Genomic DNA, 238,478 nt, shown 5'->3' on the forward strand with positions numbered 1-238,478 from the left:
TTAGGTAACCATTGAGAAATGCATTCTTGACATCGAGTTGGTACACATTCCATCTGCTAAGTGTTGCTAGTAATATCAATAACCATATGGAATCGATCTTTGCTATTGGAGCATAAGTTTCATCATAATCTTAACCATATTGCTGTGCAAATCCTTTTGCAATTAGTTTGGCTTTGTATCTTTGAATATTGCCATCTGGATTGTACTTCACTTTGTATACCCATTTGTTTGCCTTCTTTTCTGGTGGAAGGTTCCATAATTCCCAAGTATTATTCTTATACAAAGCATCCATTTCTTCATTCATAGTAGTTTGACATTCTAGCTTGTCTAGTGCATCTTCAAAGCACACTGCCTCTTTTGTAGCCATGATGGTATTATTAGACCCAAAATGTCCCTTGTGGTACCCCCAAAAGTACCCTACGGTACCTAAAATTTTCCCTTGTGGTACCCTGAAAAATCCATTATGGTGCCCCAAAAAGTCCCTTGTGGTACCCCAAAAGTTCTCTTACACTACCCAAAAAGTCCCGTGTGGCAACCTACAAATTACCTCTTGGTACCTCTTCAATGTACCTAATTGTATCTTTTGAAGTATATTATAGAGTCAAAAGCTCCCCAACATGCCATTCAAAGTACATTGTAGAAGTCAAAGTACCCCAAGATACATTGATTTGAATGTGCGAGTCTTTGATGGACATGATACTTTCATGCCTCTAATTTGCACCCACCTTAAGTTGGTGGTTTCAACCTGAATTGCTTTGCCCTTTTGAGCATACGTCAATCTAGCTAGAGGTCTACTTTCCCTAGTAGACCGTCTGAGCTATTGTGGCTCTGCTTGGGGTGCTTCTGGCAATTCTAGCTCTTCTTCATCAACCATTTCTGTAGATGACTATGAAATCGGTGGATCTATCCCCTATGTGTTTGAGGTTTTCCATCCTAATTCCTCATCAAAGATTACATCTCTAGAGATAATGACCTTGCGGTTGATGGGATCATGATGGGGTATATGCTATGCAACCAAATATGCAGAGATGCCCAATGTGTGGCTTGTGTCTAGTGAATGCTTCATAAGATGTCATAACCTGTATCGGTTCGATAGGAAGCCGATTAAGCAAGTAGTTTGTAGTGGCTATTGCTTCTGCCCAATACTGATTCCAAAGATGCTTCACACTAAGCATTGCTCTAGCATTGTCTACTAAAGTACCATTCTTCCTTTTAGCTCTTGCATTCTACTAAGGAGTATTTACACAAGTGAATTGTCTTCAAATACCATGACTTCTGTAAAAGTTCATGAATGCTGAAGACATATATTCACCTCCTCTATCTGATCTCATGACTTTGATCTTTATGCCTATCTAGTTTTCTACCATGGCTTCGAATTCTTGAAATCTGGAAAAGACTTTAGAATTTTCTTTCAGAAAGTAGACCCAACAATATCTACTATAGTTGTTGATGAAAGTCAAGTAGTAAAGTGAACCATTGATGCTGTGGAGGTCTGGGCATAACCCCATACATTTGTGTGTATCAAATCAAGAATACCTCTTGCTCAAGAGGTGCTTCTACCGAAGTTGGTTCACTTTTGTTTGCCAAAGCAGCATGCTTCGCAAACTTTTCCAAGAAATTGTAGCTTAGGAATTCCAATTGCCATATTCTGATTCCTGAGATCTAACGAGCTCTTGAAATTAACATGACCATATCTCTTGTGCCATTTTGTGGGTAGTGGCGTTTGTTGTGGTTGAACTAACATGGCATGCAAATCTAGTATTGTAGCTAGCATTTTGTGCAAGCGTCCTTCCTTGACACCTTTTCCTACTAGCTAAAATCTTTTGGATTTGTCTCTAATAGTGCATTCATCTCCATCGAAGATGACTCAATAGTTGTGTTTTGTCATTTAACCTATTAACAAGGGGTTCTTGCTAAGTTTCGAAACATAGAGTACATCTTTCACCAATCCTTTCGTACCAGTGAAATTGTTCATAGGAATAATGCCTATCCCTTGAACTAGATTTGGTGGATTATCTGTTGTGTAGATGACATTTTTGTGACCTTCTAATGGTTTCAACTTTTTGAACCATTCTTGATGATTTGTCATATGGGATGATGCACCGTTGTCGATATACCAAGGATCCTGATCTGCTTGGTCGACTTGATAGCTGAAATCCTCTTTTGGATTGCAATCAGTGTCTAGATACACTATATTAATCTTGTGCATTTCCTCATTTGCAAGAAACATATTTCCATGTTCATTTGCATAATGATTATGACTATAATGTCCACCATGATGATTTCCTCTCACGAAATTCCCTCGATTGCTACTGGATTGACCACCTTGGTTGTACTCCTTTTTGCGGCAATCTCTTTCGTAGTGTCCAAACTTATGACAATAGTTGCACTGAATGTTTGACACATTGGTGGATGCATTCCCTCGTCCTAGGAATCTTCCTCGATTGGAATGATTTTCTCTTTGTTGATTTTGATGTTGCTAATGTTGATGCTAACTTTGCTGATGATGACCACTTCGCTGGAATGATCTACCTCTGCCTCTATTTGAAGCTATGAATGCCTGATCATTAGAATGACCTTTGCGTGCATGAATGGATTGAGTCCTTAGTTCTTCACCAAGAAAAACTGACTGAAGTCCTTCCAGTGTCGGAATTTGCTGTTGGATGGCAATTCTCTGAACTAGATTCTCGTATCCCTCTCCTAGTCCATTCAGGATGACTTGAACCATTTCTGCGAGGTCCATAGTCTCTCCTGCTGCTATGAGTTGATTGTTGTAGTCTTTAATCTTGAGTACGTAAGCATGACCAGCAAACTCTGGTTGATTTGGTTTCTTAGTGTGAGAATCTTAAAAGTGTTCTTAGACTCGTAGAGAGCTACGAACATATCCCATGCTTCTTTAGATGTCTTGATGGTGTTGTACTATCCTAGCATGACAACTTGCACATTTTGCTTGATCAGATGATATGCATACTTATCTTTCTTATCCCATTTTACCTATGCTCGGGCAATGGCAAGATCTGCTACAGGTGCAAAAATTGCTGGTTTAGCTAGAGATCCCACTGTGGATCTTGCTGCTAGTGATGGGACAAGAGGTGCAATAGAGCTACTCCTAGCTGGACCGTCCAATGGTCTAGGTGTAGGTCTAGGTGTAGATCCATCGACATACTCCCATTTGTCCTGAGGTACAGGAATCGATATTTCCATGTGCCATAATTGGAGTTGTCTAGCTTAGCAGATGCCTCCAGATTAAGGTTGCTAGATGTAGATATGGTGCAAGAAATGTACTCAAAGTGTCATGAAAATCAGTGTCTGAATCAACTACAAAACACTGACTATGGCAAGTGAAATCAAAACTATCGATGAAGGTAGAACTGCAATATATAATCTGATCTGAATTACATGGCTTGTGGCAAATGATGCTGGAAATAGCCAAGAGGCTTTACAAGTCTAAAATAATGTGCACAATGCCACGAAATAGCCAAATAGGCTTTGTAATAATGGCATGTGTGTGGGAAATCAAATCATGTGCTATCTGCCCACTAATCAATCGGCAATGCCTCTAAAAACTCTGAAGTCTGCTCACTGAACTCATGAACATCAAGTTTTAGGAAATGTGATGATGTGAAACCGTATGTGAGTGTATGGCTGACTCCAAGTTAGAACCAGTCGAGGCATCTCCTCTATGGTGATCTAGTCTACTCTAATCTAGATCTATACCAACCATCGATCGATGAAAGAATAGCAAATAATTTCTTTTCTTTGGTTCTTTTTATATGCTGATTAGATGCATCGATCTAGAGGTAATGTGCGTGTAGGAAGTGGATTTATTGACGAGGCTCAAAAGTATATGTAACTTGCGCCGAAATGTGTGTGATATAACGACCGCGTAGAGTACAAAAAATTGATCATTTCACCTTTTTAGAGCACCATCAAATTCTTCCTAGATCAAGAGGTATGACTTAATCTAGGTGGAGGGGCAAAAAAGAGTGAAAATGCACAGTGATGATGTGGCAAGTGGAGTCACATGCAAAAATGAAGAACTGTGCCTATGAAGAGATAGTGCCTGTGGAGCACTATGTGAGGTGGCACATGTGTGCACATGCAAGGTGTTGTGGTTGCTCAGCTTCTTGGAATGGAGGAGCTAGTTAGCTATGGACATTGTCATTCAGAGAAGTGAGATGCTGATGGAAGGAGCTGTGAGCTTTGTTAGAGCTGTCGAGGGTCATAGCGAGCTGATGGAGAGAGCCATGGATGGGCTAAGAAATCGGAGCCACCTTTGCTGCTGTTTTGGATCATGCATGAGGCTCATTGGAGATCTCGTGGAGGTTGTTGACATTGGAGGTGTGCTTGTTGCTATATCGTCTTGTTTTTGAGTCAAGATGGCAGTTCTCGGTGGAGTTGGTAGAGCTTGCAGGAGCTCTGAGCCACTAGAGCGCAATGTTGAGGCCATACTGTAGCCTTTGAAGCTGGGAGTTAGAAGTCAACCGTGGCTGTGTAGGAGCTTATAAGTGTTGTCGGTTGGTGGGAGGCTGGAGCCAGCGTATGGAGGTCGTTTGGAGAAGCGGGTTCCTGTAATCAGCCCATATAGGTATTATTTGTTGATGATGGCAAAGAGTCATCGTTTGCTGTGGCATAGGAACAAGTTCATGTTCTCATCTTGGAGCAACTTGGTCGAGGCAATAGACTTGGTCATGGAGCAACTTTTAGACAAGATATAGCTCTGAAGGGTCTCTCTCTCTCTCTCTCTCTCTCTCTCTCTCTCTCTCTCTCTCTCTCTCTAGAATAAGAAGCGATCTATTCTCTCCCTATCTATCTCTCACAAGGACACGAGATAGTTTCTCTCTTGCAAAAGAGTAAGGAAAATAGAGTCTCTTGTACTCTTAAGGATCTAAATTCCCTCTCAGAAAACAGATGTCTCCCTCACAAAAAAAAATCTCAGGAAAAGCTCTCCCTCACATGTAGTAATGAATAAAATTCTCACACATGGAATGGATGTTCTCTCAATAGAAGAGAACACTCAAGCTTACAATGAACTGAATGGAAATTCTTCAATGAATGGAATTTCATAAAGGATTGAACGGAAATCTTTCAACAGGATGAAAGAACTCTCAATTTCTCTCAATCAATCAATCACTCTCGCTCTCTCTAGAATCACAATGTCTCAGCGGAAGGCAAAACCATGCTCTGATACCATGACAAAATATGAAGAGGGAAGAGGAGAAGAGTGGAGATGAGGAGAGAGGCCATAGCTAGAGAGCACACCACAAATGACTAACTGTACACTAAATTTAGTTGAAAATGTAGAATATATACAAATCCATTTAGGTTTAATGTTAGGGCATCTAATCCTTTCCTTTGTAGCGCTCTATAAGTATTAGTACTATTCACATATGATCACATGATGTTGAGCGTGATCTCTCAACATTTCTTCCATTACAATTTGTCTAAACGGTCGAGTGATGCATAATTTCTTTTAATAAAAGAGGTATCCATCATTGCATGAATAGTCCAACATAGGATTCCAATTATTATTCTCTAATTTGTTCCATATAGAAGAAAAGTCTAGAATTTCTTGATAAGAATTCTCCATACTTTTAAAAGGCTGGGTCTCTAAAGCAGTGATGTGATTAATACTTGGCTTTCTGCTAAGAGCATCAGCAACTACATTTTCTTTTCTAGGTTGATACTGAATCATGGGCCAAAAACTCTGTATCAATGATGCCCACTTGATGTGCCTATCGGATATTAGTGGGCTGAGTCAACAAATGCTTGATATTTATTGATCGGTTTTGATAAGAAACTCAGCTCCCATCAAATAATGTTTCCACATTCGTAAGGCATGCACAACAGTGGTTAATTTGTTATCATATGTACTATAATTGCATTCTGCTAGTTTTAATTTTCGGCTCTCATATGCTATAGGATATCTATCTTGCATAAGCACGGCTCCAATTTCATATCCACTAGCATCAGTTACAACTACACACAATGGTCTAGAGATATCCGGTAGTTGCAACACAAGAGCTTGTGTGAGAGCTTCGTTTAAAGTTGCAAGGGATTTATCTTTACGCCAGGTCCATAAGAAATGCTTAGCTTTTCTAACAAGGTCTATCAATGGATGTGCAATGAATGTGAAATTCTTGACAAAGTTCCTATAAAAGCTACACAATCCCCAGAATGATCTTAATTTGTGTATGTCTCGAGGTTTAGGCCATGTGACCGTACATTCCATCTTCTTTGGATCTACTCGAATCCCATCGACGGATACTATATGACCCAAATACTCTATTTGATCTTGGTTTTCAAAATTTATGTACAATTGATTTTCTTTCAAAAGTGAAAAGACTAACTCTAGATGTTCCTTATGCTCCTCAATGTCTTTGCTAAAGACCAAAATATCATCGAAGAATACTACCACACAATCTTGGTGTTTAAGAAAGATTCAATTCATCATCCTACTGAAAGTAGCTGGAGCATTGGTTAGACCAAAAGGCATAACTAGTAATTCATAATGTCTCGTTTGAGTTCTAAAGGCAGTCTTATAAATATCCTCTTCTACCATACGAACTTGATGATAGCCAGATTTAAGATCAATCTTACTAAAGACTGTGGCCCCTTTCAATTTGTCTAAAAGATCATCAATTCTAGGGATTGGATATTTTTTCCTCACTTTGATTTTATTTAGTGCATGGCAGTCTATGCACATTCGATAGGTTTCATTCTTCTTTTTTACTAATAAGATAGGTGCTCCATAAGGACAACTACTGGGTCTTATCAATCCTCTCTGTATTAGTTCCTCCACTTGCTTTTGAATTTCCTTTTGTTCTAGCCGGTTGACTCTATAAGGAACCTTGCAAGGTGGAGTATTGCCTGGTAGGATTTCTATCCTATGATCTTTAGGTCAATAACATGGTAATATGGGTGGTAAATCCTCTAAGAAGCAATCAAAAATTTGAGAAAGAAACTTTGGTGTGTAGGCTTAGTGTTTGGCTGAGTAGCCGTTACCGTATTCACCAAAATCAAACATGTTTTCTCACTTTTCCTAATTGCTCTCTTGGCATGTGTATGATTGGATTGATTTCCCTTTTGATAGAACTCTTCAGACATATTTCTTTTTTGTCTTTCTCAATCCACATCTGATGTGAGTCATAATCTATCTTAGGATTGTATTCTTTTAAGGATGCCACTAGGAACTCTCATCTATCCTTGTAAGGTTTGATTGAAATTTCAAGATCCTTGACTTCTCTAGTGCAGTTATACTTCGTCTTGGTGAAAGTAACTTTAACTCTATACTAGGATGGGAATGACAAACTCTTTTCGAGATGAAATCATGTGTACTACCATCGTCATGTATAATAATAGCCTCTTTATCGTTAATAAAACTTTTCATTCTTAGAATAGCATGACAATTATACTTACCTCCACCTTTGGAGTGGCTTGGCATCATGTCTCCCTCTTGCTTGGCTGCTTCGTTCTTGATCATATGCACTTTTGCTGTTGGAGTCTTCTTTCTTTATAGACATTCAGTTGCTATATGCCCCACCTTGTTGCACTTGAAGCACCTTATTTCCTTCTTCCAAAATTTTCCACCATTCGGCTTCGAAGAAGAATCTATTTTCTGTTAAGAAAAGCTAGATTTAGATTTGAAGAAATGCTTTTTATCAAACCTCCTCTTCTTATGGAAGGGTATAGGCTGATCCAAACTCTTCCCTTCTTTTGGGATTCCATTCTTCCTCTCACAATTCATTGCAAGTGAAATTGTAGCATTCAGTGAATGAGGATGGAGCATATTAATCTCATATCTTGATTTAGATTTTAGACCTGCCACATACTTTCTTCGTTGATCTCGCTCACTCACTTTCTCTAAGGATTGTAATTGAATCAACATTTGCCAAACCTATCAATGTATGTGGAGATCATTTCTTTGTTGAATTGCCTAAAAGCATCCCACTGTTATTTGGCTTTTGCTTTGAAGCATGAGGGAAGGAAATATCTCTTGATAAGCCTTCAAAAAGACTTCTAAGATTTTGGTCGTCTTTTACTATGCTTAGTGATGCTCCACCAAAATGAAGCACTCTCAACTAAATGATTTGCAACACATTTTATTTTATCTTTTTCAGAGAATCTCTCCCCTGAAAAATAATCGTCTAACTAGCTGATCCAAGACAAGACAATGCGTGCATCTTTCTTTCCATCAAAATTTTGAAATGAGAAAGCTTTTCTACTTATCTTACTTCCCTTTTTTGAATTTTGTGCTCTCAGTGTAGCCTTGATTGTCCTAATAATAGGATCATCTTCAGATGACTCATTGTCAGATGAATGCCTCTTTCTTTTCTTACCATTGACTTTCTTTTCTAATCTCTCCCTATGCTCATGCTCATCTGCCAACTATGCCTGAAGTGTGTCTAACTGCTCTAGGAGCGTGGATGGTTGTGGCTGATCCCCCATGATAATGCAATAAATACAAATAAAGTGGAATGGAGGGAAATAAGGATACAAGTGTATGAGAAATTAAACGGACAAAAAGTGTGATTTGAGTATATGGTAAGAAGTGGATGGTGGATGGTACTATTCTCAAGCTGCCAATTACATTAGTTATTAAACAAATGATTGAACGAATCACCAAATCAACCGATCCCAACATAACCATGTTCAAAGTACAATAATCAAGCACAACACCAATAACACTAGCAGAATCAGTATTAACATGGAAATACCCACAATATCGACCATCTAGCATGGCAAAACACAAGCTAGTCAAGCATCCCCAACTAACCACACAAAGCATCTACTAGGACCCCTACCGTGTGCGGTGTGCTCCTATGGAATACTTTGCCATAGTCACACTTGACTAAAATAAAATAATATCCAAAGCAAGATATACCAAAAATATAATTTTCGTTACATGTCATTGGTTGCTCTTGTGTACTATGAAAGTGAGTGTCCTTTCTCATTTACTCAGAGTGGCTTAGCAACTTGAAAAAGTTATGAATCCAAAAGAGTTGTACATGCTACAGAATAGTTGGATCAAGGATGCATACAATAGCCTCAGTTTTCTCCTTCTTATCCACATATTCCTTGTCTCGGGTGGTGAGTCCTAATAATATCTAGGTCAAACACAAAATACACATTCACAAGTATAGCAAGATACCAATTTGTCGGCACCTCTTGAACACTTTTTTGAAAAGCAATTCAAATGCATATATTTGGAAATCTATAGATAGAAATCATATAGGGAAGATGGGGATGGATTACATTAGGTACTCTCAAAAATATCCTCCATGAACCACTAGAAGGTAGATGGTGCATTTCTTAGCCCAAATGGCATTACTCAACATGCATGTTCACCCTACCGCACCCAATGATAAAATAAATATTTTGTTGATCTTCTTCTACTATCCCATTTGTAAATAAATTGGGAAAATTATTTGGAGCAATCTATGCATTAAATTTTTGGCAATATATATATACACACATTGAATTTTTCATTTTTATCGAGAACCACTACTATTGGGAATAACTAGTCGCTTCTATTGATTGCACAGATGAAACAAGAACTTATGAGTTTATCCAACTTCTCCTTTAATTTCTTGGCATAATATGGGTCCATTTGATACCATTATTGCCTTATCAACCTTGCATCAATAATCAAGCCAACGTTGGCTATATCTCAGAGCACGATATTTCATGATTTCTCCTTCTCCCTCCATCTCCATAGCAAACTCTCTTCAAAACATCACCGTTGTTGGGCCATTTTCTCATTCCATTGGGCCTCCTTTAATTCTACTACTACTTAGAAGATAACGACCTCACTCATTGGAGAGGTGTTTTATCTCCAATAGCCATTTCTCAAGGAATGATCTTTGATTTCCAATCTTTGGTTCTCCAATTCTTAGCATTACACTGAGGGTCTTTTGGGAAATGAATTTGTTGTCTTCCATTTGTAAAGCTATTAATTTGGTGCCCCAATCATGGAGCACTCTAAGCTTATTCTAGCCAAAGTCACCCAAGGAGTGATGAGTATACATTCCCCCCCCTTTGTAGGTATAATCACGCTAACAAACTATAGGCCATACTTCATTGGTTCTTCGATTTTCTATCCAAACTAGAGACAATGAAGGTTATTCTTCATGAGTTCCTTTGATCTAATGCCAAACATTACTTTGTCTTGAAATTTCCTTGGATGTTCCTACATAATATATCATGTTTGTATGGGTATATTCTTCCTTGTTGTAGGGGTAATGTTTGCTTCTACCTCGTCATTTTACACATCTTCATCCTTCTAAATTCTCTCCCTATGAGTGTTTCAATTTCGAATGCTATTACCTATTGTAGTAGGTCATAACACAACCTAGGACACTACTACACATATATGGCTAAACACATATCGATATGATGGCATGGGAATATGAACGATAGTGGGACATCCATCACACTAGTTAAATGTTACATTAGTCACAATCACAAAATCCCCTGGCTTGGTTATGGTGCAGTGGGAAACTAAGGGGCTAGAAAATGCTTGCATATATGGATTAAAGGTCTAGGATCTAGGGGTATTCCTAGGCCTAGGCATTAACTGTAGGTGCAAATGGAATGCTTTGAGAGGCATTTAGTGAAGGGTCCATTCAAGGATACATGGCACCTTGGGAAAGATGCACATGGTATGGCATCGGGCATGGGGAAGGATTCCAGGGGCTGAGCTCCATTTGGAAGGAGGTCTAGGGACCATGTATAGGAGAGCACAACAAGTAGGAGAAAGGGAGTTCACCAACAGGAATGGTTGGGGTTTAAAGGCTTTAACCCTCTTATGTAGCTATTCCAAAATTGGTATCAAAGCCTTGGAAATATTTTGGCTCAATGGTTCCTCATTTACAGCAATGATTTTCCTTTTTACTATTCACATAGATTACTTCAACCACGATGGCCTTCGGAGTAAAAGATGAATTAAATCTTAGGTTTGGAATTTTTTCTTGGGGTGCTCTCTGGAAGTTGGATGCCATCATAGCTACTGAGAAACTACTTTGATGCTTCATCTATTCCCAACAAACAACCAATAGAGCTGACGAATGGATCACAAGTAAGCTACTATTGGTCCATCCTCAACTTAGAACAATCCCCACAAAGCATCTATCTATATCATCCTTAGTTCTAAAACTCCACGGCATCTTGTAGAGTAGTTCTTCCTCCTTGTGAATAAATTTTTTGAAGGGTCCTCATGCCATCTTTTTTTAACATCCCTCTCTCTTTCCAAGGTTTCAATTCTCTAAGTGAAGCCATTTCGAAGTTATCCAATTCTCAATTGGTAACTCTTATGATAAAATCATCAACTCCTCCACGTCAATTTAAGGTGCCTACCTCTCGCCTTAGAGAAACCTCAAATATTTTAAAAGACCTAAAGCCACCAATATATAATAGGAAAGCAAAAGAAAGAGACAAGGATCCTATAAACATGTCTTGCAAAAATGCCAAGACTTCCATCAACTCAAGATGCCCCTTTTAAAATCAACTTGTGGAAGCCAGTCTTTCCCTTGGAACTAAAATGTATAAATGGTGGATGAGCCTTATAGAAACTAAAAAATGCCATCTCAATAATGCTGAATGTCTTAATTTAGGTGGCCTCTTGCATCACTTAGAGATCCAATTTGGCAAAATGAGAAAGTATGTCCATGGATTTTATCCTTGGATTACCTAGGAAATTGATAGGGCATGACTCTATGCCAATAATCGTAGATCGTTGACCAAGATGGCTTTTTTTATTGTAAGTAATAAAGAAGTCAAAACTGCCAATTTAGTAAAACTATTTATGGAGCATATTTATAGATTATATGGGCTACTAGTCTATATTGTTAGTGATCGAGACAACAAATTTAGCAACCATTTCTGAAGGACTGTATTTATAGAGGTACTTTGCATATGAGTTTGTGGATCATCCCCACAGAGTAATGGTCAAATTGAAAGGGACAATCAGGCCATCAAGGATATGCTTCGACCATACGTAAAGTAAAAGGCAAACTAATCAGGAACATATTTGCCCATATGAGAATTCGCATATAATATTAAGTGCCAAGCATTCAACTATAGGTTTTATTCCATTCAACTATAGGGGTGGATGGGAGGAAGGAGGGGAATGACAAAGGTGGATGGGGAGGGGGGGAAGGAGGAGGCATCTCTAGGTATAAGATTACAAATCCTCAAGGGCACTACCTTATAATTTGAAAGTGCCACTAGAAGCTCATGGCCTTTTCATTTATTGTCAACTAGTGTGGGTGCACACACACAGTAAACAATAACTAAGAGCAAGAAAGACTCTAAAAAACACATTTGGAAGATCACACCAACTGACTTGAAGTCAATGCTAAAACACTCTTATAGTAGAGCACGCCTAAACCACTTCTATAGTGAGGGGTGAAAAGGAGGAATGGTGACAAGGGGGGAGGTAGGGGGGAAGGCTAATTAATGTGTAATGATGAGGTGGCATGTAGCCAAAATAGATACATTTTAAGAGCAAACTTCAAATTTCTAACTTGATGCCTAAGGGTTTGAATGAATAGGAGTTTACTACATTGTTGGCAAAAAGTCTAAAAGAAATATGCTCACCATCACAAGTAAGTGACATTGAAAAATGGAGAATTCCTATTGATTAGTTGAAGAGGGGTAAAAGTGATGTTAATGAGAATTGCACACTAATGCTCTTCCCCCCAAAAAAGAATCATCACTAAGGCTGCTGTTGGTTGCGTTCAAATTTGCCAAAATGTCAATGTAGGAGCACAAATGATCGATTATCGATTAAACCACACAATTAGCACACTAACCAGAGGAAGGTTCTTTGTCTGTTGTTGGGTGTATAGCAGCAAATCAGAAAGATATCCCCCGCTTCCCAACCCAGACAGGAACACGCTCTGCGGCGAGTGAAGGTGTAGACGGGGCGAGGACGATGCGGAAACGCGAGAGGGAGAATCCTTGTTTCGTATGTGGACATTACCATAAGTTCGAAGACGGCGAAGTCTGTGGAGTCTGTGGACATCGTCTCCAAGATCCTGCAGAGAAGAGTCCTCTACAGAGTGCCTTTTCCACTGAGATCCTGCCTTCGTTCTTGTATCTCGGAAGCTACGACAACGCATCCAGGGCTGAGCTTTTAAAGGCACAGGGAATCACGCGTATACTTAACGTAAGTGTCTTGGCTGAATCTTTCTGTATGTGTGATACGATCCAATCTATTACCGAAATCCTGGTGATCGCTTTCTCTCGTGCAAAACCTTGCATCTTTAGGGTAGGAACGATTGCCATAATTTCAGATCGCCTTGGAGGGCGAATCTCTCTTCGATAAAACAATTACTGCCCCTCAGTAATGGAAAATGGAAGGGTTGCATCTGCCCAGGCGTCGCCCCAGTGTTTCAGCCTTCGTCCTCAGTCTGGGCTGCTTTCTAGATATGAAATGCAAAGTAACGCAGTGAGGGTCATGGACTGGTGATTAGCAAACTGGGTCGCCACGTAGGGCATGCTGAGAACTAGGTCTTGCTGAACACTTCGATTCTAGCCATGCAGAAAAATTCCGTTAACTAAAAGCTTAGGGTCGTACGCATTATCTGGATGCCCTCTTTCATGCGACCTTGGAAGCTGGATGACGATAGTGTGCGTTTCGTGTGGACATGCAACGAACCTCAGTTGCGTTCATGCTCTAATGGAGTATTTGGGGGTTGCATTGTCTGGTAGGTGCGTCATCTAGGCCTTTTATAAGTATGACTCAGTGGATGACAAATGAAACATAAGCTTTTTAAGAATTCGATTCCTGCATGAGCATCCAAGTATCTCTTGGATAGTATGTAGTCACAAGCCTCCGGGATTTGTAACAAGTATGAAACTGCCTCGAAGATCCAAGATGGATTTGTATCGATTGTTAGAAGGTGATGGTATGTACAATAGTAGGACAAGGGTTGGAATCTAATGCCATTCATGTATACGTCTCCCTGATTCCTGTCTTTCATGCTGAAGTGATGGCAGCCTGTTGTGAGGCACTGTTGTGAATGTCCCTGGACCCCCTTGCTGCTGAATGTGCGGCGCTCCAGAAGACTCCAATACTGAATCATGAACTACCCCCCTTGGGGCCCTTTATATAAGCTGTAATGCCCTTTAAAAAAACACCTGACCAGGTGTGCAGACTGGCTGACCAGTCTTCAGACTGGACCGACCGAGACTGCAGACATAAGTGTCCCCATCTGCTGCACCTTGCTGCCACCTGGCAGCTGTACTGTACTTGCATTCTGTTCCGGGTGTTCTGCCTGCCCCAGCCTTCTGCAATGCTCCGATCCGCACCTGACTGCTGCGCCTATCTTAAGCGCAGACATCTGTTGTCTACAGCTCTGCTCCAGCCATCTGTTCTGCTTTCTGACAGCAGCTTTTTCTGCTTGCCCTGGTCCTGGAACCTGCCCCAACTTTGGGTCCTTTTGCCCACCATTTAGGGCTTGTCAGCAGCCTGTTCTTGCTTCCACATGGCAGCCTGCATGCTGCCCATGTGGCAGCCCTGCTTCCCATCCCATATCTGCCCCCTGGCAGCACCTTTCTCTGCCCCACGTGGAATCTCTCATACCCTGCTGGTACACCTCCCTGATGTCCTCCTCATTTGGAGGCTCACAGGTGGGGAGGCGACCCTGATAATCCAACAAAGTATTGCTTTATTTTTGAGATTCATATGAGCAGAAACTCAAATGTAAGGAAGGTAAGCATGGCATTAAGGGCCCCCCCCCATCTAGGCTCTTTTTTTGTAAAGGAGATACAAGACCAAGGTATTGAAGTTCTTATCAGTACTTCCAAATGTGAGACCAAACTGACCAAGACCAAGGCTGTTGACGATATGACTCCATACGAAGCTTACTATGGTAAGAAACCTACAATATCTCATTGAGGATTTTCAGTTCTAATGAGTTTGTTCATGTGCATAAGGATGAGTGGATGAAGCTTGATTCCAAAAGTAGAAGATGTATCTTTGTTGGGTACAGTGAAGAATCCAAGGCTTATCGCCTCTACGACCCAGTGAAGAAGCATATCCTTATCAGCAAGGACATGATCTTTGAAGAGATAGAGCCCCAGTCTGAAGAAGAGGTTCAGGAACTTCCGGCACTACCTCAACTTAGGGTTACGGCAAGGAGGTGGAGAAGGCTGAAGCACCCAAGGAGGAGCAGGACGACCCAATGCCAACTCAGAAGGCACCTCAAGCAGAGAAGAAGCTACCTTAGTGGTATTTAAAGACTTTAGAAGACTCACAGGTCACGGACATTCGCGAGAGCAGTTCTGGAGTGTGGCGGTCTCAACACAATGTGAAGACTCCCTCTGTGAACTATGCAATGGTGGCTCAGCTCGAGGAGCGTAGATCCTTTGAGGAGGCACATGATATCTTAGAATGGCAAGATGCTATGAAAGGAGAAATGGATTCTCAAGAACAACGCCTAGGTTTTGGTGGACAAGTCGTCGAAGCGGAGGTGATTGGTACCAAATTGGTGTATAAACTTAAGTTTCAAGTCTGATGGGAGCTTTGACAAATACAAAGCACGATTGGTGGTGAAAGGTTACGCACAATGAGAGGGACTTGATTTTGATGAGACCTTCGCCCTCATAGCCAAGATGGTGACGATATGCATTGTTGCTTTGGCTGCCATGGCCTATCGTTTAGATGGACATGAAGTCCGCATTCTTGAATGGAACCCTGGAGAGGGAGGTATATGTGGATCAGCCACCAGGCTTTCAGGTTTAAGGGTCCACATCCAAGGTATACAGCTTGAAGAAGGTGTTGTACGGATTGAAACAGGCTCGGAGGGCATGGTACTAGCGAATAGACGAGTTCTTTTTGAAGATCGGGCTACAACGGAGTCCAACAGAAGCAAACCTCTACCTCTTTTTTGAGAGGGCGTTGCGGTTGGTACTTATCTTGTACGTGGATGATCTTATTGTTAGAAATGACCCAACAGTGTTGGAAAGGTCACCTTCCCATCTGTAAGCCCCCATATGAGGAGAGCATGGGGGGGGTGAACCTAGGGTTTGAGTGTCTGTCACATGGGCATCTGATTGGATGTCATGTGGACAAGAGCCAGAAGGGATTGAGTGATAAGATGGGGCTGCCACATGGACAGCATCTTGGCTGTCATATGGGCAGCACATCTAGAGCTGTTGTGGGCAAGAATCAAAGAGATGGAGGGTACATGGAGCTAGGATGGAAGGTTGATCTTTTGAAAGAACCTGTACTGCTGTGCCGAAGTCTTTATCATTGAAATACTTTCCTTTGAATGAATTCGGAACATCCACAGATAATGTAGAGATTACCATGGCTGATGCTAGAGGTAACCTGCTGAGAGCATCTGCAACTACATTGCGTAGTCCTGGTATGTACTCAATGGTCATGTGAAAGTTGGCAAAAAACTCAACCTAGCGTGCTTGTCGAGCGTTCATGACTGGCTGAGTAAAGATGTACTTTAAAGAGTGATGGTCTGTTTTGACCACAGAGTCGGCACCCATGAGATAATGTTTCCAAGAGCGATAAGCATGTACAACAGCAAGAAACTCCTTATCATAGACCGAATATCGGGTTTGGATATCAGAATGTTTATGGCTGTCAAAAGCAATAACTCTGCCTTCTTGCATCAAGACTGCTCCTGTAGCGAGGTCGGAAGCGTCGGTCATGACCTCAAATGGAAGGTTTGGGTCAGCAATAGCCATAACTGGTGTGGTAGTGAGTGCTTGCTTGAGTTGTTGGAAACTATACTCTGTTTTGGGAAGCCACTGAAAAATTGCTGTGCTTTTCAATAATTTGGACATAGGAGCTGCGATGTCGGAAAACTGATAGACCTTTGTATGGTAAAAGTTTGCCAATCCGAGAAAAGAGCGGACATCATGAACATTCTTAGGAGTAGGCCAGTTTCGGATTACCTCGACCTTCTTGGGATCCACAGAGATACCTTGAGCTGAAATAACATGTCCCAAATATTCAAGTTGGGTCTTGAAGAACTCACTCTTCTCAATGTTGATGTAGAGAGAATTTGCGCGGAGAACTTCAAAAACTTGGTGAAGATGTTGTTTGTGCTCATGTAGGGATCTGCTGAAAACGAGGATGTCATCGAGGTAAACGATGACGAACTTATCGAGGAAAGGCCTGAAGATGTCGTTCATTAATGTCATGAATGTGGCCGGGGCATTGTTTAACCCAAAAGGCATGACCAAACATTCATAGTGTCCATACTTTGTTCGAAAAGCTGTCTTGTATTCATCGCCTTCTCGTATGCGTATTTGATGATAACTTGAACGAAGATCAATCTTGGAGAATTGTGTTGCATGTAGAAGTTGATCGAAGAGGTCATCAATGCGAGGCAATGGATACTTGTTTTTGATAGTGAGCTTGTTGAGGGCTCGGTAGTCGATGCAGAGGCGCATAGACTTGTTCTTTTTTTCCACAAGTAGTACAGGAGATCCGAAAGGGCTGCGACTGGGCCGAATGTGACCTTTGTCGAGTAGTTCGGTGACCTGTCTTTGGATTTCTTCATTTTGAGTGTAAGAAACCCGATAAGGAGGCTTCGACGGTGGATTATTGCCGGGAATAAGTTCGATTGAGACTGTCGCTGACCTCGATTACCGAAGTTTTTTCGAAACCTAGTGTTTTCTTGAGGGCGAGCACCTTTGGCCATAGGAGAGTTCTGTGTGCGATTAGCACTCTGCTTCCCTGTGTTTAGGAAATCTGTAATGCGCTCTGCGTAAGCAATAGCGCCATCTGTGGTGGTGATGTTTGCTTTAAGAACATCAATGCGTAACGAGGGATTTAGGCCTGAGATGAAAGCATGAAGGCGATCATGCTCAGTTAAACCATCAATCTCCAGCACCAATGTGGTGAACTGAGAGATATAAGAAGATAGGGAACCCGTTTGCTCCAACTGTCGAAGTTTTGATCGTGCTTGGAAGTCCGCATTGGCAGGTACAAACTGCTTACGGAGCACGTGTTCAAAACGTTCCCATGTTAACACACTTTTTCCGTCCTTTAAGCGTCTTTGCCACCATAGAAATGCTGTATCCTTCAGGAGGGAGGCTGCCAAGGCGATCTTTTTGCCTTCCGTGAGGTCAACAGTGTCAAAATACATGCGCATTTTAGCGAGCCATTGGTCAACAGTTCGGCGATTACGTTGACCAGTGTAGGCTTCCGGAAGTTTGACGTCAAGTCGTTTAGTTTTGGAAGCTTGAAGTAATCGGTAGAGAGTACGTAGTTCAGTGTTTTCTACCTCTGGTGGGAAAGAGTCCGCATCGTCGTCGGGTTGCGTCACGTCGTCCTCTGTATGTGCTGAACTTCGAGAATCTTGGAGTTGTTGGACTTTATGAACCAGGTCGGAGATGCTGTCCTGAAGCTGAGATATTTGAAGTTGCAATAGAGATTCACTTTGGACGTTGCCTTCAGGGGTCTTTTTGGGACTTGATTCTTTAATCTCTGGAGAGGCTTCACGCGAGCGGTGCGACATGTCGGAGATCTCGGTGAGAAAAGCGCGAACTTGCGCTCTAGTTTGTACCATTCCTGGAAGAGGATTCGGGCTGCTCCCTGAGGTTGCTCATGTTGGAGGGGGCAGGCGAGGCAGGATGGAACCACCCGTGGAAATCTGGTAAGGGAGGTCCTGTCGGAGGTAACACTGGAGATTCTGAAAATGGTGTTACTGCTCGTGATAAGACAGGGGTAGGTAGCAGAGTCCACGGATCTGAAAAAGGGTAAGGAGCTGCTGTCGGAAGAGGAGGATATCCAGGAGAGGGAGTGCCTTTAGAATGTAAATACTGACTTGGAGAAGGTACAACCTGTAGAGGAGGATATCTGGGAGCTGAAGGAGGTGGAGAGTACTTTGGAGATGCCGAAGGTGAAGGGTAAAATTCTCTCCAAAAATGAACAGCAAACTCCTGAGGAATATCGTGTTCCGGATATCTTCGTGTCTCGTGGAACACAACCTGTACTGTGCTAAGGAAATAATGTAACTGAGGTGCCTTCACGCAGAAGGTAGAGGATGTGATCCAAGTCACTCGGAGGGCACGTGACACAGAAGACCCAAGATGCAAAGGCTCCAAAATGGGCTGGCTGTGCAATTTGAACCCGATATTGTGTAGTAGCAGGTGCCTGAGGTGTCCTTGAATGGCCGGGTGAATTACCAGGGGTTTCCATGCTTTAATGTGGATTCTTTCATTTGCTGTAATTTGTTAAAGAGAGCAGATTGGAAAGACTCCACCTGGCAATACTTTAATCTGCCAAGTGATTGCATAGAAGAAGGCTGCAAATCGTTGTCCGGAGGTCCATGTTGCAGTGTTTTGCGAGGAGTGCTTGAGGCTTGTCTGGTCCGGGCTGTCAACGGGCTGTCTTCATCGCGAGAATAGTTGCAACTGGTGCTGAAATGGCAGGGTAAAAATGGCGAAACAAGGAGAGGGCAGCAGGCTGTCACTGGCGAGGCTTAGAGCATTGCCCAGGGCGGGACTGCGCAGGAAAAAAAAGGGGGGCTGGCGAGGCCAAGGATATCGCGGGGGGGGGGCTGGCGAGGCCAATCAAATGCGCAGGGGCTGGCGCAGGACTGTGGGCAGTACAGCACAGGCTGGTGCAGGGGTGCGCAGGAATGTCCGTACTGTGCTGGTGTTGCGCAGGGCTGGGGCCAGGAATTTCGTACGGTGTAGGCTGGCTGTCCGTAGTGCTGTACGGTTGTACGGCTGTACGGCAGGCTTGCGCAGGCTGTATGGCAGGGCAGCGAAAAGACGTACAGATTGTACGGAATCACTGCGCAGGAAGTTACGGAAGAGGGCGCAGGGCTGTACGGTTTGCTGCGCAGGCTGTACAACTGGCGCAGAAAGGTACGGAAGTCCGTACAGGTTTTGTTTTTCGTTGAAGGAGAAGCTGCGACTTTTCGCTAGGGCTGCCTAAGGGTTAGTTGCCCCAAAAATTTAAATGGGGGTTTAGTTTAACCCTAGGGTAGCTAGGGTAAACCTAGGGGTAGGGGATGGGTTTAATTTTTGTCCCTTTTTACCCCTCTAGGTACCCTTTTGTAGGTACTTGGGGCCTAGGAGGTGTGTCTATTTGAAGGGGTGTGACCCTTGGAATAGGTGCACCTGTTCATGAGGGGATATGTCCCTATTGTTAAAAGGGGTGTGACCCTGCATGAATAGGTATGTCCCTTTGCCCACGATGGGGTATGTCCCATGAGCGAGGAGTCGAGACTCGTCACCAAAAGGTGTGTCCCATGGTGGAAAAGGTGCGTCCCTTGGTTTTGGGACAGCCCAAGCACCTGAAAGGACACAATTTTGGTAGTGTCCATTCACATCGACTTGTGATGTGAGGGAGATGGAGAGGCCAGGATGACTTTAGGCCGGGTAGGCGTTTAAAAATTTTACGCTCATCCTCTCCATCTCTTCCATGCACAATGTGCACGGATGTCCTAGCGGCAAAAATGTATCAGATCAGCGCTAGAAGGTGGGGGGCATTTCCTACAGGTAGGAGTGAATTTTGCTCTGATACCACTGTAAGAAATCCTAGATTTACTATATTTAGAACTGTGCTAAGGAACAGAAAAGAGATTGAGATAGCAGAGAACAAGGAACAATTATATTGCTTGAATGTCTGTAGGGTGGATGTGATTGTGTCATCCATACAATTGGGCCTCTCTTATATAGAGAGTGAAGAGTCACACATGAAAAGGTGTGTACTCCAAAGGGTATGTGCATGAAGAGGTGTGTACCCCTTGTGAAGGGTGTGACCCTTGATGAGAGGGTACATTACAATAGGAATGTCTCTTCATTAGAATGTCTCTTCATTAGAATGCCTCTTGTGAAGGGTTATGCCTCATTAGGAAGTGTCCCGTCGAAAGGGCAAGTGTCCCGTCGAAAGGGCATACCCTTCCACAAGTGTCCATTCATCAAACCATCCATAAGTCTAGAAAGAGAAAGGAATACGTCACAGATCGTGACAGTTGTAGCTTGAAAGAAGAGATTTTGGACTACCTTTTGATTAGCCTTCTCCTTTAGTGCTAGCCTTCATCATGGCTGAGTCTGCCCTTCACCTCCGGAGTGCCGACAGAAACTCAGTACGAAGACTTTGTATAAATGGATGCTCAAGTATGTGTGGGGAGAGACAAATGAAAATATTTAGACTTCACAAGCAGTTGTAGCTTGAATGAAGAGATTTTGGACTACCTTTTGATTAGCCTTCTCCTTTAGTGCTAGCCTTCATCATGGCTGAGTCTGCCCTTCACCTCCGGAGTGTCGACAGAAACTCAGTACGAAGACTTTGTATAAATGGATGCTCAAGTATGTGTGGGTGTGTGGATTTGTATGTGTGAGAGCATATTTTTATACTATGGTCTACACCCACTGTTGGGCGCTGATGACGTCTGTGGGGATGTCATAGTAGCTAGTCCCTGCTATGCATGATGGAGTTTATGGTTTTCAACCTTGTGAGTGACTATCATGAGATTGAAACTGCACTATGTTGTGTTTTTAGAGGATGAGTTTGGAAATGTTCCTGGATTCATCTAGGTATATGAACATGTACAAGGTACAAGGGTCGATAGATTCTGTCGTCACGTCAACTAGGATAATGAAAATAGAGAGTACAAGGTACTTGTACCTAGACCTAGGACTAAGTGTCCTAGGTGTCACATAGGACTAAGTGTCCTATGTGGCCTAAAAGGCACTAACACTACAAGTGCCTATATTTATACCTACAAGGCACATACCATGGCCTATAGGGCATCACTAGAACCACCAGGAGACGGCTTATAAACCCCCCTCCATGGGATGGGCTGAAGTACTCTGGAAACGTCTCAGAATACCTGGTATTTTCTGGTCACGGTGGCACATGTTCATCCAAAAGGATATAGCCACCTGTGAATGTACAAGGGATGTCAGATCATGTAACAAAGGGAACCAAGCGTAAAGCCTGTCGGAAGACTTCGAACTTGGGACGAGGAAGTGCCTTTGTAAACATATTTGCTATGTTGTCCTCTGTGGGAAGATAGGACAACTCTATGTCTCCTGCTCCGCTCTCGAACATAATGATAGTGAACTTCAATATGCTTGGTATGCGCATGAAACACTAGGTTACGTGCAATGGCCAAAGCACTGTGGCTGTCAGTGTAGACAATAGTGGAGGATGTCTGGCGAATACCAAGATCTGTAAGTAACTGTCGAAGCCAAACACACTCTACTGTAGTGGTGAAAGCTGCCATGTACTCAACCTCACAGCTAGATGTGGCAATTGTTGGTTGCTTCTTGCTGAGCCAAGAGATACATGAATTGCCAAGCAAAAAACAATTGCCAGTATGTGACACTCTGGTGTCGGAACATCCTGCCCAGTCACTATCCGTGTAAGCATGCATGGTAAGTGAACCCTGATCACCATAGAAGAGGGCTAAATCCTGAGTGCCTCTGAGATATGTGAAGACTCTCTTCACTGCCTGCCAATGCTGTGAACTGGGCATGTGCATGAATTTGCTGAGCTGAGATACTGCATACTGTAAGTCAGGTTTGGTGTGACATAGATAAATAAGGCATCCAACAGCCTGCTGATAAAGAGTGATATCACATGGTGGGCTCCCATCATGAGCTGAGAATTTGAAGCCAAGGTTCACTGGAGTAGAGATTGGCTTGCAATCCTCAAACTGAAAACGATCAAGGAGCTGTCCAATATACTTGGACTGAGACATCATGATACCCCTCTCAACATGAGCAAACTGAATGCCCAAATAATAATGGAGCTGTCCCATGTCTGACATGTCAAAAATCTGCTGCAAATCAGCCTTGAAAGCTGCAATTTGCTGAGTATCTGGGTCCATGATGAGCATATCATCCACATATAAAATCAGCACTAAAAAATCAGATCCACTCCCACGGACAGGAGGCTCATGTTGCTGGTCAAAGTCCTCTTCTGAGGATGGTAGAGGTAACCAAGATTCAAAGGCATCAAACATGTCAACATCTGGCTTAGCTTTGCAGTCCACAAGAGGAGAAGCTGAATGTTAAGCAAATATTACATCTCTGTTGACAATAATCTTCCCAGTATTTGGTTGGTATAACCGATACCCTCTGCTCTCCTGGCTGTAACCAATAAATATTGCCTTGTCATCAAGCTTATGTCTCAACTGAGATGGTACATGAACATATGCAAGAGACCCAAAAACTCTCATGTGTGAAAGTGAAGGCTTCTTGCCTTTCCATGCTTCATAAGGTGTAACAGTCTTCAATGCCCGTATAGGTGATCTATTCAGCACATAGTTGGCACACATCACGGCATCAAGCCAAAATTTATTGGGCAAAGACGTGGCCTTAAGCATGCATCTGGCCATCTCCATTGTGGACCTGTTTTTCCTTTCAAAAACAGGATTCTGCTGAGGAGTAGTGCATGAGTGAATATTGCCCGGTGAAGACAGAAATGCATCAAACTCCTTTGACATATACTCTCCCCCCCAATCTGTGTTGAGGGTGACAAGCTTGCATCCTGATTCATTCTCAACCATATTCAGCCACCTCTGAAAGCATAACAAAACTTCAGATTTGGCTCTTAAAGGATATATCCAGCAATATCTTGTGAAATCATCAATGAGAGTCATGAAATATTTGTACCCCCCAATGGCATTTGTCCTCATTGGGCCACATACATCACTGTGCACTAGTTGCGGTTTCCTTTGTGAGAGTTTTGGACAATTCTTTTGAAAAGGAAACCGATGCATCTTACCCAAAAGACAACCCTCACACACATGTTTGGAAACTGTGTGAGTTTTTGGAAACTGTGTGAGTTTGAGGTACATCATTTGCCATCTGCTGTGAATGTAGCTTTGCAAGAGCTCTATAATTGAGATGACCCATTCTCTCATGCCAAAGATGAGTTTCAGCAAGCTGTGAATTTGAAATAGCAAATGCTTCAATAGAAAGTGCAGCTGAGTGATGATCAAGGTGATAAAGCCCCTTTTGCAAAGTGCCAGTGAGAACTATGGCATTGTCATCACGAAGATCATAAACTAGGCATCTGTAGCCATCAAAAATCACTCTAAACCCTGAAGTGGCAATTGCTGAAATTGAGATCAAGTTGACTTCAATTCCAGGCACAAAGAGAACATTTGTCAAAGTGACACGATGACTTGAAATAGATGTGAGCTGCATATCTCCAATTCCTTTTACAGCATATGAAGCATTATTAGCACATGTGACAGTCCCCCCTCGAGGTGCATCAGCTAAAGAGTGAAACAATTGTGTGCAAGATGTGACATGCTTGGAAGCACCACTATCAAAGTACCAGGACTGAGCATCATTAGCAGTAAAGAATGCATCAGCTTTGGAGGGATCAAATGAGCAATGGACAGCCCATGCCCAATCATCCTAAAGAGCATGTGCATGTGAAGCATCTGCTGGCTCATGGGATTCAATAGCATGTGAGGCATTAAGTGTCAATCCTACTTTCTTTTTCTCCGAAGCAATGCGCTTCCTGCATTCTGAAATGTCATGTCCAGGCTTGCGGCAACAGTTGCATCTTTTCTTCTTTGACTTATCTGCTGTATTTTTAGATGCATGGGAGGAATTGCAGCTGCTATGCGCAGATTTTGGCTTGCCCATAGGCTTGGAAGCCTTGCTTGTTCTTGTTTGCTGTGAAGCAAATACATGATCAAGAATAATGGCTTGTCTATTAGCTCGACTTTGCTCTTCCTGCAAAAGCAAAGTAACTAGCTGACCAAAAGAATAGTGGTCTGGATTACCCATGGCCACTAATCGAAGGGTTGTAGCAAACCCTTGATATGTATCTGGCAGTGTCAGTGTGGTACTGACAAGCTGTGAATTTGGCACCACCTCATCAATGTTGGCAAGTTGTTCCATGAGGTTCTTGACCTTTGTCAGTATGCATCCATAGAGTCACCTTCATTCATACTGACTTCCTGTAATTGCCTTCTCAAATATGCAACACGTGCTTCATTGCGACTCAATGTTCTCCAATCTGGCCCAATGTATTGCAATCAAAAGCGAAATTGCAGACCAAATCCCAAAAATAGCCTCAAGGCTTGCAACTACAAAATTAGGACTTGCTGTCCACAAATTGTTTGCAAAAGTGCACCTGTCCCAAAGTATGGACCTCAAAATGTAGGCTTTCCAAGCTGTTGAAATGGCTTGAGAAGATTTCAAACAGTAGAAGGAGAATAAGGAGAGCAAAAGCCCTCAAAAGTCCCAAATTTTGAGAATACTCTGCAAATGATTTCACACATGCAAAGGCTGTACCAAATCTCGGAGCAAGTACGGTGCAGGTACGTACGGCGTAGGTACTGAGTGCAGTGTACGAAAGCAAGTACGTGGTTGTACAATGCAAGTACGTTGTACGGAACAGTACGTGGTTGTACGTTGTATGGAACAGTATGTGGTTGTACGCTGTACGGAACAGTACTCAAGTACGTGGCTCTACGGAACAGTATGCAAGTACGTGGCTGTATGGAACAGTACACAAGTATGTGGTTGTACGATGTACATGCACAGGTACGCAGTTGGTACGGACGTAGTACTGAGCATGTTGTACAATGGCGCAAGTATTGAAGTACGGATCTGCACGGTGGTTGAAGTACGGAACTGTACGGCGTGACATGTACGGAATGGATACAAGACCTTCCGTACGCTTGTACGGAAGATGTATGGCGCAGTATGGACCTGTATGCAGGCTTTGAGTACAATCGTCCGTACAGTCGTACAGACTGTACGGAAGGGGGTGCAGGGAGTCCGGGGGCAGGAAGACAAGTCGAGCCTAGCTTTGATACCGCTGAAGGGACGCGTAGACCAAAATGAACACGTACAAGGTACAAGGGTCGATAGATTTTGCCGTCACGTCAACTAGGATAATGAAAATAGAGAGTACAAGGTACTTGTACCTAGACCTAGGACTAAGTGTCCTAGGTGTCACATAGGACTAAGTGTCCTATGTGGCCTAAAAGGCACTAACACTACAAGTGCCTATATTTATGCCTACAAGGCACATACCATGGCCTATTGCATCACTAGAGCCACTAGGAGATGGCCTACACTTGCTGTCTGGAAACCAGCCTAGGTGGGCAGCCTCCTGTGAGCTAGGTCTGCAGCACAAGGTACTTCTTTCTCCTCCTAAATGTAGGCCCAAAGGTAGCCCTGCTGCTGCTCCTGCTGCTAATGGATTGGCTGCTCCAGATGATGTTGATCACAACACCTCGCTGCCCTAGAAGACAGCCAAGGTCCAGCCTCTAGGGAACTCAGTCTGCAGCACACCTTCCACTCTCCTTCACCCCTAGTGTGAGGCCCAAGGGAGTGGCTTCTGGCTGTTCCTGTCTGCTCCTGCTCTTGCTGGATGGTTGGATAAATTATGAGGCCCAGGGCCTCTCCTTTTATAGGCCCAAGGCCTGGTCAAAATAGCCGACTGGTCAGCCCTATTTTGGCCGACTTAGTCTGGCTGAAAACCGACCTGGTTGGCTGCCCCTCCAGCCCAACCAGGGCCCTATATAAGGGTCTTTACTAGGCCCTTTACAGCCTTTGTTCCAGGCACAGGGACCCAGCCATCTTCACCAGCCTAACCATGGCCGGCTGGCTCAACCAGCCCCAACCAGCCCTACTGTTGGCCGACCTGTTTGCTGATCTGTCCTGCCATATTCCTGCGCCATCTTTAGGGTATGTTGTAGGCCATGTGCCTACCCACACTCCTCGCCAAATAGCTCGCCATGTAGGTGCATGTACCTCGGGATACCCTGCCATCTTGTGCTGCTCCAGATCTGCCTCCATCTCAGAGGACCCTGGTCCACCCCCCATGCTCTCATATGGGGGCTTACAGATGGGGAGGTGACCTTTCCAACACTTATCCTTACAGGAGATTACAACAAAGAAAGTTGCTCAAGTCAAGAAACTACTCATGAAGGAATTTGAGATGACAGACTTGGGAATTCTTCATTATTTTCATGGGATCGAAGTGAAGCAGGAAGCGCAGCATATTCATCTCTCAGGAGAAGTACTAAAGGGAGTTACTCAAACAGTTTCAGATGGAAGACTACAAGGTGGCGATAACTCCCGAAGCTGAGCATCCATGATTTGTCTCAGCTAGTTGTGATGCATCTTAGTATTAACAGATAGTGGGTAGTCTACTTTAACACCAGGCCAGATATTTCCTTTGTAGTAGGGCTACTCTGTCAATTCTCCGCCAAAGCTAGGAAGGCCCATTGGGAGGCAAGCACGAGGGTGCTGAGGTACTTGAAGGGTACATGCACCTACGGTAGTAAAGGCGTTGAGTTAGGCGGATTCTTTGATAGTGTTGGGCAGGTGATGGTGACACCAAGAGATCAACTACGGGGTAACGGTTTCATACTTGCATTAGGGGCCATCTCATGGTTAAGCAAGAAATAACCCCTTGTTGCCCTTTAATCGACAGAGGCAGAGTACAGAGCTGCTTGCACAGTGGCATGCAAGACATTGTGGCTGAGGTGGATCTTGGAGGACATGGACGTGACTCTGGAGGATGCGACGGTGATCATGTGCGACAACCAGAGTTGCATTGCCATCGCCAAGAACCCCGTGTTCCATGCATGGACGAAGGATATCGAAGTCCACTACCACTTCGTACAAGAGCTCATCATTGATGATATCATGGAGCTGATGTATTGTTCGACCGCCGACAACATATCTTTGTGCTCCCTAGGGAGCAGTTGGTGTATCATTTGACGCATGGGGATCGGCCCATAGTCGGGTCATTGAGAGGGGGTGTCAGAAATCACTGACCCCAACTTTGAGCCCCCAATTTGAGGGGACAAGGGGCGTAGATGATAAGGGGCTGGGGAGGGATACACAGCAGCAAAGGGGGCCTGATAGAACGGCAACAAAGGGGCCTGGCAGTAGGGCAGCAAAGGCCCTACACTACGGCCTTATATAGGCCTGAAGTCGGCCAGCCAGGGACGGCCATATTGGCCGACTTCTGGGCTGTTCATTGGGCTGCCAAAAGGGGTCAGTGCAGCAGGATGAGTCGGCCCCCTCCAGTTGGTTTAGACTCCCTGGACCAGGGTTATAAAAAGCCCCTCCTATCCCCCCATTTCGTCAGTCACTCCAGCACTGAAGTCTGCCAAAGACAGCGTCGCTTGGAGTCCACCGAGGAGAGAGATCAGTAGAGTTTTGCCTCACCCTTGAGGAGCTTGTGTTGTGCTCACACTGAGCTTGTTTACCCAGAGTTTGTGGAATAGTATACTCTCAGTTTCTCTCTCTCTCTCTCTTTCTGTCGTCTTGTTCTCATGATGAGAGTTAGATGGAACCTTAGTCCTAGCTGGTTGTATCACTTTTGGTCCCATAGGTCCTTTGTGGCTTCTATAGACGTTCAATATAAAATTGTGTGTGTGTGGTTTTGGGATGGTCCTAGCTTTGGAGAAATGTTTGAGGGGTTGCTGGATCCTTAAAACACATGTTTTGGTGACTATCGACAAAAGTACTAAACATTTTTTGAGAAGAAATACCTTTGGTTAGTGAAGCACTTGCTGTTGGTGTTGAGCAAGGATTAAGTATACCATGATAGATGGTTATTTACTTCATAAAAGTACAAGATGTATTTGTTAGTTGAGTGTCATGATAGTCTTGATTATGGGACATCCAGGAGTTTGAAAGACTTACACTCTTTTGTAAAAACAATTCTTTTAGCTTACTATGTTTTTGAGTGCTAGATAATAGAGTAGAGCATCTTAGCTTAGGCAGCTTGCTTCATCCATTGGAGATCTTTGGTTTAAAAAAAAAAAGTATTGGATTGTATTGTGATCGTAGTTGTTTGATGGATTGACTAAATTGGCTCATTTTATTTTAACTAGGAAAAATGTGAAGACACCTAAGCTAGCAAGGTTGTTTGTTGAAGGTATTTTCCAGTCATATGGGGTACGAGATGGTGGTGATTAGGATAGCGAGTTTGTCACTTTTAGAGGCTTTCATAGGTTGGAAATCAAGTTAACTATATGGACGTCTGATATTCCACAGTTGGATGTTAAATTAGAAAGAGCCAATCAAACTTGATGATGACTATGATTTTTAGATAGATGGAAACTGGGTACAATGTTGTATGCGCAAGATTGAGACGCCAGGTTTTTGGGGGGAAAAAAAAATTGTGGCTCTTTAGATGTAATTTTATGCAGACGTGAACATCTCCAGTGGCTCAAAATGTGCTCTTACAAAGTAAATAAGATTCTGATTTTGACATTGTTCAATTAATTGTTGTCGAATTTGATCAGACTTTGACCAATCAAGAAGGCATTTTTCAACAAGGATTCCATAAATTTTAAAGGAGGTTTATGGAATAGAGTGAGAAGGGAGAATTGGTTTCTTGGTTTCCTACATTATGATATTTTACATTGATTGACCTTCAAAGCTGCATTCCATCCTAATGTTGGTTGTGGTCTGTTTTGATGAGCCAAGCAAGTAGTATGGAATGTTTTTGGCTAAAATAAACCTTCATGATTTCGGAGAATATGTCCTTTTATACAATCAAATTTTGTAGGTAAAACATTTTGGAATTTCAGACACTGAATTACTAATTTGATGTTGTGCAGACGGTTCCTACATGCCAGAATCTTTACAAGAATTCATTTACATATAAAACTATAAATGAGGACAAGACTTTACCATTTGATGAATGTGTGGAGTTTATTGGTATGTAAAGGATACCTCTTTGTCATCAATCTTTTGGTAGTCTCTTGTTGTTATGCATATTTGATCAATCATCAAAGGGAAGGTGCTTTTAAGCAGGGATACAGAGGTTCTTTGCATTTTGATATTTCAAAACTTATTTTAAAATTCTGTGTTTGTGATACTTGACGTCTCAAATGCCTCTTCTCTCAAAAGACTCCTCATGGCCTCATGAGGAATTTACATTGTCAAAGGGATGTGACTTTAAGGATGGTCTGTTTTGCTGATTGCTTTTTAAGTTTTCTTGCATTTTGTAAAGTTAGATTTATCTGTATTTGTGCTACTTGCTTATCTCAAATAGTTATTTTCTCCATAGGGGACTCCTCGCCGTCTTAATTCATGCATAGGGTGGGCCTTGATTGTGTGGGTTACAATGGCTTAGGCTGCATTGCACAATGCTCACAGGTGTAGGGCTATGTGTAACCTGACGATGATTTACTGGAATCAACCTTCTTCAATAATTTGCAGCAATTCTATATCTTGAAAGTTAAAGACCACTCTCATACTTGATGCTGGAAGCTCAAACTAGCCATGGAAAGCAACGATTTGACTATTAGAGCACTCAAATTGAAGGAGAGAGAACAAGGCACACACACTAGAGGCCAGAAATTAGGGCTACCCCCCCCCCCCCCCCCAAAAGGTTTTTATGTTGATTGTTGGGGTAAAGGCACTGGCCACCCTTGTAACAGTTTTCGTCTAGTACTACTAAGTACACTAAGTACACATCGTACTTAGGTACTTAGTGGCCCTAGTCTTATCCACAGATATATATACTAGTGTGTGTACTTGGGGAGGTACCACTTATTGTTTTATCCCCACCCACTGGTGTGTGACTACGGTGAGTGTGTCTCCTTCACTCCCTACTCCAAATCTCTCTCCCTCTCAATCTCTCAACTGGTATCAGAGCCAACGGGCTCTCTCTCTCTCCCTCCTCTTCCACTCCCTCCTCTCCCTAGCCTACCCCTTCCGTACGGACCGATCCGTACGGCCGTACGTCGTCCGTACAACCGTACGGACGGATCGCGAAGGCGCGGCTGCAAGGGCGCAGGCAAGGCGCGAAGGCGCGGCTGCAACGGCGCAGGCAAGGGCTGCAAAGGCACGGCTGCAAGGGCGCAGGCAAGGCGCGAAGGCGCGGCTGCAACGGCGCAGGCAAGGGTTGCAAAGGCGCGGCTGCAAGGGCGCAGGCAAGGCGCGAAGGCGCGACTGCAACGGCGCAGGCCAGGGCTGCAGGGCGCGAGGCAAGGGCTGCAAGGCGTGGCTGCAAGGCACGGGCGCGGGCGAGCTAAGCTGCAGAAGCAGCACGAGGCATAGGCGAAGGCGCCGTCGAGCTCCAGCTGGGCGCGGTCGAGCTCCAGTTCCCCCCTTCTCTCTCGAAATCTGGTACAGCACTGCTGTACTTGACTTTCACGTACAGCCAACAGTCAGGGTACCACAGATCGAGGAACATTTCTTTTCTGTTTATCTGTTTTCCACGGGAAAACATTGTCTTTCGCCACTGGCATTTGAGCCAAGGTGTTCTACTTGGGGCAGGGCTTACACTCGCATTGAGGCATTATGCCGCAAACAGTGTTGAGACAGGTCTTATCACTTGGCCAGTGATTGTACACAGTGGTGGCACTGAGAGTATGCATTGGACAGATCTGTACTTGATACTTGCAGTGTATGCTTTGTTGGATGCAACTCAATGGATTTGCAGTCAAACGCCTTGTGTGAGCAGTAGCAGTTGATGCCATTTACTGTGTCAATGCACGGAATGTGCTGCCAATTCAAGGGGCTTTTGATGCTATTATGCTTGTGACAAATGCTTTAGCTTGTTGCTGAAAGTACAATCACATTTGGTACAGATTTGGTCGATTTTGACCAAGTTTGACTTTAGTCAAATTTGGGGCTTTTGTAGCCTGACCGGCAATTTGTCAAGTGGGAGCACTCTACATGCATCAGGCTATCTTGTGGAGCACTACTATGCTTTGAAAGTGCAAATTTGACTTACAGTGTTTGGTCAAAGGTCAATCTTTTCAAATTGGAGGTCACATCCCTGATTTTCTTCATGCATTCAAAGGGCTTTTGAGCCACCTTACTTCCAAACTGTAAATTCAGTTGGGGGGAAGTTTCTGGAGCATATGGAGGTCTAAAATCAGAGATTTTCATCCAAAATCAGAGATTCACTGTTTCTTGACAGTCCTGGACTGTCAAACAGCAAGTTTGACCAAATTTGACTGTCAAAAAGTCACTGTTTCTGCAGCAAGTGGGAGAAAGACTTTCAGTTGGTTTTATGCCACTGAAACAGTACCAAGTTCACTTTTGATCGTACTTCCGCTGCGGGAGAATTTTTTCTTGGAGTGACTAGTGCTTAATTGCACACCTACAGGGAGTCTACTTTCTTTACTATGAGTTCCGGTAGCGACGTGTCGTCCTTGTTTCAGATAAAGAAGCTCGAAGGAGCTAAAAATTACGACATATGGAGGACACAATGCTACAATGTGCTGATGCAGAAGGACCAGTACAAGCCTATAAAGGAGAAGGGTGTTAAGCCCCCCAACGTTACTGATGAGCAGTGGGAGAAGATGGACGGCTTGGCCAGGTCGACCATTATGCTTACAGTTGTTGATTCACTGGTTGTAGGCATCAGGGATGAACCTACTGCGTGGAAGATGTGGCAACGTCTTGAGGATACTTATGCCAAGAAAAGTGCCACGGGAAAAGCTTACTGGCTAAAAAAGCTTGTTGGTCTTCAAATGAAGGAGGGGACAGCTATGTCCACTCATATTATTGAGTTTAACAGCATATTCAGCCAGGTGATCAACCAGGGGTTGAAGCTCGATGATGAGCTGAAAGCTACACTCATCCTATGTTCTCTACCTGAGTCATGGGACACATTCAGGACTTCTACCAGCAACTCAAAAGCCATTCTGTTATTTGCAGATGTGGAGAGTGCTCTTCTACAGGAAGAGATGAACAGAAAGAACAATGCTATTGGGAAGTCAAATGCTTTGAATGCACGCAGCAGGTCCAAAACACGTGGAAAAGACAAAGAAAGAGAGAGGAGCAAGTCCCGCTCTAAGAGTGATCTTGTATGCAACTATTGTGGCAAGAAGGGACATATTGAGAAAAAGTGTTTTCAAAAGAAGAATGACCAGAGAGCCAAAGAAGGCAAGGCTCAAGGCAAGTCTAAGGGCAAAGAAAAAGAGGAGCTGAATGTTACTTATGTTAGTGACAGTGACAGTGGACATGAGATATGTTGCACCTCTTCACTGGAGGCTCATACACTTCATGCTGGTGATGGATCAGATATGTTTTCCTGGATTATAGATTCAGGTGCTTCCTTTCATGTGACATCCTACAGAAATCTGTTTGTCAGATATGCAGGAGGGCAAAAGGGAGTTGTCTTTCTTGGTGATAACCATGCATGTTCTATCATTGGCATAGGTGATGTCAGGCTTGTTCTTGAAAATGGCCAGCAGTTAATGCTCAAAGGGGTCAGGCATGTTCCTGAGGTGAAGAAAAACTTGATTTCCACAGGGTTGTTGGATTACGATGGTTATCATACCACCTTTGGCAGTCAGAAATGGAAAATCAGCAAAGGGGCAATGGCTATTGCCAGGGGTCCTAAGGTTGATACTTTGTACTGTCACCACAATGTAAATATCCTAAGTCAAAGTACAGTTGACCATTTATTTGATCATAATTAAAGAATTTTATATGTGTTAATTACGGTCAAAGAGTTATTTTAATGGTCAAAGGATTGACTACGGTCAAAGATACTTGACTCTAGTCAAGTAAACCTGACTACGGTCAGAGAGTGTTGACTTCGGTCAACAAGACTTGGCATGCGCCAAGAGGGGTTAACCCCGGTTAACCAAGATGTGCCAACCTCGGTTGGAGAGACTTGGCTATAATTAAGGCACCTTGACCTTGGGTCGAAGCTCTTTAATTATAATCAAGAGTGTTGACTCCGGTCAACCAGAGAAAATATATATATATATATTTATTAATATATATATATATATTTATTTATATATATATATATATATATATATATTTGTTTAGATGTGCACATGTGTTCAGTGGGGACGCCCACCGTGACTAGGATTAGTCCACAGTGTGTTATTTGCATGCAAAGCGCTAACAATTAATGGGTACCATGGTGGTGCGCTTTAATTAATTGTTGCAGGTACTGGCAAGGATTATTTTTCCTAAGCGAAATGGGAGCCTGACAAGCACCTAGGAAGCGGTTCGTGTGACCGAGAGCTTTGAAGACTCCAGAATGGCCCTAAGTGGCTTGTAATAAGAGTTAGTCTAGATTGTAGACAAGTGGCATGTTGCCAATTTGAATGGGGTTTGAAGCCCTTGTAAAGAAGGATTTCTTTTCACGTAAAAAAGAGAGAGACTTACGAGACAGCTTCCTGCTGAACTTTTGTAACAGTTTTTCTGAAAGTAATAAAGACCTTCGGGGGGGTCCAGCCCGACAATTTGTCCTGGGCCCTAGTGTATGTTCAGAGAGAGAGAGAGAGGGAGAGCTTTTGGAGAGTTAATTTCAGTCGTGGAAATACAGTCAAAGCTGTTTCGTCAGTTTGGATTGTATAAGCCATAGCTGTTGTATCACCCTTCGTCGAATACGGGTTGTATTGCTGGTTGTATTGGTATCAGAGCGAAGGTTCATAACCTTCTCAGGTTGTGACGATTCAGCACGAGAGAGAAGATCCAACGTTGCCCCGAAGAAAGGATGGCGTTGCCCAGAGAGGTGGCAGTTGGCAGGCTTGGGGCTTCAAATTGGACGGGGCAAGACCAGACATCGATGAACGGATTACAGGGACTGACCTCTGTACATCGAATTTCAAGCAAAGCATGAAGGTGTGGACACGCCTTTGCGATGGGGGATTCCGAGTTTGTGATGAATGTGTACGCCTCTGTTGCGCCACTATTTGCGGTCCCGTGAATATCCGACGGACGGACAACGTGAGTTATTCCGCTGTCTAACAGAGCTGTCGACGAAGACCTTCAGCGCATATTCGTGAAGGCTTAGATCGATCAACAAGGCGCAGGCGCGACGCGCGATGATTCCTGCCTAGCCAAGGTTTGAAACCTTTGGCTGAGCTGACGTGGCCAGGGTGCCACCTAGGCAGACACGTGGCATACACAGAGCTGACGTGGCAGGCACGCGTGGGTGCTGACGTGGCAGCATGTGCAGGCTGATGACGTGGCAGTACACGTGGCATCCAGCTCAGAGCTGACGTGGCGCGGGACACGTGGTGCAGGACACGTGGCAGAGGTCTTGCAAGATGCTGACGTGGCAGCCAGCCTGGCAGACCAGTGGTTAAGTTAACCCTGGTACAGTTAAACCCTGGTTGGTTGACTTGTGGTTAGTGAAACCCTGGTTAAGTCAACTGCAGTCAGTTAACTCTGGTTAGTTGAACCAGTGTCCAGTTAGTTCAACTTAATCTGGCCTAACCAGATCAGTTTGGTTGGTGTAACCAGAACCAGTTAGTCTGGTTAGACTAACTAGCAGTCACTCCATCTGGTTACTGTTCTTTCAAAAAAAAAAAAAGACAGTTGCAGAGACAGTTTTGGCTATCAATTTTCTCCTGCCTGTCAGACTTTTACTGTCAGAAAAGTAGCAGAAAACCAGAGAAAAGCAGAGAAAACAGAGATTTGCAGAAAAAGGAGTATGCATGCCTTTGAGCAGTAAAAAGAGGAAAAAACAGATGCCTTTTGAAGCCATCTGCAGCAGCCAGAAAAGGGCAACATAGTTGATGATGCTTTGGCAGTTGTGTGGGTACATGCCTTGAACTGACAGCCCGTACTGGCCTAGATTGTGAATGCAAAACACCTCTTGTTGAGGTACCTTCTCTGTTGGAAAAGCAAAGGTAGTGTGCATTAGTTACTTGCACAGAGTGAGAAAAAAAAAATCTGCAGATCTCAGAATATGGATCAATCACCTATCCAGTGGGATTCTCAAGATAGGGATGTGCATCCAAGACAGAGGAATGTGCCACAATCTCAACAAGAATTTGAACAAATGGTACGCACTCGTATACAAGAGCTGGAAAATCTTAAAAGGGATCCCAGGGCTCAGCATTTGTTTCCAGCAGAGGCTATGCCTAATCCAGTATATGACGTGCCAATGCCAGAGGCACACTCTCGTGTACAGTCTGAGAGAGAGAGATCTCATAGATCTCATAGGAGACGGTCCCATAGTAAAAAGAGATCGAGGCGTCATCACCGATCTCCTAGTCTATCACCGTCTACCTCGAGTTCGACTTCTATGTCTTCTTCTTCCTTATCAGATAAACCATCCAGGAAAAGAAGGAAACACGAGAAGTCTGGGAAGAGAAAATCTTCCAAAGCGACCAGGGAATTTAAAGAGGGAGGAAAATCTGTTAAGTTTATGACCTACAATGGACAGTATGGTCATATAGACAAAGCATTGCAGTTTATCAGACAGTTTGATGCTGCATTCGGTACTGAGAAATTTTCAGAATCCTCCAAGTTAAGAATGGTCAGCCTACATTTAACAGCAACGGCTAGTGCATGGTGGAGTGCACTGACCACAGATGGATCAGCCCCAAGAAAGTGGAAGGGCTTCAAGAAAGCCTTCTACCAGCAGTTCATGCCTAAACAGTTTAGAGACCATGTTCTTCAAGACTGGGACAGCTTGCACATGGATGCAGGAGATACAGTGGATGGGTACAACCAAAAGTTTTGGGATGCTTATTTGCAGGTTGCACCGTTCAAAAAGATCTCCAAAGGTACCCAGATGAGGAAGTACAGAGCAGGTCTCACTCCAAGAATTCAGGCAGTAGTGAATGCTTTGGGGGCAAAGAATATTCAAGATCTTATGCATTCAGCCTCAGTAGCGAGTCTTGTGCCGCTACAAGATCCATCTACAGTGCCATCCTTGCATGCAGGACGTGCTGATAAAAAGAAAACTGATTTTCAAAAATCAGAAAAGAAAGAGTCCCCTAAGGCTGAAAAGAAAGGGTTTCAGCCTCAGAAGCCGAGGGGTACTCAGTTCTCGAAGACCTATAAGGGCAAATCTCTATTTACCCCTGAACAGATAGCGGAATTCCGTAGAGATGGGAAATGCTTCAGGTGCGGTAAAGAGGGGCATGTGGCTGCCCAGTGCCCAGAAAAGCCTTCATCATCGAAGGGAAAAGAGGCAGAGAAGCCACGGGGACCGCAAAAGCCAATGGCGGGGGGTATTCCTGATATACTGGGTCATGCTTTGAACCCAGAAGAACGAGAATTGCTGCTATCATGGGGCAAAGTTAGAGACCAGCAAGCGCTGATTTTATTTGATCCAGGGGCTACTGATAATTTCATATCAGAGGATCTAGCCCTGAGGCTGGGAATAAAGACGGAAGAGCTAGGCAGGGCTTTGGATGCCGATCAAATGTTTTGTGGGAATCCTGTGCCAGTTACTCCCTTGATAGGGAAGCTCCGTCTTCATATTCAGAGTTATGTGGATCAGGAAGACTTCTTCATTTCTCCACTGAAACATTATGATGTAGTTTTGGGGATGCCTTGGTTTCACCGCAAGGCAGTGAAGTTGACTCTTCCTGAAAGAGTGCTGGAATTTGTACATAGGGGGAAAAATCAGCGTGTAATTGCCAGGAATAAAGGGGACACTATCCCCATTGTATCTGATGTTTCATGCGGTAAAGCAATAAAGTCTGCAATTTCTGCGTACATGGTTTTCGTAAAAGAAAAAGCGAATGATATGCATGCTGAAATGGATGATGCAGACAAAGATAGGTTTCAGTTTTTGGTAAACTTTAAAGATTGCTTTTCTGATGTTTTACCAGGGGAGTTACCCCCAGAGAGACCAGAAGATCATCAGATAGAGTTAATGCCTGGTAGTGAGCCACCAAACAGACCCCCTTATAGAGTCAGTGCGACTCAGAGAGAGGAGATTATGGCTCAGGTACAGGACTTGTTGTCCAAAGGGTTGATTCAGCCCAGCTCGTCTCCTTTTTGTTCCCCTGTACTGTTAGTACAGAAGAAAGATGGTTCATTCCGTATGTGCGTCGATTATCGCGCACTGAACAAAATGACCATCAAGAATAGATTCCCTATTCCGCGTATTGATGATGTCTTGGATCAGCTAAATGGAGCTTCAGTTTTCAGCAGGATAGACTTAAAGAGTGGCTACCACCAAGTGAGGATACAGCCTCAGGATGTGCATAAGACAGCATTCCGCACAACATTCGGGTTGTATGAATACTTAGTGATGCCTTTTGGATTGACAAATGCTCCAGCCACATTCAATAGAATGATGGATCGCATCTTCCGGAAGTACAGGCATTTTACGGGTACTTTCTTTGATGATATCTTAGTTTTTTCTAAGACAGAGGAAGACCACAGAGAACATCTTGCTATAGTGTTTCAAGAGCTGAGAAATCATCAGCTCTATGCCAACAGCAAGAAAAGTGAATTCTTCCTGGAAGAAATCCATTATCTGGGGCATATAATATCCAAGAACGGGATACAAATGGATCCAGCGAAGATCCGTGCCATTCAGGAATGGCCAGAGCTGAAAACTGTACATGAAGTTCGAAGCTTTTTAGGCTTGTGTTCTTACTACAGAAGATTTATCAGACACTTTGCTGATATCGCAGCTCCATTACATGACCTCACTAAGAAAAATGCAGCTTTCACATGGGGATTATCACAGAAGAAAGCATTCAATACACTCAAGGAAAAGTTGACTACAGAGCCCATTCTGGTAGTTCCGGATCTGTATCAGTCTTTTGATGTGGATTGCGATGCTTGTGGAGAATGTGTTGGGGCTGCATTGCATCAGAATGGTCATGTAGTAGCCTATGAAAGCAGACGACTTCGGGATGCAGAAAGATATTTAGGAATCTATGAGAAAGAGTTATTGGCTATAATTCATGCCATCCATACATGGAAACATTATCTTTTGGGTGCAGATTTTACTGTCAAAACAGATCACCAAAGTCTGAAATACTTTTTGACTCAGACCAAGCTTTCAGAGAAGCATATGAAATGGGCAAACATGCTGTCAATGTATCATTTTCAGATTGTCCATACCCCAGGAATTCGGAACAGAGTGGCAGATGCCTTATCCCGAAGACCCCAGGTCAATAATGTAACTATTGCTTATCATCAGGACCTGGAAGGCATGAGGGAACAATATGCTCATGATTCTGATTTTGGTGAAATTTTACAGCAGATGCAAGAAGGGCAATCCACCAGTCACTATTCCCTGAAAGATGGGTATTTAATGAAAGATGATTGCCTATGCATCACCCAGGAGATGAGAAAAAAGATTTTGGGGGAATGCCATGCACCTCCCTATGCTGGACACAGAGGAATTACAGCAACAACTCTAGCACTAGAGAGGTATTTCTTTTGGCCAGGAATGCGGAAAGATATACATCAGTTTGTTACTGAATGCCTTACGTGTCAGAAAATGAAGTATGATAGACAGAAGGCACCTGGCCTACTTATGCCTCTTCCCGTGCCTCAGGCACCATGGGAAAATATTACAATGGACTTTATTTTTGATTTGCCGAGATCAAAGTCAGGGAATGATGGGATTTGGACTATCATTGATAGATTCAGCAAGCAAGCTCATTTCATTCCGGTTCGCAAAACCATAAAGGCAGATCATATGGCTAAGCTGTTCATGGCACAGATCTTTAAACATCATGGTATGCCTAAGTCCATTGTTAGTGATCGAGATCCCAGAATGACCAGTCTATTCTGGAGAGCTTTATTTGATAACATGGGGACGAATCTGAATTTTTCTTCTTCTTTCCATCCCCAGACAGATGGTCAAAGTGAAGTAGCAAATTCTACCATTTTGGATATGCTGAAATGCTACGTGGGTGACCAGAGTTCAGACTGGGAAAAGTACCTACCCTTAGTAGAGTTTGCTTACAATAATACAGTACATAGCTCTACAGGGAAAGCCCCTTTTGAAGTCATATATGGGAAGGTGATTTTGCCACCTATATTGAGGACTAAAGATGAAATATTTGCTGCTGATCAGTTTGTAAGAGACCTCCAGACAGCTTACAGCCAAGTCCGGACAGCAATTGAAAGGTCTCAAGACAAACATAAAAGGGCTGCAGATAAACATAGGAGACAGCTAGATCTCAAGGAAGGGGACTGGATACTTTTGAGGTTTGAAAAAGCGAGGCTCCGCAAGTTTAAAGGCAAACAGAAAGTGTATGCAAAGTTATCTCCCAGATATTATGGCCCTTTCAGGGTTACAGAGAGAATAAATGAAGTTGCATACAGATTAGCATTGCCAGAGCATTGGAGGATTCACAATGCATTCCATGTGAGTCTTCTAAAGAAATTTCAGGGACCAGAGCCTACAGAACCAGTATCAGAAGATCCACCAGAAGTGGATGAGCTGGAGGAAGTCCTTCAGCCAGAGCAAATTGTGTACCATACTGTACGTAAAGGCCCTCAGGGTAAAGAATTTTACAGGTATCTTGTCAAATTCAAGAATTATACGGCATTAGATGCCAAGTGGATGGACGAAGACATGTTATCCGATCATCCACAGCTTTTGGATGTTTACAAGGAAGCTTTTCAGTTGAGGTCAACTGAATAGAAGCCGAGGGGATGTCACCACAATGTAAATATCCTAAGTCAAAGTACAGTTGATCATTTATTTGATCATAATTAAAGAATTTTATATGTGTTAATTACGGTCAAAGAGTTATTTTAATGGTCAAAGGATTGACTACGGTCAAAGATACTTGACTCTAGTCAAGTAAACCTGACTACGGTCAGAGAGTGTTGACTTCGGTCAACAAGACTTGGCATGCGCCAAGAGGGGTTAACCCCGGTTAACCAAGATGTGCCAACCTCGGTTGGAGAGACTTGGCTATAATTAAGGCACCTTGACCTTGGGTCGAAGCTCTTTAATTATAATCAAGAGTGTTGACTCCGGTCAACCAGAGAAAATATATATATATATATTTATTAATATATATATATATATATATTTGTTTAGATGTGCACATGTGTTCAGTGGGGACGCCCACCGTGACTAGGATTAGTCCACAGTGTGTTATTTGCATGCAAAGCGCTAACAATTAATGGGTACCATGGTGGTGCGCTTTAATTAATTGTTGCAGGTACTGGCAAGGATTATTTTTCCTAAGCGAAATGGGAGCCTGACAAGCACCTAGGAAGCGGTTCGTGTGACCGAGAGCTTTGAAGACTCCAGAATGGCCCTAAGTGGCTTGTAATAAGAGTTAGTCTAGATTGTAGACAAGTGGCATGTTGCCAATTTGAATGGGGTTTGAAGCCCTTGTAAAGAAGGATTTCTTTTCACGTAAAAAAGAGAGAGACTTACGAGACAGCTTCCTGCTGAACTTTTGTAACAGTTTTTCTGAAAGTAATAAAGACCTTCGGGGGGGTCCAGCCCGACAATTTGTCCTGGGCCCTAGTGTATGTTCAGAGAGAGAGAGAGAGGGAGAGCTTTTGGAGAGTTAATTTCAGTCGTGGAAATACAGTCAAAGCTGTTTCGTCAGTTTGGATTGTATAAGCCATAGCTGTTGTATCACCCTTCGTCGAATACGGGTTGTATTGCTGGTTGTATTGTACTCACTTCATGCTGGACATTGTCCGCATTCTGATGTAAATGCCACCGAGCTGCCAAAGATTTCATTGTGGCATAGCCGGCTTGGCCATATGAGTATTAAGGGAATGGAGCAATTGGCTCATTTTGGTTACTTGCCGAGTCTAAAATATTCAGATTTAAAGAAATGTGAATTTTGTCTCTACGGTCGTCAAGTACAAATACCTCATAAGAGAAGGTCAGATCAGAAATTACAGCTCTTGGAGCTAGTACATACAGATGTGTGTGAGATGCCTACACTCTCTTTAGGAGGTTCAAAGTACATAATGTCATTCATAGATGACGCCACCCGCAAAGTGTGGGTTTACACTCTCAGAAAGAAGAGTGATACGTTCAAGGCTTTCACTAAGTTTGTTGCACTGGTCGAAAATGAGACAGGCAAAAAACTGAAAGCCTTACGATCTGACAATGGTGGAGAGTATTTGTCCAAAGAATTTCAAGAATTCTGTGAGGCAAAGGGTATTCAAAGGGTGTTGTCTGCACCATATGATCCTCCACAGAATGGTACAGCTGAAAAAATGTTCAGGACCATTCAAGAGAAAGTCAGATCCATGTTGTCACATGCTGCACTGCCCCACACATTTTGGGCTGAAGCTGTAAAGACAGCTGTGCACCTTATTAACAGGTCACCAAACAAGAGACTATGTGGCGGTGTGCCTGAACAGGCATGGACGGGTAAGCCTCCGTCTTACAAACACCTACGGGTCTTTGGTTGTGTCGCGTATGTGCATGTACGCAGGGAGGACAGAACTAAACTGGATCCAAAGTCTCTTAAATGCATATTCCTAGGTTACGGTGACAAAGGTGAGATGGGCTACAGGATTTGGGATCCCAAGAACAGAAAACTTATACGCAGCAATGATGTCGTGTTTGATGAAACCATCATGTTCAAGGAACCTGTTGTACAGCAGGGACCTTTAAAAGTAACTATTAATGATAACAGGCATCATGGGCAACACGAACAGGCTGTAAATCAGCCACAACAGCAGCATAACCAGCCATTAAATGATGCTGCAGCAGGTCCTAATGGACAGCCAGGTATGGCAGAAGACATCCCAATGGATGAAGCACAGTTAGGTGATCTTCCTGACATGCAAATGCAGCCAGGAGACATGGGACAGCCACCTTATCTGGGTGATGAACAGGCTGGACAGCCAGCTCAAGACGATGGTCATTGGGTTAGAAGGTCAACTAGACCGACGCGGCAGCCAGAAAGATTTGTTCCAGGCATTGATTATTTGATGCTCACTGATTGTGGAGAGCCTTCATGCTACAGAGAGGCTAGGCAGAGGGCAGACAAGGTTCAATGGGATCTTGCTATGAAGGCTGAAATGGACAGCCTTCACAAGAATGGCACTTGGGAATTGGTATCCTTGCCTACTGGTAAGAAGGTACTGCCATGCAAATGGGTTTATCGACTTAAGGTCACACCTGGTGAAAAGCCAAGGCATAAAGCCAGACTGGTTGCCAAGGGGTTCAAGCAGGAATATGGTGTTGACTTTGACGAGATATTCTCTCCTGTTGTTAAGATGACAACACTCAGAACTGTATTAGCATTGGTTGCACATGCAGATATGGACTTGGTCCAAATGGATGTCAAGACAGCATTTCTTCATGGTGATTTACATGAGGAAATTTTTATGCAGCAGCCAGAGGGTTTTACAGTGAAGGGCAAAGAGAAGCTTGTATGCAAACTAAAGAAAAGTCTTTATGGTCTAAAGCAGGCACCCAGGGAATGGTATCATAAATTTGATACATTCATGCGAACCCAGGGTTACAGGAGAAGTGACATTGATCACTGCTTGTATACCAAGAAAGCTTTAGATGGCAGTTTACTTATCCTCATTTTGTATGCGGATGACATGTTAATTGCTGGAAAATCTCATAATGAGATGAATGCCTTGAAAAAGAGATTGCACCAAACCTTTGATATGAAAGATCTTGGTGATGCCAACCATATATTGGGTATGCGAATACTTCGGGATAGGGAAAAGCGGTTGCTATACTTGTCTCAGAAGGAATATATTGGCAAGGTCTTGCAGAGATTTCACATGGAGGGGGGGAAGAGTATTGGTACTCCATTGCCTCCTTATGTGAAAATCAGTGCTTTGGACAGCCCTCAGACAGATGCTGAAAAAGCTGAGATGTCAAAGATTCCGTATGCATCAGCATGTGGCAGTCTCATGTATGCTATGGTTGCAACCAGGCCCGATATTGCGTTTGCAGTGGGAGTGGTTAGCAGATACATGGCTAAACCTGGCAAAAAGCATTGGAATGCAGTAAAAGGTGTCATGAGATACCTGAAGGGTACACAGGACTTGTGTATATGTTTCGGCAGTCAAGATGCAAAAGTGCAAGGTTATACAGACTCTGATTATGCCGGTCACCCTGATACCCGGAAGTCTACTACCGGATACGTTTTCACTTTCACTAGAGGTGCAGTGTCGTGGGTATCTAGAATGCAGCAATGCGTTGCATTGTCTACTACAGAAGCTGAATATATTGCAGCCACTGAGGCGTGCAAGGAAGCTATATGGCTATCTCGGCTAGTGGCAGATTTGGGCTACTCTAGTGATACTCCATTGTTGCATTGTGACAGTCAGAGTGCCATACAGTTGGCACGAAATCCTGTTTTTCATGCAAAGACGAAGCACATCGACGTGAAGTATCATTTTATCAGGGAGGTGCTTGAGAACAAGCAACTTCAGCTTGTGAAAGTTCACACTGATGACAATCCAGCAGATCTGTTGACCAAAGGATTGGCTGCTGAGCGGTTTGCACACTGCAGACGGCTTATGGGTATAGGATAAGCAGACCAGTTGGTCTTGTACATGATGATGTATATTGCTGTTTTTTCTTTACTCTCTCTTATGGGCACACTGCCTTTAAGTGGGAGGTTGTTGGGGTAAAGGCACTGGCCACCCTTGTAACAGTTTTCGTCTAGTACTACTAAGTACACTAAGTACACATTGTACTTAGGTACTTAGTGGCCCTAGTCTTATCCACAGATATATATACTAGTGTGTGTACTTGGGGAGGTACCACTTATTGTTTTATCCCCACCCACTGGTGTGTGACTACGGTGAGTGTGTCTCCTTCACTCCCTACTCCAAATCTCTCTCCCTCTCAATCTCTCATTGATGAAGTAAACTTGCTACAAGCTGGCTCACAGAGGGAGCAATAGACATAATAGAACTCGCATGAATCTCTAATTTATAAGGTTGGCACGCAGCCAAAACGCTAGGCTTTCCCAAACAGCTGGGCTTTCCCAAAAAGCTGGGCTTGCTTTTAGTCAAAATAGGCCGATTTTTCCTAGAAAGCAGTAGCCTCCAAATAGGCGATCTCCTTGCTTTAAGCCGTGTGGGCCCTCTTTTAGCCTACTCGCCCATTGGTTTTTCCTCAAAGTTGGGCGGTCCATATCTGCTTTTTTCTTGTGGATAGTGGGACCTGCTTTTTGTGCGTTCCCCCTTAAAACGAGGGCCTTTTTTGCGCTTTCCAAAGGTCCTGCCACATATAAAACAATGTCCAACACACCTTTACCCATTAGAGGTTCACTAATGCATGCATGCTGGTGCTCTTGACTAATTCTAGTCTTTTGGAGTGTCCTCATCATGCACATAAACAACTTTTCTCTTGTTGACCAAAGTCAATGCTCTTTGACCGAAGTCAAAATTATTTTCTCTTTTATTCTTGGGACGTCAAAATACCATCTCGTGACACTGTGGAGATAATGATGAGGTGCTGATCTTGAGGTTGTGTTGTTATGAAGATACAATTACACTTCAATTTTGATTTCTAGTAATCTAAGAGGCCTTTTCATGAAAGGCACAAAATTTTGATTGTCCTCTTCAAAAGAGGTTTGCCTTCTAATAGATAATGGAAACTCAAAATTTTCTTTTCAAATATTAGAAGTTTAGGAGTTCAAAATATTTTATTCGGAATGGAAAGGGAAGATTTTGAAGAAAGGTGCTTTGAAACTAGAAGTCTTTTCAGTTAATTGCTCACTTCTTTGAAAACTGCATAGGAAATTTGTTATATCTTACATGGACAAATGTTTCAATAAATTTTTTTAAATTTCCAAAAAGTCTTACTTAGAATGTCTTTGACAGAAGTGGATTCGTTTGCCAAAACTTACACCCCTGCCCTGGTTTCTCAAAAGGATCTGATCTTAAAACACCAGAACTTTTGTAAGTCTTCAGGGTTTGTTTGCAATCCAAGTATCCCTTTTCTTTGTGTTGCATGGAAGTTTCACAAAATTCCAAAAGAGCCAAGATTTATTGGAGCTGCTTGTAAGACTACCTTGATAGATGTCTCTAAATGGCTAAGCTACTACAATGCCATGTTGCCTAGTGTCAATGATCTTTGGAGCAACTTATTAGAGGAGGTGGATGTTCCTTCACATTCAAGTTGCATTTTAAATGACTCCGTAGGAGTGATTCCTTTCGTCTCGTATTTTAATTCCTCTTGAAGCATTCAAGGAAAAGAGTTTGCTATTCTCCTTCAACGCTTTATACAAAGATAAAGCTGCAAGATCCGAAGTTTAGATTAGAAAGCTACTGGCAGAAGCTTTAAAGTTGAGATTTGACAAAGGTAAGATGCAAAGTGCTAAAAGTTGAGAAATAGCTTTATGCTTTGACTTTTTGTGGCTAAATAATAAACATCATGACATTGATTCTAAAAAGAAAAGATACGCAAAAGTTGTAAGTGTTAAAGATGTTTGCTCTCGGATAGATTTTCTTTTAGATAATCTTTATATCTCAATAGGTGATTCTTTGTTTTAACAATTTATAGGAATCCCTATGGGCACTAATTGCGTTGTCTTTAATCAAACTTTTATCTCCTCACTCAGGAATTTGAGTTCATGCAACGCCTTATCTCTATCAATACTTGCCCTACCATTTTTAAACAAGCTTAGCCAAGTTAGGCATTTTATAGATGATTTATTTGTACCAAATGTTTTTGACTTTCAGGACTTTATGTACAAAGACGCTTGTGCTTTTGGAGGAGGAATCTATCCTCGTGACTCTTGTGAACTTAATTGCACTTCGAGAGGAGATTCTTGTGGTTCCTTAGATCTTAGACTCTCTCAATGTATTGTAGGATTAGAAATTGATATACATGGTAATTGTCAACAACATGAATATAGTGGTTTACACATTATAAAAATGCCTCACATTGAGTCAAACATTTTTGATTCGGCAAAATATGGAGTCGTTTCCTCCCAATTCCGTAGATTTCCCCAAGGAATAGTAATTTGATCACTTTGCTAATACGCGAGCTATAATCCAAGAAAAATAATGGAAAAAGTACACACAATCTTAGAAATGAAGTCGTTTATATAAGATTTATCGGCCTGCAGCTCTTGCTCTGTCAATCCTCAGCAGCAGATGGGATGAGACTTGCTGGAAATGGAAGCGAGACAACGCAAGAGAATGGAGCTGAAGCAATCTGGAATGAAATTGTAGCAACAACAATGAACTACTAGCTAGGGTGGTTGCAGATTTAAAAGATGTGTAGTGGCTAACTCACCTACAAACTCAACCTCTAATGCTGCCCTGTACTCAGCCTCACATGAAGAGGTAGCCACTGTAGATTGTTTCTTGCTTAACCGAGAAATGCACGAGTGCCCAAGAAAGAAACAGGTAGCACTAGTGGACTGCCAAGTATCAAAATCACCAGCTCAATGTGAATTGTTGTAAGCATGTAAATGAAAGTCACCCCCCCGGGAAAGAGCAAACCAAGAGTTTGGGTGCCGTGCAGATAACGGAACACACGCTTCACAGCTTGCCAATGTGATGTCTTTGGATTGTGCATAAACCTGCTCAACTGGGACACTGATATTGAATGTCAAGATGTGTGTTGCATAAATAAATAAGGCATCCCATGGCCTGGCTGTAAACAGAGGCATCAAAAGGTTCATTGGCATCATGAACATACAACTTAAGCCTCGGATCCATAGGAGTAGAGATGGGCTTGCAATTCTGAAATCTAAACTGTTCTAGGAGCTTACCAATATACTTGGACTGCAGCAGTCCAATACCTCCATCATCTTGTATAAAGTGGATGCCCAAGTAATAGTGAAGCAACCCCAAATCTGACATCTCAAACATCTGCTGCGATTCAGCCTTGAAATCTGCATTTTTGCAGCATTAGTACGAGTGAACAGCAAGCATGTCATTGACATAGAGAACAATGATGAGCACATCCCCCCCTTCCTTCCTGACATAGAGGGTGCTCTCATGTGGACTATTTTGCATTCCCTGGCTGGTAAAAAAGGCATCTATCTTTGCATACCAAGCTCGAGGAGCTTGCTTCAAGCCATACAAAGCCTTTCTCAACTTGCATACTTTGTCTTCCTTGCCAGGTTCCACCAATCCAATGGGCTGAGAAACATAGACCTCCTCCTGAAGGTCCCCATTCAAGAATTCAGTTTTACTGTCCAACTGATGGATTTTCCATCCATGAAATGCGGCCAATGCAACCACACACCTAATAGTGGTCATACGAGAAGTGGGAGCAAAGGTTTCATCATAATCTGTCTTTCTATTGTGCATAGCCCTTTGCTACAAGGCGAGCTTTGTACTTGTCAATGGACCCATCCGATTTTCTTTTGAGCTTGTACACCCACTTTGTGCCAATTGCCTTCTTGCCGGCAGGCAAGTCCACCAACTCCCAAGTGTGGTTTTCTTAATGGAGTCAATCTCCGCTTGCATTGCTTGCATCCAATGCACATTGTCTCGTGCATCATCAAAATTATCAGGCTCATCTGCCTCAAGTATACTGCTGATTCAAGCAGACTCACAGAAATGGGTATCCTCAGCGTCTCTAGTGCCAGTCCGTGTATGGCTAGGAAGTGGTGCTAAAAGTTTGCTGTCCTCAAGAGTGCGGAGCAGCCAATAAGGTACTGATCTTTCTTCCTGCACTGCTGTACTTTCACATGCTACGGCATCATCAATCTCTTCTTGAGAAACAGGCTCAGCCATAGGCTGAACTGAGGCATCACCCTCTAGAGTATCTTGCTGCAAGGTCTGATTTTCCATTGGCATATCAGGTGCAGCATCAAAAGAAATGGGCAGCAGCCCGTCAGAGGGTTCAAAAGGACCCTGATTTCTGTCAAAACTAGCAAGGTTTGGACCATTCTTTTTCGAGCTTCTTCCTCTACTAACACCTTCTCGTAGAGTTCTTCATTTGTCTATTGCACGATGGGCAGATCTTGCATTTTCAGCAAAGATAACATCCCGACTAGTGATAACCCTTGGTCATGGGATTATAAAGTCTATACCCCTTGCTTTTACTGCTGTAGCTAATAAATGTGCACTTCTTTGCCTTGTCATGAAGTTTACCATGCAACTCTTGAGGCATATGTGCATATGCTACACAACCAAATGTGCGGAAATAGCCCACATTGGGCTTACGACCAAACAATGCTTGATAAGGTGCCATGACCTTAAGAGCCTTCATGGGACACCTGTTTAAAATATGATTTGAGCACATGATGGCTTCCATCCAAAATTTGTGTGGCAACCCTTTTGATTTTAGCATGCATCTCCCCATCTCCGAAAGTGATTGATTTTTCCTTTCACCCTTTCCATTTTGTTGAGGAGTATACCTCACCGTAAACTGATGTGTAATGCCCCTCTCAACAAAAAATTGTTGTAGTGCCTTGCACATTTGAACATGAGAGTCTGCAAACGGCATTCAGATTGATTTTCAACCAAGGCAACAAAGTGTTTGACCACATTGCTAATTTCAGACTTCTGCTTAAGAGCAAAGACCCATGTGAAGCATCTATGAACGTAACATGATAAAGATGACCTCCAAGAGATGGAGTGCGCATGGGTCCACAAACATTAGTATGAACGAGCTGTAATTTTCGTGTAGCCCGAACTGCACCTTCCTTGGGAAAGGAAAAACGATGTATTTTACCCAAAATATAACCCCCACATATTTTGTTTGGAGGAGTCTCCAAACGAGGAGCCATCAACCATATTAAGCTTCTGCAATAAAATAAGGCTGCCATGATTTACATACCCACACTTCACATGCCATAACTCTGCATCTTGTATGGTAGAGTTAGAAGCCACAGAAGCTGAATATGCTTTTTTCTCATAGGCAAGCTGAAATAATCCGTGACATAATGTACTGGTGAAAACCAAGGCATAATCTCTCTCCTTGTCTCGGACCGTACATCTGTCATCCTCAAAGATGACCTAGTAACCTCTTTGAGAGAAAGAGGAGACAGAAAGTAAATTCTTCTTAATCCCATGGACATACAAATCATCCCGAATGCAAAGATCTGAATTATCCACGGTTGTCAATGAAAGAAGAATCATTGGCACAAGAAATTGTTTTGCCAACCGGTGCACTAGATAACTTCTCAAAGAAAGATTTAATGGAGCTGATATGGCGGGAAGCACCGCTATCAAAGTACCATGTCTTAGCCGTCTTAGCCGTCTCATTCATGCTGAACAGACGTGACTCCCAAGAAGTTGTGAAGAGTGCAGTGGAAATGAATGGAAGAGAGAGAGAGAGAGAGAGAGAGAGAGAGAGAGAGCCTCACACACACACCACTTTGAGAAGGAAAGGCATAGGAGAATTGCAAGTGATCTCTGGAGAAAACCCTGCTACAACCGGGGGAAAACCTTGGAGCCAATGGGCTGCTCGAGAGCTTAGACAAACAGCTCAACAACCAAGAGAACTGCTTCACTACCTTGCTCAAGTGCTACTGTGGGCTGGCTCTGCACCTCTGCCAGGCTTCACAATGAGATGATGAATGCTCAAGTGGGGGGGAGCCTATAAATAGCCCCTAGCCTCCTAGTCGGCCAGCATGGGGCTGGGCCGACCAATTGCCGACATGGCTGACTGATAGCCCTAGGGGGCCGATCCAAACAACCCCCTATATAGGGTTGCACAAGGCCCTAATGCATGGGCCAGCCAGCCAGCAGGCTAGGCTTTATAGCCGACTGCTCCTAGCCCTGCACCGGGATCTGTACAGCCTATATGAAGGGGCTGTGCCCTCTGCCCTCTAGCTGACCTGCTCATAAGGGAGCCGACTCGCTAGGCGCATCAAAAGGTGCTACCACGCGGCAGCACAACAGGCCTCAAGAAGGCCCTGAATAGACCTGCACGTAGGCAACAACCTCTCCAACACTGGGTAGCCTGCCAACCCTACTCTACCTAAGCCTCACATGAGGGGCGGGCACACCCACAACACTGGCCCCTCATGTGAGGCTTAGGCAGAGTAGGGTTGGCACACCTACTCTACCCTAGCCTCACTCACTGGGCGGGCACACCCACAAACAAGGCCCTCTCTCTAGGTGACATCAGGAGATGTTGACCTCCAACAGAAGCATCATAGCTGCAAGTAAAGAGGCCCAATCATGCTCAACAAAATGGGCAGAAGTATCCTCAAAACCTGCATGATGAGGTGAGCCTAAAACTGCCATACCAGACTCTTTCTTCTTCTCTTTTGCAAGCCTCTTGGGTCATTCACCGATGTGATGATAAAGGCTTTTTGCAATAACGGCAATTGCCTTTATTGAATGGCTCTGAGGCATCCTTTTTATCTTTCCCACCTGCATGTACATGTCCATAACCACTATTAGAGGCATGACTTAGCTGAACTTTCTTTCGCGTCTTCTCTCCTGCAACAAGAGTGCTACCAACTCTTAATTGAATGGCTTTGAGGCATTCTTTTTATCTTTCCCACCTGCATGTGCATGTCCATAACCACAGAGGCATGACTTAGCTGAACTTTCTTTCGCGTCTGCTCTCCTGCAACAAGAGTGCTACCAACTCTTAAAAGGTGAGGCGATTTTGATTTCCTTGCATCGAAAGGTTGAGAGACGTATGAAAAGAAAGATAAGACTCCAGCAAGGAGTTGAAAGTAATGGTAACAAGCTGTGAGTCTGGAAGGACCTCGTCAATGTTCAAGGGTTGTTCTCGCTAATCTTGAATCTGGGTGACGTGTTCCTGCATAGAATCACCCTCATCCATGTGCACATTATCAAGCTCTCTGTGCAAATAAGAGACTCTCGCCTCATTACGAGTTTGATACATATGTTCCAAAATATCCCAGGCTTCTTTAGCAGTCCGGCAGGACCTAATATGAGGGACAGTAAACCTCTTGATATTGAGTGAAATCAAAGACACGGCTGGAGCATTACGAGTATCCTTCCTTCTTTGCTCAAGAGACCCAACTGAATGCTTGATTGTACTTGCAAAGGCAAACCCCAGTGGCACGAGGGCCAACAAATGCAAGCAATTGAGAGAGAGAAGAGTTCCCAATGCAAGTAGTAATTGATCTCAAAGTTTACCAAACCAAGACCCAAGAGAAGGGGCTGCGAAATGCCTCCAAAAAGAGCTCGAAGATGAGCTGAGTCTGACCTCCCGTGAGCTATTTGTGCTTTCCTTAAAGAATGCTTGCCTTAGCAAGCAATAAATGACTAATTTTTATCTTTGTTTTGAAAAAAAAAACAGCCAATCCCGAACTGTATGGACTGAAAATGCACATGTATATACAAAATATGAGCTGTCCTTGTACAATACTGCCCGAGACAGATTCAAAACAGCAAGGAGAAGTTCCAGAAGCTCCAAAACAGTCCCGTCAGTGGTAGAAAAGCTTCAAAACTGCAAAACAGTTCTGAAAAACACCTCGAAAGCGTGTCCAACCTTGAAAAACACATTGAAAAGTGTCCAGCCCTCAAGAAATAGGCGCCCAGCCTAGGAATGATTGCTGCGTTTGAAAATCAGCAGCAATCCCACGAACAACAAGTTCAGCTGGCTGTTTTTGTTCAAAACGGGTCCAAAATGAGGTCGCCCAGCCCAGAAGAAGCTCCCAAAGTGCTCAAAAAGAGGCGCCGAGCCTTGGACTTACAGTAGGAGGCGGTGGCTGGTCCAAACCAGCTCGAAATCAGCATAAAACCCTCCAAAAACTGGTCAACCAGGTTCTGAACAGCGCTAGAACTTCTCCAGAAGTGACGCCCAAGCGAGAGAACCGTGTAGGAGGTGGCTGCCAGCAGAAACGAACTGTTTGGCCAAGTTCTTCACTACAAAAGTGAAGTTTTTAGGTCTTTTTGAGCTGGTTTTTTTCTCATGCATGGCATGATGTACTCCCACATTAGAGCTTGCTCTTGCGGTTTTCATTCATACTTAATGATGTAATTTTTTTGGGGAAAAAAAAGTGAAGTTTTTTGCGATAGAATCAAAGCTAGAGGGCGTGAGAGGCATGGTAAGAAGTATGGGAGTGAAGGGGAACCCACTCTGATGCCAAATGTTGGAAATGGAAGTGAGAAAACACGAGAGAATGGAGCCGAAGAAAGCTGGAATGAAATTGCAGGGACAATGAACTACAAAGCTAGGGTAGTCATAGAGATGAAACCCTAGAATGAACCCTAACTAGGGTTAAAAGACGTGTAGTGGCCAGCCCTCAAGAAATAGCCTAGGAATTTTTGCTGCGTTTGAAAATCAGTAACAATCCCACGAAAAACAGGTTCAGCTGGCCGTTTTTGTCGAAAATGGGTCCAAAATGAGGTCACCCAGCCTAGAAGAAGCTCCCAAATTGCTCAAAAAGAGGTGCCGAGCCTTGGACTTGCAAAAGGAGGCGGTGGCTGGTCCAAATTAGCTCGAAATCAGCAAAAAACCCTTCCAAAACTGGTCACCCAGGTCCAGAACAGCGCTAGAACGTCTCTATAAGTGGCGCCCAAGCAAGAGAACCCTATAGGAGGTGGCTGCCAGCAAAAACGAACTGTTTGGCCAAGTTCTTCGAGATAAAAGTGAAGTTTTTTGTGACAGAATCGAAGCTAGAGGGCGTGGGAGGCGCGGTAAGAGGTGTGGGAGTGAAGGGGAACCCACTCTGATACCAAATGTTGGAAATGGAAGCAATTAAACATGAGAGAATGGAGTTGAAGCAAGCTAGAATGGAGTTGAAGCAATCTGGAATGAAATTGTAGGAACAACAATGAACTATAAAGCTAGGGTAGTCATAGAGATGAAACCCTAGACTAGACCCTACCTAGGGTTAAAAGATGTGTAAGCAGGCCTTCTAGATTCATTCAAGAGTTGTACTTAGCTTCATGCTCAGGGGCGCGAGCGGGGGTTGGGGAAGGCGGGGGGGTGCGCGACATGCACGCAAGGGGGGGTACGCGACATGCGTGCAAGGGGGGGGCGAGGGGGGTTGTTGGGGAGGGGGGGTTATGCGACATGTGCGCAAGGGGGCGGGGTTGTGGGGGGGGGGACATGAGGGGGGGTACGTGACACGCACGCAAAAGGGAGGGGTATGCGACATGCGTGCAGGGGGTGGGGGGGTGCATGGGGGGGTTCGCGACATGTGGGCAAGGGGGGGGGGCATGGGGGGGACATAAATTTCTCTGCTACAACAGTTGAGGTGACGAGGTGGCTCAGGGGATCGCAGGCAAACGCTGTTGGAATGGGCTGTGAGGTTTCAGAGCTGGTTGTACAAAGTATTGTTCTATTGCAATAAAGACCTTCGGGGGGGTCCAACCCTTATTTTTGGGCCCTAGTGTTGCGCGTGCTGCGTCTCCTTCTTCTCTCCCTCAGTTCTATCGCGAAGAATCTTTGAGATAAGTGCTGCAATTTTGATTTTCAGATTTCAGTTTGTGTTCTCCAGTTTCCGCGAAATTCTTGTGAAATATTACAAAAATATTGCGTGGAAGTAGCAATCTTTGTCTGTGTCTCCCTCTCTCAGTCCCTCTCTCAATTAGTTTTGATTCCCAGAAGAAATCCGCTGCTGCCCATCGTCAGATGAAGCTATTAGATGCTGTTTTTCCCTGCTATATATGAAATTCGAAATCTATCTTGGTGATTATCTGCTGCGGATTGAAGATCTAGGCTGTGTTTCTACTAGCAGTGATTCGTTTTTAGGGTTTCAAAGTTGAATACACATTCGTTTTAGGGTTTTTGGTCCGGTTTTAGTGATATCAGAGCATAGGATTTCCACTTTCCTTGGTGGAAACGGTCCAAGGCTAGCACACAGTTGTGAATCAAGGTGAGGTGCACTTGTTTTTGTATGTGTTCGAGTGCAGGAGGGTGAGGCGCACCAACTGTACCTCTTATGGGTTAAAGTGTTGGAACTTGGGAAGTTTTCGTCCAAGTTGCGGCTTGTTGGTATTGCGATAATTCTTCTATCTTAAATGGTGCGTTGTTCTATCAGCTAGATTTAGATTTAGATGCTCGTGTGGGAGAGACTAAAATGAAATTGTTTAGACTTCACAAGTAGTTGTAGCTTGAATGAATAGATTTGGACAACTTTTTTGATTAGCCTTCTCCTTTAGTGCTAGCCTTCGTCACGGCTGAGTTTGCCCTTCACCTCCAGAGTGCCGACAGAAACTCAGTACGAAGACTTTGTATAAATGGATGCTCAAGTATGTGTGGGTGTGTGGATTTGTATGTGTGAGAGCATACTTTTATACTATGGTCTACCCCCACTGTTGGGCATTGATGACGTCAGTGGGGATGTCATAGTAGCCAGTCCCTGCTATGCGTGATGGAGTTTATGGTTTTCAATCTTATGAGTGACTATCGTGAGATTGAAACTACACTATGTTGTGTTTTTAGAGGATGAGTTTGGGAATGTTCCTGGATTCATCTAGGTATATAAAGTGTTGGAACTTGTTCGTGCAATGTGTAGGACCTAAGAGAGTGCAAAAAGAACCCAAGAGTGGGGAGAAAAGCACAAAAAGCAGGTCCCACGAGGCGTAAAAGCATGGAAAAAGGGGCACCTCTTTAAGAAAGCAGGCCCTAGCTTTTTGGTAGGCCTAGTCTATAAAAGAAAGGTCCCAGGCCTCCCAGATTCATTCAAGAGTTGTACTTAGCTTCATGCTCTTTTCATAGTTAGTTGTATAAAGTATTATTCTATTGCAATAAAGACCTTTGGGGGGGGGGTCCAACCCTTATTTTTGGGCCCTAGTGTTGCGCGTGCTGCGTCTCCTTCTTCTCTCCCTTTGTTCTATCGCGAAGAATCTTTGAGATAAGTGCTGCAATCTTTGATTTTGATTTTCAAATTTCAGTTTGTGTTCTCCAGTTTCTTTTGCGAAGTTCTTGTGAAATATTGCATGGAAGTAGCAATCTCTGTTCTCTCTGTCTCTCTCTCCCTCTCTCAGTTAGTTTTGATCCCAGAAGAAATCTGCTGCTGCCCATTGTTAGATGAAGCTATTAGATGATGTTTTTCCCTGTTATCTATGAAATTCAAAATCTATCTTGGTGATTATTTGCTGCGAATCGAAGATCCACGGTGCGTTTCTACCAGCAGTGATTCATTTTTAGGGTTTCAAAGCGGAATACACATTCGTTTTAGGGTTTTTGGTCCGGTTTCACATATCCACATATGCCGTGCATGCTCCTCTCTCCTTACCACCTATATGAGTGGTCTCATGTGTGATTTGAAAGGGACAGTTGCACCCCCGAGCCCCGTATCCCACTATCTCTCCTCATCTCCCTCCGATGGGCTGAATCTCATGTATATCCTGTCATTGTGGGCAGTCCTCTCTCTGGGCTCTCACGTGTTTCAGTATAGAAGATCATGTCTCTGTCGGTGTATGTCTCTGAGAAACTCCTCGGTTAGACCAGCGGGTACCATTGCAATTCCATATTGCCATCTTCAGTGTATTTCGTGCCCTCATCTCATGGGCTCGACAGTGTCATGTGCTGTTCATTTTGCTCACTTTACCATCCTTGTACGCAGCCCATTTTCTTGCTTCTGTTGTTGCCATCCAGTGCACCATTCCCTCCCTCTGGTGTTCTTGCTGTAAGAGAGTGAGGTCATTGTCACGAGGATGTTGATTTCATGTGTAGCTAACCCCGTGGCTACTTCTGTGGTTACTTTGGCCAAGGGGACTGGCCTAGAGGAAGCACCCACTTCCTGGAAGTCTCTAGTCCAATTTTTAGTGCACCTACTAGGCCCAAATGCTAGGGGTTGAGGGGTCTAAATGTTGGGCGCAAGGGAAGCCAATGTTTCATTGGTTAGGAGGGTTAGGACTTTAATGTGGGGGCAAACCAACTGTTTAATTGGTTTGGAGGGTTGGAACATTAATGAGGGGCCATGTGGCAATCCCCCATCCAAGCTTCTTTCCCCCCCTCACCCTCCTACACGTTTTTCAACGTAACTTCATTGTTGTACGAGGTTGTTGTCACGAGGATGTTGATTTCATGTGTAGCTAACCCCGTGGCTACTTCTGTGGTTACTTTGGCCAAGGGGACTGGCCTAGAGGAAGCACCCACTTCCTAGAAGTCTCTAGTCCAATTTTCAGTGCATCTACTAGGCCCAAATGCTAGGGTTGAGGGGTCTAAATGTTGGGCGCAAGGGGAGCCAATGTTTCATTGGTTAGGAGGGTTAGGACTTTAATGTGGGGGCAAACCAACTGTTTAATTGGTTTGAAGGGCTGGAGCATTAATGAGGGGCCATGTGGCAATCCCCCATCCATGCTTCTCCCCCCCCCTCACCCTCCTACACGTTTTTCAACGTAACTTCATTGTTGTACGGCTGATTTTCATCTTTCTCAAGGTGTAAGGACCTTGGTTTTTGCTGCTGCCCACTTCCCAAGGTGATTGGAAGCTGTTTTTGCTAATTTCTGCTCAGATTTCAAAGCTGGAACAGCCGCCCAGGGCTGGCACGCATCCCTGGAGGCTGGGCAGCATATCTGCTGCAATTCAACCTGCTTTTGCTGCGTTGCAGCCCGTTTTTGCTGCTGGCATGTATCCCAAGGCAGCTCTCCTGCACTAGAACTTCTGGCACGCAGTCCAAGACCTGATTTCCAGTTGGTACATCATGTTTTCTTGATTGAACGACCCATTCTGAAGCCGTACGGGTTGTTCTGCACCTCCAGAGATCCTGTTGCAGATGTTTTAGCCTCTCTCTCCTGTTTCTGGCTTCTACACCTGTGAGCCTTGCTCTTCCTTCTCTTTTCAGCTCTCAGAATCTGTATCCTCACTTTCTCTCTCTTTTCCCCTTGATTGGAAGTCATTTCTACACTCCTAGGGGCCTGGGCAGAGGATAGGTGCAAGATATAGCTTGCCCCTCTTCCATGGACAGTGGGTTGTAGGTAGAAACCCAATCACAGAGGGTATTCCTGGTGGGTGCCAGAGGAACAGATTGGTTGCAGTTTGATGCCTTGAGGCTATTTGAGCACTTTTGGGGATTTGCTTTGATGCCTTGTTACAGTCAGGTGACACAGTTGCCTTAGTTTGACCCTGGCATTGGGGTACTAGTGGTGCACTGGGATTGGATGCAGGTAGAGGCCTAGTGTGGGCTCTGGTAGTGGAGAATAAAAGGAGAATAGTATAAGGGTGTGCCCTCGTTGTAAAGTAGAATTCCACTTTTGAAGAATTAAATAAATACCAAAAGGGGCGCCACGGTATTTGGGGTCAGTGTGGTGTTTCGTGTTTGGTTCATTGAGCAGGGGCATTCTAGCGTAGCCTCCATCCAGTTTCTTTTTCAAAGTTGTTTCTAAGTGGTTTTGTGTTTAAGGAAGTGGTCGAAAGAGATGCAATGTGGTTATAAATGACATGGATGCTAAGCTAGTTATGCTTTATTGCCCTTTGGTTTACTGAAGGCCGGTTTCAGTCGTCATCCAAGTATCTAGCCCCTTTCTGAGTTGCCCTCATGCTCATGAGGGTAGACCTGTCCATTGCAGTCCGTAGTGTTGATCTAGCCCCTGGGCCCTTTCCGAGTTGCCCTCATGCTCATGAGGGTAGACCTGTCCATTTGTTGGAAAATAGAGGATAGAATCACTCACACCTCACTTCCTATCTAGCTCATACAACACTCAGAAAAACTGAAAGAGAGATAGGACAAAACTTAGATATATTCCTCCACAATCATGGGCAACAAAAGCTCAAGGATAAGTGTGTACAAACAGCCCGAGATGCTGTCAATGATGCTGTGCCTATTCCTCTCCTTGTGCGCTTGCCTGTGTGCAAGGCAGTCTGTGCAGGTGATAAGGAATGAAGGGGGGAATGGGGCCTTTTTATAGGAGGGGCTAGGCCCCCTCAAACTGGCCGACCAGGGAGTCGGCTCCCTGCCCAATGCACCGACCTGCCAGCCCACCAACTGAGCAGACTGGCCGGCCTTTGCTGGCTGATCAGGTCGGCTTGGGCCAGGCCTATATAAGGGCCCATAAGCCCTTCTGATGGGCCGCTGTTGCAGCTCCCAACGCTGCCCGTGTGCAGGTCCAAGAGGCGCCTAGGATGCCGCGCCATCTTCTTGCTGCAGCGCGGGTTCCCTGCTAGGTAGGTCTGCTGCCTTTTACCTTCCCCTACCCCCTATGGTCTTTTGCCCCCTTGTCCCCTCAAATCGGGGGCTCACAGGTGGGGCAGTGACCTTCTAACACCCCCTCTTAATGACACAACTGTGGGCCGATCCCCATGCGCCAAATGAGGTGTTCCAACTGCTCCCTGGGAAGGGCCTTCGTGAAGACATCTGAGATGTTGTCGTTGGTCGGATAGTATATCAACTCTATGACTTCTTCGTCGATGAGTTCTCGAACAAAGTGGTAGTGGACCTTGATGTGCTTCGTCCGTGCGTGAAACACGGGGTTGTTGGCGATCGCTATGCAACTCTGGTTGTCGCACATAACCGCAGACGCATCTTCTTGGGCTACATTCATGTCATCCAAGATCCACCTGAGCCACAATGCTTCACATGCCGCTGTACAGGCAGCCTTGTAATATGTCTCTGTAGATGAAAGGGCGATAGTAGGTTGTTTCTTACTTAGCCATGACACGGCTCCTGAAGAGAGTAAGAAACAATATCCAGAGGTCGATCTCCGGGTATCAATGTGACGTGCCCAATCACTATAACAGAAACCTCCCAACTCAATGCCTCTGGTATAAGTGAAGCCGTAGGTGCAGGTACCTTCAAGTACCTTAGCACCCTCATACCTGCGTCCCAATGAGCCTTCTTGGGTGTGGCCTAGAAATGACAGAGCAATCCAACTGCGAAGGAAATGTCTGGTCGGGTATTCGTCAGGTAAAGCAAACTCCCCACCAATTGTCGATATAGTGATGAATCAAGTGGCTAAGATGGATCACGCACACTCAGTTTCAGACCAGTCTCCATGGGAGTTACTGTTGCTTTGCAATTTTCCATCTCAAAGCGTTTGAGCAGTTCCCTTCAATATTTCTCTTGTGAAATAAAGATATTGCTCTTTCCCTGCTTCACCTTAATCCCAAGAAAGTAGTGAAGTATGCCTAAGTCAGTCATCTCGAACTCCTCCATAAGAAGTCCCTTGACCTAAGCAATCTTCTTCGTATGATCCCCAATAATGATGAGGTCATCCACATATATAATCAATACCAGTCGCAAATCCCCCTTTGTGTCGAGATAGAGATTTGCCTCTGATGGACTCCGCTAAAGCCCGATCTTCTGAAAGAAAATATCTATCCGTTGGTACCAAGCTCCGAGGGCGTGTTTCAGCCTGTATAAGGCCTTCTTCAGTTTGCATACTTTTGATGGGGATCCTGGAATCTGAAATCCTGGTGGCTGTGCCACAAATACCTCCTCCTCCAGGTTACCATTCAAAAATGCAAACTTGACGTCCATATGAAAAATAGGCCAACTGTGATGAGCAGCCAAGGCAATGACTGTTCTAATAGTCACCATCCTAGCTGTGGGGGCAAAGGTCTTGTCGAAGTCAAGTCCTTCTGACTGTGCATAGCCTTTCACCACCAATCTTGCTTTGTAGCTCCCATTTGACTTGAACTTAAGCTTGTACACCCATTTAGTCCTGATGACCTTCCGCTTGGTTGGTTTGGGTACTAAATCCCATGTGTCATTTTTCAAAATGGCATCCATCTTTGCCTTCATGGCTTCTTGTCATTCTGGTACATCCTTCGCTTCCTGGAAGGAACGGGACTCCGCAAGTTGAGCCGTGACCCGTGAGTCTGCTAACGTCTTCAAATACCATTGAGGTAGCTTTTTCTCAGATGGATGTGCTTTAGATGGAGTTGACTTGGGAACTGGCTCTGGAATGGCATGCTTCTCCTCCTCCTTCTCGGGGTCTTCAGTCGGCTCCACCTCGCTGATGGTGACTTTGGGTGGAGGTAAAGCTGGAAGTTTTGGAACCTCTTCGGCAGGCTGTGGCTCGGTCTCTTCAAAGATCACATCCCTGTTGATAAGGATCTTCTTCTTGTTCGGGTCGAATAGGCAGTAGGCCTTGTTGTTGTATCCCACAAAGATACAGCTCCGGCTATGGGGATCTAGCTTTATTCGCTCATCTTTGTGTACATGCACAAATGATTTAGAAACGAAAACCCTCATATGAGATATGATGGGCTTCTTACCATAATAAGCTTCGTATGGAGTCTTGCCATCAACAACCTTGGTCTTGGTTCTATTGGGGATGTGAACGGCAGTGTTCACAGCTTCACCTCAGTAGGCTTTTGAGAGATTTCTCCCTCGCAACATGGTCAACCCTGTCTCTGTGACGGTTCTGTGCTTCCTCTCAGCAATGCCATTCTGCTGATATGTTCGAGCTGTCTCTTAATCCCTTGCTTCTAGCAGAATACATTGAACTCGGTAGAAGTGAGCTCTTCCCCTCTGTCGGTGCGGAAGGCTTCGATTACCTCCCCGCTCTCCTTCGATTACCTCCCCGCTCTCCTTCTCTACTTGGGCCTTCCAGTCTTTGAATTTCTCGAAAGCCTGAGATTTCTTGGCCAGGCAGAATACCCATGTCATGTGACACCTTGAGCCACCACCTGTCCGTTTGCCTTGGATGTGACAGTGACCTTGCCGTTGTCGAATAATACCGACATATTATGCTTGTCCATCTGACAGACAGACAATAGGTACTTGCATAAATTCGGTACATACAATACACCGGAAATCAACTCCTCGTTTCCTGCAGTCGTAATGAACGGAATACTACCGACACCCTTCACAAGGCATGACCGGTTATCCCCAACAGTGACCTTGGAATCGGGATGCCTACCTTCCATGGTTTTGAACCACTCCTCCTTTTGGACATGTGGACTTTGGCTCCCCCTTGGACTTGGACTCCTTCTTCTTGAGGTCCACCTTCTTCTTGCGGCACTCTTTAGAGGAATGACCAAGCTTCTCACAGTATAAGCACTTCATCTGCCTCTTTTTCTCTGCATCCTCGGTCTTGTTTTTGTTCTTGGAGTCTTTGAACTTACCCTTGCCGGGCTTGTCCCTTGCTACGAGAGCCTTCTCGTCTGATTGCGTAAACAATTTTTCCCGAGCCTCTTCCTGCAATAGTAAAGGCCCAACCTCCTCGAAGGTGAGAGGCTTGGTCCTCTGTCCTGCAGTGACCGTAGTCACGAAACTCTTAAAGCTTCGAGGTAGCTTGTGTAAGACCAGTAGTGCCAGTTAACTTGAATCTACCTTTTGACCAACTGTCGCGAGCTGGTCCCTTACCATCTTGACTTTTGTCAGATGGTCATGAACATTGTCTGCCTCAGTCATGTCCAGATTGTACAGTTGGTGTTGGAGCATCAGAATCCGAGATGTATTGTCCGTTTCATACAAATCCTTCAGGATAGCCCACGCCTCTACAGACGTCTCGGCTATTTGGATGTGCAGAAGAATAGAGTCTGCCGTGGTCCCAATGATTAATGCTAGGGAGTGGGCATCTCTCTCTTCTCAATTCTCAAGCTTTCACCATCCATTGGAATGAGAATCTTCCCCTTGTTGTCCAACAAGTCTTCCGGTTTTGCCTCCACCCCCGTTGTTAGCTTCCACAACTCGTGGGCCACAAGATGGCTCCTGATTTTCATTTTCCAGATCAGGTAGCTCGACTCGTCTAGCTTCCCTGACTCTCCAAAGTTCGGGATTGTGAATGAGAGGAATCTGGAGGAGGAGGAAGGAAGAGAAGGGGCTGAAGAGGCAACAATAGAATCTTTGTCCTCCATCCTTGCTGTAATAAAGAACAGTAAACTGAATTTACAGAGGAGAACTTGACCACGCAGCAAACCTGAGTGTCGGTTGGAGTCGCCTTCTAGCAGAGGTACTTCGACCTAGAGCTGTGAACCTAGCTCTGATACCATGTTGGAAAATAAAGGATAGAATCACTCACACCTCACTTCCTATCTAGCTCACACAACACTCAGAAAAACTGAAAGAGAGATAGGACAAAACTCAGATATATTCCTCCACAATCGTGGGCAACAAAAGCTCAAGGATGAGCGTGTACAAATAGCCCGAGATGCTGTCAATGATGCTGAGCCTATTTCTCTCGGTGTGAGGCTAGCACTGGTCCATGAGCTTTGGAAAACGATTGATGCAGAGTTTTAAGAGTTTTTGTTGTTTGAGATCAGACCTCTATTTGAAAAAAGAATTGTGATCAAAGGTTGTAGATGCAAAGAAGTCTTTTTTGTTTAAACTTTCTTCTAGATAGTTTGTTCATAACTGTAGGGGACTCTTTATTTTGACAAAGGATTGCTGTTCCCATATGCACTAACTATGCTGTGTTCTTAGCAAACTCTTGCATTTTTACTTATGAATTTGAGTTTGTGCAGCGATTGATCCCTTGCGAGACATGTCCTATCATTCTTCATAAACTTAGTTTAGGATGTTCATAGATCAGTAATATGTCCTGGATGTTTCAAACTTAAAGATCCAAATTCTTTGATCTTAGCATTACTTAATCATCTTTAGGTCTAGAAGTTGATATACATGATGAATGGCAACAACTTGAGTATTCTATGTTTGAATATCATACAAATGTCTTAGATCAACTCAAACATTTCTGATATGACTAAATATACTTCCCAATTTTATGGGTTCTATCATCTTTGCACATTTAACTTAGTAATTTAATCATATCACTTTTTCAAAGAACTACAATACAAGAAAAATACTGAAGAAACTCCGCTCTATTCTATATTGTAGTTGTTACATCGTTGGAATATCGGCTTTGGTATATTGTTGTGTAGGCCTTGAATGCAGAAATAAAACTTAGAGTGGAAGCCAAAGGAAAGAATCTGTGACCCTGCGAGTAATAGACTTGAAGCTATTGAACTGTATAAAGCCCATTCTTGGTTTAAATGGAGATTTGGGAGAAGTCAGGGATCCTAGTCCTTGGATTGTGAAAACTTGATAATTTTGATGTCTCCATGGGCAATCTTGCAATGCATGGTTAGTGATTTTGTGAATTCTTCTTCAAGTCATGGGATAAGAGACAAGTCTAAGGCGTTGATTGTTATCGAAATGAAGCAGTATAAGGGAGAATTGAATGCCAGTGCTTTCACCAATATACCATACACACATTATTAATTAGCATTTACTATTGTCAATTTTATTGGGGTGGGGGCATGGGTGGGAAAAGGGAAGGGAGGAGGTTGGTTTAACATTTGGTGGGTTCGGTGAAGAGCGGGTAAACGGATGTGAGAGGGGCAGCATGATGTCATCAGAGAGAGAGGATGCAATATGGTTTTGTAGCATGCTAACGAAGTGCATGGGATGAACTTCATTCTCAATGTTATTGCCTTAGCCATCAATTTGTAAGACAGAGAGGTAACAATATACATGACATGGGTCTCCCAACCATCTTAAGTCTTTGTATATCAATTGAATATGGCAGTTTGTTTTGATTATGTAATTGTCAGCTGTGGTCAGTTTGGTGGTAGTGGTCTGATCCAGAGCATCTGCTTTTTCATGCTGAGTTCTTACAATTTACCTCTTTCTATGCAGAAGAGAGCAGGAAAGATAATGCACGTGTCTTAGTCCACTGCATGTCTGGGCAGAACAGGTACTCGATCAGCTCTAAGAGAGGTTATGTGCTCAGGAAAACCATAATGGGGTCCCTTCCGCTTTCCCTTACCGAGGAAGAGTTCATTCCGGTTTTTAATGAATAAGAAAAGGAAATTGCAAAGAAGATAGTTTCAACAATCAAAGACATTGTTTTATGAATGTGCATATGTAGTCCATGTCTTGTGACGATGATGAATCCAAATGAATTTTTCTGCAGGTCCCCTGCAATTGTGATTGCCTATTTGATGCGTCATAAAGGATGGAGGCTTCCTCAAAGCTATCAGTGGGTGAAAGACCGAAGACCATCTATTAATCTTTCTTCAGGTGTGTTGAGATTTGAAGAAACATTCGTTTTTCTCATGATGGGTGGGCTTCTCAAAAACAGATGTTTGGACACCTGATTGTGTTTGGTAGGATGACTTGTAATAACTGCAGGAAGTGAACAATTTGGTCTATGTGCACCAGTGAGGCTTTTCGTCCAGTGTGTTACTTTTTGCATAAGCTCTGTTTATATCAAACTTTTTTTCCTGCAGTGAACATCTCTATATATTGACAAGTGTGGAAATGCTTAAAGCCAGCTGTTTGGCATTCAAAAGAATCTCTTGTAACACTTCGGTAAAACCACCTGCTGACATTTACTGAATAGAAAACCTTTAGTATATTATTATAAATTGATAGCTTAAATTTTAAGGCTATATGTTCTAGAAGTTGCCTAAGGGAGTAAGGTCTGCACTCTGAACTTGGAAAAGATCCCGTATTGAATGAAAATGGAAATTGGCAGTGAAGAAGGGGAAGCCAGAAAGCATTTCTACCGACAAATTGATTGTCAAAAAATGAAATGGGATCTCTTTTCTTGAGATTCAATAATGATGCCGTGAACATTATGTGCCCAAGCCATTTTCTGCCGAGAATATGATTATTAAGTGCGACACCTAGGAGCACATAATTGCCAGCGTCTTGGTAATTGTGCTGTCCTTTAACACAGTGATCATCTTGCAAATGGCCACACATTGAACCGCTATTTCAGCAAAAAAACAAGAGCCTATTCCAAAGCTTGCAATGGGATGGCCAATAGCTGTTCAGGATGCATGGACTTTGTTAAAGTAAGAAGCAGTCAGTGTTAGTAGTTCCACCTAGAGCTTGTGCAGCAAAGCCCTCTTCATTTACTATCCCATAATTTTTTGGAAAGTCAAAATAGAAGCTTGATGAGAGGGATATCGTAGGGTGAAGAGATTGTTCTGCTTGAAGAGAACCTCTAGATGACAGTGTTGGGAATGAGCTCTAAGAAATCCATACACCCTTGTTCTTAATAGCATCATGGATACCCATTTGTATGCGTCTATGTGTATGTGTGTGTGTGTTTTTGGGTGAGAGTGAGTGAGAGAGAGAGAAAAGAAAGAAAGAAAGAAAGAAATTTTATTCGAGTCTTCGAGACTGAAAGAAAACCTGATACAAATCACAGTAAGGATGGAGCTACTGAAACGAGCATCATCACCCATGCTGAATCCTAAGTCTGATCATACATAATCAAATCAAATACATTTGGATGTAACAATGAAAAGAAAAGGACTGGAGCGGAGCGGAATCCTCCATATGTCATGTCGCCCTAGCTGGTGCATAGCCGGTGATGGGACGCTGGTGCCCGTCAAGGGGTGCTGTACGTCTCGGTCTCTTGGACGAGGCTCGACGCAAGACTAGAGCCACCGTGACTCCCGTGGGATGTATCCCAGGTCTAAACAATGACGGGAGGTCCCCCAGAGTGATTTTCGTGTCCCCTCGATGTCTCGTGTATCGTGCTGCGGTCGTCGGGTCGGGGTCTCTGTCACGTCTGCGGCTAGAGATTGGACGATCAATGTCACTCGATGGGAAGAACTCTATGATCCTGCTCTGAGAGGTGTCTGATGATGTGGCCAAGCCCCGTTGCTTGAGTAAGTACTCTCTGTGTCGGACCCCCTTGTGAATGAAGGCCGCAAGGCATCTCAAATCTGGGTAGGCGAGGAATTTGGAAAGGAGCCCGGAGCTGTCTCTGAAGAGGCAGTGGTAGCGACCTCGGATCTCGTAGTACATTGGGCACTGATCCTCACGAATGAGCTGGTTGGGGTGTGGCCCGATCGGGATGGTGGTTGGGAGTACCGGAGGGGCATCTAAACTGTACAGAAAAGGAGGTATCCTATCGATGTGGAACCCTAGTCTCACAAACCATTTGTGAGTCCGTGCATACCAGCATCGCTCGTCTCCCTCTGCTGCCAACCTCATGGAGGAATCGAGAGCCAACCATGGCAACCTCTGTCTCCCTCATGTGCAGTCCCCATATGATCTAACCCGGTGTAGATATATAATGGTCTGAAAGGCTGCATCTAGTTGGAGTGGAGAAGCACCAAACTCGGCCTGAATGATGTGATGTGGTACAGACGGTTTCCCCCGGATCATCCGTGAGAGCATGAGGATCTGTAGGCACTCCACCCGTGTCCACTCTATCTCTGACATGTCAGGCCCCCAACAAGGGCTGCCTACATACCGGCTGGTCGGACCAAGGAGTCGAAGAGAAGAGCCTTGGTCCGAGGGTCTTGGAAGTGGGAGTGGAAGCATTGTCTCTTTAGCCGAGCTAGTGAGGCGTATCCGCTGCTCAGTTTGGCCTGCATCGCTAGTCTCATTGTGAAGATCGGGCCGGAGAAGATGACCTCCAAGTAAGTGTATGAGGATACGATCTCAAGTGGTGACCCACTGAAAGTAAAAGTAAACTGCTTCCGTTGCATGTTTGCTCGAGAGGTGTTAAAGATCATGACCTTGGTCTTGCCAAGGTTGACCTCCAAATCATGGGATAAACAAAAAGCCTGCAGTGCATCCAGGTGTCGCTGGAGCCCCTCGGGTGTGGACGACAAGAGTGCCACGTCATCTGCATAAAGAAGAATCTTGATGATGATCCCGGCAAGTGAGCAACCGGTCCCTCCGAATGTCCCCATGAAAGTCTCAAGCTCATCGATGTAGAGGCCAAACGGGGTCGATGATAAGGGACAACCCTGTTTGACTCCTATGGTACTCAAGATCTCATCTATCCAACCCGCGCCTGTCCGAACTCGGCCTGAGACTCTCTCATACAGTGCCATGACTGCCCAGATGATCTCCTGATCAAATCCCAGTGTCTGTAGGCGTGTGATGAGACAAGCTCAAGGTACTGTGTCAAAGGCTTTGCGGAAATCCACAAAGCAGCAATATACCCTCTCCTTCCGTGATCTGGCCTCCTCAATGACACTCCTGAGTGTGAGTATGTGATCCATAGTCCCATGGTCTCGCTTGAAACCGGCCTGATCCTCTGCTCTGAGCCCTCTCATCTCTGCGAACAGGCTGACCGGCGCAGCCGATACAGCTGCATAGATCTTGGACATCACATGTCCAATCATGATAGTCTTGTAGTTACTCGGGTCCATGGGATCCCCTGCCTTGTGGATGGGGGTGATGGTGTTGAGTCACGAGTGTCCAGGTGCGGGGGAAGCCAAGGCAAACAGCGTCATTGAATAGCTTTGCTAGGATCGGGGCTAACGTGTCGATCCCATATGCGATAAACTCAGTGCATAGCCCCTCGTGATCCTTAGCTCGGCCATTGTGCAGTTTCAATGTCGCGTCCTTGACTCCCTGTCATCTTGCTTCAACATGTATCCACTTGCTTGGTACTATTTCTTTTTCTTTTTCAATAGTATGCTTATTAAGAAATGAAATGTTTTCCTACTGTTCAGTTACGGACAATGGAGACCCCCTTGCTTGGGGTTATGGGCATTAGTGACCCACAAGAGTGATGGCCTCTCTTTGAGAGGGACATCTGGAAACCACACCCCACCTGAGTACCCAAACATGGGACCAATCAAATGCACAGATTGCATACTGACCTAGGAACCATTCAAGAGAATGTTCCCTAAGCTTTGGGTGTGGGCCTGACGGCATGCCAAGAGTAATGGAGATACAAGATAAGACGACAAACAAATGAGCTCAGTATGGCTCAATTATGACCTTAGAGTACGTCAATAGATAGTCCAAGTTGTTAGGAACTCGTGGGTGCGATCAGAATTGAAATCTGACAACTTTGAAATTTTGGCAGCATGCATGGCAAGTGGCAGGGCATGCAGGCCAAGTGTCTGGCCCCAAATCTGGTAGATTTGGGGCAGGTTGTCGGCTGTCCTCTTTGGGACTGCAGCCCACCAAAAATCTGGGACACATGTCCACCTTCCACTCTAAGCCTAGGGGGGGGCTGAGCCTATAAAAGAAGGCCTCTCCCCTTCATTCCCTACATGAAAAATTCGTCACTTTTCTTCTCCCTCCTTTTGGTTGATGCAGCAGAACCTCTCCAGCTCCTTGGGTGCAGCCAGCTGCTCCCCAAGCCATTCTCTCACTTCAGCAGCACTTTCTCTCTCTACAGCAGCACACACTCTCTCTACAGCCCCTCCTCTCCAGAAATCTGCCCCCTCTCAGCTCTTCTGGAACAGCAGCAGCATCCTCTCTCCTTCTTCTAGCCTGCAGCATCCTCTCTCCTTCTCCTAGCCTGGAGCAGCCACAGCCCCTTTCTCTCTCCTGGTGCAGTCTTTCTCTCTCTACTGTAGAATTTCTCTCTCTACTGTTCCAGCCCATTCCCCTTGCAGAAATCTGCCTTTCTGTGCACCTCTGGAACAGAGCAGCTCCTCTCTTACATCCCCTCCCTTGGGATCAGCATTGGCACTCTCTCTCTACAGCTATCACTCCATAAAGGCTTTCTCTCTCTAGTCTACAGGCTGTTTTTTGAAGCTGTTCTCATTCCAGCCCCATTTCCACACTCTCCTCACCCAAGGTAGCTTCAGAGGCATCAAGGACTTCATCTAAAAAAGGGTCAAGTCACGAAGGGAGCGTGTATTGTCAAGTTTATCTCATTTACAGCACTATTTCATGTTGTTTCTACTATCTTTCTAGAAACTAGTGCTTGCCTCTAATGTTGGATGTAAGTGGTGATTGTTGCAGGCTTCTTCCTTGTGGATTGGGCAAGCCAAGAGTTGAAACCTGAGCTTGGAGTCCTCCTTTTTGTTGTCTACCTTGTACATATGCTCTTGAGTCTTGTATCTAGGTCCTAGGCTTTCACTGAGTTCATCAGTTTGGAAGGTGCATTGCACCTTGGTCTTGTATCTCCATTTTCAAGAATAAAGTGAGCCTGGATAAGGGGGGGGGGGGCCGTCTTGGCCCCTCAATCATATTGCAATTTCCAATGATGTCACTTTGTGTTTAAGCTGTATAAGTCTTAATTCGAGCTTAATTGCAAACTCGTAAGTTCAAGTATATGTGTTTGGCAACTCGCAATCATTTCATTCAAACGCCTCTGCAAAATCCATTGTCTGAATTGATAGAAAGCACTGAGTAGTTTACACTCCCCCTCTGGTGAACAACGAGCAAGTGGTGGGGCGAGGTGTGTGTATGAGATCTGGAGTGGGCTGGTGTGGGACATCATAAAGATGGTGTGCATACGCGTGCCAGACTCTTGTGTCGGTGAGGGGTGATGGAGACCTACGCTCAAGGAATCTCCGCAAAAAATCCTAAGAGTTGTTGCTCTACAAGATGTGCAGCAGCTCCACCTCATTTCGATGAAGAAATGCCTGCTTCTTCCGACGTACGAGACGTCGGTACTTCTGTACTGTGTCTGGTGTGTTCGGGAGGTGACATTTGGTTTCAAGTCGGAGCTCTCGGCGATAAGCCTTGCACTCCGCATCGTACCAATTGTTGCAAGGTACAGAACCAAGAGGTGGTGGTCTAGTGGACTGTGTGGTGTGGGGAAAGATTTGGAGGGCAGCCTCATGGAGTGTGCGACTAATCAGGGCAGCACGGTGCTCTATGAGTGGTATGTGATCGATGTAGGTTAGGAGTTTGTTTAGGCGTCCAGAGTAGGCCGGTGAGAGGCTGTGATCAAAGTGTATGTCGTGGTAGGTGTTGTGCTTCCTATGTGGTGTGTGTGGTGTGGCTAAGCGTGGGGTGGCGATAGTGAAGAATAGGTATGTGTGATCAGCTCCTGGAAGGAGTGGTGCTACGGTGAAGTTGGTACATGAAGTGAAGGTAGGGGATCCCATGATGTAATCTACTACACTAGTGCCCCCCGGTGTGGGAAGCAAGTAAAGCCACCTGAGGAGGACCATAGGTCAAGCGCGTTGTAGATGATGAGATCATCATCCTGCGTGGATTAAGGAGCGCGTGTCCATATGGTGTAATAAGCTCGTGTCGGTCCGATGAGGTCTTGGTCATACCTGCTCCGTCTAGGTCCATGTCTTGTAGCATGATAGAGTTCTCTCGGAAGTCCAGGAGTGGTGCTTGGCGCGTGCTCGTCCTGGCGTTGAAGTCCCAACAAGGAGAACTTCCCCGCGGGCTGAAATGTCTGGGATATCTTGATGTAAGGGTGCATATGGCGATGTCTCACTCTCCTCTCGTGCCACTCTGGCGAAGTGGGATGTGTCTGGTGGGAAGTAGCATATTGCTATGAAAAGGTCACGGGTATCTGTGCGTCAGATCTGGATCCACATGAATCGGGAGTGTGCGTCCTTCCTCTCAATGGAGATGGCTCCAACGAGGGAAGACCTGTACAATACTGCGACCCCGCCTGATCCTCGAACTCCTCCTGTATCCCTCGTCTCATCCCTGAAGGCTGACTCCCATGTGTAGCCATTGACTATTGGTAGTGGACGCTCTGGGCTTTGGTGTGTCTCCGTGTAAAAGACTATGTCTCGTCTTGTATAAGACTTCGAGAAGTTCCCTGGGTCTGACCATAAGGTACCATTACAGTTCCAAATGGTGCAATCTAGGGTCTCGAAAACCTGAGTCTCATAGGCCCCGTCCCCCTAGAGGGTACGGGTGGGAGCCCGACGAGTGCCGGTCAACAACCTACCATCTCGGACCGCGGCCCATTTCCCCTCCTTGCGGACAACATCCCACTGCTGCAGAAGAACTCGTCGCTCCTCAATCTGTAGTGGTGTCAAATCCTCGTCCATGGACAGGGTGGGATGCTCTCATAGAGCAGCTCGGCGTCGGAGTGTCGCTAGTTGAGCATGTGAATCTTTGAAGCGAATGACTAGGGGTTGCTCTTGGTTGGGATCTCTCCCAACACGCCATGCTCCCTCTATGCCATGGTCGGGGACCCCCATGGTAGTGGTCACAAAGGTGATCGCCTCCTCCATGGGCGTCGTAGTGGTGTTGGTGCTGTCTCGCGTGATCCCTCGTATCCGGATGTTGAGGGCCTTCAAAGCCCTCTGCTGTTGCTCCTGTATGGTGGCTGAAACGGTTGCCTTTGCAGGCTTCCGTTTCACCACGTCCATCCATCTAGTCGTCTCTGCTATAGCTGATTGTATCGTGGCTATCTGTGCCTCCATCTCTGTGACTGGGGTCCCTTCAGGCGTTGCTCTGAGGGCCCCGAGCTCCTCTCGAAGTTGTGTGATGTTGTGCTTGAGTCCCTAGATAAGGGTACCCTGCTCGTATATAATGCGGGCCTGCTCTTGGGTATAATGTGTCAGCTCTGCCTGACGGGCCCGGATGCTGTGTATCTTAGCCAATAGGGAGTCCCAAGCATCTGGTGGGGGCCTAAGATGTCCTGGTCCAGGTGGGAACTAGATCTCGAGAGGGGTTGGAATGAAGGTGGGCTGTTGAGGTTGTACTGAGGGTGGGGACAGCATGATCTGGGTGGGGGAGTGGTATGTAGGAGCAGCGAGGCCGGACGAGGTGATGAAGGGTGGCTGGTTGAGAGGTAGAGGTGATACGAGGGGAAAGTACTGTGGAGCCGTGGCCGGTGGGGCCAGTGGTGAGGCTACTGTAGAGGAGACCTGTGATGATGATGCAGGAGAGGGGGAGGAGAGAGGTGGCGTAGATGATGAGGTGGATGATGGTGGTGAAATAGTGGTGGTAACCATAGAGGTCGAGGATGTGGTGAGCGGCATGGACTTTGGGTGGGCCCCTTTCTTCTGGGCCGCGGTGCTGTCTACTGTCAAACCGCTCCGGTTGCTGCGTTTGTTGAAGTCCTCCAGATTGAGTTACTTTTGTGTTTTCGCCTTGTCACCGTTCTCCTTCCCCATCTCCACGCGTATGCAAATTTGGACCGAAGGGTCTCCTGCCTAGTCTTTTGTCCTCATCCCCCTGTTCCCTTCATTATGGGGGAGGCAGCAGCAGGCAAAGAAGGGATTGCAGTAGGTCGGAGCTGTTGGAGAACCCCCGCTCGCAGCTCCAACCTTTTATTTATATATATATATATATATAAAATAATAATAATAATAATAAAACGAGAGGGGGGGGGGGTTTGCTGAGCGAGGGGTAATGTAGGGGTAGCGGGGGTAGCAGAGGGGTTAGCGGGGGGGGGGGGGTAGTGGAGGGGGTAGCAGAGGGGTAGCGGGGGGGGGGGTAGCGGGAGAGAGAGAGGGGTAGCGAGGGGGTAGCAGAGAGAGCAGGGGGTAGCGGGAGAGAGAGAGCAGGGGGTAGTGCAAGGGGTAGCGCAAAGGGTACGGAGGGGGTAGCAGAGAGAGAGAGAGAGAGAGAGAGAGAGAGAGAGAGAGAGAGAGAGAGAGACTTCGGAGATTGTGAGAAACCTGATACAACAAGCTGAAAGGGTGGAGCTACTGAATGAGCATCAACATCCATGCTACATGCCACATAGCCATAAGATCATCAATACAGAGTCATAACATACATTAATGTGAGATGGTGAGGAGTGTAGGGATGGAGTTCTCATTGGGCTTTGTGTCTCGCACTAATCTAGGCATAGCACTAGAGTATTAACTGTTGTACGCATGGAATCGTTCCTCTTATCAACCCCATGATCCTTCTCAAAATTACTCTCAATTACACATTATTAAATCTAAAATTTCATCTTGAAAAGCTCTATCAAATGAGCATATCGACTCTCTCATAGAGTTTGCTTACTGCATGAAGATAATCGTCTTCTCTATCAATAGAGATAAACAAGCTTGGGATCTCACCCTTAATTTGCCAACAAGTCTCTCACATTATGCGAATGTTGGTTGGACCCATGCCGTCAATATATGTAGTGCAAATTAACCTTTTTAGTCTTGTGTGTCCTCTTTTCAAAGAGGCGCCCCCTTGTCCTTGTTATAGAGCCTTGTGGGACCTACTTTTTGTGCTTTTCTCCCCAATATTGGGTGCTTTTTACACTCTCTTGGATCCTACAGATTGCACTAACAAATTTCAACACTTTAACCCATTAGAGGTTAGCGAAATACATGCATTCCTAGTTCTTGGACTAATCCTAGTTCCTTGTGGGCGTCCCCACAGTTCTCTTTTACCAATGCAAAGCAAAAGTAAAACAATAAAACTTATTCTTAATTAACCAAAGTCAACATTCTTTGTCTGAAGTCAATTCTAATAAACATTATACTTTATTTCTTGAGAGAAGTACCAAGTGGTGACATCCGCTTGGCTTCTAATCAATTGCCGTCAACTGAACAGCTTCTTGATACAACTGCAAAACTTGTCCTCATCTACCCACTTGGCATCAAGTGCCGAACTTGACAAGGTATCTACGGATGTCCTTGCCTCTGGGCCCTTTCTTTTCTGTGCAGTATACAATCTGTTTTGGTTGGAGGATCCCCTCCATCTGTTTCACCTCTGGTGGCTCTTCTTGTATTGGTTCCGTGGGCTCTGGTCTTGGGTATTTCTTGACAAGACTCACATGAAAAGCCTCGGGTAACTCACTCAAAAAGGCCGAGAATATCTAGGAGACAGCTTTGGATATACCACTGAAACCTTTACCAATACCAAGATCAGCCTTCTGGAGCAAATCATTGGGTTATTGGGCACCTGGAAGGGCTGGAAACCCTAATCGCAGCAGATTTAGGCGGCTGGAACAGAAATCGCAGTAGAATTTCTCCCGTATGACACTCACACGTGCGAATGTTGCAAGACTATGATGCTGGAACAGATCGCAGTTTCGTCTAGTAGGAGAAGAAACAATTCGCAGCAGTAGAAAGAGCTCCGGGAAGGGGAGAGTGAAATCAATTGAATCCTCTTTTCCTCACAATCTCCTCGGAAATCAGCGTAGTCAGATTATTTTCAAATTCTCTCTCACTCCCTCTCTCTGCAAAACATTAAGGCCCAGAACAACTTGTTGGGCTGGACCCCCGAAGGTCTTTATTCATTAAGAGAATCTAACTACAATAGTACGATTCAGCACACGGGCTGCTAGCATACATGAATTCCTACGATGAATCCATTTTACAAAAGATCTCACAAGCTCATTCTTTCTTGACAACATGCCACTGTCTAAATCCTAGACTAACTCTAATTACATGCCTCGAAGGGCAAATTCTGGGGTCTTCGTAGCATTGGGTCACGGGAATAACTCTTGGTTGCTTGCTAAGCTCCATATGGCTCGGGCGTTCAACCCCTCTTAGTACCAGCAACAATTAATCTAAAGCGCACATAGCCATGCGCACCCATTAATCGTTAGCGCTTTTGCATGCAAATAAATTCTAGACTACTACTGGGCCTCCCCACCAAGCAAAACATGTGCACATAACATGAAACAATTTCTTTGGTGAACCGAGGTCAACCCTCTTGATCATAATTAAGGGTCTTGACCGACAGTCGAAGCGCCTTAATTATGGCCAAGTCTCTCCAATTGAAGTTGGCACATCTTGGTTCACCAAAGTTGACCCTCTTGGCATAAGTCAAGTCTTGTTGACCGAAGTCAATGCTCTTTGACCAAAGTCAGCGATGTGGTTCTTTGGTTAACCACCTTGGCGTAAGCCAAGTCTTCCTAACAGGGGTTAGGGTTACTTAATCGGAGTTAAGTATCTTTGACCGAAGTCAATACTTTGACCAACAAAAGATAAACTTTTGAACATAATTAAATAAATGAGAGGCTCTTTAATTATGATCAAATAAATGGTCAATTGGAATTTTGACTTGGAGTATTTACAACTTGGTGACAGAGAGAGAACGAAATACAGCACTAGGGCCTAGAAATAAGGGTTGGACCCCCCCAAAGGTCTTTATTGCAATGGAAACTACTTTGTACAACTGGCTTTGAGAAGAGCATGAAGTTGCGTATAATTTTGAATACATCTGGGAGACCTATAGCCCTTCTTTTATAGACTAGGCCTAGCAAAAAGCTAGGGCCTGCTTTCTAAAAGCTACTTTTACATAAAAGTCAAGCTTTTAGGCTTTTCTTCCTAAATTGGAGGCTTTAGGTACCTTTTTAGTCTTGTGCGTCCTCTTTTTAAAGAGGCGCCCCCTTGTCCTTGCTATAGGGCCTTGTGGGACCTGCTTTTTGTGCTTTTCTCCCCAATCTTGGGTCCTTTTTGCACTCTCTTGGGTCCTAGAGATTGCACAAACAAATTTCAACATTTTAACCCCTTAGAGGTTAGCAAAATGCATGCATTCCTAGTTCTTGGACTAATCCTAGTCCCTTGTGGACGTCCCCACAGTTCTCTTTTACCAATGCAAAGCAAAAGCAAAACAATAACACTTATTCTTAATCAACCAAAGTCAACATTCTTTGACCGATGTCAATTCTAATAAAGATGATACTTTATTCTTGAGAGAAGTACCAAATGGTGACAAAAAAATACAGCTCTTTGTAGCAAAGTGGTGCCACAAACAGCTAAAACTTTTTGGTTTCTTTGATGTGGAAGTTTACAATGGGCGACTTGAAAGTAAGATAACCCCTCAATCGTCCACTATGCTGGAACCACCTCTATTAGGGCACTTGTGAGCTAGAAAGAGAGGGGCTATCTTCCTAAAACGTTTTGGTACCTTAGTTAATCAAGGCAAGAACTTATTAGCATTTTTCTCTAACTCCTTGATCACCTTGTCCTTCTCATTGGGTTTCTTTGTACTTGCAGCAATATCCCACAGATCAAAAGCCAAAAGACAAATTTTAACCACATTCTTTCAACCATCGTAGTTGGAAGCTCCTTCAAATTTGTTGGCATCAGATTGTTTGCAACTTTTTGCACAAAAGTAAAAGACCCAATTTTCTGACACAAATTTCTGCAATTTTTTTAAAGTTTTTGAAATGTGAGACCTCTTTCAGCCAGTAAGATGGCAAGATAGTCTACAAATCCCTTCAATTTTTTTATGAAATCTTGTATGGTGCTGTATTCTCCCCTCAAGAGTGGGGTAGGGTGTAAGGCCTTAACCCCTAACTCCCCTATCAGAAAACATTTATGTAAAGTTTTTATTCCTTTCCTAGTATGTCCTAGATAGCCCGGGTGTCCTCGTGGGGTATTCATAAAAAACTCTCTCATTTCCCAATTCTACAGATGTGTTAGAATTATTATTATATTCTAGGCAGTGGCCAATGTAATGTAATAAGCGGGTTAGGGGCACTGTTCCCTCTTACTCTCTCCATTTTGCTCACTCTTGTTTGCTTCCCATTTTCTCACATTTGGTATTAGAGCAGCTTAAGCTCTTGGACCTGCCTCTAGCTCTCGGATCTGCTTCCAGCTCCTAGCTCCATCGCGTGCAACTCCCGTCCGTACAGCGCATTCCGTACAACCTCGTGCTCATAGTCTGCACGTAGCCTGAGCTGCGCATTCCGCACCAGATTCGTATAGGTGCTTGCTCTTTGTTCGTACGCTTCAATCCGTACACAGGCGCAAAACTCACTCCGTACAAGCGTACAATGTTGTATAGGCCGTACTGTTGCATTTTCACTATCCGTACTGTCAGAGTACTATAGCTGGCCGTACATTTGCGCCTCGTACTCCAAACTACAAGTGCTCGCCATCAGCTTTCGTACAGCACCATACGTAGTCCGCACAACGTACGGTCTGACATTCTGTACTATCATGCTGTTTCCATACAACCCTGTCGTACAACTCCGTCCATACATCCTTACATGTGTATGGATTTCGACCGTACATGGTCTGTACCATTGTACGAAATCTGTAGTGACAGTATCGTATTGTCAGTTCTGTACAAGGTGAAGGTGTGTGTCATTTTTTGGCAGGGTCGATTTGCAGGTTCATTTGTGCATTGTGCCATTGTTTGGCATTTCATTGTAGCAGGTGGAATTTTGGGGCTGTTTGCAGCAGACTTGAAATTTGAGTGACATTTGCTTAATTTCACCCCAAAATTTGGGGCTTTTGCAGGCAGAGTGCAAATTGTGTAACATTTGGGGCTTTCAGATCATTTGCCCTCTTTTGTATGCAATTTCCCACAAGAAATTGGGGCTTTTGCATTTGGGTTGCAATTTTGTATGTAAAAGAGCATTTTGGAAGTTTGCAAGTATTTCTTGACTCACGAGGCAATTTGCAGACTTTTGTCACTTTTTGCAGATTTTTGGGCATTCAGCAAAGCATTGTGGTGCATTTTGAGCCTTCGATAGGTTGTGACAGTATTTATCACTGTGGGCAGGTTTTCGTTGCAAATCTTACTCGTGCATTTTACATCCCAGAAGGGATTTTACTTGGCCAGTTTGTTGTGTTTTTTGAGTTTATCTGGCAAAAATGGCTTAGAACAACCCCAATGAGGTGTTCGGAGTCCTCACACAAGAGGATAAGTTGCATGGCCGCATGTGAGGGTTGCATACTTGGTAAGATGCATAGATTTCCTTTCAAGAAGGATGGTGCAGTGAAAGCTACACGGAAATTACAGCTTATTCACAGTGATGTCTGTGGTCCCATGAGGACACCTGCTTTTGGGGGTTATCTTTATTTTGTTACATTCATAGATGACTTCACCAACTACACTTGGGTCTATGGTCTCAAGGCAAAATCAGAAGTGTTTTTGCATTTCAAACACTTTGTGGCTATGGTTGAGAATGAGAGAGGACTCAAGGTGCAGACACTTCGCACAGATTGAGGGGGGGAGTATATGTCTCATGAGTTTGAGGCATTCTTGAAGGAGAAAGGCATCACGCATCAGCTTACAGTGAGGCTATCACCTCAACAGAATGGCAAAGGTGAGCGGAAGAATCGCACTCTTATGGAGATGGATAGATGCATGCTTACTAGTAAAAAGTTGCCTCACAGGTTTTAGCTTGAAGGTCTCATGTGTGCCAACTATGTTTTGAATTGGGCTCCCACAAAGGCTTTGAAGACAATCAGTCCCTATTAGGCATGGCATGGGAGAAAGCCTTCAGTGGACCATTTTAGAGTTTTTGGTTGTGTTGCATATGCCCACGTGCCTGTGGAGTTTCGACACAAGTTGTCAGATAAGGCACTTAAATGCATTTTTGTCGGGTATAGTTCACAAAGCAAAGGCTATCGTCTCTACAATCTTGCTTCGCGCAAGATTTTTGTTAGTAGAGATGTTATATTCTGTGAAAATTCAGCACATGCACATGCTGAATTTCAGATTCCAGCTTCTTCAGATGATGTTTTTGAGGGGATGCTTCCTATAGCATTTGGCTCCCTAGCTAAGGTTCATGCTGAAAATCAGAATTTACAACCACCTCCTCTCGATCCACATGCCCCGATTCAGCCACTGGCTGATTTTGTACCTCCACAGGGTGTGGATGAAGTTGACAGGCAAGAGATTCAAGAGATACATGCAGCCAAAACAGTCCTGAATTGGTTGCCACAAACTCTCAGGGAGAGTAGGCTTGAGGTCCCATTGCCTTGTAGTGCAGTAAGGTACGCAGGGGGAGCTCTTTCAGTTGCGACAGCTTATGCAGGGACTCTTCTTGATGAAGAGGAGCCTGACTCTTTTGAAGAAGCAAAGGATAATGTGCATTGGATGCATGCCATGCACAATGAGTTGTAGTCCATAGAGAAAAATGAGACTTGGGATGTTGTGGATTTGCCACCAGGTAAGCATGCCATCGGTACCAAGTGGGTTTTTAAGGTAAAAAGGAAGCCAGATGGGTCTATTGATAGGTGCAAGGCAAGGCTGGTTGCCAAAGGCTATGCACAGAAGAAGGGCATAGATTATGAGGAGACTTTTGCTCCTACATCCCGGATGACCACCATACGGTCAGTTATTACAATGGCTGCAAATTTTGTTTGGAATGTCCATCAGTTGGACATAAAAACAGCTTTCCTTAATGGGGACTTGCAGGAAGAGGCTTATGTCAAACAACCTCTTGGATTTGAATTTTCTGGCAATGCACTTCAAGTTTGCAAGCTTAACAAAGCTTTATATGGGCTGAAACAAGTCCCACGTGCATGGTATGCCAAGATCGATGCCTTCCTGGCAAGTAAGGGATTACATCAAGAAGGATGGGGGGGATATTTTGGTCATTATTCTTTATGTAGATGACTACCTCCTCATGTGAAGCTAAGTACAGGGCAGCTTTCACAGTGACAGTTGAGTGTGTTTGGCTGCGACGTTTGTTCGTTGATGATCGTCTCATATTGGAGGGTCCTCCAATTCTCATTGATAGTCAGAGTGCTATAGCAGTGGCAAAGAATCTTGTGTTTCATGCTCGCACGAAGCACATTGAGGTTCATTATCATTATGTCAGAGAGAAGTTGCATGTAGGGGAGATCAGTATGATCTATGTGTCAACACATGACAATGTTGCAGACATCTTCTCCAAAGCACTTCCACGTGAGAAGTTTCAGGCATTTTGCAGTGCCCTAAACTTATCTCCTTTTGGTGATTGATCACTATCTTGTATACCACATTGGCACTGCAGGGGGGTGTTAGAATTATTATTATATTCTAGGCAGTGGCCAATGTAATGTAATAAGCGGGTTAGGGACACTTTTTCCTCTTAGAGGTTTTTCCCCCTAACCATAGTCTAATCTCTAACTACGGTTAGAGATTTGTCACTTAGACAAAACCCTCATCTCTTTCATTGTACTTCACTTCAGTTCAGTACACTTCGGGGAGTGAACTACGTTCAGCTCACTCTCTCCATTTTGCTCACTCTTGTTTGCTTCCCATTTTCTCACAAGATGTGCCTCCGTGCATTTAAATTTGGAAGCTATATAGAGCTTTCAAACCTCTCAGAATCCTCCTTTCCACACATGCATTCCATTTGTAGTTGTCCGTGAAATCTAGTCCTAGATATTAATATGGACTATTTCCAAGGGCTCCCCTTCAAATCTTGTTTGTTACGTGTCCATATAGAGAGAGAGAGAGAGGGGGGGGGGGGGATGAGAGAGAGAGAGAGAGAGAGAGAGAGAGAGAGAGAGTGTAAAATATTTTTCGAAAAATCTCAACAAAATATATCAATATTATGAAAAAGAATCTTCACATCCACACTATTCACATCCATGTTTTATCGTCTAACCCAACCTCATAGGTTGGCTCGTCTGACTTCCAAAAATCATAGCTACAAATCTACTCAAAGATTTCACTTCGAAGCAAACGGAAACAATCGTAATCTTCTAAAGAAAATTCACATACTAAAAAATAATTGTAATCCTTGCATGTGGTTTAGCTGCATAAAGGAGTGTAATCCTTGCGCATGGTTTGCTGAAGCAAAAGGGCGGGGAGGGGCACTGGCAACACGAGGGGAGAGGCTGAGTGAGAGGGAGAAGAGAGGCCTGGCCAGGGGGGAAGAGGGGCTGGCTGAGTTTGCTGAAGCACATTTGGAGCATAGAGGATTTGGGGAGAGATGTTGGCAGGAGCTAGGAGATGACTTTTTTTTTTCTTTTTTCTTCTTTCTTTTCTTTTTTGCAGCTGTTACTCAACAGCTACAAGTATACGAGTCTGAGGTTTTTGGTTCAAATGCTTTACATACACCTTTTGCGCCAACTCAAAATGGTGTAGCTTTTGGGTTTGGATTCACAACTTCTTCAAGTACGGCAGCGAACCCGATTTTCTGTAATACATCGGCTTCTCCCTCGACAATCTCCTCTCTTTTTTCTGTGGGATCTGGTAATGGTTCTGCTAATCCTAGTAACTTTGTATTTGGAGCTGCAAGACAAGAGCAACAGGTCGGAGCTAGCAATATAGCTAGCACAGATAACACAATGGATAGCACATAGTCTTGGATACTGTAAATTGGTTATCTTTCCTCACACTCTACTTTGGATCTGTCAAGTACGTTGTTTAGGGCTGAGCTGGTCCATTTGTAAAGAAGCCTTGCAATCCTGCATTTTATCCAGGGAATTTATTAGCAGTCTGTAAATGCTTGGAATCCATCATCTCCTTTTGTTCTTCCTGCATAAAGGGATATGTGGAGTAGAAAGTGGGTGCTATGTGACCATCAGTTTTATTTCTCAAAGTAGTATGTTATCTATGGATGCTTTGTGAAACCATCATTATCTTCTATTTGCCATGTATTACAGAGCAGATGCACTGGTAACAGGAGAACATGATAGATTCCGTGTGCATTTGAAGTTTTTGATGTATCCCAAAGGTGACATTGGCTGCCGTTCTGTTTGTGCAGTAGTCTTTGATTGCTAAATCTTTTCAAAGTTTGCACTGTGTTCTGTTGAATATATGCTACATGGAAAGATTTGAACTAACCTGTGGCAGAAAATGTTGGATCCTTCTATTTCTTTTGCCGGCTTTCTTTTGAAAAATAGTTTGTATTAAATGTATGGTATGACTCGTGTGTGGAGTGGTTAAAACGATGATCTTGTCACTAGATCACTAATACTTGAAACAAATCATGAGTTGTGTTGTCCCCCCCCCCCCCCCCCTTCTTTTGAGGCATCTCCATTGTCAAGCTTTTTCTAAATGCTACTCCGCTGCAACAACTTAGATAACGAAGCGCATGAATGTTAATAAGTGTCCTAATACATGTGTTGCCTAGTAGAATGGGTGCCTCTTAAAGAAGGTGAAATGTTCCAATTAACATGGCAAATGTGTCTTATTTGGCAGATTTGGACATTTAGGATTCAAGCATTTGGGCAAGCAATTGCCTTTTCTTAGTAGTTTTCTTGGACATTTAATGAGATACAAATGCAAAGATTCATCCCTTAAATTTTGATAGGATTATGCGAACAAAACCCTAGTGCAAATTCCAAGGCTCTTAAGACCCCTTGCAATATGCAATGTCCAATATGTCCTCTATTAGCAATGTGTTTTGGCTACGGCTGACATTGAGGTAGCTACTTTGTCTAGATCACATTTAAAAAGAAATAATGGTGAGATAGCCACTTTGCTGCAATGATACTTCAAAATCTTATGACAAGCATAGCATGATTAACACTAGGTTGGTAGTTCTAAAAGTGTCCTTTTTAGGGCTCTAAATTTGTTTTTAGTCATTTGAACCTTTATTAAATGTAAGAACCCTTAAAGACATATATTGTTGACTTGTTCAAGAACATGGGAAAAATACTTCCGTAGACCAAAAGCTATGACAAAGACCTTGTTTTCTTTTGCAGCAAGTGCATGGTTGTTTGGACTCGTACAAATTGAACAAATTTGAAACATATAGCGCTTTAAAAAAACCTACTACTTGTGGTATCAATTTTTTAAAACATAGTTTTAGTATAGAAAATAAAGTTGGGTGTAACTTTCAATACTAAAAGATATCTTATATTAATAAATATGTGTATGTCATCTTTGGCTACAACATTCGCAAAGGTAAGTACATATGAAACCTATGTTTTATACACATCAAACTAAGTTTAAACCTTAAACTTTTACTTTATATGATATGATATAACATCATTTCATGAAATCTTTTACTTCATGATATGATTCAAAATCTTGTAGTTTAATATAAAGGAGCTTATGCACCATTGAAACTTTCTATATCTCATCAAATAGTCTTATATTATTATAGAAGTGTGGGAATATATCTTATATAACCCATATTATCATGTATAGCCATGCATGACCTAAAATTTCTCTTAAGGAATATATTAGATTTGACTTTACACTATGTTACTCTCTAGGCATATGATAATTCATCATTTTGATAGACCCAAGAAGCATGACAAAGCTCTCACATTCAACTAATTGAAGGACTTGAAAAGAGAAACATTGTCTTCGACATACAAATAACTTTTCATCCATATAGACGAACCTCAAAATATAAATACGCATCTATAGAAAAAATAATTGATTATTGGTCATTTTAGCTTGTTTAATAAGATAAGAGAAAATAGCAATAGAATCCTAGATACATCTTTGAACTTTGGACTTTTTTATTTAATGAAGATTCTTTTGAACATATAGTAATAATTATAATTTTATAAATCTAAAAAATTGTGCATTATGACCTTGTAAGACCAACTTTTCACAAAACTTTAAGTCATTGCTTTTGGTGGTTGTTTTGACCACCAAAATTTTAGGGTGGATTTAAAATAGAATAAAATTTCGGTCCTAGTGTACATAATTATACTCTACAACATTTTTAAATGAGATTTTGGATCATAAGAGGACATGATGAAGATGGGATATGAAAATTCATTGCATGTAGATCGTGGAAATTCCTCAAACATGGCCACGTGGCAGGACATTTTAATGTTTTAAGAAAACTTTAATGTCTTGTTACCAAACTAGTGTTAAGTTGTGTGTTCCGCTAACACAAGTCTCTTAAACAAAAGAGAACAACCCACTTGATTGCTTGTCATGCATAGATTCTCTTCGAGTCGATAAAGTGAAAGCTACAAGGCATTTAGTTGAATCCCCTTTGTGGGCTTCCGTTTTCTTGATTCCTCATTTAGTGATTCATTCTTTCTTGAATTACTTATTGCTACTAGTGCTTTTGGCTTACTAGAACTTTGTGAATATGAATCCCCTGTTAATATTTTCTCATGCATGCCAATGCTTTTTACTACTCTTGTATTGTTTTGTATGATCATTGAGCATAGAACACCACGAGCTAGCTTGTACTAATACCACATTTATCATCTAATGACTTAATGACGGGGTTCAAGGACCAAATTTTGAATCCTTAAGATTTATGTGGTAGCTTTGGCCTTGTATTTATCGGCTCTGTACTTGTAGGTTGCTTGTTTTTCTTTATAGATTAAGGCTCGTGTTGGATTTTGCATTGGAGAAGGGAGCCAGATTGAAGAGAAGCCATGCACAAATGTTATCATTACAAACATATATGTGATGTTTTGATGTGCTAAAAATGTAGAAGGGGTCCTAATACTAACCATAACTCTAAGGTATCTCAATTTAAAGATCTTGAGATTTGTAACTATTAGGAAACGTTATAAAAGCCTTGTGTGGAGAAAAGAGAAGAGAGGAGAAAAGGAAGAAAAGAGAGAGGCAGGGAGAGAGGGATCAACTTTTCTGAGAGAATATAAAAGTTAAAACAAAATCAAAGGGAGAACACTGAACTCTTGGAGTGTGCGAGGCATTGGGTGGAGAGGACCACCTTGCAAAGCGTAAGTAGACACTTCCATGAATGAATTCTCACATGAAGAAGAAGAAGTGCAATAGAGAAGAATGCTTGAGCTTATTATTCATGTGCACTTACCTTCAAGCATGCCCCCATACTTCATAACTACTTGTGCAACGCCGTATTTTCAATTCAATTCACCATTAAGAGGCAACTAGTAATTTCATTATTGTCATCACCTATTGCTACATACATTCCAACCTCATCACATACGTTAACTCAAAATTCATCAAGAAACCCTAGAAATACGTCCACAATTGACAAAACCCATTTGAAAAATGTAAAACGTCATCATTAGACTGCCAAAATGTACATAATATCTGAAACACATAGCTTATTGGTGTGCTAAATATCAAGTTCATTTACATGTGCATCTTTTAGAAAGCTCTTTTGTGACACAAAGGTGGAAAACTATTTATACATTTGACCTATCAACTTTTACATGTACAAAATCCCAATATATAGATTGCACTCTACACAAAATCATCACCACTAGAACTAGGAAAAACTAAACACAAATCTCACCATCATTGACACTAATAGTACGCTACACAAGACCCAAGGAGGCCACCAATTGAGAACCTTTTCTATGGTTTAGGGGGTGTCCAATAATGTGCTGCAATTGTATGCATGCATATGAAGGCATGCTCAATAACTTTTTCTACTTTGCTTAGAAAGGCAAAAATGAACTCCACACTTATGGAGCTTCTATATGCTGATCTCAAAATATTGATATTTAGCGATATTTGTAGCCATAAATGGACGCATTAGAAAAAACTCAATGGATACATGTGTAATGCTCTTTAAATAAATCCAACATTATTTATCATTTTTCATTGGTTCCTTTTTGAGTCACTACCTCATAACAATGAGGCCATAAGCGTGCCAAACTTGATGGTTTCATTTCTTAATCCACAAGATCAAACCCGTTAGTGAGCTATTTTGACTTTTGCTTTTTCCAGCCATTTTGGGACTCATTGGAGTTATATCGAGGGCATTAGTTTGGTGATGTGTATAGCTAAAGGCAGCAAAACACAACCATTGGTGTTTTTCAATATTTGACAATCTTTCGAACTTCTCTCAAATTTGCATTCAAACTTTCACTTCTACCACACACTGATAAATTCTAAATATGTACACAGCACACTCTCCTATCCTACCTGACCTATGTAAAAAATTCTTCTGGCATTCTAGAACTTATCCATTTCACACTTTTATCTTCCTTTTGAAAAAAAATTTCGTTTCCATATTTATCATGGTTTCTTCCCATCCACACATCTTTCCCTTTCATGGACATTTGGCCCCGTGCTCTCTATACTCTTGGAATCATGGATGATTTTTTCAAGTTAGTTTCATCAAGAAACTAAAATTTTGTATTGGCATCGAAACTTCCTATGCCCTAATAAAAATGAATATTTGAAACATTCGCCAAGATTTGGAACTTTTATGCAAAAAAAAATTAAAGTTTCGCCAGGCTTTGCATGTTTTCCTTCAAATTTCAAAAGAAAACATATAAAAAAGTACTATATTCTACCAATATTGTGAAACTAAGAAAATTGAGCTTGAAAACTTTCACCAAAATTTATATTAATATATAAGCATAACTTTCGATAAAAGCATCCCTACTTGGAATGTGCACAAGTTTCAATTCTTATCACATGAAGCTTCAGACAAGTCCTTCTATCTCTTTCTAATCTTGTTTGTTTAGCATAAATCGTTTCTTGTTTCTTGTATTGCTTTCATTACTTCAAACAGGATACCACATGGTCTAATGTAGTTTGTCATGGGTTGTATGAAAAACTAGAGAGAGACTATGAGATAAAAAAGTTAATAAACCAAGTCAAGGTATGGGGAGGAGGTTGAAAGCCATGGAAACCAAACGGCAATGGAAGACACTTTTGCAATGAATGTGGAGGGAAGAACTGCCTAGAAAAATCCCTCCTCATTGAGTAGCTATAGCCTTAAAGGCAACATATGGACTCATTTAAGCAGTGCCATCAAAATAGAGAACATGAGAGCTATCATCTCAAAACTGGTGGGAGCATCCAAGGCAAGAATAGGATTCCATTTGAAGGACTACTAGGATCCCCTCTCCCTCCCCCTCCCTCGCTCCTTTGCTCCGCTCCCTCCCTCCCTTGCCTCCCTCCTCTCCCTTGCTCCCTCCCCTCCCCCCCCCCTCATCCCTCCTCTCCCTCGCTCCTCTTGGCTCCCCTCTCTTCTCCTCTCCCTTGCTCCTCTTGGCTCCCCTCCCCTCTCCTCTCCCTCTTCCCTCACCCTAGCCGTCCTCTCACTCCCTCGCTCCTATGCTTGCCTCTCCTCTCCCTCACTCCCTCACGTTGGCTCTGGGCTTTTCTCCCCTGCTCGTGGTACCGCTCCCTGGTCTTGTGGCATTGTCCCTAGCTTGAAAAAAATATGGCAAGATTAACACTAGCACCAAAAGTTCTAATAATTGAAAGAGAGCCCCAAAAGAACCAGACACTATGCATATTTCCAACATTTTCACAACACGAATAGATAGCCAAATTCACCAAACAAGGATCATAACAAAAAGTTTTTATGAAACACTAGTTCAAAAAAAGAAAACATAGACCAAGAACATATTCCTATATGACATAAAATAAAAACAAAGTAAACCAAAGAAATCAGCTTACAATAAAAAATAAAATTTTGATTGGGTGAAGTAACATAGGATAAAAACCAATGAACATTTGAAGCTATGCCACAAAAGCTGAGTTACCTAAATATCATATTTATTAAAAATACTAGATGTAAATGACATCATATGTAAAGATCAAAAATAAATATTGGCTGTAAATGACACCTAGCACATGCAACCTCATAAACCAAACAACGAATACCAAAAGGCAAGCAAAATCACAACATATTTGAACACATCTTGATGAATGAAAGCGAGTTTCCAAAATTGTTGTTGCTTTCTTCCTCCTAATAATGTAGCCAAATTTGACATGTTAGAAGATCTGATGGATACAATCATATAACTCTAATAGCGTAGAACACAAATCCAATAAATTTAAATCTTGATCTAAAAACTCGCAAAGACCCACCCTTGTTCCTTTACCTTTAATCTCCCCACCCTCCCTCACCCCTTTCTTTAACCTTAGATAACGTCAATGGAAGGAAAATATACAACCCCACAAGAATCACTCATGAAAACTCGTATCACGACGACCAACCAAAACTAACTACTCAAAATAGGTCCTTACCCACTCAATGTTGTTCTTTCGCGTTTAACCTCCCCACCCCCCCCACGTCTTTCTTTAGCTTGAGATCAACATCGATGAAAGAATATCATGCAATGGCACAAGGATCACTCGCGAAACTCCTATCATAACAACATTGCAATCCTTTGGTATAGAACAACTACTAATACCACTCCTTTTAAGAGCACAAGTCATGAAGAATATAGATTGCATGCAATGCAATGGACAAGCATGATGATGGCACAATAAACTTGTAGATCAAAACGATCAATTCATACGACACTTATACGCTGTTTGATCAGAGAGCAATTGATGAACATAGCACATGAAATAGACAAAGAGAATAAATAAGAAAGCTTCTATTATAATAGACTCACACTCACTATCAACTCAAGCTCATCCCGACTAGGCTTTTCGCTAATACAAAAGACAATCTATGAATCCTAGCAGCTGCTACAGACCGACGCTATCTAAGGCACGAAGCTTGGACAAAAGGATCGAGCTAACCGTCTATTCATGACTATATAGTCGTCGAGTAGTTGTCCCTGATCACCGCCCTGCTTATGTTAGAGAACAACCTAGAATTCCCGTGTGTCTCCAGATAGATGTGTAGAGGCAACTGCCCTTACCTAGTAGAACCACCAGCTCGTCACGCACCTCAGCCAATCAGCTTGCCTTGTCTTGCATGGATCCATTAGGTGCTCTTTTTAACACCCTTCCTTGCCTAAGGAGGTCAACATAGAGTTGGTCATGGATCTCATAATAGACTGAACAAGTACATAGAAAATGTTCCTCTATCTCCACCTCCTCCAATATGCATAGCCTATAAATCTGCTATTCTTTGGGCATGTGCCTGCAGCTCTCCCTACCTTGATCCTTTGTTGATGGGACGAGACCCGTATCTATCTAATGGCAATCGTTACTCCTTAGTCCTCAAGGTACTGGGGTCTGATGATTAATCCATCCTTTAATACTCTCGAGATGTGGTTGTGACAGAGCTAGATAAACTCTTGCGCCCCCCTATGCTCCCCCCCAAGTCTATGACATAAGGAGCTAGAGTAGATCCAATCGTATGATTTGGTTGAATCAGGGGGACGATGCATCCTTGCAATGATGAAATGGGGGGAGTCAGTCCATTTGAATACCCTGACTAGTGAACCATATTTATAAATGCATACCATGATGTGCTAATCCCTCTGTTGAGTCCAACCTTGGCCGCCTCTAGCCAAGCAAAGCCCAATCCTTGTGAAGGTGTGTCACCCCATGAGAGGCGACATCAATTTGGAGTGGTGTCATGGTAAAATCTACCTGTACACTATTTAATGAGGGATTGAGGGCTTACTCTAGTTCATCTGAGATCCCATAATTACCTCTATCCTCTAAAATCTCCTCCAACCAGTTGTCGTGAGATCACTACCCCAGAAGGGTGCTACACACATGGCTGTTGGCCTCACTAGTGATTCGAGCCAACCATCTTTTGGCGAGGGTCATGGAAGTGTGTCTGGAAGCATTGCCGCTCTAGCTTGGCCAGAGTTGCCTAACCTCGTGGAAGCCCCGCCCTAGCTGCACAAACCATCATGAAGACTAGTTTGTGAAGACTGCTCTTAGGTAAGTACTTGTATGATTGCATGATCTCCATCAACTAAGGTAGGTGGTACTATTTTGATGAAGCACTGCCCTTGAAGTGTTGAAGATCATAACATTTGTCTTGCCTGCCCAATTGACTGTCAAATCTCTCTCTCTACAAAAGAACTCTAGGGGTTCTAGATATCGTTGTAGGCCTCCTGCTGTTGAAGAGGATATTATGAGGACTATGTCACTAGCATACATCATTAACTGTATCATCAGATTAGCAAGCAATGATCTGCCACCTCCTAGACAATCAAATAAGGTTGTGATTTCCTTGATGTAAAAGCTTAAAGAGTATCGGTGAGAGGAGGCATCCTTACTTCACTGCAATCATGCTCTCAATCCAAACTGATAGGTCTCCAAGGTGCACTCTCCCTCTAACTAACTCGTATAGATTCATCACCCCCGATATTATGATTCCTAATCGTACATCTCTTGTAGTTTCCTACTCATGCGAGATCGTCACACTGTGTCAACGGCCTTGTGAAAGTCTACAAAGCAAGCATAGACTCTTTGGATCTAGATCTCGCCTCCTCAATGACACTCCATAGAGTGAAGATGTGCTTAAGATTGGAATGTTAGGGAGCCAACCCATCCCAAAACCCGCTGTCAGTGTATGAGCTTATCTCTCTCTCTAGTACTGATCCATAGATCTTGACCAATGTGTGACCAATCATGAGAGTGCAGTAGTTCCATTAGATCCCCTACCTAATATCAGCACGATGGTAGTGGTACTCCAAGCAAGGGGAAGCCTTGGCATAACATGATTGAGCATCTGTGCTACGATTAGGGATTAAATATCGTGTCCATGTTCAAAGTGATCAATTTGTAGCCCTTCACGATTTTGGGGTCTTCGATTGTGGATCCAACACAATGCAGCTTGCACATTTTCTACGGTCAAGAAGATGGATGTGGTAGGCTTGGGCAAGTCTGGTGGTGCATGAATTGGGAATCCATAAAGCAAAGTCTTGCAAGTGTTAGGCACCTAGATATTGATGGGGATAGGTGGCTTGTGCCTTTCCCTCAAAGAGAAGCTCCTACACAATAGGGAGGTCGCCTCCTCGGAAAAATTGGATCACCTCATCATCTATCCTATGCGAGGCAGAGATGTGTTTACATCTTTGAAAGGCTTTGTGGGCCTATGAGACAAAGGACAATCAAGAAAGTAACTCATACAAGCCATTGTGGGCTGACGCAAGGGGCCCATTAAGGTCCTTGTTGAGTGCTAAGCTAATAATCTCAAAATTTAGATTTGCAAAGCTAGTACTCCAAATACATATATGGGTGCCATGGTGGCTCTCCAATGCGACACCAAGATGTGTCGTATCTCCGTCTGTCAGGATGTCTCTTGCTGTGGGAACGAGGGACATGATCTCTATGATCTTTGCATTCGATGGGCCATATCAAAAGTGACACCTTGGGCCCGACGGTCCCCTTTGAGTAGAGCAGTGATGGGCTATGCGTGCTATGGTCAAGTTCCGCGTCATGCTGTGCTCCGGTTAGCCTGCCTCTTATGGCGTGTCAGACAATGCATGATCCACTCACGTATAAGGTGAGATCTCCCCTAGGGTGTTGTCTCAGACCCCAAAGCCTGCTCACGTATAAGGTGAGATCTCATCTCTTGGCACTCATCATCAATCCATGGGCTCTAGTGCATCTTCCAAGTTGGGGGTGTGCTGTGGATCGAGTTGTAGGCAAGGATCTGGCAATGGCATCCAAACCATTGATATAAGGGTGTCAGAGGTATGGTCGAGGTTTGTATATCTCGAAGGAAGGTTAGTAGCTCACGAGACAAGTGGCTCATATAAAGCCCATCAAGGGCATGCTTGAATTGTGTCTTTGGGTGGGGGCAGGAGGGTTGCGTCTTGTGGCTGGCATGGGAGATGAAATACCGAATGCTAGATAGGAGTGGTGAGCGCCGAGTATGGAACGAGAGATAGTAAAGCCAGATACTCATGACACAAATGTTGGGAAACCCACCAAGTAGTCCACTATGCTTCTGCCCTCTCCATGTGGAAAGCAAGTGAGTCTTTTGGAGAGAGGCCATCTCCGGAGGCCATTCTATATGCCTTGTACTGCTCCCATGTCTAATAAGTGTTTCCCATACCCTGTCACTTGTGATGCATCCTCAGAGTGTCTCACTATCCCAAGTTCAATTGGGTCTATCATTGGTACTCTGAGGATATTTAATCCAAAGTCGAGTAAACCCACCTGTCTATTCCACGTATGCGTATTAAAGTCACCTAAGCGTAGGATTTCCCCCTGCCTAGAGAGCTTCATGATATATTATCTTGTATGGGATATGACTCTCTATGGTTACATACGCATACTATGATGTATCCAAGGGGAAGTAGCATATCGCAATGAAGATCGGATATGTGCCAAGTGACTGAACATGGATCCACATATGTTTGTTTGCTCTCTTCCAATCACACTTACAAGAGGTCTCAAATGTTATATAAGAAGAATTGCCAAGCCTCCAGAGCCTTGTATCCCAATCTCTCCTCATCTCCTTCCTATGGGCCAATTCAGAGGTATCCTGTCAATGTGGGTAGCCCTCTCTCTAGAATCTCATGTGTCAGTATAGAAGAGTGCATCTCATGTGTCTCGGTATAGAAGACTACATCTCTATCAATGTAGGTCTATTGTTGGGTGTGAGGAGCAAGTAATAGTCGAGAAGAACTAAGACATGTCGAATAGTCTTTGTGAAGCGATTTGCTGAGTCATCCTTCGTGGGAATGTAGGACAATTGAATATCTCCAATTGACAGGCTCTCGTGAAAAATAGGATTACGTGCAACGACCATCGTACTTAGTCGATGGGAACAAATGCAAGACAGCAATAGAATGAACGTGTTCCCAAAATTAGACAGCCAAAACAGCTTCAGGCTTGGGTTGCATTCCTTGCTTTACAACCCCATAACACCGTTGACATAATGTGGGATGTTCATCAAATAAGCCAACTGCTGTAGAGTAGTTCCAGCATCTTTCACACTTGCTTCCATCTGCTTTTGAAATCCCAACCCACAGATCACCCTGACCTTCCAGGACACTGCTTCCTGTGTATTCAATCCCTAAAGATTCCACATCCTCCGTCGAGTACAGCAGGTCTACCTGCAAAATTAGAGAGTCTCAGAACCACTTTAACAAAACCATGACCTATATAGATCTAATAAAATCCATACTTTTGCTTATTGCTCATTAGTTTGTATTACCTGAGAGGTGATAAATACTCTGTGAAGCCTGTCAGCATCATTGTCTGAGCTTGCCATATGCTTCAATCTTTGCATGAGTTTTTCACTGCTAGCATACAAATAAACCTTCGCATCCAAATTTGCTCCTATCAATTTTCCAGCTCTTGCTGTTTCTAACACTTTGTTGACCTCTGCTCTGATCTGTTACCAAAGATTTACTTTATAATCCCTTCCTCCCTCTCTCTCTGAGTGGTTGTACACACATGTGGGTGCATTCCCCCTTTCCCCCAATTCCCTCCAGACACCCAAAAGACAAAAACAATGCTTTAGAGATACAGAAGTTTATAGAAGTTGTGGGTGAAAACAAAAAATTAGTGCCATCCTTGTATACACATAAATTCTCAATTATGGAGGTATCTCAGTTAGTTAGAAGATCAGCTCACATGACTTCAAAGCGCAAACGATAGAGAGAAGACTTTGCAGAGAGTTGAAAACGGAAGACTAAGGTTGCATGCCAATTAAATGTAGTGACAGTTATGAGCCCAGAAGCAGAAAACATAGCGCAAAGACTTTGCAGCAATAAACCCTATTTCACTCTATTTCAGCTGCCACCTCAGATTATTGGCAGGCCTTCACAAAAACTTCAGAGCAGAAAGACACAGAAACAAAGACAAAGACCTGAAGAAGAGTCCTCCAAAACTCGATGTCCTCCTTGGAAATTGATTTCCAACTGGCCTCTACTGTAGGCCATCCTGCTTGAAAAACATATTCTGCTTTCGATTTATCCTTCAAAACATACGGGAAAGGAAGATGTTGCCATACATCCTCAGCCATGTGCGGTAGCACTGGTGCAATCACACGGGCTAGGCACAATAAATGTGCAGCAAGTACTGTTTGACAACTTTGTCGTGTGTAGCTACTCTTGCCTCTGAGAAGAAAACGTATCCTGTTTAGAACAAACATAGCTTCACTAAGATTGGACCAACTCTAAAATACTCTGATAAGTAGACAGCCCTCACCCCACATAAAGCCGGTCTTTTGCCACATCGAAGTAGAAATTTGATAAGTCCACAACAGCAAATCGTTGAATCAACTGCATGCACACAAAACTTGTAAACAAACTCCATTCAAGAGTGGAGATTTAAGCCAAATCTTTTTCTATGCAATTGAACAGTTACCTGATAAAACCTGTAGAACTGATAGCAATCAAAACTTTCTTTGATCCCATCCATAACAGTTGCTAGCTGAAATAATGTGTACTTATCAATCATAGGAAGACTGTCATATGGTACAGTACCCTCTGTTGGCTACAAAACAAGAGAATCTCCATTAGAAAAAACGTAGTAGAGGACTCGTGACAATAAAAAATATTGTACTGAAAGAGAAGACCCCAGGTTTTAAACAACACCTGTTCAAGGATAGGAATGAAACCATCACTCCACATCATCATTCTTACAAGAGTCCATGACCGGAGAGATGACATAAAAAGTGGACAACAAAGTATTTTGGTTTTTTTTTTTCCAGAGAAAAGAACTTCTATTGATGCTTGTAAAGAACGATCATACAAGTTGGCAATACCATAAAGGTGCCAACCATGAAAATCAACGAAAAATTAAATGTTGATTGTCAGAAACACACTCCTACTGCTAGAGATCCCAGCTCACTGCCTAGGGATTCTCTGTAACAGGGGCTAACAACCAGGGTGGGGGACTATACAACCATCTGATCCCTCTTGGGGTGATGTGGTAGAAAACACCTGCAGGCCAAGCCTTGCAGAAAAGTTCCCATCGTACAATGGGAAAAGTTCCCATCGTGCGACAGTAGGTCGAGAACCCGAAGAGCCTCGCTCCCAAAAGGCGCGAAGCGTGAAGATGATGTCCTGCCAGATGGCTACCAAGGTGGCGGGACGGTGGAGCATGGTGCAGGTCCATAACCCAGTTGCAGCGAGCAACCCAAATGTTCCAAGCCGTAATGCTGGCTACTGTCTCCCACACGCTGTCCTCCAACGCCAAGCTCCAAGCAGAGCCCTCTACAAAAAGGGCCGTGTCATTTGCAAAACCCTGAGTCCAAAAGCTCCTTCTCCTGCCGAATCGGGAGCCTCATACTCGTGAGTCCTACTGACTGAGACCTCAAAAAATACCCTAAGGCCTCGGCCACAAAGAGGAATAAGAAAGGGGGAAGGGGGCATCCCTGCCGAACCGAGCGGGAAAGCGAAAAGGCCTCCCCCATGTAGCCACCAATAAGTATCTGGCTTGAACTACCTGATAGAGGGCTGAGACACCCCTCATCCAGTGATCTGAAAAGCCAAGCCTCTGCATGGTGCCCTCCAAGAAAGACCACTTCACTTTGTCATAGGCTTTCTTGAAATCCAAAAGCAAAATCACGAGAGGCGAGACTCCTCTCTGGCCCAATCCAGTGCCTCCCAAAAAGTAAAGATGTTGTCCAGGTCCTGGACAAAGCCTATCTGCGTGTCATGGATGATGTCCACTAGGTAAGGGCGAAGCCGCAAGCTCAAGACCTTGACCAAGATCTTGTACGCAGTGTCCAGGAGAGTGATCAGTCTCCACTGTCTCAGGTCCGAGCAATACCCCTCCTCTTCGGGATCAAACATATCCAGCCACGACTCAGGGTCGAAGGGAGAAAGCCCGAGTCGAAGATCTCCTGAAAAGCCTGCTAGATCAGCTAGGCCAGGAGTGGAGGATAGGAACCTCCAAGGAGGCATCGAGCAACCCCCACTTGTTTCTTTCTTTCTTTATATCCTTAGCCTACTGATGGACTTGGTCCCATAGACAACATATACATGTCACATCACTAAGATGGATAGCTAATCAAACACTAACCTTAGACGTGGGTACCTTTTAGTGTGCCCCCCCCCTCGCTCTCATTATATTTGATGTTTTTTAATCTCATAGATCTTTTGGTCTTTTGTAGATGTCCATGAACTTTCTTTCTTTCTCTCCCTCCTCCTTCCTCTAAAGAAAAATAATAATATTTCACTAAAAGCACATACATAATGTACCTTAAAACTATTTTCCAAATGGTGCACGTACAAGTAGTAAAGTACTAGCACCGTACGTGTGGTACCACCTTGGTCTTGTGATGTAAAAAGGCTTGGAATATCCTGGTTAGAGAACTAGTGGTAGGCAGCACCCTTATTGCAGCTGCCAAAGCATTGTTCACCAAGATGGGTGTCAACCTTGCTTGTGAGGCATCTTGGAGAGTGGGCAAGGTCGATGCACCAACCAGGTCATTGGTAGTGAGATTCCGGACAGGAACGGATAGGTCCACCCTCATGAGAGTATGAGGGAAACCTGAAAGTTACCATGAAATTTTTGGATGATGATCTCACGCTCTTGCAATAAGAGCACCGGAGGGAGGGGATGGTACAGGTGATGGCCAACAAGACAAGAGGGGATGTGGGCTGCCTATAGAGATGGAAAACTGATTATTCGAGAGAGAGCAGAAAGGGCATAAAGGGAAGAGGGGGAGATGGACAGCACATGACAGTGTCTGGGCTGCAAGACGGGTTTAGAGAATATATTAAGTATGGCGGTGTGGAACTGCAATGGCACCCTTTAGTCTGATCCAAGGGGTTTTTCAGATACCTACACTGATAGAGATGTGGCCTTATATATTGATAGGTGTTAGCAATTAGCCCTGGTATGGCCTTGTAGGCCAGTTAGGATCAGTCAACCCTCAAGTTGACTTCATTGGTCAACACTTGTGGTTGCCTTTGGAGGCCACCACTTGTACTTTCTCATTATCCATTTGCAAGTACTTCGTTTTCCTCACATGTTGCTTGCTCCTTTGCATTCCACTTGCAATCAATTTCTCCCTGCACCCAACAGCGGTATCAAAGCAGGTTCTTGCTCCTGCATGCCTCCCATCTATGGGTTCTTGCACTTGCTTGCCTCCCATATGTTGTCCTTTGCTCTAGCTTCAGCAGCCAGTTTCAGCAGACACATCTCCAACAGCACCGTATATGATTGTAGCATCGTCCATATAAGTCAATGTTGCACATATCTGCGTAAATATCGACCGTACGTTCTACGCCACTCACTGCGTCAGCACCGTACAACACAATGGTACGGACCATAATCATTCATACAATTGTACTTGCGCAATAGCTTGTTCATCTACAATTGGTCCATACACGTTTGGGTTTCGTTTGTACAACATCAGCAATTTGCATGTATAACTGTCAAAAATCTACAGTACAGTACTTGAAATCGTTTGTAGAGACTACAAGAATCGTCAGTACAATCACCATACAATCGTTCCTACAATCACCTTTCAGTTCTGCAATTTTTTTCGTAAACTATTCGGCAAATTGTACAGATGGTCGTCAGCCTTGTCCATATAGACGTTTTCTGCCACTGCCTGTTGAATAGCAAATTTGGGGCAAATTTTATTTGCTGCAGGTCAACATTCACATTTTGGGGCTTTTGGCAACCACATTTTGTAGTCAGATTTGGACATTTGCAGCTATTAGGAGCTTTCCTTGATTTTGCCCTCTTTTTGTTGCAATTTTTCACAAGAAATTGTGGCTTATAACATTGATCTGCAATTTTGCAAAGGACAAGGCATTTGACAGATTTTCGAGCATCTTCCCACTCAGTGTGAGTGAGAATCGCAGACATTTGCTATTTTTAGTGGTCTGATTTGGCAGATTTTGGGGATTTTATAGATCAACTACAAGTTATTGCAAGCAAGAGCATTGACAATGGCTAGAAATTGCAGCACATTAGGTCACATTGGCAAGATGGCAACATAACTTGGGAAATTTACCGATTTGCTCTCTTTTTGGCATATTTGCCCTCTCAAAATTAGGGGTTTTTTGCCAAATTTGCTGCCAATTGCAATGACATTTGCTTGATTCAATGCATTTTCCCTTTGATTTGGATACTTTATCCTTTAGACTTTGAGGATTTTGTATCCTATGCCCTCTATTTGTGGTCAGATTTGCATTGAACAGCTTTGATGGCCCACCCTTAGTCTCGTGGAATGCTTGCCCATGAAGACAAGCTTGATGGTACCAACTATCCCATGTGGTCGTACTTGGTGCACCACCTATGGTATCCTAAATTTTTTGGGGTATTGTAAATGGATCAGAGACTAGACCTATCTCCCCACCATAGGCACCTACTACCACTGCATCCACTCCCACTTCTGGTTCATCCAACCAGTGCTCCCACAGTACCTGTTGCAGATCCTCCAACACCCGAACAGATTCGTTGGGATCATGCATGGGATACATTGGCCAATCTCCATTAGATTCACAATGAGGCCCGGGTTGCCTATTTACGCAGATAGGTGGATAATGCTAAGATGAACGAAGGGGACAGCATGGATGCCTATCTTACCAAGATTAAGGATTTTAGAGAGCAGCTCATCAATGTTGATGACATTGTCCCAGATTCACCGGTAGTGCCTGATACTTGATCAGCTGCCATGTGGACAGCATAGAGAGGAGTATATTGGCAAAGAAAGCATCTCTAGGTGGGCAGATCTGAGGCAGCAAGGTCCAGCGATTGAGCACGGACGGAGAAGGAAAAATCACGCAGTAACTCCAGCACAAAAACAAGGTGCTGACCTGGCAATGATGTCAACAAGCTGTACAGACCTGACCAAGGCTATTCTAGGGATTGGAAGGGACCAAGATGGAGGCGGATTTTCAGAGCAGGAGCAAGGCGCTGCAGGTGCTGCAGTTTTGGCAATGATTTGGAGTAGGAAAGAGCCCCGACCAAGGCTCGAGAAGCCTGGGGTAGTAACTGTGACCACACAGGCAGGCAGGCCAGCAAAGGAGGCCAGCGTAGCCTGGCTATAAGGCTTGCAAGCCAGCCAACCAGGCTAACCTGGTGGTCGGCTAGTTAGGGCTGCAAGTCGGCACATAGGGGGACTGCTGGGTCGGCCACCAAGAGGGAGCATCAGGATTCTTCTTGCGAGTGGAGGCTGTTGCGAGCAACCCAAGTTCGAGGGAGGGGTTCACTAGGATTCTTTTTCTTTTTGGGCTACACTTGCAGCCCACATAGCTTGTAGCTCATTTGCAACTTGTCTCTCCTAGGTTTTCTCTTTCTTTTCGAGGCAACAAGGGCCCTTGGGGCCTATATAAGGAGGGCCATTGGGGCCTCTCGTATCTCATCACTTGAAGCAACAATTCACATCACCTCTTTCAGGAGGGGCAAGGCTTTTGTTGTTTTACATAAAATGACCATGTCTACATTGGGCTCTTTTTGATTAAGATGCGATGATACAGAGAGATACTATTGCAATAGGTCGGATAGTAGTAGGAGGTGACCGCGCCGGATGATGCTGAGGTAGACCGAGCACAACATGTCATGAACTTCTTTGCACTTGAGTCAGCTCCACGACATAGTGGAATGGAGGAGGAGTAGTTAGCTGACATGAGAGCACTGTAGATCAACGGGAGAGACGACACGACGCTATTGAGCGAGGGACGCAAACACCACACACGATACGAAGAGTGACCAGAGCACACACGATCGAGGTCCAGTCTATCTCAACTCTACTTAGATGAGACCGCCAAAGACGAGGTGTCACTCGACATAGCCCATCCAATACAGATGTCAAGGAGACCACGCCCTTCACCGCAGCAAGGGACAGCTCGACAGATGTAGATTAGGGATATCTTTGCAGCCCGCTGGAGAGCCACCACGGTGCCCGGTTTCAGCTTTTGAAATTCAGTTTTTCAGTTTTGTTTGTGCTCTTGAGCTTCTTTAGCTTCACATAGCACTCAGCAAGGGCCCTAGCATGCCCTTTGCTTCAGCACACTGAGGCTTGTATGAGTTCCTTCTCTTGGTGTACTTTGTCCCATAGGCCCGTGAGGTCTCCCAAGGACCTCTCTCGCTCTCTCTCTCCCCCACCCCCCCCCCCCAAACCACCCCCTACCTCTATCGCAGCATTTTGCCGTGCGCAAGATTCATTCTCCCGCTGTCGTGACCCCCCAGGGCCCACTTGTGGTGCTGTTCTGCATCGCGCTTGTGTGCCACCCCCCTTGGGAGCTGTTCTGTGTGCCGTGTCTGTACTACTTTGCGACTGTACCAGGCCCCCTTTATGGGCTGCTACTGTTGTGCAGCAGGTCACCAAGCCCATCCACAGCGTGCCTTCCACCTGACCCTCCATTGAGGCTGCGCAATCACCCTTCAGGACACCCGGGCCTATCCTAGGCCCTAGAGCTGCTGCACCAACCTCCCAAATAAAGGACTTGCCAAATCCACAAGGACCTGCAAAAGACGACATTGGAGCTATGAAGAGCCCGTACTAGGGCATATGACAGCAATTTCGAGGTACCTCAAGATGGTGAAATGAACTCACCTGAGAAAAAAAACAGACGAGAGAAGGAAAGAAAGTACAGCTCTATATGGATGGGTATTCTGAAAATTAATGATCAGAAAGGCAGTGACCAGCACATCAAAATCATGCCTCACCACCATGAAAGAAGTCTAAAAAATGCAGAATGCAGAGATTGAGAACTTGCAGAAAAAGACAAGGAAAAACAATGAAGAGACCATGCATAGATTGTGTGCCTCCGTGTAAGAGAAGATGAGCAAGTGGAAAACTGAAATGCAAGTGCAGCTGGGAATTAAAATAGGCAAAATGCAGGAAGAAATGACTCAAATGCTAGATATTAAGACCAACCAACATGCCCTAAGGATAAAAGAGTTGGAAGATAAAGTGATCAGCCTACAAGGAGAAAATGAGGCCCTAAAGGCACGCACCCAAATGGAAGATAGTGAAATCCAGCCCCTCATGAATGAGGAATTGAATATAGACTAAGGCATGCAAGGCACTAGAGGAATTCAAATCAGAGAATGCAAAACTCGAGAAGGATATGGAGCCCTACAAGTCACCATGCAAGGGGAAACACGAAGAAATCTCTCAGCAAATAATTGAAGTTAAAGCAAAACTGAAAGAATGCACTGAAGTGGTCAAGAAAGGCACATCAGTCCCAAAAAAAGAATCTATTTCTGATGCATTAGAGGAGGAGAAAAGAAGACACCATAAATCATTGAATGTTCTTGTTAGAGGCCAACCGGTGGAAGCAGAAGAAGAAGAAGAAGAAGAAGAAGAAGAAGAAGAATGTATTACCGTCTTCTGGGGGCCGAAATACCGACCCATGGGACCCATAAAAGTCACGATACAAGTGTCTCCTTCCTTTTATGGAAGGGGGGGAGAACAATTATTTTGAAATACATTGAGTAATACAACATTCACGATATTTAAGAACATTGGCAATATAGTTACCCAGAGTGGCTATATGGCTATGAGGGAGCAAGCTTGCTAGGGTGTCGTGTTCCTCTGTAATATTGTTAAAGTCCCTCCTTATGCAGGCATACCGTGTGCATGTAAGGAGGACATGTGCTTCTGTCTCTACTTGTTCTTGGTCACACAGCTTGCAAAATCTTTGTTCCCTTCTTGTAGCCGGCTCTCTTCCATTAGCAATTGCATCATTAAGCAAAGAAACTAGGCAAATTCGTGTGTAGTCACCTGCCCATTTTAGTAGCTCAACCTTTATATGCAATGTGTCATCTGCTTTTCCATTGGCCATTTTCTTCAGGCCCTCATTCATATCGTCCACAGAGAAAATATGTGAGCTATGTCTGTGGACATAGGTAAGGCATGTGGGTGGGTGTAGAGTTGCTTGGCATATTGGAGCATTTCTTCATCTGTGAAATCTCCCATGATTTCTTTTGATCTCCCTTTAGTTTGCCTCCACGTTCCTCTCGGGTTCTTAGCAAACTCAATGGCATCTTTCCACTCTTTGTCTAGCTGATATTTCCTCTTTTTTCTCCGAGTGAGTACATGGAAGTGTTTTTCAGCCTCTTTACGTTGCATGTCATTTGGCATCTGTTTAATTTTCAGCCTGGCTTTTATGCATTCATCATCAAACCATTTGTTTTGTGGTAAGCCCTTCGTGCATACTCTCCTGATCTTTTTTTGACCCATGAATGTATGTGCAGCTGAGAGTAAAGTCTCTTTCATCTCGCTCCAGTTCAGCCTGCAAACCTCCTTAATAAGAGCATCGGTAGTGTCCGCATACTTCTCCCTCTTGTCTATGTCCATACGAAAAGACCAATTCTTTGCTGCATGGACTGGAGTTTCTGCCAAATGGGGTATGTGCATTTTGAGATAAAGGGGAGTATGATCTGATTCTGGATACTTTGGGCCAATTATATAATCATGTACCAAATTTACTGCATCAAGTGAAATTAAAGCATAGTCTACCACACTTGATCCTCCACTAGCTGGAAAGCATGTGGGAACTCTTGTATGTGGAAAGAGGTCTGATCCATTCAGCACAATCATATGAAGCCCATTCACTAGGCTTGTCAATGCCTCTCCATGTGCATTTACTTCCTTGTCCTCCGAGTGTCTGTGCCACTTGGGGTCTATCTCAATTTCTTTGTCTTTGTCATATTCATGCCCTGTAAGTGACTGAAACTGGGTGTCCCCAATGCGTGCATTCATGTCTCCTAGAATCAATACTCTCCCCTTGGCATTGAATTCCACCAAATCTGAGCACAAGTCTCTGTATGGATCTGATGCATCTCTATCATAGCGCTGATAGTACGTCGACCCTAAGTGCGGTATGTAGCACCCAACTATGTAAAGTGGTAGGGGCTCTGCTTTCACCATGATCCAAATGAACCGTTTATGAGGGTCATCTTTGCATATGCTTATATTATCTCGTAAGTGTTCTTTGTATAGGCATGCAACTCCTCCTTGCCCTCTTGTACTAGTGTGTGTTTGGCATATTGAATGTGTTACATATCCATTGATTGGAGGTAGTCTATGCGTATCCCTCTCCCATGTCTCTGCAAGAAAGACTACATCTGCATCCTCAAGCACATCATTAAGGCCTGCCCCCTTCTGCCAGGGGAAACCTCTGCAATTCCAAAACATTACTTTGATTTCCTTCTGGGTCCCATGAGCCGCGTATCCCTAGAGGGTGGTGTCCTCTTTTGCCTCTTGTCTCTTCTTGCGTGCTTCGTAGGATTGGCGTCTTTCAGCTTGTTGCTTGGGTGTTCTATCTTCAGTGATGAAGTAAGAGGTTCCTCGTAGGTATATCCTGCTGTTATCTAATATAATTGTTCTTTTCCTTGCATCCATCATCGTGCATACAATTGCCCGGTGGTAGTCTTTCTCTTCCTTTTTATTGCCGACGCTCCGATGGCAGATGCCAAGGCATTGGTCAACAAAATAGGCATTAACCTCACCTTTGAAGGGGCATAGACCGTTGAGACCTATGATTGTGAGATTCAGGACAGCAGCATATAGGTTCACTGTTATGAGAATGAGAGCAGCGTTGAAAGGAAAAAGGACATATCTAGGATGATGATCTCACGGTTTTACAGCAAGAACATCGCAGAGCAGGGATAGTTCGAGTTATGGCAGCAAGACAGGAAGAGAAGTGGGCTGTTTGTAGAGATGGCAAAGTCATCATAAGGGAGAGGACAGAAAGGAGGAAAGGGAAGATAGGGATGCAAGCAACACGTCACAGTGTCGGACTGATAGGATTGTTCCACAAAGCAAAGTAACAATAGCTGTGTGGGATTGTAATGGCACTCTTTGGTCTGATCCGAGAGGCTTTTTAGAGACATACCTGATTGAGATGTCAATTTTTACACGGAGACGCGTGACAGTCTGTCACGGGGACGTGAAGTTATGAACCGTGACTAACTTTGGCTTAGGGGACTAGTCCAGGGAAAGCGACACTTCCCAGAAGTCCCTAGGTGCACACACTATGCCTACTTGCCAGGGGCAAGGCAAGGTTTAGAGGGGTCTAAATGTTGGGCCCAAGGAGAATGTTAGGATACTGATTGTAGAGTTTTGCATGCAGGTGCTCAATAGTCACGAGATGATGCAGTTTGCATAAACTACACGAAACTTGAGATGGCAACACAAAATCAGAGTTTATTAACTCAGGAAAAAACACAGATCTATAGCATCACCTGTACTCGGTTTTTTGGCGTTTACAACTTGTAAAACTAGAGACCTCTATGGACCCTAAGGACTCTACTAGCAGTTGCTAGAGCTCACGAAGAGCTAGACACGACATACAGGCACAAGGCCTTTCGACAAAAGGACCGACTTCTATTGCAATAAACACAGTTATAGGAACCGCCACCGATTCCTCAAATCTCCTCGTCGTGAAGCTTTGCCATCTCTCACCAAGTGTCTCCTCATGCAACAAGCAGCCAATCACCTCCTTCTAATGCATGGACCAATCCCTGCCGTTGATGTCATCTTCCCATGCACTCAAGTCCACGACTACGATCCAATAGAAAGCCTCCACATCACCTTAGGGAAAAACCATGTCTCCATGAGGCTCTCTCCAACAATCCCCCCTGAAGCCGAATTCGGAGGACGGAAGAACTGAACTGAAAATCTATCACCCACTCATCAAACAAAAAAACTCTTGAACAGACTAGAAAATGATCTACTTACAAAAAGCCAAGATCATCTATAACGTTTGCATGCTTACGAAAAGTCTATGCAATACAAAACGCTGTTCATGATTAAAAAGTCCAATCCTGATCTGTCAGTCTCAACTAAGCCCGCCTCCTCTTCGTTTGATGAGGATCCTTCAGCTACGCATGCTTTGTCCTTCAGAAGCTCATCCTTTTGTTTCTTATAACAATGTTTCTCTAAGTGACCTTCACGTCCACAATAATTGCATACGCGGCTATCTGATCTTCCTCTTCTTGAAGGTGGAAGTCTTTTATCTTTTGCTGTGTAAACTGTATCACCAAACGGTTGCAGCAAATCATCGCGCTTTTCTTCGCTCAAGAGAAGACCAACGCAATCAAGATAATCAACACCGTCATCGAGCCTCAATATTCTTTCAGTCTTTGAGTATTTGGAGGGCAAAGCCTTTAAAAGAATTGCTTTCTTGTCTTTTGCCTCGACTCCAAGACAAAGATCATGCAACTGCCTAAGGATCGACTGCATCCTATTAAGAAACGTGACCAAATTTTCACTGTCATCCATTTTTAAATCGAACAACTCTTGTTTCAATATTGCTTTTGAATGCTTCATACAAAGCCCAAACAAAGTCTCCAAGATCCGCCAGTTTTCTGACGCCGTCTTCTTCACATCTACATGATGAAAATAATATGGATCCAATGCTCTTCCAATAAATCCCATTGCCTTGTTGTTTCTCTGATTCCAGAAGGGTAACTCTCTCTCAGCTTCTGGTCTCTTCTCTGTCCTTCTGCATCAGATAAAGTGGAGTGGCTAACTACCATGAAGAAAAGTTTCGACCATTGAATCGTACAAGGGAACTGTCTGACTTATCTGACTTTACAACTTCCATTTCTTTATCCTTCAAGTATTGCTCTGAAGCAAGCCTCCGTCAACAGATCACGCCTTCTCCTAGCAACTTGACTGCGAGGTTGTCTGCAAGCATTAAGAAAACAAGGGACTGAATATTCATAAGACACGCTTCGGAAAGATCTCTTCGACATGCAGATTTGCTACCTTCACAGGTTCTTCTCAACACCGCTCTGATACCACTCTTAGAATAATGATTGTAGAGTTTGTTGGGGGTAAAGGCACATTGCCAACCCTTAATTAAAGAATTAAAGATAGGACACCTATGACTGTCTTAAGACAGTCATAGGGTAAACCTAATCCTAATAAAACATAAGTGAGTTTGTGGTGTGGCTCACTATCACTTCACACCCGCACTAGAGTGTCACTCTCTTACTCTCTCTCCCTTCCTCTACTCTTCCCCCTCTCAACTGGTATCAGAGCCTATCAAGCCTCCTCTCCCTCTACCTCATCCGTACCGTACGGACGTACGGACAGATCCGTACGGCCGTACGTCGTCCGTACGACCGTACGGACCAGGGCGCAGAGCCGTACGGCGGCGCGTTTTCGAGGGGAATACGGCGGTCGTGGGCTGCAGGACTTCTGCGCGGTGCATTTTCGCGGGTCACCTCCAAGTGTATCGCATTTCGTACGGCAGATCTGCAGGCTTTTCGTTGCGGGCGTGGGCGTCGTCAACCTACTGCAGTACAGCAGCATAGCTGCTGTGTTTTCTGCAGCAGTTCATACATCAGCTGTACGGATAGTCCGTACAGCCGTACGGACTGCCGTACAACTTTGTACGGTTGGCGTCGACATCAGCTGGGTACAGCTGGGTACAGAAGTACAGCATTTTTTCTTTTGTTGCAAAAATCTCGTTTTTTTTTTTGGGGAAGTTTGCACCGATAGTACACAGGTACTCTGCAGGGACAAAAGTACAGCAGGTACTTTGCAGGTACTGAAAAGTACAGCACATTTTCTGATTGGAAGAGGAATATTCCTGAAGCATTCTAGCAGTATACTGTGCATTTGTTGAGGTACATCAGGTACTCTCGTGTCACTCACGCTTGAGGTGACTTGTGCCACAGTGGTGGTGTTTGTGCAGTTACCTGTCATTCAGGAAGGTCAGATGCTTGTTTTGCAGAAGCTTCTATGCATTTACTGAGTGCAATTCTCAGTTTTGGGTGACCTTTTCAAAGGGCTTTTGCCTGGATGTGTTTGCAGTATATGCCTTGAGGCAGTGTGTAGCCAGGGAGCACACATTTGCTTTATTTCCGCAGTGCATTTGGTGACATTTGTTGCAGGTCACATTCTTTGTACGCACTTTGAAAATCTCAGTTGAGCCACGCTTGGTCAGGGCGCATCGAGTTTACTCGGTCCCTAACTGCCCATCGTTGACAGTGCTCAAAAGATTTTCTTCTTGGTGTCTGTACGTTGTGATTTGTGTTGTTACTGAGTACACAGGGGCAGTCTATGCATTGCACATTGTCAAGTACAAGTGTCAGAGAGATTTCATATTGCATGCTACCTCAGTGTTGAGGTGTTCTCCACTTGATTCAGGTGTCAGATCAAGGGGCTTTTGCCCAGACTTTGTTTGATACCACTTGGGTTACCGACAGAGATCTTCAGATGCATTTTCTCCCCTTGGTCTAAGGGTGATTGCTTGGGATTTATCCCATTTACTGTTGCAGGTTTTGTGACAGGCTGAAGGGTCATTTACTGTTTTTGGGGTGTTTGTCAAGTGGTTTCTGCAATTTAACTCAGTGCCATACCTCATCTGAGGTGGGAGAAGTGATCAGTACAGTCAGTACAGCAGTGTTTACAGCAGTGTTGGTGGTTTTGTCAGATGATTGTGCACTGTTAAGCACTTGTTGAGCAGCAACAGCAGTCTGAAATCACTGTTTTTATGCCTTTTTTGAGCTCAGAACAGTTTGTCAGAAGGTACAGTATTTGCAGGGACATTTACTGTTTTGCTGCAGATTTTACTGACAGTAAAAACAGCACCATTGAGAGTGCTTCTGGCTCTTGAATAGAGCAGGCTTTTCTGAGAAATCAGAACTTTTATTCAGTCTTTTTACTTCCAGGGAGTCAGGTACTTTCCTCATCTGATATGGCATCAGAAGGAGGTGATTCTTCAATTCTGAACATAAAGAAACTGGAAGGAGCACATAACTATGCATTATGGGCAGAACAGTGCTTGAATGTACTTCTGTTAAAGAAGATTGCTAAGCCCATAAGGGTAAAGGGTGTCAAGCCATCTGATATGGCAGCTGATGACTGGGAAGAGCTTGATTTGTCCGCAAGGGCAGCTATCATGCTCACTATTTCAGACACTCTTGTGTTCAATGTACAGGCTGAAAAGACCTCTTATGGTCTATGGCAAAGACTAGAAGAATTATATGCCCAAAAGAGCTCAGCCAGTAAGGTTTATTGGCTGAAGAAGCTGTATGACCTCACACTTGAGTGAGTTCAATGCTATCTTTACACAGCTGATTGCACAGGGGTTGAACCTTGATGAGGAGTTCAAGGCTACTTTCTTGCTGTGTACCCTCCCCGAGAGTTGGGACACTTTCAAGACCACCCTGTCAAACTCGAATGCCACTCTTATTTATGCTGATGTAGAAAGCTCTCTCCTTATGGAGGAGATGAGCAGGAAGAATAATGCGGGCAGCAAGTCTTCAAATGCTTTGCAGGTACAGGACAGAGGCAGGACTCAGCAGAAGGGGAGATCTGCTAGTAAGTCCAAATCCCGCAGTCAGTCCCGTGGCAAAAAGGACATTGAATGCTTTTATTGTGGCAAGAAGGGACATGTGAAGTCGAAGTGCTTCAAGTTCATACGGGATCAGAAAGCCAAGAAGGCTGAAACAAAGGATGCAGGAAATGCAAGCAAAGGCAAAGGCAAGGCCAAGGCAGATGACTTGGATGCAGTGAATGTTGCAGCAGAGGACAGTGACAGTGACATACATGATGTTTTATGCTCTTCTGCTGTAATAGCACATGCTTTGGTTATTGATGGCCATGACATGCACACCTGGCTCTTGGATTCAGGTGCCTCTTTTCATGTTACTCCTCATAGGGAGTGGTTTACTTCCTATACAGGTACTCATGGAGTTGTTCATCTTGGAAACAACTATGCATGTCAGATTGCAGGGATTGGCAGTATACAGATAATATTTCCTGATGGACAGTCATTTATGCTTGATGGTGTTCGCCATGTGCCGCAAATCAAGAAAAATCTGATTAGCACTAGCTTATTAGATGACAGTGGTTACCACACCACATTTGGGGATTCCAAATGGGTGATTACTGATGGCCAGACTGTAGTGGCTGAGGGTTTTAAGAGTGATACCTTGTACCCTCTTTATGTTTCCAGTGTGGGTAATCATGTTGTTGCCATAACCGAGCTGCCAAAGGTTTCATTGTGGCATAGCCGGTTGGGACACATGTCTGTTAAAGGAATGCAAGAACTGTCACGTTTGGGTTATCTGCCGCCTCTCTCTTTTTCAGATTTGCCTACTTGTGATCATTGTATTTTTGGCAAGCATTCTGTGACTCCTCATAAGAGGAGATCTCCGCAGAATAGAGCACCACTTGATCTAGTGCACACTGATTTGTGTGAGATGCCACAGTTATCACTAGGGGGTGCAAAATATTTTATTACTTTCATTGATGATGCCACACGTAAGGTGTGGGTCTATTTCTTGAAGCATAAGGGAGATGCCCTAGATGCTTTCAAGAGGTTTGTCGCTCAGGTTGAGAATCGGACAGGTCGTAGGCTGAAATGCCTCAGATCCGATAATGGGGGTGAGTATGTGTCACATGCTTTTGTGCAGTTTTGCCAAGCTAAGGGCATCAAACAGGAACTCACAGCCCCTCATAATGCATCTCAAAATGGTGCAAGTGAGCGGATGAATCGAACTATTCAGGAGAAGGTTCGATGTATGTTGTCTTATGCTGCATTACCCCATGGCTTTTGGGCAGAAGCCGTGCAAACAGCAGTTCACATTATTAACAGGTCACCAAATAAGGCTTTGGAGTTGAAAGTGCCAGAGGAGGTGTGGTCTGGCAAGCCTCCCTCATATAAGCACTTACGTGTATTTGGCTGCGAGTGCTTTGCTCATGTACGCAAAGATCTACGCACCAAACTGGATCCAAAGTCTATCAGATGCATCTTTATGGGATATGGTGACGAAGGTGAAATGGGGTACAGGTTATGGGATCCCGTTAAACGGAAGATTATACGCAGCAATGATGTCATCTTTAAAGAAGATAGTGTACACAAGGAACCCGTGCAACCTGTGGAATACAGGAGGGTTATTTATGATGATGTTGGACAGCAAAGAATGCCCATTTATATGCAGCAGCAGCCTGCTGCAGATCACCCTGTTCAAGAGGGTATACAGGCTGAAAATCAGCTAGATAATTTTGCCAATGATGCACCACTGGATGTGCCAACAGATGGGGCTGTAGAACAGCCAGATATGGTGGTACAGCCACCCGTCATGCATGAAGAACAGGCTGGACAGCAGCCTAATCCGGAACATTTTGTGAGGAGGAGCACCCGTGCACAACGGCCTCCTGCCAGGTTTGTTCCAGGAGCCAATAATGTGGCTGATTTTATCATGCTGACAGATTGTGGTGAGCCTTCCAGCTTCAAGGAAGCTATGGGAAGAACAGAGAAAAAGAAGTGGGAGAAAGCCATGCAGTCAGAAATGGACTCCCTACTTCAGAATGATACATGGGACTTGGTGCAGTTACCTGCAGGCAGAAAGGTTTTGCCATGCCAGTGGGTTTACAAAGTCAAAGTGGATTCAAATGCTTTACCTCGGTATAAGGCCAGATTGGTTGCCAAGGGATTTAAGCAGGAGAAGGGCATTGACTTTGATGAGATCTTTTCACCTGTAGTCAAGATGACTACTTTGAGAGCAGTGTTAGCTCTTGTTGCTCATGACGACATGGATTTATGTCAGATGGATGTGAAGACAGCTTTTCTTCACGGAGATCTCCATGATGAGATCTATATGAGTCAGCCAGAGGGATATGCTGTTAAAGGGAAAGAGCAGCTTGTGTGTAAGCTCAAGCGGAGCTTGTATGGACTCAAGCAGGCGCCAAGAGAATGGTACAAGAAGTTTGATGCCTTCATGCAGTCCCAAGGGTATCATCGGTGTGAGACCGATCATTGCTTGTACACCAAACGGGCAAAGGATGGCAGTTTGATGCTACTCATTCTATATGTGGATGACATGCTTATTGCCAGAAAATCTCAGCATGAGATTAGTGTTTTGAAGAAACAACTGCATAAGTCTTTTGACATGAAAGACTTGGGTGATGCAAATCATATTCTTGGCATGCGTATTACTCGTGACAGGTCCAAGGGACTTTTGTTTCTGTCACAGAAAGAGTATATTGACAAAGTACTGCAGAGGTTTAAAATGGAGGGGGGGAAGTCCATTAGTACCCCGTTGCCTCCACATTTAAAACTCAGCAGTAAGGACAGCCCCAGATCAGATGATGATAAGGCTGAAATGGCCAAGGTTCCGTATGCATCTGCAGTTGGATCTTTGATCTATGCCATGGTTGCCACTCGTCCGGATATTGCTTTTGCGGTGGGAGTCATCAGTAGGTATATGGCAAATCCAGGCAAGCGGCATTGGGAAGCAATGAAAGGTGTCTTGAGGTATCTCAAAGGTACCAAAGACTTGTGCATATGCTATGGTAGGCAGGATGCATTGGTGCATGGTTTTACAGATTCAGACTATGCAGGGAATGCAGATAACCGGAAGTCTACTACCGGTTATATTTTCACATTTGCAGGAGGTGCTATATCATGGGTGTCTCGGTTGCAGAAATGCGTTGCACTGTCAACCACAGAAGCTGAATATGTTGCAGCCACTGAGGCTTGCAAGGAAGCAATATGGCTTACTCGGCTGGTGGGAGATTTGGGCATTACAGGAGATATGCCAGTTTTGCATTGTGATAGTCAGAGTGCTATCATGTTGGCAAAGAATCCGGTCTTTCATCAGAAGACCAAGCACATAGAAGTGAAATATCATTTCATCAGGGAGGTACTGGAAGACAAGCGACTTGAGCTTGTGAAAGTGCACACTGATGATAATCCTGCAGATTTGCTCACTAAGAGCTTGCTTACAGAGCGGTTTCCACATTGCCGCCACATCATGGGATTAGGATGAGACCATTCTTACTTTATGGTCTTGTATACAGTAACTGTATATTGCTGTAATTTTTATTCTTTTCTCCCCTTTAGGCACATTGGCCTTTAGGTGGGAGGTTGTTGGGGGTAAAGGCACATTGCCAACCCTTAATTAAAGAATTAAAGATAGGACACCTATGACTGTCTTAAGACAGTCATAGGGTAAACCTAATCCTAATAAAACATAAGTGAGTTTGTGGTGTGGCTCACTATCACTTCACACCCGCACTAGAGTGTCACTCTCTTACTCTCTCTCCCTTCCTCTACTCTTCCCCCTCTCAGAGTTTTTCATGCAGGTGCTCAATAGTCACGAGATGATGCAGTTTGCATAAACTACAAGAAACTTCAGATGGCGACACAAAATCAGAGTTTATTAACTCAGGAAAAACCACAGATCTATAGCCTCACCCATACTCGATTTTTTGGCGTTTACAACTTGCAAAACTAGAGAACCTCTATGGACCCTAAGGACTCTACTAGCAGCTGCTACAGCTCACGAAGAGCTAGACACGACATACATGCACAAGGCCTTTCAACAAAAGGACCACCTTCTATTGCAGTAAACACAGTTATAGGAACCGCCACCGATTCCTCAAGTCTCCTCGTCGTGAAGCTTCGCATCTCTCGCCAAGTGTCTCCTCATGCAACAAGTAGCCAATCACCTCCTTCTAATGCATGGACCAATCCCTGCCGTTGATCCACGTAGTGTCATCTTCCCATGCACTCAAGTCCACCACTACGATCCAATAGAAAGCCTCCATATCACCTTAGGGAAAAACCACGTCTCCATGAGGCTCTCTCCAACAGAGAAAGCAATGTTTCATTGGTTCGAAGGGGTTAGGATTTTAATGTGAGAGGCAAACCAATGTTCCATTGGTTTGCAAGGTGGTGGCCAAGTGGCAGCCCCTCATGCACTACCTACCACCTCTCCTTTCCTATCTCCTCTCCTCAACGTCACGGGATGCTTTTCTTATGTTTTTTGAAGATGCTTGGCACGTTTTCCAAAGCTCCCCGCTCGCATTTCTTGGATCTCCACGCATCTTGAGGCAGTCTGTACGGCTGTACGGACTGCAAGCATTATATTCAAGGCCCCCGTACGGACTGTATGGACTATTAGTGCTGCTGTACGGATCTGCTCCCTGTTGTACGGCCATTGAAGGCTGTTGTACGGTTATGTTCCACGCTGTACAAGGTCCTAAAGGCTGTTGTATGGGCCTGGTTTGCTGCTTGCTCACCTCCTGAGACAGCTGCATGTACCTTGAGGCTGCTGCCCGCATCTAGAGGAGTTTGTTATCACTGAATTGCTGCTGCATGCTTTCTGAAGCACTCATTCCGAAGCAGGGCTGTCATTTGAAGCTGCACGGGTCAATTCCAAGCAGGTGGACTCTGCCGTGGAAGTTTAGCCCTTCTTCGCTCACCCAAGCCTCTGCACCCGTGAGCCTTGCTCTTCTGACATTTCTCAGCTCCCAGCTTTCCTTTCTCTCTTCCTTCCCCTCTCCTAGCTGCCAGCTCCTCCTACTAGCCTCCACACTGGATCTGTTGCTTCTGGAGGTGTTTCGGAGCTGGATTGAAGTCAATTGAAGCTGGTTTGAGTTCTCTTGTCGCTATCCCTTTCCTCTTGATTGCATTTGGTGAATTTGGAAGCTTGTTATTGCTCCATTTGCTGTTGGAAGCCCCTCTTGGCCATTCAGGCAGTGATTGGGCACCCAGTCACATCACAGAGGTTGATATCAAAGGGGCAGTGTGTGGATTATCTTCCTATATTGTGGTCACTTGTTTAGTCTGAGATCTGTTTGAAGCTTGATCACCCTGAGAGGCTGGTCAGTGGTTTGTGGAATTGCCAATCCTGGTTGAGCAAGTTCGATGTTTTGTGGAATGCTTGGACACCTTTATAGTTGGTCATGGACAATGGTGAATGCCTTAGCCTTGCCTTGGCACTTGGGTACTAGTGTGTGCACTAGGATGGAATGCACGTTATAGCCAAGGTTTGGCTTGGACAGTGGAATTGCCCGTGGGACAGAGCACAAGGGTGAGCCCTTGTTGTATGTACCAATTTCATTCCTGAAGAAATAAATAAATACCGGAAGGGGCGCCGAGTGTTTGGGGCCAGTGTGGTGTCTTGTACTTGGTTTCATTGAGTAGGGGCACTCTAGCCTCCATCCAGTTATTTCTCAAATTGTTTCTAAGTGGCATTGTTTAAAGTTAAGTGGTTGGAAATGATGCACTATGGCTGTGAATAATGAATATGCAAATGATAGTTATGGTCTATTGCCCTTTAGGAAACTGAAGGCCGGTTACAAAGTCCAGAGAGAGCCTGCCCACAGTAACAAGATACACATGGGAATCAGCTTCTAGGAAGACACTGGAGTCCGAGGTTCGGGGGGTGTAGCTATCCTCTTCAAATCACATATGCTACATGTGGGTCTGGCTGCAGCCACAAGATGCAAGAGAAATTTTCATTGCAATATGCTACTTTCCTCCTCCGGATACATCATCATATGCCTGTGAGGTCACCATAGAGGGGTGTAGCCCATATGAGACGATACATGATGACTCACAAAGTTCTCTAGGCAGGGGGAGATCCTCCTGCTAGGTGATTTCAATGCACGAGCAGGGAGCAGACAAGTAAACCTACTTGACTTCAGAGACGACCCTCTTCGAGTGCTGGAGATTAACCCAGCAGAGCTTGGCATAGTGAGACATTCAAAGGATGCACGGGTCACGGGATATGGCCGACAATTGCTGGAAATGGGAGCAGTGCATGACTAGATCATATATAACGGCCTTCTCAGATGGCTGTCATTTGGAGGACTCGCTTCTCACATGGAGGGCCGACGAGCACAACGGATTATTTGATGGGCTCCCTAGCCTTTGTGACACATGCACATGACTTGGCAAGGACCATTCATATTTGGCATTTAGCATATCGATCACCATGCCGGTAGCAAGATGGGACCAGTTGGCTCCCACCCATATTCAGATATGGTTTGACATACTTTGGATGTAATGTATATGAGCCACTTGTCATGTGACTACCGACCCACCTGGGAGATGACACAGACCTTTCACATGCTTCAGACACTTTGGTCTCGGTGTTCCACGATGCCGCCACCAAGTCCTTTCCCACGACTCGCTCTACAACCCACATCTAGGAAGACGCCCCAGAATCCATGGTTTGATGATGAGTGCCAAGAGATGAGACCTCACCTCATATGAGAACAAACTTTGGCACATCTGATGAGGCCAGGGGCACACCGGATCTACCCGACACTTGACATGACATAACAGGCAGGCTTTCGAGGTGATTTGATCTTTTCAAGGAGGTGATTTCACCTTTGATTGGGGTCTCCTGTTTGACGGTAAGTCACCTATTCCCATCACAGATCCTGATGTGTGGCACACTACGACATCCCTCTATGACCACCTAATATGTCTACCCTTCCCCATACCCACCACATGCAGGTCGTTCACAACATAGAATGTGCGAGCTGCTTTACACCGGCTCCACAACCAGAGAGCCCTGGACCATGAGGGGCAACGCACTGAGTGTTTCAATGGACCGGAGATCTTGGCCCCCCTTCTAGCACAGATGTTCAATAACGTTGTGTGCCAAGGTTTCCCTCCTACTTGGAGTACCACCACCATCGTGGTGACACACAAAGCAAGAGACCATATGGATAATGGGAACTACCACACTCTCTGATTGGTCATACATATATATGGGTCAGTACTAGAGAGAGATAAGCTCCTACATAGAAGCACATGGGTAGAGGGCACTGGAGTGGGCTAGGTTTCGGAGACAACATCTCACCCTTGATCACATCTTCACCTTGCGGACAGTCGTCGAGGATGAGGGGTCAAGATTCCAAAGAGTCTATGCATGTTTTGTAGACTTTCGAAACACCTTCCATATAGTCCCACGATTTCACACGATCAAGCGACTTCAAGAATTGCACATCCCAGGAGACATGATATGGGGAGTGTTGAGATTATATGAGTCAACCAGAGGGAGAGTACATGCTCCTAGAGGCATGTCGGATGGATCAAGAGCACGATAGGGGTGAAGCAGGGATAATATGAGATCCGAGGACTATATCATTGCTTGTTTTAGGAGGTACACGTGTTTGTGCCTCTCCCCTGATTGATTCACTTCCAGGACTAGGTTTGCAATCTCTAGATCAAGCCCAACAACATATTACAGATTTTTACACATTTGAGTCTGCCTCTGGACATACCGGAGTTGAGGAGGAGCAGATAGATGATATGAGGGTTGAGTGGGTCAATGGGATGAGATGACGACGAGGAGAGACCAACCACTCCCTCTCTGACACATCATCCTCCTTTAAGGTTTTGGGATCAGCAGAGATCTAGGGCCACACGCAATGCAAAGACGGACCAGGGCAAGGTCCATCCCATCAAAGCTATATTCGGAGGGGATTGCTAATCGGGTGGGACTATCGACATGGCCCGTCGGATACTGAGATCACAGAGACCATGGCCCCCACCGCCGAAAGAGACAACCTAGCAGATACAGATGCGAGACATTTTCGTAGCTCATACGAGAGCCACCTTGGCACCGGGCTATGTATTTTGACTCTGAGTTTGAGTACTAGTTTTGTTTCCTGTATTTTGAGTTTAATTTAGCTTAGTACTCAGCAAAGGGCCTTAGCGAGCGCTCTGCTTCAGCCCATAGTGGGTTGTTCGGTTATCTTTGTGCTTGTACTTTGTCTCATAGGCCCACGAGGCCTCCTGAAGACAGTAATACATCTCTCTCTCTCTCTCTCTCTCTCTCTCCCCCCTAAGTCTTAAGGAAAGCACATACATGCTCAATTAAGCTTAGGAAGAGCTCGAGCTAGAGGGAAACAAAAGGCTGAAGTAGCATTTCCGGCAAGTGAATCAATTAGGTCTCCCTTAGTTCTTTGACCTCTGAGGGAGCACATCCATGCTCAATTAGCTCCAAAAAGGTTGAGCTAGAGGGAAAAGGTTGTAATAGCACTTTAGGTGGATGATGCACTAAGCCATTCTCTTAGTTCTTTGACGACATTGTGCACTTTAGGTGGATGATGCACTAAGCCATTCTCTTAGTTCTTTGACGACATTGTGTACTTTTTTGTCTCATAGCCATTCTCTCCTCTCTTGGTCTAATCCATGTCTCTACTTCTTCATAAAAACTGTGGAATTTAAATTAAAAACAAGGAGTTGTAGTGCTTTTTTGTTCGCTTGAATATGTGCTATGCCTCCAACACAAAGAGATATTGCCCATTGGGTCCAACTCAAGTGCCTACTAGTTAATTTTAAATTCTTGCAAGAGTTTGGCATGCAGCATGATTGGGAAGTTACTTTTTTGTTTGGCTTAGCTGAGTGAGCTAGCATTGAATAGTGACGAGAGACAATAGGACTTAATCAATCGCCCTTTGTCAAATGGTATGATTTGAGGGGCATCGTACAAGCATGATGCTTTTATGTTTATTACCATAAGAAGGGCCACCTTCCTGGCTGGGTAATCACAGAAATTGCAAAAACATTTTTTCAAGCATCAAGTGTGCATGGTCCCATAGCCATGCATCCTAGGTGGTGTGATTTTGAGCTTCCTGTACTCTTACAACCATTGTTTGGGGTGATAATCTCCCTGCCATAAGACTCTTATCATTTGCGCGAGAAACTCGTGTAAAATTAGATCAGATTACTCCATGCTACAGTTGGCATCAAAGGGTTATTTGGGCATGTAATTGCCCTTTTTCACAGAGTCTTGCAATCAAAGGAAGCAACTGAGCCTTCTGTCCCTTTTTTGTGCTTCGCTTTAGCAGTCAAATTGAGTGTAAGGTACACACATCATTTGATGTTATCATGTTCTTAACTTTCAGCCAAAAAAATAACATTTGCATTTCCTACAATTTGAGTACTCAACCAGTAAGAGGTTCCTCTTTGCAGATGGTTGGCATCCACCCTAAATGTGATCAAAAGTCTCGGACCTACTGTCATCTCTATATAGACATCTATCATCTACTTAGCCTCTTTATAGTTTGTTTCAGCATCAAGTGCAATCATTCCTGAAAATGTACCTCCATGTACTGTGCTCTCTGAGCATAGTAGCCAAGGGTTATCTAATTCAACTGGTGCTGGCCATCTCTCCAAGAATTGTGCTCAGAAGAATATCCAAATTTGTCCCAACGAGAAACGAAAGTGTGAGATATAACCCATACAGACCTGGAAGTCGTGTAGATTCGATAGCAAATATCTCAATGTCCCCCTTAGTTTTCTGTAAATATCTGACATCTGCTTCAGTATTTGTTCCCCAATCACTACATCTGCCGTGTAGTCCACACTTGCAACCCACAAACGTAGTACATCTGCTCCATACCCTGGTGCTGCCTATGACAATTTGATAAGGGAAAAACCAGGAAGTATGTATCACTCTTTAGCCTCAATTGACGAAAGGTGGACACCAGACACCTTGAAAAAGTTTGAGCCTCAAAAGACTTGCAGAAATAAACCTTCTGATTTTTCCCGCCCTCGATGACTACACGAGGATCAATCACATTTCCTAGAGACTTGCTCATCTTTAATCCTTTCTCATCAAGGACAAACCCATGAGTCAAAACCCTCTTGTAAGGCGCACTTCCTGCAAAATAACATTAGGACAAAGTCAATGCGCTGAAGGAAACTGAGCTACAGAGGCAATCTAACCCTAACATACATCATTGCACATGCTTCGCTAAGTTACCTCGGGTAGCAATGCTTGTGAGCAATGAGCTTTGAAACCAGCCTCGATGTTGATCACTACCTTCTAAATATAGATCTGCTGGCCACCTTAAATCTTTTCTCTTATCAACAACAGCAGCCCAAGATGAACCTGCAGTTTACAAAGGGTGTGAGCCCTCGTAACTTACCATTTTCAAAACAAGTTTTAAACCTTTACCTGTCCTTCCCCTTGACTATTAGCAAGCCCAATAGTCAGGGATCAAGGTCTTTTCCCCTCTACATTTACAAGTGAGAGTTAGAGGAATAACTTTCAATTCATGCAGGAAGAAGTACACACTTACAGAAATTATGAGTTATTCTATTTTAATCGTATGGAGTGTTCAAAATCTTGATAGAAATGTCATAATATGTGAGTCATGAACATATAGTAACTAGTAATCCATCAAAAAATTTAGACGTATTAAATAAAGATTTAAAAAAAAAACTTCTAATGGATGCTTTGGACAATACAAGTTAGCTATCCATCAGGCACTAATGAAAAAAAGAGAAATGGCTGTCTTGGATCCAGCTTCACCGCGAAAATGGCTATGGTAATCTAAGAATAAGTGCCATCAACAACGATTATACAACCATAGTTTCCTCTGTGAAGTTTGTGAGACACACTTTGAAATACAAAGGAAGTGTGGGTTTTGTAGAAAACACTAAAGCCTAGACCAAGATTAAATCCTAGACATTAGAGAAAGGCTGAGAACGGTAAAATGAATTGCACATACGTTGAAATACAAAGGAAGTGTGGGTGTTGTAGAACACGCTAAACCCTAGGCTAAGATTTAAACCCTAGAGCAACAGAATTTGTAACCTTGTAGTGCCCAAGTACATATAAGACAAGATGCACAATGAGATCTTCTACACGTCAAACGATGCTTTTTAAAAAGAAGCTCCAACAAGCCCTCCTTGATCGAGAGCTAGAAGCACCAATATATGTGAAATGATCACCTCGAATGTGCTAAACAAGCACCGGGACCAGTCAGAAATGCACCAAAGTACAAGATGTACGGGTGAATGAGAACATAAGGTTTTTTGTGCTACTCAAAAGCACCAAGAATGAGCTTGCATAACTCCGAGAATAACCTTACATAGCTCCAAGAATAAGCACGACAAGAAAGAGTTTTTCATTATGCTTTCACTTTATAAGTATCCCATGAACAAGATGCAAGCCACTCTCGAACTATGCACAAAAACCAGAGACTGCAAACCTCAAAGAAACCAAAAAATAGAAAACCAATGAATGCAATTGCAAGAAAGAACCAAAGGCTGGTCACTTGAGCCACATGCCACATGTCGAGAGGAAGCATATTGACAGAATTCTTGAGAGACACACGGAATGTCTTCAATGGATTTTTGCAGCTCCAAGATTTTTGTCAAATTCTCTTGCTTTGAGTATATGCCGGGCAACATAATTGTCAATCATATCATGGTCAGCATACAATGTTGGTCGCGCATCTTGAGCAAATGCGGACAAAGACGGAATCAAGATGGATTTCCTTGCCACTTCAAAGAATATTAACACAAGACGGACATGCACTGAGCAAGTTATATGGAGGCTGGACAAGAATGGCAATGTAAGCAAAATCGTGCATCACATAGATACACGTGAAGCCTGATCTAAATAAAAATTGAATAGGTAGCCTTGAAGACATCGCTACAGAAAACAAGTCGTTGACTTGTACCCTTAGTAGATGACAGCAATAGTCGGGCAATGAACATCAAACTCAATAAAGAGAAGTTTGCTTGTAGAAAATAGATGGAACTAGGCAGCGCTCATGTCAATAATGTCGCCTAGTTTTATGTAGAGTATATGGGGCGATACAGAGAGAAATTGACTATGTTTCTTGCTACAATTGTTTGTCAAGCAGGTGCAACCCTTATAGCAGCTCAAATGATCCAGATCTTGCTTGAAAGATCCCAGCTCGAAGCATCACCTAGTAAAAGTGAATCTCGTGGCAAGATAGAAGTGTGGGCCAAGATTATGGCTGGCTCTAATACCGATTGAAGGAGACACAGATCTGATAGCAAGATGGATGGATGCATGGGATGCAAGATGCACAGCAAGAGGTGTGAGATTCAGACGAGATTGAGCATGTACACGAGGCTCCGGCTAGAGGTGAAAGCATGAATCTATTAACATCACCATGAGACTTACGTAGGCTTTAAATGCGTAGAGCACCTCATTGCTTAGATCATTGTGTATACGTCACCATCTACATCAAACCTATCCCTATCCACACACACCCACACACTTTCTTTTTTCGAAAAATCCATGTAATTTTATATTACAAGAGGCTGTCCCCAAAGTGGAGAGCAGCAAAATACAAGATCAGAAAATTTCATTGTAAGACAAGTAAACAGTGCAATCTATCTGACGAACAGACAGGCAACCATAAAAGGATTGCTTGAGCGACATGCGGAAATAATAGAACATGGAAGAAGTAGGCCCTCTAAAGACTATGTGGTTCATGTCCTCCCAAAGAGTCCAAAATGCCCCATATCGGACCCATGTACAAAAAAGATCAAACTCCGCCCTCCGAGAAGTCATGAGTAACAAGACAAGTCCAAAAAAGATGGAGCAAGGATCCCTTGGAGCCAAACATTTGTGACATAGAGTAGGAGCAATATGTCTACATGCCAAGAGTTGGCCGAAAGGAATAACACCAAGTATCACTCTCCATAGAAAAACTTGTTGACGAAGAGAGTTTGCAGGACCAAAGCTGCTACAATCTTTTACGCCACCATTTGGCGTTATGATTGAAGGACCAAAGGTGATTTCCATGATGTCAAATCCAAGGAGGAGGCATTGAGACCCTGTACAAACCAGCCACTGAGATATTGGCCAAGCGCAAGGGGCAAGTAGCAAAACCCTGGCCACGTAAGGTTCAATCAGTGAGGCGATACATAAGCTCCAACCTGGGTACCGGTGAAACATCTGAGAAAGATAGTGCCAAAGGGGTCATAATACATTTTTAATCCATACTATTTGCCCGCCAAAGGAAAAGGCAAAAGTACCATCATCGCAAAGCACATCATCAACTAAAGTAGTCCCTTTTGATGAAAGAAAATATGACCGCCTAGGTAATTTCCATCCACAGAGTCAACACACACACACACACACACACACACACACACACAAAATCTTTATTTTACACCCGTCACACCCACAGCACTGCTCTAGAATGCTTCTCTAATACTCACATCACAATCCTTTTACATTCAATCTTCAGAATAGATAGTACTTATGGTCATAGTTGTCTTCAACACTACGATTGAATATTCCATCTAGAAATGAAGAGGGTATGTCATGTTAGAAAAAATATATTATTACGGCAAAGGCCAATGTACTAGTTAGTTAGAAGGGAACACTTTTTCCTTCTAACTTTTCCCCTAACCGTAATTAGTGGTTGAGATAGCAGTACAATCAGGTTTGACTCACCCATGGCTTACCCTAGGGTGTTAGGAGTTTGTCATGTTGACAGCCCTCTTGTACCATTCTTGCAATCTCATGCAGCTGAGAGCTCCATGTTTTTTAGCTCTCTCCATATCCAAACTCTCACATTTAGTATCAAGGCAGGCTGCCCCCTACTCCCACACATCCCTCTGCTCCTGCACCCTTGGGGACAATTTCTAAAGAGAGCTCGATTTTTGTCGCAAAAACCACTGCTGTCCAGCTCGTTTTTTATCAACCACCCTGTTTTTTTCACTTGGCATGCTCCTGGAACCTTCCTAGAGCAGGGCGCTTCAGCTTTGGAGCTGTTCACCTCATTTTAGGGTGATTTTGGAGCTGATTTCAACGTGTTCTTGCTGGTTTCTACCAGCCATCACCACTAGGGCCCTAAGCACCTCTTCTAGAAGCTCTCTTGGAGTTAGTTTTGACCAAAACAACCACTCCTTTTAGTGGATTTCTGCTCTACAGCGACTGGTTATGATCTGGTTCCCTAATTTTTGCTTCGATTGCTCCTAGTTTAGGGACATATTTGAACTTGTTGGTACCATCCCTAGCTTGTGTAGCTGTTTGAAGTCTAAAACAGAGAGGTCTTTTTGGCTGCAATATAGCATTATTTCGACCGGTTTTGGAACACTCTAGCTAATTCACCTATCTTTAAAGACATATCTTTTCTGTTTGGACGCGCTCTTTCTTGATTTTTGACTGAGGAATGTGTATTAAGTTTACATACCAGCTCTGATTTTTACTGTTCCAGCTGTGACAGAGGTTGAATAAACTCTGTTCTTGCTAGTGCAAAACTCTATCAGAGGGGGGGAGTTTAGCCTCTATTTTGGCAAAAAAACAGTCCATCTTTGGATTCGAGGTGATCTTTGGTGCTGTAAATCAGAGATCAACACCTGGTAAAATTTGAGTCACTCCTTAGCTTGCCTTTGGACTTCTGCTTCCATCTCCTTTGCTCGCATTTGTAGGCCTCGTGCCTTGGGGAATCTTCTTTTCAGGTACACTCAGAAGTCAATGGGCACTTCTTTGTTTCAGCCAAGCATTGGCTTGCTTTGGGCAGATTTGATTCTTTTTAAAACTGTTTAAATAATCCTTTTCAAGCTGCATTTGCCTAGCCAATTATTGGCTTGTGGAACAGTGTTTTGTTGTGGTTGCAGTACAATTCATAGCACTTGAATATTTGTGACTGTTTGTGAATTCATCTTTGAAGATGACAATAAAATCACAATAGAATCCATGGGATGCTTATGGAGTTATGGCCGGGGAGGATAAATTGGATGGCACCGATTATTCTCTGTGGAGCTTTATGGTGAAAAATCTTTTGGTTGCAAAGAATCTATGAGGTTATAATAGAGATGAAGATGCCCGACCAAGCCATCATTGCTCTTGGTACACCTCAGCAAGAGGTGTGCTAGGTGGACAACAAGCTCACACGAGGCTAATTGTATCAGTTGCCCTGGTGCCCCTACACAGGGTCAGAGGAGATGGGATGCTAGAGACGCCTAGGCTCTCTCACTCATTGCCTGTTCTGTTAAGAGGTTCCTCATACCTCATATCCGCTCGTCTGAGACTTCCAAGCAAGCTTACATTGGAAAATGTGTATCATGCAAGGAGTAAAGCCAGGGTCTCTTTCTTGAAAAGAGAACTTGATAGCATCGAGATGCTGCAAGGTGACTCAATGCCAGATCATTTGACTAAGATCCAGGAATTTAGAGAACAGATATTGAACATCAATGAATTCATTCCTGATAGTCAGCTTATATCTACCAACTCTGAATTCTTTGCCAAAGATGTTTTTGAATTTTCATACTTGTCCATGAGGGGTAGCACAGTTCCACTCACTTTTCAGGAGCTTGTGGGGCTGTTATGGTGCAAAAGAATAGACAATGAAAAATATGTCTGTTAAGGGAAATGTTGATGATCATGCCTTGTTGGCTAAAGCAAAAAATTAATCCTCACTTTGGTGGCTCTTAGTCCAGCACAAATTCACTTCAGCCATCAAAGAAATTTTCAGAAAATGCAAGTCAGCAAAAAAAAAAGAGGGTAAAATGCCATTATCACAAGAAGCATTCAGGAAAAGGTTGGAGAAAGGGGAAAAAAATTGGTGTGTCCGTTTTAGACTCAAATACATCAGATGCAAACAAGGGTAGTGCATCACTAACCTTGTTATAGAAGATTGGTCTTGTTTGGTTTGCAGTTATGAAGCCACCCATGAGGTTGCCTCACTCAATATTAGTGATGCCTCAAATAATGTATGATTATTTGATAGTGGTGCTTCCAGACACATTACTTCGAGGAAGTATGTATTTGTGAATTTGCAACCTTCTCCTGATGGCAAAAGAGTGCCTTGTGCCAGCAATTCTCCATATCCTGTAGTTAAAACTACCTAGTACTAGCCTACAAGGCCATACCGGGGACTAAACCGAATATTAAGTATACAGTTCTTTAGTTTGATGATTCTCATTTGACTCTAATTAGGTAGACTGAAGAAAAAATGGCATCATATGACAACACCGTGCAATTCAATTTCAAAACTTACTTGACCCCTGACATTATTTTTAAATTGATACAATCAGATTATACCAAATCAGATGCATTCTCGCCTTAAAAAATGCCATGCCTCTGTTCCCAATCCAAATAAGTCAATCAGCACCAGAAAAAGAAACCAAAGCTTACATACCTGAGTCAAACCATACGTCCATAGTATCAGTACCCTTGACATAATTAGCAGCCTCATTCCGATATTCTTCTGGTAGAAGATCTTCAATAGACATGTACCACCAGGCATCGCTCCCCTTGTGCTGTATTATAGCTATCATTTGCAGCCAGACCATCCAAAAACATATAGCCACAAAAGCCTATTAAACTTAATTGGTATGTTACTAACTTATCTTATTTATTTGTACCATAAATTGATGACAGATTGGGGCTTGACTAATCTAAACTTAGTGGGTAATATTTCTGCAATAAACATGTTATATTTGACAAAATAGGTTAAGTAGAGATGATGGAGAAACTCCAATTTCCTTACACTGGATATGGCGGATGGTTTTCTCATTCATCAGAGGTTCACCAGTTTGCACTTTATAGAATACTGGTATAGGTACTCCCCAAGTCCTTTGCCTTGAAATACACCAATCTGAGCGTCCAGCAACCATAGATGTGATACGGTTCTCACCCTGCAGCATTGAGCAAACGTGTGTTCATGTATGTCTGTACATACATGCATACATCTCTCTCTCTCTCTCTCTCTCTCTCTCTCTCTCTGCCCCAACCTAGCACAGCAGCCCCCCCCCCCCCCCACCAAGCAAAAAAGCAAAAAATTCCCATCTCCCAACCCTTCCAGCCTCCCCGTGTGCCCCACCCTCGCATCTCCTAGCCGTTCCAGCCCCCCGTCATCCCCCAACTCTCCCCTCTGTTGCAATCCTTCCCCAGCTCATTCCTCACCCTCCCCAACCCTCGTAGATCATCTCCTAGCCCCTCAGCCCTCTCTATTTGGCCTCTACATCGACGAGCTCGAGACCACCATCAGGACACTCGGAGGTGCAGGCTGCTCTCTTGCGGAGGCTGTCATCCAAATTCTCCTATACGCACACCATGTAGTACTACTATCCTCTTCTGCTACTGGTCTTCAGCGACACCTGGATGGACTTCAGGTCTTCTGTGATACACATGACTTGAAGGTCAACCTTGGGAAAACCAAGGTGATGATCTTCAACACTTCCAGACCCGCTATGCACCGAGAGCAATTCCTCTTCGCCGGCGACCCTGTTGAGATAGTTGACTCTTACACATACTTGGGCGTTGTCTTCTCAGGCCCGATCTTCACGATGCGCCCGGCCATGCAGGCCAGGATCAGTCGGGGATACGCCGCTCTTGCCAGGCTGGAGCGACAGTGCTACCACTCCCACTTCCAGGACCCGCGGACCAAGTCTCTCCTTTTTTATTCTTTGGTCTGCCCAGCAGGCATGTACGGTAGCCCTTGGTGGGGAGTCGACCTTTCAGACACAGAGTGGGCTCGAGTCGAGCATGTTTGCTCGGATGATCCACAGCAAATCATCGGTACCACACCAGATCATTCTAGCAGAGTTCGGCGCCTCACCCCTACAGCTTGATGCGGCTTTTCAGGCTATCACCTATCTCCACAGAGTAAGGGATTTCAGCTCCTCCGCCGACGGTCACCTCTGCCTACCTTGACTAGCCCTATCCTCCTCTATGGCCTTATCCGTTGATGGGGACCAATGATGCTGGTATAGTCGTCTTTCCAGTTGGTTCACCCGACTGGGCCTCGACTTAGACCGGTTGCCTCCTTTTCAGTACAGCCTCGACGCTCCACCATCTCCCCTCTCCCCCACTGACCAAGAGGTCAACCGGCTCATTCGAGCGGATCTCCTCCAGCTCCACACCTGGCGGACATGGTTTCTTCACTCCGAGCTTCCTGTGAAGCTCGACTTCTACCGCCGACAGTGCCTCCAGATCTCACAGGAGGGCTTCATCACACCTCCAGGTTACACACAGCTTCATCTACCACATGCGCTCCGGATCTCCCTCGGTCAGTTTAGGATCTCATCACACCGATTACGGATCGAGAGCGGACGTGCAGAGGGTATCCCACGAGAGGACCGCCTTTGCCCACTTTGCGACTTGCAGGAGATCGAGTCGGAGGAGCACTTTGCTTTCAGATGTCCTATCTATTATGCCATTCGAGGCCGGTACCACTGTCTCTTCCGCGATGGATTCGACTCCCTCCCACACATGCCGCAGTTCCCGGATCAGCGATGCCTAGCCGCTTTCTTACATGAGATGACTCGCCACCGAGATACCTCTCTCCGAGCACGGCGACACGAGCAGCACACACAGCGTGAGGACACCCGGCGGCCTATCACTGATTTCTTCCAGTGACAGGATACCTCTCCTCAGTCTAGTCGACGACGCGGACGTGAGCAAGAGCCAGAGCCACGACAGCTGCGCCAGCGGACAGACTCACACATCCGGGTCCATGACATCTCGTCTCTGCTCTCTGCCCGCCCCACCGGGGTTACTGTTGCCCTCATCCACAGGGCCACCCGCCACCCCCGACGACTGAGCTCGACTAGGCCGCGTGACATCAGAGGCCAATCATCTATCGCAGGGTTTTTTCCGACCTCCCATTTGACGGCCCCTCTATGATTGGTCTCTGACGATCACCACCTGCACATGTATACTGTATCTCCCCCCTCTGCCCCATTTTTGGTGCCCCCCCCTTCTTTTTTGTATCATATGGAGGTAGACACATTTTTTTTGTATCAGGACTAGACACACCGTCCTTCATAACCTCTTTTTTGTAGAAACGGCTGGCTGGCCCGTTTTAAGACCGCCACCGTTATGCTCATTGTATCAGTTATCTTTAGTCTCATAGACCTTCACGGTCTCCCGAAGACTTTAATAAACTTTCTTTCTTTCTTTCTCCCCCTCTTAACACATCTTGTTGTGCTTCCACTCTCCTCAACTCAAAGAGACCCCGGCTCTCCCCTCTACATTTTCTGCAGCCCTCTAGCATTCTCTCATTCTCTAATCACTTGCCCCTTTCTGCATGGGAAAATTTGCTCACCTTTTGGGCAACGAGTGATCAAATACCTTCGAAAAATGCATGAAACTCCATTGTTAATGAGCAATCAAATCAAGCAAAGCCGTAGATCATGCTACATTACTTGAATCAGTAAATAAGAAGCCAACTCCATATAAAAGACTACTAATTAGTTTTTCTGGTAGGTACAACTCAAAAGCTTTCCAAAAACAGGTTCGGTAACATACATCCCACACTCGCTAGTAAATATCATTATTGCTGAGATTTTCAGACAAGAGGTTGGCCATTGGCAACAGCTAGCAGCTCTGCAAGTGAAAGAGCAGATTACGTAAAGAGCGGAAAGATTTTCTTAATCAGTTTGGAGAGTGCTTTTTTGACTCATTGCCAGGTGAACTTCAGCCTGAGAGGCCTGAGGATCATCCGATTGATATAGTGCCAGGCAGTAGTCCACCAAACAGGGCACCTTATAGGGTGAGTCCAGCTCAACAAGAAGAAATCATGAGCCAAGTGAAGGATCTTTTATAGAAGAGGATTCAGCACTGTTCTTCCCCTTGCTGTTCACAAGTTCTAGTAGTGCAAAATAGCGATGGTTCTTGGAGAATGTGCATTGACTATCCTGCACTGAACAAGATCACCATCAAAAACAGATTTCCTATTCCAAGATAGATGATATCTTGGATAGATTGGAGGCGTAAGCTATCTTCAGTCGCATAGATATCAAGAGTCGGTATCATCAGAAATGCATTCATCCAGAGGATGTGTCCAAGACAGAGCCTTTAGGACCAGCTTTGGGTTGTATGAGTTCTTGGTTATGCCATTTGGGCTTACGAATGCTCCTGCCACCTTTAACCGGATGATGGACAAAATCTTCCGGGAGCATAGATCTTTTGTGGGCACTTTCTTCAATGACATGATAGTGTATTCAAAAGATGAGCCAGAGCACAAGAAGCATCTAGCAGTAGTATTTGCAGAACTCAACAAACATAGGCTGATTGTAAATGCAAAGAAGAGTGAATTCTTTATGCATAAAATTCACTTTCTGGGATACATTGTCTCTAAGGATGAAGAGCGCATGGATCCCGCTAAGATTGAAGAAATTCGTAATTTGCCACAGCTGAAAAATGTACATGAAGTACAAAGTTTTATGGGCTTATGTTCGTACTACAAGCGGTTCATACGCCATTTCGCTGAAATTGCTTCACCTCTCTACACAATGCAGAAGAAGGGAGCATCCTTCGTATGTGCTGAGAATCAGATTGCAGCATTTGAGATGCTTAAAGACAAGCTTAGTGTTGATCTTACCAGATCTCCGGAAAGCTTTTAATGTCCAGGCTGATGCTTGTGGGAGAATGGCCTTGGAGCAGCCATTATGCAGGAAGGACAAGTAGTGGCCTATGAGAGTAGCGTTGGGCCAATTTCTCATCTATATTTTACTTCCAGATAGTACATGTGAAAGGTTAAAAGAACGTAGTGGCCGATGCATGGTCAAGGAAGCCTCAGGTTTCCGCAGTAACCATTGCTTACCACAGTGAGTTGGACGCAATGAAGGACTAGTATCTCAGGATGAGGATTTCTCTAGGATTTATGACCAGCTATCTAATACAGTGGCATGACCATTATACCTTCAGAGATGGCTTTATGATGATGCATGGATGCCTTTGTGTCACAAAGCAGTTAAGGTCAAAGGTCATGGTAGAAAGTCATGCTCTACCGTATGCAAGGCATAAAGGCATTGATGCCACAGTGAAAGCAGTGAAGCAATTTTTCTATTGTCCAGATTTGAGACAGGATGTGGACGCCTTTGTCAGAACATGCATCACTTGCCAGAAGGTCAAGTTTGACTGGCAGAAGACACCTGGATTGTTGCAGCCATTGCCGATCCCAGATAGACCGTGGGAGAGCATTGCCATGGATTTCATATTTGATCTTCCCAGGACACCTACGGGGAATGATGGCCTCTAGAGTATTATACGCTGATTCAGCAAGTAGGCACACTTCATTCCAGTGAGGAAGAAAATTACAGCAGATCACATGGCAAGGTTGTTCAGGTAGAACATTTTCAAATGTCATGGGATGCATCAATCTATCGTGAGTGACAGAGATTCGAGTATGACGAGTCTCTTTTGGAGAGGGCTCTTCTCATCCTTAGTCAGATGGGCAGTCCAAAGAGGCTAATTCCACTCCTCTTGACTTGCTGAAATGTTATATGTATGAGCATAAGACACAATGGGAGCAGTATCTGCTCTTAGTGGAATTTCCTTATAACAATACTGTGCATACCGGAAATAGCAGAAGGGATCACGAAAGTCCTGCCTATCTTGCATGATAAGTATGTTGAAAGCATGGATGTGGCATATAAGGAGATCAAACAAGCTCTCCAAAACACTCACTTTTTCTCCTTCCTTAAATTCTCTAACGGATCTATTTTCATCCGCATACGCCTTAGCTCTATCCATAGCTTTGCGGATGTTAGCTCTCGCAAGTGCTAGCATCTCCCGCATCTAAACCACATAGTTTGCGGCACTAGGCACTTTCTGAGGTACTGCAACTGTAGTTGGATTCGCTGGTCTATAACCATAGTTCAGCTCAAACGGACTGAACCCTGTAGAGGAATGTTTTCTATCATTGTAGGCAAATTCTAACAATGGCAACCACTTGTCCCATGTATGTTGTCTCAATGACACATATGCTCTAAGCATATCCTCTAAAATTTGGTTGATTCTTTCCGTCTGACCATCAACCGGAACCCACTGGTATGCATCAGATGCCCCTGCAGGTCATGAGGCACCTCAGATAGAAGATGGCAGTACCAAAGGAGCGCTCAGTGGAGGAGCACTCTGGCGAGTAGGAGCACCATGTGGAGGTTGAGGAGCAGGTGCTAGACCTGTACCACCCCCCTGTCGAGGTCGAGGAGCAGCTGCTAGACCTGTACCAACCCCCTGTCGAGGCCGTGGGGCAGTAGCTGTATCAGAGGGCTTCTTGGGCCTTTTCTTCTTCCTGGGGCAATCCCTGGCAAAATGTCCAATGGTCCTGCATATCTTGTACTGGTCCTGCCTGCCTATAATCTCTACTCTCTGGCGAAAAAAGGAACCATCGGGGCGCTGGATCATAACATGATCCATTGTGAGGTTCGGATCCTTACAGAGGATCCTGACTCTCAGTACCCCATCAGCCTTGGTTGCCTCTGCTGCAGTCAACGACAACCCAGGGAGGGGTGGGATCTCAGCAACCGCACCGAAATGCTCCCCAATAATAAAAGAAGTTGATGGTAAACCTAGAGAAGCCCGAGAAATCTGATGAAGAGTGAAAAGATTTCCTTATCTGCCTCCATTGGGTTGAAACCAATATCAAAGGCATCAAAGAAGATCTTCATGTGTCCCAGGTGTAAAAACTCAGCTTTGAGCACTGTGCTCGCAACCTCTAGAGTGTCAAAAACAACCTGGAAAAAACCTCGTCCCAGAAGACGAACATCTAACAATCGTGGAGTGAGGTCTGGGGGGAGAGCCACAAGCATCTAGTCTCTGGCTTGGGATCTGGAAGGGTGAGACCCGAAGATGCGTGCAAGCAACATGGTAGAGCATTCAATCTCTACGTCCTTCTTGAGCTACTGCAACTCGTCTTTAGAAAAAGTAATAGTTTTTGCGGCCGAGGGAGGTGGAGTAGGAATGACTGACGGAATATACATCGCCAATCGAGGTGAGGAGGCCGACTCGGACACTTTTGAGGCTCCGTCCACTCCAAAAAAACGTTGCGGGAGAAGGAAGAGGGGGGAGACAGGAAGAAGAGGAGGGGGGTAGAGGAGAGGGCTGAGGCGGGGGGATAGGGGGCGGGGGAGAGGAGAGGGGGTAGAGGAAAGGGCTAAAGCGGGGGGGAGGGAGCGGGGTAGAGGAGAGGGTAGAAGAGGGGAGGGAGGTAGAAGCGGGAGGTAGAGGCGGGGGGAAGGAAGCGGGTACAGGGGAGGGAGGTAGAGGCGGGGGGTAGGGAGTGGGGTAGAGGGAGGGCTGAGGCAGGGAGCGGGGTAGAGGGAGCGGGGGAGCAGGGAAGGGGGAGCGAGCTGAGAGGGGAGAGGGCGGGCTGAGAGGGAGAGGAGGGGAAGGGGTAGCGGGCTGAGAGGGAGAGGAGGAGGAAGGGAGAGGCTGGGGGAGGGGGAGGGGGAGGGGCTGAGGGCAAGGGAGGGGGCTGAGGGAGGGGCTGAAGGAGATGGGGGCAGCAAGGGAGTGGGGAGGAGCAGCAGCTCGGTCGCACCTTTAACCGAGAATAGTGGTATAAAACCTTAATAATGGGAAAAAGTGACCTTAGCCGCTTATTACAGAATTTTGGCCACTGCCTTTAAACATAAATATTTCTAACAAAATTGAAGCATTGCACAAAATGCCAACATCGTCTATATAAAACTCTTCTACACAGAAAGTGTATATGGGAATGAAAAAGCTAATTTGTTTCAATTGTCCAATTGCAGGATTATATTAAACTTCCAAGGACTATACTTGCAAATTTTAAAAATATAACTTGCTAAGTTCATAAATTAAAATTACCTAGTAGGAAAAAAGTGAGGTACTTGAAAGTAAGTCCTACATTAACATAATAGAGACAAAATGGGGCTCCATGAAACTAATTCCCACAGTTGCAAAGCAAAAGTAACCTGAGAAGGAAACCATTCCACATTGGCAATGGCCTTGAGAGCAGCTTCCTTGAATCCTTCTACTGATGCAAACCATTGTTCAGTTGCCCTAAATATAGTTGGTTTTTTGGTCCGCCAATCATAAGGGTATTTGTGCACTGTAAAAAGCATTGTTAGCATACGATTCTCTCTCTCTCTCTCTCTCTCTCTCTCTCCCCCCACCCCCCCCCAAAACAACAACCAAGCCCCAAATCACACACGGAGTTTCGTCTGCCTTCAAGTTTTTGCCAATTGACTATGGGAACATTTTGTCTATTCCTCCACTATAATAAGAGTAACGAAGAGGGGTGGCATTGTGAAGAACATGGAGGATGCATTAAGGGAATTGCAAATGCTAGAGAGAGCAGCCCCATTAAGGAGCCTCACCAAACAGATAAAGGATTGTTTCACACTAGGCCTTGAGAGAATCAACACCCAAGAGGTATCATAAGACATTAGAGAAGAGTTCCGAGTGCCCAAAAAATTCATGTCAAAGCAATAAAAACTTGCCAAAATATTGGTGAAAACTTGCCTAACCACAATGCATAATTACCAAATATTGGCAGAGGACAAGCAACATCTGTGATAGCCAAAGAAGTCTATAATATGATAGAGAATACCTCGTAGGGAAAGTAGAGGTGTCTAAACAATCTAACAAACAGAAGAGCAATAGAAAAACATAATCTTGATGTGCATTGTGCATGTCATGATCTTGAGATGGTCCTATCCTCTGATTGCTTAGCAATGGACAAGGGAAGCTCCACTCATGCTTGCCTGCGATCCCACAATGCCTTAGGCTTTAATGGTATAAAGCTTCTAATTCCATTTCGATATGGACCTCTGAGAGCACACAGAGTCTAGATCTCAATAAACATGTCATATATGCTGCTGTCTACCTCTACTCTGCTCAATGAGGCGGACATGTGGACTGTCTGAGCCAGCAGCCTGTCAGTGGGAAGCTACAACTCACGTGCTTCGAATTCCACAAGAAATGGGACCACAAGTAGCTTGTCCGATTGGATTGACAGCACGATCAAAGTGAAGCACGGATGGCCCCTCTCACCCACATTATTTGGGTTCTACATTGATGAGATCCCGACATTCATCAATGGCCTTGGAATTGAGGGGTCACTACTTGCTGACCTCATGATACAGATATTGTTATACATAGATGATATTGCCATCATATCTACCTCAGCAACAGGCTTACAAAGACATGCACAAGCCCTAAGGAGAGAGAATTCACAGTCAACCTTATATCCCGGATGGTATTGCATCGGCATGCTTAAATTACCAAGGGGAGCTGGCGGAGATCGTGCAGTCCTACACTTACTTACCTAGGTGCAGTTTTCGAAGGACTAGTATGTAAACAAAGGTTAGTCTAGTTAGCTGTTTGAATGGCTTTGTGATTAGTATTATTTAATCTCGGCTGTTTAGGAGTTACCACGTGACAATTTTGGGGAATTATCCCCATATACAAAGTTGTAAAACAGCCTGCCTTAGTCCTATAAAAGGCCTAGCTATCTCATTTGTACTTAGATTATGATCAAAACACTATTATAATGACAAATTGGATTTGTACAGCACAACCCTTGGCTCAAGCCAATAGTCATTAAGGAATTTATCCTGACGGTCTCCCCTCATAAGTCATTGTTGGAAATCCCTCTGACTTACTCTCCCTTTAACTCTAAAACTACCTCCCTATTCACTCCAACATTGTATTCCCTCTATGCAAACTTTGGTCGTGGGAAATTGTCCCAATCTTTGATTGCCACGTGTCAGCCTATTAGAGGTTTGAAAATCCAAAGTTATCAAATAAAGTTATCATATTTGAATATTTGTTACATCATTATGATCAGGTTGATATCCTAAATAAAAGCCTTACATGGATCATTGCAAAAATCCCTGTGCTGGAGCTATATTTTCCACTAAGAGCTGACACGCACTTTCTCAAATATGGGGATTTGTGTTGAAATATGGGCCTCGGGTTGTCCTAACACCCCCCCATTGGCACCTTAGACTAAGTGAAACTATGGACAAAATAGAGGCTTGAGGGCCTCGTTGCCTTGCACGCTAATAATTCCATAAGCTAATGTGCAACCTAAGTGGTCTAAGATATGTAGGATAAGTGGAGACCCCTCCTCAAATCCCTCCGGGGATCTTTTGGGGAGGTGAGGAGGCCCACATGCACGGCTATGGGACAGGGAACGAGACCAACCCCACACCCGACAAATTTTTTGGTGGTGAGACGTGGCACTCTACCACTTCCAACATAGTATCAGAGCCACGGACCTTTGTGTGGCAACTGGCACGGCAATATCTGTGTGAACTATAGTTGCTTGGCAGCGGGTGCGATAGCTTGCAATAGCTATGTGCAGCAGGCAATCAATGCATGGGCACAGGATGTGGCGAGCCACGCACGCGTTGACTCTGAGCGACGGCTTCATGACAAGTAGCACACATGCGCAGGAAGTGGCAGTCCGTGTGTGCACTATCAGACTCTGACTTGAAGGCTCTGATTGGTAGCTCTACGTGATTGGTCGCCTTATATTTTAACCTCTACGGCTCTGTGTGATCGTGCACTAACACGTATCCATATAGCTTGGGAGCAATCCCATAAGCTAATGTGCAACCCAAGTGGCCTAAGATACATAGGCTAAGTGGAGACCCCTCCTCATATCCCTCCTGAGATATTTTCGGGAGTTGAGGAGACACGTGTGCGACTATGGGACACGGAACGGGACCCCCACACCCAACGCATTTTTCGGTGGTGACATGTGGCACTCTACCACTTCCATTCCATTTCCTTCAGTTTTGGCACATCAGCTGAGTCGCACTTGTTGCTGGAAGGGGTGTGTAAAGTATGACTTCAACCAGGTTTAATATGCCTTATTTTTTGAAACAAAATGTCTTTCTGCCATGCGCAATGACAGATTTACATAATTCCAGCTGATTTTCAACTATCATGGGATTTCTCTATTCTATCCTCTCCTTATGCCCAATTGAATCCAGTAACTGTATTGAGATTGATGAAATTTTCGAATTTAGGATTTAAAAAGTGAGATTATTGAATTCTGGAGTCGTCTTCTTCTGCAATACCTTCAAAGAAGCTTGGAAATCAGCCCAAAAAGCTAGTATGAATGGATTCAGACACTAGGATGGAGGGTGAAGCAATTGAAGACATTGCAATTCTGGGATTGGGCTTAGTAGCTGGAGAGCAGGCTGAAAATTCAATTTGGAATCAAGAGCCTGTGGGCAACAACCAAGTTTCTATGGAGGCTAGCCATCAAAATCCAACGCAATTAATTCAAGAGCATTTGATTCATAGTTGTATGGGCCCTATGCTTCAAGAATTTAGAGAACAAACTAATGAAATCAAGCTCAACAATCAATGGATGGATCAAAGGCAGCAAAATTCATCTGCCACAAAGAGCAGACGATTTGTTCATCTTAAGAGAAGTCAAATTCAAGAATGGAAGAGACCCGTAGAAACATTTGATGAAGCAACCCTTGATTCAAATCATGATCTTGATCATGTGACAAATCCTGAAGGATTTATGGCATCAGCTAGAAGGTCTCGTTGTAGGTATGAAGAGGCAGCTACTAAAGCAAAGGACCTTTCAAAGGAAGCAACTCAAAAAAGTTCCGGTCCAGAAATTAAAGTTTTATGCCAAAGATTTAATGAATACCAAGGCCTTCCTGCTAACCTTAGGTCAGCCCTTACATTCCAACAATATGTTCACACTGTGAGACCCTCTAATTCTAGGGGAGGGTTACTCTAATCAGTGACGTTGAAGATATGAATATCCTCCAAATTCAAAAAATTGATACCTAGGAATGATTTAAAAGGAAGTGTTTCTCCTCTACCCATGGATAAATATATGTGAGAGAGAGAAAAAAGGAAAGAAAGATGTATTAACGTCTTCAGAAGCCCTCGCAGGACTATGAGACAAAGCACACACACCAAAAGGGTAAACATAAAACATCAGTTATAGACTGAGAGTCTCTTGAGAGTGCATATAACCACTTCCAAAGTTATTATAGATAAGCTACATTATACTAGGTGAGATAGTCAGCCTGTATTACATCAGTTTAAGACTGAGAGTCCTTGGGTTTGGATTTAAAATCTTTGATACATGCTTTTCCGTCTCTGTAGACAACCCATTTCCCTTCTTTGCGAGCGTCCTTCACTTGTTCAATTCTATGGAGTTCATCTTCAGCTGAATTGGGGTGAGCTCCTCTGATATCCATACCTTGGTGCCTCTCAACTTATTTGTTTGCATGAGAATCTTGATTCTTGCTTTCTTGTCATTGAGTACCACACACTGAGATACAATGTTTCAACCTGAAACTTTGAAGAAGGGTTATTCCATTGGCAATGCGTATCGACGAGGAAAAAAGGAGATGAGTGCAAGGTTTGCTTAGGATGGGATAGGCCAAAGTTTAGAAAGAAAAGAGAGATTCCACGTGATTTTCCATTAGTACAAGAGGTTTTAAGCCAAATGTGAACCGAGAAGGAGGTTTTAGACAAAAATGCAGCACCTGTTGAGAGGCAGCTGGATCAACACACTATCTCGAGATATAAGAAAGAAGGTTTGTGTATTCAATGTGATGGAGCACCTAAGTTTCTAGATTGCCCTTTTCAAAAAGGGAGCAAAGGGCAAGACAGCCCACAGGAGAAAGGGAGGAAGCAAAGTAAAGCAATTTTAGAAGAGGAGATTGTAGATGGACTAGAGACTGAGAGTTTGAAGACTTGGGGACACGTGGGAGATAAGCCAACATTGTTTTTGTTTGATAATGGTTCATTTCATAATATCATTTCTTCTAAGTTAGTATAATCACATGCAGGGGGGGTCTCTCACATGCAGGGGGGGTGGCCGGTCCTTCACATGTGGCCACAGCACTTGCCAGTATCAACGACTTTTATCACTCCGTTGCTAGTGCTCGGCGAGGTGATGTACTCAGGCGGGAGGTTGGTATCCGCCGGCAGTTGGCAGCCTTGCAGAGGGAGAAGCAGAAACAACCATCAAATGCTTGGGTACAGGAGCGCCTTGCTACGGCAAGGGCTCACTTGCCGACATTGCTTGATCAGAGAGCAGAGTATGCCTTCCATGCACAGGAGTCCTTTTGGATACAGATGGGAGGGAGAGTCAATAAACACTTTTTCTCTACACTTGGTCCCAGACATAGTAGAGAGAGTGTCAAGCAGCTTATTGACTCTGACGGGATTTTGCAATCTCACTTTCCGCAGATCCTAACACACAGGCCAGAGATGTGGGTAGATATGAAATTTGGCAGAGTTTACCTGTGTTGGTTACCACAGAGATGATATGCTCACTTGATGCACGCTTTACCAACACAGAGTTCAAGACTGCTCTCTCCGCCATTCATAAGGACAAATGACCTGGTTCCGATGGTCTTACTCCTTTTTTTACAGCCTTTTCGCTTATGATAGGTGATCATATTACTTCAGCCCTGCAGGGCATTTGGGACTCGGGTGAGATGCCTGACTCACTGACCGAGGGACTCATACATCTTATCCTGAAAGGTGGCAACATGAATTTTGTATCCCATTGGAGACCCATCACTCTTTTGGGCACTCTATACAAAATCCTTGCCAAGGCGATTAGCATCCAATTGCAGCCCCTTCTTCCAGACCTCATCCATGATACTCAGACAAGCTTTGTGCATGGCAGAAGCATTTTTGGTAATATCTTTTCCTTTTGGGAAGCCACAGAGTGGGCTATGCAGAGTAGGCAAAGGCTAGCAGTTCTACTCCTGGACTTTGAGAAAGCCTATGACAGAGTAGATTGGGGTTTTCTTGAGGGCACTCTTCTACGATTTGGATTTTCAGACGCATGGATTAGAGGGGTGGCCTCCCTTTACAGATCAGCCCACAGCGAGGTTTTGATTGGAGGGGTAAGGGGTGACAGGTTTCAGATTTCCAGATCACTTCGTCAGGGATGCCCTTTAGCCCCCTTCCTCTTTCTTTTTGTGGCAGAAGCTATCAGTATCTTCCTTAGATCTCAGGCTGAGCTTTATGGGTTGAGATTGCCCTTGAGACAGGAGCAAAAGCTTCTTGACTGTGAGTTGGCTAGTGACACTGCTATTTTTATTGAGGCCTCTTCGCAGTCACTTGATTCTTTCCGGACAGCCTTGGATATTTTTTGCTCAGCTGTAGGGGCACACATTAACTGGCATAAATCCTTTGGCTTTTGGATCAGTGATGAGGACAATTTAGGATGGGGAGTTGACATTGGCTTTTCCTGGATTCAGAGGCGTGTTCCTGTCGGATATTTGGGATGCCAAGTAGGATTGGGCATCTCTCCAACACATCAGTTTGCCCCAGTACTAGAAAGTATAAGAAAAAAGCTCCTTTTTTGGAGCTCAGCCAAACTCGACCTTGCCTCTAGAGTTGTGGTAGTGAACCAGGTTCTCTTGGATTATTCTCCCTACATGGGAAGGGGGCCTTAATATCATTGACCCAGACTTGCAGTGCAGGGCATTGCTTTGTAAGGTGGTGGTGAGGGGACTCATGCCTAGGTAGGAACCTTGGAAGGTTTTCTTTTTTGGACACATTCAGGCTTGCACACCTACCTTGGGAGATGATTGGGTGGACAGCCCTCGCTAGATTTCTACTTCCATCTCTCTCAAGTCTCCTGCCTCTCCTCTCATGACTGCCATCCTAAAAGCTTGGGGGAGCTTCAGGAACACTCTTCGAAGGGTTCCGTCCTCTACCCTTGAAGAGATTGATAGGCAGCCGATCATTTGGAACGATAGTATACTTGATGAGCATGGTAGACCACTGGGCACTTCCCTTTATATGCAGTGGTCTAGATGGGAGAGAGGCCCCGCCTACACAGTAGGCACTTGGAAGGCTTTTATCAGGCTACCTGAGGATCAGAGGCTAAAGTCCGTGAGTCACCTCAGAGGGGTAGCACGCAGGATTCAGCAGTTAGATGCAGCCATCCCGGTGGAATGGACAGTTGAGATGCCTATTACTTCCACCACTTGGATGGGAGCTTTTTCGAGGACAGCAATTCCTCTACAGGTGATCGCTCTTCGAGATCTCGGGAAAGATGCTCTGGTCTTTGACGTTGGGGATGGAGGTATACTCTCTAGATCCACGGATGATATTCTTCTAGAGGTTGCCTTTCAGCCTGTCAGGATTGCTAGTTTTGTGGACCATGGAGTGGGCTTGCAGTGGTACTTAGACCCCGACCCTCTGCTCTTGGCCCTAGGATCCTGGAGGTTGTGGTTATATGTAGATGCACCTATCGAGTGCTTGCAGTGGGACCCAGGAGAGTGGGAGTGGATAGATCATGGGCACCGAGAGAGGGGGATTCCCTTTTTTTGTTTCACGGTTGGTAATGCCAGGAGATTTCAGCTGAGCAGTAGAAGTTGGATTCCCTCCAAAGCCCCCTATTGGGATAGCTTCTTCATCACCGCAGATTTGCGTAGGAATTTCTGGAGGAGGCTCTGAAAATCCCTCAGAAATAGAAAGATCACTCTTTTCTTTTGGCTTTCTATTCATGGAGGGATTGCAGTGAACCTATGGAGATCACGATTTGGGGCTGATCCCACTTGCCCTCGCTGTCATTCTGCAGAGGAGTCAGTGCAACATTGCCTTTGGGACTGCAATCAAGCGAGAATTGTTTGGAAAGGAGTTGCTCGGATACTCAACATTTTTCATACTTCCCCTTTCTTCATGACTTGGGGCTCGGTCGCATGGTTATCCCTTACTTGGCCCCGGGTGTTTTATGAGGGTGAGCCTTCTTCTTGGGCACTCTCGATCTGCCGGCAGGTGATAGAGCCCTGCTCTCTTCAGGATGTACCACATAATCCTTTCCGAGCTTCACATGTTTCAGTGGACACCTCTTGGGAGATTTTGGCTAGCATTTCCTCTTGGCACATTTGGAGAGCCAGATGCACAGAGGCCTTGGATGACACCCAGATGCACCCATCACGGGTGTTCACGGGTATTTGGAGTGACACGGTTCACAGTTTGATAGCCATATGGGCTAGCATGCAGGGCCCTTCACGGGCAGCCTCTTCTAGGAGGACTGTATTTCTTCGAGTTTGGAGAGGTTCTCCCTTTTTCTCGGAGGTTGCTACCGGATTGAGATGGCACTATCAGCCCCAATCCTTTCTTTTTGGCTCTTGAGCTTTTCATGCATTGCATGGTGTATCCCGTATTCCCGTATGGAGCTTGCTCTAACGGTTTTCTTTAATACTTAATAGAAGTCTCTTTTTTGCAAAAAAAAAAAAAAGTTAGTATCATCTTTGGGAATTAAATCTCGTAATTCATAAATTTCAGAAAAACATTAAAATGCATTTTATAATTTTTCTTATAAACCAGTTCTCGATAGAAGAAGGAAGGCAATCAGTTTGAGCCTCAAGAGAAATGGACTTCAATCACAAATATAATCTTGATGCTCAAATTTGAGACATGGCGTTTCACAAATAGCTATATGTTCGTGGCTTAAATATCAGCTGTACATTTAGCTAAAGAGGACAGCCGTGGACTGTTGTTGGAGGACAAGGATATGCAAGAGTTGCTGCAGCAATTTTCAGATGCTTTTGCTGATCTTTCTCATCACTTGCACCTAAGAGAGATGTTTTTGGTAATCTTCCTCATCACTTACTAACTAAAAGAGATGATGACTACACAATTAATCTTGAACCAGGGTCAAAACCAGTAATAAAGCACCCTATAGGCTTTCAAGGGCTGAAAACGAGGAGGTTGCAAGACAAGTCATGCTCTTGGACAAAGAATTCATCACTCACAGCCAGTCTCCTTTTGTTTCCCCTCTTCTCTTGGTTAAGAAGAACATGGCTCCTATAGGATGTGCATTGATTACACGGAACTGAATAAAATGACTGTAAAGAACAGGTTTCCTACCCCTAGAATTGATAATTTACTGGATGAGCTAAGGGGTATAAATCTGTCCTGGTTTTCTTTGTTTAACAAGTAGTCTAAAGAGGAGCACCTAATGCATGTAAAGCAAGTCCTTCAAGTACTGAGGACCCATCAACTCTATGCCAAGGCAAGCAAGTGTACATCCATGGCTAATGAAGCAGTGGATTAAGAGTGGACCCCAATAAGGTTATGTGGCAGTCCATGCAATTTGAATACATTCTCTATAAATTGGAGAGCAATCATGGAGACTCGCGTTTTGAGTTTTGGTGGGTATGAGATGCGCAGCCTTAGCGAGCCTATGAACCATAACATAAATGATGTTCCAGCCTCTAGGAGTTATAGGCAATCCTGTGATAAAATCCATTGAGATATGTGTCCATTCCCTTCTGGAATAGGTAGAGGTTGGAGCAGACCAGCTGGGCTAAGGTTCATTTCCCTATTTTTCTGGCAAGGCTTACAACTCTGCACATAATTGTGCATGTCCTTCCAAAGATCTTTCCAATAAAACTTTGCTTCACTCTCTCATAAGTCGTGCACAGTCCTGTGTGACCAGCCAATGGTGAAGAATGCGACTCCTCCGGCACCAACAGCTTAAACACTGAATTTTCCATAAGGAAAGTCCTGTCATGGTACCAAATTGGCCTATCATATAGCTTGTAATGTGGATGATCAAGGCAGTTATAATCCTGCAGGACCTGAAATAGAGTTGCAGCTGCTGAGTCTGCTAAATATTCCTCTTTAATTCCCTGGATCCATTCTTTGTATATTTTTGATATAGAGGATAGAGTGCATGCCCACATTCTACACAGTGATTAGCCACTATATTCTCCTTCCCCACCTTGTATTCAATATCAAAATCATAGTTTTGCACAATGGAAAGAAATGACTCCCATATATGTAGTGATTCCATTTCTTGATAGCATGCAATATGACTAGCAGGTCGTAGTCGTATATGTGCTAGCTCAGCTCCTTGTCATCCAGCTTTCGGCTCTCATAAGCTATTACTATGTGTTCCTGTTTTAGTAACAGTCCCAATGCCTCTACCACTAGCATCAGCCTCAATGGTAAATGACTGAGAGAAATCTAGACCTTAAAGGACGGGAGCTGAAGTCAAAGACGAGGTTGTGAGTGACCGTGATGCCAAATTCAAGGGGCATTTTCAGCAAGAGTTGTTCAGGTCTATGGCATGCTTCTCACCCCTAGTACAGCCGATCATCCTCAAACTGACAGCCTAACAGAACAGGTGAATAGATGGCTCGATATCTCCCAATCGTGGAGTAAACTGAAAAATCTTGGTAAGTGGTGATGAAGAACCCAATTTCGTTACCCACTTCTTTCAAGTCCATGATTAGATATTTCACTTGAATGACTGAGTAGTTACTTGGCATGGATCCTCTTGGCCACATGGTAAGAGGTTCAAGATTGCTTTCACACGGACCTCAGTTTGGAGGCAGACCCAGGGTGACCAAAAACATGTTTCACGCTTGCAAAACGTGTAGAAACGTTTCACTAAAACGTGCAGTGTTTCATAAAACGTCTAGGGACTGTTGCACATTGAAATTTGAAAATCCCATCATGCCTCTTTTTTAGCATCTGTTTGGCGCCTTTTTCTGCCCCAGCCAGCATGTCTTTGCCAGCACCTATCCCCTCACACCTCACCTCACCTTCCCTTGCCTCACATCCATCATTCCTCTTCTTTTTGGTACACATTGCAGCCCAACTTGTCAAATTGAAGCTTTTGGAAGCCCATGGGCTAACTAGTTCTCCCTCCTAGCTTGTCCATTTTGGACCTACAATCCCTCGTCCTTGCTTGCTCCTTCTTACACATCCTTGTACCCAAACTTCTTGCTTCTTCATCACATATCTCTTTTTCTTTGCTTCAGCCTTCTTCAAAGCCTTCTATCCTATTCTTCCCTTGAGACTTGATCGCAAATTCTCACTCTCCCAACTTCCAAGTCCAGGGTTTCTTGGATCCTACAAGCTGCAGTGTACCATGGCCTCAAGATGTGGAAGCACAGGCGTTGTGTATGGCAAGACACTATTTTCATAAAGAGATATGGCACATTTGGCCTGGCAGAAAGAAGAAGGTATGCAAGTTTTGTGCAAAGACATTGAGTGGATCAGCCCCTTGAATTTGAGCACGATTCTTATAGGAGGGAGGCCTTGGTATGAAGAGTTGCCATGCCATTCCTGAGGGGATCTTCTTGGCACATGGAGGTACCCCATCTAGATACACAGAATTCGATCGCTCCTCCACCCTGCTCACGGATCAAATTGTTCAAGCTAAGGTTTTGATGGAGCAGCAAAAAGAGGGCATAGAGGCAACAATTACATCATCCCATTCAAATACCAGGGATATGGAGGGTTTGGGTGTGTTACTCTCAGAGCATGAGAGTCGTGAACATATAATCCATCGACATGCAGGTACATATAAGAGTACATCTACTAAGCCTCTACATGTATCCCCTCCATCCATACCTATTGGGCTTTCTACTCCTATGGCAGTTCCTTCAAGGCCTCCTGCAAAGAGGACACGTGGGCCATGAGCATCTGAGAGTCATTCCTACACAGCCTATGTGGGCACCACCCCTAAAGCAAGAGGCTCAAAATGCAGAGGAACAACTTTTCTTTTCTTGCACTATTCCCTTTCGTGTTGAAAGGACTCCTATCCTAAAAGTAATTTTACTATGCACTTGTAGCTGCTACTAAAGCAGAAGCACCATCCCTTGCAACTGCTAGTTCTAAGCACCACACATGGATCCCACCTCCTCTGAACTTGTGTGGGAGCTAAAGGCCCTACAGTTTGTTGTCCATCAGCAGCTTGCTGTCCACTTTTAACATGTGTGGCAGGTGCAATATCTACTTTGACATGTGTGACCAATCCACTTTTGATGCTGTGGCATGTGCAATATCTGCAGGACAAAGCTCATCCCCATTAACATATCCCCATAACTTCTTTGTGACCCAAACATTTTTTACCATAAAAACTTCACACGAAGTACTAAGCTCCTTGCTGACCATAAAACTCCACACGAAGTAGTTAGTCCTCCTTGCTGACTGATTATTCCACAAGCAAAATTCAGAAAATGCTTGTAATCTGTCCCAAAGATCTGGCGCACTTTTGAGTCCAGAGATTTGTGAAATTGCACGAGTCTGCGTTAGACTCAAAAAGCTGCAAACTTAGCTTAAGCCCATGGATGTCTACAAAAGAACTTGCAAAACTCTAATTTTCTGCAAGTTCTTGCAAATGTCAACTTGTTTGTCTGCAACAAGAAAATCTGCGGCAATGCCCCAAATTTTATACACAAATATACCTGAAATTGACAAAGCTCCAAATTTGACACTAATCTGCAAATCTGTTCAAATCTGCAAAAGCCCAAATCTTGCAATCCAACAAACTGCAAATGCCCCAATGTACTAACTGAATCTACACACATACTGACGCCGAATGACATAATCAAAACCCAATACCTTTTCCCCATGCTAGGGAAGTACTTGCAACCCCAAATAACTGTTAAAGATTTTTTTTTTTTGAAGTTGATTTTTGAAAAGAAAGGATGGAAAGCTCCTGGTCTGAACTCTTGCAATATGGTCATGATGTGAAGCTGGGCGATGTTATCAGTGGAATAACTTTCATGGTCAAGGGCTCCTTTTGCCAAGTAATGTCAGCAAAAAGGGCACACCCAAGCTATTGAATTTAGAATTTTAAAATCTCTAAAGACAAGGCTACGTTGCAACAAACTATTTGTGAAAGACTCCGTGGGTCTTCAGAAACCCAATATAGCTGCTTATGCTTGGGCACTGATGACGACATAAGTGTTGCTTTGCTTGCTAAGTATGTCTTCCTTTTGTTTTTCATAAAAGTTTTCAACACCCATGCATAAAACAAAAGATAAATGCTACATAGTTGTATCAAAATAAGAGTCAGCTCCATCGACAATATCATCGTAATCATCTTCAAATAATCTATCATCTAAATATAGAGTGAAATATGCTCTAATGTCACGACTATGGTCCGTTCTATCTCCCCTCGTCAAGGGTGGGGGGCGAGACAATAAAACCAGAGATAGAATGCCGCTAGCAGCCTATGGGTGTAGTCCTGCGCTATCTCCTGGTCACAGCTCTACGTCTAACAAGGGCGACCATGACGCCTCTTAGTTGCGCTCCCACTCTGAACAAAAAGGGAATGTCCAAAAGCTATGTGCGTCAACCCTCTGCCTGAGTTGTCGTGTTATTGGTTCTCGATCCCACCATCTAGGGCCTGTGAAGTGGGAGCCTGTATAATATGGCTGGAAGACCTCTGTGATCATGCTCATAGAAGAGTCTACCAAGGTATGCTCCTCCTATCTCTATGATCGAAGTAGGCGCTCACGATGTCTGACTGCCTCATGAATGAACTCGGCCAAGCATCTCTGATCTGGAAAAGAGAGGAACTGGGATAACAATCCGGAGCTATCTCTAAATAGACAATAGAAGCGTCTCAGGATCTCATAGTACACTGGGCATCTGAAAATGAAATGCTCCTCAAACTCAATCTCCTATAGACCACATACGGTGCAAATACGTCTCTCCCGGGTTAAACCCTCTTCTCAGCCACTCTCAATATGGAATCTATGTGAAGAGATCCGAAACTGCCCAATAGAGATCATCTGAATGGCTAATAGATCAATATGAGCCTTGGATATAGCTGCATGTTTTAAACGCTAGACTTGCAGAGTATTCCTTCCATTCTTTCCAAGCTTGTTGGACACAAAGAATCATATGTTGATTCCCTCAAATTATGGGGCTCAAATCAGTTACAACACAACTGAAGCATCTCATAACACAAGGAGGACCATCTATGCACAGTACTCAAATGTTCCAAACAGAGGCATGCTTACGTAAGGTCAAGGTAGATTAGAAGGAGAGATGGTAATGTATCCCCTCTTATTTTTTAGGAATTAATGGGAGGCTTGGACACTAGACTTATTGACATAGAGATTGTCGAGGCCTTAAAGGCCTTCACTATACAAAAATGCCCTGGAGGGGATAGACTTACCCCCAACTGTTTTCACACAATTTTGGGATTTGGTTCTTACCACTCGTTCCCTTGCATTTCAGGATATTTTAGTTTCACAGCACATGCATTTCAACGAAGTGCAATGACCAATTACGTGAGTCAATGGTCCCTCTCATACTAAGTTGGATTACTATTGCAGCAGCACTCATCAGTAAGGTAAAGCTAACTTATCTCACAATGGTCTAAACCCAGTTTGTGTTCCCTATTGGTAGCAAAGCGAATCCAGCAATTGGCGATTTATGCTTTTGCAATGCTAGGAAGAGATTCAAGGATGGAAAAGCAATGAAGGTAATGATAAGAATTCCTTGCAATTCTTTATACTTTATGAGTATGAAAGCATTACCTTCCTGGCATATATTTGCTTGCACAATAAATTAATCAAACAATATCCTATGTCCACCAACCATTTGTGAGACAAAACCGCAAGAGGTGAACAAATTTTGTTACAGCCTTTCAATTTCAGATTCATCGTATGTCCACGGCATACGTTCAACTGAGTCCATACGCTGGAAATCAAGATCATCCTGAAATGCACCCTTCATGTTTGTGACGTGCCAATGAATTTGCATCAACTTGTGATCTATAGGATAAAGCATATGATACCACTGTCCTTGATCAAAGTACGGTTATTATATTTGTTATGGTTCATCGAAACAAAATTGACTTTAGGTAAGAAGAAATGTAATTTATGAGTGTCATAACCCGCCATGTGCTGATCATAGGCGAGTGTGGCCTGGTTTGTGAGAGCTTGAAAGACATTTTCCTTGGCCACAGATCAATATGTGTCATCATATCCAATGTGCCGAAAGTAATCAAAGAGTCATTACAACCATTAGTTCCAAGGCAACTTAGGGACATATACCTATGGATTTTGTGATAGCTTCTCCTAAATCCCAACAAGGACAAGACATGGTGTGGGTAGTGATTGATCATTGCAAGCTTGCTCATTGAAGATTTTCACAGAAACAAAAGGTGCATCTCTTCACATTAAGCATCTACTTCTACATCATGGAATACTTTGAACAATTGTTTTAAACAGCTACTTTACAAGTCATTTTTGGAAAGCTCTACTCGGACTAAGTTTGAACTATCATCACATTTTCATGTAGAGCATCAATGAACATTTCCTTTTAAGAACACCCTTTATTCCTCCATAAGCCCAGGAAGCCATTTCCGTTTCTGATTATGCATATCAAGGATGAAGCATTTGCAAATGATTAGTCTATCAACAATAAAAACCAGCCTATGAGTATGTAGGAAAGCACATCATCCAATCAAGGAGTGCTAGAGGAGTAACGAATCGGCATGATACTGAGTTTAAGAAGGTGATTAAATTTCACTTAGATTCAATTGGGCAAGATTAAAGATTAAAGCTGGGTATATGTTAGACCTGCTTCGAGGTATTTTGGTCCATTCCACATACTAGACAAGCCTAATGATGTTATAATTTTCTTGTGTTTACCTCCACGTTGAAAAATAAATGACGCTTTTCAGATTAGCTTATTAAGGAGGCAAAAGTCTCCCATTTGCTATAGACAACCAAAGTTTAACATGAAGATCAATTCATAGAAAATACTTTGGCATTAGGATACACATACTAGAGGTGGAGAATACAAACACAAATACTTGCTGAAGTTTAAGCCTGTTCTTACCCACTTTATACATCATATTCCATTCGACAACCCACAACTAGGTTAAGCCATCACATACATTTGTCCGTCTGTCTGCTCAGATGGATAGGGATTAAGGCGATCGAACCCTCAACCTAGGCATGGGCTCCAAAATGATGTGAAAACCAGATCCACCATCTACGAACATTAATGTGCAATTTGATTCTTATGCATTGTGCTGTGGGCGTTGAGCCATCTACGGACCTTGTGCTTTGTGTCAAGATCATGGCAACGCTGTCAACTATCGGTGTTGATTCCTTGAACTGCCTCTGAACTGCTCAGAAGAGTATGGCGCTATAGCAGTTGCTTGATAGAAAGCAAAATGCAATGCCAAGATTAACCGTCCAACTTTCCATGCTACATAAAATGATGTGTCTCATAGCTGTGTGACACATTGGGGATCGACATCACCAACCCACCAAGAGGATTAATCATTCAGCATTCCATGCTAAGAATAACAATGTATCTGATAGCACATTGAGGATCAACATCACTTACCCACCAAGAGGCTGCTTTCTCGTGTCCACAGGCTAGTCAACAAATGTAAACTCCGCCCACCTACCAATCAACACTCACTGACCTAAACCAACATTCTTCGTGTCAGTCTCGTCAGTCACATGCGTCTATCCAGACAGCAGCGCATTGCGATATCCTTTCCCAACTTGTGCAATCCAAAGGGATCCACCCATCAAATACCAGAAAAGTCCAATACAGTATTGTGAGCCCACGCATACCTTGGGAATCCCAGGTCTGCGTATAAGAAGGGGGTCAGGTTGTGGGCGGATCTGTGGGACCCAAGGAGGGCTTGCTGGAGAACGGTGGTGTCAATCAGAGTTCAGCATGATTTGTCGGATAGGAAAATGGTGTTGTTTAGGAATGTCTTGAGTAATATTCCTGATGGTTGGCCAACCAATTGTGTGCAATCAGACAGGGCCACCGATCAGCTACCCCCACATTGGCCCAAGCAGTGCAAGATACATCGTCCCAACCCCTGGCTATTTCCACACCACAAAGTTGGGGTGGTTGAGGGAGGTATGGGGCACTTAATCCCTATATATAATACGCAATACATGCATACTCAATGTATGCAATTTATTATCCAATTCCCCCTACATATGGCAAGCTGCAACTAGCAGGTGGTGGACCCTTGCCCATCATATCCACTACTTTTATGTGCAAGTGCACCATATTTCCACCTCAGTCAGATAACACATGAGCAGTAAGGCCTTCACCTCCAACAGCCTTAATTGCTTGATTAGGAGCATTTTTTGCTTCAGAGCCTTGTAATGTCTAGCAGTTTAAAAGCTAAAAGGCAAAGCACAAAGACACATGGGATATGAATAGTGAGAATCTCTTTTAAAGCCTCTCTGGCTAAGAAAACTGTGCCCTTATCTCCAAATTTGGCAAATCAAGAAAAGGCATTACATCTGTTAGGGAACACGCTGACAGCAAAGAACTGTGAGCTTAAGCAGAAGGTAAAAATTTATGGAATATGGTCCGACTAATAGAAGGGAGATAGAGAAAAATGAAGAAAGGAATTGGGAAAATGGGTGATAAACAGCAAAAAACAGGGATTAATGGGCAAATATAGAAAGAAAGCTTTATAAATGAATACATGAGAAACATTGACAAAAGAAGAATCACAGAAACAGCCTCCTCCAAGACTCAGGCTAGACTGTGGATGGAATGGCAATGGGTTGTTCTCTCATTGCATGAGGGGGAACAAACTACTTGACAAAACACTTCAAACAACTCTTCTTAAGAAATCAAAATAATGGAAGGAAATATAGAAGATAGCAGGTTACAAAAATAGAGGATTTGCTATCAATTTCATGTCATTAACATGGATAGACAGTCAATTTATGTTGCTGAAATTTTCAAGAAGCAGCACAAATACCTTCAAAACAGCATGCTTCTTTGCTAATCAGTCTCCAACTCACACAGGTAAAAATTTGAAATTAAACCCTAGTTAAAGTACAGCAAAATATGTAAATGATCACAAAGAGAGAAGGCATCATCTTAACCGCTGACTTGAATTCCAGAGACATAAATTGAAATTTTCAAGAAGCAGCACAAATACCTTCAAAACAGCATGCTTCTTTGCAACAATCAGTCTCCAACTCACACAGGTAAAATTTTGAAATAAAACCCTAGTTAAAGTTCAGAAAAAGATGTAAATGATCACAAAGAGAGAAGGCATCATCTTAACCGCTGACTTGAATTCCAGAGTGGGATCTAAGACAGCCCCTATAAATTCTGAAATAAGGAATCAGTTATCGATAAGGAATTAGACATGACTGAAGCAAGAAATCATAAAGTGCAAGGATAGCTCCATTCCAGGAGGGAATAGGTAAAAACTTCTGGAACCCACAAGAGCTCAGGTTGCTGTACAGGATGTGTATGGTGGCAAAACTCTCAATTCTCCTTCATACACACTATTCATCCAACAGAGTAAATTTTCTGATTTCATCCAGCATTTATTAAAGTTAACATATAAGATGTTTTTAGTACCACAGGTATAACAGACTGCTTAAAGATTCACAATCATCTATTTGCTCTCCCAAGGATGTTCTCCAATTCCCAAACATTGCAGTGTAGTTGTGTGTGACTGAGTATTTGCCTTCAATAGGCTTTATAGTACACATCAGGTTCAAGACTTGTAAACAATATCGTAGCTACTAAATTTCCAGGATCTTCTAAAGATACATACAGCTAGCCTTATTTTAGTTATAATACATTCACAAAAAGAGGTTTACAAAAAGAGAACGCCAAAGCAAGAGCTTGAGCTCCACATATCTTACCATAAGCCTCCTCCATTAAAAGACATGCAAGCTTGTCCAATGCCTCCACTATTGCCAAATTACCATCACCAAGGACATTCAACCCTGAAAAGCGCCCGGCCTCCTCTGTGAAATTCCCTTCATCATCCACTGGAGATAAGACAGGCAGCCCATATTTCTTCCCAGTTGCGAAGTCTTCCTGACCATGCCCCGGAGCAGTATGAACTAGCCCTGTCCCTGAGTCTATAGTAATGTAGTCCCCGCCAATGACAATAGGACACTCTCTTTCAAATAAGGGATGAGCATACCTGGAGCAGACAATTAGAAAAAGACCTCAAAAAGAACTCAAATTTGCATGATAGAGATGATTAGAGTACTCAATCATGTGAAATTATTCAAGTGCCCACACACCTAATTACTGTCTTTACATCTATTCGTGCGGATCTGCAGGAACCCTTTACCCTTACACAACCAAACTTGGTACTCAGAAGAGCAACAAGAAAGCTCTTTACAGTGAATGCTATATTCAACTATTGTTATTCAAAGAACTCTTACGACAAATATCCATATCCTGTTATATATACTTTCATCTGAACCATTATTCATATGCATCAGATGATGAAGCAAATTCTTCACAATATTAGGCTTTCACCCCTATCAAGTCTCCTTGTGTTCTTTGCCCAGCCTAAAGTTCACAGAGGAAAGTGGACCATGGTACTGAAGTAACCGAATTATGATCCATGTGCATGTGACTTTATTTTCCCACTTGCCTAATTGTGTGGTCTCCCAATCTAGCCTTCAATCATCAAAACCACAAGGGCAAGCCGCAAAGATACGTCTTTTTCAAAGGGTGATATAATTCCGTCTCTAATTGGTTGGGTCCTAGCATTTCTCAAATGTCTAAACAAAAGATCTACAAAATATACATGCTTCAAAAATGTCAGCTTTCTTTTCCATACAGAAGACTCACAAAGGAAAAAAATTTACCATGTACGTCAATGAGACTTTTGAAATTGAGATGCACAATAGATAATGTGCAGAGACAGATTGGCTCTTTTGCTGTGATGCCATCATAGCTGCATAACTGAACCAGGAAGAAATCAATTGTAATAATCTGTGAATAGCGGCAGCATGAAGCAGGTTTCTTTGGAAGTCCAGATGAGGTTGTTGGATCCTACAAAGTCTTCATCAATGCGGAAGCACATCAACAATTTACAGGAACTTCAGCAAGAGATTCTCCAGGTAAGAAAGCAGATATCATCCGAGGGCATGGCCATAACTTTGTTGTCCCACCTGTCTTGTCAGTACTCTGCATTCTATCGTCCTTATAACCAGTGGAAGGATGAATACGCTGACCTGGGTGGAATTGGTACCGATAGTGCTTGACCAGGAGGAGTGATTTCTGAATCCTCTCAGAGGCTTTGACAGCTGAGCAGAAGGGAATGAGGAAGATGACAGCTAAGGAAAGGGAAGCTTTAAAGGCTTCACGTGCATCTTACCATTGTGGCCAGAAAGGTCACTATTGGCGGTAGTGTCCTCAGAGGATCAGTGAGGGGACCAGTGAGCAGAAGGCAGGTTCTGCAGCCATCACGTCTATTGTTCTAGCCATCTAGTAGCACAGGGTAGGATGCGCTACCAGCAGGTATTCTGCTTGCATTCGGAGGAGTGCTTGCTTGTTTGTGGCAGCAGGACCTCCCACACAGGTGCAATCCTTGATCAAGGCAGGCTTTCATGCCCTCGAGCCACAAGGAGTTGTTCTCATTGACTCAAGTGGTAATATGTTTACCAGTGTATTTGGTTGTCGATGACCTGGCAGACCTAGAGGGGATTTCCTTGTGTTCAGCTGCAGCTATTGTCTGATGAGTTGCTAGAGATCCAAATGGGTCAGATGATTGCTAGTGTGGGAATCCAGACACCACAGATTGATCCTTGTGAGCTGTTAGGTACCCATTGTTTATGGAGCAAAAAGGTTCCTTGATCTGGAGTTAACTACCAGTTTGGACTTGAGAGAGGGCTTAAGAGGGGGCTGGAACTCTGAGATATGGGTGCCCCTGTAGGGAAGCAGACCTTGCACTGATGGCAGTATCAGTTGGATTGTTGAAGGTCAGCATCTCTTGAAGGTCAGTGATCATGCTAAGATGGTTTGTGCCAAGAGAGGGCTTCTTCAACCGTACCTACAGCGGTGTTCAGTGATGGAGCCTCACACGATGGATTCCTCCATTTGTTCCACACCCCGCTCCTTCAAGATCATGTTCCCTCCAGGAGCTGAGAGGGGGTGTTGAAGGTCAGCATCCCTTGATGTACCATAATTAGGTTAGAGTGAGGGCCTTGTTGTCGATGTGCCCGCCCCCGTGAGGTTAGCATAGTGTAGAGTAGGGCAGATCTGCCTATGTGGAGGAGGCTCGGGGCCCGATGGGCATGTGGGCAGGCTGCTATGGTGGTACACTGCTGCGAGGTGTTCCCAAGAAGGAACGGCCAGATATGGCTTTGTTTGGGTCTCCATTTTGGCTTGATTACTACCACATGGAAACCCAGGTGGAGGCGCATTTTGGAGCTGCACACCCACCCCTTGCAGGCCTTTTATAGGTAGAAGTGGGCCAACCTGTTGGTCAGCCACCTAGCCTAGCCTCATCGATCTATAGGCAAGGGATTCAGCCCCTCATATGGTTGTGTGGCAGCTCTTGATAGGGCAAGAAGGGCTCGGCCCATTTGGAATAAGACACCTCGGAGCATGTTTTTTGACTGTAGTACACGACACTTGGTGAAGAACATGGTCTAGTGCGACCTCGACCATGCAAACCATATCCAATGGGAACGATACTTTGCACGCTCTTGAAGATAGGTGGGGTTGATGCATGTTCAAAGTATCATACCCACCATCAGATATGTGCACATAGAATAAGACACAGCAGAACGTGGCTTTTGATCTTGTGTGTGACACTAGGTGAAAAACATGATGTAATGCGTCCCTTATCCAATGGGCACATGCCGGTGCAAAGTATCGTGTCCATCAGATATGGTTATGGGGTGGGTTGGCCCACATGGGCCTACTGGTCGTCCTAATAGACCAGTGGACTGCGCGCCGGGGGGGGGGGGGCTATTTATTGGCCCCCCTCCCTCACTAGTTCGGCATCTCTTGTAGCACAATTCAATGGAGCTTTTGCCCATCAGTTCTTGGGCCTTTTCCTGAGATCCCTTGTAGTCTCTCTCCTCTCTCTCTCTCCATTCAGTTCAGAGTGTGTGGCTTGGTTTGTGCTCTCCATTTCTAGTTAGTTCCCCTACACTTCTCACAGATACATCCTTAATGTCACATTCTTTGTGTGCGTGTCTTCCATATAGCTTGAGCATTTCTAAGCCTCTTACACACACATTACAACCCACTTTTGGTAGGGAGCATCAAAGGAAAGTGAATTGAGTAGAGGTGCCATCAAGTACTCATCTATGTTGACTAACGGAGACTACTCTCAAACAAGAGTGTCCTCAAAACTCTTGTAAGGGAATGATCTAGCCAGCCCATCGGCTATATACACAATCTCACAGGGGAACTTTATGTTTGGCTTAAGCACTTGACTCATCTCGTGCCTTTATGATAACGCATCTACCATTTAGATGATCTTGTTAATAGATATGTTTTTGCTTTTTCAGTTGGTCTGTAGGTCTATTGTATGAGAGTTTGGGGATGGAGAGAGCTTAAAACATGGAGCTTTGATGCTCACTAGATGACATTCTTGGCTATCCATATAGACCACCGCATGCCTCTGTAGACACTTATTGGGAGATTCTGGTGACCATGGCAGCATGGCATATTTGGAGATCCAAATGCACAAAGGCTTTAGATGGTTCCTAGGTCCATCCGACACGGACATTGGTTAGTATTTGGACAGACACAGTGCACACCTTGATGGCCATTTGGAGGAATATGAAGGGGTCTTCACTAGCAGCCTCTACCAAGAGCATTGTCTTTTTTAGAGAATGGAGCGGCTCGCCGTTCTTCTCAAAATCCCCCACAGGGTTGACGTCACATTTTCTTCCTCTCTTAGGGGAGTTTGATTTTCTCTATTTGGGTTGTGTTTTTCCATGATTGCATGATGGATTCTTCCCTTGAGTTCTGCTCTGGGAGTTTCTTTCATACTTAATAGAAGTCCTTTTTACCCCCCCCCCCCCAAAAAAAAAAGAAAGTGGAGTTTAGCTGAAATGAGATTGCAAAATTAGATACAAGAGGGCTATAAAAATGATAAAACCCACAGAACTACCAAGTCAAACACTAATTGTGGTCAGGGGAAAACCTTAAAAGGAAAAAGTTCCCCTAACCCTCCTAATTAACTAATGCATTGGCCACTACCTCAAATATTATGATATTTCCAACATCCCCCTGCAATGACAATGTCCTGGTGTAAAAGCAATGATCTCAATCATCAATGGAAGTAAGGCCAAAGCTTTGCAAAAAGCTTCAAACTTGTCTCGGATAGTGTCTTGGTGTGAAAAGACTTGCAATGTTCTCATGTGTAGGTCTGCCTGGCATAGAACAAACCAAGAGACTGAGTACCTTGCAAATATCTGAAAACACACTTTGCAGCATAACAATGCTATGCCTTTGGGCTGTGCATATACCTGCTCAATTGGGATACACTGAACTGACTATCTGGACGTGTATTGCAGAGATAACTAAGGCATCCGACAGCCCAACTATACAACAGAATAAAAAGGTTCACCCCCGTCATGCATGGACAGCCTCCACCTGGGAGTTGAAATAGGCTTGCAGTCCTGAAAATTGAACCTTTGAAACAGTCCCTGAATGTATTTGATTGTTTAAGCACACTGCCTTCATCTGTTTTGCATAAACTGAATGCCATAATAATAATGTGACACCCAAATCAGACATCTCAAATGAAGCTTCAAGGTCCTTCTTAAATTCTGCAATTTTCTCTTCAACTGTGGCTGTGAGCAGCATATTGGGCTTGTCTCAGCCCCTAAAGTGCCTTATGGAGTTTTGCATACTTTATGTTCCTTAGCAGGCACCTGAAAACCAATAGGCTGAGGGTATCCTGCAGCAAAAGACTGCTAGAGCATCCCAAGAATGTACGCTGAGGTAATCCAAAGCTTCTTTACTTGTGTGTACCCAACAAACATGTGTGTGCGCGCAAGCCAGTAAGTAGACAATGCACTACAAGGGATATAGAACCAACCAAAATATATTTCCTTCCGATAGGACACAATACAAAAGAAGTCCAGGATCCCACCAAATCGTGGTCTTCTGTCCTTAACCCAAAAGGTCTTGTCCTACTACCTCCACGGCACTCCTAGATCCCTGAGTCCACATGCTCCTCGTCAAGCTTCAGTAGACTTCTCCGTCCATGATCCCCACTCCTTGCTGCCCTTAAAGACTGCCGAGGATACAGCCCCTTCTGTAGCTATGTCTACAGCTCTTCAGCCTCACTGGATCCCCTGGATGGTGGCGCAGATGCTACTGCTCTGCTGCTCCAATCTGCTCCCTGAAGTGCTGCCTGAGTGGATGTGTTAGGAGGCCCCAAGGGCCCCCTTTTATAGGGCTGGATGCCTCCCAAAATGGCCAACCCACAGAGGCATACTAACCGACCCAATCAGCCTAGAGAGCAGACTGGATGGTCTGTAAATCCAGCCTGGTGGGGGCACACTTGCAAAGGCATGGCTGGCCCTGCCTGGCCACCAGGCAGGCTGCCATCCAGGGCCCAGATCTGGTCCAAACCCATCGCCAAACAGGTGCCTCTTTCCTGCACCTGTTCCACACCTGTTCAGGCCTCTTCCAGGCCCTGGAGCCTCTCCAAACAGCTCCGTACAGCCTGCTGACGTCAGCAGCATGTCATCACCTGTTGCTGACGTGTCCTGCCACTGGTGCATACTGTTCCAACCCTGTAGACTTGTGCAGACCTGCTCCAAAATAAGCCGTACTGCCACATGCCTTCCCCGGCCAGCCCCATGTTTTGTTGTTTTGCTGTGTGTATGCTGGCCAAATGGCAGCAAGGTGCTGCCCATGTGGCAGCCACATTACCACGTGGTCCCCCCCCACACCACAAATGCTCTCCTCATATGGGGGCTCAGAAATGGGGAGGTGACCACCCCATTTCCAACATACCAAGGTTTGTAACTTCTCAGAAAGTTTTGGGGCAGCAATGTCCAAAACTTTGGAAACATACAGTGGCTCTCCACACTGGCTACCAAAACAGAGTACAATTTCTAGCATCTCAAGCAAGCAAGACAAGTAATGGATTTTGCTAACTAAAATCTCCCATTTGAGATCATGACCCTGCAATTATTTGTTGGCTAAAGTGCGAAGTGCTTCAAGTGAGCAAGAAACACGAAGCGGTGTCTTTCCTTGAAAATTTGCTGTAAGCGCCATTGGGGGGTTTCCTGTGAACAAGTAATGGCTTTTGCTAACTAAAATCTCCCATTTGAGGTCATGACTAACATTTTTGACATAATAACCGTGCTTTTGATAGCCATAAGCAAAGAGTTTATGCCATTGTTCATGCTTATAGCACATGGAAACCTCTATGGGGAAAATGAATTACCACTCATTGGTATGGCAGCAGCCCTTTAGTATCTTGGAGCAATCTTTCCAGCATCAAATATGATTCACTCTACTCTACTACATATTTTCCATCATGGTCTTCTTTTGAGTGGGAGGGAATGTAGCGATTCGTCATGTAATCCTTTCCTAACCTTATCGATGACTGGATTTATGGATGATTGGATTTATGGATGATAGTGAAAGGCATGCCCTTTCAATGAAACACTTATCATGAGGCACAATCCTTTACAACGCTACAATTCTTTCAAGTTGTGTCTTTATAAATGAATACCTATATTATGGCATTCCAACACACACAATTTAATTAAATCATTACACCTCTCATGCACACATCCATAAGGGCACCCTCCCTTTCCAATGTGACACTTCACATATAAGCTGAGGATACGTTATATAGATCAAGCATTTTGAAAATTTCAATAGATCACCCATTTTGAAACAATCCCATTCAAAAAGTAGGATTTCTTACCAAATATGGATAGGTGGCACATGATCATACTCCATGATTGTGGGATTTCTTACCAAATATGGATAGGTGGCACATGAACATACTCCATGGTTTACATGATTGTAGGATCACATGCATGATTTGTAGGGCGAAGGCAGTCTGCTACAAGCATATGTGCACCATGAATAAAATAAAATGGTTCTACATGTTCTTTTGGGCTTTTATCTACGTCTCAAAAATACATGAGTGTAACCGGCCTTCAGTTTCCTAACGGGCAGTAGACCGTAACTATCTTAGCATATTCATTATTCACAGCCACATTAGTGCCCCTGCTCAATGAAACCAAATACAAGACACCAGATTGGCCCCAAACACCTGGCGCCCCTCCTGGTATTTGTTTATTTCTTTAGGAATGGAAAATGTTCATACAACAAGGGCTCACCCTTGCACTGTGTTTCAAGCTATTCCTATGTCAAAGCCAAACATTGGCTACAACCTGCATTCAATCCTAGTACACACACACTAGTTCCCAACTACTAGGGCAAGGCTAAGGCATTGACCATTGTCTATGACCAACTGTAGAGCTGTCCAAGCATTCCACAAGACATCCAACTTGCTCTAAGGGTCCGGCAGTCCCACAATCCACCGACCAGCCTCTCAGGGCGACAATGCATCAACACAGATCTCAAACTGAACAAGCAACCTCAATACAGGAAGAAAATCCACACACTGCCCCTCTTGACACCCATCTGGTTACACCCCCTATAACTGGGTGTCAATCCACAACGTGAATGGCCAAGAGGGGACTTCCAACAGCAGAGGAGCAACAACAAGCTTCCAAAATGACCAACTGCAATCAAAGCGAAAGGGATAGTGACAAGAGAACTCAAACCAGCTCCAAATGACTTCAACCCAGCTCCAAGGAGCTCCAATCCAGCCCACAACACCTCCAGGGGCAGCAGATACAGCAAGGCAGCAGGAGGAGCTGGCAGCAGGGAGAGGGGAAGGAAGAAAGAGAGAAAGAGAGCAGAAGGATCACTGAGCAGGCCGCACAACAATGTTGAAGATGTCTTGGGATGCGTGCCAGCAGAAGAAAACAGCCGTACAGCCAACAAAATCACCTGTACCAGCTTTCGTACAGCCGTACAGAAGCCTTGGGAAGCGAACCTTAGAGGAAAGGTAACGATAGAGGACCTCGAGATGCGTGAAAATGAGAGCAAGGAATCAAAATGTCAAAAGAAAACCCGTACATCAGCCTTGGAAGGAGAGGAAGGGGTGGGTGGACTTGCATGAGGGATTGCCAAGTCGCTCCTCATTAAAGTCTAACCCTTCCAAACCAATGGAACATTGGTTTGCCCCCACATTAAAGTTCTAGCCCCTAAAACCAATGACAGCATTGGTTTCCTTGGGCCCAACTTAATGACCCCTCTAAACCTTGCCTCACCCCAAGCATTTTAGACCTAGTGTGTGCACCTAGAGATTGAACCCATTCCTAGGACTTCTAGGAATTGGCACTTCCCCTGGGCTAGTCCCCTAAGCCAAAGCTAATCATGGTTCAAACATTCAACATCCCCGTGACATGAGAGTCAATTTTCACTAATTAATGCTCTAATGCTTATCTTTTATTGAGCTTGTGATTGTAGCAAATATGTAGTTGCTCTCTCTTTTTTCATGCAATACAGCAAGATGTATGTGTGCATCAATTACACTATCTCATGCATACACTAGAATTCGTACAAGATCATATTGAGCATTTCAAGTTGCGGTGGTCACACAAGATGTCTCACTTGGTCCACGGAATGAAATCTATGCTGGACATAGTCACAAAAAACACTTTTCTTTGAAACTAAAAAACTTCACGTTGAAACTTTTTTAAGTTGAAACACCACAAAAAGTGCGCAGTCTTCCAAAAAAGTCGTTTTTAGTCCCTTTGCACTGCCTTCACCTAGATAGTTCAAGCCTTGCTTCAAACATGTCTTGAAATGTGAGTGGTGATATGTTTTACTGTTTAAGCTTATCCTACAAGCTTGATTCTTGAAAATTGAAAGTAAAACTTCAAGCTCGAATTTTTATACTTCATGAATAGTCTTGATACAAATGTGAGTGTGCAAGTAGGACCTAGGGCCCAAGGGCACTGACCAAGTAAGAACACTTTATCTTTGTGTTAAACTTCCTAAGTAATATATACCTTTGTACGACTAGAATATATCCAATCGTACAAATTCAGAAATTTTGTTATTCTAGATTCCAAGAATCTACATGAGAAAACGAAAGAGAAGAAAAAAGAGGTAGCAAAAATTTTTTAAAGGAAAAACACAAGGAAGACATACTTAGGAAGCAAAGCAACACTATGTCGTCATCAGTGCCCGAGCATAAGCAGCTATACTGGGTTTCTAAAGACCCGCAGAGTCTCTTGGGCAAACCCAGTGCTTACTAAAATACGTCAAATAAACAAAAGACAAAGAAAACAAGAAAGGAAGAAGGTGACTAAGCAAAAATAAACAAGCAAATCAAGAAACAAAATCGACCAAAAAACAGAAATAAAATCTCTCTCTCTCTCTCGAGCGCATGCAGGAAAGAAAGAAAGAATTTACAGAATGAATGAATTATTTAAAACATTAAAAAATAAAGGAACCCCTTATCCTTAGCCTCCATTCTTGCGTAAATTATATCTATGATTGACCACTTGCATGTTACAAGCTCTTCTCTTTTGCCTGTATGGACTCCCTCAGTCTATATATATGCATTTCCTAAATTAGGAACTTGCTATGAAACTCCGGGTCATCAAAACTTTGGCCCATTTTTTGAAACATTCCGAAACTCCAAAACATTTCAAGTTCTAAACCTTTATGGTGACTATGATGCTGGATTAAGGTCTAGTCTAAACAGAAAACAGTCAAACTAATGCCCAATAAACTCTTAGAACATGAAAGATGAGATTCATTGTGAAGCCAGCCTGGACCCGGGTAACAATAATAATTTTGCACATCCGAAAAAACCGAATGATTCTTAGAGAACGTTTCACCTTTTCTTCATAGCATTGAAAAACATCAGACGACTCATCTTCCCAAAGGGTTCTTCCCTTCAGATAACAACATGTTTCCTTGTACATGACAGTTGTGGGAGGGAAGGAAAGGCTGTGCACCATGTCTGCATGTCTACATTAGTGAAGAAGGCCTCTCTCTTAAGGTTGCTATCATTTCCTTCAGAAAAAAAGCATTCTGTTTTCAAGCTTCTTCGCACAGATGCTTCCTGATGCTTGTGGACTGTTGTGGGAGGAACAGAAAAACCATGCAGCATATCTACACCAGTGGTTGAAACTTCAAGGGCAGGTTTATTAAAATTCCTGGAAAAGGAAAAGCGTGCACATTCAAAAAGACAGCAGACGAAAGTAAAGGATAAGTTTTTTCTCCTTGGCTGAGGATGCATGTCTAATCTCCAACAATAAGACAAAGCAAATTATGAAGAAATTTCCATGATTGCCTGACTGAGAAGACCACAAGTTTTAAACAGTCTAAACAGTACCTGGAATATTCCAAAACTGACCCAGAAAAAGTCCCCTTTATTTCCAAGGCCACTCCCCACTTGGCCTGCAAATTCTCTACCAAATCCAGTGCCACTACCAGGTACTTAAGGTTGGGATTCTGCAATCCACTCCTAGGTTTTCTTTGCTGCTTTCTTGTTTTACTCAAATCATCTTCTTCAGCCCCTTCATTGACTGAGCATGAATATTGTACTTCAACGACAGCATACTGCAACTTGTCATTCACGGCAACAGCTGAAACAACAGCACGAAGAGCATGAGCTTTATCAATATCAAGTCCTGATTACATGTTATGACAATACGAGCTTCTTCCTTCTGTTCTGGGAAAGGCAGTGTCTAAGTTGGTTTCAAGTCCTGGTCAGGGGTAGCCCCTACTGGTTTGACGATAGCCATAGCATCGAGCATACTACTGCGATAGCATGACTAACTAGGTTGTAAAATTATCCAGAAGGCATAAGATGAATATCAAACATAAGGATCAAAATCTCCTTCTGTATGGCGGGGGAAAAAGGGAAGCAAGTTCAATATAAGCACAGTTAACCCTAGTTTGACCACAAGCGACTTTTAGGACTTTCAGAGCTCAATGAACTACTGGCAGAAAATATTTGCAGGCATGCAAAGATATATCTGAAGAATCCAGAGACATGACCCTGACATTAAAATACAGCCATGACAATAGAAGAAGAACTAACCAGCATTTGCAGGCATTGTCCATGGAGTAGTGGTCCAGATTGCTACTCCCAAAGCAGGGATGCAGACCTTCAGATCTTCTGGAAAGTTGTCACTGACATGTGTCATTTTGAATGCAACATAGATACTTCTAGAAGTATGCCCCTCTGGATACTGACAACAAAATAAACTCCTCATAAGTACCTATTAAATACCGCCTCATAAGCAAAAGGGATAGCTTCACATTGAAATAGGCCTGGAAAAACAGTTCACACAATTCACCTCAAGTTCTGCCTCTGCTAGTGCTGTTCGTGAGGATGGGCTCCAGTGCACAGGTTTTCTTCCTCGATAGATATAGCCCTTTAAGGCCATCTGTCCAAATACTTCTATCTGCATAACCGAACGAAAATTGAAGGTGGCAGGGGTCCACGAAGGAGCCTCACAACGCTGCTTTTGAACATCACAAACAAACTGCGGTTTGCACAAATAACATCTACACAAACTCCTGTAGAAAGATCTCCATGATCACAATAGTTGAGTCATACAGACAACATTTCTGAGCTTATTGTCAGACAGGGATCTCTTACTCTCACAAAGAAAGTATTCAGTCGTCAGTGGGAGTATATCATGGGTGAGCAAAAGCAGAACACTATGGCTCTTTGTTGTACAAAGGCTGAATATATGGCTCCCACCACCATAGTATGTGAAGCAATCTACCTTCAGAGGTTGCTTGGTGATTCTGGAAAAACAGAGCATGCTTCAGTTCCCATTGGTTGTGATAATCACTCTTCCATTGCTTTGGCCAAGAACCCAATGGATCCAAGAGATTTGTGGACCATTTTACAAACAAGCACATTGACGTCAAGTATCACTTCATCAAGAGGATGGATGTGTTTAAATAGTCTATTTTTCTAGAGAGGACCATCCCTAAAGCCACTACCAAAGGAGACATTCTATGTAGGCCCCTCCATGGTATCTAGGACAACTTGCTTCTTAAGGGGGGATTGATTCATATAAGAGTTAAGTAGTCTCATTGTCTTTCGTCCGCATGTCATTTCAACCATTTTGCATCATGGTTGTTTAGACACGTTAGTCGTGAGTCGTTAGATAAGCTTTAGACATGCCTTCTTAAGACTCTGAAAATTTAAGACACTTACAATCATTCATTTTTAAAAGTACAAAATATGTCAAAAAATGTATAACAGTACATTAAAAAAAGGCTATATATAAAATTTGCATGCCCCTGAATCTACGATGGCACATATAAGATACTAAGTAGAGTCTATAAGAAATTAAAAGCATAACACTATCTGATAGCATACTACATGGTCTAGGGTAGTATATTTCTAATAGGTGTTTATGAGGTGCTTCATTTATAAAATCTAGGACATGATATTTCTTAACACGTGTCTACTGAGGCATTTCATTTATAAAGTTTCTATGTTCCTTATTGGTTAACAACCATGTTTTGCAATATAAGGGGGAATGTTGGGATAATACCCACATTGGTTGTAATCTTTTTCATTATATCTGTTTGTCAATATTGCATGCTAGGATTGGGATTTCCACAAACACGAGTTGGCCTAACAAAGCTTTTTCCAAACTTTAAAATGAGCTAGACAGACAAACACCTGGAGGTTTTTTAGGAGGGATGCCAAGCAATCGATTTTTTAAGGATGAGGGGAGGTCGTGGACAAGGCCTTGCCTTGAAAGAAGGCACAAGCAGTAGCCTCACAAGCTAGAAGAGCAAGGTAAATAGAAACATTTCCTTGAAGGACAGTAAAAAAGGTTAGCACAGGAAGAATAAGGGCTGATACATGGGGGGAAATGGTTTATGAATAGAAAACTTTGGATCTGCTCTTTTTGCACATTTACCCTTTTGTCTGGTCCTTACCCTTGCCTCTATATTTTTATCCATACTACATAGTGGAGTGGGGATGTTAAAAGGCATCAAACTCCGAGTGTGACTGTTTCAGCCTGTCGATTGCCACATGAAAACCATTCTCACTAATGTTTTATTGAGCACCCTCAAGTATCCACCCGGATCAAAAAGGAATGAAGAATCAGGCTTTTGCTCATATTCAGTAGTAGATGGCACAGTAATCTCAGATTCCCCATTGTCAACATGCAAACAATCCTCAAGAGTAGATTTTGTTTCAGAATTGCAACGTTCTATAATCATACTCACTTTCCTTTTAGCAGTCCTTGCCTTGCACTTTGACCTATGGCTAGGTGTCCACTTTTATCCATGCTGATAATACTCATTTCTTTTCCTTCTTTCCTCAACAAGTGTAGTCGTTAACTTTTCTTCAAATTTTCTTTCTCAACCTCCTTGGTTTTGCTTCCTCCATTTGACTTAACAATAGGGAACTTTGGAATCGTTGGAGATTTATCAACATACTCAGGCCTGGTATATGATTTTCTTTCCCCAAACTTAGATGCTAGACGTTTCTTAGCTTCACCCTTGTCAGAACCTTTGAGCAAACCCCTAATGCCCAAGCCCTTCTCGTTGGGATTTTACTTAGGTTCAAAACCTTTTGCCAATTGCATAGCCTTTACCAGGCCTTTTTCTAGATACATCAGTAGCACTATGCTGCAGCCTGAGAATAAATGTCCTACTCGTTTCCTCAATTCCTTTCATGAATAAAGATAACATCCAAAGTGAATAAAGGAGGGCGATCAGCACAAGACTGCATTTGGGATTAACAAAGGCTTATATGAATATTTGGCAATGCCTTTGGGCTCAATTAGACACCAGCCACCTTTCAGTTTCTTATGAAACAAATTATACTGCCCTACTAGTTTGAATCAGCCTTGGTTTTCTTTGATGACTTACTAATCTACTCTTGTGCATGCATGACTACCCTACAGCCCCTCCCCCTCAGTGTGTTAGCTCTCTCATCCCCTCCCCTAAATCATGACTACCTCACAGCCCCTATGCCTCAGACTCGCAGTCTCTCCAGCCCTCCTGTACAGATGCGACTACCCCTAGCCCTCCCCAGTTCACCTCAGCCCTAGCTTAGGGTTCTCTTTTCTTTCTTCACGCTGAGTTTGGGGTGACCCCCCAGCCCAGCTCAGGGGTTGAAAAATTAGGGGGTTATTACATCTCAGGCCACTATGGAACATGAAAAAGTAATAGTTGCCGCTCCCACGACCTTGACTCCAACAATAAACTCGTCAACTCTGCCCCAAGATCCACCCCTATGCAATGACCTATCAGAGACAGTGGAGCAAACTCGCTGTTGTTTTAGACCCACGGGAACAAATCTACTTTTTACCGTAGGAACGTAAAGAGGTCAAGCTTCGACCTGCCTCTATGGAAAGTAAAGTCTTTGAGATGAAAAATTAGGGAAAACAGAAAGTAATCCAGGAGGTAATGCAGAAATGTAATGCAGCAGCCTGCACCGCAACTGTAACCACAATCCAGGATATGGTTACCACCCAGCTCGTCCATGATGCATGAAATTACGGCAGCAGTAGATGATACAATCAGTACCTGGGAAGTGTATGGGGAGGCAAAAGAACAGGAATCATTGCTTCCAATGCCCAGATTCCATGCATAGGGGGGCTTTCTGAGGGCTGGTATGCCAGAGATGGATGCTTGGAAGAAAATGTTGATCTCATCCACCCTTATGATTGGCCACACACTGGCCAAGATCTATGGATCAGTACTAGAGAAAGAGATCAGACAGCGAGCTTTAGGACAGGTTGGTCTCCGGAGGCAGCATTCCACTCTGGATCATATCTTCACCCTACAAGCTGTCACCGAGAAGGCGAAATCGAGATCCCAAAAAGTCTATGCATACTTTGTAGACTTTCAGAAGACCTTCAACACAGTCCCACGAGCCCGCATGACTTAGAGCTATTAGTGAGAATAGGAGAAGTACCCTCCAATGTTAGATGAAGATCAGCCACTAAACGACGCAGCCAAACACACTCAACTGTTGCTGTGAAAGATGCCGAGTACTCAGCTTCGCATGAGGAGGTAGCCACTGTAGATTGTTTCTTGCTCAACCAAGAAATGCAAGCATCACCCAGAAAGAAACAATTACCATGAGTGGACTGCCTTGTGTCATAATCTCCAGCCAAATTCGAGTCACTGTAAGCACGCATCTGCAAGTCACCCCCCCTGGGAAACTGCAAGCCATAAGACTTAGTGCCTTGCAAGTAAAAACAGTTGCATGCAGGGGAGATCAGCATGATCTATGTCTCCACACATGACAATGTTGCAAACATCTTCACTAAAGCACTTCCACGTGAGAAGTTAGAGGCATTTCGCAATGCCCTAAACTTATCTCCTTGGTGATTGATCTTTTCCTTGTACATCATCACATTGGCACTGCAGGGGGTGTTAAAACTATCGCCATACTGTAAGGGGGTGTTGGAACTATCGCCATAATTCATGGCAGTGACCTATGTATGACTAATAAGTGGGTTAGGGGCACTTTTTCCTCTTTAAAGGTTTTTTTATAAACCGCAATTAGGATACCCAACTACAGCTAGTAGTTAGTGGTTGGGTTAGTTAGGATTTTGTCACTTCGACAAAACCCCAAGTTTTGTATGTTGTTATCAATCTCTTCAACGATAGTATGTTGACTCTCACAAGTCTGCTCTCACACACACACAATTGCACTCTGCTTTGTCTCACTTGGGGTTGACTTCAAGGCATAGAAGTCAATGACGTGTCGCTGTGCTCGATCTATCTCCCGTGGCAATGTCACCTCATGTTGTTTGATCTGTTGCAATAAGATCTCTCTATATTGCTGCATCTCTATCACATAGAGGCCAACGCAGACCTAGTCATGGAAGTTGATCAGAGTGGCTCGACCGTCCTGAAAGAGACATTGGTACGGTCCTCGTATCTCAAGGTACATAGGAAGTGCTCCTCTGTGTCCACCTCTGTCAGTGTGCATAACTCGCAGATCCATTGCTCTCTAGTTGTGCTTGTGGCTCTCTTTGTCTCAATCCTCAGCTGATGGGACGAGACCCACATCTATCCGATTGCAATCCTTAGTGTGTGTGAGACCCGTCTGTCATCCAGATACTGGAGTCTGTGATAATCATTCCATCCTCTGATACTCTCAGCATGGTAGAACTGAATCTTGCTGGGAAACTTCTAAAAGGGGGGAAGGCGGTCATTTGAATACTCTGCCTGTCAAACCATCTGGATATGTGTGCATACTAGGCTGTGCTAACCCCACTTACGGGTACTTGTCTGGATGACTCTAATGCCAGTCTCGGTAGCCCCCAACTAGGCAAGGCCCAAGATATGTCATTGTTTGGAAGATTGCAAGAAGTTGAAGTGGTGCCATAGTGAACTATGCCTGTTTGATCTTATGTGAGACCCAGGGACCTATAGCCCCTTGAATCTATGCCAATCGGTCGCCGATACGTTACTCCCCCAGAAGGGCATTGCATACATGGCTGTCAGCCTCACAAGTGTGTCAAATAGCCATCCCTTCGTCGGGGGGTCTGGAAGTGTGCCTGAAATCACCATCGCCCTAGTCGAGCCAAAGTTCCCTGCCCTCGTGTGAGTCAAGCTCTAGATGCATGAGTTATCTTGAATTCTTCAAGAGGAACCAAATAGAGTCTCCACCACAATCCAATTTTCACATGTAAACTTTGTGAGGTCAAGATAATGGTGGTACTTTTCATCGAGGGCTCTCCTGAAGATTCCTAGGGCTTTCTCATTTTGATTCTCCCATAATGCAGTCTTGCCAAGTGAATGCTTAGCATCATTGCCTATAGGTCTCTTCTCCACACGTGGCCAGATCCCTTTTTCAATGAACTATAAGCACACACTCAACTACCAGGCTGGGAAGTTTGAGCTAGTGAAGGTCACAAGCCAAGCCCCAAATATAGGAAAATGGATGTCCAAAACCAAAGGACAGCTTGCTGTCTCAGCCTATCAAAGGCTCAAAATGCACCCAAATGTCTTGCAAATGCCAAAAACTCCCAAAAAGACACTGCAAAATGGCATATGTCTACAATGTCACTCAATCTGAGTCCAAACCTGCCTGCAAAGTGTCCAAACGCCTCGTACATTGAGAAATTGCAGCCCAATCACAAAAGCCCCAATTTCTACAGGGAAATTGCAATCAAAAGAGGGCGGCCAGCAACTGAACTGGCTGATAACAAGCAGTAAAGACTGCTTGTACGGTAAATGTGTCGTAGTACAGCAGTGCTATAAGGTAGAGTGTAGTTGTACGGACAGCAGAGATTTTTGTACGGCGCTGACGACCAAGGTACGGTGGAGTGTACTGGTAGAACTGTGTACGGCAACAGCAGGGTACGACACACGTAGGGCAGCAAGAGGTGAAGAAGCTGTACGGCAGAAGCACCATACAATGGTTGTACGGCTAACAATGTAGAGGTTGTACGGACGAGGCAAATGTTGAGCGGAGTAGGTGCAATAGTACTGCAGCGTACAGTCGATACACCCCCTCCACCAAGTATTACGTGCAAGTACGATGTACGACGGCGGACAATACGGACGGTTGTAGTTCGTGGATGCAGGGTATACAACCAGCACAAGAGTGAAAGGATGATGGGCAAAGAGCAAAACTTGCTCTGATACCAAATGTGAGACAAAGCGTGAGTGCAAGAGTGTGTGTGAGAGAGAGCAGACTTGTGAGAGTCAACACACGATCGTTGAAGAGATTGATAACAACATACAAAACTTGGGGTTTTGTCACTTTGACAAAACCCTAACTCAACCACTAACTACTAACCGTAGTTGGGTATCCTAATTGCGATTAGGAGGAAAAACCTCTAAAGAGGGAAAAGTGCCCCTAAACTACTTATTAGTCATACATTGATCACTGCCATAAATTATGGCGATAATTCCAACACCCCAAGACACAGTGGGGTGGAGGAGGAGGAGGAGGAGGAGGAGGAGATAGCCGACATGAGGACAGCATGGATCGGCGGGAAGAGATGATGCAAACAGCAGAGCCCACCACGCACAATGCAGAGGCTGAGCAGAGCACACACGATAGAGATCCACTCTACCACTACCCTACTCAGAAGAGACCGTCAGAGCCAAGGTGTCACTCTTGACATGGCCCGTCGGATATAGAGATCCCCCGGAGACCATGCCCCCCGCCACACAGTAGATGACCTGACGGACACAGATACAAGACATTTGGCATCCCATCAGAGAGCCACCATGGAGCCTGGATATGTATTTTCGAGCACTAGCTCTGCATGGATGAGCTTTGAGATTTAAGTTTTGAGTTTTGAGTTTGCTAGCTTAGCACTCAGCAAGGGGCTTAGCGAGCCTTTGCTTCAATCCACAGAGGCTTGTAACAGTTACTTTCTTGATTGTACTTTATCTCGTAGGCCCGCGAGGCATTCCGAAGATGTTAATACAACTCTCTCTCTCTCTCTCTCTCTCTCTCTCTCTCTCTCTCTCTCCTTACACTGAAGTCAAAAGATATGCGGATCAAGCTTCTTCGACAATCTTACAAGCTGAAGGGCACCAAAGTATGGATAGCAGAGGAGCTTACACAAACCCAACTCAAGATTAAGGCAACTGAATTAGCTAAAGTTAGGGCTGCCAGAAAGGATGGAAAATTGGCAGTTTACCATGAAGGGGTAGCACTAATCAGAGAGTTTAAATCAAAACCAAAAGACTCTCAGTCTTAAACTGATGTATGGCTGTTTACTCTCCAGAATATCATGTAGGTACTCTAAATAATTGGGATTGCTTTTTGCACTCCTTGGGAGCTGCCAAGTGCCCTCCCTAAAGCAGATGTACTAGAGGGTTTCTTGCTGTCCCGTAGACCTTTTGGTTTCCAGTGGACGTTAATAGAATTTCTCCCTCTCTCTACAAAGGCATATTGTTACGCTCTCGCCGAGGTAGCATGACCTTGGAAGAATCAGTCAACATTTCCCTTAAAGGATCTATATTTGTAATATATATTTGTTTGCGCTTCATGTAAATGATCGGGAGGGAATTAATGTCAAGGTCCTAGGTGAGGGTTGATAGCACCAGACTAGGTGGATCTAAGGCTAAGGGCCTAATGCAAGGTATGTGCCTAGGGGCAAAGGATATTAATGCATCCCAAGAGAGGGGTGAAATGTTGCATTAGGAAGGCCCTGTGATGATGACATGTGGCATCTAGATCCATCTAGGGAGGGGCTTGTTGAAGCTAGAGAGAGAAGAGAATGTGTGATTTACGTATGTTTTTCTGATTCGTAATTTTCCGTTAGCTCGTATGCTTCAGCAAGGTTGGCTGGGAGGAAAGAATTGGTGCTGCTCCCGTGATCTGTAGTATAGGAAATAGATGTAGTGCTTAACATTTGGTATCAGAGCCCAAGGGAAGAGACCAAGGGAAGGTACTAGGAGCGTGGAGCGATTCGGCTACTTGTGACCTCCACGTGACGAACGGACGGATGGGATCGACGCTAACCTGCGACAGGCGACGACAAATTTGGAGAGGGCTGCCCGTGACAACGGACAGCAGGCGTGGAGCGTAGATGTGGCTGTTCGGTGGTCATCCCGCACTGCCTCAAGGAGAGTGCGGGGTGTTAGGCAAAGGCTTTGGAGCGCAGGTGATCTGAAGTGGTCAAGGGTGATCACGAAATAACTCGTAAGGTTGGCGCTGCCCGTGGTCTACGGTGGGCGTAACAGTAGCTCGTGAACGGGGAGACCCTTCGACACGAATAGAGAGAAAGATCGTCTCGTTAGTGACAGCGGAATAGTGGGCAGACTTCGCAGAGAACATTTCGTCAATTATGTTCTGAACAAGGCGATTCTAAATCGAGGCGAAATTGCTTCGTGGAGCTAAGGCGTGTATCCAGTCGGGATTACCTGCGATCCTTTTGGAAGGAATAGAGCCTATTATTCATTGAATTAGCTAGTGGAACACGGAATCAACGGAGACTAGAGGGATTGCAAAAGATCGTTTCATTTGCCGTCATGCAGGAGCGAACGACCAGGGAGCTTTCTTTGGCCTTCGTCAATTCGGTGTTTTTTTTTTATTTTCTTGATTTAGTCGGTTGATGCTCCGCTTTCAAAAAAAAAAAAAAACAGCATCTCGTAAGTGATTAGTCTGCATGAAGGTTTGATGCTGTAGCAGGGACATTTTATGCTTGAGATTATGCCTATGTGCTTCAGTCAGAGTTAGTTTGCAGGAGCTTCCCTAGGATAGGGAAAAGCGCTATTTGGGATATATGCCTGTGTCAGTGTGCATGTGGGATTGCAGGAATTCCCTAGTATAGGGAATTGTGTCAGAGTGTCACTACACTGAATTGCGTCAGTTTGTAAATACAGTTTTCTAGCGGTTTTTAAAAAAAAAACAAAACAAACCAAAACAAAACACCCATTGAACTGGATGGAAGCAGAAGAAGGGGCTTCCAGGAGGGACCCTGGTGAGTCAGGAGTCCGGCCAACCCAGTAGGTGTCGCGCCCAGTAGCTCATACCTTATCTGGCAGGATTACATTGCTTGAGGATGCCTTGCAACAGTTATTAGCGGAGCAGTTACAGGCCAATGCAGGGCAGTCTGACCTTAGGAGAGCGATACACAGTATGTCTGCCAAACCTTCTCGAGAGGAGAAGGGAAAGGCTCCAATGGAACCGGAGTCTAGTGTCCATACGGTCGAGCCTAGGAAGGCTAAAGTACCAAATATTGCCAATTATAGACCGGAAAAGTATTCTAGTCGGATGAATGACCATAGTTCCGATGTCATTGAGACCTGGTTACACAAATGGGACGAGCGTTCGCCATTTGTGAAATCAAAAATGACATCAAGAAGATCCGCGAGGCCACCTACATATTTAGTGAGGCAGCAGATAGGTGGTGGATTAAGCAACAAAAAGATGGTATAGCATCCACTACCTGGGAGGGGTTTAAAAGAGAATTCAGGAAACACTTCTTACCTCCTGACGAAGCATCCCGAGCTTGGGATCAATATAGGAACCTTCGTGAGAGAAATTTATCGGTGTCAGAATACCTGATAAGTTTCGAGAGAGTGTAATGAAAGTTGATGAACCCCTGCCTCAATCAATCCAAGTGAAAGATTTCATATTTGGATTGAATGATCGAATAAAAATGGAAGTTCGGGCTAAGTATGCGAACACGTTAGATGATGCATTAGCCATAGCCCTGAACTATGAAGATGCCAAGGGCAGCAAGCCAAGTGGGTTTGCACAGGTCGGAACCCAGTATGGGTATCCGAAGAAATCTGGGTTTAAGAGGAAATGGATTAGTAAAGGGAGTGGTTCTCAGCCGAGTGGTCAAGCCAAGCAGGCGAAACCGGCTGAAACTCCTAAACCAAGTACCACCATTGAAGTGAAGAGGAAAGTAACCCCAATGGCAGCCCGGGCTTGGTCTAAGTCTCCCTTAAACCCAGAACAAAGGGAAAAAGCGAGGAGAGAAGGCTTATGTTTTGGTTGCCTTCAGCCTCATCAATGGAAGGATTGTCCACGTAACAAAGATCGTCGAATGGCTGAGATGGTGATCTCAGAATGCGACGTGGAGATGGAGGGAAGTCCCAGAGCGGAAGAGATGCAGATTCAGCTAGCGGGATCTTCTCAGAGGTTAGTACCTTGTTTGTTATGTGTGTCTGTTGATAAGCTAGTGACGAGTGCACCTAATAACATCATATCTAAGCCCACAGCAACGAGGTATACAGCCTTTAATGATACGGAGTTAATTGAAATGAAAGGGCAAGTGGCCAATCATGATGTCATTGTGTTGTTTGACTAGGCGTCAACTCACAATGTGATTAACTCCAAGCTCGTGAAGAGGCTGAAATTGAAGACAAGTCCATCTGACTATGCGTATACAGTCAGGATGGCAGATGGAAGTTCGACTGAAGTATGGGACCAAAGGGTTACCCAGTTGGAGCTTCGGATTCAGGACTATGCTGAGAAGCTTGATTTTGAAATGACCAAGCTTGCTCATGCAGATATAGCCCTGGATATGGCGTGGCATTCTAGGAAGAATCCAACCATTGATTGGAAAAGGCACGTATATCAATTCAAGATGAATGATGTGCTTTATGTCTTGAGAGGTGAGAAAGATATACCTCAGGGACCGTTGGTTTCCGTGATGGAAAACCGAAAAGCTCAAGAGGAGCTTTTATTCCTTTGCACAGCATCGGTAGAGCCGGTTGATGATTCTTCGATTAGCACTGATGTTACGCAAAGTGGTGAGATGGCCAAGCTGGCTAATCTTATAACAAATGAGTTCTCTCAATGTTTTAGGGATGAACTACCTTATGGGTTACCTCCAGTGCGGAATGTTCAGCATAAAATTGAACTGATCCCGGGGGCAGAACCTGTAAATAGACCTCCCTATAGAATGAGCTTTACTGAAGAGGCGGAGGTGCGTAGACAACTGAAAGAATACCTCAAGTTGGGGCAGATTCAACCAAGTTTCTCACCTTTTGCTTCGCCAGTGATATTAAAGAAGAAAAAGGATGATACGTTTCGCCTCTGTATAGATTACAGAGCATTGAATAATATCACTGTTAAGCACAGGTATCCGATGGCTCGGATTGATGATTTGCTAGATGCATTACATGGAGCCGTGATTTTCAGCAAGATAGATCTTAAGTGTGGCTACCATTAGATCCGGATAAGAGCCGAGGATGTGCATAAAACCGCTTTCAGAAGCAGGTTTGGTCATTATGAGTTTTTGGTAATGCCCTTCGGACTTACCAATGCTCCAGCGACATTCGTCATGCTTATGAACAATTTACTACGTCCGTATATCGGAAAGTTTGTAGTACATTTTATTGACGATATTTTGATATTCGGTAAAAGTATTACTGAACATCGTGAACACTTAAGAAAAGTGTTCAGTACTTTGAGGAAAGCCAGTCTTTATATAAATAGAAAGAAAACTATACTGTGTATGGTTAGGCTTGAATATTTAGATTCATAATTACTCCAGAGGGGGTAGAAATGGATCTGAAGAAAGTGGCTGCGATACTAACTTGGCCAATCCCTCAAAGTCTAGCCACGTTGCGATCATTCTTGGGATTTGTCCAATTTTATAGAAGGCATATCAGAGGATATTCCGAAATAGTATCGCCATTGACTAATGTGACCTCAGATAAAGTACCTTTTAGTTGGGGACAGAATCAACAAGAAAGTTTTAACACCATAAAACAAGCTGTGGTCACAGGATCAATGTTAAAAATAGTTGATCCCCAGAAACCGTTGTTCCTGGAAACCGATGCAAGTGGCATTGCGGTAGGAGCAGTTCTCCTTCAAGAGGGAAGGCCAGTAGCCTTTGAAAGCAAGAAGCTTTCTCCCTCTCAAAGGAATTGGCCAACTCATGAATTGGAGTTGTATGCTATTATCCATGCTTTGAAAACATGGAGGCATTATTTGTATGGTTCAGAGTTTTATGTGGATGTGGATCATGATACTCTGAAACATTTTTGTAAACAGCCTAACTTGAGGGGCCACCAAGCTAGGTGGGTAGAGCTCATGCAGGAGTTTAATTTAACGATTCGGTACCGAAGAGGAAAAGATAATAAGGTTGCTGATGCGTTGTCTCGCATTATGCACAACCTGAGTTTCACGGTATTAGAGAGTGTCTAATGACCGAGATTAGAGAAACTCAAAAGGTGGACGAGTTTGTCCAAAGCTTATGGCCTAAGGCTTATGTGTTAAAACCCGGGGAAAATGAAAAGGATGACTTGACATCCAAAAAAGGCCAAACATATGCAAGATATACCATAAGGGATGGTATGTTAGAAAGAAATGGCAAGGTGGTAGTACCTAGTCAGAATGATCTCAGGCAGAGAGTCATTCGACAGTGCCATGATAGCCCGTGTGCGGGACATCCAGGAGTCGAGAAGACATATGATCTCGTGAAACGAGATTTCTTTTGGCCAAAGATGAAAAAGCATATTCATGAATATGTGACACGGTGTTTCTCGTGTCAAGTAAGCAAGGCCAAGAGGGTGAAGCCACCCGAACTTTTACAGCCCTTGGAAATACCACTAAGTAAGTGGGAGAGCATTTCCATGGACTTTATTGTAGGGCTGCCTACAACACAAGGAGGGTATGATTCTATCCTTGTGGTGGTTGATCGTCTAACCAAGATGGCTCACTTCATTCCGACTAGGGAGTCTATTGGTGCCCCGCAAGTGGCGGATTTGTTCATTAGACATACATTTCGTCTACATGGATTGCCGAGATCGATAGTGTCAACAGAGATGTCGGATTTACCGGTCATTTTTGGACAGCGGTATTTGAGACACTAAGGACTGGGTTGGGAATGAGTAGTGGGAATCATCCTGAGACGGATGGTCAGATGGAAAGAGTCAACCAGACTTTAGAGGATATGCTGAGGGCATATGTGTCATTGAGGCAACATACATGGGACAAGTGGTTGCCATTGTTGGAGTTTGCCTACAATGATAGAAAACATTCCTCTACAGGGTTCAGTCCGTTTGAGCTGAACTATGGTTATAGACCAGCAAATCCAACTATAGTTGGAGTACCTCAGAAAGTGCCTAGTGCCGCGAACTTTGTGGTTCTGATGCGGGAGATGCTAGCACTTGCGAGAGCTAATATCCGCCAGGCTGTGGATAGAGCCAAGGTGTATGCGGATGAAAACCGGTCTATAAGAGTATTTAAGGAAGGAGAAAAAGTTTTTCTCAAAGTTCCTTTGCACTCGAAGTCGTTGACTTCAGGAGAGTGTGCTAAGTTATCACCTCGATACTGTGGGCCGTGGTTAATTCTAAAGAGAATAGGCAAAGTAGCCTATAAATTAGAATTGCCACAGGGGTGTAAGGTGCACCCGGTTTTTCATGTTTCGCGCTTAAAGAAATTTTTACATACAGGTGACTCACTAATCGAAGGTGTGGTTTTGTTTCAGGAGATACAGGATAATGCGAGGCGCAAACCAACAAGAATCCTGGACCGAGGGACAATGCAAATACAAAATCGGAAGATACCCACGGTATTGGTTACATGGCATGGTCAGCCTCTATCCGAAGCTACCTGGGAATCCGTATACCAGTTGCGGAGAGTGTTCCCAGACTTTATCATTGAGGACGCTGGTGTCTCAAGAGGAAAGGAATGTTACGCTCTAGCCGAGGTTGCATGACCTCGGAAGAATCAGTCGACATTTCCCTTAAAGGATCTATATTTGTAATATATATTTGTTTGCGCTTCATGTAAATGATCGGGAGGGAATTAATGTCAAGGTCCTAGGTGAGGGTTGATAGCACCAGACTAGGTGGATCTAAGGCTAAGGGCCTAATGCAAGGTATGTGCCTAGGGGCAAAGGATATTAATGCATCCCAAGAGAGGGGTGAAATGTTGCATTAGGAAGGCCCTGTGATGATGACATGTGGCATCTAGATCCAACTAGGGAGATGGGGCTTCTTGAAGCTAGAGAGAGAAGAGAATGTGTGATTTACGTATGTTTTTCTGATTCGTAATTTTCCGTTAGCTCGTATGCTTCAGCAAGGTTGGCTGGGAGGAAAGAATTGGTGCTGCTCCCGTGATCTGTAGTATAGGAAATAGATGTAGTGCTTAACACATATGGACGCACTAGAGGGGAGAGAGACTTGATAATCAACCTTGGGAAGACCAAGGTCATGATCTTCAACACCTCACGTGCTATACTACACCGACATAGTTTCACTTACCGAGGTAAGCCAATAGAGATATTGCATTCCTACACATACTTGGGGGCAGTCTTCACAGGGCCAGTTTACGGGATGGCACATGCAGCCAGAGCATGACTCACGCGTGGATAGGGAGCCGAGTAGAGAGACAGTGCTTGCAGGCTTACTTTCAGGTACCCCCGACGAAAGGCTAGCTTTTTAACAACCTGGTGAAGCCGACTATCATGTACGCAGCACCTTTCTGGGGAGTGACCTCTTGACAACAGAGTGGAAGAGATTTGAGCGGCTACATGTGGTTATCGGTGCCAGGATAATTCGGAGTAAGCCCTCAGTTCCACATCAGATAGTACAGGCAGGGTTCGCCATGACACCTCTCCAAGTCGATGCCATGTTTCAAACAGTGAATTGCCTCGTATGGGCCTTACCTCACGCGAGACTATAGAGGTTGGCACTAGAGTCTTCCATAGGACTAGCAGAGAGCGGGGCTGATACATGGTATGCACGCATCTCCACATGGTTTGCCAGCCCGATATCCAGATGGACCGGCTGCCCCCCTTCCAATATAGCATTGATGCACCACCCGAGTTGCTCCCCCATGATGAGATTAACAGTATCATACGGTTAGTTCTCCTCTCAAGCTCTATACACCTCAAACTTGGGGAGGGGACCAGGAGTTCAGGAGTTCCCACCAAGATCCAATTCTACCGCTCGTGATCATTTCTTGAGAGTATTGGAGGATGGACTCATCATCAAATCGCAGTACCTTGAGGATAGAGGAGTCTCACATGCACTAAGGATTGCTATTGGTCACATACAGGTCTCGTCACATCAACTGGGGATCAGGGCAAGGAGAGCCGTTGGCATACCTAGAGAGTAGCGGATCTGTAGATTATGCATATTGGAGACAGTTGAGACAAAGGAACATTTCTTATGTGTCTGCCCAGCCTACTCTCACATCCAGGGATGCTATCACTGTCTCTTTCACGAGAGGCATGGCTTTGGTCCACTCTCCCAGCTAACCCACTTCCACGATAAGGTCTGTATTGGACTCTATTTGATCGAGATGCGACGACACAGAGAGACGCTACTACGACAAATCACACAGCAACATGCATTCACAACACCACAGGTGTTGAGGCTGACCGATCATAGCGACATGTCACAAACTTCTATGTATTAGAGTCAGATCCGGGGCACCGGGGGGGGTGGAGGATGAGGAGTTAACAGACATGCAAGCAGCATGGATCAACAGAGGGGCGACACAGTACCACCGATTCCACGCATGACACGGAGAGGGACTATACACAAGTCGAGCAGACCATGCCCTCAACCACAGCAAGAGAAAGCCCAACAAAGGCAGATCCGAGATATCTTTGCAGCCCACCGAAGAGCTACCACAGTGCCGGATTTCGAACACTGAGTTTTGTTTCTGAGATTTTTGAGGTATATAGTTTAGCTTAGCATAGCAATCAGCAAGGGCCCTAGCGCGCCCTTTGCTTCAGCTCTTTGTGGCTTGTATGAGTTTCTTTTCCAAGTTATGTACTTTGTCCCATAGGCCCGTGAGGTCTCCCAAGGATGTTAATTAGTCTCTCTCTGTCTCTCTCTCCACGTATATATGTATATACATACATATATGTGTGTATGTGTGTGTGTATGTTGTACATAATATGATGTTCATAGTTTCACCCCAAAAAAAAAGTGTATATGTTGTACATACATACATATATACACACACACACACTTTTTTTTTGTGAAACCACTAAATTTATAATAAGAAAAACTTTTTACAATAAGAATAGCCTCAAAAACAAACTATTCTGAAAAATCAAAAGCAGTGGGAAAACACCTCTAAAGAAGATACATCTAAGTCATTCTCATGGCAAGCATCATACAGAGATTGCCGTAATGATGCTCTAAAAAACTCACACACACACAAACACACTTTTTTTTAGTGAAAACTTTTGAGTGCTTTATATTACAAGAGAGCTATCCAGAAAAAACACACATATACATATACATAAATACACACACACTTTTTTTTAGTGGAAACTTTTTATTGATTATATTACAGGAGTAGCAATCTCAAAATGAGGCAGCCGAAATTACCTCAGCTGAAAATCTCAGTGTATGCTAGATATATATATCATGATCTATGCAGTGCGTCTGCAAGCAATCAAAGAAGGATTGCTGCAGAAATACACACACACACACACACATATATACCTTTGTAAGACTAGAATATATCCAATCGTACAAATTTAGATTTTCTGTTTATTTATTTACTTGTTTGTTTGTTTGTTTGTTTGTTTATTCACGTTAATATTTATATTTATATTTATATTTATTTATTTACTTGTTTGTTTGTTTGTTTATGTTTATATTTATATTTTATTTATATATATGCGCGTTTGAGAGTGACGAGGATCATTATAGCAACAACTCTGATGTGCTTTTGCAATACCACTCAGCAACATAAATGCAAATCAAAAAATAGTCAAGGGGCAAACGCACCGCTAACCTGAGCAGCTTCATAGTCGGGATTTAAAGTGAGGTAAGGGTTGCTCCAATCCGCCCATATACCATACCTCTGCACAATAGAAAGCACAATACATCATGGACAATATGAATTAAACAAATGCATTTCACAAACTTCTACTAGAAATAAATAATATAGTTGAGCACTCAATGGTACTTCATTAAGTGTTGCATCTGAAGGGTAGAATCAAAGCATCCTTTCTTGTCATTCAACTTTTTTTTGTAAGAGGACCTTTGGTATTACAATCAACGTTTTTTGAAGAGAACACAACCTCCCCTAAAGGAAACAACCACCTTTGGGAACAAGAATTTTGACATATAGTCTAAATTATTAGATTATAGATATACATTCTCAACAGATATCACGAGTAACCAAGCACTCACAACCTCCTAATGAGAATTTATATCAGATTTTCTGTATGCCTTCAAATTAGGTCAATAAAATTTTTTTACACAAGCCCTTAAAAATCTCCTTTATCTCTAGGAAAACTTCAAATTACGAAGAAGCTAAACGTGACAGAAGCAGCCTTATGAAATTTACATTTTGCTGAGGTAGGATGCAAAAGCTTGAATGGAAAAGAATGTTGTACAATGGTGAGAGCATGATAGAAGTAGCCTTATGAAATCTACATTTTGCTGAGGTAGGATGCAAAAGCTTGAAGGGAAAATAATGTTGTACAATGGTCAGCTCTGACACACGTAAAGCTTCTTGAGATTGCATGTATTCCCACTTGTTACGCTCAAAATGCAAAAACTAAAACGTACCCTTCTAGTTTCATTGCAGGCAACACAATAGAAAATTTAACACCATAGAGAAAGTGCACACACAAAATTATTTTTGTTTCCAATGAGCAGTAGCGAATATAGAGTGGTCGCACACAATAAATACAAGTTGCAATGCACCATTTCGAGGAGGTGACTCCTTCATGGGCACACCCTTGGTAAAAGGGTGGTTTTATAAATCCACTTAAGGCCATTAATAGTGATGGGCACACCCTTGGCAAAGGGTGGTTTTATCCCATACAAAAATCCACTTTAACGCCATTAATAGTTGCACCCAATTTGAAATCCTACCAGCCCAGCGACGTACATGTGTGTACATCTTTAACTACTATTGGACACTACTATCATCAAGGCCTGTGATTTTTATTGAAAACCCTCAACAAGATCTAGGCCACAAAACAACTTCCCCCAATGAAACTTATGTTGGATCATCAACATGAATCACATAGCCACGGCAACAATAACAACGCTAATAACAAACCTCATACTTATGTTGCAAAAGCAACCTCCATATATTCGATACTCTTCAAAGAATCTCCATCCATCCACTAAGCATTTGATGATGGTGTTTCTTAAACGTCAACAAATAATGCATCCTTGTTTGCTTACATAGTACGAATCTACCCACTAAGAATTTGATGATGGATGTTTCTTGAGCTTCAACATATGATGCATCCTTGATTGCTTACACACAGTACCCTTCTCTTCAGAAAAAAGAACTTGTTTCAAGCACAATGGCTTCCTCACTTGGTCCTTTTTCAGCCAAAAGTTTGTACATGAGGTTATATCTTATAAATTGTGACATGAAAAATGCCCTTCGTTCTCGATGAACATGTTTAGTCTTGAGATTGTTTGGCCTGTGCTAAGAAAATCTATCTCCTTCCTTGAAAAGGTCCACTGTATTTTTTGTTAGCTTTATATCTTGGATAGCCGTCAAATTAATTAGATTCTTTGACCATCACGATATCTTTAGAAGAGCCCTATTTCCATCTTTGGATTGCCAAAAACCTCTCTTATGTTCAATGTTTTCTCATATTGGAAGTGAGACTTGAGCTTCTCTACAAATGTCCTTTAGCGTGCTCAAGTACTTCTTAAATATTCACAACAGATTGATCAGCATCAATAACCCTCTCCCAAATGTGTGTGCCTAGGTTTGGAAGGGTCTGACCATACATAGTTTTAAATGGGGATTCACTCTGACCATCCATTCGGGAGTGAGATGCATTAGAAATTTGTGAATTGTTCCAAGGTTTTCAAATAAAGCAGTTACAAATGGTGAACAAACTTCGCATCACTATTAGAAGTATGGGCTAGAATGTCCATGAAGTCTGAAGATCTTTCAGGATGAAAAAGCTTCGCAGTTTCAAATGCTATAACATCCTTTCTATAAGGGATGAACTGGACTTGTTTAATCAACTATCCATCACAATCAAACCTGATATTCAAAAAACCCATAGTCTGTGATGATTTTGTTCCCATCCAGAAAGGAATAAAAAGAGGTTTTATCGTCAAACACACTAATACATTGCTGCATAGTTGCATATACACTCGTAACTAACATCATGAACCGTACATAACGCACATACATATGGCACCTTTATGGTACTTGTATTAAACCTGAGAACAAAACCAAAAGTCCTGAAATACTAAATCTCATTATCCTATTTTTTCTATTTGAATTTACTTCTTGTAGGTGGACATTAAGATGACATGACATATGCGACATCCTTCTAATACATGACTCTTTGCTTAAAGTTTCTACCTGCTCATGCATGATGCTCATTCTGCACAATTCTTTATAGAATGATAAACTTGTTAGAAAACAGACTCAGAGGTTGGCTGCTGTAGCCAATATGCCCATCATGGAAGAATGTAAAGAAACGTAGCCCACGAATCACACAATGCTAAAATCAAATCTCGTTCCTTACCATTGTAGATAGAGATAGATACAGACACAAATCTCTAACAATGCAAGGTAAAGTAGAACAGCAAAATATGTTATGTAGATTGCTCCCAAGATGGACTAAAACTGTTACAAAAGTATGCTCAGCGTGCCTCCTTCTAGCAGATAGGGGACCGCCTAATGTGAACTTCAGTACCTAACAGAGTTGTCTTCTACCTCCTCCTCGCACCTTCAATCCTCTGTCAGCCTGTGTGCTCCAAGGGAGTTTCAATGGGCTGCTTGGATGCCACTCCATCAGACCTCCTTGCTACTCTGCAATGCAGCCAATACAATCTATATGTGTTGATCCCAGACCTCCCTGCTGCATCTATATGCAGCCAATTGTGAGGCTCACTAAATGAATTGCAAGTCCCCCGGCCTTTTATGGGTTAGAACCCGGCTGATCTGGCTGACCAGATCTACAGACTGGGCCAACCCTATCTTTAACGACAACCACTTTGCCACGTGGCAGACTCTAACTAACCTGCCTGACAGCTTTAATGACCCGACTGCATACTGCAGTCTACTGACCCGTGTGGCCATGTGGCAGGCACCTATAGAACCACCTTCTCCTGTTCTGCCAACCACTGCACCTGTCTGCTACAGACACGTGTACCTTTATCTGCCGGCCTGCCGCAGGCTCTGCTGCCTGTTCAAAGCCCTAATTAAAGCCTCTTGCGTCCCCATCACCTGGGCCTCATTCCAACCTCTGTCAGGCCCTAAACCAGACCCATAGAGACAGTCATGTTTGCCGACCTGCAAAGAAGTTTTCGGTGCCTTACAGTCGGCCTTAGGGACTGTCCACACTGCCCACATGGCAGACAATCTGATGAATCCCTGTTCAGCCCATCTAGCGCCCTTTTCACACACAGATCCCTTACATGTTGCGGGTACACCTCCCCTGTGTCATCCTCATTTGGGGACTCACACATGGGGAGGTGACCCCTATAATCCCAACACCCCGTCTGAAACCTGCCTTCAGATAAACTACAGGGCGGTGAATGAATATTAACCAGCAAGTACTATTATTTCAGCCACTTAAATAATACTTTCAGCAACACAAAGAGCACACGGAATCCAAAAGGGGGAGCAGATTGCTCCTGCTCAGAAACTGGAAACCCGATTGGCCCCAAACCTTTGCGCCCCTTTCAGTATTTCTTTATTCAGAAGGCAAAATTACAGCAAGGCTAAATGCCCTTGCACCTGTCCAAACACAGCCCAACTCAATCTCAACACTAGCAAGCACAAGCAACCTGCTACTCAGCCAATCCCTGGCTCAAAAAGGAATCCAAATCAGTGCATAATCCATGGCCAACAGTTCCAAAAATCCCATCAACACCTACAAGGCAGAATCACCCTCTTCCTGGCTGTCCAAGCCTCAATCCCTCAGACACAGAAAATTTGCACACAGCCCGGAGCTGTTACTAGCTGCCCGACTCAGCCACACAGCTCTCACAGGCTGTTACTAGTGCCAAACCTTTGCAGCCCTCCTGGGTATACTCTAGCTGACAGGGAAAAGAAGGCAACTCTCCGTGCAACCTATCTGATAAAGAATCCTGGAAGCAACTCTCTGCTGTCAAGAGCTGGCACGTAACCCCACACCCAGCAACTGACCCTAGATGAGAACGAATCAATCTAGAGGTTCCCTGGCTGTAGGAGAATCAATCTGGAAGCTCCAGGGCAGTAGACAAATTTCGTTTTTGAGCGTCTAGTAGCCCTGGTAACTCCCTGGTTGAAGGTGAATTCTTCTGGAGGGTCCTCGGCAGTAGGCGAATCAATCTAGAAGCTCATGGGCAATAGGCGAATTTCGTTATTGAGCTTTGGTAGCCCTGGCAGCTCCCTGGTTGATGGTGAATTCTTCTGGGAGGCTCCTCGGAAGTAGTCGAATTCTGTTTGTGAGTTTCTGGAAGCCCACAGAGTGCTTTGGTAGTCAAAAATCAGCTGGGAAAGTGCCCTGGGGCACTTTCCCAGCTTGTGATCTGCCTCTCTCTGCCTTCCTCCTCTCCTGAAAACTGCCTCCAAGTGAATTTCAACATTTCTGCTTGCTGCCCAGGCCGGCCAGCTTGCCAAACGTTGCCCCTGGAGCTATTTTTAGTGGTGGGATCTTACCCCTCTCTTGCCCTTCAGCTCCTTGCCTTAGCCCATGGAATTAATACACTGGATCAGCCCTTTTTACAATTCTAATCAATGAGAGGCTAAAGGTATTCACAGGTCTAGAAAATACACCTCCCCATGACACCGTCTCAATGACCCACTATGGTGCAACACCCACTCGTCGATGCAAATGCTCCATCAGCTCCACAGAGAAGCTCTCGCAAAGTTAGAGGCATCCTCAATATTTGGTCTTCGAATCCAGCTCATATTCCTCTAGGTCCAGTTCCACTGAGGTCAACACAATGCACGTACAATCCAAGTAGCACCAACCGTCCATGGTACGACCATCCTCGCTCATGAGCATGCCAACCTGCAGTGATTTGGCACTGGATGTAGACAAGTGCACACATGGCACCCTTGCGGGCGGCGCAACCTGCTTGAATATGAGAGATTAACGGAATCCCTGGTATGCTCTGATCACTGTGTATCACGACAGGCTCAATTAAACCTTCCACAATTGTGAAGGTGTCCTGTCACCAATCAGGCGTCGGAACAGCTCAGGAACCACTACATCTCGAGGAACATGTCACACCCCATCAAAGGAGTCTGAATAAAATCCCGCGTAAATATGGCATTCTGAATGAAAAAAGTGAAATGGATGGCCTTATGCGTGATATGTTTGCGCAAGCTGGGTGTAAACCCATCCACTGCAAGCTCGTGAGGCACCAAGGTGCACCCACTATCTTGGCAAGCTGAGGGGAGATGGCATCTTCTGAACTCCCCATATAGAACAGGACAATAAACTGATGCCCATTAGCTGTGACATACGCTCGAATGAATGCCTTCTTTTGATCTGAGAAATCCCCTCCTTACCTTGAAAGACCACCGTGGAAATGGCGTTCAAAGCAGGGAAGACGGCATTCGTACCTGAGGATAGAGGCGGGGTTGAAAGAGCCAATACATTGGCGATGAACGAAGTAGGCGCTTTTCCGGCCTTCTCGGCAAGCCATCCTTCTTGCCGTGCCCAGCGATGTGGTGGCAATGAAAGCAACGATGTTCTTGGTGGTATCGCTTATGCTTGTCGGGCTGTAGATAGCCTCCCGTAATGCCTGCTTTAGCCTTCTCATCCGGAGTCATCTTGGGCTTGGACTCCTTCTTTTGACCAGAAGCCTAGCCATCTTTCTTTTGGAACTAGTTGTCCTGATGACTGCTGCGGAGCTTTGGAATCTTTCTGGGCCTGCTAGGGCTTTCCCCCGTTCAGCATCATCTCTTGATTCTGTACGAGAGTCAGCGCCCGCTCGTAATCCGGTGGGTGGAAGTTTCGAATGGTATAACGGATGCTCGTGTCCAATCCTCGAATGAATTGCTTCATCTTGGCGCTCTCCGTCACACCCAACTGCTGCACCAGTGTGATATTGTATGTCAACACGGGCAAACCATTCTGGGAGAGACGAGAGAACCAAGTGAATGGTGTTACCTTTGTCGATGACAAAGCTGTGGCAGTGACGGCTGCTGTGCTCAAACTTGCCTGCATAGCGGCTATTAGCTAACATATGTTTGTGCTGGAGAAGCATCGCCTCTCAGTCTAGCTTTTGTTGCCTCTCTGCCTAGGCGAGCTCTACACGTTGCAGTGCCTCCTCATTTTTGCGTTCCTCACGCATCAACAAGAGCAGTTTTTTAAAATCTGTGGTTCCTCTTTCTTCTAGCGGTTTTTTTGCTTCTTTTTCCTCCAAACGTTAATTTGTTTGTCCAACTATCTTCTGCTTTCTTCCAGCTGGGATGAATGTTCTTCGAGTTGCTGCAGGAGGATCCGATTCTGCTCTAGAAGGTTCGCCATCAATTCTTGAGCACTTGGCGGAAGCGTATCTTGTTGGTAGTCTTTCTCCTCTTCAAAGTCTTCAAGGTTGAAATCTTTTCATGACCCTTCCATGGCGCTTAATTGTGTGTCCTTTCAGGATCTCAACACAACCATTCACTCACAGTAGTCAAGCTCGATACAGACCGAAGCTCTGATTTCAATGTAACATGCAAAGGTAATCTGATAGTGTAATTCACAGCAAGACCTTCTTTAAACCTTTAGCAAGAAATGAGCATTGTTTACCATAAAGAGAGAAAGGAGATCAGGATACAGAGAGAATAGAGTTGACAACCGATTGGGTCCCTGTACCACTGAGGGCCCCCTCCCCCAATCAGGGGAGAACTTGCTTTATACTTGGAGAACTAAGAAAATACAAAGAACAATCTTCGAGACAACACGGAACGCGCTTCTGAAGAGCTCACTGTGCACACGTATAGCAAACCCAAAGACCTGAGAGGCAACGCCGACCAATACCGAGACCTTGATGCTGTCCACACTGACAATGTAGGACGCTTCTGCAAGACAAGGGAGAGGCTTGTGCTGTCCACCGAAATGCACGGTCACAACATCGGTATTACGTTCCCTTTTTTGACACCTGTTCCATTACGCCTAAGTCTACGATGAATCACGGTACAGGCACACAAATTATCCTCCTAGCCTTATCTCGGTGTTCGCAAGCTTTTTTCGAAATCTCTTTTTCCATGAATAGCTCATGCTTGCAAAATCCACCAAGCACCAATTTCCTAGATGGACCTAGTATGCCACATGTCCTCATTTTAGGGTGCCTCCTAAATGCACCAAATCCCCTCTCTTCGGATATGCATTATTTCACTTGCCCCTAGGCACATTACACATTCAATGCATTTAAGACCCCTAGCCTTAGACCCATCTAGTCCGTGTCCTGTCACCCTCATCAAGGACCTTGACATTAACCCCTTTGACCATTTACATGAAGCCCAATAAATATAATACAAGCATTGATCCTTTAAAGAAAAAGGTCAATTTACCCTTCCGAGGTCATGTTATCTCAACTTGACGTAACATTCCTTCCCTCTTTAAGCATCAGCGTCCTCGATGATAAAGTCTGGAAACACTCTCCGTAACTAGTATACGAATTCCCAAGTAGCTTCTGATAGAGGTAAACCATGCCATGCAACCAACACTGTGGGTGTCTTCCAATTGCGTACTTGCATTGTTCCTCGGTCCAAGATTCTTGTTGGTTTGTGTCCGACATTGTCCTCTATCTCCTAAAACAAAGCAACACCCTCGATTAGTGAGTCACCTGTATGCAAAAATTTCTTTAAACAAGAAAGATGAAACACTGGGTGCACCTTACAACCCTGTGGTAATTCTAATTTATAGGCTACCTTGCCTATTCTTTTTAGAATTAACCACGGCCCACAATATCGGGGTGATAACTTAGCACACTCTCCTGCAGTCAAAGACTTTAAGTGCGAAGAAATTCTGGGAAAAACTTTTTCTCCTTCCTTAAATTCTCTAACGGATTCATCCGTATACGCCTTAGCTCTATCCATAGCTTGGCGGATGTTAGCTCTCGCAAGAGCTAGCATCTCCCACATCTGAACCACAAAGTTCATGCACTAGGCACTTTCTGAGGTACTCCAACTGTAGTTGGATTCGCTAGTCTATAACCATAGTTCAACTCAAACGGACTGAACACTGTAGAGGAATGTTTTCTATCATTGTAGGCAAATTCTAACAATGGCAACCACTGGTCCCATGTATGTTGCCTCAATGATACATATGCTCTAAGCATATCCTCTAAAATTTGGTTGATTCTTTCTGTCTGACCATCCATTACTGAATGATCCCCACTACTCATTCCCAACTCAGTCCTTAGTATCTCAAACACCGCACTCCAAAAATGACTGGTAAATTTGGCATCCCTGTCTGACACTATGGATTTGGGTAATCCATGCAAACGAAATATATGTTTAATAAACAAATCCGCCACTTGCCGGGTACTAACAGACTCTCTAGTTGAAATGAAGTCAGCCATCTTGGTAAGACGATCAACTATCACAAGGATAGAATCATATTCACCTTGTGTTGTAGGCAGACCTACAATAAAGTCCATGGAAATGCTCTCCCACCTACCTAGTGGTATTTCCAAAGGTTGTAAAAGTCCGGGTGGCTTCACCCGCTTTGCCTTACTTACCTGACACGAAAAACAACGTGTCACATATTCATGAAAATGTTTTTTCATCTTTGGCCAAAAGAAATCTCACTTCACGAGATCATATGTTTTCTCGACTCCTGGATGTCCCGCACATGGGCTATCATGGCATTCTTGAATGACTCTCTGCCTGAGATCATTCTGATTAGGTACTACTACCTTGCCATTTCTTTTCAGCATACCATCTCTTATGGTATATCTTGCATAAGTTTGACCTTTTTTGGATGCCAGGTCATCCTTTTTCCCGGGTTTAAATACATGAGCCTTAGGCCAAAGACTCTGGACGAACTCGTCTACTTTTTGAGTTTCTCTAATGTCGGTCATTAGAGCACTCTCTAATACCGTGAAACTCATATTATGCATAATGCGTGACAATGCATCTGCAACTTTATTATCCTTCCCTCTTCGGTACCGAATCGTCAAGTTAAACTCCTGCATGAGTTCTGCCCACCTAGCTTGGCGGCCTCTCAAGTCAGGTTGTTTACAAAAATGTTTCAAAGTATCATGATCAACATCAACATAAAACTCTGATCCATATAAATAATGTCTCCATGTTTTCAGAGCATGGACAACAACATACAACTCTAATTCATGAGTTGGCTAATTTCGTTGAGAGGGAGAAAGCTTCTTGCTTTCAAAGGCTACTGGCCTTCCCTCTTGGAGGAGAACTGCTACTACCGCAATGCCACTTGCATCAGTTTCGAGGAAAAACGATTTCTGGGGATCGACTATTTTTTAACACCGGTCCTGAGACCACAGCTTATTTTATGGTGTTAAAACTCTCATGTTGATTCTGTCGCCATATAAAAGGTACTTTATCTAAGGTTAGATCAGTCAATGGCGATACTATTTCGAAATATCCTTTAATATGCCTTCGATAAAATTGGACAAATCCTAAGAATGATCGCAAAGCGGTCAAACTCTGAGGGATTGGCTAAATCAGTATCGCAGCCACTTTCTTTGGATCCATTAAAGCTTTCTCCCTCTCAACGAAATTGGCCAACTCATGAATTAGAGTTGTATGCCGTTGTCCATGCTTTGAAAACATGGAGACATTATTTATATGGATCAGAGTTTTATGTTGATGTTGATCATGATACTTTGAAACATTTTTGTAAACAACCTGACTTGAGAGGCCGCCAAGCTAGGTGGGTAGAACTCATGCAGGAAGGAGTTCAACTTGACGATTCGGTACCGAAGAGGGAAGGATAATAAAGTTGCTGATGCGTTCTCACGCTGTATGCATAATATGAGTTTCACGGCATTAGAGAGTGCTCTAATGACCGAGATTAGAGAAACTCAAAAAGTAGACGAGTTCGTCCAGAGTCTTTGGCCTAAGGCTCATGTATTTAAACCCGGGGAAGAGGATGACCTGGCATCCAAAAAAGGCCAAACTTATGCAAGATATACCATAAGAGATGGTATGTTGAAAAGAAATGGCAAGGTAGTAGTACCTAATCAGAATGATCTCAGGCACAGAGTCATTCAACAATGCCATGATAGCCCATGGCCAAAAGAAATCTCGCTTCACGAGATTATATGTTTTCTCGACTCCAAGATGTCCCGCACATGGGCTATCATGGCATTGTTAAATGACTCTCTGCCTGAGATCATTCTGATTAGGTTCTACTATCTTGCCATTTCTTTTCAACATACCATCTCTTATGGTATATATTGCATAAGTTTGGCCTTTTCTGGATGCCAGGTCATCCTTTTCCCCCGGTTTAAATACATGAGCCTTAGGCCAAAGGCTCTGGACGAACTCGTCTACTTTTTGAGTTTCTCTAATCTTGGTCATTAGAGCACTCTCTAATACCGTGAAACTCATATTATGCATACAGCGTGACAACGCATCAGCAACTTTGTTATCCTTTCCTCTTCGGTACCGAATCGTCAAGTTAAACTCCTGCATCTGAGATTTTCCAAGGTGTCGTACACAAAATGTGACCTGCAGAAATGTCACTGAATACACTGCGGAAACAAGACCAATGTGGGCTCCCTGCCTCCACACTGCCTCAAGGCATACACTGCATAAGTTTCCAGGCAAAAGCCCTTTGAAAATGTCACCCAAAAGCTGAGATTTGCACTCAGCAAAAGCATAAAAGTCCTCTGCAAAATCAAGGCATTACCTTCCCGAAACAAGATAACTGTGCAACCACCACACACTGTGGTACTAGTCACCTCAAGCACGAGGGACGAGAGTGTACTTGCTGTACCTCAAAAACACAGTTTTAAGAACTGAACAGCCGGGAATGCTCTCTCTTTTTCTTCTTTCCCAAAAGAAAAACTGATGTACCTACTGTACTTTCTGTACCTGTGTACTTGTGCAGGGTACCACTGTACCTGCTGTACCTGTACGGCTTCCGTACGTCCGGTACGGATTCCGTACGTCCGGTACGGATGGCTGTACAGAACGCTCCCGTACGGCTGCCCCGTGTGCTGCCTGGGTGCGCGCCAGTGCTGCGCACTGGCTGCGCCCGCTTGGTAGCGGGTAGCAGCTAAGCTAGCAGCAGCTAGCTGCTGCTATTGCAGCTGCTGGCGCTGCTCCGCGCCGGCCTGCCCTGCCCGCACACGCGCTGCCCCGCGCTGCTGTCCCGCGCTGCCCCGCTGCTGCCCCGCGCTGCCGCCCTCGCTATCCCGCTGCAGCCCGCGCTGCCTGCGCAATGCCAAGCTTCGCCCACGCTGCTGAGGGCACAAGTCCCGAGGGGATAAGGTGGGGTAGAGGGAGAGGTAGGCAGGAGTGGGGAGGGAGAGATGAAGGCTCTGATACCAGTTGAGACTGAAGGAAAGAGGGAGAAGTACAACGGGGAGAGAGTGAAAGAGAGAGGTGACACAAAAGATGCGGGTGTGAAGTGATGAGCCATACCACAAACTCATAAGTTATATTAGGATTAGGTTTTTCACCCTATGACTATCTTAAGACAGTCATAGGTGTCATATCTTTAATAAAGGGGTGGCAATGTGCCTTTACCCCAACACATTCATCAAACCATCCATAAGTCTAGAAATAGAGAAAGGAATACGTCACAAATCGTGACAATGACATTCTTACAAGACTTTTGCTTTCCTATCTTTAGTCACACAAAGGTGATCATCCTTCATGAGGAGACTATCTTTCATTGAAAACTGACTAGATGATTGCCCCAACTGAATATTCCTCATAATCTCTCTGAATCCCTCAATCAAGCAGACTGGACTGCATCTTGGTCAGCTTACTTTTCGCAAAAGGTACACCATACATGTCCTTCACACGTACGAGACGATTTCCACAAGCCTAAACTGAGATCTCCTCCAAAGGTTCTCACCTCCAGCTCCTGGCGCTTGTGAATCTTCCTCAAGACTCTGATACGACGTTAGAAAACAGAGACGGAGGTTGCTTGCTATATATAGCCAACACTCCTGCAGCTGAAAGAAAGAAAGAAAGTGATATGAAACATCTACAAGAGGCCAAAATGGCCTATGAGACCTGAGTGTTACAATGATATCCATGGTATGTATCATCATGGAAAGAACCAAGTAAGAAAAAACTGAAAGAAAAAACTGAAATTTGGGATCACAGTTAATGTTTTAAAGATTCACCAACTTCCTGTCACTACCACTCTCCAGGTTGGTTATGAGAGCCCCATTTATTTTCTGCATGATTTTGTATGAGAGTTTTCACAGAATTCTATCTCGACTCTATGTATTTTGTTCATACTTAGTAGAAGCTAACTTTTTTGTGCATACACACAAAAAAAGGAAAAATTTTACAGCTTTGCCTACCTTGAATGAATTGCGCTGTTGTTCAACTGTCTTCAAAGCAAACTGAGCAGCCTTTTTCCGTAATTTTATTGGAGTCAACAATTTCCTTGCCTCTTGATCCAAAGATTGCAATACTGCAATTTCACAGACAACAAAGCTAAGAATGGGATTTTGAAAACGCATCTTCATCAAAACAAGTCACATGGTGAAAGACATTATAAATGCTTTCAGATGAAATCCAATGACAAATTCAAAGACATCTTTACCAACATAGAAATTGACTAATGAGAGAAAAATTTTGAGAAACCTGGCAGCTATTAGTATGTCTGAACCAAAAACATTACCTTTGAGTTCTATTGGTAGCCCATGACAGTCCCAACCAGGTACAAACACAACTTTCCGTCCTTGCAGCAACTGTCACAACAAGCTGAAGTTAGTCCATGAAATAGACAAGGGGGATGGAGCAGGAAGGGAGAAACATCAGATCATTTTGTTAATAGCCACAGGAAGCTCTACATTATATTTCAGGAATAACAACACGGATTCCTGTCAACAGCAGAGCTGAATGTACTGACTGCCAGACCAAACTCACCGTTCAAGTTGGAAGGGCTGATTTAGCCAGGTTAAGGTAGCATAACAAACCCCATCACCAGACATCCCTAGGTTATTAAGAAATTAATTCAAAGAAAGTTCAACGAACAATATACACATTTTTGGCATCTAAAACCCTAGTGCATTTTTCCTTCTCGAATCAATGTCTTGTATGTGAATATTTATCCAGCAAAAGTCAAAATCAAAAGCTGATTTCTTGACTCTTCAAGAATTTTGCATCTACTGTTTTCATATCACCAAAAACTTAATGAAACAAGCTTTCCTATTTAAGACTTCATATCTCTCAAATTTATATTAGTATACAATGTAGGGAAGTCAAGAGTTTCACGCAAGGTCAATGTACACCTGTTTTGTACACTCCTAGAAAAATCAAAATCATTATGACATGTATAATTCCCACCGAGTCATACAAAATTCAAATAGCTTTACTAGAGCTTTAGCCTCTCCCAATAGATTATTGGCATAGCTTTGAATCAAACACTCAACGACTTCAAGACATCTATTGAAAGGGTCTTACATGCAACTACAAAGGAAATTCAGTTTCTTAGAGATTTATTAAACTTCAAACATACACAAAAATAGGATAGAAATAGATTGGAGATGAATGCAAGACATTCTAAAGTTTAATGTTCAAAATCACATCCTCTGGTAGTATAGAAAAAGTATTCGCAAGCATTATATTCTCCCAAAAATATAAAATTTTGCAATTAAGCAAATTTTATGCTATATTTTACACAGATATGCAAGAAGTATATTTGCTCAGAGGACTATCTGCATCAGTAATAGATGCTATAGGATTGTGATGGATCTGCAGCAGGTATGTGTGGCAGCAAGGCAGCAGGACAGCCAGAAGACACAGCCAGGGCCTATTCATAGGCCTGGCAGTAGCGACTCCAGCAGCAACAGGTCGCAGTCTAAACAGGAGCAAGTCGGGGCAGATCTAGTCGGCATATCTGGAAGACCTAGTGAGGTATTTCTAAAGACTACGTTGCCTATTTTGGTGCAGGGTTGAGCCCTCCACTGTGCCTATGAATACGCTCATAAATCAGCATACTCTATAGAAATACTGAAGCCTTTCCAAGCAGGTAGCATGGACCTGAGGAGTGTGTAGACTCTTGTGTTCTCTGAGAACTCATCATTTCAATCATCTTTGATTGCTGTTTTTTCTGCTGGAAGTGTTCAGCTCTTTTGTGAGCAGGTTTTCCCTAGGACCTAGTGTCCTAAAGGTACCACTAGTACTAGGTGTCATAAGACACTAAAAGTACTAGGTGACCTAAGTGCCAATAACTAAAGCTACATGGCACATACCAGGGCCCAGAGGGCAACAATACGACTAGGAGAAGATGGCCTACAAACCCCCCTCCATGGTATGGGCTGAAGTATTCTGGAAACATCTCAGGATACCTGGTATTTTCTGGTCATGGTGGCACATGTTCATCCAAAAGGATATAGCCACCTATGAATGTACAAGGTATGCCAGATCATGTAACAAAGGAAAACCAACTGTAAAGACTGTCGAAAGACTTCGAACTTGGGACGAGGAAGTGCCTTTGTAAACATATCTGCTATGTTGTCCTCTGTGGGAAGGTAGGACAACTCTATGCCTCCTGCTAACAATCGCTCTCGAACATAATGATAGTGAACTTCAATGTGCTTGGTACGCGCATGAAACACTGGATTACACGCAATGGCCAAAGCACTCTGGCTGTCAGTGTAGACCGTAGTGGAGGATGTTTGGCGAATACCAAGATCTATAAGTAACTGTCAAAGCCAAACACACTCTACTGTAGCGGTGAAGGCTGCCCTGTACTCAGCCTCACCACTGGATGTGGCAACTGTTGGTTGCTTCCAGCTGAGCCAAGAGATACATGAACTACTAAGCAAAAACAGTTGCCGGTATGTGACACTCTGGTGTCGGAACAACCTGCCCAATCACTATCCGTGTAAGCATGCATGGTAAGTGAACCCTGATCACCATATAGAAGAAGGCTAAATCTTGAGTGCCGCTGAGATATCTGAAGACTCTCTTCATTAGGCGCCAATGCTATGAACTAGGCATGTGCATGAACTTGCTGAGCTCGGATACTGCATACTGTAAGTCAGGTCTGGTGTGGCATAAGTAAATGAGACATCCAACAGCCTGCTGGTAAAGAGTGATATCACATGGTGGGCTCCCATCATGAGCTGAAAATTTAAAGCCAAGGTCCACTGGAGTAGAGATTGGCTTGAAATCCTCAAACTGAAAACGATCAACGAGCTGTCCGATATACTTGGACTGTGACATCATAATACCCCCCTCCACATGAGCAAACTGAATGCCCAAATAATAGTGCAGCTGTCCCATGTCTGACATTTCAAAAGCTTGCTGCAAATCAGCCTTGAAAGCTCCAATATGCTAAGTATCAAGGCCCGTGATCAACATGTCATCCACATATAAAATCAGCACTAAAAAATCAGATCCACTCCCATGGACATAAAGAGTGGGCTCTGTGGGGCTATTCTGAAAACCAAGGGATAGTAAGTGTGCATGAATTTTAGCATACCATGACCTGGGTGCCTGCTTCAAACCATAATGGGCTTTTCTCAGCCGGCATACCTTGTTTTCAGAGCCAACAACCTCAAAGCTAGGAGATTGTGTCACATAAACTTCTTCCTGCAAATCCCCATAAAGAAAGGCAGTCTTGATGTCAAGCTGGTGCACTTGCCAATGGTGATGGGCTGCAATGGCAATGACACATCTAATAGTAGTAATCCTAGAAGTGGCAGCAAAGGTCTCCTCAAAGTCAATGCCTTGTTGTTGGGCATACCCTTTTGCAACAAGACGGGCTTTGTGTCGATCTATGCTGCCACCAGATTTCCTTTTTAATTTGTAGACCCACCGGGTACCAATGGCATGCTTGCAAGGAGGTAGATCTACTAATTCCCATGTGTCATTTTTTGCAATAGATTGTAGCTCAGCTCTCATTGCATCCATCCACTCTTTGATGTCAAAAGCATCTTTATGGCACAAAGGCTCTTCATTGCAAGCTATAGCAAGGAGTGCACAACTCAAGAAAGTGACCATGCATCTGTCTATTCCCTGATCTTGTCTGGGCAGCAAGAGATTGATCTTGTTTGTTGTCCCTCAATGTGTCAAGACACCATCTGGGAACTTGCCGTTGCTGTCTATTGACAGCTCTTTCTTCAATCACTGCATCATGAAAGGTGGGATCATTTTGTGCTGGAAGAGGAACCTGCAAATCAGCATGGGGTGCTGGCTGATCATTGCTTGTTGGAGGGCCTGCACGAGGCTCATGTTGCTGGTCAAAGTCCCTCCCTGAGGGAAGAAGAGGTAACCAGGAGTTAAAGGCACCAAACATGTCAACTTCTGGCTTAGCTTTGCAGTCCACAAGAGGAGAAGCTGAATGTTCAGCAAAGATTACATCTCTACTGACAATAATCTTCCCAGTATTTGGTTGGTACAACCAATACCCTCTGCTCTCCTGGCTGTAACCAATAAATATGCATTTGATTGCCTTATCATCAAGCTTATGTCTCAGCTGAGATGGTACATGAACATATGCAAGAGACCCAAAGACTCTCATGTGTGAAAGTGAAGGCTTCCTGCCTTTCCATGCTTCATAAGGTGTAACAGTCCTCAATGCCCTTGTACGTGATCTATTCAGCACATAGTTGGCTACACATCACTGCATCAAGCCAAAATTTATTGGGCAAGGACTTGGCCTTAAGCATGCATCTGGCCATCTCCATAGTGGACCTGTTCTTCCTTTCAGGAACAGGATTATGCTGAGGAGTATAAGGAGTAGTGCATGAGTGAACAATGCCCCGTGAAGACAAAAATACATCAAACTCCTTTGACATAGACTCCCGCCCCTATTTGTGTTGAGGGTGACAAGCTTGCATCCGGATTCATTCTCAACCATATTCAGCCACCTCTGAAAGCATGAGAACACTTCAGATTTGGCTTTTAAAGCATATACCCAGCAATATCTTGTGAAGTCATCAATTAGAGTCATGAAGTATTTGTACCCTCCAATGGCGTTTGTCCTCATTGGGCCACAGACATCGCTGTGCACTAGCTGCAATTTCCTTTGTGAGAATTTTGGACAATCCTTTTGAAAAGGAAACCGATGCATCTTACCCAAAAGACAACCCTCACACACATGTTTGGAAACTGTGTGAGTTTGAGGTACATCATTTGACATGCCCTGTGAATGTAACTTGGCAAGAGCTCTATAATTGAGATGACCCATTCTCTCATGCCAAAGATGAGTTTCAGCAAGCTGTGAATCTGAAATAGCAAATGCTTCAATAGAAAATGCAGCTGAGTGATAATCAAGGTGATAAATGCCAGTGAGAACTGTGGCATTGTCATCACAAAGATCATATACTAAGCATCTGTATCCATCAAATATCAATCTGAAACCTGAAGTGGCAATTGCTGAAATTGAAATCAAGTTGACCTCAATTCCAAGCACAAAAAGAACATTTGTCAAAGTGACAGGATGGCTTGAAATGGATGTGAGCTGCACATCTCCAATTCCTTTTACAGCATAGGAAGCATTATTAGCACATATGACAGTTCCCCCTCGAGGTGCATTAGCTAAGGAATGAAACAAATGTCTGCAAGAGGTGAAGAGCTTGGAAGCACCACTATCAAAATACCAAGACTAAGCATCATTAGCAGTAAAGAATGCATCAACTTTGGAGGGATCAAAGGAGCAATGGACAGCGAATGCCCAATCATCCTGGAGAGCATGTGCATGTGATGGGATTCAATTGCATGGAGGCATTTACTGTCAATCCTGCTTTCTTCTTCTCTGAAGCAATGCGCTTCCTGCATTCTAAAATTTCATGCCTTGGCTTGCGACAATAGTTGCATCTTTTCTTCTTTGACTTATCTGCTGTATTTTGAGATACATTGGAGGAATTGCCATTGTTAAGCGCTTATTTAGGCTTGTTCCATGAGGTCTTTGACATTTGTCAAGTATGCATCCAAGTATGCATCCATAGAGTCACCTTCTTTCGTGTTGACTTCCTACAATTGCCTATTTAAATATGCAACACGTGCCTCATTGTGAATCTAATAAAGAGAAGCCAATTTGTCCCAAGCATCCTTTGCTGTCCTGCATGACCGGATGTGTGGAATAATGATTCTCTTGCATGATAAAGCAATACAAGAATGTGCATTTGCATCTCTTGCATCCCATCTTGTTTGTTCCTGAGTTGGAGGAGCAGCAACAGGGGTGCTAGAGGATAAAGCATCAGGAGGAGTCCCCTCTACAGAGGGACCAGCATTAGGGGCAGCCACTGTAGCATTGGCTGGCCTCAGATCAATCCCAGAAACAATGTTCCAAAAATGTCTTGCAACAAGAATATGTTTCATGAGATAAGACCACATCAGATAGTTGGTGCCATCCAACTTATCATCTTCACAAAGAATGCCAAATAAATCATGATTGTTGCCAGCCATTGCAAATAGGACAAGTCAAAAATGCACTAACAAAGTGACCCAAAAGATAGCCTCAAGGCTTGCAACTGCAAAAAAATAGGACTTGCTGTCCAAATCTCGAAAAGAACCAAATTAAGCTGTAATTTGCAAATGTGATCAAATGGCCTGCAATTTCTTGTCAATTTCACTGCAAATCTGAAAGTATCGTGCAGTCTGCCTGCAATAGACCGAAAAGCCCCAATTTGTAGAGCAAAGCTGAGCCAAAAATAGGACAAATTCAGGAAAAGCCCCAAATTGTCTGCAAATTTGCAATCTACCTGCAAAATCGTAGCCCAAATGCAAAAGCCCCAAATGTCACCAAAAATTGCAGATCTACTGCAATGTCTGCTCCCAAAATCAAAGCTAAACAATGGCTGATGCACAACTTAGCCTACAAATGAACTCTGCCTGCAAATGACGGACACCGGGTACCTTCAACCTACAAAAAATCCTACAAGTACAAAACTGTACGGAATCGTACAGACGTTTTGTACAAATTGTATGGACAAAACTCGCGCAGAAGTACCAAAATATACAGACAGCCGTGCGAAACTGTATGGACAAATTCTGGCACACAGTACAGTTTTGTACGGATGGCCGTACAAAACTGTATTGACAAATTCTGACACGCAATACGAAAATCCGTACGACTATACTGACGACCTGACACACAGATGTACGGACGAGAGCAGGCGATGTACAAAATCCGTGCAGTTGTACGGACAGCAGGTCACGTCGGAACTGTGTGGAACGCCCAGGAGCTCAAGCTTAACAAAGGAGCAGAAATGCGGGAGCTGGAGCTGGAAGCAAGAAGCTGGGAATAGGGAGCAGGTCCGAGAGGGAAGTGCTATGATACCACTATAGGCTCACGAAAGCAAAAGGATGCAAAAGAGTGGAGCAAGAAGTGGAAGCCGTCACATCAACTACTAGAATGAAAATGAAAGTACAAAGTACTATAAAAGAGAACCCTAGGACCTAGGACCTAGTGTTCTAGTGGTACCACTAGTACTAGGTGTCATAAGACACAAAGTACTAGGTGACCTAAGCGCCAATAACTAAAGCTACATGGCACATACCAGGGCCCAGGAATCTCCGATGTAGTATATGTTCCTTATCTTTGCAGAAACTTACTTTCTGTGAATCAGATGACAAGACGCAAAATGAAGGTAGAGTTCGACGATCACGAAATCCTGGTCAAATCAAAGGATACAAGAGAGATCGTGGCTCTCAAGGAGTTCCAGAAAAAAAATTATACCAGATCAATACATTGGTAGTTCATGGTCACAAAGATCGCTCCTAATTGAGGCATGAGTGGTTTTTCACATCAATTACTTGTCAGAGAGGCAGAAGGGAGGATGTTGGATGGACTTCCACTGATAGCAGGGGCAGGAGGAGTTTGCAAGGCTTGCTTGGAAGGCAAGCAACACAAAGAACCATTCCCGAAGAAGGCCACCACGTGAAGGGCCAAAGCTCCGCCAGAGCAAGTTGACTCCAACATATGTCGACCAATGTCAACTTATTCATTCACAAGTTTTCGCTACTTTCTGACCTTCATTGATTATTGTAGCCTAATGATTTGGCCTATTATAGTAAGTAACATGTCATTTCACACTTGAATCTTTTCAATTCTAATGCATGTGTTCATGTGCACCAGGAGTGGAAAGTCATATTTATTGGGTATAGCGAGGAATCGAAAGCCTATCATCTCTTCAACCTAGACAAGAAGCGAATCCTCATAAGCCAGGACGTTATCTTTGAGGAGACAGGGCCCAACCAGAGTTGGTAGCACATGAAGCTCCAGAGAACGCCCACAAATTGGCTATGAAGCAGAAGGAAAAAAAGGCTAAGTTGGAGGAGTCTGAATCTGAGCAAGAAGTACGAGAACCACCAAAGAAGGATCCCGCAACAAAGAAGAAGCTTCCACGGTGGTACTTGAGGACTCTAAAGGGATTCTCGAGTGACAAACGTTCCGGAGTCAAGTTTGTAGGTGAGAATATCTCAACACATCTCGAGGGATCCACCGATGAAAGTTGCATTAGTGGCTCACATTGCTAAGCCAAGGTCTTCCAAGGAACCAAAGTCACACGCTGCCATGAAGGCAGATATGGATGCCATTTTGAAGAATGACACTTCAGACTTGGTGGGCAAACCCCTTAAAGAGGAAGGTGATTGGCACCAAGTGGATGTACAAGGCAAAGTTCAAATCTGATGAGAGTTTGGACAAGTAAAAAGCTAGGCTAATTATCAAAGGGTATGCTCAAGCAGACAATCTCAACTTTGATGAGACCTTGGATGATGACCATACAAATCATAGCCTTGGCTGCTCATCATGGGTGGTCCATTTTCATGTGGACGTGAAGTCTCCATCTCTAAACGTCAACCTAGAGAAAGAGATCAACGTGGACCAGCCGGAGGGATTTCATGTTCCAAGTACAAGTACACAAGTGTGCAGACTGAAGAAAGCTCTACGCAACTCGCTAAAACAGGCCCCTAGAGCATGATAATAGTGCATTGATGACTTTTCAACAAAATCGGATTGTGTCAAATGAAGGGGGAAAATGAAGCGGGAGAAGAACAACCGGGAGAGAGTGAGAGAGAGGAGTGACACTAAAGATGCGGGTGTGAAGTGATGAGCCACACCACAAACTCATAGGTTTTATTAGGATTAGGTTTTTCCCCCTATGACTGTCTTAAGACAGTCATAGGTGTCATATCTTTAATAAAGGGGTGGCAATGTGCCTTTACCCCAACAACCTCCCACCTAAAGGCCAATATGCCTAAAGGGGAGAAAAGAATAAAAAATTACAGCAATATACAGTTACTGTATACAAGACCATAAAATAAGAGTGGTCTCATCCTAATCCCATGATGTGGCGGCAATGTGCAAACCGCTCTGTAGGCAAGCTCTTAGTGAGCAAATCTGCAGGATTATCATCAGTATGCACCTTCACAAGCTCAAGTCGCTTGTCTTCCAGTACCTCCCTGATGAAATGGTATTTCACAACTATGTGCTTGGTCTTTTGATGAAAGACCGGATTCTTTGCCAACATGATAGCACTCTGACTATCACACTGCAAAACTGACATATCTCCTGTAATGCCCAAATCTCCCACCAGCCGAGTAAGCCATATTGCTTCCTTGCAAGCCTCAGTGGCTGCAACATATTCAGCTTCAGTGGTTGACAGTGCAACGCATTTCTGCAACCGAGACACCCATGATATAGCACCTCCTGCAAATGTGAAAATATAACCGGTAGTAGATTTCCGGTTATCTGCATTCCCTGCATAGTCTGAATCTGTAAAACCATGCACCAATGCATCCTGCCTACCATAGCATATGCACAAGTCTTTGGTACCCTTGAGATACTTCAAGACACCTTTCACTGCTTCCCAGTGCCGCTTGCCTGGATTTGCCATATACCTGCTGATGACTCCTACCGCAAAAGCAATATCCGGACGAGTGGCAACCATGGCATACATCAAAGAACCAACTACAGATGCATACGGAACTTTGGCCATTTCAGCCTTATCATCATCTGATCTGGGGCTGTCCTTACTGCTGAGTTTTAAATGTGGAGGCAGCGGGGTACTAATAGAGTTCCCCCCCTCCATTTTAAACCTCTGCAGTACTTTGTCAATGTACTCTTTCTGTGACAGAAACAAAAGTCTCTTGGACCTGTCACGAGTAATCCGCATGCCAAGAATATGATTTGCATCACCCAAGTCTTTCATGTCAAAAGACTTATGCAGTTGTTTCTTCAAAGTACTAATCTCCTGCTGAGATTTACTGGCAATCAGCATGTCATCCACATATAGAATGAGTAGCATCAAACTGCCATCCTTTGCCCGTTTGGTGTACAAGCAATGATCGGTCTCACACCTATGATACCCTTGGGACTGCATGAAGGCATCAAACTTCTTGTATCATTCTCTTGGTGCCTGCTTGAGTCCATACAAGCTCCTCTTGAGCTTACACATGTTGAGATTTAGCATCTCCAGGCGTGGCCAGCCGACCCGCCCCCATGCAGCAAGGGGGGCCAGAGGGGGTAGGCTGGCCGACCAGCTGGTCGGCCCAGTTGGCCTGACCGACCAGGCTGGTCGGGCCTGCCAAACTGGCCGACTCTCCCCCTTGGCCTGCCCTATAAAAGGGCCTCCTTCCCTTCATTTCCCCCATCACTTTTTCCAGCAGCTCCTCAAGGCTTTTGTCTCAGCCTGCTCCTGGCCATCTTCACCGGGGCCTCCCTTCAGCTGTTCTGATGGCTGCCCTCGCTCCCTCTGCAGATCTTCTGGTGCAGCTCCTCTAGCCTCCTCGCTCCAGGCTCCTCCTGCCTCCTCGTTGCAGGCCCCTCCAGCCTTCTTGCTCCAGGCTCCTCCTGCCTCCTCGTTGCAGGCCCCTCCAGCCTTCTTGCTCCAGGCTCCTCTTGCCTCCTCGCTGCAGGCTCATCCAGCCTCCGTACTCCACGCTCCTTCAGCCTCCTCGTTCCAGGCTCCTCCAGCCTCCGTGCTCTCAGGCTCCAGCCTCCTTGTGCCCAGATCCTCTGCTCCAGTTCAGCCCCTTCTGCAGCTCCTATTTCTCATCCTGTTCAGGACTCCTTGTATTACAGTTGCTGCCCTGGTTTATGGGCTAAGATCTGTTTGTGGCACATCTTGTTGTCTCTAGTATTCTCTGTGTGATTCTGTAGCTTCAGTTTGCTTACATCTTCCGCTGCCACTCTTGACAACACACAAGCTGCTCTTTCCCTTTAACAGCATATCCCTCTGGCTGACTCATATAGATCTCATCATGGAGACCTCCGTAAAGAAAAGCAGTCTTCACATCCATCTGACATAAATCCATGTCCTCATGAGCAACAAGAGCTAACACTGCTCTCAAAGTAGTCATCTTGACTACAGGGGAAAAGATCTCATCAAAATCAATGCCCTTCTCCTGCTTAAATCCCTTGGCAACCAATCTGGCCTTATACCTCGGTAAAGCATTTGAATCCACTTTGACTTTGTAAACCCACTTGCATGGCAAAACCTTTCTGCCTGCAGGTAGCTGCACCAAGTCCCATGTATCATTTTGAAGTAGGGAGTCCATTTCTGACTGCATGGCTTTCTCCCACTTCCTTTTCTCTGTTCTTCCCATAGCTTCCTTGAAGCTAGAAGGCTCACCACGATCTGTCAGCATAATAAAATCAGCCACATTATTGGCTCCTGGGACAAACCTGTCAGGAGGCCGTTGTACACGGGTGCTCCTCCTAACAAAATGTTCCGGATTAGGCTGCTGTCCAGCCTCTTCGTCATGCATGACGGGTGGCTGTACCACCATATTTGGCTGTTCTACAGCCCCATTTGCTGGCATATCCTGTGGTGCATCATTGGCAAAATTATCTGGCTGATTTTCAGCCTGTATACCCTCTTGAACAGGGTTATCTGCAGCAGCCTGCTGCTGCATATTAATGGGCATTCTTTGCTGTCCGACATCATCATAAATAACCCTCCTGTATTCCACAGGTTGCACGGGTTCTTTGTGTACACTATCCTCTTTAAAGATGACATCATTGCTGCGTATAATCTTCCGTTTGACAGGATCCCATAACCTGTACCCCATTTCACCTTCATCACCATAACCCATAAAGATGCATCTGAAAGACTTTGGCTCCAGTTTGGTGCGCAGTTCTTTGCGTACATGAGCAAAGCACTCGCAGCCAAACACACGTAAGTGCTTATATGAGGGTGGCTTGCCAGACCACACCTCCTCTGGCACTTTCAACTCCAAAGCCTTGTTTGGCGACCTGTTAATAATGTGAACTGCTGCTTGCACGGCTTCTGCCCAAAAGCCATGGGGCAATGCAGCATAAGACAACATACATCGAACTTTCTCCTGAATAGTTCGATTCATCTACTCACTTACACCATTTTGAGATGCATTATGAGGGGCTGTGAGTTCCTGTTTAATGCCCTTAGCTTCGCAAAACTGCACACCCCCATTATCGGATCTGAGGCATTTCAGCCTACGACCTGTCCGATTCTCAACCTGAGCGACAAACTTCTTGAAAGCATCTAAGGCATCGCTTTTATGCTTCAAGAAATAGATCCACACTTTGCGTGTGGCATCATCAATAAAAGTAATGAAATACTTTGCACCCCCTAGTGATAGCTGTGGCATCTCACACAAATCAGTGTGCACTAGATCAAGCGGTGCTCTTTTTTGGGGAGTTCTCCTCTTATGAGGAGTCATAGAATGCGTGCCAAATATGCAATGATCACAAGTAGGCAAATCTGAAAATGAAAGAGACGGCAGATAACCCAAACGTGACAGTTCTTGCATTCCTTTAACGAACATGTGTCCCAACCGGCTATGCCACAATGAAATCTTTGGCAGCTCGGTTATGGCAACAACATGATTACCTACACTGGAAACATAAAGAGGGTACAAGGTATCACTCTTAAAACCCTCAGCCACTACAACCTGGCCATCAGTAATCACCCATTTGGAATCCCCAAATGTGGTGTGGTAACCACTGTCATCCAATAAGCCAGTGCTAATCAGATTTTTCTTGATTTGCGGCACATGGCGAACACCATCAAGCATAAATGTGCGTCCATCAGGGAATACTATCTATATACTGCCAATCCCTGCAATCTGACATGCATAGTTGTTCCCAAGGTGAACAACTCCATGAGTACCTGTGTAGGAAGTAAACCACTCCCTATGAGGAGTAACATGAAAAGAAGCACCTGAATCCAAGAGCCAGGTGTGCATGTCATGGCCATCAATAACCAAAGTATGTGCAATTACAGCAGAAGAGCATAAAACATCATGTCTGTCACTGTCACTGTCCTCTGCTGCAACATTCACTGCATCCAAGTCATCTACCTTGGCCTTGCCTTTGCCTTTGCTTCCACTGCCTGCATCCTTTGCTTCAGCCTTCTTGGCTTTCTGATCCCGTATAAACTTGAAGCACTTAGACTTCACATGTCCCTTCTTGCCACAATAAAAGCATTCAATACCACGGGACTGACTGCGGGATTTGGACTTACTAGCAGATCTCCCCTTCTGCTGAGTCCTGCCTCTTTCCTGTACCTGCAAAGCATTTGAAGACTTGCTGCCCGCATTATTTTTCCTGCTCATCTCCTCCATGAGGAGAGAGCTCTCTACATCAGCATATATAAGAGTGACATTTGAATTAGACAAGGTGGTCTTGAAAGTGTCCCAACTCTCAGGAAGGGTACACAACAAGAAAGTAGCCTTGAACTCCTCATCAAGGTTCAACCCCTGTGCAATCAGCTGTGTAAAGATGGCATTGAACTCACTCAAGTGTGAGGTCATAGCTGTACCTTCCTTCATGCGAAGATCAACCAGCTTCTTCAACCAATACACCTTATTGGCTGAACTCTTTTGGGCATACAACTCTGCTAGCCTCTGCCATACACCATAAGAGGTCTTTTCAGCCTGAACATTGTACACAAGAGAATCACTGAGAGTAAGCATGATAGCAGCCCTCGCGGACAAATCTAGCTCCTCCCATTCATCATCTGACATCCCAGATGGCTTGACACCCTTCACCCTTATGGGCTTAGAAATCTTCTTAAGCAGAAGTACATTCAAACACTGTTCTGCCCATAATGCATAATTGTGTGCCCCTTCCAATTTCTTTATGTTCAGAATTGATGATTCACTTCCCCCTGATGCCATATCAGATAAGGAAAGTACCTGACTCCCTGTAAGTTAAAAAAGGACTGAATAAAATTCTGATTTCTCAGAAAAAACCTGCTCTATCAAGAGCCAGGAGCACTCACAATAGTGCTGTTTTTTACTGTCAGAAAATCTGCAGCAAAACAGAAAATTCCCTCCAGTTACTGTACCTTCTGACACACTGTACCGTGCTCAAATAGGCATAAAAAACAGTAATTTCAGAATGCTGCAGCTGCTCCACAAGTGCTTTAACAGTGCATCATCAGCTGACAAAGCACAAAACACTGCTGTCCTGATCACTTCTCCCACCTCAGATGAGGTATTGCACTGATTTAATATGCATAAACCACTTGGCATACACTGTTTTGTTCACTGAAAAAGAGGCTCCAGACACTTCAGCCTGTCACAAACCTGCAACAGAAAATGGGATAAATCCCAAGCAATCACCCTTCTGCCAAGGGGATAAAAGGCATCTGAAGATCTCTGACAGTAACCCAAGTGCTCTCAAGCAAAATCTGGGCAAAAGCCCCTTGATTTAACACCTGTACCAAGTGAAAAACACCTCAACACTGAGGTAGCAAAGAAAATACAGCGCTCTCCTGGCACTTTCACCTGACAATGCAATGCATAAACAGCCCTGTGTACACAATAACAACACAGATCCCAACGTACAAACACTGAAGAGAAAATCTTTTGAGCACTGTCAACGATGGACAGTTAGGGACCGAGTAAACTCGATGCGCCCTGGCCAAACGTGGCTCAACTGAGATTTTCAAGGTGTCGTACACAAAATGTGACCTGTAGAAATGTCACTGAATACACTGCGGAAACAAGACCAATGTGGGCTCCCTGGCTCCACACTGCCTCAAGGCATACACTGCATAAGCTTCCAGGCAAAAGCCCTTTGAAAATGTCACCCAAAAGCTGAGATTTGCACTCAGCAAAAGCATAAAAATCCTCTGCAAAATCAAGGCATTACCTTCCCGAAACAAGATAACTGTGCAACCACCACACACTGTGGTACTAGTCACCTCAAGCACGAGGGACAAGAGTGTACTTGCTGTACCTCAAAAAAAAAACACAGTTTGAAGGACTGAACAGCTGGGAATGCTCTCTCTTTGCCTTCTTTCCCCAAAGAAAAATGCTGTACTTGTTGTACCTGTGTACTGGCAACACTGTACCTGCTGTACCTGTGTACTTGTGCAGGGTACAAAATCCCAGAACAGAGAGAGAAAGGAAGAAAATTTCCCGAAATGCTCTTCCCTGATGCAGCTCCCTGTCGAAGAAGTTCTTGACGCTGCTCCCTGTACGTACGGCGGCGTCCGTACAGTACGGACGCCTGTACGGAGTCCGTACGGTGGTACGAACGGCCGTACGGCGGTACGAACGGCCGTACGGCCGTACACGCGCACGCCTGCGCGCCGCCCTGTACGAAGCCCGGAGGCTGCAGCAGCTAGCTGCTGCTGGCGCTGCTCAGCGCCGCCCTGCGCTCCTGCCCGCGCTGTCCAGCTGGCCCGCGCTGCACTGCCGCTGGAGCTGCCCGCGCTACGCCCTGGCTGCTGCCCTTGCTGTCCCGCGCTGCCTGCGCAATGCTGAGGGCACGAAGCCCGAGGGGAGGGGGAAGGGTAGAGAGAGGGGTAGGCAGGGGTAGGGAGGGAGTGAGGCTGGCTCTGATACCAGTTGAAGGGGGAAAGGGAAGTGGGAGAAGAACAACCGGGAGAGAGTGAGAGAGAGGAGTGACACTAAAGATGCGGGTGTGAAGTGATGAGCCACACCACAAACTCATAGGTTTTATTAGGATTAGGTTTTTCCCCCTATGACTGTCTTAAGACAGTCATAGGTGTCATATCTTTAATAAAGGGGTGGCAATGTGCCTTTACCCCAACATCAAGGTCCCAAATGCTAAACTGTATCTCTTGTCAAAGGGGGACAAGAGGTAATTGTAATCTTGTACGTTGATGACTTGATTCTTGCAGGTGATCACAAGGCAAAGATCTTGCTTGTCAAGAAGCTCTTGATTAAGGAGTTCGAGACAACGAATCTAGGTCTTCTTCAATACTTCCTCAGGATAGAATTCAGACAGAGAGAGCACAGCATCTTCATCTCTCAGGAGAAGTACTGTTTGCGAGATTTTGGACTGCAAAGAGGCAGCGATGCCAATGGAAGTTGGGATGAAGTTTGAGTGCCTAGAATACATCTCACTTGGTAGATGCCTAGGATACTCAGCCAAACAATTCTTTTGCCATTGGTGTCCTCTATCGATTTTCTTCAAAACGCACGGAAAAACACTGGAAGAAAGGATTACAAGTGTTGAGGTACCAGAAGGTACTACCACATATGAGATGACTTACAATACAGATTTGGAGCTAGGAGGATTCTATGACTCGGATTGGCAGGTGATTGGGACACCAGACGCTCGCCTTCAGGCTATTGTTTCATGCTTGCATCAGGTGCCATTTCATGGCTAACCATGGAGCAGCCAATGGTTGCCCTTTCTTCCATGGAGGTGGAGAACAAGGCTGCTTGTATAGCACATTGCAAGTCGTCGTGGCTCAAATGGAGCTTGGAGGATATGGATGTTCTTCACGAGGATGCAACGGTGATCTTGTGCGACAATCAAAGTTGCATAGCTATTGCTAAGAACCCCGTGTTTCACGCACAAACAAAGCACATCGAGATCCATTACCATTTTATCTGGGAGCTCATCATTGACGAGATCATAGAGTTAATGTACTGTCCGACCTATAACAACATCTCAAATGTGTTCAAAAAAGTTCTTCCACGAGACCGACTGGAGCACCTCATTCAACATATGGGTATTGGCCCACAGCTGAGTCATTGAGAGGGGGTATTAGAAAAGTCACTGACCCACTTGTGAGGGTTTACCTAGAGCATGGATTTGCACAGGAATCTAGACCTACTCAAGAGGACTATCTGCATCAATGATAGGTGTTGTACGATTGCGATGGATCTGCAGCAGGTATGTGTGGCAGCAAGGTAGCAGGACAGCCAGAAGACTGAACCGCCAAGTGCCTACGTATGGGCCTCGCCGCAAGTGACTTCAGCAACAACAGGTCACTATTCAAACAAGAGCAAATCATTCACCTCTAATTGTTGTTTTTGCCCAGCACTTCTACTTGAAGTGTTCAGCTCTTTTGTGAGCAGATTTTCCCACATTTTTGGATGAATACTAAGTTCTCTCTCTCTCTCTCTCTCTCTCTCTCTCTCTCTCTCTCTCTCTCTCGACAGAATCAAGGCAGCAGTCCCGGCCATTGATTGGTCAGCAAGCCCAACTGATGACAAGAATGATGATGAAGAGGAGTCTTCCCCAGTTAATTTATCGCCTAGGAATGGACACGTTGTCATCACCTTCAACTCGAAGACACTCAGGAAGAGGATTCTACAACAATCCTATAAGCTGAAGGGGACAAAGATATGGATTGCTGAGGAGCTTACAAGAACCCAACTGAAGAACAAAGCTACCGAGCTTGCTAAGGTTCGGGCAGCTAGGGAAGCAGGAAAATGGGCAGTATATCGTGATGGTCTTGCAGTGATTAGAGAATTTAAGACAAAATCTAAAGACCCTCAGTCTTAAACTGATGTAATGGCCACTCCATAGCCTAGTACTTAGTTCCTTTTATGTTTTATGTTCTATGTGTTTTGTTTTTTTGGAGGAATCTGATGATACTCCCAGGGAGGTTGCCTATGGCCCTCTCTGTACTGATGTATAAGCAGGTCTCTTTTGTCCCATTGACCTTTTTAGGTCTCCAGTGGACATTAATAAACTTTCTTCCTTTCTTTCTTTCTCTCTCTCTCTCTCTCTCTCTCTCTCTCTCTCTCTCTCCATACTCTTCCTTCTCCTCTCATTCTCTCCATAATCCCTCCGTACATCCCGCCGTACAGCCCACCGTGCAGCTTTCCGTACAGCCCTCCGTAATGCCTCCGTACAGCCCGTCCTACTGTTCCATAACAGCTTGCCGTACAGCTCGTCGTACTCTCTGTACAGTCCCAAAGCCCCCCGTACAACTCATTGCCCTATACAGTTCTCCGTACCCTTTCCGTACCTCCTATACCAGTCCATCGTACCAACCCGTACTTTCTCGTAGCAAGCTCCTAGGGTCTCTAACCCCAAGTTGGGCTAAACCCCCAGCCCAACTCAGGGGTTAGGTTCAGCTAGGTAGTTCCAAAAGAAATAGCCAATATGGAATGGCCTACCCTCTCCTCCAAATCCCCCTCAACTCCATCAACCTCAACTATCAGGACTCGGTACTCTCTATCATTGGACAACATGAACAGATTTGTTATTTGCAGCAAGCAGTCAAAGAGTTAAGGCTTGAGCTGGCAGAAGTAAAAGCTTGACTTCAAGTTCTAGAGGGACCTGGCAAGCAGGCAATAATTTTGAGGTTGTGAACTCATGTAAGAATTCTCCTCCTACTCCTCAACTAGTCTCTACAGTCAAAGATATGGTCCATACTGAAGTACAATCAATCAAGAAAGAAGTGATTGAGGAGTTTGACACAAAGGCGAACAAGACTGATATCCAAGAGGAAATCAAAGAACACGAAGCCAGAGGTGATAATGCATTGAAGATTAGAGTGGGGGGGCTCCCTGAAAGATGGTTCAAAGATGATGACTCTTTCAATGAGACTTTAGCATATGTCAAAGCAGCCATGCCTTATTGAATGGAAGGTTGATGATGATAATGATGATGATGATGATGACGGGGAAACTAATATCCGGCACTCCAAAGGACATGCTATTCTTACACTTAAGTCACGAGATTTACGGATCAAGCTTCTTCGACAATCTTACAAGTTGAAAGGGACCAAGATATGGATAGCTGAGGAACTTACACGAGCTCAGTTGAAGAACAAGGCAACGAAATTAGCTAAAGTCAGGGCTGCTACAAAGGATGGAAATGGGCAGTTTATCGTGAAGGCATAGCACTAATCAAAGAGTTTAAATCCAAACCAAAAGACTCTCAGTCTTAAACTGTTGTATGGCTGATTACTTATTCAGACTATGATGTAGATATTCTAAATAATTGGGGTTGCTTTTGCACTCCCTGAGAGCTGCCATGTGCCCTCCCTAAAGCAGATGTACTAGATGGTTTTTTGCTGTTCCATAGACCTGTTGGTCTCCCGTGGACATTAATAGACTTTATTTCTTTCTTTCTTTCTTTCTGCTGTACATTCTTTGAGTGAGGTTTCAGTTTGTGAGTGCATCTAAATGTTTGGAAAGAGTTCCTAGATCTATCCACAACTTGAGAGGTTCAAGCAATTAGGACTCTATTTCTAATGGTCTCCTCACGAGCTGTTTGTCCTCGCCACCCATACACTATCATCTCATTATGTGCAGAGTTATTCTGCCTTCAAGGCCTATGATGCACACTTGTTTCATCCTCACGACCACCTTTGTATTGTGAGAGACCTGGTTTTGTCCCTCCGTCCATCTCATGATTTGTCGCCGCCTCTATATCATGCTCAACCTGCTTCGTGAGACATGCTTCACGACTACACCTCCATATAGTCGCCACATAGCCCATTTGTGCAGAATATCCAACTCATAGCCCAGACATTTTGGGGCTTACGCTATTGTAAGTAAAGGGTCAATGCCCAACCTGTAAGCCCCCAATGAGGAGCTCAGGGGCTTAATACCTCAGGATGTATAGGGGTAGATGGTTAGTAGCGGGATGGGCTGAGGCTGCCATGTGGGCAGCAAGATGGCTGCCACATGAACAGCAGGCAGAGATCGTGCTTAGTGTTAATTTAGGCAGCCCAAAGGGCCACCAATGTCTGGACCGCACCTCTGAGTGGCCGACAGCACTCTATTGCCGACTTCATGCCTCCACTGCCTCATCCATCCTGATATCTTGCTGCTGCCGATGATGATGATGATATTGATGACGATGCTGAGACTGATAAATAGTCGACCATCAACATGACTATATTGTACTTAGGACTTAGTACTGCCATTCTGCATTTTTGCATTTTGCACTGATATGGACGCTCGTTTAGTAGCTCCACTACCACAACTTGTTGTATCAGGATTTTCACAGTCTCATAGACCCATCGGTCTTCCCAAGACTTTAATAAACTTTCTTTCTTTCTTTCTGCCTTTGAGAAATGGCTGTGGGGCTGGAAAAAGCCCAGCCACGAGCCCATATGGAGGCACAAAACTTGCAACAGGACACAGTAAGAAAAGGGCTGCAGGAAAGAGAGTATACCTGGTCGGCGGCGGCGGCAGGATTTTGTCCAGCAAAGTACAGCAAGTACAGGAGGTATGTAGGAGGTGCAAGGGCTGCTAGAGGTGGGCAGCAAGGGTAGCACCAGAAGCAGCCAACAAGGGCTGCTAGGGGAATGTTAAATAGGCCCCGACAGCAGTCGGCAGACTGTGACAGCAGAGTCAGGATGGGTCAGATCCGGTCGACAGCCTGCTTGACCAGGTCGGCTGGTCTATACAGCCAATTGGCCAGTTTGGAAGGGGTTCTCCCTTGTAAACGGCCCCAACCAAGGGGGCCAAAACACTTCAGTTACAGTGGACTGGGCTGCATCTAAAGCAGCCAGAAGAGGACCTAGTAGTCTACTCAGCCTGCAGACCTACTCACCTGAGTGAAGAGCAGTGGGAGAACCACATCAGTGGAGTGTGCTTGCAGGGCAGAATTCCATAGATCTCACAGCAGACGTAGGTGCAGCCGTACACCTATAGGAGAGCACAAGGAGTACATGAATGTGAGCTTTGTCTGCTCAGAGCATTACTTTGCATGAGTGCTCCGCCTTGAGCAGCAACTGAAGCCTACATGCAGCACTTGGCAGAACAGGGAGAGTTAATGCAGGGCAGCCCAAGAAGAAAGGGAAATGCCACTGCAGTAAAAAGCCAGGCCAAAGAAAATAAAGAATCAGGTTTGGCTGTTGATTCCTCTACTGCTGCTGCAAATAAAGCTGATGACCCAGCAAACTTTGTGCACAATGAGTGGACTTTTCCATTTGCAGTTACGATGCATCACATGAGCACATGTCCCTGAGTGTGATATTGTGAATGAAAAACATGTCGCATGGTACTTAACAGTGGAGCTCACATCCAAGCGGCATTTGTTCAGCTCTTTGAACGCTGCTCCAGCTAGTAAAAAAGGTCACTTAAGCTATTAATTCTGCCAACCCACTTAAAGAAGTGGTTGAAATAACTCTTATTGCTGCTAACTGTACAAATTTGTGCCTTTCAGATGTGTGTTTTGTGCCAAGCATAAAGGAAAATATGTTATCAATTTTCTCTTTTGCAAAGCAAGGTTACGATGTAAATTTTGAGCAAATGCATAGTGAGGGATAGAGAGAATGACTACACGATAGTCACTTCTAGAAGCTTGTTTCAAGGCCTGTATCCAAATTGTATCCAAATGACTCTTTTGAGAAGAGGGAATAAGGATGCATGTAAGGTTGCTACAGCATCTAAATCTCGAATGCAGTTATGGCATGCCAATGTTTCTAAAGCATCTACATCTAGCATGCACGGTTATGGCATCTTAATGCTGCTGTAGAAACATGGTATCGTAAAGAAGATGCCTATGTAGAGCTGCCACCAAAGCACGTGTGTGAAAGGTACAGCTTGGGTAAAATGCATGGGAATATTATTCCAAAGGATCAGTAAGAGCTGTCAGGAAATTGCAGCTTATTCACAATGGTGTGCGTGGTCCCACAAGGACACCATCTTTTTAGCAAGTATCTATATTTTATAGCCTTTATTGATAATTTCTCCAGATTTGCTTGGGTATACTCCTGAAGTAATTAAATGCGATTTTCAGCATTTTGCTGCAGTGGCTGAAAATGAATCACGTTGCAAGGTGCAGACCCTCTGTATGGATAGAGGGTGGAGATACTTGTCAGATTCATTGAAAACATACTTGGCAAAGAAGGGAATAAAGCATCAGTGTACTATTGCCATATACACCATAGATGAACGGTGTCGCTGAAAGAAAGAACATAACCTTGATGGAGGTGGCAACGTGCACGGTAAATGTGCAACTTTTGGTTTGAGGGTGCAGCACGCCTGGTATGATAGAAAGCTTAAATTTGATTACCCCAAGACTTTTAGTGGCCTTGCTTATATTCATGTGCCAAATGAGATGCAAACTAGATGACAAGGCTGCCAAATGCATATTTGTGTCCAACGGTGGCAGCAACAGATACCCTCTCCTTGATTCACGCAAGCAGAGAATCTTCCACAGCAGAGACAGTGTGTTTGCGGAAAATTCACCTCAGCCACTTGTTGAATTCAACAGACGGATGACACACGTGACACAGCCCACAAGGTATGTTTGAAGGTTCAATTTCAGTGGGTCCATGAAGACCAGCCACTTGTAAGGCCTAATGGACAGCATGTAGAGGCAAAAAGTCAGCCTCAAAATCAGCCCATTGCTGTTATGGCATCCTCACTGGTGTCATCAATTCTCAACGGTTGAGGAAGGCCATTGCATAAACGTATGCTGGCGTACCACACACCCATACCTGAGCATCCTTTTATACAAATGTATATGTACCGAATTTCTTGTAAATCCAGAGGTAAGGGGGAAACTCAGTCATGAACTTAAGGAGAAGCAATTTAGTCCTCCTGCAAGCTACACAATCCTGTGAAGAGAGTATATAATGTAAGACTCTCCTCTAAGAAAAAAATTATTTTAAAAAATCAGACACGGCTCCTGAAAGTAGAAAGCAATACCAAATCAGCAGGCCACAGCTTGGATGAAAACTTCACAAGGGAGAACTCGCATGTCCGCTACTCTAGCAAAAACACTACCTAGATGAATCTAAGAACACCCCAAACTCATCATCTCCTGAGAAAACAAATAGTGTGGCTTTAATCTTATCACAGTCACCCAAAAAGATGCTATCACCCCTAGACACTGGTCACACACTCACCTCGAAACGGTTTATAAAATCCTTGAGAATCTTGTTCAAAGCATGGCCAATGTGGAGATCACCGTTCGCATAAGGCGGTCCATCGTGAAGAGTAAATTTCTCCTGCGGAAGCAGATTCAGAATATCCCATTAGGGTGACCTTTGCGACATTAAGTTCTTAGTTGGAAATCGCAAGGTTTATCCGTGTTCTCTCTCATATTGTATTAAGTTGCGAAAATTCCTACTTTACAACCAAGGAATCAAACCACGTGCACATACGCCAACTTTGAAATCATACCCCGTCGTTTGTCTCTAGCACCTTCTCCAAAACGTTGCTGTCCTCCCACATCTTCTGAATCTCAGGCTCACGTACTACAGCATTCGCTCTTAGACCGAAATTTGTTCGAGGCAAATCCACGGTATCTTTGTACTGCCCACCTTCCTTCTCATCACCTTAAAAACATCATCGATGCAAACCGTTATTGTGGTAGAAGCTCCCTGTGACGCAATCTCAAGCACGCGGGACTAAAGCTGATCGATGCTAATATCTCCAGGAATAAGAAACAAGCCTGATAGAACGCTCTCAAAATGAATGCAGCCGCTTGGGAACATCTACCTTTTTCGCCTTTTTTCGCGAGCAACATAGGACCTCTTGCCCTGCGCTTCGAACTATTTAGCGGACATGAAAATCCATCTCTGGTAGCAGAGCAAAACCGTGAACAGGAAATGCGAATGCCCAAGTCTCGGAAAGGCTTGTTTACGTCAAGCAAGTGCTTCTGGCTAATTTGAAAGGGTTGACTCGTTTGGAACGATCTGGGTCGAAGCTTTGTGCTGGCGCTCAAGCATAGGAGCTATCCCAACGTAAATAAAGAGCGACAGTCAGTGGAAAAAGAGATGAGGTAGTAAAACAGAGAGCACAATCTTCCGGGAAGATGCAGCCATGTTTACCTGCCAATTGTGGCACGACGGACAGCAGGAGCGCGATCGGCAGCAGGCGGAAGCGAGCATAGCATCTAGAGCTGCTGCTGATGAAGCTCGCATCGCTGCAGCGGATGAACTCGCGCTCACTAGCAACGCAAGCCAGTTGAGGATCACACAAACTCCCAATCATCAATGTCGTTAACATGTAGGCCGGGTCTGGTGTCCTAGCTCAGCTCTCGTGGACTACACCAACCAAAGGCGTGTGGTGTGCTCTGTGAGTTAATGGTGGTGTGTGAGTTAACCACAGCTTTGGACACGCCTCTCCTAGTATATTTAAAAAAAATTGTGCCTGGGCAAGATTATGCCACCTCCTGAATAAACCTTGGCATGTAATCTTGCCACCTCCTGAATAAACCTTGGCATGTGAGAAGCTCTAATCAGCATACTAAGTACCATCTGCTAGATCACAATTGAATCCAAAGATATCATCAAGCAAAGAATGTAGCTTTTAATACAATCCTCTACTATAACTTTCATAGACTCTATATTCTATTTAGGACAAGGAGCCACAACCGATTTGGAGTCCTTATCAATAAACCACCATAGACGACAGCATCTCAAGCTGAGGCCATTTCTCCCATAGGGCTCTTCATACCAACTGGAGACTACCAACCCACCCAACATTCACTATCGTAGTCCAGAACAGGCACGTTTACCAATTTGAGTAAAGCTGAGCGTTCTCTTTCAACTATTGATCCCACGTGTCATTGAATTGATCAAACCTTTATTGTTCAGAGTTCGAGCCACCCAGACATTACTATAAAATTGTCGAATGAGAATTGATGTTATTTCAAAGTTGTGTCTATGAGTAAACTAAATGTGATTCCATAGTTGAGAGGGGTCCTAGTTGTAATGTAAAGTATGTTAATAATAGGAGTAGCTATGTTAAACTTAAGAAAAAAAACAAGCAACCCATGGCAGCAGTTAATTTGGTTAGGATCAATAAAGAATTAATGCAATCATTGGGTTTGAAGAAGCACGTGGCAATTAGCAATTACATGGATTGAACGGAATTGCATGGTAGTTGTTTTGAGAAGACATCAACCTTGTTAGATGCATCACTTAGTGGTTTGTGAATCCTCCATTTGAGGCATGATTCTCTCAGTGACTATCCGCTAGCATTCCACTCCATCAGCCTATGATTATCTCTTGGCTACTATATATTATGATGGCTCACTTTGCTAGTGTAAGCATCAATCTCATAGTTCTACCATGTAGCCCTCCAACAACACCCGTAGGTCTGAGGAAGCTTAGTTGTGCAATCTTCTATCAACTGCCATTTACAAAATAGCTTATTTTAGTTTTATACATGATAGCAACTCTTTCTCTCATTGATGTGTTAAGTATCTAAGGTGTCTTTTATTTGAGGTCATGGAGACTGTGCATGATAGGTCAATCAAACTTGAGGAATTCAGTGGCTCTAACTTCCCTACTTGGCAACTAAAGCTTTGACTTTATCTAATGGAAAAAGGCACATGGTTAGTTGTTGTTGGGCAATTGGAAGCTGCGAATGACATGGCTCTTGGAATACCTTGTAGAGCACTAAGGAATAAGTATAACCACCATCTCGATCTACCAAAGCTTGTTAGTGAAAATTGGATTGCAATAGACACATTGTTTGGGTCTCGATTGAAGAATCCCAAAGTAATGAATTCTTTGGCTTGAAAATTTCTAAGAATACTTCTCTTAGTGAACACGAGTAAACTACGCTCAGTCATCACGAAGTAGCCTATTGATCTTGGGGTGCGGGTTGAAGAAGACAACTCTAAGGCTATGCGTTTGTCAAGCCTACCCTCAACCTATAACAACCTTGTCAAGATCTTGTGAGTTAGCACTGAGGCTAGTCTAAATGGGATAATATGAACCTTATTAGATGAGGAGCGTCATGTTAATATCACCTTTTGAAGAACTTGCTTACAGTAACAAGGTTATAAATGGTAACAACAAATTCAATAAGAGGAAGAACCATGAGTAGTTCAAGTGCTAGTATTGCAAGAAGCCATGCCATAAAGAAGATTATTGCTTCAAGAAAATAAATGACACTAAGAAGAAGGATGTAGCTATAGGAAATACGGTGGCAAAGGAATCTATGAGACTATGTGTTGCTGAACAAACATGTGCGATTATGATTATGCTTTCTTTTGAAAATATCATACTCTTGTTTTTTAGGTCAAAAGTCTCATTGCACAATCTTTGTTTTGTGAGAGTAATCTCCTTTTGAGAACTCATACTTATGTCAAGCTGCTATTCCAATCTTTGTTAGTGATTCTCTTTGGGTTTTGGAGTCTTCACTATTTCATTGGGTTACAATAGTCTTGTGTTATTTCATGTAACCTCCTACCTTCAATTTGAGGGGTGGTCTCAAACCTTGGTAGGAGTTAATTTGGTTAGCATCACTAAAGGGGTAATATAGACATTGGTTTTGTACACTTGGTAACTGCATGGATTGCATGGTATATATTTTTAGAAGAAATTGACCTTGTTAGATGGATCACTTGCTGGTTTGTGAATCCTCCATTGAGGTGTGATTCCCTTGGTGACTATTCATTGGCATTTCACCCCATCGGCCCATGCATATCTCTTGGTTGCTATATCTTACGATGGCTCTTTGTCGATGTAAGCATCAGTCTCATAGTTCTACCAGGTGGCCCATGAACAAGAACCATATGCCTGAGGAGGTTGAGTTGTGCTATCTTTGCTTGGCAATAGCTGAGTTTAGTTTTTACGTGTTAAGTATTTGAGGTGTCTTTTATTGGATGCACTAGATTTTGAGTTATTTCCTTCATAACTTTGATGTTTTTGCACATCAGAGCTCAACGATTTAGATTAAAAGCACAAATGATCTAGAAATTTAATTTTATCTTTGAAAGTAATCTGAAACTAAATTCATTATTACATACTATCAAATCTCACCTTTAAAAAAACGCTAACTTTTGGCATGAGCTTGTTAAATACAATATAAGAACATGCAACCACATGTTATCAAAGTTTGTCTTTAACAAAACATTAGAATATTACAATTGAGACAATAAGTCTTTCTATTAAGGAGGCTCTAAATCTTTCCCTTAACATATAAAGGTCAAACTTTTACATCTTATGTTTTCAAATCAAAGTTTGACTTTGTAAAGAAAATATATATTCAATTGGACCTAAGTAGAAGGAAAAACTATGCTCCCTTTGGATTATTCTCACCTACCCCTTTAGTCTCTCCCACCACGACTATACCCTTTTGGTTTTGTTATTGTGTGATATCACACAAAAACACTTCACTCTCAACATCTCTCATCTTATATCCTCCTTCTATAGCAACCTCAATTCAAAAAAGCCTCTCAAGTCTTTATAATATACAAGCTATTATTATGACATGTTGCTTGGACACTCATCCCCTATTACAACACTCTTAGCCAAATAAAACACAAAATGAGCTCAACATTCAAATGAGGGCATGAAACCATTATGGGCCTCTTAGCATGAGTATCAAAATGTTCTCATCATAATCGTTCCTTCATCTACATTCCTTTGATAAAATTTCTTTGTTTAATTATAGGAATCATCACTCTACTACACCCACTAAAGCAAAGATGAAAGGAAGTGTTTAATTTTATTGAGATGTTCTACCTATGCATTCACATCATACACATGTGTGTTTGTCTCATCATGGTAAGGCAAGTCACAAACAAAAGACTTAGTTAACAAAGGACACTATATTTTTTTGCAAAATCATACAATCCTATTCAAAATTTCTTTTCCAAACTAGGGGGACATATTAATAGTCATAGATTTCATTTGTATTACACATTTGCTTGTGATATATCGATATAAATGCAAAAGAAAATTAGGGATGGGATTTCATATGTATCCTCAATTGATATACCATGCAAATACGCAAATGTCAGATAGGAATGGATTTTCTTATGCTTAACATTAAGAATAAAGCATACATAAATGAAATTTTAAGTGATGAAATCCAATGAGAGTCTTCAAATTACAAGCATGCTCTCCATAAAAGGAAATAATTGATCATGTATTTTAGGTTGTGTGATTGTAGAATTGGAATTTTGGCTAAAAAATAGAATGTGTTAGCTATACGAATATTTAAGTAACAATGTCCAATTCACTTACCATAGACTAACCAAAAAGATATGGCACTTAGAGGAGCAAACTCTCCCACTAAGCACATGAAAATAGGTGGCGACAAAGTGTGAACATAAGGTGGAAAAGCTAATGGTAGTCGGAAGCTTATAACTGCTTCTAATAATCAAGCAAAGATCTCACAGGGGGAAAAATTTCATTGGGTTAAAAAAAACTCACACTTCCCACATGCCTACATTTAGATAGAAAGAAGTAAATTGCCTTGTAAGCACATAGCCAAGTAGGGAAAAGGAAGGTATGGTGACTCAGAAGCAAAGAAACACTTGATATGATAAGTAATATGCTATGATTTTACACTATATTGGTCACCTTTTTAATCCAAGGCTTCCATCTCATATGCTTGAGGGAAATGAAGTGGAAGAGTGTGGATTTTAGTGCTAATATTGCAATATCAAGCATTGGAAGAGGAATAATAAAAATTAGAAGGAAAAATGAAAGTATATGCCTATGATTGATGTGAAGGACATGCAAAGGATTCATGAAAGCTCGAAAGGGAGTGCATTATACATGCAAGAAATGCAATAATGCATTCCAAAAATATTGAAAAATGGATGCACTAGGTAGCTTAAAAAGGCGAGTCTTGGAGTAGCACATCTAGTGCAAGTGGAGGACTCCTCTATTATGGCAACTTGGTTGCCATAATTATGCCCAAGAGAACTAGAATCTAGTTCTCGAAAGGGTTGTAGAGAAGTCTCTTGTTCAACAACTAGGAGGAGCTTGGGAAATCCTTTATCTTAGCCCTTCAATGTATTGTTCATCCTGTAGGTAGGGGGGGCAAAGAGGCAAGAGCAATGGCTTACACAAAATGAGATTTTGAGTATGTGATAGTAATAAATTAATCTAGAAAGCATCATAAATAATTGGGATAGGGAGCTACCTGGGGGTGAGGCGAAGGAGGGGACGAGGATGAATAAGGTACTTCATAGAAGGCTTATCATAAACCATACCTTGTAACTTCAACCCTTAGGCCTTCTTATGTACCTTGTCATGCTCAATGTCTGCATACATACAATTAAGCACAATTACATAGAGCCATTTGGTGGAGTCAACATCCTCCTCTATGGCTTGACCAAGAGGAGGACATAAACAATTGTATATTCTTTAATTAAACCACGTCCTTAGCAATGTTTCCCTCCATTTTGAGAGACCGCATTCACAAAAATTCCTTCATTGAGACCCTTAACAAGTTGTGAGTATTAAAACATTTCAAAAATGACCTTTAAACTATGAACATACTATATCTACATGTTCCACCACAAAAAGACTTGATCTTTCATCTTTTTTAAAAAGACCCTACAAAGACAAACACAATGATGATGTATTCAACTTGCTTGAAAGTATAGCACATGTCTTGAAGACAACTGATAGAAGACATAAGACTTGTGGCAAAAAAATCCAAATATCCAATGACCCTAAGTGTAGTGGAGGTTTGCATGCAGGAGCTACGACTAAAGACATTGATGATTGTCAAGATTTTCTATGGCAACCTTGACATTGTCGATGGTGTGTTTACACACTATGACATCCAAAAGCACCCTCACACCATATGGATAGAATTCAATGACAAAAGAATAGGGAGGCATACACGCTCAGCCAACACATCCCTTTATGGGGACAATGCTCCATGCACATGGACTTAAATACTCTAAATAGATCGCGAGTTCCACATGGGAAAAAACCATCTCAACCTAATTTGTTGAACACAATTTCCCATTCAACCAATTGTAGCACAAGCAATACACTGGCCCAAAATAGCTCCATGGACTTTTTGTCATTTCACCCATCAAACATAAAGTCACATGACCTCATCTTGTATGATCCATGAGCTGTTGTAGTGACATGGCTAGAGTTGTCTTATTGAAGTTTATGTTGAAGTCCCCTAATATGTAATTAGGAGTTCTTGGAACAATGGTTGAGATCAGTAGTTTCAAAGCCTAGAACAAGAATCTTGTCTTTTCCCTCGACGGCTCATAGACATTAATTGTGGCTATTGTTTGGAGCGATGCTGTTTACTAAGCGCCTTCTTCAAAGTAGTCCTTTTCTTGTTGAAGATTGAGTTGTTATTTGTGTTCCAATGCTTACTTCTTGCTCTTTTTAGATGTGATTGAATTTGGGAATGTTGGTGTAACTTGGTTATGTTGGGTGAGTTTCTTGAAAGCACATTATTGTTGTGGCAAGCATTCTATGGCACGAAAGGATGTCTTATTTTAGAGAAAGTAGGGACCTCATGTTGAGTGATTATGTGTACTTCGTGTCCTTATAGTTGCAAGAAGTGTATTTGGTCAAGAATCCATGCAAAAGTTGAGTGAAGGCATTTGATTTCATTGAGGGCCATAGTGTCTAATTTGATGTGTTTGTTTTTTAGTTTTTTAAAGGATGAATAGAGAACCTTTGGATTAACTATTGACCACATTGGATCAACCTTGTCCATATTTGGACAAATAAGTTCAACTATAACACTATGACAGGTACAAACTTCATATATTCTTCAAATGATTAGCTCATCTACACTGTAATTCCAAACATAAACTAAAACCACTAATTACATTGCCCCAAGTTCTCTGCAAGATCTAAGCCAAACAATGAGTATTTGCAAACAATGTATGCCAAAAAACCAACTGCTAGAGTACCTGTAAGAATAAAACCTACACAGAAGGCCCTGCAACAGAAGTGTACTGACACTTTCAGCATGCACCGAGCTGACAGTATGGATTTGTCACTGTACGGTTAATCTACGGAATCTGCCCATAGTGATTGGCTTCTATTTGGTGCTTGGATTTGTCCTCGTCATTGGAAGAAACATCAATCATGACTCTTACTCCCACTCACAATTTAGGAAACGTACACCATACCTCCTCTTAGTCATAGTGATGGCATCAGTTAGTGCAGATGAGATGAAGGGATATAAAGTAACTACCAACTTGTAGAGGTCATTAAGTCAAGAGAGAAGTGACATCTCAGCTTGTGACATTAACTCCAATAATACTACAGAAGATATCTACCTCGTTTTGATGAATAATAATGTCGAAGACCACAAAATAATGTCTAAGTTTAAATTATTCCAGATATTTTCTACAATGGGCTCTCAGGCCCCATAGTTAATCTTTGAGTTGGCACGTTGGTGTATGAGTGCAAGCTACCAAGAAATGTGTTGCCTTCATCCTTAGAGTCCTTGAGCACATATTAAGGTGTAGGGGACGACCATATTGGATGCTAAAACCAACTTCCTATGGATTCCCAAGAAGTTGACATCCATGCAACTATAGCCTTGATGCTTATCAAAAGAAGTGACTAGTCAAGTTCACTTGGAGAAGATATGGCTAGTTGTATACACTATGTTCAAACCCTTACATGTGCCCTTATTTGCATAATCAAGGGATCGAGTTCCAAGGGAGGATTTTGGAGGACCTTGTTAATGTGTTTAATAAGGTTCTTGTCTTCAAAAAAGTCTCAATGAGTGTGTGATGCCTTGTTGATGATGGGAAAAGTCCTAATGATCAAAACTACGACTCAATACTCAATGTACATAAACAACAAGAATTGTGCCTTTGAAAGCCTTGGAAGGTCGCATCTGGGTTAAAAATCATATGAAACCTTATTCTCTTAGTCTTTATTGATTCTCAGAGCACTCATTCTTCTACAAAATACATAAGTTTCTTTCTATTTCTTAATCTCTCTATCTCAATGTCTGTCATAGACTCTTTGTCTTTTTAAACCATTACAAAATATTTTACAAAGCTTAAAAAGAGCATCATATATATTGAAAGTGCACTTCTTCTCCTCCATAGCTCAGAGTGAAAATCTTCTTGAATGATAATGGCCTTACAACTCCCTCAACTACATGGGAGTGAAGAATGGTTGCATAAACCCTTACAAGCTCAAAAAAAACTAAAGAATGGGAGGTGATGAAGCATCTTAGCCCAACTCTTCTCCACCCCATTCACAAGAGAGAAGGTTGGGAGGGATGAGTGTGTTGGAGTACACCACAAGAGAGATGGAGACAAATGCTGAATACACAATGTGATATAAATTTTGAGGCAACACATACATATACTCAACACATTTTACAATTAGCTTCCCGCATTCTACAATAGTATAGGCCCATTATAAGGCTCTGATACCATGTGAAATTGGAGAGTGAGAGATACACTATAGAAGCCTAAAATCGATGACCCCATTGGAAATTAAAGACCAAATGGCTTATGCTTAGGGTTAGGGTTTTCCATGTCCCCTTTTATGATCCTCTATAAACCTTAGTCTTTGGTACGATTTACACCATTTGTAACAAGAAGCTTTTGAATTATCAATTTGACATATAATCTTGAAAAAATCAGAGGGTTAAGAAGACCTAGCATCCACAGACCTTGTAATAATTTGAAAATTATACAAATTATGAGATTAAAATATTAGCATCTACATGATTACTGTACACTTTTAAACATTTGGACATACATACACACACACACACACACACACACACACACACATATATATGTGTGTGTGTGTGTGTGTGTGTGTGTACAGAGAGAGAGAGGGAGAGAGAGAGTGAGTGAGAGAGATAGATAGAGAGAGAGAGATGTGATGATAGTTGTAACATCCATGAGGGCCAAATTTGATCTATGGCACCATAACAAAAGCCAATAAGTCTATGGTAGGTCATATGACTGATTATGTATGGTGGAAAACATGTTGCATGTTTAAGGATCCAACAAATAATGTCTTGTCTCTTTAACCATTGTGATGTATGCTCCCATAGCTAAAGTATGGCAAGTTGGAAGAGAGAACAAGCAATGATCAAGTACTCAAAATCTATTTGCCCAGCTAGCATAGTGTGCATAGCCTCTGTGAAGGAGGAGTAGGTGTGAGGCATGTAGCATGACATCTACCTATTTCTCATCATAAATGATGTGAGTTTGTCCATATGGAAGAAATTGTATGCATTGCAAATCTTGAAATTAGTTCTAGGAGGTAAGGCTTCATATATTGTTTGCTTGGTGTAAAGAAATAGTATTTTTATAATCCAGGCATATTGTTTGAGTCTAGTACTCAAATCTTGTGCATTGATCTGAATGCTCCCATGGCACCAAAAAACATCTCCTCAAGAAGACCTCTAAAACATCTCATAGAGAGAGAGAGAGAGAGTTGTATTAATGTCTTCTAGAGGCCTCACGAGCCTGCGAGACAAAGTACAATCAATAGAGTGACTCATACAAGCCACTATGGGTTGAAGCAAAGGGATCGTTAAGGCCCTTGCTGAGTGCAAAGCTAAGCTACTAGTCTCAAAATCTCAAAAAAACTCAAGCATGCAAAGCTAGTTCTTCAAATGCATATCCTAGGGCCATGTGGCTCTTTGATGAGCCAAAAGATATCATGTAACTATGTCTATCGAGCCATCTCTCAATGTTGTGGGAAGCATGGTCTCCATGATCTCTATATTTGATGGGCAATATCAAGAGCATCCTCTCTGTCACTGACTCCACTACTCCATGCTGTCTCTTCCTATTGATCCATGTTGCCTTCATGTCAGCAGCTATCTCATCCTCCTCTACACTAATGTGTCTAGGGGCTAACTCAAAGGCATCAAAGTTGGTGGCATGCCACTATTAGCTACCTTGCTCATTCTCATCCCTTCCTTTATTTTGTGTCGTAACCTTGCTAAAGTGGCGAATTCATTTGTTTACATTCTCAAATGGGAGTACTTTGGAGCTTGATGCATATGCTGATGCTTTAGATAAAAATTTAGATGATTGTTGAAGACCACTTTCTTAAATAAATTTAATAAAACCCAATCCTATTTTTTGAGATCACTCAAAGTATATTAATATAGTGAAAATAGGACTCAATGGAGCCTATGGGAGTTAAATGTGTTGTATCATACAATGACTATACAATATGCTAATTATATATACTCTCTCTCTTTCTCTCTCTCTCTCTCTCTCTCTCTCTCTCTCTCTCTCTCTCTTTCATGTGGTCTCTATTCACTATTCTTTGAGTGAAGCCTTCATTAGTGAGTTGCATCATAGACCTGATCCTATTCCACTACATGTGAGGTTGAGTGGTTCTACCTCTTGGTTTCAAACATGTTAGAAACCATGAGGAAGAATCGCTCAGACTCACACACAACAAAATAGGAAAGGTTTTAAAAATTATCTTCCTTAGGGAGTGGAGCCATTAAGTTCCATACCTTCTCGCTTATTTACAACATACTAGTCAATGAACCTTCATCATGTCCCTAGATTGACCCAACTATCAACAATTATATTTTATTAATTATAAGTGTACCATCAATTACATTTCATTAATTACAAGTGTACCGTTTTTATAAAAGTTCTATCCTAGCCATGGTATGGCAAATAATTTAGCCCGCCTAGGGATGGCTAGTCCATGAGCTTTAAATAACTTATTTTAGGGTTTGAAAAAGTATAGGACCTTTAGGCTTCTCAAATGTAGCAATTAAATGTAGAGGCCAATAAGTTATAGTTTTTGCAAAAGAATCAAAGTTGGCATGGAGCATAGTTGGAGATTGATTAATGGGGGAAAGGGCAAGTCATACTCTTTGGCCAAATGAATTTTTTCATACAATTATAAGAAATCATAAAGTTATGGATTGTGAGATTGTGAGGGGAAAAATCATATTGTGCGCTCATGATGCTTTCATCCCACACCGAGCACATTATAAGGGAAAATCATATTAGAGGAGGCTAAACACAAAAGTGGCCCCTCTCATGATACTTGCTAGCTTGGGTATCCTTTCCAACCCCATGGCTGCTTACCATGAACTTGAAATTACCAAAGAGATTCCTTATGGAGGAAAAAGGGACTACCTTTAACATATCCAATAAATCATGTACCTTTCTCACACATAAAAAGTATATGTTAGACTATTATAATACCTAAAGAAAACAAAACCATGCTACAATCTTACTCAATAGGAAAATATACATATCCAATGAGGCTAAGTCATGAGAAATAACACATGCATAAGTATGTATCATAACTATGATAGACTTGAATTTAAATTGTTAAACAGTCACTTGTCAAACTCATTTTGTATCTACTCTTATGTGAAAGCACCAGACAAGGCAAAACCTAATATGTATTTAATGATCTTTCAACTTTAGCTCCTTGCAGACTCTTCCAAAATATGATTTTCACATCATTAATCATCTACTTGCTCACATTATCCTTAGTCTTTCCTTTTACAATCTACATGTGTAACTACTTCTCTTACGCTACATGGTCTTGATGCTTTCACAGTGAAATTACTCTGTCAACATATTTCTTCCATGTGAACAAATGAATAAAACAAATTGCTATAAGAAATATGAATATCACTAAGATGCCCCACAGTTCTTATAGCAAGAATAATATCATATCTATAAAATACGTGCTTATAATCATGTCTTGTTATCATAACAAACTCATTGTAAAGGAGACTATTCCATTTGTTATAGTCCTAGCCTTGTGATAGACATCAATGTTGTTATGATAAATGCCAATAATTGTGCCTTCTAATTAGTCAACAATCAAACACAATACATCCATGCCGAGAATCGTGCCTTCTCATTTCTCAACAATCAACCATAACATAACACATCCATGTCTCGTTATCTATGGACATTTGACTCTTTGTGTAAGCCAAATGTGAACCCCTAAAGAACATAGTTATACCCATCAATTCTTCTTATATCAACTACTAGTTTTTGTGGACAAGGGTTGGGATCCTTTAATGCAAATAGATGCATCACTATGGCATTGGTGTTCAATTTCTTCTCTGTTTAGGACTTGCATGCGTAACTTAATGTTTATAGATTTTCAAAGGATAAAGCTGTTGGAGAAGTGATCCTCTTAGGAGTGATAGCATGACTAAGGTTTGAGTGGTGTTCATGGATTGGGTATTGATTGTTGGTCGATCTTTGGTGATTGGACCATGCATGAGATCACGTATATTAGAGGGGTTGTGGAGAAGGGACTAGATGTTACATGAAGGTGTTGATTGGCAGGCGGTGGTGAACCATGGCTACTACAAAGGGATTCATCTCAATTATTCTATTCCTTTTGTCATGATCTCACAAGCTATAGAGCTGTGAGTCAAGGTCTACTAGATAGGACGTATTTTGTAGTGCAGCTACATGTCAGATATAGGGTCGATAGTTGAGTCTCTTTGCTTTGTAATTGCCAACATGCTCCATATAGTTGAGGTGCAATTTTCAAACTTGGGGCACGAACTCAATATGCAATATGTTACTACCCTCGTCCAAAATCCAGGGTATGGGGGGATAAGGTCTATATATAATATGCATGGATTTCCTTATAAAATTTCAAATATGCAAGGGAAAAATAGGAAAATTTCATGTCCCCTTTCCCAACAAATATAAGGTATATAACTTGAAAAATATACAAGATTTTAAGATTTGTACATATTTTTAATAATATGTGAGGCCCAAGGGGGAGGGGGTCTTTTGGATGAGGGGGAGTAAAAAAATACACTAAAATATGAAAACCCATCTCCTTTCAAATTAATGTAACTTTTTCATGTGTTATCCAAATTTCAAGGTGTAAAGACATATTTGAAGCTCTTTTAGTGTAGAACATAACTATGCTGATTTGGATAATTTCTACTCATGGCATATTGTTAAATTCATATCATACTTAAGTTTTTTATAGGTTTTCTTACTAAAGGGAGTTGGAGCCTTAAGTTTTCTTACTAAAGGATAGATAGACAAGTTTTTGTCTCAATCTCTATACTTGCTTTGTGATACGTAGTTGTTCAATATGTGCATCTTTCTCTTTGTATATGTGAGGAGTGGATCTCATAAGAGATAGAACTGCATGCAATTGTTAACAAACTGATTGCCAACAAGTGGTATCATAGTAGTTTGGTTTTGAGAGTCTAGTGGGATGAGTGAAGGCAAGATTCATGAGTCTAGTGGGATGAGTGAAGGCAAGATTCATGAGCAGAATTAAAAAGTACGGCTTGGCTAGTCTCGACATCAACGGCCGTGTGTTGGTGTGGAAGAGAAAAAGGTTGAGTAAAGTTCGTTGGCACTCCAAGAGATTGTTATTAATGACATTGAATAATCACTTGTGAATGACTAAAGCATAAACTTAGTCAACTAGCGATCCCTTTGGCTAGACTAATTTTACATCTTCTTGACAATAAAGCCTCAATGGATTCTACGTGTAACAAAACCATGCTTTAAGAACTAATAATCGTTAACTGATGATCTATTTATCTTGATTGTGACATGGCTCTCAAAGTGTGCCACCATCAATCTTTTGGGATGTATCCATCGTTGAAAAGAGGCTCACAACAATTGCACTAAATTTCAAATAATGTACTATATCTAGTAGTTATTTAAGAAGCATTTAATACATCAAATACTAAAAAGAAGCATTTAGATTATCATTCATAAGAGAGCAGCTCATAAATAATATGACATGAATCCGCAATACATTTTATGATTAAATTAAATTGGAAAGGTCAACTTCATATGCATTATATTTCGATCCTTTCCCCATTATTGCTTTCCTCCATGTGTAGGTAGATTTGGATGTTATTCCTATGCTTTCTTTCTATGTAGGCATGCTATATATTTTTATAAACATCATGTAAAAAAATTACTAGTGGTGAAAGAAGAAGAATTGACAAACAACGATTACAGAAGGTGTACACGAAATAAACCACGATCAATTATAATTCCCACACTCGTGTATGTTTTTGGAATGGTTGCAAGTAGCATGGTATGAGTATTGCATGGATAAATAAATAGTATTCATAGAATTACATGTCGATGGATTCAGATAGCAACACTTGGATTTGATTGGTCAAAATACTATAGAATGAAGATAAAGATAGATGGCACTCATGCCGTACTAACTCTTAAATAGAGTTCATATCCTCATACCATCCAATAAACTAACAGGTACAAAAGTGTGGATAGTTGAGGAGTTCGCTTGGGCTGAATTTAGCCAAAAGGCAATGATGTTAGCAAAGGCAAAGGCAGCCAAAACAGTTGGTAAATTGGTGTTTATTGTGAGGGCAAGGCCATCATCAAAGAGATGAAGTCTAAACTTAAAGACCCTCAATCTGCAACAACTGATAGCTCTTTTGTTTCATGGGTGAAGATATAAACTTGAGTAGCTTTACCCTAAACTTATTGTATCTAGTTTAATCAATCTCATGGACTTTTGCTCTTCTACAATCTTTAGTATTCCCTCCCTCCCTCCCTCCCTCTCTCTCTCTCTCTCTCTCTCTCTCTCTCTCTCTCTCTCTCTCTCTCTCTCTCTCTCTCTCTCTCTCTCTCCCCCCTCCCTCCCATGCTAAAAAGGAAAATAGTTTTAGAAGTGACAATGAATGTATATGCATCTTTATGCTATTTCATTAATCAATGTGGAATCTATCATGGTCTTCTTATAGTTTTGATGAGATTCTACACCTCCCCATAGGGAGAAACCCAAATTGTCCATTGGCATTTGACAATTTTTTGGAGAATATAAGTGTAATAAATTGAAAAAAGCTATGGAAATGTTAAACGATCGTTGGCCCAATTTTAAGCCACTACTCGCATGAGAATCATAATAACTATTGTAATTAATAGTCTAGAGTGTAAAGATATTTGCATTGGGCAGTTACCTGTGGGATCCCATTATTGAAACCTTCAATTCTAAAGATTTTTTTGTCTTGAACCTTGCATATGAGATTGGAGGTGATAATTATTAATGCTTTTACTTCTATGGAGTACACCTTTGATTTCAAAGTTGAAAGGAAAGGAGAACAAGCCCAATTTATGAGAAAACTTTTGTAACTTAAGAGTTATCAAGACAAGCCTATAAAAAGGATCCATCCAATTAAGAATGTTAAAAGACCAAGGAAATGAACAAACAACATTGTGTGGCTAAGGTAGCCTTCTCAAGTACATAATGGAAAATCAAAATGCCATACCACATTAAAATAAGCTATAACACCTTACATCTCTCTCTCTCTCTCTCTCTCTCTCTCTCTCTCTCTCATGCATATACATGCATTAGCATGCTTCTCTTGCCCCTTCTTCTTCTTCACCTACTCCCCCTTGGTCTGCCTTCTACTTCCTCCTTGCCTCCACCCGATTCCTTCATCCCCACCTTTTCCTCTTTTGTTGTTTGGCCTTGCAACAACTAACCTTAGTAAATTTTTAATTCCATAAGTAGGAAGGAGAGAAAAATAGTGATCGTTATACATTAAATGCCCTTTAAGGTCCAAATAGTAAGAAATAAATTTATCTTTTATACCCTTTTAGCTTTTTATGGGTTGCCTTAGCAAAATATGGCATATATTCCACTTCAAGGGTGTGAGTTAAGTTTTGTCTTTATTAGGACATGCAAAATTGATGTGCTTTATGGGTAGTTAGGTTGACGATTAAGTCATGCTAGGTTTAGATTAGATATGTGTGCTTTGGGTCAAATTAGTTTAGGATTATCATGGGTTGAGGTCAAACCTCAACCTACTTACACATACATACATTGAAAGTTATAGATTTTTAGGTAAATACATTGTTATGTTTCAAGATCAAGGAGATGGACCAAAGTGGGGATGATATTAATCTTGGTTGAAGAGAAATGTCATTTCCAAAATGGAAAGTACCCATGACACTAGCTACATAGCATGAACTATACGCTATATTGGAGGAGTCTCTATATTAGATATATAGATCAAGATCTTTCACAAGCCCTAGTAATGTGCATTGGGAATATATAAGTTGTGGATCCAACTTGTCATCATTGAAGTGACATTGTGACCTCATTGTAGCCATCATGTGTTAAGAGGCATATGTATGCCTAGGAGTGCAAACCCTAAGTTCAAAGGAAATTAAGTGAGCTGAGAGAATGTTGGTTTGTCATAGGGTGTGCAATGAAATGTACTTTGCAAGCCCATGAGCTAAGGTTTGTAGGAGAGAGTGTCAACTTGTAGCAAATAATACTTCTAGTAACGACATTTATGTTTTTGATAGTTTCAATAGAATTTGGAGGAACCACCACCCAAACACTACATAGACATTGTGCTATCACTACATTGTTGTTGAACTTTGTTATGTCTTAATGAAATTGAGCACTTGCAAAAAATTTTACCTATTTTGCAAACTCACAAATAAAAGCATAGTGTATCTCATGTTACTTGATTATTTGGTTCCATAAAATCAATCCACATGCTAGTGTAGGAATGCATAGCAAAATATGGAACAGTTTGTGCATGTAGATCTACTATTTTCTTGAAGACATATAATTTGGGTGAGTTGTCTTATCCAGGTTTACTATGAGTAGAATTGCAAACTCTTTCTCATTCAAAGACTTGTGATCGAATGAATTTGCTAAATAATTATTCAATAATAGTATGTCAAGTAGGCTCACTTGGCAGTAAGAGGTGTTTAAGGTTGGGATGTCTTTACCTATTAAGAAAGCTTGATTTATTGGGCATTGGAAGGTTGATAAAAATGAGAGCATCTTTAACTTTTATACATTTGTTTCAAATTGAAAGGATACCACTATGCATTCCTTTACTCCAAATTATTATAGATTATGTTCTTAAAGTGTTAAATTGTGTAAAAACACCAAGGAAGAGTTGGTGCACAGTGTATTCTACTGAAAAAGTTTGCTTGTCTTCAATTTGAACATTTCAAATCTTATAATGTAAGCAACAATAATGGGAAATGTGCAAATTTGTGTTGTCATTGTGATATTATATATAAATGCATTAATTAGAAGTCTAAACACAATAGTTTTTTGTTTAAAGTATAAATGGAAGCTTAAAGGTTTAATTATTTGTTTTCGTTTCATGTACCTTGGCAATTAGCTAGGAGGTAGATTATGCAAGTGTATCATTAAGCTCTTGAAGAGGTTCCAATAAAAACATGAAGTACACTTAGAGCTATGATAGTTTTGTTCATAGCACCATTACACTTTTGAGTGGTTTCTATGGTCAAAATAAGGTTCAACATGTGCTAGCATGAAGCAAGGAAGTGTTGAGTGAGACTACTTCAAGTTGTTGTGTGGAGGGGTTGCTAACGTATGATGAAAGAGGGGGATGCAATGTTGAGAGGAGTGGAAGTTGTAGTAGGAGGGGATGGGGAGGTTGGAGATGATGATGGTAAGGAACTAGGCTAGTGTTGTGGGGGGGAGGGAAGGGATGGGGAGTTGTCTTGGCTCATGACCACCCCACATTTGCTTTTAGGCCACTACCCTTACAATAATGGCAATAACTATTGTCATCATTAGTATTCAAATGTGCAAAGATATTTGCACTAAGCACCTACATGTGGGCAAGCCCCAGAAGGAGATCCTCCCCTCTAAAGCTTGCTCTGTCTTGAACCTTCCATATGACATTGGAGGTGATAATTATTAATGCTTTGACTTCTATTGAGTAAACCCTTAACTTTAAAGTTGAAAGTGTTGTAGTCATCATATGAGGTACGCCCTCATGGGGTTGTAATTGGTAGAGAACCTCCATGGTGTACCTCAAGGGTTGGTGTGACCTTGGTATACATAGGAGTGGCAATTCGGGGTGTTGTGATTAGCCCATGCAATCGGTGCATTCATGATGGGCTGGTTGAGATAGTTTCCAACACCATGTGTCAACTTTAAATGTGACAAGTTGCTTTCTTGATAGTTATTTAGCTCTGCAAAATTTGTCACAACAATCGGTTTGGGTCTCTTTGTCCATGATGAGAATCGATTTGTAATGAGTAGTTGCTCATAAGAGTCGAGGTTGTCCACTCTAGCTTAAGGTAGTGTGTGTCTAAGTCGTGAGGTCTTACATGTAATAAGTAGCAACAAGCTTGGTGAAGATGAGTTGCTCGAGTTCGTTTAGAGTCATAGTCCTATTATGAAATATAGCATGTGCTTTTTGTCTATTTTCATTGGCATTTCATGTGTTAATTAATCTATGTCATTTTATGAAGCTAGAAGCTGAATTGAGAAGCTGAGTCATCTTCTAAAATTTTGAGTCATAAGTCAAAAACTAATAGTTGTATAAGAGCACGTGATTCTATAGGCTTGTGAGGGATCTAAGCATTAAGAGTTTATTGGGAGTAAAGCCTCATTGTAAGGGTCAGTCTCTGAAACTCCACCGAGAGCTCTATCCTGAGTGACTTGTGTGAGGCATTGGATTTTATGTGATAAGTATGCATGTCGAGAAGGTCCATCTGAAAAACCTTTGTTGAGCCAAAAGAGCTACCTTTCCCACAAAAGTTTAGGAGACCAAGGAGTAAAACTTATCGTGGAAGAAGGTTATCAATAGACACATTGGCCAAGGTGTGCTTTCAAGCATTTGTAAGTTACTATCTATATAATTCATCGGAATCATGGATTCATTGAAGAAAACTAAGTTTGAAGCTTTAGTAGTAAAATTTACTAAGAGAAACTTTGCAACATGGCAACTATCAACAAAGCTATGGCTTATGCATAAGAGTATGTGGGATGCAATGTCTAGTATAAAGAAAGAGCCAACTGCTAATGAAATGGAAAAGTGTGCCAGGAGAAAAAGTAATGACAAGACAATTGGAATGCTAGGTAGGGCACTCGGAGAGGATTCTTTCCATCACTTGGACATGTCAAAGTCCGCAACAGCAGCAGACAACTGGACTATACTAGAGGCTTTGTTTATAGTGAAAATGAGACATTCGAAGACAAAACTTAAGCAAAAGTTATATGACTTAGACATGAATCTTCGAAGGTGAAGATCTAGAAACTTTCTTAAATTGCATGCAGGCTTTGTTGAAGCAACTTCACAAGCTCAAATCTAAAGTTGAGGATGACGATCAGAGGCAATCTTGTTGAAGAGCTTATCCTCTAGATATAGTGAGATGGCTTGGATTTTGAGGCTAGATGATGATGCTAATTTTAGTGACTGTGTAGCACTGTTGTAGGAGAAGCATGAAGAGTCTCTATTTCTTAGTGTAGTTGCATATGCTACAAAATATAAGAGAAAGGATACAAAGGATGCAAGGAAGGGGTTGCTTGCGCTATCATTGTGGGAAGCCTAGATACATTCAAAGATTTTGTATCATGATGCACAAGGATGAGAATGCAAAGCATGAAAAGAATCTATGTGTCTGTAAGAAAAAACTCCTCCAACAAACAAAGTGGCATGACTTGTTGCAAACAATCTTGCTGACCAAGATTGGGTGTTCTAAAGCATTCTTAGCACATTGTAGAACTGCTCCGGTGCAGTTTTCTACTTTGTGGCTCATTATTTAGATTTCTTGCTTGCTGATCTGTGTATTGCTCTCTATTTCTATCGAGGGAGGGATTGGTGTTGTCGTCGTCTGAGGTACACCCTCATGGGGTGGTAATTGCCAAAAAACCTTCATGGTGTACCTCGAGGGTTGGCATGACCTTGGTAATTGGTGCAACTATGTAAGAGTGGCAATTCGGCAATTCGGCGTGTTGTGATTGTGTGGTTGAGATAGTTTCCAATGCATGGCTTCCATGTGGTAGCTTTGAACGTGGCAAAGCGGTTTTATGACGGTTCTTTGGTTCTACAAAATTCATCACAGTGGCTGGTTTGGGTCTCTTTGTCCTTCATGATGAGAGTTGGTTTGTGATGAGCAGTTGCTCATAAGAGTCAAGGTCATCCCCTCTAACTTAACATAGTGTATGTCTCAGTTATGAGACCTTACATGTAATAAGTAGCAACAAGCTTGGTGAAGATGAGCTGCTTGAGTCCCTTCCTAGAGTCATAGTCCTATTATGAAATATATAGTGTGCTTTTTATCTATATTGGACTCACAATTCTTGTTGTTATTTGAGATATATTAATTGTCATTTCATGTGTTAGTCCCTGTCATTTTATGAAGCTAGAAAATGAATTGAGAAGCTGAGTCAGCTTGTAAAATTTTGAGTCATAATCTAAACCTAACAGAAAGGAAAGGTGAACAAGCTTGTTTTACGAGGAACCTTATGTGACTTAGAAGCAATAAAGACAATCTATCATGTGCTTTTTGACTATATTGGACTCACCAATTCTTGTTGTTATTTGAGATATATTCATTGGCATTTCATGTGTTAATCTTTGTCATTTTATGAAGCTAGAAACCGAATTGAGAACCTGAGTCATCTTGTAAACTTTTGAGTCATCATTTTAAACCTAACAGAAAGGAAAGGAGAACAAGCTTGATTTACGAGGAACCTTTTATGACTTAGGAGCAATAAAAACAAGCCTTTAAAAAGGATCCTTCTATCAAAGTTAGAATTATAAAAGAGTAAGGTGACCAATAAGCAACATAGTGGCTAAAGGAGCCTTCTCAAGTATATAAAGGCAAATTGACATGCTATACGATATCAACTCTCTCTCTCTCTCTCGTGTGAGATGTGTGCATGTACATGCATGTCTGTGTTCCTCTTGCCCCTTCTTTTGTTCATCCACTCCCCCTCCTTGCCTCTACCCTATTTCTTCAACCTTCTTCATCCCCTTCTTCTTCCTCGTTACCTCTACCCTATTTCTTCAACCCGACCTTTTCCTCTTCCCTTGTCGGGCCTCACAACAACTGTCCTCGTTAGTTTTAAATTTTATGAGTAGGAATGACACATAAATAGTGATAACCATATATGAAATGCATTTTAAGGTCAAAATGGTGAGGAAGAAACTTATCTTTTGTACCCCTATAGCTTAAAAGGCCTTGTGGGTTGCCATAGCTTAAGTATATATATTCCACTTGCATTGATTCCATGTAGCCTCAAGGATGAGTGGATTTTTGTATTTATTGGGATGTGGAAAATGAATGTGCTTAGTTGATGGGTAGGTCAAGCTAGGTTTGCATTGGACTTGTGTGGTTTGGGTCAATATTAGTTTAGGATAGTCACGCATTAAGGTTTGTGTGTGTGCATGCATGTATGCACACACACACACACACACAAACCTCAATTTACTCATGCATACATGCATTGTGCATGTTGGCGTTTCTATGTGGGCAATTAAATATTTTGATAGACATCACCTACAAAATTAACACGTGGTGCAACTTTGGAGTATTGGGTGGACAAATAAAGAGTGCTCATAGAATTGGATATAAGTAGTAACACGAGGCATTAATTGGCTAAAAGACAATAAAATGAAGATAAAGATAGATGGTACTCATGCCTTACTCACTCTTAAATAAAGTTCATATCCTTAGACCATCCAATAAACTTAAAAGTATAAAAGTGTGGATAATCCAAGAGCTCAGTGATGCCAAATTGAGCCAAAAGGCAATAAATTTAGCAAAGGCAAAGGGAGCCAGAAAAGGTGGTAAATTGAATGAAGTAACTCGATAAATAAAAAACTCTCAAAATGTGAGATGATTGAAAGAGACTCAAGGCGTCTTGGCTCATGCCTACCCTGCATTTACTTTCAGGCCACTGCCCTAACAATCATGGTAATAACGATTATCATTAGTAGTCGATAGTGTAAATATATTTACATTGGGCTCTTCTAAAGCTTGCTTTGTCTTGGGCATTCCATATGAGATTGGAGGTGATAATTATTAATGCTTTGACTTCTATGGGGTAAACCTTTGATTTCATAGTTGAAATAAAAGGAGAACAAGCCTGATCTGTGAGGAACCTTGTTTGACTTAAGAGCGATTATCGACAAGCCTAAAAAAAAAAGAATCCTTTTGTCAAATTAAGAATGATAAAAGAACAAGGAGACCAAGAAACAACTTAATGGCTAAGGGAACCTTCTCAAGTATATAATGGCAAATGGAAATGCTATACCATATTAACACCAACTATAAGACCTTACCCCCCCCTCCCCCCCCGCCCCCCCTCTCTCTCTCTCTCGCTCTCTCTCCCTCTCTCTCTCTCCCTCCCTCCCCCTCTGTGTGTGTGTGTGTGTGCACGTGCATTTAATTGCATGTGTCTGTCCCTCTTGTTGCTTTTTCTTCATCATCCAATCCCCTTTATCCCCCTTCTTCTTCCTCGTTGCCTCTAGCCTATTTCTTCAACCCACCTTTTCCTCTTCCCTTGTTCGCAAACCTCAGTTAGTTTTTCATTCTATGAGTAGGAATGAGATAGAAACAATGTAGGTGGAGATAAAATGACTCTTAAGGTCAAAATGGTGGGAAAAAATTCATCTTTTGTACCCGTTTAGCTTTAAAGGCCTTGTGGGTTGCATGGCATGAGTTTTGTCTTTCTTGGGATGTGGAAAATTGATGTGCTTTTTTGTGGCTTAGTTAAGTTGATGGTTAGCTTTTTATCTAGGTCTAGATTGGACTTATGTGGGTTGGGTTGGATTAGTTTAGGATCATCATGGGTCGAGGTTTGTGTGTGTGCATGCATGTATGTGCACACACACTAACCTCAACCCACTCATGCATACATGCATTGTGTGTGTAAACGTGCTCATGTGTGTGCGTGCACACTTGCATCTAGGTGTTGTATTTTTGCAATCATGGGATGTGCTTATAACACACATGCTTGTAATTTTATTGTTAACCAATGATTTTTTTAATGAGAGATTAGAGAAATAATCCAATTGGCTGCATAATGCAAAGTTGAAAGTTATAGATTTTTGAAGAAGGAAGACCATTTGGTAAATGCATTGTTATATTCAAGATTGAGGAGATGGGGCAAAGTGTGGACAATAATCTTGCTTGAAGAGAAAAGCCATTTCCAAAATGGAAAGTATCCACGACACTAGTTAAGTAGCACAAACTATAGGCTACTTTGAGGGAGTCTCTATATTTCTCTATATTAGATGTATAGATCAAGATCCTTTCACATACATTGGGAATCCATGAGTTGTGGATCCAATTCATGATTGAAGCAATGTTGAGACCTTATTGTAGCCATCATATGCCCAATGGCATGTGTAGGCCTAGGGTTGTAAACCCTAAGTTCAAAGGCATATAAGTGAATTGAGAGCATGTTGGTTTGTCCTAGGTAGTATAGTGAGAAGTACTTTGCAAGTCCATGAGCCAAGGTTTATAAGAGAGAGTCAACTTGTAGCGAACAATATGTCTAGTACGAACACTTACTGTTTTCAATAGAATTTGGAGGAGCTATCATCCAAATACTACATAGACGTTGTGCTATCACTACTTTGTTGTAGGACTTTGTTATGTGAAAAATGTTGCCCATTTTGCAAACTTCGTTAATAAAAGCATAGTGCATTTCATGTTCCTTGATATATTCAATTTCATAAAGGCAATCCAATGCTATGCAGGAATGCATACTAAAATCTGAGCTATTTGTGCATGTAGATTGCAACTCTTTCTAATTCAAACACTTGTGATAAGATTGGTGTTGCTAAAGAATTCCTTAATAGTAATATATCAAGTAGGTTGATACGGTAGTAAGAGGTGTTTAATGTTGGGATGTCTTTACCTATTAAGAAACCTTAATTGCTGGTTGATGAAAATGAAAGCATCATTAGCAATGAAAGGGGACTTATGTTTGTTGTTGCAAACCTTGTGATATGCAATCTTTTATTTTTGTATGTTAGAGGAACAAGTACTGATTATTTCTTAAAGTGTTGAATTTGTAAATATACCAAGGGAGTGTTGGTGTATAGAGTATTCAAACCAAAGAATTTGCTTGTGTGCAATTTGAACATTTTAAATCTTATTATGTAAGCAATAATGGAAAATTTGCAAGTGTGTTATTAATGTTATATTTTATATCAATGAATAGATTGAGATATCTAAAATTTAGTAGTTACTTGTTTCAAGAGTGAGTATAAGTGGAAGCTTAAATTTTGTTTTTGTCTCATGTACCTTGGTAAAGAGGTAGGAGTTATGTTGTGCAAGTGTATCATTGTACTCTTAAACAGGTTTGAATAAAACACGAAGTACACGTAGAGCTATGAGAGTTTTGTGTGTTTCACCGTCACATGGATTCTATGGTTCTCAAACAGTTGCTTCTTAGAGGTTGAGAATGTGGTAGCATGATTGAGCGAGGTGGAGAGAAGTGGGGGTTGGAGATATGCGAAGAAAGTTAAAGGGGGAGGAGTGGAAGTTGTAGGAGGAAGGGGGGGGGGCGATGATGGGAAGGGAAGGAAGG

General features: G+C 43.4%; 2 protein-coding genes across 2 annotated transcripts; one reads left to right on the forward strand and one right to left on the reverse strand.

The window, feature by feature from the left end:
• The first annotated feature begins 12,762 nt into the window (after positions 1-12,762).
• Positions 12,763-81,297, forward strand: IBR5 (indole-3-butyric acid response 5). The gene is made up of 5 exons (XM_087372554.1): positions 12,763-13,168; positions 29,550-29,649; positions 63,972-64,029; positions 64,249-64,355; positions 80,607-81,297. The coding sequence occupies exons 1-5, from the start codon at positions 12,935-12,937 to the stop codon at positions 80,912-80,914; spliced, it is 807 nt and encodes a 268-aa protein (XP_087228680.1). The 5' UTR covers positions 12,763-12,934; the 3' UTR covers positions 80,915-81,297.
• Positions 81,298-91,921: 10,624 nt separating this feature from the next.
• On the reverse strand, positions 91,922-214,447 carry OVA2 (tRNA synthetase class I (I, L, M and V) family protein). Its single transcript, XM_087372987.1, has 22 exons — positions 214,281-214,447; positions 213,949-214,183; positions 213,631-213,785; positions 213,354-213,455; positions 191,003-191,072; positions 190,680-190,792; positions 178,027-178,095; positions 161,189-161,296; positions 160,930-161,080; positions 160,219-160,471; positions 149,699-149,985; positions 131,231-131,367; positions 124,054-124,201; positions 123,703-123,834; positions 117,546-117,674; positions 117,316-117,443; positions 117,029-117,193; positions 93,459-93,587; positions 93,300-93,373; positions 92,959-93,208; positions 92,302-92,481; positions 91,922-92,200 (listed from the first exon to the last, which is right to left on the reverse strand). The coding sequence occupies exons 1-22, from the start codon at positions 214,371-214,373 to the stop codon at positions 91,952-91,954; spliced, it is 3,357 nt and encodes a 1,118-aa protein (XP_087229113.1). The 5' UTR covers positions 214,374-214,447; the 3' UTR covers positions 91,922-91,951.
• Positions 214,448-238,478: the final 24,031 nt, after the last annotated feature.

Source organism: Dipteris shenzhenensis, chromosome 3, assembly GCF_047967505.1.
Source record: "Dipteris shenzhenensis isolate YYH24624 ecotype China chromosome 3, Dip_SZ_1.0, whole genome shotgun sequence".
Taxonomy (NCBI): Eukaryota; Viridiplantae; Streptophyta; class Polypodiopsida; order Gleicheniales; family Dipteridaceae; genus Dipteris; species Dipteris shenzhenensis.

Coding starts and splice junctions, on each gene's coding strand:
- IBR5 (XM_087372554.1), top strand. CDS start 12,935: ATGCGGAAACGCGAGAGGGAGAATCCTTGTTTCGTATGTGGACATTAC. Junction 64,030..64,248: donor TGCATGTCTGGGCAGAACAG/GTACTCGATCAG, acceptor ATTTTTCTGCAG/GTCCCCTGCAATTGTGATTG. Junction 64,356..80,606: donor ATCTATTAATCTTTCTTCAG/GTGTGTTGAGAT, acceptor TCTTTTTTGCAG/CTGTTACTCAACAGCTACAA.
- OVA2 (XM_087372987.1), bottom strand. CDS start 214,373: ATGCGAGCTTCATCAGCAGCAGCTCTAGATGCTATGCTCGCTTCCGCC. Junction 123,835..124,053: donor AACCATCCGCCATATCCAGT/GTAAGGAAATTG, acceptor TGCAAATGATAG/CTATAATACAGCACAAGGGG. Junction 93,374..93,458: donor AGTTCTACAGGTTTTATCAG/GTAACTGTTCAA, acceptor GTGTGCATGCAG/TTGATTCAACGATTTGCTGT.